Raw genomic sequence first — 258,446 nt, 5'->3', positions numbered from 1 at the left:
TAAATGATGGGTTAGAGTTAATGATCGCGGCGAGGCAGTTGCTCAGCAGGCGGCGATGCTCTCTAATGATGGTGAGGGAGTCCCTTTTATAGAATAAGGGCTCGCTCCTCAATACATAAGTGATGGGCTAAGAGTCGATGCTCGCGGCGAGGCAGTTGCTCAGCAAACGGCGATGCTCTCTAATGAAAGTGAGGGAGTCCCTTTTATAAAATAAGGGCTCGCTCCTCAGTACATGAATAATGGGTGCTCTCTAATGAAAGTGAGGGAATCCCTTTTATAAAATAAGGGTTCGCTCCTCAGTACATGAATAATGGATGCTCTCTAATGAAAGTGAGGGAGTCCCTTTTATAGAATAAAGGTTCGCTCCTCAGTACATAAATAATGGGCTAGAGTCCCCCAAGTATTTTTCATGAGGTCCAGTTGTGGAAGCCCAATATATGGTACATAGTGTAGTCCTTCAAGTCTTCACTCAATAAAGGTTGTTGGCTGGAGACTTCAAATTCAATCCATGTATGGGCCGAAGTGGCAATTGTTCGGAGGCGATATTTGTATACCCTGCACTGAAGCTTTGTAGGTGAAGCTTTGCAAGTGAAGCTTTTGAAGCTGGAGCTTTGTAAATGAAGTTTTTTGAAGCTGAAGCTCTGTAAATGAAGCTTTCGAAGCTGATTGACATGAGTGATGCTCATGAATGTTTATGTTGATTGACATGAGTGATGCTCATAGATGTTAACATGAGTGATGCTCATGACTGTTGACATGAATGATGGTCATGAATGTTTATGTATGATTGACATGAGTGATGTTCACGAATGTTTATGTATGATTGACATGAATGATGCTTATGTATAATTTTGGAGTACTGGACGTACTTTTGATCACCTGGTTGGTGATAATAGCGGCATGCTGCCAAATAATTTTGGAGTACTGGTCGTACTTTTGATCACCTGGTTGGTGATAATAGCGGCAGGCTGCCGAATAATTTTGGAGTACTAGGCGTACTTTTGATCACCTGGTTGGTGGTAATAGCGGCAGGCTGCCGATTAATTTTTTGTAGTACTGGACGTACTTTTGATCACCTGGTTGGTGATAATAGAGGGTCTGGCTCTTTTGGGCATATGGGTCTTCGCCCTCCACATAACATTCCAGCCCATTATTTTGGGCTTGCTGTACTAGGCTTGTGTACTGATGATGTTTGTGATACATATGTGTTTTGTTGATGCACAAAATCAAAGGGGTCTTGGAACAACGTAAATCTGACCGTGAATCTGCAAGAAAGTAAAGAACACAAGATGTATCGTGGTTCACCCCAATGTTTGGGCTACGTCCACACTAATATTGTATTTCTGTGTTTGTGAGAGAATGAGAGGGTGAGAGCTTCTGAGGGTGAGAGAGCTCTTTCCCATGGCCTAAGAATTGGCCTCCTTAATGAGGAGAGTGAGGAGAGTGAGGAGTCCTTTTATAGAATAAGGGCTCCTCACTTATTACATATTTGCCCCCTTCATTTATTACATAATTACATTTGAGTCCCCCGAGTATTCATACGAGGTCTAGATACGGAGGCCCTAAGTATGGTACAAACATGTTTAATTATCTTTTTAATAATGTGAATGATAATTATGATGAATGTTATGACAATTATGGGATCTAATTATTGTTTGATAATTATTTGGATATGATTGCCAACTGAATACCTATTTGAACTTGGCATTACTACCTAGTATATGATAGGGATGAAAGTCAGAAGATGAGTTAGGTACTTTATTAGATTTTTAGTAGAAATAGTAATTAGGGGAATTCCTTGTGATGTGCTCCATATGACTAGATGTTAGTTGATATGTGGAATCGATAGCGTGTATACGTATAATTGGGTATAATGTGTGATGATGAGACCGTACCATGTAGTAGTGGTACATGGATGATCCTGCTTGGTATATCCGCGATGGGGGACCATACGTATGCTAGGAGTGATCTTGCTTGGTATATCTGCAATGGGTGATCACTACCTAGAGTTATATGATACAGTCATGCTTGGTATATTCGCGATGAGGGACTATTAGGGGTGATCATGCTTGGTATATCCGCGATAGGTGATTGTTTGTACCATACTTGACCAATCCCGAAACTACTAAGCACCGGTCAACGTTATTCCGTCAAAGACCCAGAAGAGTTTCCCTCCAACCAGGAGGCCAATCACAGCACGACAAGTGTCGACATCAGAAGCCAATCATAGCGCGACACGTGTCAACATCAGAAGCCAATCACAACACGACATGTGTCAAAGTCAGAATGAAACTAGAAACTCTCTTCTATAAATAAAGATCATTCTCTCACAATATTTCCTAATGTCATTTGTACTAAATCATTCACTAGTACTTACTAAAGGAGAGCTTGAACCTATGTACTTGTGTAAACCTTTCACAATTAATGAGAACTCCTCTACTCCGTGGACATAGCCAATCTGGATAAACCACGTACATCTTGTGTTTGCTTCCCTGTCCCTATCCATTTACATACTTATTCACACTAGTGACCGGAGCAATCTAGTGAAGGTCACAAACTTAACATTTTCTGTTGTACCAAAATCCTCACTGATTTTGTGCATCAACATTTGGCGCCGTCTGTGGGAACGACACTTATTCCCACTCTCTTCAGATTTGTCAAGCTGGTTTCCACCATTCGTACACTCTCTTTTGACCAGGCATCCCTCTTCAACATGGGGAGCGAAGGAAGCCACAATACACATATGACACCCCTCTTGCACCTAGTGCGAAGCAACGAAAGAAGGAAGGAAAGATGGTTGCTCTTCAAGCTAAAGTCGATGAGCTAGAAGCTCAAAACAACAAGATATCAATGAAGAATGAGGTCCTCCAAGAGCAATATGAGAAGATCTTTGAGACACTCCACGAAACTATATGTACTCAAACAGGCGAGCTTGTTGCCCTTGTGGACATCAACCATCATCTGGGTGCCCCCCAACACAGAGGGTCACATTCCTTCGACTGGGTATCCCTGATTAGGAGCGAGCTAAACATCAAAACATTGATCAACATGAGACTTCTCTCAACCCAGCTACTTCGACCCGAAGCAGGAGAAGTGGAGGAAGACACCTCCTTGCAGAAGGGTTGGAAGGATCGAAAGCCATTTATCGTGATTGCCAAGACTTCTTAAAGCAATGTCGAGAGAATCCCCTCCACATATGCTCGAAGATCAATGATCCAAGGGTTTCTGAAAGACTCGGTCCCCTCCCACGACCCAGGCCAGCTGCCAATCTAGGGAATGAACGACATGTCCTAGAGGAACATGAAGGTACATGGGACTCTGAGGTATTCCGACAGACTCGCCCTAGAAGTCAATACGGCGAGTCCAAGGAAAAATCACATGCCCTTGCTCAAACTTTCCTACTTCCAAGAGGCGATGGAGACTTACGAAAGAAAATCCCAGTGGTACATGACTCCACTCAAAACCCCATTGTCCTACAGCTCCTTGAGGAAGTAGACAAGTTGAAGACCGAATGTCAAGCCAAGATACTTGACTGGAACCAACCCAGGCCTAGCCCTTTCACAAGGAGGATCCTCGACACCCCCTTTCAAGCAAAGACAAAACAAAAGCTTGGTTTACGGCTCTATACTGGAAGGGAGGACCCAATTGAACACTTTAACCTCTTTGAGTCCACCATGGCATATTTGATGCACACCGACGAATAGCGATGTCTTCTCTTCCCCTCTACCCTCTCTGGCGGAGCTCTAAACTGGTATTGCAGTCTTCCACCTAAGACGGTAGACTCATTTGAGGAACTGAGGAAACTGTTTGTCTCTCAACACATATTTCAGACCGATCGCTTGCATTCTGCATATGACTTGTACACTATTCACCAGAAGCCGGACGAGTCACTACGAGTGTATGCTGGTCGTTTCAGCCATGAGTATTCTCACTGCGCTGAGGCAGATGACAATACCACCCTCAAGGCCTTCACGGCAGGCCTACGTGATTGTTTCTTCAAGTACATGATCAATGCCAACACTTAGAAGACTTACTCTGAGGTGATGGCACAGGCTTACAACCATGCATTTGCCAAGGCAAGGACATATCAAGGGAAACCCCCCACAACCACCCTTTATCAACAAGTAGGGAGTGGAAGCCAGATCCAACCAAATGAGAAGACCTCGACCTTCCAAAATGCAGCGGTGCCTCCCCCTGCCTTACTTAATACTTTGCCAAGTCAACAAACATATCAATCTTAGGGCAAAAGGAAAGATTTCTATCCTTACCAGTCTCATTTTAGTAAAAGGAGTAAGGGACACTACCGCGATAACCAAGGGTATCGCCATGATAATCCCCAACCCCAGGCAATCAACACAGTGGGTCAAGCACGTGTCAGGACAGCCCCTACCCCGAGGTATGAGGCATACACACCTTTGAACGCCACATACGTGGCCATTTACCCCAGCATAGCATACTTGATACCGAAGCCAAAGCCGATGCACCCGGATTACAAGCCCACGAAGAACACGTGCACGTTTTGCTGCTACCACGAGCATAACAGCCATGACGGCGAGAAGTGTATCACCCTTCGTGATCATATTGAAGCTTTGGCACGTGAAGGAAAAATTGGTCAATTCCTCCTTCACCCTCCAAGGGGTAACCGTAACCAACGCCAGGTAAATGTGATATATTCCATAAGTGGTGGCACACCCATATCTAAATCTTCCAACAGGGCCATGAAAAATAGTGAACGAGCTTTAAGGTCTGGCCACTAAGTGTTTCACGTGGAAGACATCAGGGGAGGTAAGTATCAAAAGCCTAACTAGGATCCAATATGTTTCTACCCTGAGGAAGAAAGAGGTATCATTTACCCTCACAACAACCCACTGATCGTGGAAGCTCATATAGCCAACTTTGAAGTACGACGAATCCTGGTAGACACGGGGGTTTCGGTCAATATCATGTTTGCTGAAGCTTTCAGGGCACTTAATGTAGCTGAACACTTGCTCGACTGCTCGATTTCCCCTCTGATAAGCTTCTCCAGTGATATCGTGCAACCTTTGGAGAGCATACACTTACCTTTCACCATTGGTACAAGCCTTTACACAGCTACCATTACCACTAACTTCCTGGTGGTTGATTGCCCAATGGCATACAATGTCATCTTCGGACGCAAATGCATCAATGATCTCAAAGCCATGGTATCCACACATATGTTGTTGATGAAATTTCCAACCCCCTATGGCAATGGTTACATCAAAGGAGATCAAATTAGTGCACGATCATGTTACAACACTTCGGTCAAGCAACATCACCTACTTGTGCCCACGGAAACCCTTTCTATACATGACCAAGTCATAAAGACCAGCCCAGACGAAGCGAAATTGGATCTTCACGGTGGCAACAGTCAACCCGACGATCCTCGAGATGACTCTTTCACCCAGCAAACACAACCCGCTGAAGAGTTGGAGAAGGTCTCTATCTCAAAAGATTATCCTGATCACATGGTGATGATTAGTACCACCTTATCATCACCCATTCGGTTGGCATTGATCTCTTTTTTGCAAGAGAACACTGAGGTCTTCGCCTGGTCATACGAGGACATGCCAAACATCTATCCCGATATAATCTGTCATCGCTTAAGTATTGACCCCAAGCTAAGCCAGTGAGACAGAAGCAAAGATCTTATGACGCTGAACGGTACGAGGTAATGAAGGCAGAAGTTGAAAAACTCAAAGGCATAGGCTTCATCCGCGAAGTCAATTATCCAACGTGGGTAGCAAATGTTGTCCTTGTTAAGAAGAATCCAACCAAGGAAAGTCTCCTGCTTCAAAAGGTCTTGTGAAGAATGTGTGTCGATTACACCGACCTAAACAAAGGATGCCCGAAGGATAGCTTTCCTTTTCCTCTCATAGACAGACTTATAGACTCTACGGCAAGGTATGAACTCCTGAGCTTCATGGATGCTTACTCAAGATACAACCAAATCCTCATGAACCCTCCCGACCAAGAACACACAGCCTTCACTACTGACAGGGGATTATATTGCTATAAAGTCATGTCATTCGGCCTAAAGAATGCAGGAGTGACTTATCAGAAACTGGTCAATTCAATGTTCACCGAACAGATTGGGAAGAGCATGGAAGTTTACGGTGATAATATGCTAGTCAAGAGCAAACATGCTGACCAACACATCACCAGCCTATCTGAAACTTTCACCATTCTGAAGAGGTATCGAATGAGGTTGAACCCCAACAAATGTGCCTTCGGCGTAAACTCTGGCAAATTCTTAGGCTTCATGATAAGCCAACGAGGCATTGAGGCTAATCCCGAGAAAATCAAATCAATCCTCGACATGAAGGAACCGGTAACTTCAAAAGACATCCAGAGCCTTACTGGCAAGTTAGCCGCCTTAACTAGGTTCACCTCTGAGGTCATCGACAGATGTGCTCCTTTCTTCAAAGCACTTAAAGGAAGTAAGAAGTACATTACATGGACTGATGAATGTGCTGAGGCATTCAAGAACCTCAAAGACTACATGAGTAAAGCCCATTTGCTCTCTAAACCTGAGGTTGGTGACACTCATTATCTATCTGTCGGTATCGGCTTCAGCAGTAAGTTCCGTTCTCATTCTAAATGATGGTAATGTCGAACGACCTGTCTACTACACTAGCATGGCCTTAGAAGATGCGGAGACACGATACTCGAACATTGAGAAATTGGCTCTAGCATTGGTCATGTCTGCTCGAAAACATCGCCCTTACTTTCAAACACACTCCATCATCGTGCTTACCAATCATCCTCTTCGACAGATACTCCAAAGTCCTGACACTTTCGGGCGAATGATCAAATGGGCGATAGCATTGGGTCAGTTTGACATCTCCTACCAACCAAAGCCAGCTGAGAAGGGCCAAGCAGTGGGTCAGTTTGGATCTTGATCTCTAGCATATAAGGCTTTTCTCCAAGGATATTACTGGCCAACACTCTACCAAGATGCCATCAGAATATCCCGCTCATGTGATAAGTGTCAACGCTACGCAACTATTCCTCACTCCCCTCCTGAGCCACTCACTCCTATGATCAGCCCTTGGCTCTTCGCCCAATGGGGACTTGATTTGATCGGCCCAATGCATGCAGGGAAGGGCAAGGTTCGCTATGCAATCGTTGCAGTTGACTACTTCACAAAGTGGGCCGAAGTAGAACCCTTGGCAACCATTACTGAGGCAAAAATAAAAGACTTCGTATGGAAGAACATCCTTTGCAGATTCGGCATTCCCAATGCGATAGTCACTGACAACGGGCGACAGTTCGACAACAATAAGTTCAGGATGTTCTGCTCTAAGTTCAACATCAACTTATGTTTTGCCTCCCCAGCTCATCCCCAGTCTAATGGACAAGTTGAAGCCATCAACAAAATAATCAAGCGAACTTTGAAAACCAGCTTGGACAAGGCTAAAGGTTATTGGCCAGAATTTGTACCCCAAGTTCTTTGGTCACACCGCACTTCGTATCGTACATCAATAGGAGAAACTCCATTCTCAATTGCCTTTGGTACAGAGGCAGTTGTCCCAGTTGAGCTTGAGCAAGCAACGTTCAGAGTCCAGAACTACATACAAAGCAAAAATGACAAACAGCTTACCCTCAACTTAGATCTAGTCGAGGAACACAGAAACCAGGCTCACATTTAGGAATGTCGCCTACAAGCAGTGCATCTCCAACTACTATGAATTAAGGGTCAAACTTCATTCTTTCAAAGTGGGGGACTGGGTATTGAAGAAAAGATTACTCTGCGATAGAGTCCCGAGTGAATGAACACTTAGTCCAAACTGGGATGGACCGTTTGAAGTTGTTGACATCAGTCGCCCTAGCTCCTACAAGCTTAGAAGCTCCGATGGCAAGACCATTGGTCATCCATGGAACGTTGATCACTTGAAGTACTATTACAAGTAAACTCACATTGTACAAGTGTTAAGCTTCAGCGGTTCAGCATCCTATGTAACGAAGACTATTTGGCATGAATTCAATAAATAGGTGATTTAGACAACTCGATCCTAATCCTCTTACATTCCTAGCAATGAAACACTCGGGTTCAAAGCTTCAACATGAATGCTTCCAACATGAAACAAAGTCTAAGTATATGTCAACAAGACTATACAAATAAACAAATAGCTTCACAGTATATTCGTTCAATCATACATTCCAACACATTCATACATAAGCCAATTGTGCTTTTAAAAGGTTCAACATATTTTGTGTCATTCGACACTTGCTACAATGTGCCTAGACACCTTGCCCTTATTCTCACCAACCAGGTGATGAAATGTACAACCCAAACTTTCCTTCATGCCACCAACCAGGTGATGAAATGTACAACCCGTACTCTAATATCATTTGGCAACTTGCCATTCATGCCACCAACCAGGTGATGAAATGTACAACCCGTACTCTCCTTCATGCCACCAACCAGGTGATGAAATGTAGAACCTGTACTCTAATATCATTTGGCAACTTGCCACTCATGCCATCAACCAGGTGAAGAAGGAACTCATCTTCATGCCACAAACCAGGTGATGAAATGTATAACATGTACTCTCCTTCATGCAACCAACCAGATGATGAAATGTACAACCCGTACTCTAATATCATTTGGCAACTTGCCATTCATACCACCAACCAGGGGAAGAAGGAACTCACCTTCATACTACCAACCAAGTGATGAAAGCAACTCACCATCCATTCCATCTACCAGAAGACGAATGATACAACTTGTACATGTGAACTCCTAGCATTCACAAATAATAAAAAACCCTCAAGCTTGACAACTCAACTAGGGGAGCACTTATGCCCAACAAGAGTTATAGTCACCAACAAAGTCTTATTGCAAGCCAACATCAACTTCAGTGCATGGCATACGAAGATCAAGCTATTTAGCTCTCTTGCATCTACTTCAAACATTTCCCTTATGTAACAATGCAAACATTACAACTCATAGAAAGCTTCACACACCCTTGATCAAGACAGTGTGAAGCAAAACCAATTTATGGTGCCAACAAGAGCTTCATCAATGGAGAGCAACCACAATTCTCAAAAGCTTCACACACTCTTGATCAAGACAGTGTGAAGCAAAACCAATTTATGGTGCCAACAAGAGCTTCATCAATGGAGGGCAACCACAATTCTTAAAAGCTTCACACACTCTCGATCAAGACAGTGTGAAGCAAAACCAATTTATGGTGCCAACAAAAGCTTCATCAGAGGAGTTCAACCACAATTCTCAAAAGCTTCACATACTCTTGATCAAGACAGTGTGAAGTAAAACCAATTTATGGTGCCAACAAGAGCTTCATCAATGGAGGGTAACCACAATTTGAAGGAGTTTAACCACAATTCTCAAAAGCTTCACACATTCTTGATCAAGACAGTGTGAAGCAAAACCAATTTATGGTGCTAACAAGAGCTTCGTCAATGGAAGGCAATCACAATTCTCAAAAGCTTCACACACTCTTGATCAAGACAGTGTGAAGGAAAACCAATTTATGGTGCCAACAAGAGCTTCATCAAAGGAGTTCAACCACAATTCCCAAAAGCTTCACACACTCTTGATCAAGAAAGTGTGAAGTGATAGAAGCATATTTATGCAACTTGGTGAGCTTGTTTCTTGGCATTTACTTAGTTTAATTCTAGTTATTTTAGTACTTTAAGCTATTTTCGTGTGTTTGTAGGCTCAAATAACAAAGTTGGCAACAAAGTGCTATTTGGAGCACTTTGGAGCATTTTTTAGCCAAGATTGGATAGTGCAAGCATGGAGACATGAGGATGGACGTTTTTGAAGATTAGAAGGCTAGAAATCAGCATGTGTGTGTGCAAGTGTGTTGACCTACAACTACAAACACTCATCCACTACACCCATTACATCCACTCATTACCAAACATCCATCCACTACACCCATTACATCCACTCATTATCAAACATCCATCCACTACACCCATTACATCCACTCATTACCAAACACTCATCCACTACACCCATTACATCCACTCATTACCACAACATACACCACTACCACCTTAATTAGATGGCGATCCTCTCCCTAGCCTATAAATACATTCACCCTTCACCATAACAAAGGAAAAAAAGAAAAACTGGGGGAGAACACAATCCACCCATCCACCCTTCACCATAACTCACCTATATCCATCCTCCACCATAATTTACCACTCATCCATCAAACCATACCTTGTGCCGCAACAAAGAGAAGAAGGAGGACCCTTGGACGTGCTTGCCATTCAAGTTGGATTGTTTGAGCGTTTTTAGGTGTTTTCATTCTTTTGTTTTCAATGTCTAAATTTGTTTATCTTTGCTTTATGAGTATGAGGAACTAAACCCCCTTAGCTAGGGGGAATTCGAAACCATGTTCATGCTTGCAATATGATTTGATTACCTTTAGTTGTGATTTCATAAGTTGTGAATTCAATTTGTTTAATTGCTTGATTGATAACGTATTCGTGTATGTTTATTAAGAGTGCACACTTAGTTTGCATGCATGAATATGATGCTAGAGTATAAGGGAGTTTCACCTAATAGTTACAAACTTATATTCACAAGTAATGGAGGTCGCTTATAAACGATCGCGTTAAATAAATTCTTGGCAGGAGTTTCATGCTCATCATAGTAATGAATGCCTCGTCAATACTTATAGTTTTCATAATGCTTAACGATCTTTGATTGTATCTTTATTGTGCTATTCACGTAAAGAACTTTTGAAGAATGATTGAATTGTTGTACGCGTTTTCCCATCCAATTCAATAACTTAAGGAGAACTTGAAGGTTAATTTAAGCGGACTTAATTAACCTGGGGTGTTGAGTTTCATGATTGATCGAAAGAACAACTGAAAATTGGTTTATGTGCAAGTATGTCATGTGTGGAGAAGAACCTCCTAGCTAGCCTTCCATCCATTCAATTTACTCAAATTCGTGCAGATTTCATTAGTTCTTTAATTTACTTGTTTTGTTTTCAAATTCGTCAAAACCAAAACCCCTTTTACTTTAAAGTGTTTTATTAGTCAAAATCTGTTTTGATTTGTGTTTTTAGGTGTCCCAAAAGTGTGTTAGAGTCCAAATCTGCCCAGTTTGTGTTTTTAGGCAGATTTGAGCGTTTTTAGCTTGTCTTGAGTCATTTGAGTTTGTTTTAAGTTCTTTGAGTCTAGTTTAGTGTTTTTAACTTTGTTTATATGTTTTTAAGTCAGTTTAGAGGTTTTAACAAGCCCTCCTAATCCCCGGTTTAGAACGATCCTTACTTGCATTTACACTACAATTTGACAACAAGAGGGTTTAATTTGTGTGTTAAGTTAATTTTCGCATCAAATTTTTGACGCTGTTGCCGGGGATTAGCAACTTTGCTAATCCCCCGTTGTTTCTTTTTCATGTCTTTTGTTTTAGTTACTGACTCTGTTTCTATTTGTTTCTTTTATTTTTACTTATGATATTTGATTTAGTTTTGTTTCCTTGATTTCAGGTACTAGAGAAGTAAGACATGAATTTTGCTACCATTCAAGCTCAATTGGCGAAACTTACTTCTCAATTGTCACAATATGCCGAAAGGACCACAATGCAAAGTGTCCCTACATATGGTGTGTTCTATGGGTAAGGATATCCAACTCATCAATGTTATCAATTCGCTGCGAATGAAGATGCTTGGGGTTATTAAGGCCATAGCCAATCATGGGACAACATGTTTTCCAACGCTTACAATTCGGATTGGAGAGATTATTCAGATTACATGTGGGGAGAACCTCAACAATTCCAACAAGATGGGTATTGGCAGCAAGAAGATGAGTTCTATTCAAGACCTATGCAGCCACCACAACCTGCCCAATTCAATTCAGGTACGTCTTTGGATAATGATATGTTTAATAAGTTACTCACCTCTTTGAACCAGGAAGTAGAAAATGGAAACAAAGAGATGCAAAATCAAGCCAAGAAGACGGGTGAATTGGAGAAGCAAATTAGGCAGATTATGGAATTCATGGCACAAATTCAAGAGCAAAGTGAACTCTCCAACTCAACTATTGAAAATTTGAAGGAAGATTTTGAAATCCATGATGCTATTACTTTGGGAAGTGCTATAGAGGTTGGAGGTGAACCCAAGACATCCAAACCAAGCCAAAACATGGATGAACAACTCCTGCTCAAAGAATAGGAGAATAACAAGGCCATGGCAAGGGAAGAACCACATTTGCCGCAACCCCATATGCCATCTATGCCGTCCACTACAACCAAGGTAAGCCTAAATTCAATTTGTCCTGACCCCGTTTCACCAAATGTCTTTATTCCTTGCAGGATCATGCAATCCAAGGAAGAAGAAGGTGAGAAAGGCATCTTCGAAACCTTTCCAACGAATCAAGAGCAACAAGTGGATGGGGAATGTCTAGAATTCATCAAAGAATATACACTTGAGAATAAATTCCCAAAGAAGTTGGATTTTATGACACGGGACAAGTCATAACTCTCAAAACACCAAATCTGGCCAAGTCCCATATCCCTGCAACCTTCAAAGATGTGGTGTTCGTAACTGAGTTTGTGTTGGAGCAAGCAAGTAAGCCATCTTCTCGAACTTCGATTTTATTATATACTAACTTGCTGATTTTGATGATTTAGGCACCTACACTAGAATTTAAACCATTGCCGGATCACGTCAAGTATCACCTTCCATTCAATGATCAATTCCATGCTATGGGCCCTATCCAAGTTTAGAAGGAAGTTTCGTCTAGTTGGAAGATGTTAAAGCAAGCTCTTCTTGGGAGGCAACCCATGTATTCAAATAAGAAAGATTTTTGAATTGCTCCATGATTGGTTTTGCATTCCTAAAAACCTTCCCTTTTCTGTAGTTTTATTTTGCCATGATTGTCATTTTTATTTGTTGCTTGTTTAATTGTTTTTGGTGTGGGTTTATTTTTAAAACACTGACAGATATGCAGGGTATTTTTACATTCATTTTCATGAAAAAAAGGAACATTAAGCAGAAAAATACAAGAGGGAGCCTTCACAAAGGCTGCTTAGGAGAAGTCTCAGTAGTCGGCAGAGCCCCAGAAGGAGGAAGCATCAGAGGTTGATCATTTGGAGCTTCATTACGCGGTACAGCCCCAGAAGACGAAAGCAAATGCTGTTGGAACAAACCCACAAACCTCTGATGATCAAGTAAAATCTGACCATCAGATTTCTGCATTTGGTCAATTCTTCTTCATGTTTGTAGCATAGTTATGTGCGAGCCTGTGCAACTGTTTATTCTCATGCTTGAGCCCTCTAATCTCCTGTTTGAGACTCATCACTTCAACCGCCAATGATTCAACCTGACGGGTTCGAGCAAATAGGCGTTGGGCCATATTAGACATAGAACCTGCACACTGCACACTGAGAGCTAGAAAATCCTTAACAGCCAACTCATCAGACCGTTTGGCAAGTAGTCTATTATCTTTGGGAGTGACAAGGTTCCTGGCCACCACTGCAGCTGTCATATCATTCTTCATCATCGAATCCCCCACGGTAAAGGGACTAGTAGGGGATATGAAGGATAGGTGCCATATGTTGTCTGGAGAAGGCGGGACTGCCTCTTGACCAAGGTTCAAGTCAAAACGACGGTCGAATGAGCCAGACATTTTCAGAGGTGTTAAAGAAATAAGAGGTCGGACAAGTCAAGATCATAGAAGTGCAAGAAGGGAGTTTTTACAGGCAGAAATTCAAGTGTGCTTTGAACGTCCTACGTACCTCTATAAAAATCAGCACTCGACGGGATTTCAGAGATCGAAGAGGCGAGCTTAGAAATCGAAGAGACCAACTTAAAAATCGAAGATGCGCTAGCTTTCTCAAAAGTTGGGCTTGCTCAAAAACCACGGGCCAATCTTCTTTTCCAGATTTGTCCGCATTTGTCACATGCAACCTCTGCACTCGACGGGATTTCAGAGATCGAAGAGGCGAGCTCAGAACTCAAAGAGGCAAACTCAGAAATCGGAAAGGCATCTGCTTTTCCAGACGTGTCAGCATCTGTCACATGCAGAGTCAGCTTTGCGAAAATCATAGGCAGTTTGTCGAAGCGCCGATTCTAGATATCAAATAGGCACTTGCTTTTCCAGACGTGTCAGCGCCTGTCACATGCACACTCAGCCTTGCAGAAATTACGGGCAATCTATCGAAGATCTCTTATGAAGTAGAAAGCACGTGAAGTTTACTATTAAATCATCCAACGGTTGCTGACAAGAGTGAAAAAATAGTACCGGTTATTAATTCCTATAAATGTCACCCTTCACCCTCCATTGCAAGGCAGACATACATAACCATTCTTCTTCTCTGAGAATGCCTTTCCAACAAACCCTCTCGAGTCACTCAGTGTTCCTTATTCCTTGGGGTACATCTACAAACAACTCATCCAAAGCAAAATTATTTCATATCATGAAGGTTGAAAGCAAGAGTATCTCATATCATGATTTCTCCATGTCCTTCTCCTTGTCGTTATTTTGGGACAAGGAGAAAGAGAGCAATCAGCTAGCACTTGGTATCAATCTTCCGATCTGGAACCCCTTCTTGATTGCTTATCTAGCCTTACTCTCGAGTACTCATCTTCATCATTTTATGCTTCCTCTTCGTCTACCACATCTGCCTGGGGAACAGATAAGAGAAGTGAAAATGATACCTCGAAGCATATGGAGACAATTTTCCAATTCATCATCGGCTAGGGACAAGGAGAAAGAAAGCAAGAGGTGGGCACTTGGAAAGATTGAAGAAAGAAACAGACCAACACCTCTACCTCGTGCCTGCCTTTCGTGCAGAAGAAACAAGCAGAGAAGAATGCAGACTACATAATCAAATCAACCCAGCAGAATGAGTCTGATTTGAAGGAAGGAACTCTCATATTCCTCGCTCAGAATTCCAAACCAGTTCGAGATCAAAGCTGTGGAAAGACAACAAGATCATCTATCTCCAAAACCAGATTTGCGTTCTTAAACTCTACTCTGTCTGGTTTTTACTTTGCCATACTTGTCATGTTTATTCGTTGTTTGTTTGTTTGCTTGTTTTTTGTGTGAGTTTATGCTTGAAAGATTGAGGACAATGTTTGATTTAAGTGTGGGGGGTAACCATTGTTTTGCATGAAATTCGTAGGAGTTTATCACCCATTACTTCTAGTGTTGTTCCTTGCTGTTCTAAGTGTTTTTAAGCTGTTTTGGAGTGTTTCAGTGTGTTTTGACATAAAAATCCAAAAATCTCATAAAAATTTGAAAACCCCAAAAAGAGTTGTTTTTGTAAACATTTGTGTCTTAGGGTACCTTCCAACACAATGATGAGGATTTGGTTTTTAATTACATGACTGTTAAAGAGAGTTATAAACATGGATGAAAATTTGATTTACTCTTTGGTGTATGCTTGGTTATGGTTATAATTTTTGAATTCACATGCAATCATAAAGGAAAAATCAGTTTTGTAACATGCTTGAAAGAAGGAACTCAAATGTACACTACAACCTTGTGAGACTTGAGCCTAAACGTTTATTTGGAGAGTTAATAATCTGTGCATCATTGTTTTCTAAAGTCATTGCATGATCTCATTATTCTTTGCTTGGTTGCTACTTAGAAGGCGTTTCATCATTTAGTTCCAAATGCTAGAATTCATGCCTATTTCATTCAAAGCATGTTATTGATTTGCATAACACATATTCAAGATGAAGTTGTTTAGTGAGCCAAGAGCCAAAAAGCCTATCCCGTTCATTATGTGTTTAAGTTTAACCCCGTTGAGCCATGTGTTGCCTATGTTCTTTGTTACCCACACTATCCTCACCTAGTCTAGATTAGGACTATCCAAACCCTTGTTCTTGAAGCATAGTAAAGCATAATTTATAAGGAATTCCTTTTGTTGAACTCTTGCAGAAAAACAAGTGTGGGGGAAGTGATTCTTGTGTGTGTGTGTGCCAAAGTCCTTCATAAGGCACGGATAGAAAAGGAAAAGAAAAAGAAAAAATTCGTGGAAAATAGAATGAAATGAAGAAAAGTTGTAAAAAGAGTTAGAAAATATGTGAAAAAGAGCTTTAAAGTATTGTTTGTTGAAGAAAAGGTCCAAAAACATTAAATTCGGCCCTAAGTGTTGCATGAATCTTCCCTTTGTATGTAAAAGTTAATTCTGCATTCTAAAGTGAATTCCAAGTGTTGATTTCATTACTTTGCTTGCTATTGCTTGAAGAACGTTTGTTATCCTTATCCTTTCTTTGTTAGCCATTACCCCCAAGCCCAATTACAACCCTTAACTTCATCTTGAGTGTTATGTGCTTCAATATGTGGAGTTTGGAATTGGTATGAGCATATGGTGTCACTGATTCTCGCATCTAAGTAGTAGCGTTCCATTCATGAGATCATATCTAAACATGCTTAATAACTCCAGAAAATTGCTTCATTTGTTATGACATATGTGAGTCCCAGTCTCTAGTGTAGGGTGTGTAGTCATGTGTGAGAAAATAGAGAGTATCTTGTAAGGAATTGAGCAAATTCTCTACGGCATGTTACTACATTCAAAACATTATTTTAATTGGTTAATTGTGAACTAGTAAGTAGTGACTGCGATTAAGTTTGTGCTCAAGTGTGAAGATAATCAAAATCTGTGGGAATGATAATTTTTAACATGTCATGTGCATTGGAAATCCCAGAGGCAAATGTTGGAAGGTTAGGTTATGTTTTGTTTGTTTTGTTTCATTTTGTTTCTTTTGTTTTGCTCGAGGACTAGCAAAAGCTAAGTGTGGGGGAATTTGATAGGAGCATATTTATGCAAATTAATGAGCTTGTTTCTTAGCATTTACTTAGTTTAATTCTAGTTATTTTAGTACTTTAAGCTATTTTCATGTGTTTGTAGGCTCAAATAACAAAGTTGGCAACAAAGTGCTATTTGGAGCACTTTGGAGTATTTTTGGGCCAAGATTGGATAGTGCAAGCAGGGAGACATGAGGATGGACGTTTTTGAAGATTAGAAGGCTAGAAATCAGCATGTGTGTGTGCAAGTGTGTTGACCTACAACTACAAACACTCATCCACTACACCCATTACATCCACTCATTACCAAACATCCATCCACTAGACCCATTACATCCACTCATTACCAAACACTCATCCACTACACCCATTACTTCCACTCATTACCAATCATCCATCCACTACAACCATTACATCCATTCATTACCAAACATCCATCCACTACACCCATTACATCCACTCATTACCAAACACTCATCCACTACACCCATTACATCCACTCATTACCAAACACTCATCCACTACACCCATTACATCCACTCATTACCAAACACTCATCCACTACACCCATTACATCCACTCATTACCAAACACTCATCCACTACACCCATTACATCCACTTATATTCACAAGTAGTGGAGGTCGCTTATAAACGATCGCGTTAAATAAATTCTTGGCAGGAGTTTCATGCTCATCATAGTAACGAATGCCTCGTCAATACTTATAATTTTCATAATGCTTAACGATCTTTGATTGTATCTTTATTGTGTTGTTCACGTAAAGAACTTTTGAAGAATGCTTGAATTGTTGTATGCGCTTTCTCATCCAATTCAATAACTTAAAGAGAACTTGAAGGTTAATTTAAGCGGACTTAATTAACCTGGGGTGTTGAGTTTCATGATTGATCGAAAGAACAACTGAAAATTGGTTTATGTGCAAGTATGTCATGTGTGGAGAAGAACCTCCTAGCTAGCCTTCCATCCATTCAATTTACTCAAATTCATGCAGATTTCATTAGTTCTTTAATTTACTTGTTTTGTTTTCAAATTCGTCAAAACCAAAACCCCATTTACTTTAAAGTGTTTTATTAGTCAAAATCTGTTTTGATTTATGTTTTTAGGTGTCCTAAAAGTGTGTTAGAGTCCAAATTTGCCCATTTTGTGTTTTTAGGCAGATTTGAGCGTTTTTAGCTTGTTTTGAGTCATTGAGTTTGTTTTAAGTTCTTTGAGTTTAGTTTAGTGTTTTTAACTTTGTTTATATGTTTTTAAGTCAGTTTAGAGGTTTAGCAAGCCCTCTTAATCCCCGGTTTAGAACGATCCCTACTTGCATTTATACTACAATTTGACAACAAAAGGGTTTAATTTGTGTGTTAAGTTAATTTTCGCATCATGAAGCAAAACCAATTTATGGTGCCAACAAGAGCTTCATCAATGGAGGGCAACCACAATTCTCAAAAGCTTCACACACTCTCAATCAAGACAGTGTGAAGCAAAACCAATTTATGGTGCCAACAAAAGCTTCATTAATGAAGGGCAACTACAATTCTCAAACCTTCGAAGCAAATTCAAGACTGTTCGAAGCAAATTCAATTTATATGGTTCATCCAAACCTTCGACTACTACAAGGTGTGGCTTGCATCACAATCTCATGCTCAACAGTGTGGAAGCAAAATTTGTATATGTTGTCTCTCCCACATTTTCAAATTTCTAGTGTAGACATCGAAATTTCGGTAAAATAAATGTTGATCAATAATTAAAATTTCAATGTTTATGTGTCACATAAATTTTACACATAACATGTGACTAAACGAAAAATCAAAATAAATCGGAAAAGTCATCAAACGGGACACGTGTCAACACCTGGCAGAAATGATTTATTTCATCTAATTTTTTAAATCCAAAAAAATCAAGTTTTGGAATTCTATAAATAGGAGGCCAAGGCATTCATTTTGAAAAAAACCAATTCATAACCAATTCACATTACACCACAACCTTGAAGCTTTGAAACTCTAAAGCTCTCAAGCAAATTCCCGAAAGATCAAGAAAGCTCTCTTCGTTCTTCGTCAAATCCTCTTTCAAGATCAAGCCCCGACGACCCTTGAAGACCATTCACCTATTCAAGATCAAGCCCCGACGGCCCTTGAAGAAAGTGTTCATCGTTCATCATCCGTTCATCCTAAGATAAGCCCCAACGGCCCTTTGGATCAACAAACATCAACAAATCCACACATCCATTCTTCAAGATCAATCCCAAAGGCCCTTGAAGATCCGTTCGTCAAGTTCAAGCCCAACGATCCTTGAAGATCCGTTCATCCGTTCGTCAAGATCAAGCCCCGACGGCCCTTTGGACCAACAACATCAAATCCATTAATTGCAAAGATAGAATCAGAGGCTAAATTGGTAGAAGAGATTGTAACCCCTAAATCATCAATACAAATATTATTTTGTACACGTGTTTCTTGTCTCGTTCATCGCAGGAAATTTCCGTGTTCACAAATTTGGCACGCCCGGTGGGACCATCTCTACCTCTCATTTCTATCTTTGAATCCGCAAAAAGCACAGATGGCATCAAAGAAGGCTCAAGTTGTTCTCGCAGCCAATGCAAGGAACAAGAACGTTATCACCGTAGGCGGTGTCACTTCGGGCATCATAACTCGAAGCAAGGCAAGAGCTCTTTCTGCCGCATCTTCCACCCCTGCATCAACTCCGCCGAAGGAACAAGAGCACCTGAAGCATGAACCTGTGATCACCCTGGCTTCGCTAAAGGCGCCAAGGAAGGAAAGCCCAAGGAAGTACTCTAGTTTCATGCTTTCCGATGCTGACTCAAGCGGCAACTCAGCCATGCAAGTCATGACTACTGGAGCGACTTCAATCGATGAGCAACTGGCTCATATGAATGAAACAATCGCAAGGCTAACACAGATTGTGGAAGAAAAGGACCAGCAAATCGCCGCACTAGTCAATCAACTAGATGTAAAGCCCGACGTGAAAATCGAGCAAGGGGATGGTTCAGTAAAGAAGGAAAACAACGAGGATGAAGAGCCTCCGGTGGAGAAAATCGATGTGAAGCCGGAGCCAGGCCAAGCAGAGGCACTCATGGGATCTCTTTCTATCCAACAACTGCAAGAGATGATCGCCAGCACCATCAAGGCGCAGTACGAAGGGAGCTCACATACCTCATCATTCTACTCAAAGCCCTACTCCAAGAAGATTGATGCCCTAAAGATGCCAAGGGGTTATCAACCACCAAAGTTCATGCAGTTTGATGGAAAAGGAAACCCGAAGCAACATGTCGCACACTTTGTCGAAACCTGCAACAATGCAGGGACGGAAGGAGATTACCTGGCCAAGCAATTTGTGCGCTCGTTAAAAGGAAATGCCTTTGAGTGGTACACAGACCTGGAGCCCAAATCCATCAACAGCTGGGAACAGTTGGAAAGGGAATTCCTCAACCGCTTCTACAACATCCGCCGCACCGTGAGCATGCTAGAGCTGACAAGCACGAAGCAATAGAGGGATGAGCCAGTCGTGGACTACATCAACCGATGGCGTAATCTGAGCCTCGATTGCAAGGACAGGCTCTCGGAGATCTCTTCGATTGAGATGTGCGTCCAAGGCATGCAATGGGGGTTACACTATATCCTTCAAGGCATCAAACCACGGACATTTGAAGAGTTAGCCACCCGTGCCTATGACATGGAGCTAAGTATTGCCCATCACGGGAAGAAAGAGCCGATCACAGACTTCAAGAAGGATAAGGTGTTCTCCCCAAATGTCGACAAGACTGGGAAGAAACCCCTCAAGGAAGCGTTCACCGTCAGCACTGCGCCCGTCAAGACCGCCTCCGCGCCTATCAAGATCTCCTCCAAAACTAAAGCAAATGAGATAAAGAAAAGTGAGCCTCCCCGCACCTAAGAAAGGTACAAAAACACCTTGAGGGAATTGGAGCAGAAGGTATACCTTTTTCCTGACTCAGACATGGATGCAATGTTAGACGACTTGCTAGAAAAGAAGGTAATCGAGCTACCCAAATGCAAGCGGCCTGAAGAAATGAATCGCATAAATGATCCTAAATACTGCAAGTACCATCGAATCGTGAGCCATCCTGTGGGTAAATGCTTCGTTCTCAAAGAGCTCATCATGAAGCTAGCACAACAAGGGCGAATCGAGCTCGACCTCGAAGATACGGCCGCGACACATACTACTACAATTGCATTTGGAACTTTCGATCCTGTGCCTCTCCAAGTAGCACTTGACCATTCCTATCAATGCTCAAGTTACACGATACCTTCTGCACAACCATCACCGGGGGCAAACGAACAAGATGCACATGCCGATAATGAAGAATGATGGACATTGGTGACCTACAAAAAAACAAGGAAACCAAAACCACAAGCAATAAGACAAAAGGTGGAACAAGTGAGAAAGCACCGTCGCCGCAACAGTAGGAAGCCCAAAAGCAACGTAAAAGTTGATAAGCCAACATATGCTGGGGAACCTATGGAGCAAGAGCCACGCATCCCTGTCTCATTGCACGAGTACTTCCCGAATAACTTCTTCCAACAGTGCACTATCGCTGCATGCCACATGGTTGAAGTAGAAATAGAAGAACCTTCAAAAGGCAAAGATATCACCACTGAGAGAGAAAAAACTCTCACGCTCGAAGAAGGTCTGCCAACACATTTTAGCATTGAGGAAGCGCTGCGATTACCAAAGAAGATGCGAATAGCATTAGCAGCGGTCTTGGAAAGTCCCAATGACCACGAAGTGCAAGAAAGCAAGAACGAAGGCTTCAAGCTTCGGCCACATGAATATGCCACATGCTGTGCCATCGAGGACACAATCTATTTCACCGACGAAGACTTGCTGCTAGGATCCAAGCCTCACAACCGTCCTCTCTTCGTCTCTGGGTACGTAAGGGAGCACAAAGTCAATCGCATGCTTGTGGATGGTGGATCAGCCATAAACATCATGCCAAAGTCAACAATGACTACAATCGGCATCAAGGCGGATGAACTGTCCTTAAGTCGTCTACTAATCCAAGGTTTTAATCAAGGAGGACAAAAAGCAATGGGCATGATCCGAGTAGAGATGACTATTGGTGAACTCAAGTCAAGCACGATATTCCACGTGATTGATGCAAGAACTTCCTACGGCTTGCTCTTAGGAAGGCCTTGGATCCATGCAAATGGAGTAGTACCGTCCACCCTTCACCAATGCTTGAAATTCTACCGAGAATGAGTGAAGGTGATCTATGGCGACACCAAACCATTCACCGAAGCTGAATCACATTTCGCAGACGCCAAGTTCTACATGGATGAAGACATGGTGCTCGAAGCTCTTCCAAAAGAGATCAAATCCACGGGCAAAGCAACATCTAAAAAGCAGGAGTGGCAAGCCATGCCCAAGAAGCAAGAAGAAGAAGCCATGTCGTCTTTAAGCAAGAACAATGATGAGCTTGCTAAACCCGCAACAACCAAAGAGAGTAAGACGCCCTCAAATGTACTAAACACACCCGTTTTCCGATACATCCCGATGTCAAGAAGAAAGAATGGTCAATCCCCATTCGAAACTGAAGCAAGCAAAGTCGATGCACAACGGTACGTGGATAATGTAAAGTTGCTCAAGACGAATGCAGTTCTACCTCTGACACAGCTAAGCAACGCTAAGGTTGCAAGATTACCACAAGGCTTCGTAAAAGCTCTACCAAAGAGAGCGGAACCAAGTTTTCTCCCAACCAAGAGGACTGAAGAAGGTTTTGATCCGAACGCCTACAAACTCATGTCAAAAGCTGGGTACGACTTCGTTTCTTCTTCAAATCCTGGAAAAAAGGTTTCAAACACCGTCAACAATAAAGAACGTGACCTCACCGAGACTCAAAAGAAGTTGAAAAAGCATGGTTACGGAGTTAACAACAACAAAGCTGGACTTGGCTTCACACCAAGTGCACCCGTGAAGATTTCAAGCCAAACGAAAAATGCTAGCACTCAACATATCAGTGTGAGCATGGAACAAGATCAAGAGGAGCCTAAATCCACCTCTCGAACGCCAGTCTTCGATAGGATGAATCGTTCAAGACCCAGAACGTTAGCCCTTGATCACATTGGTGGTCAAAACCGAACCTCCGTCTTCAAGAGGCTTAACAGGCCAACCTCCCGAAGCTCTATTTTTGAAAGGTTGTCAAAACCTAATAAGCAAAGCAACACAGCTAGCTCTCCTCCTCGTCAGTCAGCTTTGGAAAGACTTGAAGACAACATGAAGTTTTCTGGAAATAGGGAAACAACGTCAAAGGAAGAAAAGCTCGACAGGCTAGCAGGAAAAGGTGATATTCGAAGCTCGATTCCTTCAAGGATGAAGCGTCAAGCAATCTTGGAGGTTGACGCAAATGGACCACTGATAGTAAGAAGGCGCACCATCATCCATACTGGACAATCTGCATACCAACAAACCCAAGAGGACGACATTAAAAAGGAAGTCCAAGATGTCTTCCACATCACGATCCAAGAAGGCAAAGAAGACGAGACCCTTGAAGAAGATGTCACTGCTGCACCACCACAACTTGAGGATGGGGGGCAAGCCACGGTTGACGATCTCAAGGAGCTCAACTTGGGCACAGAAGAGGAGCAAAAACCTATCTTTGTAAGTGCACTGCTAAGAGCAGACGAGATAGAGGAGTACTACCAACTGCTATCAGAGTACAAAGACGTCTTCGCCTGGACTTACAAAGAAATGCCCGGCCTTGACCCTGTCATCGCTGTGCATCATCTTGCAGTCAAGCCTGGAACACGACCAATAAAGCAAACTCAAAGGCGATATCGATCCGAGCTCATTCCACAAATCGAGGCAGAGATTGACAAGCTAATTGAAGCAGGATTCATTCGAGAGGTGCAATACCCCAAGTGGATCTCCAACATCGTCATCGTCCTTAAGAAATCTGGACAAATACGTGTTTGCGTAGACTTTCGGGACCTCAACGACGCTTATCCGAAAGATGACTTCCCCTTGCCAATCATTGAAATCATGGTGGACGCAACCACTGGCCACGAGGCACTGTCATTCATGGACGGCTCTTCTGAATACAATCAAATTCGTATGGCTCTCGAAGACGAGGAACTAACAGCATTCCGCACTCCAAAAGGTATCTACTGTTACAAGGTGATGCCCTTTGGTCTAAAGAACGCTGGAGCTACATATCAACGAGCAATGCAGAAAATCTTCAATGACATGCTACACAAGAACGTAGAATGTTATGTAGACGATGTGGTGGTCAAAACAAAGAAAAGATCAGATCACTTGAAGGATTTGCGAGTAGTGTTCGAAAGGCTGCGAAAATACAACCTCAAGATGAACCCATTAAAATGTGCGTTTGACGTCACCTCCGGAAAGTTCCTCGGCTTCATTGTCAAGCACCGTGGTATTGAAGTGGACCAATAAAAAATCAAGGCCATTCAAAGCATGCCTGAGCCAAGAAACCTGCACGAGCTGAAAAGTCTACAAGGACGGCTTGCATTTATCAGACGCTTCATCTCTAACCTTGCAGGGCGTTGTCAACCGTTCAGCCGACTCATGAAGAAGGATGTTCCGTTTGTATGGGACGAAGCATGCCACAATGCTTTTGAAAGCATAAAAAAGTATTTGTCAAGTCCGCCTGTCTTGGGGGCGCCTGTGCCCGGGAAACCACTCATATTGTACATGGCCGCTCAAGAAAGTTCAGTTGGAGCACTCTTGGCGCAAGAGAATGAATCCCAGAAAGAAAGAGCGCTTTACTACCTCAGCCGAACCCTCACCGGCGCCGAGTTAAACTACTCCCCAATAGAAAAGATGTGCCTTGCCTTGGTGTTCGCCATCCAGAAACTCAGGCATTACATGCATGCGTACACCATCCACTTGGTTGCAAAAGCTGACCCGGTCAAATACGTCATGTCCAAACCCGTCTTGACAGGGCGACTCGCTAAATGGGCGCTACTTCTTAACCAATATGAGATCATCTACGTCCCAGCTAAAGCCGTAAAGGGACAAGCACTGGCAGACTTTCTTGCCGATCACCCAATCCCAGCTGATTGGAAAATCTCAGACGACTTGCCTGACGAGGAAGTGTTCTACATCGACATCTTCCCGACATGGACGATGTTCTTCGACGGATCTGCACGAGCAGACGGAGCGGGGGCAGGAGTGGTATTCATGTCGCCACAAAGGCATATATTACCTTATTCCTTTCAACTAAGCGAATTATGCTCCAACAATGTCGCTGAGTACCAAGCACTGATCATCGGACTCCAAATGGCGATCAATATGGGGATCACAGCCCTTGAGATATTTGGCGACTCCAAGCTCATAATCAATCAACTCTTAACTGAATATGAGGTGAAGAAAGATGATCTCATCCCATACTTTCGGCTGGCAACTCAACTGCTACAAGAGTTTGAGACTGTGACACTAGAGCATGTGCCAAGAAAAGAAAATCAAATGGCAGACGCTCTTGCCAACCTAGCCTCAAGCATGACAATAGGAGAAGATGAAGCTGCAGACGTGCCAGTCTGCCAAAGATGGGTGATCCCCTTCGTAACTGAAATGCTACTGGATGATACAAATGTCATCTCAGTACTTCCAGTCGATGTTGAAGAGTGGAGACAACCGCTGATCGATTACTTAGAGCATGGAAAACTTCCAGATGATCCTAAACACCGCTCCGAAATACGTCGACGAGCACCTCGCTTCCTCTATTACAAAGAAACATTCTACCGACGCTCTTTCGAATGAGTACTTCTGAGATGCCTAGGTGAGGAAGAAGTTAATCAAGCCATGGAAGAAGCACACTCAGGCGTATGCGGGGCGCATCAATCTGGACCAAAGCTACATTTCCAGCTCAAAAGAATGGGCTACTACTGGCCAAGCATGGTGAAGGACTGCCTGGAATATGCCAAAAGGTGCTAAGCCTGCCAATTCCACGCAAACTTCATACACCAGCCACCTGAGCCATTACACCCTACAGTTGCTTCATGGCCATTCGATACATGGGGATTGGACGTCGTAAGACCAATTACTCCGAAATCATCTGTAGGAGAAGCTTACATCCTAGCTGCAACAGATTACTTCTCCAAGTGGGCTGAAGCCATACCACTAAGGGAAGTAAAGAAGGAAACTGTCGTCCGTTTCATCAAGGAGCACATCATCCACCGATATGGGGTGCCTCGTTACATCATCACTGACAACGGAAAGCAATTCTCCAACCGACTCGTGGATGAGCTATGTGAGAAATACAAGTTCAAGCAGCATAAGTCTTCCATGTATCATGCCCCGGCCAACGGTCTTGCAGAAGCATTCAACAAAACATTGTGCAATCTCTTAAAGAAGGTGATCGGCCGAACAAAGAGAGATTGGCATGAAAGAATAAGCGAAGCACTTTGGGCATATCGGATGACACATAGGACTCCTACCCAAGCTACGCCTTATTCTCTTGTATATGGCGTGGAAGCTGTTCTACCGCTCGAAAGTCAAATCCCCTCACTGAGAATGGCTATACAAGAAGGCTTGACTGAGAAGGAGAATGCAAAGTTGCTCCTTCAAGAGTTGGAAGCACTCGACGAAAGAAGCCTCGAAGCTCAACAACACTTGGAATGTTACCAAGCACGGCTATCCAAGGCATTCAACAAGAAGGTCCGCCCAAGGTCTTTCCAAACTGGAGATCTCGTCCTCGCATTGCGTAGGCCTATCATCACAACTCACAAGACGAAAAGCAAGTTCACATCAAAGTGGGATGGACCATACGTAATACAAGAGGTTTACACCAACGGCGCCTACTTAATCATGGCAGAAGACGGCTTGAAGATTGGCCCTATCAATGGAAGATTCTTGAAGCGCTACTACCCCTAAAAGGCCACAACCAAGGCTCCTCGCCTGCACGAGCCTAAACTGCATGGCACAACGCTCCTGGTCTGCACGAGCATAAAAGGCAACACCAACGCTCCTGGCCCGCAAGAGCATAAACTGTGTACGGCAAAATCATCATCAAAATCATCATCAAAATCAAAAAAAAAAAAAAATGCATTTGAACTACGTTTTGACTTGATCTTTTTCTTTGGAAGGGTACGTAGGCAGCTTGAATATTCAATTTCAAGTTCAGTCACATCAAAATATAAATAAATGTTTTATTAAAGAAAGTCAATTTTATTAAAAAAAAAATTGATGAATGCATATGTTTATGTATTTAAAAATAAAAAAATAAAATAAAAAAAATAAATTCCTTATATATATATATATATATATATGTCTTCTATCTAGCAGCAATAAGCCCATCAAAAGGAGGTTGGCCAAGCCCAAAGCCTATTGTCCAAATTCAGCTCCAAGAAGAAGAAACCCAAATCAAACCAGGCCCATCTCCTTCCTTGTCCACCAATTACAAAACCGGGCCCAGCTCTCAAAGCCCATCTTTCTAAATTCCAATAAACCCAGCTCTCAAAACCCACTTCGGGTTTTCTCCTCCAACCAAACCCTTCTCCATTCCAGTCACCGACTCCTCCGATTCCAACCCAGCGAACCCAACTCCGGGCACGCTCCGCCATGCCGTCATCCAAAAAGAACCCTTCTGGATCATCTTCTCGGCGGACATGACCATTGAGCTCAAATACGAGTTCATTGTCAACAGCTTCAAGACCATCAACGGCCGCGGCGTCAACGTCCACGTGCACCACTGCAAGCCCGCCGGCAACACCAACATCGCCTCCAAACCCTTCGTCTACGGCTACCACCACACTCAGTGTCTGAGGCAGAGTGTTTCATCGTCCTCGATGGACGTCAGCATCGTGCCAGATGACAACACGATGACAGACGATTCAAATCCTTACAACAAGTCAATGACCTCCGCCGTGGAGTCATCACATCCGGCGGTCCAGCTCTCCTCCGCAGATCGCGAGGCGAGGGTGCTGAGGTACAGAGAAAAGCGAAAATCCCCAAAGCCTTCCTTTTGTGGTTCTCTCCTCTCTGCGTTTTCCTGACTCAGTGAACTCGTATTCGTCTACAAGTAAAAAAAAAAAAAAAAAAAAAAACACCACCTGCGACCGGCAGAGCCTCTGAAATCATTTGCAGATAGAGAAGGGGTGCTCCGCGCGATCCGATTGTGATTTGAGAAATGGCGGCGACAAAGTACAAGTATCTGGTAGAAGTGGAAAAGGCCAAGGAGGCCAAGGACGGCAAGCAGTTCGCCGCTGAAGAAATTTCAGCTCAGGTGTTGAGGAAGCCTGTGGATGATGCTTCAAAGTTTTTGAATGGTAAAGTTGGTAAAGCAGTGATCACTGTTCCTGCTTACTTTAATGACTCTCAAAGAACTTCTACAAAAGATGCCGGCCGTATTGCTGGTTTGGAAGTTCTTAGGATTATAAATGAACCTGCTGCTGCTTCTTTAGCATACGGCTTTGACAGGAAGAACAATGAAACTATCTTGGTATTTGACCTTGGAGGTGGTATTTTCGATGTTTCAGTACTTGAGGTTGGTGATGGTGTGTTTGAAGTGCTATCTACTTCAGGAGATACGCATTTGGGGGGCAAAACCGTCAACGGCACTAGGAAGACTTCAGGAGTCATTGTTTGTGGAAGTGGGATGAATTTAGTGTTTCTGGGAGCTGAGGTTGGTCCATGGAGTAAAACTAGTGGACTTGGTGATGTTCTTGGAGGCCTCCCACCGGCTATGGCTGCAAATGGGCAGCAAATAGATGGTGAATTTTCAATGGCTGTTGTGCAGGCCAACAATTTGCTTGAGGATCAAAACCAGGTTGAGTCCGGTCCCTTGAGCTCGCTCGAGTCTGGCTCGTCTGGCACCTTTTTTTTCGAAATATATGACGGTCATGGCGGTCCTGAGACATCACGTTACATCAATGATCACCTATTCCAGCATCTAAAAATGGTCACTTCAGAGCAACAGTCCATGTCAGTAGACGTGATACGGAAAGCATATCAAAGCAACAGAACAGGGGTTCCTCTCTGTTGTTACCAAACAATGGTATATGAAATCCCAAATTACAGCTATTGGATCTTGTTGCCTTGCTGGTGTGATTTGTGGTAGCACCCTCAACTTTCCAATTCAAAAAAAAAAATTTCTTACAAGCACAGAGGAAAGTTAGCATGATTGCCTAGATCTCAGGTGCAGTACTTGTAGAACATGCATTTCTCAGTTGGTTGTTGATGATTAAGCTCGTTGGGGGAGTAGGGTGTCTTGAGAGATTCCCTCCAGCTCGTCAATATGATCACGATGATAAGCAAGGAACTTCAATAACCGCCGTCAAACGACTAGCCGGTAGTGAAGCTCAATGCCTTGCATTCTACCCCAAGCTCCAGCTGCTTCTGCACCTCCGCCATGGTTGCTGCTTTTGAATGTGATTGACAAAATCAAAGTTTGTCAACTCACACCCAAAGGCCTTTTCTCCGTCCGTGACAAACAACAACGACGAAGAACTTCAATAAACCGCCGTCAAACGACTAGCCGGTCATGAAGCCTCGACTGCAGCTCACCGTCCGTTGAGTTCCATCCCTACAAAGCACCATATATAAAGAAAAAAAAAAAAAAAAAAAAAAAAAAAAAGGGTTTTCAAATGGTGACCAGCCACCGAAAGCAAAGAAAAGAAATGATTGACAGGCACCATCCAAAAGGAAATGATAAAAAAAAGAAAAAAACAAGAAAGGCAGGTCATGTATGCAACTATTAGCAATTATGAAAAAGGAAATAATAAAAAGCAAGAAAAGACTAATTGAAATGAAGAAAGCAGGGGGAAGATGACGAAGCGCATTAGTCAGATCTATGTTTTAGCACAACATACTGAATAAAATAAAGCATGTCCATTGATATCTCTAAGAAATTACAAATGCGTAAAAAAATAAAATAAAATAAAATAAAATAAAAAAAACCTTCACGAATGTCACTAATGAGAAGCCTCAGTACTTGAAGCCTTAGTACTCAGCGACTTATGTGAAGCCTCAGTACTTGAAGCCTTAGTACTCGGCGACTTATGTGAAGCCTCAGTACTTGAAACCTTGGTACTCGGCGACTTATGTGAAGCCTCAATACTTGAAGCCTTAATACTCGGCGGAACCCTAGAAGAGGGAGGCGTCGAGGATGGATTATTTGGAGCCTCAACACCTGGTCGAACTTCAGATGACGAAGGCAAAAGGTCCCTCTGGAATACATCCACAAATCTCCGATTGTTACTTTGAATCTGACCTTCGGAGTCCAGCAACTGATCAAACTTCCTCTTCATGCTCGTCGAATAATTATTTGCAAGCACATGCAATTCTCTATTCTCATACTTCAGCTGTCTGATCACTTGATTAAGAACTACCACCTCGGCTGTCAATGATTCAACCTGGCGAGTTCGAACAAGTAAGCGTTGGCTCATGTTGGAAACAGAGTTCGCACACTGGACACTGAGAGCCTGGGACTCTCGAACAGCTAATTCATCGGACCGTTGTGAAAGTATCATATTATCTGTAGGAGTGATAAGGTTTCTAGCTACAACCGTAGCCGTTGCTGCATCCCTCATTACAAAGTCTTCAACTGTAAGAGGGCCATTAGAAGATGAGAAGGACGGGCGCCATATATTACCCTGACGCGATGCACTTGCGTCACTGCTAAGACTCAAATCTAAACAAATGTTAGATGGGTTAGCCATTTTCAAAAATATGGTAAAAGAAAAGGGTTGGAGTGAGTAAAAAATCTCAGAAATACAGCAAGGACGATTTTCAAAGGCGAGCGATCTTCAAAGCGTGCAGGTCGAAAATGATTGACACCTCTTTAAAAAGAAGAGGCAACACAACCACTTGTTCAAAAAAAAATTAAATTAAAGAAACGGCACTCCTCGAATTTCAAAACCCGGATTTTCCTGCGTAAAATCCGTCAACACTTTGCAGACACAGTTTCAGCTTTCGGCTATCACGTGCAACTTTGCCAGAGATCACTGACAAGGTTGAAAACGTGTGCAGTCCATCATACTCACCTACCCGACGGTTGGCCGACAAAGCATGGGGGACAAGGCACATCCACCCTGCCACTTGTTGTTGAGTCCATCATACTCACCTACCCGACGGTTGGCCAACAAAGCATGGGAGACAAGGTACATCCACCCTGCCACTTGTTGTTGGGAGCTCACCATATAATTCGACCTCCATCATCTCTAGCAAGACACACCTCCAGCTTGACTCTTCTTCTTTGCCGAAGGCATCTGCAACCAAAACTCAGTTTTTCTTCCTCCCCTGGAAACGCTTCTTCAGCCAAACCACATCAAAGCAAAGGTATCTCATATCACTAGGGTTGAAAGCAAGAGTATCTCATAGCATGCTTTCACCCTATCCTTTTCTTTGTCCTCCCTCTTCATTACGATGACAAGGATAAAGAAAACAATATGTCGGAACCTCCATTCAAGCTCCTGGTAAGGAACCGACTGCTTGGAATCTTTCCTGATTGGTCATCTAGCACTGCTCTCGAAGTACCCATTATCTCAACATCTTATGCTTCTAAAGAAGATACCGCATCTGCCAGTAGAACAGAAGAGGCGAATGAAAATGATGCATCGAAGCATGTGGAGACAAGCTCAACAAACACATGTGCTGATCATCCGCTACTTCTTCAAAAGCAAAAGTATCTCATATCATCGGGGTTGAAAGCAAAGGTATCTCATATCATGCTTTTTCCCTATCATTTCCTTTGCCCTTGTTCTTGCCTGCAGAACAAGGAGAAAGGAAGCAATCAGTCGGAACCTGAAATTAAACGTCCGATCAGGAACTGATTGCCAGGAACCTTTGCCTGGTTGCTTACCTAGCGTTGCTCCCGAGTACTCATCTTCAACTGTTGATGGATCTCGAATTTCTTCAGCAAATATTTCAAAACAGTTGATATGGTGTTGGCTCTTTACACTGAAGCTGCCAAACACGGATGAGTGGCTGAAAAGTGATGCTCTGAAGGACCATTTAAAGGCAAAAGGTTGCCACCACTGCTGCTAGGCGAAAGAACTTCCTACGGGTAATTTAAGAACTAATGGTCTGTGGAAAGTCAATAACCGCAACGGTCTGTGGAAAGTCAACAATTGGAGGAAACCAGAAAATCCTCTGAACCAGTTCAAGATCAAAGCTGTGGAAAGTCAATAAGCGCAACAAAATACGTGCCGATTCACCCACTACCAAAGCAAAAGATCATCTACCACATGAAGCTCCTTGTGGTCCAATTTCAACCTTCAAGATCAAGCCTCGACGGCCCTTGAAGAAATTTCAAACGAAAGTTCAAGAACAAGCCTCAACGGCCCTTGAAGGAATCTCAAGCCCAATTCAAGATCAAGCCTCAACGGCCCTTGAAGAAATCTTCAGCCCAATTCAAGATCAAGCCTCGAATGGCCCTTGGATCAACATCTACAATAAGGGACTTCAAAACGCATCTTCTACACGTGACAAGCACGTGTATACGACGCGCCTTGAAGTGGGGGCATTTGTAGACATCGAAATTTCGGTAAAATAAATGTTGATCAATAATTAAAATTTCAATGTTTATGTGTCACATAAATTTTACACATAACATGTGACTAAACGAAAAATCAAAATAAATCGGAAAAGTCATCAAACGGGACACGTGTCAACACCTGGCAGAAATGATTTATTTCATCTAATTATTTAAATCCAAAAAAATCAAGTTTTGGAATTCTATAAATAGGAGGCCAAGGCATTCATTTTGAAAAAAAACCAATTCATAACCAATTCACATTACACCACAACCTTGAAGCTTTGAAACTCTAAAGCTCTCAAGCAAATTCCCGAAAGATCAAGAAAGCTCTCTTCGTTCTTCGTCAAATCCTCCTTCAAGATCAAGCCCCGACGGCCCCTTGAAGAAAGTGTTCATCGTTCATCATCCGTTCATCCTAAGATAAGCCCCAACGGCCCTTTGGATCAACAAACATCAACAAATCCACACATCCATTCTTCAAGATCAAGCCCAAAGGCCCTTGAAGATCCGTTCGTCAAGTTCAAGCCCAACGATCCTTGAAGATCCGTTCATCCGTTCGTCAAGATCAAGCCCCGACGGCCCTTTGGACCAACAACATCAAATCCATCCATTGCAAAGATAGAATCAGAGGCTAAATTGGTAGAAGAGATTGTAACCCCTAAATCATCAATACAAATATTATTTTGTACACGTGTTTCTTGTCTCGTTCATCGCAGGAAATTTCCGTGTTCACATCTAGTTATCCAAAAAAAAATACAAAACAAAAAAAAAATGGGAAATTCAACAAAGCTTCATCAATGAATGACAACTACAAATTCTCAAAAGTTTCACACTATCTTGATCAAGATAGTTTGAAGCAAAATCAATTCATGGTGCCCAACAAAGCTTCAACCTCAAAGCTTCACCTACAAAGCTTCAACACCAAAGCTTCACCTAAAAAGCTTTAAAAATATATATATATATTTTTTTTTTCGAAAATTCGAAAATTTAAAAATTCGAAAAAAAAAATTGCCTAGGCCTCCTCTTCTTTGAGCCTAACAACTTTCATAACAAATATATATGAAGAAGGAGTTTTGGGCTACCACTTAGAAAGGAAATGCCTCATTCGTCAACTCCCTCGACCGGAGACTTGGGGGACTCCTACCATATGCTACTGCACCTTAATACTCGGAAGTCTCATGACCACTCAGTGACTTGGATTTTTCAAGTCTCTAAATGAGAAGTTTTCCTCACTCGGAAAATTAAGGGAGCACTACCTCGACCTACATGCTTCACTCACAAAGCTTCTACATACAAGTTTCAACAAAAGGAAAAATTCAAAGAACTTAGTGAAGAAGGCCTTGGTGTATTTAACACAATACGTTGAAATGAAGCAAAGCTTGTTTATTGATATCTCCGATAAGTTACAAATATGTACATATACATGAATCAAAATAAACAAACAAGAGAGAGCCTTCATAAAGGTTGCTCAGGAGAAGTCTTAGCAGTCGGTAGAGCCCCAGAAAGAGGAGGCACCAGAGGGTGATTATTCGGAGCCTCAGTACTAGGCAGAACCCCAAAAGGAAGAGGCACCGAAGGTTGATCATTTGGAGCTTCATTACGCGGTACCGCCCCAGAAGACGAAGGCAATAAATGCCTTTGGAACAAACCCACAAACCTCTGATGATCAAGTAAAATCTGACCATCAGATTCCTGCAGCTGGTCGAGCTTCCTCTTCATGTTTGTAGCATAGTCATGTGCGAGCCTGTGCAACTGTTTATTCTCATGCTTGAGCTCTCTGATCTCATGTTTGAGACTTATCACTTCAGCCGCCAATGATTCAACTTGGCGGGTTCAAGCAAATAGGCGTTAGGCCATATTAGACACAAAACCTGCACACTGAACACTGAGAGCCAGAGAATCCTTAACAGCCAACTCATCAGACCGTTTGGAAAGTAGTCTATTATCTTTAGGAGTAAGAAGGTTCCTGGCCACCACCGCAGCGGTCATATCATTCTTCATCACAGAGTCCTCAACGGTAAGAGGATCAGTAGGGGATAAGAATGATGGGCACCATATGTTGTCTTGAGAAGGCATGGCTGCCTCTTCACCAAAGTTCAAGTCAAAACGACGGTCGGATGGGCCAGACATTCTCAAAAATGATGAAGGAGAAATGAGGTGCAATAAATCTCTGAAGTAAGGGGAAAATCCCTACAAGCAATAACTCTCTTAATGTACTTCTTGCACGCAATTGGTGCCCTTATAAAAGAAAGGGCAACAGGGTCGTTGGTTCAAAAATCGAAGAGGCACCACTCTCCGGATTCCGAAGAGGCACCACTTTCCACACGCAACATCAGCTCCTCGGGTACCAAAGATAACTTTGCCAAAGATCTCTGACAAAGTTTAGACACATAAATTTTGAAGGTCCAGCTACCCTACTATTACCCACAAGGGTAAAGGAACAGCATCACTGCTTGATAACTAGAAAGTCCCAATGTGTGTCAACCTCCGTGCTCCATGGCAAGGCAGACTGGCAAAAATGCCCAACCTTTACTCACATTCGAGAAAACACTCCCAACAAGATTGCTTGCTCAAAAATCGAAGAGGCACTGCCCTCCGAATCTCGAGAGCCAGACTCCCAACAAGATTACTTTCTCAAAAATCGAAAAGACACTGCTTTCTGAATCTAAAGAGTCAGACTCCCAACATGATTGCTTTCTCAAAAATCTAAGAGGCACCGCTCTCCGAATCTCGAGAGCCAGACTCCCAACAGGATTACGTGCTCAAAAATCGAAGAGGCACCGCCATTCGAATCTCGAAAGCCAGACTCCTAACAGGATTACTTTCTCAAAAATTGAAGAGACACTACTCTCCGAATCTCAAGAGTCAGACCCCCAACAGGATTGCTTTCTTAAAAATCGAAGAGGCACCGTTCTCTGAATCTCGAGAGCCAGATTCCGATAGGATTGCTTGTTCGAAAACTGAAGAGGCACAGCTTTCCGAACTTCGAGAGCCTGATTTCCTTGGATAAAGCTTGCCTGCAATCTTCACACGCAACATGAGCTTTCCAGATACCACAGACCACTTTTTCAAAGTGTTCTGACAAAGTTAAAACACGTGAAGCTTGCAGCTCCCACTACATTGCTATGACCAAGAAGGATAAAGGAATAGCACTACTACTTGTTGTTAGGGAGATTCCTATATATGTCGACCTCCATCTTCTACAACCAGGCAGACCTGCAAATAAAAAAAATGCTTAACTTTTCTTCACATCCAAGATGGCACTCTCAGCAGAGTCTCTCGAAGTACTCAACTTCTTTTCATCCTGATAATACCTCTGCAAACAAGCTATACCAAAGCAAGAGTATCTCATATCATTAGGGTTAAAAGCAAGAGTATCCCATATCATGCTTTTTCCCTGTCTTTTCCTTTGGCCTTGTTCTTACCTGCAAGACAATGAGAAAGAGAGCAATCAGTCAGCACTTGGAATCAAGCTTCCAGTCAGGAACTGACTGCCTGGAACCCCTTGCCTGATTACTTACCTAGCATTGCTCTCGAGTACTCATCTTCAACATCTTATGCTTCTAGAGAAGATACCACATCTGCCTGAGGAACAGATAGGGCAAGTGAGAATGATACAAGGAAGCATGTGGAGACAAGCGTAACAGAACACGTGCCGATACATCCATTACTTTGTCAACAGCAAAAGTATCTCATATCATCAGGGTCGAACGTACTCTAGATTTGGTGGACTTGTTTTGACCTTCAAATTCTTGAGTCGGCCTTATACTCTGGAGGAAACCAAAAAACCCTCCAGCCCAGTTCAAGAATACGCCTGTGGAAAGTTACTTCTTCAAAAGAAAAAGTATCTCATATCATCTCTTCTTCATTTGCTTCTCCTTATCCTTGTTGTTGTTTACGACACAAGGATAAGGAGAACAATCAACTAGAAGCTGAAGTCGAACCTCCGATCCAGAATGCTTGCTTGGAAGTCTGATTGCTTACCTTGTCTGTTACCTCCTTCAGCAAATCTCCTAACTCAGCGACTTGGGGGACTCCTACTATAGGGCTTTGTATCGCACTTGACCAAGCCTGAAACTACAAGTAAGCTTCAAGTGAAATTGATACATTACCTTGTGCATCTTCATCGGTTAAAGATACCACTCCTGGATTGAGGAAAAGTACTTCCAGAGAAGATGCCACATCTACGTATGAGACAAATAAGGCAAGTGAAAATGATACCACACTTCGGTACTTAGAAGTTTCGTGATTACTCAATGGCTTGAATCTTGCAAGTCTCTAACCGAGGAGCTTCCCTTACTCGGGAACTTAGGGGAGCACTGTTTGTACCATACTTGACCAATCCCGAAACTACTGAGCACCGGTCAACGTTATTCCGTCAAGGACCCAGAAGAGTTTCCTTCCAACCATGAGGCCAATCACAGCACGACACGTGTCGACATCAGAAGCCAATCATAGCGCGACACGTGTCAACATCAGAAGCCAATCACACCATGACACATGTCAAAGTCAGAATGAAACTAGAAACCCTTTTCTATAAATAGAGATCATTCTCTCACAATATTTCCTAATGTTATTTGTACTAAATCATTCACTAGTACTTACTAAAGGAGAGCTTGAACCTATGTACTTGTATAAACCCTTCACAATTAATGAGAACTCCTCTACTCCGTGGACGTAGCCAATCTGGGTGAACCACGTACATCTTGTGTTTGCTTCCCTGTCCCTATCCATTTACATACTTATTCACACTAGTGACCGGAGCAATCTAGTGAAAGTCACAAACTTAACATTTTCTGTTGTACCAAAATCCTCACTGATTTTGTGCATCAACAGTGATCATTGTCTGCATGATGAGATTATACCTATGGTTCTGCTTGGTATATCCGCGATAAGAGGTCATACGCATTCTAAAGGTGATGATGATTAGTTGTACTTGGTACATTTGATAGGCGATCATATTTAGTTTGGTTCCGTTGAGTGGTCCGGAACCTGAGGTTGTTGGATTTCGTAGAGTGGCCTGAAATCCCATTATTTGGAGAAGTAGGCTTGGCCTAACTGTGTCACTCTAGCCTTAGTTTTATATATATTTGTGTCAATGGTTTTGAGAATCTTGTGAATTGAGTTAGAAAAGATGTTGGACGTCTGGGTGACTTCTTCGGGATTTTCTACGATTCAATTATGATTTCATAAGGGGGTGACTCCTTCGGGATTTCCTACGATTCGATTATGATTTCATAAGGTATGAATTTAGAAAATATGGGAATGATTGTTATTACTTTGATCAAATTAATTAATTAATGTGGCTAGAGAATGGTTTTGTGTTTCGTCGGTTCTTAAATATGATGTATGTTGTGAATTGTGATATCATGATGAGACATAATGATTTATATGTAGGATGAAGAGAAATCATGATTTCATGAGGGTTTGTTATGTAGCTTGAGCCCAAGAATTTCATGCTATCATGTTATATTAAATGATTGAGGAATGTTATGCTTTTCTACTTGAACTCAGTGGGATAAATGTCTAATTTTGTGAATGGTGAACTACGAATGGCTTGATCCCTATTGAGGGTACGTAGGCAGTCTAATGAGGAGGTTAGATATAGCCATAAAGTATACAAAAAAATTACTATGCGATTCGATTCTCGAGTTGTGATTTGCCATATCCCGGAAGAGGGGTATGTTGAGATACGGGTATTTGGTGACGTCACGTGTCGATCTTGAACGTATGTTGGGATCGGGGCGTGACAATAATGGTCATTAGCATGTATGTTTTATCGTGTAAATATTGGCATTAACATTGTAAAATTAGTCCATTAAGAAAGAATAGATGTCGTGCAAAGAGAAAGCGGAGGCAATTCTTTCTTGTTTAAAATTAAGAAAAGAAAGGATATTACTAGGAACCCAAAATCAAATTGGTTTGCACATTTTTGTGGTGCAAAGCATACCTGCCTAATGTTCCTCTAGAAATCTCAAAGGACACTGCCCCCTACTTTTGGGTTTGGTGGGTAGGCGGCACCCCTCCCGCTCTCTAGTGGTAGTGGGTGGAGAGATTTTATTATAGTCAGAATTTAGCACACAAATGTATAAATATTAGTTTTTATAAAACAATTCAAATAGAGCCAAGAATTCACTTAAGTAGACCTAACTACACTCAAAATTAAAAGCTAATTACACCTAAAATCAAAGGGAGTATTTTTGTTGACCACCATAACTATAGTGTACGCCCATATCTAACACGAGTCATTTTTACTAAATTTGAACAAAAATCTAATTAAACATCGTCATTCCCAAAGTATCATTGCTGCCATATTGGGATCCGGAACATCATCAGCCTCCCTTGTCCTCTGCAGGCTCACCATTGATGCCTGATAGTTTCAGCTAATTTATCAGCCGATTTATCTTTTGGACACCATTAAGGTGATCGGAGATGGATGTCTGTTTCTAGGATGACTAGTTTTTCCTAGTTTGTATCGACTCCACTGTACTTGTAGTTTTTTACTGGCCTGTTGGTTCACCCTTTGTGCTTGCTTTGCCTAATTTGGGTTTAATCTTTCAGGGTTTTGTTAGTTTTTTATTTACCTTTTGGTGCTAAAGTCTCACCCCTATTTTAACAGACCTTTAACATAAGTTCTATTTTTGAGTTAAATTTGTTGACGGTCTTCGTAACAGGAGTTTAATTTCTAATTTTTTTTGCCACATGGGTCATCATACAAATACCCTATGATCATGAAAATTATTAATTCAATTGATCTAATATAATATAGCTCTATGACTAATTAAGTAGTATAACTACAAGATGGTAAAAGCATAATCCACGACAACTTTGGTAAATCTGGTGTATAGAGCCCTTGGGTTGTTTCAGTCTTTTACCGGTTTAAATTGATTGTCCCTACATTGTGTACAATGGCCTACAAAAATTTGAACCAAACACCCTCACAAAATAGGATAATGTTAGGAAAGCCAAATTTTTAAATCAAATTTTGTAAACCAAATTATGTGAATGTTGATGATTGGATTATTACTTAGATATTGACTAACATGTTTTTTTTTATTGGCGATACATCGTTTAATTTACAAATGTAGTTTAAAATATGATTTCTCTAACACATCCCACAAAATTAATATAATCAGTGTTCCAAGAGAATATAGCTTAGTTGTTTACTGTTGTGCTAGGATAGCACCAAACCCGTTGGAACCAACTCAAGCTAATCCACAGGAAATATATCAAATGGAATGCAAGAACAAAATATAAAAGACACCAAGATTTTAACGAGGTTCCTCAACAGTCAGTGTAACTGGAGTACGTCCTCGGAGCAGTAGGAGCTCACCTAATAATCCACTATCAACCAAATGGAAGTTTACAAAGTGTTGGCAAGCTCACAACCCAAACCCCAATACAACCAATAACTCACACACACCAAAGATACAAATAGAAAGAAATATAATGAATAATTTCCTCTCTATACAAAGCTCAAAACTATTACAACAACAACTACTTTGGTGGGTGATTACTAACCAAAGAGAAGAGCACCTTCTTCTTCTTTTTCTGCTCTCATTTTTCTGTTTTCTGCAGCTGCCTTTGCTCTTTCAAAGATAGGCTACTAAAACAGAAAATGGTGCACCCATCCTCTCTCTCACATTCGGATGATAACTTCATCCATACAAAAGCACATAATAAAAAATCCAAAGTAAAGGAATAATCATTCCTTTACAACCATCATCATGACCATCTTTTTTTCTTTTTAACAAACATAATCATTTGTCTCCTCGTAATGATGTTCCCACATCATTATTCTTTCATTTTTTATTATATGTTTTTGACAACTTGGCCACTAATTCAACATTTACAAATAGTCACCCTTCCATCCAAAGTTCCATGTTTGGTACACATCTCCCGAAATCTCTCATACAAAGGAAGGAAATGATAAAAAATAGAAAAAAATTAATAAAAACGGGTTGAAAATTTTGAGTTTTAACAATAAGGACAAAATAAAAGGTAAAGTGAATAGTACTATAATTGACTTTTTAGTGTAAAAATATGATTTTTTGTTGAAGTAAACAGTACCGGAAACTTTTCGTTAAAGTTCCCAAAAAAATATGGAAAAGGATTCTCTTTGTAGAGATCCAGAAGATCAATTAATCATATTTGTTCATCATATATCGTATGATCACAAAAATATTTAAATTTATATTTAAATTGCATATAAATAATTTACAATAAACAGACATTATTGATTAATTATCCGTATCTCTACAAAAAAAAATCCGGAGGGAATCTTTTTCTAAAAATAAAACAGGACTCGGGAGATAAGAAAGCAATTAAAAACGACAAAACAATATGACCCCACGAAAATTAAAGATAAGAGAAAAAAGAGGAATCTAAGACTGTTTTAGGCAGAAAGAGGAATACTTGTTAGTCTTTCAAGTCAACGCCTAATTATCGTAGCAAATTGAAGAGCTCTAAAGTCGTCTAGATCTGTTGATTTTCACATATGATCTATGGAAACAAGTCCTTTCATCTTCATCTTCATCATCATCTGAAAACTTGAATGCAGTAAGTTCCTCTTGCAACTATATATGCCAAATCCATTATTTATAGATTAATTATTTCATTTTTCTTCAAGTTTGTATACTTAATTATTTCATCAATAACCAGCTATAAAATTTGTGCAATTTTCAGCCTGCCTTAATTATTCCATCATTCACCCTGAATTTGTTGATCGTAAGTGCAAACTGATCCATGCAAACAAGTGCCGTCATGACCTGACAGACTTCCTTGCTACAGATCATGTCCAATATTCGTGCAAGTTTCGAGTCTTGAAACGCAGGATTGCAAGGATCCCTACAGTTACGGGTAATCCCAAAACTGACCCATTTTTCCGTTCAACATGGTAAAATTTATGAAAATAATATATACTATTATATGATTTTTGCAATATTGAGTTTTTCTTTTTCCCGGTCTTTCAAATTTATATGGTGTTTTTTTTTGTACTTTGTTACTGAGTAATATCATATGACGTTTTTTTTTTTGACAAATGATAGTGTTGTCGGTAAAATTATTAGTTGTTAGGGGGAGGGGATCGGTGGAGATCGAATCCATAAGTATGATTGTTTTCCAACATTGCTGTAAAGCGCCATTATATGGTGTGTTTTATTGTGCTTTAGACATACAATATCAAGTTGTTAGATTATTTTGTATATAATAAGGAAAAGAATATTTTCATAAAACGTAACAGGGACTGTATACATAGTGGCGGGACGGTTATCAAACTTATGATGTAGGCAACCTTGATCTGAATCCGCCCTGTTGCCATCCCAAGTCTCAAATTGGCACCTCTAGATATGCTTACTAGGAGTCCATTGATTATTTCACATTTACTATAAATTTTATATGATTGCGCAGGCATCAACAATTAGTTCTTATCATTTTAATTTGTGCAGTTGTGAATATTTCTGAGTCTCAAGAGATCAAGCTTCCAAATTTGCAAGGAACTAGGCTTTGACTGTTACTCTTCCATTCGTTGAGTTCTGCACCTCAATATTGCTCAAGAACGGTTCGCTGTTTCTTTGATTGCTTGGAGGTCTGTTCACGCGTAATATGGCACTGGGAGAGATTTTTCTTGCGGCGTTTCTACAGTTGCTGCTCGACAGGTTGACCCCTCACGAGATTCTCAACTACTTTGGAAACTTCCGGGGCGTCAGAAGGAAGCTGGAGAAGTGGAGGACCACGTTATCTACAATCGGAGTGGTGGTGAGTGATGCCGAGGAAAGGCAACTGACTGAGGGTGCTGTAAAACTGTGGCTCGATGATCTCAGAGATTTGGCTTATGATATCGAAGACATGTTGGACAAATTTGCCACACAAATGTTGAAGCGCATGATAGAGAGACGTGAACAAGCCAACACAAGCAACAAGATACGGAGATCATTTTATAAAGTTAAATTGAGGTTTGATATGAACTCCGAAATGAAGAAGATTATGGAGCGGTTGCAAGACATATCTGAACGGAAAGAAAAGTTTGGCTTGAAAGATACTGGGACGTCTGCTAAGGAATCACGAAGTTTACAAAGTGCAGGCGTGTTAGATGAAAAGCTTGTTGTTGGAAGAGATGATGACAAAGGGGAGATTATCGAATTGTTGTCAAGAAAATACAAGCATGCAGGTACTGTCAATTTTGGTGTAGTTGCTATAGTTGGGATGCCCGGAGTCGGGAAGACGACACTTGCTCAACTTGTATTCAACCACAAAGATGATGCCATGAAGGAGTTTGAGCCAAAGGTGTGGGTATCTGTGTCTGATGACTTCGATGTTGTGCGAGTGACAAAGGCAATTCTTGAATCAATCACATCCCGACCCGTTCAAGTGGAGGAGTTTAGTAAAATGCAGCATGATTTGAGTGAGCAGTTAAGAGGAAAAAAGTTTTTAATCGTTTTAGATGATATTTGGAACAAAGGTGACTATGATCTATACGATCTCTGGACAAGACTTCAATCCCCTTTTGGCGTCGGAGCTGGAGGAAGTAAGATACTTGTGACAACCCGCGATGTGAATGTTGCAAAGTTTATGGGAGCCGCTGGAGTCCATAATTTGAAGTGCATGAGAGATGATGATTGTTTGGAAATATTTGAGCGACATGCATTTGGGGAACTTAATGATGGAAAACCAGTAAATTATGAGTTAATTCGAAGAAAAATTGTCGAAAAATGTCGTGGATTACCATTTGCTGCAAGGACTCTCGGTGGCCTTTTACGTTGCAAAGAAAAAGATGAGTGGGAAGAAATATTGAACAACAAATTGTGGAATATAGCAGATAAGAGTGACATTCTCCCCGTACTAAAGTTGAGCTATCACTATCTTCCATCAAATTTGAAGAGGTGTTTTGCCTATTGCTCAATACTTCCAAACGACTATGAATTTAGGGAGAAGCAACTCGTCCTTTTGTGGATGGCAGAGGGTTTGATTCAACAAAAACCTGAAGACAATAAACAAATGGAGGATTTGGGCCGTGACTACTTTCGAGAGCTATTATCAAGGTCGTTGTTTCAAGAATCAAGCAAAAACAATTCACAATTTGTAATGCATGACCTCGTTAATGATTTAGCACAATGGGCAGCAGGAGAAATATGTTCTAGGTTGGAAGATAAGCAAGGTGATAACTTGCAACGCACCTGCTTTCGAAGGGCTCGCCATTCGTCTTTCATTGCTGGTCAATTTGATGGAGTTACGAGATTTGAGGACTTTCCTAAAGTTGAACGTTTGCGAACATTCCTGCCACTATCGCTTTCAGATTCCAGGTGGTGGAGTAAATATTTGTCTCATAAGGTTATTTTTGAGTTACTACCACAGTTGCAATACTTACGAGTGCTCTCTTTGAATGGCTACAAAATAACTGAGCTGCCAAACTCAATTGGTGATTTGAGGTTGTTACAGTATCTTGACCTTTCCTACACAGATATAACCAGTTTGCCTGAATCAACAAGCACTCTTTACAGCTTGCAAACATTGATATTGGAAGGTTGTTCTAAATTGAAGTCATTGCCTGCGAAGATGAGTAATCTAATTAATTTGCGCCATCTAAACAACTTGGATGCATATTCGTTGGGAGGAATGCCTCCACAACTGGGTAGAATGGTGAATCTCCAATCATTGTCTAATTTTGTGGTCAGTGGTGGGAATGATGGATCAAGGATAAGGGAGATAGAGTTCCTATTGCATCTCCGCGGGACATTGTGCATCTCAAGGTTGGAGAATGTGATTGATGTCGAGGATGCTCGGAGGGCCAACTTAAAATGCAAGGAGAGGCTTGATTCATTGGTCCTAGAATGGTCTCATTCAAGCAACACAAGAGAAACGGAATCTGCTGTGCTTGACATGTTACAGCCTCATACAAAGCTCAAGGAGCTCACCATCAAGAGTTATGCCGGAAAGGAATTTTCATCATGGGTTGCAGTTTCTTTGTTCTCTAATATGGTGCTTGTGCGGTTAGAGGAGTGTAACAATTGTTTATCGTTGCCACCTCTCGGACAATTGCCTCATCTCAAAGAACTTTATATTAGAGGAATGAATGCAGTGGAAAGTGTTGGTGCTGAGTTTTATGGAGAGTGCATCTCGCCTTTTCCTCTATTAGAGACTCTTGAGTTTGTGGATATGCAACATTGGAAGGAATGGCTTCCTTTCCAATTGGATCGTGGAAATGGTGTTTTCCCTTGCCTGAAAACGCTCTTTGTAAAAAAATGTTCAAAACTGGGGGGTAAGTTGCCAGAGAACCTCAATTCTTTAGCAAAGCTTGGAATTGTTAAATGTGAAGAATTAGTGGTTTCAATTGCCAACTACAAGCAACTTTGTCATCTAAACATTGACTGTTGTAAAGTGTTGGTGCATACAGCTGCTAAGGTTGAGTTTGAGTTGTTAGAGTCCTTGTGCCTTTCAAACATTTCGGAGCTGATGTCTCTGCAAACAGGGGAATTGTTCCAGAAGGGATTAACCAAGGTTAGAGATTTGAAGATTAATGGATGTGAGGAGCTGATGTCTTCATTGAAGAACGAGGGTAGATTATTGCAACAGTTGACTTCTCTTGGCCGTTTGGAAATTGAAGACAACTCTCCTCTAGTTGAAGAATTGGGAAAAGAAGCAGAGGAGTTGCTGCAATTGCAAATATTGGAGTGCAAGCTTGAATGTCTGGAGTTAAAGAAGTGCGAAAATATTTTAAAGCTACCAAAAGGGTTAAATCAGTTGTTATCTCTTCAACAGCTTTGCATACACAAATGTCCACGTCTAGTTTCTTTTCCGGATGTTGGTCTGCCACCTTCTCTTGAAGACATCAAGATTACAGAGTGCCATTCGTTGATATATTTGGCAAAATTTCAGATTCCCCAAAATCTCAGAAGAATACAGATAAGTGACTGTAAAAGTTTGAAATCACTAGTAGATGAGGAGGTTGTTGGTTCTTCTATGTTGTCTTCTCACATTTGCCTTGAGTACTTGAAAATCCAGGAATGTCAATCTCTGACGTCGTTATCATTGAGCGGCCAGCTTCTTAGGACACTTAAACACCTTGAGATATACGATTGTTTACAGCTGAAGTTAATCGAAGAGGACGGGTTCTCCCACTACAACACTAATCAGTGTCTTGAATATATAAGGATCTGGAAGTGCCAAAATCTGAAATACTTACCAGATGGCTTATGCCACCTCATCAATCTTCAAACGTTGGATATTTATTACTGTGGAAGTCTTGTTTCTATCCCCAGACTAAGTGGGGGGAGAAAAGCCTCCAACCTGAGAGAGATCAAGATAACCGATTGCGACAAATTGGAGGTGTTACCCGAAGCCATGCGCAATCTCAACTCTCTTGAGGAATTGACCATCGACTACCGTGAAGGTTTGAGTTGCTTCTTTCCCGCCAACCTCACATCACTTACAATTTCGAAGGTCAAGAGCTGTAAGTCATTGTGGGAGTTGGAGTGGGGATTGCACAGACTCACCTCTCTTAGAAAATTATGGATCTACGGCAATGACCCGGATATGGTATCGTTTCCACCCGACGTGGTCCAGACGGAGACGCTCCTCCCCAAATCTCTCACTGGACTATTAATTTGTGGTTTCCCGAATCTGATGAAACTGAGTAGCAAGGGCTTTCAATCCCTAACGTCTCTTCAATCTCTGCATCTCTCCAGTTGTTTACAGCTAGCATCCATTCCAGAAGAGGGTCTTCCTCCTTCACTTACACAACTTCTCATCTCTAGGTGTCCTGTGCTAAAAGAGAGATGCGAACGAGGAAAAGGACGCTACTGGCACAAAATATCCCACATCCCTTACATAGCGTAGAGAGATTTTAAGATGATGTGAAGCTGATGGTCGATTCGATCCCAGTCTCCAGGTCCAGGTATCATCTTCTCAATAGTATTGTTAATCGTCTTTATTCTCGTAATTAAAGTAATCCACAATATTCGTCAAGTTGGTAAAATGTTTTAAGTTTTTTTTTTTTTTTTTTGTGTCCTCAAGATTTTGGGGTTTCAGGAGTGACTGTTTTGGGAGGCATTCATTTGGGATTTGGCTGACAAACTACAGTAGGGCTGGTTTTGTGTTTGCATTGAGAGCGATTCTTTGAAGACAACCATGCCTATTTCTAGGCCAAGGTTTCTTCTCCAGCGCTGCTCACGACTCTAGTGTATGAGCTTTCCGGATTTGTAATATAATTGTGGTACTTGTTTTTCTAAGTTTGAAGTTTTTCCCACTGGGTTTTCTCCGAGCAAGATTTTAATGAGGCCACTTAAACCTAAACTTTTGTAATTCCTCCCTATGATGGATGTTTATGGGATCACCGTTTTCCTATCCCAGTTTATTTTATTTTAGCAATTTGTGACTTGTGAGCGAGTAGTGCATTTAATTTAATGTGTTGAGAATTAGGCAATTAACAAGGAAATGGAAAGGCAAGGGACCTATTGCTCATGTGGGTAGAAGAGTGTTTTTACTCTTGCACCTCAGGTTTTATCGTCGAATACCCCTTCTGCGTTGTTGCTTGTATAAGAAATAACAATAGTAATAAATAGATCATTCTCTTGTTTCCACATCTTTCCCGGATTACCTCCCTGCTAATGACTCGCAGAATTGGGCGAGAATGGATCATAAAGTTGTCCTCCTCCCTGATCAGACGCAGACTTTGTAGAGGCAAATGCCAGATTGTTGCTGAACTGTTGATTTGGAGCCCGTGGGATCTCGTGTCGAGTTGAGTGAGCAGGAGAGTTTTGTTGAATTTGAATATGATTCCTTGGCCTTGGAAGCATAGGATTGGGAAAATTGGCAATTTGGTGAGATGGATTGAAGTATACCATGAAAAAAAAGAAGGTGAGATTCTACTATAAAACAAATTAGCAATAAATTAGCAATATGGGAGTAAACCAACTGACTTATAAGCTCATGCAATGCCTCTCCTCCAATTGATGTGAGATTTGTACTCAACATAGCGTCCGAGGTTAAGCAATACCTTGATGAAGTTTTACTGTTATCATCGCCAGCAAACAACAATAAAAAGCAGCTAGAAGGAGACATTCGAGATGATCCCACGTTCTCTTCCTTCGTCTAGAGAAATTACCCAGAAGCTCGTTGGCGAAAGTTGAATAAAAAATAGAAGAACATGTCTCCAAGAATTTGGCACGCTGCTGCTGCTCCATTCTTCAAAGAATAATGGAGTAAGGTCCTCCAGATAACTTGAATGCCATTTACGTGGTTATCATTTTGATCATATATTGGGTAAAGCTTAAACAAAAGCATGGAGAAAAATGACAGAAGCTACGAAACAAAAGTAAGGGAAAGAAAGTATTTAATACTGAAAAGAAGAAAATGAAGAAATATGGGCAACCCCATTGCCTCCATTGTCACAAAAGGAATTTAAAATTCAAAAGAAGACAAGCAAAACAAGTCTTCATTTTCTCAAAAGTAAACGAAGAAGAGAAGTGCTAGCGGGACTTCAAAGGTAAACAAGACTTCAGACTCGCTTTCAGAGACGTCGTGTCGCCCACTCCCGCTATAGCAGCAACTCTCTTAGAAGTAACTCCAGTGAAATTCAAAGAGGAAAGCGAAGACTATGGCGCGAAGGTCACTAGTGCGACCATAGTGCCCCCTGACAAAAACCGAAAAGGAAGAAAAGTTCAGCAGCAGAGACCAAGAGAAGCATGGGGTTTTCTTCCGAATATAAAGCCATGTCAATCAAAGAAGTAGAGCTATCCATATCATAGAAAAGCTACCATATTCAAACCCCGAATCCCCATTAACAAATCCAAGCCAAATTAGTTGGCCTTGTCGTCGAAACTCAAAATTAAGGTTAGCTAAATGCCAATTAGCTGATAAGTTGATAACTGGGGGGAAACTCATGCAAAGTCATATAAAATGGTGCATTACAATGCATGTGTCCGCTAGCAAATAGCTGACACAAAATACCTATCAAATTCCAAATTCCAAAATTCTCAGTGCAAATAGCTGATACAAAATGCCCATCAAATTCCAAAGTTCAAAATTCTCAAATGGTACAAAGCCACACAAATTAAATTTCAAATTCATTTTCGAACTATGTCAGTTTGATCCCGCTAAGAGTACGTAGGCAATCTAGAGACTCAATTTAGATGCAATTTCCCTACAAAGTCAAAATCGAATCCCTAGTTCATTCAACCAAGTTCACTCAAATAAATCCAGAGTATTCAAATAAACCAAATACCAAATCTTTCTTTTTCAATGGGTCATTCGCTCATTGAAAATCCCAAACCAATTCATCCATTAACTAAGCCAGTTAGATCTCGCCAATGGTACATAGGTAGTCTAGTACCATACTTTAGGTACAATCACAAAACCAAATCACCAAATCAGGTGTATATAAACCAAATTCACTCCAACACATCCAAATTGTTCAAATTGTTCAAATAAACCAAATACCAAATCTTTTTTTTTTCTTCAGTAGGTGTTCATGTTAAAGTTAAGGTTTTTCGTTACTGCTAGGGTTCCCGGTATAGCTAGGGTTCCTAGTTTTAAGGGTTGTTATTCAATAATCCATATTCTTGAGGGACAAGTATGCATTTTCTGTTTTGACGTAGTCTTTACCACAATTATAGGAACTGTAAAATCGTGGGTAGTTGTTATTTCCTTTCAGTTCAAGTGTAAGGCTATTTAATAACCGTGATGGTTGTTTCACAAAATAAGAATTCTCCCTGGTTTTATCTTGTAAGCTTTCGAACCTTGCATTACAGTAATCCTTTGCAAGTTTCTGGTTCTAACATCTGGTATCAAAGCCCCGTTACGTGGCCTGATCGAAAGCTTGCAACCCAGGTGATCAAGTGAAGAAACAAAACTATGGCGTCTGAGAATAGTTTTGTGCAACCAGCTATTCCAAGGCTTGATGGTCACTACGACCATTGGAGTATGCTAATGGAGAACTTCCTTCGTTCCAAATAGTATTGGAACTTGGTAGAGGTTGGAATCACTGCTGCAGTAGGAGGATCGGATTCCAGTGAAGCACAAAAGAAGACTTTAGATGAACTGAAGCTGAAGGATTTGAAGGCCAAGAACTATTTGTTCCAAGCCATAGATCGGTCAATATTAGAGACCATTCTAAAGAAGGACACGACAAAGGAAATATGGGACTCTTTGAAACAGAAATATCAAGGAACTGCATGTGTAAAGCGTGCTCAATTGTAGGCTCTTCGCAAGGAGTTCGAGGTGCTCCACATGAAGAATGGAGAAACAGTCAATGACTATTTCGGAAGAACACTTGCCATAGCTAACAAGATGAGAATTCATGGCGAGAAGATGGATGATGTGGTGATTATCGAGAAAATTTTGAGGTCCATGACTTCAAAATACGATTATGTTGTATGTTCGATTGAGAAATCTAATGACCTAGATGTCCTATCTATAGACGAACTCCAGAGTAGTCTTTTGGTGCACGAGCAAAGGATAAGCCGACATGTGGAGGATGAACAAGCATTCCAAGTTACTCATAGAGCCCAACAAGGAGGACGAGGTCGAGGAAGCTATAGAGGACGGGGAAGGCAAGGTTCGACAAGTCAACCCTAGACTGCTATAATTGTCATGAACTAGGACATTTTCAGTGGGAGTGCCCTAAGAAATCTAAGGAAGAGAAGGCGAATTATGCGGAGACAAAGGAAGAGATGCTACTGATGGCGTTGGTGGATATCAAGGATGCAACAATGGAGCACATATGGTTTCTGGACTCGGGATGCAGCAACCATATGTGTGGCAAGAAAGACATGTTTTGTGAGCTTGATAACAGCTTCAGAGAATCAGTCAGGCTGGGAAATGATTCTAGTTTAACTGTGCAAGGCAAAGGAAGTGTGCGAATGAAGGTAAACGACATCATACATGTGATCACAGGTGTTTTCTACGTGCCTGATTTGAAAAATAATTTGTTGAGCATCGGTCAGTTGCAAGAAAAGGGGGTTACAGTGCTAATTCAGGCTGGAAAATGCAAGATATTTCACTCTGAGAGAGGACTCATTATGGCGACCATGATGAGTCACAATAGAATGTTTACAATGGTGGCTCACTGTTCTCCAAAGGAACAAAAGTGTTTTGCCTCTCTCATTACAGATCAAGTAAATCTTTAGCGCCGTCGCTTTGGACATCTCAGTTGGAATAGGCTTAAAGTACTTCAACAGAAGAAAATGGTGAAAGGATTGCCTCAATTCACAGCCTCTCAAAGGGTGTATGAAGATTGTTTGGTAGGAAGACAACATCGAGATCCATTTCCCAAAGAAAGCTTATGGAGAGCCTCCGAGATTCTCCAGCTGGTGCATGCAAAGATTTGCGGACCAATTAATCCTACTTCGAACAGCAATAAGAGGTACCTATTACCTTTATTGATGATTTCAGCAGAAAAACATGGGTATATTTTTTAATAGAGAAGTCAGAAGCTTTTGGCGTATTCAAATCCTACAAGGCACGGGTTGAAAAAGAGACTGGGTATTTATAAGAAGTCTAAGAATAGATCGAGGAGGAGAGTTCCACTCGCATGAGTTTGCAAATTTTTTCCTTGAGAATGGAATTCACAGGCAACTAACTGCAGCCTATACCCCCCAACAGAACGGGGTTGCAGAAAGAAAGAATCGCACTATCATGAACATGGTGCGAAGCATGCTGTCAGCAAAACAAATCCCTAAAACTTTCTGGCTTGAAGCAGTGAATTGGACCGTGCATGTGTTGAATCGATGTCCTACTCTTGCTGTGAAGAACAAAACACCGAATGAGGCTTGGAATGGACACAAACCATCTATGGATCATTTCAGGATTTTTGGTTGCATTGCACATGTCCATGTACCTGACAACAAAAGGGTGAAGCTTGATGCCAAAAGCTGTAAGTGCATATTGCTTGGGGTAAGTGAAGAATCTAAAGCATATCGACTGTTTGAACCTGTTTTACAGAAAATAATTATTAGTCGAGATATTGTGTTTGAAGAGGATCAATAGTGGAGTTAGGGAGACAGTCACAAGGAAGTCATAGTGGCAGAACTCGAGTGGGACATTGATGAAGAGAATAACACACCAAGGGAGGAGATCGACCCCAAGCCTAATGAAGATGCAGTCGTGGAAGAGACTGAATCCGAGTCAGATCCAAGTGGCTCAGTAATTTCGAGAGACATTCAGAATGACAGGATGTCATCACACATGGGACAAACTCGGAGACCACCAGTGTGGATGAGAGATTATGAGACGGGTCAAGGCCTATCTGATGAAGAGGATGTAAGCATAGCTCACTTGGCATTGTGTATCAAATAGGATCCCACAACCTTTGAAGATGCAGTGAAGTCTGAAAAATAGAGGCGTGCTATGGATCAAGAAATACAGGCCATAGAGAAAAACAATACATGGGAATTGATGGAGCTACCACTAGGAGGGAAAACCATTAGGGTGAAGTGGGTGTTTAAGACAAAGTTGAATGAGAATGGCGAAGTGGACAAGTACAAAGCCCGTTTAGTTGCTAAGGGCTACTTTCAACAGTATGGAATCGACTATGCAAAGGTGTTTGCACCAGTAGCTCGCCTAGACAGCGTTCGAATTGTCATCGCGCTGAATGCACAAAGGAATTGGGTGATCTATCAGCTTGATGTTAAATCTGCATTTCTGCATGGGGAGATTGATGAAGAGGTGTATGTTGATCAGCCACCGGGATACGAACAGAAGGGCCAAGAGTCAAAGGTATACCGACTCAAGAAGGCTTTATATGGACTTAAACATGCCCCTTATGAGTATCGAGTCATATTTCATCAGGGAAGGATTCAACAAGTGCCCTTATGAGCATACCTTGTTCACAAAGTCAGCGAAATGAGGTAAGATCTTAATAGTATGTCTCTATGTTGATGATCTCATATTTACTGGCAATGATGATGCAATGTTTGAACAATTTAAAGAATCAATGATGGTTGAATTCGACATGACTGATCTTGGAAAAATGAGATACTTTCTTGGTATTGAAGTGTTACAAAGTTCTAGTGAGCTCTTTATCAGTCAACGAAAGTATGCTCAAGAGGTCTTAGAAAGATTCAACATGGATCAGTGTAACCCAGTGATAAATCCCATGGTCCCTGGTTTTAAACTCACGAAGGATGAATGAGGTGTTGAAGTGGATAGCACTGCCTACAAGCAAATGGTGGGGAGCCTCATGTATCTGACAGCCACACGACCTGATCTAATGTTTACTGTCAGTTTGATAAGTCGATACATGGAGCATCCAACTGAGTCTCACTTGCAGGCAGTAAAAAGAGCTCTGAGGTATGTGAAATGAACTGTTGATTTGGGGATATTCTACAAAAATAGAGGAATTGAGGGGCTCACTGGATATACGGACAGTGATTATGCTGGTGATCAAGATGATAGAAAGAGCACCTTAGGTTATGTGTTTATAATAAGCTCATGAGCTGTTTCTTGGTCCTCAAAGAAACAACCGGTTGTCACCTTATCCACCACTGAAGCAGAGTTCATAGCAACTTCGAGTGCTTGTCAAGCCGTATGGTTAAAAAGGATTTTGAAGAGTCTTGATCAGGAGCAATATGCTCCAACCCTGGTGTATTGTGATAATGTTTCGGCAATCAAACTTTCAAGGAATCCTGTGATGCATGGTCGTAGCAAGCATATTGATGTAAGGTTTCATTTTCTTCGAGACTTAATCAAAGATGGAGTTCTGGAGCTAGTGCAGTGTTCAACTCAAGAACAAATTGCAGATATTTTCACAAAACCTTTGAAGGGAGATGTTTTCTTGAAGTTGCGAGGCTTACTGGGCGTCTGCAAGTTTGCAGAAGTAAACTGAATGTTTGAGTATTCAGTTTAAGGGAGGATGTTAAAGTTAGGGTTTTTCGTTACTGCTAAGGTTCCCGGTATAGCTAGGGTTCCTAGTTTTAAGGGTTGTTATTCAATAATCCCTATTCTTGAGGGACACGTATGCATTTTCTGTTTTGACGTAGTCTTTACCACGATTATAGGAACTGTAAAATCGTGGGCAGTTGTTATTTCCTTTCAGTTCAAGTGTAAGGCTATTTAATAACTGTGATGGTTGTTTCACAAAATAAGAATTCTCCCTAGTTTTATCTTGTAAGCTTTCGAACCTTGCATTACAGTAATCCTTTGCAAGTTTCTGGTTCTAACAGTTCACTCAATAAAAATCTCAAATCAAAACATCCAAGGACTACGAGTGACTTATCTCTCCAAAAAGGGTACATGGGCAATCTAGGGCTCAATCTAAGGGTCCACAGCTGGAGTTAATAGCATAGGACGAGTTATTCCGCGACAATACTAATAACTGTCTTGAATATATTAGGATCTAGAAGTGCCAAAATCTAAAATCCTGACCGGAAGGCTTATGCCACCTCATCAATCTTCAAACCTTGGATATTTATCACTGTGGAAGTCTTGTTTCCATCCCAAGACTGAGTGTGGGGGGGGGGGGGGGAAGAGCCTCCAACTTGAGAGAGGTCGAGATCACCGATTATGACAAATTGAAGGCGTTGCCCAAAAACATGCACAATCTCAACTCTCTTGAGGAATTGATGATTGACTACGGTAAAGGTTTGAGTTGCTCCTTTTCCCCCCAAACTCACATCACTTACAATTTGGAAGGTCAAGAGTTGTAAGTCATTTTGGGAGTTGGAGTGGGGATTGCACAAACTCACCTCTCTTAGAAAGTTGTGGATCTACGAGTCTATGACAATGATCCGAATACGGTGTCGTTTCCACCCGACATGGTCTAGATAGAGATGCTCCTTCCCAAATCTCTCACTGATCTCCGAATACATGGCTTCCCGAATCTGAAGAAACTGAGTAACAAGGGCTTCAATTCCTCACTTCCTTTCAATATTTGGGCCTTTTCAAATGTCCAAAGTTGGCATCCATTCCAGAGGAGTGTCTACCTACTTCACTTAGGCAACTTTGGATCTATGGGTGTCCTGTGCTAAAGAGAGATGCCAAAATATCTCACATCCCTTACATAAACATAGTTGGGAAGAGGATTTGAAGCTGATGGTTTATTCGATCCAATTAGGTCCAGGTATCATCTTCTCAAGGAATGTTTTATTATTATTAACCATTTTATTCTCGTAATCAAAGTAATCCACAATATTTCTCAAGTTGTTAAAATGTTTTAAAGATTTTGGGTTTCAAGAGGCCTTCATTAATTTGGCTAACACAGTAAGGCTGGTTATGTCTTGCTTTGAGAACGATTCTTTGAAGACAATCTTTCTAGGCCAAGGTTTACTTCTCCCGCTTTTCTCGCAAATCCTGAGAGTAATCCAACATACTTTCAACTCATACAAGGTTCGTCCTCCCATCAATGTGGGAATTATTTTCAACATAGCGTCCGAGGTTAAGCATACCTTAATGAAGCTTTACTGTTATCGTTGTTCATTTAGGACTTCAAGATGACTCGTACTGTAGCTGCGAATTTGTGATCTTGACGGAAGTCTATGAAGATTTTCAATCCTTGAGGAATTTGTACCTTTCTCTTCACTAGGAGATGAAAGGACATCGCTTGTACTAGGGATTATGTCTTACACAGAAATTTTGATTGTTACAACATGTTTGATGTCGTAACTTAATCAGTTCTGGAAAAAACACTTTACCATAGCAGTGTGTGATCGGCTGCTCTTTGATTTTTTTGTGCAAATTGTTGAGTGCATCATATCCTCTGGTTTGGTAATTCTGAAAAAAACCGGTATAAAAAAAAGTTGGGAGCTTTTTTGTGTTTGGTAAACATTCAGCTTCAGTTTTTTTTTCATAGTTTTGGATGAAAAAAAAGCCAAAAACAAGAAGCTGCAAAACCCAACTTTGAAAAATCGGCTTTTTTTTCACATCTGTTTTACATAAACGTTTACCAAACACTATAATACTGCTTTTTTTTTAAAGCATTTTTACAAAAAAATTTACCAAACACTCTGCTGCTTTATTTCACAGCTGCTTATTCTCACAGCACAGCAAAAGTAGCTTTTTTTCAAAGCACAACAATATCAAACCAACTAAGTGTCCTGGCACCACCAACATTGCTTTCCTTGACTGAATCTTGATGTCTTTTCATGTGAAGCTTTACACTTCTATAGGTCGAGAAAAACATGCATATCCCGGTATCATGGCTATAATATCTGCCTCTCATCGTGTGACTCTTTTTTGTCTTTGTTTCATGTAAAGTTTTCCTCCGTTTAGAACTTTTAAGCTATAGGCCCTCAAAAGAGTGTATAGCAAACTATGGAAGCATAAAGCATCTCCAAACTTGTCATGTGCATATAACGGACTAATTAGACTGAATCTAAACCAAGCAACTTATTATTTTCCAATCTTCAAATTTTATTAGGTCGATTCCTAACCATACTCCCTCTTTCTCAAATCCTAATTTTTCTTCCTGTTCGTATACCTCTCTTACAATCCAAAACATTGGAAAGCATGGTACCGATCAAACTTAAGCGTGCTAATTACCTTCCATGGTGTGCTACTCTTCTACTAGATCGTTTGAGGTGTGGTACGAAAAATATCAGAATCTCTTGATATGGTTGAATTCTACTCTCCGTGAAGAAGTTATTCCTTTCACTGTTGGAGTTTCGGTGTATGATAGTGACCTAATTGCAGCCACTCTTAATGGATAACCTTATGGATTTGAATCCTTTATTGATTCAGTCATGCTTCGTCTCTCGTCTACTCGACAAATTGCATTTGCGTGGTCTTTTACTCACCAAGGAACTCTCTAAGGCTCGTCGAAAGCAAGCAGTCTCTTCATCTGCAACTGAGCATTCTCATACATTCTATGTGCAGTCTCAGGCACGATTGCTTCCTAAGCCATCTCCACTAGTCTTTGCCGCCCAGACTCAGCCTCTTCAGCACTCGTTTCGATATAATTCCAATCGTGGCAGAAATAATAATCGTTTCAACCGAAATAGGATCCTATCTGGATCAAAATGATCAAATCAATCGTATTCGTTTATCGTACATCGTGCAGTTAAAAATTATTTTAAATTTTGTATTTAAAATTAAATATAAACAGTACCTAACAAAAATTGATCCACAATATATAATGAACAGACACGATTAATTAATTCTCGGGATCCTACATGAAGATCCGGAGAGGATCCTTGTCCGTTTCAACCAGCACTAGAGAAGCTCTCGAGGCCTTACAATAAAGCCGGCCCATGGTAATTATGAAAGGCCCATTCGCATCATCTCATGTCCCCCTCTCTCTGCTAAACCATGAACTCCAAACTCTGCATACTGTTGCTCTCACTAAACCCCCAAAACCCTAAATTTAACAGTCACAGAGAACGAAGAGAGAGAGTGGAGGGAGAAGGGAGAGAGAGAGAGAGATTGAAAGTGGCCGGTGAAGGTGAAGGAAGAAACGATGTCGTCCAGTACCGAAGATACGACGTCGAGTTCAGAGTCCGAAGCAGCAGACTCTGCGAAGGCGAACTCCACGCTGGAGTTCATAGAGAAGCTCTCAGATGTGCCAATGGGGCGGCTGCCCCCTAACATCGAATTCCAGAGGACACGTGTCGAGTGCAAGGCTGATGCTCCCATTCATGTAACAGTTTTTCCATCCTTTTTTTTTAGCATTTTTCAATTTTTGTTTTCTGAAATGAGAAATCTGTACGTGCCCATGGTTTTGTTTCTGCCCCTTTTTTTTTTCGTTTTCGGAGTTTTTGCTTTTAGTTTTGAGAAATTTTGACCGTTTTGAGTAGAAATTTGGGTTCTTTTGGCTGTTGGTTTTTGTTGATGGTCATGTTTGGTTGCTAAGAAAATGTGGGAAAGTGAATTTCTTTTTTGTTTTCGGAGTTTTTCTCTAATTGGGTTACCAGAAAACATAAGCTAGACCCGTGTTTATGCATAGATGTAAATTTTTCGAAGAAGAAAATAATTCTTTTTTACCAAGATTGTTTCTTTGAAAAAATTGTGGAAGTGGGGAGACCGATCGAAGTGAGCAATCTGCCTAAGTGGCATAGACCTGCATATGCCGATATTAGTTATGAGTCTGTTTCATTTTTCTCAATGTGAGAGTGAGGAAATGCACTGATGAGTTTTTAGTGTTCTTCTTATTTCTTACATGTTTTGACTTTTGGTGTTTACAGACTGATACTTTTCAGTATAATGGTGCTTATGCATCAATGGGGGTTGATAATAACTTATTGGATAGCTTCTGTGACAACTTTAAAGTTGAAGTTATTAATCTTACGGAGGATGAGATGGAGTTTGATATGATCGGCATTGATCCTGCACTTGCCAATGCATTCCGGAGAATCCTCATAGCTGAGGTTTGATTAGATTCATGAGTACTTGAGTATGCGTGATTAAATTATGCTTTGTCAGTGGTTAATATTGTATGGAGTTCATATACTAGTTCTATATTAAGAATACCATTTTCATGGGCCCAAGTGTCATCTTCTTTGTATCGACATAGTGATTCCTGCTTGAGCATCATGCATGAGCTATCAAGAAAATGAATTTGTATCCGTATACTTCAGCGTTTTGTTTTCAACTTGTTACTTCTATAAGGTTGAATGGTTGCATGGTTAATTTCTCATGTTTACGTAACAAGTTTGTGTCATTGTTTCCAAGAACAAAACTTGTGTAAATGAGTTACTTTATAATGTACATCAACGGGAGGGAGAAGTTTTATACAATTCAATCCCCCCCCTCCTAAATATTTTTCCCGCTGTAAAATATACATAAGATGGAAGTTTGTATCTACTTCTCTTGTTTCCTTGGATTAAGGTTAGGTGCGTTTATGAGAGTTCCTATTCAGTTGGCAGTATGTATTACCAACGGTGATCTAAACTTGTTTTAATATACAAGTGCAGGTTCCCACAATGGCTATTGAAAAAGTTCTTATTGCTGACAATACAACAGTAATCCAAGATGAAGTACTTGCCCACAGGTTGGGTCTCATTCCGATCAAGGTTGACCCCAGATCATTTGAATTTACAGGTACTATGGTTTGGTATTTCCATTCTTTTATATAAACCAAATTCATATTTTGTTTATGTCCTATACATATTTGAGTCACTGAGTTCTTTCCTGTCATGTTTTACTTTGTAGGAAATAATACACCAGATGAGAAGAACACCATTGTTTTTAAGCTCCATGTACAATGTAAACGAGGGGGGCAGCGTATTTCAGGTATAGTACTGTGTCTTAGATTATCAGTAAGTTTTATAGATCTATGTTTCTTCAAGGCTATTGGTGGGAATTTTTATATTGGTTATGATGACTTTGCAACCTTTTATGCAGTAAAGTCAAAAGAATTGATTTGGTTGCCAAATGGGAGTGAGTTTCCATTGGAATCACAAGATACCAAGTCAGAGTCGTCATCAAAACAAAAAACATATACATCATTTACTTGCAGTCAGGATTCCTTGCCAGAATTTTCCGACAATCCAATAGCCCCCACGAGTGGAGATATTACAATTGCTAGACTAGGCCCTGGTCAGGTAAACGCGCTATTTGTTTTGTATAGTTATGGTCATTTCTCAGAAATCATAGATTGCACTTTTCACTTTGCAACTTAAGCACATGCCTAAAGTTTTATGTGGAGCAATGGACTCCAATTAGTGTTTTGTTATGCAGCATTATACCCAACTACTATCTTATCAGTTTCAGTATTTATTCTATCTAGTAGTCAATAATGTTTACTGTTCTTGTGAATTTACTTTTATGTGAAGTTAGTTTACCACTTTTTAGGTAATTGAACTGGAAGCACATGCTGTTAAGGGCATTGGTAAAACACATGCAAAATGGTCTCCAGTTGCCCCCGTTTGGTATCGGATGCTTCCTGAGGTAAGGGGATGTTTCAGTGATTCTGAAAACACTATGTCAAAGTAATCATAAAAAGATTTTGATTGCTTATTAGGTTATAATATCGCAAGATATTGAAGATGAGATGGCCGAGAAACTTGTGGCAACTTGCCCAGTTAAAGTATTCGATATTGAAGATATTGGCAACGGTTAGTGATTATCCTTTTATGGCGAAAAAATGAAACAATCATATGGGTTTGTCCCAATATTTGGATTTAAAAAAATGTTGTTATATCTGCACTTGCTTAGTTACAGTTTGCCTTGTTTTGTCAATTCTGGAGCGGCTTTGATTGATAATTTGACTGGTTAGCAGGCAAGAAAAGGGCAACTGTAGCCAGGCCACGAGCTTGCACACTGTGCAGGGAGTGCATCAGAGAAGGGAAGGGTTGGGAGAATTCTATCTCTCTGCAGCGTAAGAAGGATCATTTCATTTGTAAGTGATTTCTTCTGTGTTTAGAACTATAAATTTCTCTTGCTTTCTCGTTGCTGACGGTGTCCTAGAATTGTAGCTTTAGTCCTCATGACACAACTGTATAAATTTCAGTTTGAAATCACTTACTTGGGTTTCAGAACATCTGAATTCAGTTTGAAAATATCTGGTAAGCTCAGACTTCGATCATTGTTAGTTACGAGCTTACCAGATATTTTCAATGTAGATGCTTATGCTTAAGGTTTATATAGGAACAAGAAGTTTTAATTCAGTAACTAATTATTTCACCGAATGTTTTTAGAGTTCTAACGCTCTCTCGCTCTCTGATTTGCACAGTTAAAATTGAATCGACTGGGGTATTGCCTCCCGAAGTCTTATTTACTGAAGCTGTGAAGATTCTGGAAGACAAGTGTGATCGTGTTATTTCTGATCTTTCTTGAAACTCTGGTTTTTGTGTAGAAAGAAAATGAGGCTAGAAAGAACAGTGAAACATCTAGTTTTGATAGCGTGTATGTTTATTGAGATCACGAATCCACGTCCCAATGTGAATTAAGATATTTCTTCATTTATGTGTTTTGATTTGCCCATCAGAGTATTCTATGGCTGCGGGAAATGATTTCTACACACTGTTTCTTCCTTTATGCACTTTTGTTAATATATAGCCCTTGATTCTCCCTTGTTTTATTCGATCCGAAGGCTAGAATTCAGTTCTCTATGAACCTCTCATATGACGGTGCGACTTTCCTCATAGCGCAATAAATCGAAGTTTTTGACCTAACCTAATTGTAAACCATTCCCTTCCCCAAAACTCACCAATTAGATTAATTCTAAGGGGTTATTGGTGTACAATTATAGGATAACACTGTTTGGGTTTTTACAAGTAAGGATCTACTCCCTCGTAACCGCAAACTATTGTCCGACACAAACAAAAACATCTCGTTGCAAAAGATGTTACACACATAATGTCAAATTCTACGCATTCAGCATCGACAGGTCATATATATCATATCTGATCATATTTGACCATTAGATGGTAAGTATATCAAAGGCACGTTTGGAAGTGTTTTTAAAATAACTAAAAGTGTTCTGGTGAAAATGGTTTGAAACCAATTCTTGGTAAATATGCAAATAAATCCTGAAAAACACTTGAAGTGCTTCCATCTAACCTCTTGGAACCAAAAAATATTTTCTATAAAAATGCTTTCAGTCATTTAAAAAAGCATTTTTAAACAAACCCTAAATAAATCCATGTACCATAGCCTAAGTCCCAAATTCTGATTTGTCAATGATTCCATGCATACAAGCGATTATGAAAAACTTGATTTATCTTACATATGAAGTTTGTGGGAAGGGTGATTGCAGCAACAAGCGGACATGTTTGTGAAAAGGTGTGAAAAGAGGTGAAGCATCAAATCTTTTTTGGAAACATAAAACGTTAGATGTTGGCTGTTGGGTATGTTTCGTAAGACATTGCCAGACAGTTTGCTGTTGGAGAGCACGAGAAGCCACTCTTTGTTCCGTCTTCAACTGTTTGCATTAATTACTTGTTTCTTTTCTCCAATCGAGATTCTCACTAGATCTCGTAGTCTTGAGACGACAAACCAAGTAATCTAAATTACTTATTTCAAATTTTACGACCTCCATTAGTCAATAATCTAGATTACTTATTTCAAATTTTACAACCCCATCCGGATCACACGGTTAGTCAACTCCAAACTGCGATATCATTCTCTGTTCTCCTCACTTTTTGTTATATCAAGTACAATTATTGCTGTTTCTTTTGCATGAAGCTCGCCTTTTATTTTTTTTACAAGACGATATTCTAAGTTAATCTTTGTCTAGAGAATACGGACTTGAACTTGATAGCAAAGCAGCAGGTACAACTGATCTAACACAAACCTCCTTCACTTCCATTCCGAGCATCATCGATGCAAACGAGAGTTTGTACATGCGGAGGTTAACATTTTTGTGCAAAGCAAGTAAAGATACACGAAGAATTATAAGATTGGAGGATTGTATACAGTGCTACGCTCAGAATGTACAAAAGTTGGGACCGTATATCGTATAAATGAAGTGATTATCCGTAGATTAATGGTGTATGATCCAACTTATACACATATTCACTCTACTTCAGAAAGTAAAACGGAAAAATTGTTGATCAGAAGGGAGGGGGCTCAAGCTAATTCCTTTTACCCCTATGTTTTCTAGGTCCGACTACCTCCCATCCATCTTCTGCTTCGGCCGCCGTCTTGGGCTTTGGTTCATTGCCTGATACGCGTGTACGGGATTTAAGTTTGAATGAGCCTCTGGTATGTCTACTATCATGTTCGAGGAATCATCATTTCCCATGCTATGATCTCTATCATCATTATCTTCATCGTCATCGTCATCATTTGCAACCTGGCATGAGTGACAAAGAGAATTAAGAGATTTTAGCAACGCATATCATTCAAACGTATCATCCTCACTCCGCCACTTATGGCTTTAGAGGAAAACTTTCAAGACAACATCCACAAGTACTTTTCAATACACCAAAATTTGGAAAAAGCACGCTGTCACAGGACATAAGAGAAGTTTAAATTAGAAAATTTAAAGGCAGAGGGTTTTAAATGGAGCTTTACCTCTCTAACATGCGGAAGAGCAACTTTTCGTTGATTGGCTTCCCTTAGGCTTTCAATCGAATTGAAATTACAATCTAAACATTCTTCATACATAATCATTAGCTTTTCAGCTACCTGTGTAAATCCAAAGAAAAAGAAACCGCAAACACCATAAAGATAGAAGCCATTACTAAAAGTAAAGGTTGCATCCCTACTCCCTAGTACCATCTACTTTATAGAAACAATAATGAACCGTAAATTGTCCGTCTAATGAAACATGTGAGCATATCTCCAATGGCTGGAGATGCAGATTCTTAGCTGCCAACTTAAATGTAGTTGATGCTAAAAGGTTTCAGTTTTTAAAAGTCGAATAGTCAGCCAAGTGCGGGTGGTCTGGAACACACAATTACAAACCTTTGCAATGGCGGCCTATCCAAAGCCACGTTGACGCAATCCATAAAGCAAGCAAATTACTTTCGAGTTTCCCACCACCAGAAGCATAACATATTAAATCTTCTTCATTTCATACCTCATCAACATACTATTAAGTGTTCTCCGAAAAGACGAAGTTAAGTATAAAAGTAATACCTCCTCAATGCTGCCATCCTCTGTCATAGTGTTGAGAGAAAGCATGGCTTCATTCAGCGTATCTTCCAAATCATCTATGTGAAGAGGCTCTGTCTGGGGAGAATGAACATGTAGTTGTGAGATTTCGTTACAACAACGACCGGTACAAATATTCACACCATTCGTTAATCATTCTGCTTGGCTAGAACGATAGAAATCTTCATCAAAAGACAGAAAATATTAGTAGCTCCGTATACAATTTGGTATGTTGAAAAATTGCTAATTTGACTATAACTACCAATTAGGTTCCACTCAATTATAGTTTTACTTAACGCATTGTATCATATTCCTACAAATAATTTATAAGACAAAGCAAGCCTCACCAAAACTGAACTAAAAATGCAAAATTTGATACGAAAAAAGAAGATTTCAGCACAAAATTGAAGTTTTTAGTGATGAAGGTTCTTACTTTCACTTACAAATTCCCTATTGAATCCTAATCCCAACCTCAGAAGAACAATTGTTCACAAAATATTACGAAAACACAAAAACTATATAATAATTCCCTAGAAAAAAAGCAGCAAATCAAAATTCAAGCTCAATTCTTTACAAACAATAAATGGAAAATCTGAAAGAGTCGAGCTAGAGGAGATGAGGGAATCAAAGTACCTGTGGAGTCATTGAACCAGGAGAAGATATCGACGACGAGTTGCTCCGCTTTGCGGAGCGAGTCACGCCCGCCCTACTCCTTTTCAACTGCCAATTGGAGCGCCGACCACCGAGACAGAACCAATCCCACGCCTTCTTGGAGTACGGGCCCAGCCTCCTCCGATAGCTTTCTCTCAGGCTCCATTTTCGAAATCTCCGTCTGGTCAAAACCCTAACCCTAAACCTGAAAAGTGAAGAAGATGAGGTTTATAGGGGATTTGGATCATCTCCCGAGCAGGGTTCGAATCCTCCGACCACATAATAAGGACAGTTCGATTTTGATCCGACGATTATAATTATTATAATTTTAAAAAAAACCTTCTATTTATAACCGTTGAATCAAAATTCAACCCCTTGTTATCTGCTCAGAAGGATTCGGACCCCTGCCCAGAAGAGGATCCAAATCCGTTTATAGGAAGGGGCTTGTTTGGTTTGCTGGACTGTTGTACTCTTGACTCGGTTTTAGGAGTGGGTAAGCTTACAATAACTTTTGAGAAATGTTAAGGGAAGTACTTTAAGGTGGTACTTTTTATGTACTCTCTGATTTATCATAGTTTAACGTCAATTTCTATATTGATATTAGTCAAAATTATGAAGTATTAGAAAATTCATAAAAAATTATACTTTTAAAAGAATTTCTTTGGCGTTTCTCTTTAATTTTTTTCAAGAATGATAAGAATCGAACCTCATTCCTAAGATCACGAACCTAAGACCACCAAACCTCGATATTAGGTGGTTATCAATATTGTAATTAAATATTTTAAGGGGCAATTGGGAGAAAAGATAATAAGCTTTTGTCGGTTACACATAATTTATCAAGCAGTGGGAAGACAAGAAGAAAAATGAGTTTTGCTAGGCATTAATTTATCAATTATTAGGCTGTTAGAGAATCTATACTATTAAGAGAATCCTTCTCGTCAACTTTTTTTTTTCTTTTTTTTCTATTTTGTTCTCACTTTTAATACACACTATTGACAAAAAAAAAAAGAGGGCAAAACAGTAATTTTGTACCTTTTGACAAAGAGTGTTACTAAGCCCATCCCATTGTCTTATTTCTACACTCACGTTATAATCTCATCCACAATAAATAAATAAGAAAAATAACATACTATCTTCCTACCTACCATTATCCCCAAAGTACCCTTCCAATTTCCACCCTTGACACCGTTCACCAGCACAGCTTACCCCTTCCCATAGCCATATTACTGACTGACGAGAAGCACAGAAATTGACATCCATATTGCTTCTCTAACATGTTCTCCCATCTATTTTTTATTTATTTAAATAATATTTTAATATAAGGAAAATGATTATATTTATATGATTGAAATAGAGGGAAGTAAAACAGTGACAACCCTTTTGCACTTTCTACCACCATCCCGACTATCCCCATGACTGACCATGGAGGCGATGCAACAATAGAACAAAGAGTCAGTCGCTAAACCAATCATAGAATCAAAGCCGAAAGAATCAGAAGTGAAATCTGTAGAGAAAGAAACTCAGTTGACATCCATATATGACTTGATGGATTCAGTGTGTTTGGGATTTGTATTACGTACGGCGGGCTTGACGAATACAAAGATCAATTCGTGATTCAATAATTTAGGATCCAATAAACATAAATTAAAATTTAAAAGGAATAAAGTGACGACGAGACGTTTGGGAATTGAGATTATGAGTTGCTGGGAGTGTGGGTGGAAGTGAACAATCTGATCTTGTTTTCCCTTGGTTCTTATTTGATATTTTACGTGAGGATAAATTTGTAATTAAATTTTTTAATAAAGAGTGGGTGTAGAAATAAGACAGAGGGGTGGTAATAGTAGCACTCTTGACAAAATAACAATCATATTCCTATTTTTCCTATTTTACCTTTCTTTTTTGAGAAAATGACAATCATATACTTATTTTTCCTATTTTACCCTCACTTTTGATACACAATATTTACATAAGGAGGACAAAACAGTAATTATGTAATATTAAAAAAAAATATGCACATATTAAGATAAATTGTTCACACACACAAAGTGTGTGTTCTCTGCTAGTACTATAATTAAGAGAAGAGGCATTGTCAACCTTTTCTCAAAATGACAATCATATCTCCATTTTCCTATTTTACCCTTACTTTTGATACATAATATTTACATAATAATGACAAAACAGTAATTATGTTTCTTTTGAGAAAATGACAATCATATCCGGATTTTTCCTATTTTACCCCTCACTTTTGATACACAATATTTACATTAGGAGGACAAAACAGTAATTATGCAATATTAAGAAAAAAAATATGCCCTTATTAAGATTGTCACATACTCTTTTTTAAAATTTTTAAAAACTAATCACACTCCTTAATAAATAAAAACAAAAAATAAAATGAAATCGTTCAAATACACAGAATGTGTGCTCATCTGCTAGTAAAGAGAAGACAAGAAAAAGGGTTGAGGTGGATCATTCAAGAAAGAAAAAGGACTCGTGTTAAGTCGGGCTAGCAAGAATGGCAGATACTCGGTTAAGTCGGGCTATCGTTGGTTGCAATTGGGGTCTCTTGCTTCACGGGATCATCGGCTGCCCAGGACTCGTGTTATCCCGAAAAATCTGTGGAATCTGGTTTGGAGTCTCCCCGTTCCTGCTAAGATTCGTTTTTTCTTTTGGCTGTCTCTGCACCGTGGTCTGGCTACTAGAGATATTTTGTTTCGGAGAAGGGTTTCCCTTTCACCAATTTGCCCAATCTGTAATTGTCAAGATGAGACAATCGAACATATTTTTCTTCTATGTCCGTGGGTGACTGCCATCTGGTTTGGTGGTGCCTTTAATTATCGGATTGATGGCGAAAGCATTTCTTCTTGGGCGGATTGGTTGATGTAGGTCTTTGTTCGTTTCCCGGGTTGCGCGGAGGAAAGGAAATGGGTCTTCTCATATGTTGTGTTTACTGTTTGGATTATCTGGCGAACCAGATGCGAGTTTGTTTTTAATCAGGTTCCCATTCATCCTCTTAAGGTCTTGTTGGGGGTGTCATCTGCTATCGGGGCTTACTGGGACGACATGGGGTGGACGGGTGTTGGTGCTGCTCGGCCCTCTGCCAGTTGTGTTCCGATTCCTCTATGGATTCCTCCTCCTTCTTCTTTCGTTAAAATTAATGTTGATGCTAGTTGGTCTCTTTCGACTCATTCGGGTTTTGCTGGAGTGGTCATTCGTGATGCTTCTGGTCAATTTGTGGCTGCTGAGAGATTTGCCTTATCTACACCTTCTGTAGCTGCGGCTGAAGCGACGACTTTGCTGCGTGGCTGTGAGTTGGGGTCTTCGTTGGGCTTACAGTCGGTTATTGTGGAGTCAAATTCTCGGGAGTCCATTGATTGGCTCTCCGGAGATGTTGATGTTGGCAGTTGGGAAGCTTATCCTGTTCTGACAAGAGTTAAGATGGTGAGTGATGCTTTTCAGTTCTGTCGCTGGTCTTGGGTGCCAAGATCAGCCAATGGAGCCGCTGACTTCCTTGCGTCGCGGGGTTTTCCGGAGATGGGTTCTCGGGTTTGGGTTGACAGGCCCCCATCTTCTTTGGTCTTCGTTTTGAATAAGGATGGTCTTCCTTGCCCTCCTTAATTTTGTTTTGGTGATGGTGGGGGTGACGCTCTTTGCTGGAGCGTCTGTGTGTTGAATCCCCTCTCATTGCTTTCTGCGTTGTCTGCCCCCGTGGTGTTAGCCTCCTGGTAGGCTTTCCTGTTCTGTTGTTTGTTTTTCCTTTCAAAAAAAAAAGAAAAAAGAAAAAGGAACTGCTTGGTGTTTTGTTTTGGCATTAATTTTTCAATATGGGGCTGATCATTATGGAGCATTGAAAAAAGGGAAGAATGGAAAAGCAATCATACATTAAAGCACCAAAGAAGACAAGAAAAGAGCAAGAGCGGCAGAACAAGCAAAAGAGTGGTGCGGCAAAGCAACGAATTTTTAAGGGTTTTTCTAAACTTAGTTTTCTTTTCATTTTATGAATTCAATAATATTTCATGTTATGTTTCGGAATTAATTTCTTTTTGCTAGGGCTACGATGTAGCCTAACTGTGAAAAACCAAAAACAAAAAAAAATCTGCTAGATGGCAGTGGGAGAGAGGTGACCCAATCAGAATAGAAAGCAAGCAAGGAAATGAGGGAGGGGATAGCCAATCAGAAAGAGGGAAATGAGGGGAAACGAGAGAAGGAGACCCGGCCACATACACCTCGACTCGCCGACCCCACCCGGCCACAACTCATTCTTCCGACCACCATTGACGACGGGACCGGTGTCAAATTACTCCTCACTTCAAACCCAGTCGAGCCCTTACCTTAATTTCACCTGTGGGTTACCATGTTTGACGAATGGAGCGCGAGACCCTTGTAGCTCGTCGAGAACCCTATAACGATAACCTCCATTTCCGGCAACAATCATGGTGGCGTTCCACATGGGCCTGGTAGCCCTTCCTTTCAGCAGTAAAACCCGACAATAATCTCAATCATCGGACCTCCGAAGGGGAAACGACGAGGATCTTAAAATTCCAGCCACTCGGCATTTTCAAGGCATTTTCAGGCCACTTCCCAATTGAATTTGACTTTGGCCCAGTTATGAAAATTGCTCATCTCATTGAGATCTACAATTCTGTAAATTTTGGTAATTTTTGGAGTTAGGTGGATTTTTCCAACGAGTAGGGGCGGCCAGTCGCTGCGTGCGGTGGCACGTGGGTCGAGACCCCACCTGACATTCCTAGGGTAATTTTGATGCCCCGGTTCCATATGTGACGTTCGATTGACGAAATCTCATCATATGAATATAGTTTTGATTGAGGCCGCCACTTGGTCAATATATGAATCAACGATCCAACTGTTGGATCGTCACCAAACTTTAATATGTTATTATACATAATATTTGTGGATCTTAGGAATTTACGGATCGGGAATCCAACGCACGGATCTTCCCGAATTAGATTTCTAAGTTTGTAAATTCAAACGTCAACCGCCACTTAATTTTAGCAATTGGTGGAGATCTGATCGTTGGATCATTCCAAAATTTTAAGATATTGTTCTAGACGATCAAAGAGACTCTTGGAAAGTTACGGATCACAAATCTGTTAGGCGGAACTTCCGGATTAGATTACTAGGGTTGTGGACCTACACTTGACCTTGATTGACGGTTGACTTTTTAGTCAACTAGCCCGAATTATTCTAGCATGTCGTTTATCTTAGAGTGTTGTTGAGATTTCATGGTGCTTAATGGGCTCATCTTGATGACGTGTGTCTCGATTTATGTACTAGTGGCACCATATTGTGTTATACTTTTTTATTAAATGTGATCTCTATTGAATTGTTATTTTTATTTTTAGCCATCAATTTATGTATTAAATGTGATTCGCCCGTGGTTTAGAAACGTTTATGAAATATGGTTTGATTTGTATGATTGGAATGATGTGTATGATTGTTTTTATGACGATGTGAACCTAGAATCTTATTAGAAGTATTATGTAGAACTTTTATGCTTGTATGACAAGATAGTTAGTGGTCATGAGAAGTTGATAGTGCAAGTGCCTACGTTGTAAATCATAGGGATTAAGATAGGGGTAGATTGTGTGTTGAACTGATTGCACTAGGTAGCAATGGTATTTGGATGGTCCTGCTTGATATATCCGCGATAGGGGACCGTACGTATTTCAGGGGTGATCATGCTTGGTATATCTGAGATGGGTGATCACCGCTTGCACGATTAGACTATGCTTATGGTCATGCTTGGTTTATCCGCAATGGGGGACCATATGCATTCTAGGGGTGATCATCGCGATAGATGATCACTACCTAGAGTTAGGACGTGATCCTGCTTGGTATATCCACAATAGGGACCACACGCTAGACTGTGCTTATGGTCCTACTTGGTTTATCCGCAATAGGGGACCATATGCATTCTATGGGTGATCATGCTTGATATATATGCAATAGGTGATCACTACCTAGAGTTAGTATGTGGTCTTGCTTGGTATATCTGTGATAGAGGACCACACGTTAGACTATGCCTATGGTCCTGCTTGGTTTATCAGTAATGAGAGACCATACACATTCTAGTGGTGATCATGCTTGGTATATCCGCGATGAATGACTGTTAGAAATGATCATGCCTGGTATATTCGCAATGGGTGATCACTGCCTGCACGTTTAGATAATGCCTATGGTTCTGCTTGGTATATCCGTAATTGGGGACCATATGCATACTATGGGTGATGAGGATTATTTGTATTTGGTACATTTCGATAAGCGATCTTATTTTAGTTGGATTCCGTTGAATGGTTCGGAATCCCTACTCTTGCTCTTTTCAATAAGGTTAGTCCGACCCTAGATTCGAGTGAATAATAATTGCTCACAGTAGACGTTGTGTTTATAAATTAGATTTATCAGGTTATCAGTTGGAATCCAGGTAGGGAATCATGTAGAATTCTTTTATTATATTTTGTGAATTGGTATGTGATCTTATTGATTGGTTAACGTAGTGCAATGTTAATATCGTGCATCTTTGATTCATGAAATTGGTCAATTTAATTGATTGTGAAATTATGTTGGATATGATTGTTATTAATATGATTGTATTAGTTGATCACTGTGACTAAAGGATAATATTGTGCTTTATTGATTCTTTGATACATTCATGTTATGAATTACGGTTTTATGTTGAAACATAATGATTTACATGATGGATGGAGTGGAAATCTTGATTGTCATGTAGGTTCGTTATGTAGCTTGAATTGAACAATTCATGCTTGTCAAGTCTAAATAATTAATTGTGGAATGCCACGCTTTCCTATTAGAACGTACTAGGATAAGTGTCAGAGTTTAGTGAACGATGAACTAGTAAGGGCTTGATCCCTATTTAGGGTACGTAGGTAGTATAACGAGAAGGTTAGATACAACCATAAAGCATATGAAAAATTACTACGCATTTGAACCTTGAGTGGTGCTTTATTCATGGCCTGGAGGCGAGGTACGTTAGTTATAGGGGTACTTGGTGACATTACATGTCGATCCTGAATGTATGTCGGGATCAGAGCATGACTCTAACTATGAATTCTTAATTTTTCAATTAAATTATTTATAAATTTTCATTCAATTTGAGTATTATTTTGCTGTGCTTGAGCTTGATTTTAATCTTGATGATTGGCCATCACTTTAGATTAAATTGAGTGTATGTAATGCGAGTTAACACATATATCATGCTATTAATTTGATTTTAGCATTCTGCAAATGATACCATGAATCTTTTGATGTAAATATCATACACTAGGTTTCATGCGGTCCTCTCTCTGGAAGGAAAATAAACCGTTGAAGCTTTCTCTCTCTCTTAACGTTTTCCTTCCTGATAAAACTCTCTCTCTCTTTTTATCTTTCTATGTGACCCTTTTCATTCCCAATGAAATATTTAAAAAATAATTTTATGTCATCTATTTCATCTTATCATATATTATACTACTCCCATTACTTTTTGTGCACTGCCCGTGAGTTTTTTCTTTGACAGTTTTATCAAAAAGCTTACGGTACTGTTCATTTTAATGAAAAATCATATTTTTACACTAAAAAGTTAAACATGATACTATTTATTTTAGACTTTATTTTGTCTTTATCATTAAAACTCAAAGTTTTCAAGCCATTTTTATTAGTTTTTTTTTTTTTTTAGTTCTAACTGCTCAGTGTAAAACTTATATTGACGTAATTTAACCGTAATCAGTAAAGAGAGATCCCCTTCATCTCCCTCAACAGTTGTGAGTGCTCATTTCCCTCTTCCTTTCCTTTCCGCTATGTTAAGGCAAAGCCAAACCAAAAAATCCCTTCAAAGTTCTGATTTTTTGTGGAAGGGCTCTCTCTCTCTCTCAAGCCCAGGTATCTATCCTTTTTGGGTTTCCTTTTCTGTTCACCTTTAACCGGTCCTGTATTTTGTTTGGTGATTTTTGCTTCTCTATTGCACTCTATCTTGTTTTTTAGCATCTGGATCTTTCGGATCCGAAGTGTTGGGTCCCTGTTTGAGATCTGTATGAATCTCACTTTGATTCTTATCTTTTGCTATAGATTATGGGCTTTTTGTGTATTCATAGATAATTGATAGATACACAATTATATACATTCAGTTGAGTTTTTTTCTTTAGTCCCCGTGGCTCTTTGATCCATGGCATTTTTTCTGTTGAAAGTTTTGTGCTTTCATGGAAAAAGGATTGGCATTTTTGACGTAGATAACTGTGACTCTTGTACTCTTGATTTAGTTTTGACCCATCACTTGTTGGGGTCTTTGATTGGTTTATAGCTTGATGCTTTTGGGTTGCATGCAACTCTCTGCTTTTATGCCAATTTCTTGAGTTCTCTAAGAAGGTTTTTACAGTTTTTGCTTACTGTTTGTGAAATGTTACATTCTGGTCTGCTGGAACAAAAATTTGACTTCTTTGTATGTTGTTCGTTTGGAATAATTTAAGAGTGACTGTCTTTGTGGGTTTTGTAGTTTGAATCTAGGTTGTGTAACTTGTGTTGATGGAGTAATGATTTCGATTGTCTTTTATTTTCGGGCTGAAATGTTGTTGCTAAATTTAGCGTCTAAAATAATTTTAAAAAATTATTTAAATCAAATTTCACTTTAATTTTATAAATACCTATGTATTTGTATAATTTATAATTACGTATTGAAATTAAATATTTTTATATTAAAATATTCTCAAAAATAAATTAGGATAATTTACATAAATTTTATTTTTGAAAAAACTTACCGAAAAAAATTAGGCTTAAATTATTAGTTAATGATCTAGGGGATAAAATTTTAAGCTATAAGGATTGGAGAAAAAAAGAAATTTCACATCCTTTATGCCCTTGGAACTATCATTTTGTCCTCTTTGGGTTCGTGGTGGTGGTGGGGATGGCGGTTCAGTGGCGTGGGTGGTCTTGGCTTGGCAACCCCTTTTCCACCCATGTCGTTGCCGTTATTTCTTGTCATTGCAGCGACCAACTCCGGTCGGAGGAATCTATGGTGGCCCTTGGTACTATTACGTTGGTTTGGTTTGTGGTGGCATTCTGACGACTACGGTGGCTCTGGCTGGAACCCTTTCCTCCCCACCTTTCTCAGTTCGTCCTGGCTACAGCTAGCGTTGCACTTCTCCCAACATTTCTGCACATGCCTTGGTTGCTCCCCACCCCTCTGCCAACTTACAGCTGCACCACCAGTTTCTTTTGTTTTTTGGTTTAGTTTTATTACTGGTCCGTTGCTTCGGCCTTCGTGTCACTTATGCGAATTTGTTTGTAGCCTTGCTGTCTTGCATAGGTTTTTGTGTCGCTTAGACGGTTTTGTAGCCTCTCTGTCTCGCGTAGGTTTTGGTGAGGGTTTCGTTGCTTGGTATGTCACGTGTCTGTGGGACATATCAACCTCGGGATTTCTCATTTTCTCATTTTAGTGGTGTGTTTTGTGTGATGTCCGTATAGGGGTTTTATAATCGTTTGTATTTATGCTTATTACCTTCAGATCAAGAAATTGATCACTGAAGTATATGTACCCATCTGACATCCTTATAAGTGGTTGGTTATGTTAATGAAATTCTATTGTTTCTCTCAAGAAAAAAAAAAAAAACAAAAAGATGATGAAAAGACTATTTAGTCTTCTATCACACAAAAAAATGATGGGCAATAATGTAATTTCACATATCCAAATTTTATTATTTTTTATTGAAGCCTCACCTACCTACAGATGATATTAAAATACCTCTAATATTAAAAAAAAATTAAAAAAAAACCAAAAACAAAAACCTCTCATTTCCCCACATTCTCTCTCTCTCTCTCTCCCTTCCTCCTTCTCATTTTCTAAAAATATGTGTTCAAACACACAAAGTGTGTAAATAAATCCTGTTTAGATAAACAAACCATTTCTGGGGCTTGTCCATGAAGTGCTCCTTTGTCTGGGCTTGTCCTTTAGGGTCTTTGGAACTGCTCGCACGTAAGTGTATAAACGAACTCATTAAAGAAACTCTATTAAAACAATTGAATTTGGAAAAACAATATGCGGATTCGAAATCAGCGCGTCGATGAAGGTCAACGTTGACCGGATAATGTCTACGGTTTGATCCAGTGTAGGTACAAATTTGTTAGGCCTAAGGACGGCGGATTCCTACCACCGTGAAGATTATCCCTCATAGACACAAGACAGCAGGGAGGTGATTCAAATGGTAATGGGACCTTGTAAATTTGCAATTTAATTTGAATTAATTACTAACTTGATGAAAGCCTTAACTAATTGCAAAAAAATATGAAATAAATATGGGTCTTTCTAGTTTTCCGAATTTCTTTTGGATTCAATAGTGGTAGCTGAGTGGAAAATGACATTGTTTGGGTCAAACAATTATAAAAAATAAAAAAAATAAAAAAAACTAATAAAAAGGGCTTGGAAATTTTGAGTTTTAATGATAAGGACAAAATAAAGGGTAAAATGAATAGTACCAGGATTGACTTTTTAGTGTAAAAGTTGGTGGATGCAGAAAGCTCATCCTTCTTCCCTTGTAGCTTGTAGAAAGCAATGGATTCTTTTCCACTCCCAAACAGTTTTAATATTTTCTTAATACGCAGACAAAATGACACAATCAAAGTCACAGGTTCCCACCTGCTCCAGAGAGTATTACAATTGTTTTGGCCTGACAAACCTCCACTTAAACATGGACCTGGTGGGAACCTGTGACTTTTGAACAAACGGGACTTGACCTCTGTTCCAATATTGTTTTTGGTTTAATTTGGTTAACTTCTTCAGGGGAGAACGAATTTAATGATTAAGTTGCTGCTGAGCTTGTACTGCCAACCATTTGCTAGTTGCTGCTGACCCATAAACTTCCTGCTCTAACCCTCGCGTAAGTTTTCCTATATATTACAGTCTTTGTTTGATTTTTCATTTTACGATTCTATCCACTCTTTCTGCCCAAAACTCTATTTGTCTGTACTTTTATTCTTCCTTTTTTTCCCACCCTGATTTTTTTCTCGATTTGGTGTGGTTCTTCAGCTCCAAGATTCTGGGGGGCCATTTATGTTTTTCCAATTCCTTTGTCAAAGTTTCAATCAAGTTTTCGGGGGTTTAAGAAATTATTTATGTTGTGAAGGAGTGAAAACTTGAGATTTGGCGGGATATCCAGTTGGAGAAGCACTTGAGTAGGAGTTGGGAGAGGGAGAGGGAGGTGAAGCAAAGATGGAAGAGTGGGAGATTGATTTGGCTAAGTTGGATATAAGACATGTTATTGTTCATGGAACCAATGGCACTGTGTACCGCGGTGCATATGACGGCCAAGATGTTGCAGGTACTTTGATTTCTCTGAAGGCTTCAATTCGAGTTCAGTGCTTTTTCGTTGTTGCTCTTTTGAGACTTTAAAAATAGTTTAGCGGTCAATGATTTTTACCAGAATTCAAATGGAATTGAGAAACTTTACATTTGGTTGAGTTGGTAGACGGTAAGCCATCATCTACAATTGTTTAGTATAGTTTATGGCTCGTTTGGGATTGCTGTAGAAAACAATTCTGCTCATAAGCACTTATGCTGGAAGTGCTGTTGCGATCCCAAACAGGCCATAAGTATTAACAGGAGGTGCCACAGCAATCGTGTATTAGATTGTTAATGAATCTATTGGGAATGGTTTTAGCATGCTGGACTCAAATTTCAAACTTCCATTGTTATTAGACTCGCGGGTTTACTTCATTGCAGAAAATAATACATGTGATTGTTTGCCTAGGTATAGGTACAAATTTACAAATACATAAATTTTTTGATTGAATGCAAGAAAGCTGTGTTATTTGATTGAATAATGACCCGTAGGTTATCCTGTATTTTTTTTGTCAATATTCTTCTCATTGTCTCTGTATTCTTGATATTTTAGTGAAGATATTGGCTTGGGGTGAGGACGGTATTGCCACAGCAGCTGAAACTGCTGCTCTTCGGGCGTCATTTCAGCAAGAGGTTGCTGTTTGGCATAAGCTTGACCACCCAAATATCCCAAAGGTAAATTTCTTGTATATTCTTCATCTCAGTTTGCATCATATAAAGTCATGATAGCTTCAGATGAAATTTTCGATACTGTTTGCTTTCCTAACAATATTTTGGTTTCTAGAATATTGTCAAAATGTCAATTTCCAGGTCTACGTGATGTTCATGCGCTGTTATCTTCTCCTGTGGTTGAGGTTTATCTATTTAAACTATAACCATTTTGTGACAGTTGGTCGGAGCTTCAATGGGAACTTCCAACCTTAAAATCCCTGTTAAAAACACATCAAACGATAGCCATAATTCTCCTCCTTCAAGAGCTTGTTGTGTTGTTGAGTTTGTTCCTGGTGGTGCTGAGACGCTAAAGAATTTTTTGATCAGGAATAGAAGAGGCAAACTTGCCTTTAAGGTTGTGATTCAACTTGCTTTGGATCTCTCCAAAGGGTGAGTTGGGTTCATTTATTGTGCTTGATTTAATTATGTTTTTTTGTTGGGTTTTAAACTAAAGGATTTGGTTCTCGGTGCTTCATTGTCTCAGTTTGAGCTATCTTCACTCAAAGAAAATTTTACACCGTGACGTCAAAACAGAAAATATGTTGGTTGATGCTCATAGAACATTGAAATTTGTTGATTTTGGCGTTACTCGAATAGAAACTCGGAAATCAAGGGACATGACTTGGGAGACTAGTACCCCTGGATACATGGCCCCAGAGGTACTACTTATTTTTATTAATCATTGCCAAATCTAGTTCTAAACGAATTTGAAGTGAGTGACATTCTTTTATTTATAGATTCCGCCTTGCTGCAAATTGGATTAGAATTCTAACATCAAAGGTTTTTGTAGGTCCTTGATGGCAAGCCATACAACAGGAAATGCGATGTCTATAGTTTTGGTATTTGCTTATGGGAAATCTATTGCTGTGACATGCCTTATCCTAATCCAAGTTCTACTCATGTCTCATCTGCAGCAGTGCGACAGGTTTGTTTGTCGTTGCACATAATTATTTAATTTCACGTTGGTTTGAAGTAGTGAAACTGATGTAGCAAAACACTACTCCGGAAACCTGCCCCAGACATTGTCTTTGGCTTTTAAGTTATGTTGATCACCAAATATTAGTCCAAATACCTTATGCTTGGATGGCAGAATTTACAACCAGAAATCCCAAGATGTTGTCCGAGCACATTGGCTAGCGTCATGCACAAATGTTGGGATGCAAACCCGGATAAACGCCCTGAAATGAAAGAGGTAGTGAAGCTGTTGTATGCAATAGATACGAGCAAGGGAGGCAGCATGATACCTGAAGACCAGTCTACCGGCTGTTTCTGTTTCAGCACACCTCGTGGTCCATGACCACCTTTGTTTCGTGTAATAGAGTTTTATAGATTGTGCAGTGCATATTAAAACCAGTTACCAGTGCAGTGCTAGACTGCAGGCGGTGGGCAGTCTTTGGATAATCATATCACATCCCTGAATCATGCACAAACAGCGTTTTTGAAAAATATTGTTTGTGGTTCCTTCTTCATTCTTATTGTAAACTGGTTTGGAAATCAAGTTTTTACTGCGATTGTGCTTTAATGTTTTGTTGCAACCAAGGTATAAAATATCGATGATATTGGAAATATCGGTAGTCCAAAAACACGAAAATATCGGGATATTATCGATATCGATAAAAATAATATGGAAACCACGGAAATTGTAAGAAAAATTTGGAAACTTTTATTGAAACTTTGCAGGATGTTTATTTAGTCAATTATCTATTAGTTTATCACAAAAAATTGGAAGGAAATGCATTGCATGATGGATTTAACTGATTTAAGTTGATTATATAGCGAGCTGTCATATGCAAATTTGTTTCTTGCAAAAAGAATTTAAAACAAAACCATATATATAAATATTTTAGCATATTTTCACAAAAACATAAATGATATGGTGGTCAAGGTGTTGAAGGGTAGCAGTTCCGTTGGTTTAAAATCTCAATCCATTAACCGAGTCCAAGTGTGCTTAAAACCCTCAACAACAACAACGTGTTACATGTCACTCTCATTACGCATCCAGATAAAATGCCAGTCCTAGATTTATCAGATCAAACTTTTTCCAAACTCCCAAAATGCCCCTACTGCACCTCCCATTCTCCCACCCCACCACCAAACAATCTCCGTCATTTCAGTCACAACCCAGGTCCTCTTTCGTCCACCCAAAATTCCCCCACCCGAGAGAGAAAAGAGAAAGAAATGGAGTTCAATTTCAACACCAACAGGGCAGAAGCGGAGCGCCGTGAATGACACGCCCCGACCCTGATATTCCCCGAATACCAGGACCGACACGTGCTGGCCGACACCCGGGGGTGACGAAAGCCATTAATTGATACAAAAGCTAAGAATAAGAAATAAATACAGGTTATGAATTTAAAAACAATGAATTAACAATTTAGGAACGTGTTCAGAGCATACAACTAAACCTAGTCACTAACAAGAATTAAGATAAGATTGAATGAACAAAGGAGTGGGTCCTACCCCGAGAAGACTCGAAGATGCCGCTGTGGAAGTACCTGGATGCCGGGATTATGTGCCTTCATCCTAAGTCCTGAATGGGGGCGCAAAACAAGGGTGAGTGGACCAAATTTATATACATACATAGTACGAAAACAGTTACGAACATACTAACCCCCACAGTTTAATGATGAAAACTACTAGAATAATAAGTGATAAGCTTTTTAGAAACCCTTAGCATGCCATAAAACAATTCATATATCTTTCTGCAAATCAATCTCAGAAAATCATATCAAAATTTATCTCAGCAATCATATCAGGAAGCATAATACAAGTTGTGCTGCTAGTGAGTGCACTGAATAATAATACTCCCGGCCCAATGCCTGCACCTCAGTCTCTGTGCCCGTAGCTAGAGATATCTCCCTCCCGGCCCAATGCCTGTCTCCATGTCCCTCAGCCTTTCGCTAGGGATTATTTCTCCCGGCCTCAATGCCAACACCAGATCCTCGCCCCAGGCGGCATAGTGTTCACTAGGTACGCACAAAACATAATTCATCTCTAAAATACAACTTCGTAGCATAAATTCATCGATCCTCTATACTACGAAGAGGTGTTCGAAAGTCATTTGAAACACATTCTTAGCATCCTATCGTCATCGATCAGATAGTCTACCAGAACGAGGGTTCTATAGAAAATACAATATAATGAAAATAGTTCAAAATATATATAATCAATCATAATTAAATCATCATGCTTCCTGTAAAGTATTCCTCAAATCAAATAATTCTGCAAGGCATGCTATTAAATTATGCAATTCTATCAATAAAACATGCAATTTTAGAAGGTGGTCCACTCACAGATACTCCGTCAAAAGCTGCGCCACTAGCGAAGACAGAAACGTTGCGATAATTGCCTCTAAGTACAAGAACGTACAGTTAATCAAACTACCCAACAATATAATTCTAGGAAATGGAAATGGGCCTTGGATTTGGATAGGTAAGGATCAAGGGGTGGTTTGGGCTTGAGCCCAACCCATACTTATCAACACACACACACATGCAAAGCATGCACTGCTCACACACACTTGCGTATACATATATCGTGCACCATACACCATCACAATTACTCACACACACACACACTTGCACGGACACCAACATGCCAAACACACACACAGACAGCATGCACACACATATATACATATAAATACACACACACAGACAACATGCATACATATATAAACACACACACAGAGGCAACATGCATATATATATATATATAGATACATACATATAAACACACACACATGCACAGCATGCATATATATATATAAGCACACACACGCACAACATCATATATATATACATATATAAAAACACAGACACAGCAAGCATACACGGCATGCACAGCATTCTCACACACACACACACGGTTCACGCGCACACACACCACACACTCACAGTACCACCAACAAATAGCAAGGTAAAATAACTACCTGGGTTTAGGTTCGAAGGGATCCGCGTAATCCACAGCAACAAACTCGCCGGAGTTCGTTGTCGGAACCGGGTTCTTGGCATAGAAAAGAGATAAGGTCAAAACCCTCGATTTTGACCACAAAACCAACACAACAGTGTGTAAAATAGCATGATTAAACCCATAAATTTGAAGAAGGAACACACTTCTCACCTGGGTTCGAGTTTTAGAGCTTTGAAGCTCTCAGCTTCAATGGCAGAAAAGTCCACAGTGCTCTGATGGCGCATGCAAGGGTACCATTGAGTTCGTTAGGTCTCAAGGATTCCAAATATATGGTTTTTGGGGTTTGATTTGTGAAGGAAGTGAGGTGAAAGTTAGAGAGAAGCTCTCGAAGCTTAGAGAGAGTGTGAGTTCCTGAGAGTTAGAGAGAGAGAGTGTTGGTTTCGGATATTAGAGGGAAAGAGAGACTGGAACCAAGATAGGTGTATAAAAATAATAAGGTGGGTCCCACGACTCACTATTTAATATAAAAAAATAATTAAAAAAAACAAGTTTTTAAATAGAAATGGGTGGGGTGTTACAGTGAAGCTATTGTCGGCGCATGACTTGCAGGAGACCAAGACCTTCGCGATCCGAGCCCGAGAGATTGACCCCAGGCTCGAGGCCACCGAGCAGATAATCGCCGTCGCCGACACTCTTCTCGCCACTGAATCCCAGATCAACAACCAAAACCAGCAGCCGAACTAGTACGCTATTCTCCAACTCGCCCAGTACACTTAGAACCTCGAAATCGTCGCGACTCAATACCGCCGACTCGCTTTTCTGCTAAACCCCCACCGGAATCGCTTCCCTTACGCTGATTATGCCTTCTGGCTGGTCTTCGAGGCCTGGAACGTCTTCTCTAACCCCACCAAGAAGGCCATGTACGACCACGAGTTGAGCATGTTCAACTCGCCCCCATCCGGGTCGACTCAGAGGCAATATTATCGGTTCATCTCGCGATATTATCGGTAATATCGCGATAATATCAATAATATCACGATATTTGGACGAAAACTCATTGGATAAGTGTTAAAATATCCTTCTTTCCCAAAACCGATATTATCGGCAATATTTCGCCGATAATATCGGCATTTTAGACCATGGTTGCAACCCAAAAGAAAAATGTCTTGTTGTTTCATTCTGTTATTTTTACTGTCATAGTTTTATTCTGTTATTTTTACTGTCATAGTTTGGTAATATCTTGTGAAGCAGTTCTTTGCTAAACAGGACATTCTTTCTTTATTAAATAATAGATTGTGACCATTTAGTACTACGGTCTAGTGATATTCATCTTCACTTGTAAGTGAGAGATCTTAGGTTCAATTCTCATCAAATGCGAATTTGAACCACATTATTGCTAGTCTATTGTGAGGTTAAGCCTACTCTCACCCTCTTAGTATAAATAATATCGTTTCTTCAAAAAAAATAAAATAAAGCTTTTTATATTAGCATCCCACAAAATGTTGAATGCATCCCATATTAAAATTTAATATTAAATTATTTATTTATCCTACTATGCAATGGCAATTTTGACCTTATTAGGTTAAAAAAAAAGGGGTAAAAAATTGTTTACTACCCTCATGTTTCGTGGTTTTCAAACATTTAGTACATCAAGTTTTTTTCGTCTCAGAGTCATACCTAAAGTGTAAATTTTGGGACAGTCTCATACATCCGTTAGTCAAACTGTTAAATCTGCCGTTAATTGTGACGTGGCACCCATGTGGACAATGACTAGGCGCCACATGTCATCCACGTTTTTTTTTTTTCTTCTTCTTTCTTCTTCTTTCTTCTTCTTCCTCCTCCTTCTTCTTCTTCTTCTTCTTCTTCTTCTTCTTCTTCTTCTTCTTCTTCTTCTTCTTCTTCTTCTTCTTCTTCTTCTTCTTCTTCCTCCGACTGCAACTTTTTTTTTTCCTTCTTTCCTCCTTCTTCCTTCCCCTTCTTCTCCTTCTTCCTTCTCCTTCTTCTTCTTCTTCTTCTTCCTCCGAATCTGGGGAAGATGAAGGTTTTATTTTTTCTTTCTTCTTCCTCCTTCTTCCTTCTCCTTCCTCCTTCTTCCTTCTTCTTCTTCTTCTTCTTCCACCGAATTTGGGTTGCAGATTCGATTTTTTTTTTCTTCTTTCTTCCTCCTCCTTCTTCCTTCTTCTTCTTCTTCTTCTTCTTCTTCTTCTTCTTCTTCTTCTTCTTCTTCTTCTTCTTCTTCTTCTTCTTCTTCTTCTTCTTCTTCTTCTTCTTCTTCTTCTTCTTCTTCTTCTTCTTCTTCTTCTTCTTCTTCTTCTTCTTCTTCTTCTTCTTCTTCTTCTTCTTCTTCTTCTTCTTCTTCTTCTTCTTCTTCTTCTTCTTCTTCTTCTTCTTCTTCTTCTTCTTCTTCTTCTTCTTCTTCTTCTTCTTCTTCTTCTTCTTCTTCTTCTTCTTCTTCTTCTTCTTCCTCCTCCTCCTCCTCCTCCTCCTCCTCCTCCTCCTCCTCCTCCTCCTCCTCTCCTCCTCCTCCTCCTCATCCAACTGCAACTTTTTTTTTCTTCCTCTTTCTCCTTCTTTCTTCCTCCTTCTTCCATCCCCTTCTTCTCCTTCTTCCTTCTTCTTCATTCTCCTTCTTCTTCTTCTTCTTTTTCTTCTTCCTCCAAATTTGGGGAAGATGAAGGTTTTATTTTATTTTATTATTTTTTAAATATATATATATAATTATTTATTTATTTATTTTATAAATAATTTATTTTTAATTTCCACTTGGATGACACGTGGCGCCCAATCATTGTCCACATGGGCGCCATGTCATAATTAACGGGAGACTTAACAGTTTGACTAACGGATGTATGAGACTATCCCAAAATTTACACTGTACGTATGATTCTGAGACGAAAAAAACTTGATGTAATAAATGTTGAAAACCATGAAACATGAGGAATTTTTAACGTATGATGGTTTTCAGATTTAACGGATAGTTGAAAACCATGAAACATGAGGAATTTTTATAAAGACTTTTAAATATGTTCAAAATTTCACTTAAATAGACGCAAATACTCTTAAATACTCTCAAATTTAACAATTAAATAAATTAAAGGCTTTTTAGCTACTGTCGCCTCAAGCTCTGGTCCAACTTCACATTCGCTTTTACACTCCACCACCACAACCCTATCCCCTTCGACCCCTTCATCACCAACATTGAGCGCCACCGCGGTTACCGCAAGTGGGAGCAGCAGAATTTCAATCATGCCTTCTATGCCTTTTTTTTTTTTAACTAACATCATTTTTAGTTTTAAATATAAAAATAGTTTTTAAAGTTAATCCATATGTCATTATATGATTGTATTTGTGAGACTCACTTGGCACCACATCATCACACTAACAGAGCAAGTGACAGATTTTTCTTGAAAAAACTAAAATGATCACGATGGACAAATTCAAATAAAGACTAAAATGATTCACGATAGGCAAATTCAAGAACACTACTATTGATTATCATTAATTATTAAGGACCATATTAAGGAGTTATGCCAATGTCACAAATCATTTTGGGTAAAAAACCTTTAATTTATTTGATTGTTAAATTTGAGAGTATTTGTGTATATTTAAGTGGAATTTTTTATATATTTGAAAGATTTTATAAAAAGTGACATTTTTAAAATTAAAGGTTAATTTTTGGCTATATTTGATAAATACTCCCACTGTACTTGGTAGTTTTTTATTTAGGCCCTTGGACTCACCCTTGTACTTTCTTTGCCGAGACTTTTTAAAAGTGAGACTATGGTTTCTCTAACACCTCATGGTTTTGGCATAATGTTTTATAACGTTGACACGAGAATTGTTTCGCATTATAAGGTGGTGGAGAATCTATAAAGAGTCCTACTTTTGAAAGTCTCCTCAACATTTCTCTTGGGTTTAATCTTTCAGGGCTTCTTTAGTTTTTTGTTAATTTTTTGTGCCAATTGGAGTTGAAAATACAATCTCACCCCCTATTTTTAACTAACCTTTAACAGAAGTTCTATTTTTGAGCTAAATTTGTTGCCGGTCTTCATCATAAGAGTTTAATTCTTACTTTTTTTTATCATAAGAGTTAAGGAAAACTAATGAAAATGATTTGAAAACTTTGAGTTTTAACGATAAGGACAAAATAAAGGATAAAGTGAATAGTACTATGATTGACTTTTTAGTGTAAAAATATGATTTTTCGTTAAAGTAAACAGTACCGGGAGCTTTTCGTTAAAGTTCCGTAGGAATTATCATACAAATACCCTATGACTACGGGGTTGATTAATCTAATCTGGCCTAATTAAATAGTATATGTATAACTACAAGATGGTAAAGCATAATCTATGGTAAATTTGGTAAATCTGTCTCGGGAAGAAAAAGAGCCCTTGAGTTGTTTCAGACTCTACCGTTTAAAATTTGATTGTCTCTACATTTTTTTACATTGGACTACAAAAAATAACCAAACACCCTTGCAAAATAATATAATCAGTGTTGCAAGTAAAGTTGGGCAAAATATTCGCGGGTACGGATAATTGCGGTTATCCATTCATTTAAACTTGACGATTTTGATTATGGGTAACTGTTTATAGGTATAATCTTTTGCTCGTTAAATATAAATGGGTGATTATATGTATTACGCGCAGTTACAAACTGGTACACATTAAACCATTGCAATATTCATAAAATTAAAGTAAGTGGTCATCTACCACAGTGGTACATATATGAGTGTTCTCCTTACACTACGGCATGGGTTCGAACCCCATCAACTCCCTAATTTGACATCTAATTTAACAAATTTATCGTTTAACAAAAAAACAAAATACATAAAATTAAAAAAAAAAGAAATTAAAAACCCCAAAAACTATTTGACGAGACCTCTCCCATCGCCGCTCCTCTCTCTCATCCCCGCTGAAACATTTTTTCGGTTTGATGCACACTCCTAGTCGTCGATGATGTCGGTTCTTACCAAAATCATTAACGGCTCAGTAAGAATACCCACCTGAATAAGTCACATTTTGCTATAAACTATTCATTCTTTCTCGATCAAACAACTGGTTCCTCCTCAAACTTAATAGTTGGTCTAAACACTATGGAATAGGTATTAATCAAGGATATACCTAGCTAACTTATACAAAATATGACTAAAATACCCATGCACATATATCCTTGATTAATAATAGGGATTGAAAATATGTGGCATATTTACTAGGTAGCACAACAAACTTCTTCGTCTCTATATATAAAGCCAGCAATCCATTTTGGTATCACGGCTTCACAAAAAAACAATGAGACACAAATGCCCCCCAAACAAAAACATTCAAAACCAGCCCAAGGAATGCATAAAAAAATGCATGGGTAATTTTATCAAAAGCCTCACCTATATAAATATAAGTGGAAAAAGAGAAAAGAATAAATAAAAAAATGAAAGGATGAGTGAAAGTTGATGGAGTTCACATGAAGGAGAAAGGAAAATATAATAAAAAATAAGAAAAATCATGAAAGTTGGGTGATGGTGTCAGAAGGAAATGAAAAAAAAATGAAGTGGTTGAGCAGGAGTAGAAATCATGGGATAGTTATCGTAGTCGCAATTGTACAACTCTTTGAATTTACAAGAGCTATGACTTATTATGTAAAGTTGTAATTGTTATATCAAATCATCATACAATCAGTTGTTTATTAAATAATATTTTCTTCATTTTTAAACACGTTCAAAACATCTTAAGAGGCGCTATGATAAACAAGGCCTTTCGCAGTTGCATGATCTTTGAATTTATAAGAGCTATGACTTATTATTTAAAGTTGCAATTGTTGTATCGAATCATCATACAATCAGTTGTTTATTAAATATTTTTTTCTCTATTTTTAAACACGTTCGAAACAAGTTCAAAAGCCGCCCAAAATAATGCATCAAATAATGCAAGGGTAATTTCGTCATGAAAGTAGTGTTTTTTTGTCTTAATTTTTTTATTAAATTAGTATCTCACTATTAAGTGGAATATCCACGGGTTTCTTTTAGCATAGTCTAATATTATTCATTTAGTTCAAACCTTCTCACAATTCAACAAAATTGTTTCACACTTTGTGTAATAAAAATTGATCCCTTGGACTTTGGACATACATAAAAGATCTTTAGAGACATGTAGTGCCCGTAATAAAATGTGCAAATCGCGCATAGCGTGCCGGGGTTCAAAAAATACCTTTTGCACGTACGCGAGTGCATGAAGGCTAGTTAAAATAAGATGAACAGTTGTGAAAACTATTTATAAGCTTTATAATTTCCATCATTCAATTCTAGTTGACAAGTCATTGATCAAATAAATCACTTTGCTTTTATAACGGTTTTTAATTGTTAAAAAAAAACAAATTATGTCTAGTTTCTTTGTTAGTTTTTAACTTGCTAAAAAATGGTAACAAAAGAGTATGCGGTAATTACGGTTACAAGAGTACGTAGTTATATAAGTACGGTTAATTATTTATAAACGATTATGAGTATGTGAATACCTCTTATTGAATTACCCAATGGTAAACGGTTATGTTAGTAAAAATTTAAATGGTTATAGATAAATAACCACAGTTATTCGCCAACCTAATCGTTGCTCATCCCTAAATGCAAGAGAATTTAGCTCCTTTGTTTACATCCAGTCACCCTTCAACCTGGAGTTCCATGTTTGTTCCCAATTCAATCTCCCAAAATCGTGCATCTAAACTACATTGAATGAAACTCTTTTTGTCAATCAAAACAGGTGAAATATATATTTTTATCTTCTATCACAACAAAAAAGTTAAGGACAGTAATGTAATTTCACAAAACAAATTTTGCTTTAAAAACAAAAAACAACCTCACCTACATGTGATTGTATCATGTCTAATTTAAAGAAGGAAAAAAAAAAAACTTCTCTCTTTCCGTCTCCACTCTCACTTTTCTCTTACTGTCTTTCCTTCTCTTTCAATTTTAAAAACAAATGTAAAATATTTCACATATTTTATGTATGAACATGTATGAAATTAAAAAATATAACCGTTTAGGACAAAGGAGAGAAGAAAGCAATTAAAAACACAAAACAATATGACCCCAAATAATGATAAAGAAAAAAGAGGAATCTAAGACTCTGGTTTTAGGCAGAAAGAGGAAGATAGTCTTTCAAGTAAACTCCTAATGATCATAGCAAAGTGATGAAGAGCTCTAAAGTAGTTCAGATCTGTTGATTTTCATAATATGTGGAAACAAGTCCATTCATCTTCATCATCATCTGAAAACTTCAACGCAGTAAGTTCCTCTTGCAACCATATATCGAAATCCATTATTTATTAATTATTTCATTTTTCTTCAAGTTTGTATACTTAATTAGAGATTTCATAAATAATCAGCTATATTATTTGTGCAGTTTTCAGGCTTAATTATTCCATCATTCAGTCTGGATTTGTTTATCATAATTGCAACCTGATCCATGCAAACAAGTGCCTACCTGACAGACTTCCATGAAACTGCTTCTTGCTACAACCTACAGATCATGTCCAATATTTGTGCAAGTTTCCAGTAGGATTGCAAGAATCCCTACAGTTACGGGTAATCCCAAAACTGCACCATTTATCCCTTCAACATGTTAAATTTATGATTATTTTTTTTATGAAAAAAAAATTAATTAAGAGAGAAAATGCTTTAGTTTTTATTTTTCTGGTCTTTCAAATTTATATGGTGTGTTTTATTGTGCTTTATTATTGAGTAATATTATATGGGTTTTTTTTTTTTAAGCAAACGATAACGTTTGCCAGTTATATTGTTAGTCATTACGAAGAGGGGATCGGTGGAATCGAACCCACAACAGTTGCATAGACATTGTTATTTCCGCCATTCCAATAAAGCATCATGTGCTTATATGGTGTGTTCTATTGTACTTTATAAATACAATATCAAGTTATTAGATTATTTTGCATGTATTAGGGGAAATAATATTTCCATAAAACGTAACAGGGACGGTAAACCTGTCGGGACAGTTATGATGTAGGCAACCTTGATCAGAATCCGCCCAGCCATCCTTAGTCCCAAATTGTCACATCTAGATATGCTTACTAGGAGTCCATTAATAATTTGTATATGATTGCGCAGGCATCAATAATTTGTATATAATTACTTTTAATTTTTGCAGTTGTGACTATTTCTGAGTTTCGAGCTTCCAAATTTCCAAGGAACTACTCTTCCCTTCGTTGAGTCTGTATTTATTGATCACAAGCGGAGTCAGATTTGAACTTCCATGTAAGTTCTTATTATTCAACAGAATAATACATTAGTTGTTTTTTTTCATTTTATTTGAACTACTTTTTATTCATTTGTTTCTTCACTTAATTTGTGCAGTTCTGAACCTCAATATTGCTCAAGAACGGTTCGCTGTTCACTATTTTTTTTTTAATTGCTTGGAGTTCTCTTCACTCTTAATATGGCACTGGGAGAGGTTTTTCTTGCGGCGTTTCTGCAGCTGCTGCTCGACAGGTTGACCCCTCGCGAGATTCTCGACTACTTTGGAAACTTCCGGGGCGTCGGAAAGAAGCTAGAGAAGTGGAGGTCCACGTTGTCTACAATCGGAGCGGTGCTGAGCGACGCCGAGGAAAGGCAACTGACTGAAGGTGGTGTAAAATTGTGGCTTGATGATCTAAGAGACTTGGCCTATGCTGTCGAAGACATGTTGGACAAATTTGCCGCTCAAATGTTGAAGCGCATGATAGAGGGACGTGATCAAGCCAGCACAAGCAACAAGGTACGGAGATCATTTTATAAAGCTCAATTGAGTTTTGATATGAACTCCGAAATGAAGAAGATTACGGAGCGGTTGCAAGACATATCTGAACGGAAAGATAAGTTTGGCTTGAAAGATACTGGGGCGTCGGCTATGGAATCGCGAAGTCTACAAAGTTCAGGCGTGTTGGATGAAAAGCTTGTTGTTGGAAGAGATGGTGACAAAGGGGAGATTATTGAATTGTTGTCAAGAAAATACGAACAGGTAGGTGCTCTCAATTTTGGGGTAGTTGCTATTGTTGGCATGCCCGGAGTCGGGAAGACGACACTTGCTCAACTTGTATTCAACCACAAAGATGATGCCATGAAGGAGTTTGAGCCAAAGGTGTGGGTATCCGTGTCTGATGACTTCAATGTTGTGCGAGTGACAAAGGCAATTCTTGAGTCAATCACATCTGGACCCGTTAAAGTGGAGGAGTTTAGTAAAATGCAGCATGATTTGAGTGAGCAATTGAGAGGAAAAAAGTTTTTAATCGTGTTAGATGATATTTGGAACAAGGGTGACTATGATCTATACGATCTCTGGACAAGACTTCAATCCCCTTTTGGTGTCGGAGCAGGAGGAAGTAAGATAATTGTGACAACACGTGATGTGAATGTTGCAAAGATTATGGGAGCTGCTGGAGTTCATAATTTGGAGTGTATGGCAGATGATGATTGTTTTAAAATATTTGAGCGACATGCAATCGGGGAAATTAATGATGGAAAACCAGTAAATTCTGAGTTAATTCGAACAAAAATTGTTGAAAAATGTCGTGGGTTACCATTTGCTGCAAGGACTCTCGGTGGTCTTTTACGTTGCAAAGAAAAGGATGAGTGGGGAGAAATATTGAACAACAAATTATGGAATATAGCAGATAAGAGTGACATTCTCCCGGTACTAAAGTTGAGCTATCACTGTCTTCCATCAAATTTGAAGAGGTGTTTTGCCTATTGCTCAATACTTCCAAATGACTATGAATTTGGGGAGAAGCAGCTCGTCCTTTTGTGGATGGCAGAGGGTTTGATTCAACAAAAACCTGAACACAATAAACAAATGGAGGATTTGGGCCGCGACTACTTTCGAGAGCTATTATCGAGGTCGTTGTTTCAAAAATCCAGCAAAAACAATTCACGATATGTAATGCATGACCTCGTTAATGATTTAGCACAATGGGCAGCAGGAGAAATATGTTTTAGGTTGGACGATAAGCAAGGTGATAACTTGCAACGCACCTGCTTTCGAAGGGCTCGCCATTCGTCTTTCATTGCTGGTCAATTTGATGGAGTTATGAGATTTGAGGACTTTCCTAAAGTTGAACGTTTGCGAACATTCCTGCCACTTTCGCTTTCAGATTCCAGGGGTTGGAGTAAATATTTGTCTCATAAGGTTCTTTTTGAGTTATTACCACAGTTGCAGTACTTACGTGTGCTCTCTTTGAATGGCTATGCAATAACTGAGCTGCCAGAGTCAATCAGTGATTTGAGGTTGTTACAATATCTTGACCTTTCCTACACAGATATAATCAGTTTGCCTAAATCAACAAGCACTCTTTACAACCTGCAAACATTGATATTGGAAGGTTGTTCTAAATTGAAGTCATTGCCTGCGAACATGAGTAATCTAATTAATTTGCGCCATCTCAACAACTCAGTTGCATATTCATTGGAAGGAATGCCTCCACAACTAGGTAAATTGGTGAATCTCCAATCATTGTCTAATTTTGTGGTTAGTGATGATAGTGGTCAATCAAGGATAAGAGAGATAGAGTTCTTATTGCATCTTTGCGGGACATTGTGCATCTCAAGATTGGAGAATGTGATTGAAGTCGAGGATGCTCGGAGGACCAACCTAAAATGCAAGGAAGGGATTGATTCGTTGGTCCTAGAATGGTCTCATTCAAGCGACACAAGAGAAATGGAATCCGATGTGCTTGACATGTTACAGCCTCATACAAAGCTCAAGGAGCTCACCATCAAGAGCTATGACGGAAATGAATTTTCATCATGGGTTGGAGTTCCTTTGTTCTCTAATATGGTGCTTGTGCGCTTAGAGGAATGCAACAATTGTTTATCGTTGCCACCTCTTGGACAATTGCCTCATCTCAAAGAACTTTATATTAGGGGAATGAATGCAGTGGAAAGTGTTGGTGCTGAGTTTTATGGAGAGTGTATCTTGCCTTTTCCGCTATTAGAGACTCTTGAGTTTGTGGAAATGCAGCATTGGAAGGAATGGCTTCCTTTCCAACTGGATCACATAAGTGGTACTTTCCCTTGCCTGAAAACACTCTTCGTAAAAAAAAGTTCTAAACTGGGGGGTAAGCTGCCAGAGAACCTCAATTCTTTAGCAAAGCTTGAAATTGTTAAATGTGAAGAATTAGTGGTTTCGATTGCCAACTACAAACAACTTCGTCAGTTAAACATTGATGGTTGTAAAGTGTTTGTGCATACAGCTGCTAAGGTTGAGTTTGAGTTGTTAGAGTCCTTATGCCTTTCAAACATTTCGGAACTGCTGTCTCTGCAAACAGGGGAATTGTTCAAGAAGGGATTAACCAAGGTTAGAGATTTGAAGATTAATGGATGTGAGGAGCTGACGTCTTCAATGAAGAATGAGGGTAGATTATTGCAGCAGTTGACTTCTCTTGGCCGTTTGGAAATTGAAGACAACTCTCCTCTAGTTGAAGAATTGGGCAAAGAAGCAGAAGAGTTGTTGCAATTGCAAATATTGGAGTGCAAGCTTGAATGTTTGGAGCTAAATAAGTGCGAAAATCTTTTGAAGCTACCAGAAGGGTTAAATCAGTTGTCATCTCTTCAAGAGCTTTGCATACACAGATGTTCACTTCTAGTTTCTTTTCCAGACATTGGTCTGCCACCTTCTCTTAAAAACATCAAGATTACAGAGTGCCATTCATTGATATATTTTGCAAAATTCCAGATTCCCCAAAATCTCAGAAGAATAGAGATAAGAGATTGCAAAAGTTTGAAATCACTAGTAGATGAGGAGGTTATTGGTTCTTGGCCGTCGTCTTTTTCTCACAATTGTCTTGAGTACTTGAAAATCCAGGAATGTCAATCTCTGACGTCGTTGTCATTGAGTGGCCAGCTTCTCAGGACACTTAAACACCTTGAGATGTACGATTGTTCACAGCTGGAGTTAATAGCACAGGACGAGTTCTTCTGCGACAATACTAATCACTGTCTTGAATATGTTAGGATCTGGAAGTGCCAAAATCTGAAATCCTTACCGAATGGCTTACGCCACCTCATCAATCTTCAAACGTTGGATATTTATCACTGTGAAAGTCTTGTTTCCATCCCCAGACTGAGTAAGGGGAGAATAGCCTCCAAGCTGAGAGAGGTCGAGATCACAGATTGCGACAAATTGAAGGTGTTGCCAGAATACATGCAGAATCTCAACTCTCTTGAGGAATTGGTGATTGACTACCGTGAAGGTTTGAGTTGCTCCTTTCCCCCCAACCTCACATCTCTTACAATTTGGAAGGTCAAGAGCTGTAAGTCATTTTTGGAGTTGGAGTGGGGATTGCACAGACTCACCTCTCTTAGAAAGTTGTGGATCTACGGCAATGATCCGGATACGGTGTCGTTTCCACCCGACATGGCCCAGATGGAGACGCTCCTCCCCAAATCTCTCACTGATCTCCGAATACATGGCTTTCCAAATCTGAAGAAACTGAGCAGCAAGGGCTTTCAATTCCTCACCTCCCTTCAATCTCTGAGCCTTTTCAAATGTCCAAAGTTAGCATCCATTCCAGAGGAGTGTCTACCTCTTTCGCTTAGGCAACTTTGGATCTATGGGTGTCCTATGCTAGAAGAGAGATGCCAACGAGGAAAAGGACACTACTGGCACAAAATATCCCACATCCCTTACATAGACATAGTTGGGAAGAGGATTTGAAGCTGATGGTCAATTTGATCCAATTCTCCAGGTCCAGGTATCATCTTCTCAAGGAATGTTTTTTTATTATTAATCATCTTTATTCTCTTAAGTAAAGTAATCCGCAATATCACTCAAGTTGTTAAAAATGTTTTAAGTTTTGTTGATTATGTCCTCAAGATTTTGGGGTTTCAGGCGGCCTTCATTTGGCTGACACAGTAGGGCTGATTCTGTCTTGCTTTGAGAGCGATTCTTCGAAGACAATCTTTCCGGGCCATGGTTACTTCTCACGCGTTCCTCGCAAATCCTGAGAGTAATCCAACTTACAAGCTCATGCAAGGTTCCTCCTCCAATCAATGTGTGATTCATTTTCAACGTAGCATTCGAGGTGAAGCATACCTTGTTGAAGTTTTACTGTTATCTTCGTTCATTTAGGACTTAAAGACGACTTGTAATGTAGCTGTGATGTTGTGATCTTGCTAGAAGTCTATGAAGATTCTCAATCCTTGAGGAATCTGTGCCTTCCTTTTTGCTAGGAGAGGAAAGGACATTGCTTGTGCTATGGATTATGCCTTACACAGAAATTTTGATTGTCACCTTTGATATTTTTGTGCCAATTGTTGAGTGTATCATCTATTCTAAGTGCCCTGGCACCACCAACATTGCTTTCCTCGACTGAAATCTTGATGTCCTTTCATGTGAAGCTTTACACTTCTATAGGCCGAGAAAAACTTGCATATCCCGGTATCATAGCTATAATATTTGCCTCTCATTGTGTGACTCTTTTCTGTCTCTGTTTCATGTAAAGCTTTCTCAAAACTTTTAAGTTATAGACCCTCAAAAGAGATTATAGCAAACTATGGAAGCATAAAGCATTTCCAAACATGTCATGATTAAACTGAATCTAAACCAAACAACTTATTATTTTCCAATTTTCAAATTTGATTAGGTCGAGCTTTAGCTGTGGGAGCCACTTTTTTGAAGCTTCGGTGTCTTATAGTGACCTAATTGCAGCCACTCTTTATGGATGGCCTGATGAATTTGAATCCTTTATTGATTCAATCATGCTTCGTCTCTCGTCTACCTCTCTCGATAAATTGCATTTGCATGGTCTTTTACTCACCAAGGAACTCTCTATGGCTCGTCGAAATCAAGCAGTCTCTTCATCTGCAACTGAGCATTTTCATGCATTCTCTATGCAGTCTCAGGCACCATTGGTTCCTACGCCATCTCCACAAATATTTGCTGCTCAGACTCAGCCTCTTCAGCACTCGTTTCCCTAAAATTCCAATCGTGGCAGAAATAATAATAATAATCGTTTCAACATGCCCCCAAATATCGAATTCCAGAGGACGCATGTCGAGTGCAAGCCTGATGCTCCCATTCATGTAACAGTTTTTCCATAACCTATTTTTTGTGTTTTTCAATTTTTGTTCTCTGAAATGAGAAATCTGTACGTGCTCATGATTTTGTTTCATTTTTCTCAATGTGAAATTGAGGAAATGCATTGATGAGTTTTTATTGTTCTTATTTCTTACATGTTTTAACTTTTGGTGTTTACAGACTGATACTTTTCGGTATAATGGTGCTTATGCATCAATGGGAGTCGATAATAACTTATTGGATAGCTTCTGTGACAACTTTAAAGTTGAAGTTATTAATCTTACGGAGGATGAGATGGAGTTTGATATGATCAGCATTGATCCAGCACTTGCCAATGCATTCCGGAAAATCCTCATAGCTGAGGTTTGATTAAATTCATGAGTACTTGAGTATGGTTGATTAAATTATGCTTCATCAGTTGTCAGTATTGTATGAAGTTCATATACTAGTTCTATATTCATAATACCATTTTCATGGGCCCAAGTGTCATCTTCTTTGTATTGACATAGTGGTTACTGCTTAAGCATCAAGGAAAAGAATATGTATCCGTGTACTTGAGGGTTTTGTTTTCAACTTGTTACTTCTAAAAAAAGGTTTGAGTGGTTGCATGGTTAATTTCTTGGGTTACTAACAAGTTTGTGTCATTGTTTCCAAGAACAAAACTTGTGTAAATTAGTTACTTCTGCTGCCATGAGTTTGTTTTAGTATTGGCTTAATCTTCTGAATATAATAAATAATCATGTTTTTTTTATTTTTTTTTTCTTTCCTGGACTTTCATTTTATCCCCTCATCTTCATTTCTTGACTTAACGATTTAGTTGTGCAAAGGGGGGAAACTTTTATCTTTGATCAACGGGAGGGAGAAGTTTTATGCTATTCAATTCCCCGCTTTTATTTATGTTTTCCCCGCTTTGTAATGTACATCAGATGGAAGTTTGTAACTACTTCTCTTATTTCCTTGGGTTAAGGCTAGGTGTGTTTATGAGAGTTGCTATTCAGTTGGCAGTATGTATTCCCAACGCTGATCTAAACTTGTTTTAATATACAATTGCAGGTTCCCACAATGGCTATTGAAAAAGTTCTTATTGCAGACAATACATCAGTGATCCAAGATGAAGTACTTGCCCACAGGTTGGGTCTCATCCGATAAAGGTTGACCCCAGATTATTTGAATTTACAGGTACTATGGTTTGGTATTTCCATTCTTTTATATAAACCAAATTCATATTTTGTTTATTTCCTATACATATTTGAGTCGCTGAGTTCTTTCCTGTCATGTTTTACCTTTAGGAAATAATACACCAAATGAGAAGAACACCATTGTTTTTAAGCTCCATGTACAATGTAAACGAGGGGGGACAGCGTATTTCAGGTATGGTTCTGTGTCTTAGATTCTCAGTAAGTTTTATAGACCTATCTTTCTTCAAGACTGTTGGTTGGAATTTTCTTTTTGGTTATGATGACTTTGCAACATTTTATGCAGTATAGTCAAAAGAATTGATTTGGTTGCCAAATGGGAGTGAGTTTCCCTTGGAATCACAAGATACCAACCCAGAGTCATCCTCAAAACAAAAAACATATACATCGTTTACTTGCAGTCAGGATTCCTTGCCAGAATTTTCCGACAATCCAATTGACCCCACGAGTGGAGATATTATAATTGCTAGACTAGGCCCTGGTCAGGTAAACATGTTATTTGTTTTGTATAGTTATGGTCTTTTCTCAGAAATCATAGATAGCACTTTTCACTCTGCAACTTAAGCACATGCCTAAAGTTTTATGTGGAGCAATCGACTCCAATAAGTGTTTCGTTATGCAGCATTATTCTATCTAGTAGTCAATAATGTTTACTGTTCTTGTGAATTTACTTTTAAGTGACGTTAAGTTTACCCCTTTTTAGGTAATTGAACTGGAAGCACATGCGGTTAAGGGCATTGGTAAAACACATGCAAAATGGTATCCAGTTGCCCCTGTTTGGTATAGGATGCTTCCTGAGGTAAGGGGATGTTGTTTCAGTTATTTTGGAAACACCATGAATATGATGTTGAAGTAATCTTAAATGATTTTTTTATTTCTTATTAGGTTAAAGTATTCGATATTGAAGATATTGGCAACGGTTAGTGATTATCCTTTTATGGCATTCATTCTCGCTGTTCTAGATACTAGACTGGTAGAAAGGAATTATTGCGAAAAAATGATACAATCATGTGGGGTTGTCCCAATATTTGGATTTCAAAAAATGTTGTTATATCTGCACTTGCTTAGTTACAGTTTGCCTTGTTTTGTCAATTCTGGAGCGGCTTTGATTGATAATTTGACTGGTTAGCAGGCAAGAAAAGGGCAACTGTAGCCAGGCCACGAGCTTGCACACTGTGCAGGGAGTGCATCGGAGAAGGGAAGGGTTGGGAGAATTCTATATCTCTGCAGCGTAACAAGGATCATTTCATTTGTAAGTGATTGCTTCTGTGTTTGGAACTATAAATTTCTCTTGCTTTCTCGTTGCTGATGGTATCCTAGAATTGTAGCTTTAGTCCTCATGACACAACTGTATAAATTTCAGTTTGAAATCACTTACTCGGGTTTCAGAACATCTGAATTCAGTTTGAAAATATCTGGTAAGCGCGGACTTTGATCATTGTCAGTTACGAGCTTACCAGATATTTTCAATGTAGATGCTTACGCGTAAGGTTTATATAGGAACATTAAGTTTTAATATAGCAACAAATTCTTTCACCGAATTTTTTTAGAGTTCTAACGCTCTCTCGCTCTCTGATTTGCACAGTTAAAATTGAATCGACTGGGGTATTGCCTCCCGAAGTCTTATTTACTGAAGCTGTGAAGATTCTGGAAGACAAGTGTGATCGTGTTATTTCTGATCTTTCTTAAAGCTCGGGTTTTTGTGTAGAAAGAAAATGAGGCTAGAAAGAACAGTGAAACATCTAGTTTTGATAGCGTGTATGTTTATTGAGATCACGAATCCACGTCCCAATGTGAAGTGAAATTCTTAATTTGCAGTAAGATCGGCATTTTTCTTTGTTCATGTGTTTTGGTTTGCCCATCAGAGTATTCTACGACTGCGGGAAATGATTTCGACACACCGTTTTTTCCTTAAGCGCATTTTTGTTAATATATAGCCCTTGATTCTCCTCTTTTTTTATTTAATCCAAAGGCTAGAATTCAGTTCTCTATGGCCTCCCATATGACAGTGCGACTTTCCACATAGCACAATAAATCGAACTTTTTGACCTAACCTAATTGTAAACCATTTCCTTCCCCAAAACTCACCAATTAGACTAAGGGAGTTTTAACAAAACATTCCCGATACTGTTCACTTTTAACGAAAAACCATATTTATACATTTTATTGGCAATATTCAATATACCTTTAAAAAAGACTTTTCATTAAAAATGAAGTTTTTTTTTTACTTTTCGTTAGTTTTCTTTTAGATTTAATTCTAAGGGGTTATAGGTGTACAATTATAGAACACTGTTTGGGTTTTTACAAGTAGATCTACTTCCTGGTAACCGCAAACTATTGTCCGACACAAACAAAAACATCTCGTTGCAAAAGCTGTTTCCACGTAATGTCAAATTCTGCGCATTCAGCTTGTACGGGTCTCATATATATCATATCTGATCATATTTGACAGTTAGATGGTAAGTATATCAAACACACATTTGAAAGTGTTTTTAAAATGACGAAGTGTGTTCTGAAGAAAATGGCTTTGGAACCAATCATTAGTAAAAATGCAAGTGAATCCTGAAAAACACTTGACTTGCTTCTTGCAGGATGCACTTCAAGTCCTTTTGGAACCAAAACATATTTTTTATAAAAACGTTTTCAATCATTTTAAAAGCACTTTCAAACAAACCTTAAATAAATCCATGTACCATAGCCCCAAGTCCCAAATTCTGATTTGTCTGCACATAGTAATGATTCCATGCATACAAGAGATTATGAAAAACTTGATTTATCTTACATATGAAGTTTGTGGGAAGGATGATTGTAGCAATAAGTGGAAATGTTTGTGAAAAGATGTGAAAATCAAATCTTTTTTGAAAACATAAAACGTTAGATGTTGGCTGTTGGGTATATTTCCTAAGACATTGCCAGACAGTTTGCTGTTGGAGAGCACGAGAAGCCACTCTTTGTTCCGTCTTCAACTGTTTGCATTAATTACTTGTTTCTTTTCTCCAATCGAGATTCTCTCTAGATCTTGTAGTCTTGAGACGACAAATCAAATAATCTAGACTACTTATTTCAAATTTTACAACCCTTATTAATCAGTAATCTAGATTACTTATTTCAAATTTTACAGCTCCCATTAGTCCATTCTACTTACCTACCTCACAAAAATCAAGAGCCAGATCTCTATCTCTTTTAAACGGTCCGGATCACGCGGTTAGTCAGCTCCAGACTGCGATATCATTCTCTTTTCTCCTCACTTTTTGTTGTATCAAGTACAATTATTGCTGTTTCTTTTGCGTGAAGCTCGCCTTTTTTTATTTTTTTACAAGACAATATTCTAAGTTAATCCTTGTCTAGAGAATACGGACTTGAACTTGATAGCAAAGCAGCAGGTACAACTGATCTAACACAAACCTCCTTCACTTCCATTCCGAGCATCATCGATGCAAACGAGAGTTTGTACATGCGGAGGTTAACATTTTTGTGCAAAGCAAGCAAGATCCACGAAGAATTATAAGATTGGAGGATTGTACACAGTGATACGCTCAGAATGTACAAAAGTTGGGACCGTATATCGTATAAATGAAGTGATTATCCGTAGATTAATGGTATTTGATCCAACTTATACACATATTCACTCTACTTCAGAGAGTAAAACGAAAAAAATGTTGAGCAGAAGGGAGGGGGGGAGGGGGCTCAAGCTAATTCCTTTTACCCCTATGTTTTCTAGCTCCGACTACCTCCCATCCATCTTCTGCTTCGGCCGCCGGCTTGGGCGTTGGCTCATTGCCTGATACGTTGACAGGATTTAAGTTTGAATGAGCCTCTGGTATGTCTACCATCATGTTCGAGGAATCATCATTTCCCATGCTATGATCTCCATCATCATTATCTTCATCACTATCGTCATCGTCATCATTTGCAACCTGGCATGAGTGACAAAGAGAATTAAGAGATTTTAGCAAGGCATATCATTCAAACGTATCATCCTCACTCCGCCACTGATGGCTTTCGAAGAAAACTTTCAAGACAACATCCACAAGTTCTTTTCAATAAATTTGAAAAAAAAGCATGCTGTCACTGGACAAGAGAAGTTTATATTAAAACATTTAAAGGCAGAGGGTTTTAAATGAAGCTTTACCTCTCTAACATGTGGAACAGCAACTTTTCGTTGATTGGCTTCCTTTAGGCTTTCAATCGACTTGAAATTACAATCTAAACATTCTTCATACATAATCATTAGCTTTTCAGCTACCTGTGTAAATCCAAAGAAAACGAAACCGCAAACACCATAAAGATAGAAACCATTACTAAAAGTACAGGTTGCTTCCCTACTCCCTAGTACCATCCACTTTATAGAAACAATAATGAACCGTAAATTGTCCATCTATCTCCAATGGCTGGAGATGCAGCTGATTCTTAGCTGCCAACTTAAATGTAGTTGATGCTGAAAGGTTTCAGTTTTTAAATGTCGAAGAGTCAGCCAAGTGCGGGTGGTCTGGAACACACACATTACAAACCTTTGCAATGGTGGTCCATTCAAAGCCATGCCAAGTTGCCAACGCAATCCATAGAGGAAGCAAAGTACTTTTGAGTTTCCCACCAGAAGCATAACATATTAAATCTTCTCCATTTCATACTCCATCAAGATACTATCAAGTGTTCTCCGAAAAGACGAAGTTAAGTATAAAAGGAATACCTCCTCAATGCTGCCATCCTCTGTCATAGTGTTGAGAGAAAGAGTATCTTTAGTCAGCGTATCTTCCAAATCTTCTACGTAAAAAGGCTCCTGGGAGAATGAACACGTACTTGTGAGATTTCGTTACAACAACGACCGGTGAAAATATTCACATCATTCGTTAATCATTCTGCTTGGCTAGAACGATAGAAATCTTCATTCAAAAGACAGAGAAAAAATTATTAGTTTCGTATACAATTCGGTATGTTGAAAAATTGCTAATTTGACTATAATTACCAATTAGGTTCCACTCAATTACTAGTTTTACTTAACGCATTGTATCATATTCCTGCAAATAATTTAGAAGACAAAGCAAACCTCACTCAAACTGAACTAAAAACGCAAAATTTGATACGAAAAAAGAAGATTTCAACACAAAATTGAAGTTTTTAGTGATAAAGGTTCTTACTTTCACTTACAAATTCCCTGTTGAATCCTAACCCAACCTCATAAGAACAATGCTTCACAAAATATTACAAAAACACGATAATTATATAATAATTCCCTACAAAATAAGCAGCAAATCAAAATTCAAGCTCAATTCTTTACAACAAAAAAAAAATGGAAAATCTGATGAGTAGAGCTAGAGGAGATGAGGGAATCAAAGTACCTGTGGAGTGATTGAACCAGGAGAAGATATCGGCGACGAGTTGCTCCGCTTTGCGTCACGAGCCCCACTCGTTTTCGACGGCCAATTGGAGCGCCGACCACCGAGACAGAACCAATCCTATACCTTCTTGGAGTATGAGCCCCGACTCCGCCGAAAGCTTTCTCTCAGGCTCCATTTTCGGAGTCTCCGTCTGGTCAAAACCCTAACCCTAAACCTGAAAAGTAAAGAAGATGAGGTTTATAAGGAAGGGGCCTGTTTGGTTTGCTGGACTGTTGTACTCTTGACTCGGTTTTAGGAGGTTCTAGTTGGGAACAGATCCCCTCCAAGAGAGATTTTTCAATATGACTGGTACACGGGGTGGTACACCACGTGTCACTAAACAAATGGTGAGATATATGTGCTAAAAAGTTAATAACTTAAAAAATAAAATTTCTCACAATTCCTATTAAAATACGTGGTGTACCACTTGTGTTCCCGTCACAACTAAAAACTTCTCCCCTCCAGATCTCTCCCACCAAAACCCACCAATCAATTAATCCGGACCCTTGAAATTTGATCAACGGTTAAACTTATTATAACTTTTAAAGGGGCTTCCTGTTTGTAACCGTTTGATCAAATTTCAAATATCTGGATTAATTGATTGGTGGCCTTTGGTGGGAGAGATCTGGAGGGGATCTCTTCCCGTCTGGCTCTCTATTTTTGAGTGTGGTTGGAGATAGGAGTGGGAAAGCTTACAGAAACTTTTGAGAAATCTAAAGGGAGGTACCTTAAGGTGAAATTTTGTATGTAACCTTTGTTTTATCATAATTTAACGTCAATTTTTATGTCAACGTTAAAAATATTGTGTTAAACATATGAAGTGTCAGATAATTTATAGAAAATCATATTTTTTAGAGAGTTTTCTTAACTTTTTTCATAACTTTTTTCCAGGAATGATACGAGTTGAACCTCATTCCTAGGACCACGAACCTAAGACCACCAAACCTCAATATTAAGTGGTTATCAATATTGTATTTAAATATTTTAAAGGGAAATTGGGAGAAATGATAATTTTTTGACATTTGGTTGCAAAAATGATCAGTATGTCATTGTTGTATGGTCGTTATGTCATTGTTATGTCGTCGCTATTAACTTTTTTTTATTTTTTTGCACAAACAATATTATCTACATTAAAGGGGAGAGGGTGGACTTAGCCTCATAATGGGCTAATAATAATTTGGTTCAAATTTGCATTCGGCGAGAATCGAACCTAAGACCTCTCACTTACGAGTGAAGATAAATACTACTAGACTGTAATACTAAATGACTTAACTTATTAAAAATTATCATTTCTACAACCTCCAATATTAATTATCGTCGCTAATTGTCTATATGCATAAAGAAGCACTCATCATAAAATTTTATTTCAAATAACTCAATATATAAAGATGATAATTCAAATTTAAATACAAAGAGGGAACACACTATAAGAGGAGAGACCTAACTTTAATTTATTTGTTTTAATATAGTTTAGAGTCCAAATGTTGACCCTTGCTTCATGATCCAACTATTGTTGTTTATATGCATAAAGAAGCACTCATCATGAAATTTGGTCACTTTGATCCCACCTCTCCAAATTTCCAACATGTTAATAATCAATCCCACACCCGTATTTCATCCGGCACGTTATGAGTTCAATTTTAGCTTTGATGAATCACATGATGATGCCCTGAAGATGTTGAAATATCTCTGTAAATCTTGTCGACTTCTGAATAGTAGATTGTCAATTTGTCATGACAAAATCACCAACTAATCACTTTTTGGAAAAAAGAAAAATCAAATCCCCAGCAATTGGATCATGATATCGTCAACTAGCACTCTGGAGCAGGGCCGGTCTAGAGATTTTTGAGGCCCAGGGCGACGTAAAAAAAAGTGCCCCAACTTTATGTAAGAAAATTACTTATTTTCACACATAAGATATCGAAAAAAATTATACTTAGAAAAACACTTCAAACTCAATAATTTAGAAACACAGAAAGACTAATTTATTTTGTATTGAGAGAGGGAAACAAAAAAACTTCGGGCTTACAAGTAGATAGATGATGAGTTTTGTTTTCCATTTGAACTTTGAATGTGTTTTTGAATAAATCGTGAGGTGTTTTTTTCTTATTTACTAACCTTGTCAATATGGGACTAAAAAATAATGATGTTTTCGAGTCTTTAATTGATATGTATTATTAATGAATGGGCACTAAATTAAACATTTTGATGACACGTCATATAATTTGCAAATTTGGTCTACATATTATTCTTTGTTGAAGATTAGACTTGAATTAAAACGAATATTTAAAAATAACAACCCACATAGCTACTAGATAGTAACTAAAAATAAATTACCAACCAAACAAAAATTTGTAAAAATTGAAAAGAATAAACATGCACATAGCATTTTGAACTTAGGACCTCTTGTTAATTTTAAACAACAAAAATCATTGTTTCTAATTAAACTTCTTGATCCTTTAACCAAATTTTCTAAATTTATACTCTTATAAAAAGAAATTTGTAAAAAAAGGAAAGTAAATAAGCACACATGGTGTTTTGAACCCAAGACCTCCTTATTATTTTCAAATGACAAACCACCACTTCTAGTTAAATTTCTGTGTCTTTGAATCAAATTTTATAAATTTATACTCTTATAAAAATATATATAAATATACCGTCCTAATAATTTTGGTGCCTCTAATTTTTTTGGGCCCTGGACGGTCGCCCCTCTTGCACTGGGCCTGGGCCGGCCCTGCTCTGGAGGACCATTTGCCCGTAAAATATTAATCAACGCCCAAATTTACAAAAACATCATATTTAAAGTGGCATAAAGCAGGGGACATGCCTGGTCAATTGGTCATTTTCCAAGTCCTCAAAACCCTTAAATAATTCGAAAATCTCAAAACTCCCAAAGCATGAGGGACAGGGTGGAGCCTTGGTGGGGCCCATAAATTGATTCAGACACTTGTATTTGTGACAAAATACATCGTAATAATTGAATTCCAAAAAGAAGAAAACTTAATAATTAGCAAAAAAGAGAGAATTTATTTTGTTACAAAGATGTATGACTCGTTTATAAATAACGAAGTATGACTCGTTTATAAATATTTTAAAATGAATAAAAGTATCTTAGGTAAAATTAATTTTAGATTTTAAAAACACTTTAAGTAGTTTGTGGAAGAAGCAGCATGTATGTGCTTCTTGTAAGAACAAACTTAAAATATTTCCTTTATGAATAAAAATATCAAAAATTAGACTGTAATAATAAAAGACAAAGAAAAACAACTTAATAACAAACAATAAAATATACATTATTGTTAGCTTATTGTATAGCTAAGCCCACATCCTCTCAGGTAAATAATATCGTTTGTTAAAAAAAATAAAAAACAATAAAAAAAAATTTATAAAAAAAAGAAAAGAAAAAAGACCTAACTTTAGCAGTATGGCTTTGACCCCAATTATCTCTGTCAAAAGACTCAAAGCCTCAATACATGGATGGTCATCGTAGTAGAGCCCCCCAGACCCAACTCTCTGTCTTTCTAATCTGACTCACTACTGAACCTTCTCTCTCTCTCTCTCCCTCCCTCTCTCTCCACACATTTCAGGAAAAAGGAGCTCTCACACATTGCTCTCTCTCCCTTTATCTCCCTCAACAGTTGTGAGTGCTCTTTTCCCTCTTACTTTCCTTTCCACTCTGTTAAAGCAAAACCAAAGCAAGAAACCCTTTCAAAGTTCTGATTTTTGGTGGAAGGCTCTCTCTCGCCTCTCCATCTCTCTCTCTCTCTCTCTCTCTCTCTCTCAAGCCCAGGTATCTATCTTTTTTGGGTTTCCTTTTCTGTTCACTTTTAACTGGTCCTGATTTGTTTGGTGATTTTTGCTTCTCTATTGCACTCTTATCTTGGTTTTTTAGCATCTGGGTCTTTTGGATCCAAAGTGTTGGGTCCCTGATTGAGATCTGTATGAATCTCTTTACTTTGCTTCTTATCTTTTGCTATAGATTATGGGTTTTGTGTGTATTTATAGATAATTGATAGATACACAATTACATACATTCAGTTGAGTTTTTTCTTTAGCTCCCATGGCTCGTTGATCCATGGCATTTTTTATGTTGAAAGTTTTGATCTTTTGGAAAAAGGATTGGCATTTTTGAGGTAGATAACTGTGACTCTTGTACTCTTGATTCAGTTTTGACCCATCACTTGTTGGGGTTTTAGATTGTTTTGTAGCTTGGTGCTTCTGGGTTGCATGCAGCTCTGTGCTTTGATGCCCATTTCTTGAGTTCTCTATGAGGGTTTTTACAGTTTCTGCTTACTGTTAATGAAATGTTATATTCTGGTCTGCTGGAACAAAAAGCTAGTCTGAAACTCTTGAAGATAGGTCTTGTTTATAGAATTCCAGTTTCTTCGACTTCTTTGTGTGTTATTCATTTGGAATAATGTTAGTGATTGTCTTTGTGGGTTTTGTAGCTTGAGACTAGGTTGTGTTGATGTAGTAATGATTTCGATGTCTTTATTTTCGGGCTGAAATGTTATCGCTATAGTTTTATTATTTATAGATTGGATTAGATAGTGTTCCTTGTACTGTATTATATCTATTGTTTCTTAGTGGTGAACTCTTTGTTTGTGTGTAGAAATTAACTTGCAATTGATGGACTTGAAGATGAATTTGATCAAGAGCGTCAATGGAGGGAATCAGTTGGTGAGGTTGGGGGATGAGTAATGGATTTGTTCAATTTGATCTTTTATATCAAGTGTAATTTATGTCGATGGCCTCTAAATCCGGTGCCAGAAGTTCTTCCCCAGAGACTCACAGGAAGTTAATTGCTAGTCAAACAACAGAAAGAAATTTCCGCAGACCTTCACCTCTTCCAATTACAAAGACAAGCAAATCAGAGCCAGTCACTCCGAAAAAACTTCCTAGGCATGTGCAACAAGATGCGCCGAAGCATGTTTCTACAGAAACTACTGAAGAGAAGAACTACAAGATTCCTTATCAGAAGGAGTCTGCCAAAACTTTAGCAGATCAGTTAGGTTCAGCTTTATCACTGGGTGATGCAAAACAGGTGCCAGCTGATGTGGATCCTGTTGCGAGTGAGACTAGGAAGTTTCCAGGAGGCGGTGATCAAAAAAAGAAAACATCAGAAAATGGAATCGGCCCGACTTCAGCGAAAGTAAGTGATGATGGGACCAGCAGTATTGCTAAGACTAGTGGAAGCACCAAGATGAATGGTCGAGCTGATTTTGTTGAGAGTGGGAAGAGCAGTATCTGTAGAGGTAGCACTAGCAGTGACATCAGTGATGAAAGTACTTGTAGCAGCTTTAGTAGCGCCATCAACAAACCTCACAAAGCAAATGACATACATTGGGAAGCAATTCAGGCTGTCCGATCAAGGGATGGTGTATTTGGTTTAGGCCATTTCAGACTTCTGAAGAAGCTGGGCTGTGGGGATATTGGAAGTGTCTATCTTTCAGAGTTGACCGGAACAAAATGTTATTTTGCAATGAAAGTTATGGACAAAGCATCTTTGGCTAACCGTAAAAAACTTCTTCGTGCTCAGACTGAGAGAGAAATACTTCAATGTTTAGACCATCCTTTCCTTCCAACCCTATATACCCATTTTGAGACAGAGAAGTATTCATGTCTGGTAATGGAGTTCTGCCCTGGAGGCGACTTGCACACACTTAGGCAAAGGCAACCTGGAAAGCATTTTACTGAGCAAGCAGTGAAGTAAGTATTCTCCTGTACTCGATTAGTTCAGCTGCGGCAGTCTTGTTCTCTATTGTCAGTTTGAGCATGTGTGGTTTATGTAGTCATTTTTGTTTTGAATTTCTTTTGCCACCCTGCTTCTTGGTTTATTATTGTGTCATTGGTAGGTGCATACCAATACGATTCATACCATGACATAAAAGGTTTTATATCTCTTGCTATTGAATGATCTGATTTCATTAAAATGCTACATAAAGCTTACACGGTCATTGAACCCCTATCACGTCAGTTTTAGTTGTTGCTGGGATCTAACTACGTGCAGGCTGATCATCGGGTGCTTCCTATTGTTTTGATGTAGACGTTTGCAAACGTAAACCACCAGTTTTTCCTATTTACTGTTGTAGAATGACTACAAGCTGCCAAGCATGTTTCTTTCTCAGTTATATTAGCAAAGAAATACTATCACTCTATCATGTTGTAATTTGACTTTGACGATTCTTGGTATTATATTTGTCCTCCAATATGCAGGTTCTATGTAGCCGAGGTTCTCCTTGCACTGGAATATCTTCACATGCTTGGGATTGTTTATCGTGACCTTAAGCCGGAAAATGTCCTTGTGAGAGATGATGGGCACATAATGCTTTCCGACTTTGACCTTTCCCTGCGCTGTGCTGTGAGCCCAACCCTCGTCAAATCTTCAGCCCCTGACTCTGAACCTTTTCGAAGGAACTCAGCTTATTGTGTGCAACCTGCCTGCATCGAGCCCTCTTGTATTCAGCCATCTTGTGTGATGCCTACAACATGTTTCTCACCTCGTTTCTTTTCGAGTAAATCTAAGAAAGACCGGAAACCCAAGAATGAAATGGGGAACCAAGTACGCCCATTGCCAGAACTCATGGCTGAGCCAACCAATGCTCGTTCGATGTCATTTGTTGGGACCCATGAGTATTTGGCACCAGAAATTATCAAAGGTGAAGGGCATGGCAGTGCTGTTGACTGGTGGACCTTCGGGATCTTTCTGTATGAGCTGTTGTTTGGTAAAACACCTTTCAAGGGATCAGGAAATCGAGCCACCCTGTTCAACGTGGTAGGTCAGCCATTGAAATTCCCGGAAGCACCAGTGGTTAGCTTTTCAGCAAAGGATCTGATCAGGGGCCTACTTGTGAAAGAACCGCAGCATAGGTTGGCATATAAGCGAGGAGCAACCGAGATTAAACAGCATCCGTTCTTTGAAGATGTTAATTGGGCATTGATTCGATGCGCAAGTCCTCCTGATATTCCAAAACCAGTCGAGTTTGAGCGGATTTCAGCTCCCCCAGTGTCAACCAGTGATAAAGCTACCGCTGCTGCTACTCATCCAGATCAAAACAATTATCTGGAATTCGATTTCTTCTAATTATTTTCGGAACTGAAACGCCATTTTCCTTCTTTTTTTTTGTTGTGAAAGATGTAGAGTTTTCTGAAATGTTGATTATTATGTGGATTTTAGGGGTTTTTTTTTTTTTCAGTGTTGGTCATGACCATATGTTTGATGTTATGAAACACAGATTTGTATTCCAGCACAAATGTTGAATGCTGTTTCCAAAATGTGGATCCAGTTTCCTTAATATACGTATAGATTGTGAGATTATGTTTATCAAGAATAAAAGAAGCTTGAAAATGTTTTTGCACCGGGGCGCTGGCACCCGCTTGTGTTGCCTTGCCCCGTTGCAATGCTTCTAAAACATTCACACCTTGATTCGGGAGCAAGGAATTGTTAAGTTTTGCTAAAGGATTTGTATGAGGGGGATTCGAACTATACACTAAACTACTCTAATTTACGAGGAGGGAAATTCGAACTTGAGTGCAAGGATTTGACCACGTCGGTCGGTCAACTGGTGTAACCTGCGTCCGTGAAAAGAGCTCCCACCAACCCTACGATAGTACTTTGAAGCTGTATTTTGATGGATCTACAAAGGGAAGTCAAAATGCTTGTTGGGCAACCTTTGGTTGTGATATTTTGGGCTTTCATGAAGTTTCGCTTTCAGTTGTCCCCGCTATCTAAATATCAATAAGAAAATTCAAAATATTTATGGTGACTCCAAAGTAGCTATTTCATGAAGAGAATTTTGTAGCATATTCTGTTGCTCAATTAGAGCATATACTCATTCAAGTGAGGATTGAGGAAAATCAAATCTTATGTAATTTAAAATTCACATTTGTTGTCACTTAGTACTATGATCTAGTAGTCTTTCTCTTCATTTGTAAGTGAGAAGTTTTAGGTTCGATTCTCGGCAAAGGCGAATTTGAACCACATTATTGCTAGCCTATTATGAGGTTAAGCCCAAACGAGCCCGTAATGTCACAATTTACTTTTATATTTGCATTCCTTTGATTCAAATCAATTGATCACATGAAGAAGATTTATGTCCTATTTATGCATATAGTTGTTGTTATTATTATTATTATTATTATTTATTATTATCATCATCATCAAATTGCCATAAATTTATGAAAAATGGTGATATTTCAAAGTCATGGGACCAATTATGATATTAAAAGGAGAAAAATAATGAAAAAAATAAAATTCTTGGGACCCATGAGAATTTGTCCAATAAATCGACGAGTATAAAAATTGGGTGGAGGGACATTGGAACCACATCTCAAACATGTGAAAGCTTCACATGGGAACCCACAAGTTGAGAAAAGAAAAAAACTTAGCACAATTATTCAAAAACACTTAGGCAGATGGGAACATTCTTGCCACATTGAGGCTTGTTCCTTTAAATAATTTGAGGGATAAGAAATGTTAAGGAGATTCTTTCAAAGTGTGATTCTTTATGAATTCTCTGTCACCTTACAGTTTAATGTTAATTCTCGTGTCAATGTTATGAAATGGTATGTGAAAAACAGAAGGTGACAGAGAATTTATGAATAATCATATTTTAAAAGAGTTTCCTAAACATTTATCTTTAAGGAATAGGCTACAAAGTTCAGCATCTATTCCATGTTGAATCATGGCTCCCCTTCTTGTTTGGTTGAGATTTAACCATGTATTCAATAAAAAGTTATAATTTAAATGTCAGGCAAAACAAAAATAAAGAGGAAAAGATTTAGCGATATTCTAAAGTTATAGGTCTTGTTCCACCTTTCTCTCTTAATGTTCAATTTGTTTACGAGTCTCTACTCTTTCAATTTGTGCGAATGCTACTGCCATTAGTTTTATTAAATATCATCATATTGATGGTTATTTTTGTATATTTTGCACAATAAAAACCCTTAAATTTGATGTAGATGTCTTTTCTTTTAAATTTGGTGTTTTGGGTTCGATTCTTGGCGCCGGTGAATCACAAAATAGTGGTCAGGATGCTGAAATGCCTTTATGAGTCTTCTCAGTCCCCGAAAAGTCACTGACATGAAGCCACCAGCTGATCACTTTTTTGAAAAGAAAAAAAAAACTTTCAAGTATTTAATTTTCTTTTATGAGAAATGTTAAGGAGACACTCACAAAAAGTGAGTCTCTCAATAGACTCTCTGTCATTTCATGTTTTTTACATAATATTTTATAATGTTGGCATGAAAATCGACGTTAAGTTGTGAGGTGACAGAGAATCCATAGAGGATCCTACTTTGAAAGAGTCTCTTTAACATTTCTCTATTTTTAAATACAACATATGTGTTGATATATATGCCCTTAAAAGTTGGCCACGAGCATTGCACGTAACGAAATTAACGCAAAATTGTGACAACAATGATCATTAGAGCAAAAATTGTCACCAAAGTGAAACAAGGTTCAACATTTTGGAGGGCTAATGTTTAAAATGTAGAATCTTAGACCATCTCCAACCGAAGGGTTCAGAGGGCCAGAGGGTCGAAAATAGCCAGAAAACCGTCTCCAATTGAGGGCTAGGCCAAAGGGCTCGTGGGCCCCACTGGTCAAAAAAGGGCCAAAGGGCCAACCGGTTGGCCCAAATGAGCCAGCCAGCCAGCCCCGGGCTGGCCAGAATTTTCATTATTCCTGACGGATATAATCGACAGGAATGGTAGGCCTTTTTTTTTTACAAAATTTTTTATTTTTTTAAATTCTATTTTTTTTTCTTATAACTTCCTAAGCTATTATACAACATTAAATTAAATTAAGTAACATTAAACAACATGAAACAACATTAAACAATATGAAACAACATTAAATAACATTAAATAACATTAAATATAAATAATAAATTATGTTTGGCCCTATAACCCTTTGACCTTGGGTTGGAGACGGTTTTTTGTGACAAGGCTAAAATGAGCCATGTCACATTCCGGCCCGGGCCCCCACCACATTTCGGGTTTAACTCCACCGTAACATGATATTGTCCGTTTTGGGCCCTGACCATGCCTTCACGGTTTTGTTTCTGGGAACTCACACGAGAACTTCTCAGTGGGTCACCCATCATGGGATTGATCTCGCGTGAACATGCTTAACTTCGGAGTTCCGATGGAACCCGAAGCCAGTGAGCTCCCAAAAGGCCTCATGCTAGGTAGGGATGAGAATATACATATAAGGATCACTCCCCTTGGTGATGTGGGATCTTACAATCCACCCCCTATGGGGGCTCGGCGTCCTCGTCGGCACACCACAACCAGGGTTAGGCTCTGATACCAATCTGACACGCCCCGATCCCAATATTCCTCGAATACCAAGATAGGCATGTGCTGGCCGACACCCGAGGGTGACGAAAGCCATTTATTGAATACAAATGCTGAGAATAAGGAATAGATAAGACTTAGAAATATAACAGAATAATGAATATGCATTTAAGGAACGTGTTCAGAGCACACATCTAATCTATAACACTAAAAGAACTAATATAAAAATTGAATTAACAAAGGAGTGGGTCCTACACCGAAGAGGACTCAAAGATGCCGATGCAAAAGTGTCTGGACGTCGGGATTGTATGCCTCGATTCTAAGCTTTGAAGGGAGCGCAAAACAAACATGAATGGACCAAATTGATATAGATATAATAAAACAGTTATCAATATACTAACCCTCAGGTTTTATGAAAACACATATATATCATGATAAACATAGGTTTTCCGAAACCTAGCATGTCGTGCAATGTCTCAAATCATAACTTGTATATATAATAGTCACTAGTGAATTGTCCGATAACCCCTAGGCCCCATGCCAGCTCCCCGTCTCTGAGCAGACAGTCAAAGGAAAATACGCTTCAGGCCCCATGTCGGCTCCCCGTCCCTGTGTTAATAGCTAGAAGAAACACACTCCAGGCCCTATGCCAACACCAAACTGTCGCCCGGGACCGACCAGAATCTATTCCTACGTCCCGTAGCGGAAATGACCACTAGGTAAATCCAAAACCATTGAACATATATATATATATATATATATTGAAAAACAACTTCATAGTATAAAGTCATCCATCATCTATACTATAAAGAGGTGTTCGAAATATGTTCTAAATATCATATCGTCATCCATCGGATATTCTATAAGAACATGGGTTATAGGAAAAATAGTAATAATTCAAACTAGCCTCAATAAGCATGTTGTTGATGCACAAAATCGGGTCGATCTTGGACCAACGTAAATCCGACCGTGAATCACACAAATGCACGAGAACACAAAGATATATCATGGTTCACCTCAAGTTAGGCTACGTCCACACCGATGTCGATAAATATTGATAAAGGTTACAGTATGCATGGAGGCTATAGAGGCTTAGTATTTGCTCTCTATATTATTCTCTGCCTCTCTGTCTGTTTCATCTCTCGTTCAGTCCCCCCAAGTGAAGGTGATGAGGATCTCTTTTATAGAGTAAAGATTCCCTCCCCTCTTACATAAATCATGGGTTTAGTGATGAAGCCTAAATATAAGCCCAAATATCGAGGCCCAATATATGGTACAACACATGTTATCTCAAATTGTCTCATAGAACATAATTGTTATAATAGAGTTTTATTAATTGGACCATTTATGTGCTTAGGGGCAATATTTGTGACGTTTCCGTGATTGCTAGTTTGCGTGGCTCTTCGGCGGCTAAGTATCTGTGAGTGGACCCCTTCTAAAATGCATGTTTTACTAATAGAAATGCATACATGGAAATTGGAACCCGAAGTCAGTGAGCTCCCAAAAGGCCTCGTGCTAGGTAGGGATGAGAATATACATATAAGGATCACTCCCCTAGGTGATGTGTGATCTTACAATCCACCATCCTTAGGGGCCCGACATCCTCGTCGGCACACCATAGCCAGAGTTAGGCTCTGAAACCAAATTGTCACATCCTGGTCCAGGCTCCCACCACATCTCAAGCTCAACTCCATCGTAGCACGATATTGTCCGTTTTGGGCCCCGACCACGCCTTCATGGTTTTGTTTCTGGGAACTCACACATCATGGGATTGCTCTCGCGCAAACCCGCTTAACTTCGGAGTTCCGATGGAACCCGAAGCCAGTGAGCTCCCAAAAGGCCTCGTGCTAGGTAGGGATGTGAATATACATATAAGGATCACTCCCCTGGATGATGTGGGATCTTACAAGCCCTATGACCCTTTGGTCCTCGGTTGGAGATGAAGGCAAATATGGTCATGTATTGTTCATTAAAATATTAATATTTTAGAGGGCCAGAAGGGCTAAAATGAGCCTTCTGGCCAACCTTCGGTTGGAGATGGCTTTACAAATAAATGGATATAGAGGATTTTGGTCAAAAATAGCACCTTGATATCAAATTTTTTTTTAAGTTAATTTAATTTAAATTTAATAAATATAATATATTTACCAAGCAACCCAACTAGAGGTCCAAGAGGCAGCCAAACTTACCACAGAGGCCTCAGAGGCCTCTTTAATTTAATTTAAATTTAATAAATATAATATATTTACCAAGCAACCCAACAAGAGGTCCAAGAGGCAGCCAAACTTACCTCAGAGTCCTCTTTCATGTCCTCACATGGCTGCTTCGTCAAGGGGCAGTATCCTACCAGCACTCCATGTGTGCGCATGTTGGATTTCAATAATTAGAAAAATACTAATGATTGTGTTGAAACTAAATTCGTGCACATCCGCAGTAGAAGCGAAATTTAACTGAAAGAGTCCAAGTTCTTCAATGAGGGGAGAATTGGGTTGAGTGGGGATGTGGTTGAATACGAGAAGAACTGCAACATATTTCTGAGAGGATAATCAAATCACAGATGTAATTCAAAGAAAAACGCAATAACATTTAGTAATTTACCAAATGACCACTACTTCGGATTTTCATTTCTTAAAGAGGAAAGAGAGGACTAAAGGGTCAACGACTTATATCATTCATGTGTCTGAAGTTTTAAGGGGTTGTAGTCCAATTAGAATATGAAACAATTTTAAAATATCTTTTTGAAATCTTCATAAATGTTAACTTGACTATATCCCTTAAAAGATGATTTTACATTTTAAAACTGTTAATGTCAACTCGTGTGGAAAGTGTTTTTAAAATGACTGGAAGCGTTTTTAGTACAAATATTTTAAAAAGCCAATCCTTAGTAAAAATCTAAGTGAATCTTGAAAAAACACTTGAAGGCTAGTTTGGGGTTGTTGTATTGTGAAAAAAAGGTGATGTTTGCTATTTTGAACTCATGATTTTGACAAAAAAACACTTTTTTTTTTCATTTACCAAATACAGTTTTAGCCCTATCTTTTTTAAAGAGCTGCTTTTAAAATAATTTCAGCAATGTCAAACCAGTTCGAAGTGCTTCCTCCAAGAAGCAACTTCTTTCAAAAACACACTTAAAATCAAATTTCACCAAAAATGTTTTAGACATTTTAAAAGCACTTTCAAACGAGTCTATAAGTGTTAGACTTTGATTTCAATAAAAGATTATCTTTAAGCAAAATAATAATTTGAGCATGAAGAGATTTTCACAATCTAATTTAGAGAAATACATACAATTCTAAGATTTCTCAAGCGGTAATCTAAGACAACTCTAGTAGTTAAGGTATTCCTCTTGTATTAGAAAAAAATTGGTTTCACACAAAAAGTAATAATTTACTTAAATGATAATAAATTATAAATTGAAGGTTCAATTCAAATTGATTTTGTCAAATCTAAGTATTTATTATAATTTTTCGCTTCTTTTGCTTTCAATTTACCGCAACATGAATTCTTGTATAATTATATGCTATATGTAATATTACGTTTCTGGTTTTACCATTCAAGGGTGAAATTCGTCAACACAAGAAATATATTTACTGCAAGCATGCCAAACTTTAACAATTTGCTAAACGTGCACAAGTTTAATTATAATAAATGCATGTTGAGTCAATAAGGAAATAGGATTAATAAGTCAAATGATGGGGAACCCACACCACATCAAATTTCAACAATCCGAACTTAGATGACTGTATATTAAGAGTATGACTGTATGGAAGTTAAGAGGACTCATGTTGCAAGTTTCAATTTAAGGATTTTACAAAGAAAATATCAGATTCAACCTTAAGGTCTCGTTTGATAATTATTTTAGTTTTAGTTTATTTTTTGTGTTAAAGTGAAACGAAAGTATACGAGAGAAACGAGGGATGGAGATTCGGAGAAGGTGGAGGGAAGGGGAGGGAGATGGGAGGAAGGATAAAAAAAGGGCAAAAGACTGTTTACTACCTTCATGTTTCGTGGTTTTCAACATTTAGTACATCAATTTTTTTTTCATCCCAAAGTCATACCTAAAGTGTAAAATTTGGAACAGTCTCATACATCCGTTAGTCAAACTGTTAAGTTTCCAGTTAAGTGATGACATGGCGCCCATGTGGATAATGACTGGGCGCCACATGTCATCCACATGGAAATTAAAAATAAATTATTTATAAAATAAATTTAATTAATTTAAATAATTTATAAATAAAAAAAAATAAATAAAAAAACCCCTTCTTCCCCAAATCCCACCCGTGCCCACCCTCCCTTCATCCACCCCTTCGTCTTCCCCAAATCCCACCCTCCCAGTTCCCCTTCGTCTTCCCCACCCTCTACCCCCTACCCATCGACACCCTTCATTTCCCTGATACCCACACAGCAGAACCCATTTCATCCCCCAATTTTATCAAGACACCCACCACCCAATTTTATCAAGCTCCGCCATTTCCGACACCAATCTCACCACGCGCACCTGAACCCTCCGGTGTTTGAGTCCGACGGCGCCAACCTCTCCCTCCCTCCTCTTCCCCCGTCGTCCGCTCCCTCGACCTCTCAGCGCAACCCAGAAGAAGAACAAAAAAAAACCCAGAAGAAGAAGAAGAAAAAGGAGGAGGAAGAAGAAGAAAAAAAAATAAAAATGAGGAACCCAGTTCGTTCCCCCAAGGAAAAAAAAAAAAAAAAACCGAATCTGCAACCCAGATTCGGAGGAAGAAGAAGAAGTAAAACCCAATCCCCAAAACCCAGAAGAAGAAGAAGGAGGAGGAGGAGGAGGAGAAAGAAAAAAAAAATGAGGAACCAGTTCGGCCCCCCGAGGAAGAAGAAGGAAAAGAAAAAAAAAAGATTTTTTTTCAAAAGTTTTTGGCGGGAAAAAAAATTTTTAATACCACCAAAATCCCTTATCTAAAAAAAATAAAAACCCACGTGGCGACCCACTTGGCGCCAAGTCATTGTCCACATGGGCGCCACGTCACAGTTAACGGGAGACTTAACAGTTTGACTAACGAATGTATGAGACTGTCCCAAAATTTACACTTTAGGTATGACTCTGGGACGAAAAAAAATTGATGTACTAAATGTTGAAAACCACGAAACATGAGGATAGTAAACAGTCTTTTACCCATAAAAAAAATTACTAATGTATAAAATAAAACTTGAAAGCGAAACAACTTTAATTCGTTTGGTTTTCAATTTTAAGTTGATGTCATTCCATACACATTTCTTTAGCATCTCTCCCATTATATTTCTTCGATCATTCTTCATCTCTAGATTTTTGCATGCTTTTCCTTTTATCTCTGACCAAAATAATAATAATAAATAAATGAAAACTAAGAGCTAAACAAGATAGTTACAAAACGGGCATCTAGATTCTTTATTTTTAGTTTTGTTTTCATTCTCTAATTTCCGTTTCTAGATAATTAAATTGATCGACCGTTTAATTCATAAATTGATGGTTGAAAACTTGTTTTTGTAATTTTCGAGTTTATCGTACATATATATTCATAGGCTACAATTAATTTGCATTTTGATTTTATAGTTTAACATATATGAAAAAGAAAACTACTTCATCATTATATTTTTGGAAACTTTAACGAAAAGTTTCCGATACTGTTCACTTCAATGAAAAACCACATTTTTACACTAAAAAGTCAATCATGATACTATTCACTTTACCATTTATTTTGTCATTATCGTTAAAACTCAAAGTTTTCAAGCAATTTTCATTAGTTTTCCTTATATTTTTTTGTTAGTCCCTTCAATTGAAAGATAAATTCCTAATTCCATCGCTAAGTAATAATCTTGTAAATTCCTTATATGTTTTCATTCTCTAATTTCCGTTTCTAGATAATTAAATTGATTGACTGTTTAATTCATAAATTGATGGTTGTAAACTTGTTTTTTGTAATTTTCGAGTTTATCGTACATATATATTCATAGGCTACAATTAATTTGCGTTTCGATTTTATAGTTTAACATGTATGAAAAAGAAAACTACTTCATCATTATATTTTTTTTTGTTAGTCCCTTCAATTGAAAGATAAATTCCTAATTCTATCGCTGAGTAATAATCTTATAAATTCACACATTTAAAATTCAAATAAATCCTACACAATTAGTTGTGGTGCACAATATTCTTAGACCTTCAACTAGGAATTCAAATCCTCTAATGTTTACAATTGCATGACTTTGTGAAGGGAAAGAAGATGATCATGCCAAGATGTAAACATTGTGTGTACACTGTCAAATAGTTAAGTGATTAGTAGGGGGAGATTGATCAATATGTCGGAACACAGCTGATGCACCAATTGTAATAATACAACTGCTTGGAAACTTGAAAAACAAAAATTACAATTATTTGTATAATGACATTTAGTGTATCAGACCATATTTCTAGTATCTAAAAAAATTTCTCATTAGCATGATGCTGAAAGAAACAAAAAGTTTTGTCTGAAAGAAACAAAAAGTTTTGTCTAAAACCTCTTGGCCTACTAGACCTACTACCAGAACCAAGTAGTTGGCACCTTGTTATATATGCCTTCATTCATGAAATTTATGACTAAGAGATGAAGTTGTTGGGGATTTCATATTCAAACCCATTTTGACAAATTTAGAGACTAAACCTCATGAATTTATAATTCAAGGACGCAATTTCTAATTATATCAACGGTCATTGACAAATGTTCTAATTTTCTCTTTCATTTATAATTCGAATAATACATTACACCTAAGTCGAATCAACAAATCCCATCAAAATTAAAATAGTATTAAATTTTGCTATTTAATCCCTCTAAAAACTTATTGTAAGAATATGAGTTCCCAATCAACAATGAATTAGAACCGTTGGATCAAATGAACAAATTTCATATGGTATCAAAAGAAACAAAAAACTGTAGAAAAAAAACAAATGTGTTGAAAAATGAAGATACCAAACAAACAACTGTTGTTGGTTTTAGATGCGGCGTCCTTTTCACATTCTTTTCTATTTTTAACCAATCATTTTAATAAAGTTGTGTATATATAAAACATTTCATCAAGAGGCAGATTCCCTGCACTCTCACTTCCCGTGCTTTCTTTTTTTGTGTGATCACGATTAAGCCACGTTAATATTTTATATATATTTTTTTATAAAGATAATAAGACAAAAATAAATAATAATATAAAATATTGATGCAGTTTAACCGTGACCACACAAACAGAAGTACACGGAAAATAAAAAGGCAGAGAATCTGCCTCCTTTCATCAAATGCTTTAAAAATTTTAGTATGCCAGAAGCATGTTTAAATAGTAATATAATTGGTTGAAAATTTTATTTTTAAAATTTCTAATCAATTGCGTTACAATTAGCATGAAAGAACGTGATTTTGACACAAGGTGCTAAGAAAAGCACTAGATTTAGAAAAAGGACAGGCCACCTCTCTCTCCCTCTCTGTAAGTTTACCCCACCCTTAAGCTTCTCTCTTTCTTTCTCCCTAGATTTTGGTGAATCAGTAAGTTTTTGTAATCTAGAGCACTGAAAAAGTGAGGGGAGGGAGAGAGAGGGAGAGGGAGAGAGGGAGAGAGAATCAGACTGAAAGCCAACCCAGTTTTGTTTTTCACAATCTTGAACTAAATTTGCGGCCTTTTTTCGTTTAGATCACTGTAAAGAGAAAATGGGTGTTGCCAATCAAGAGGCTATCAAGCAGTTTCGATTGTTAATGGAAGAAGGTGAGCTTTTTAAACCCACTTGCAAATCTGCTTAGTTCTCTCATTTCGTCTATTATTTTGCTAATTTTCATATTTTTTTGCTTTGAATATACAGTTGACGAGCCACTGAAGAATACATTTGAGGTTGGATAATTTCTTCTTTTAATTTTGCTCGATCTGTTCTGTGTTTGGATTCTGGGAAAAAAGTTTGAACAAGAAAATGATTTGGAGTTCTTAAATTTTGTTGCTTTAATGATTTGCAGCATTAGAGATCAAAACCCTTTACTCAGTTTACTAAATTGTGGTAATTTTTTTTTTTACCACAATTTAGTTATGTAGCTTACTGTTTAGGTCATAAGTCAGTTTTTTTGGATGTGATCTGAGTCTCTGATGTCGTGCATTTTAGGATTTTTGGTGATCTTAATCACTGGTTACTAGGAGAATGTCGGTAGCTTATTGATTATTACTTAATCAATCTAATCTTGTTCGTCTTTTGGGGGGATGAAACTTCATATTTTTCTCTTAGCGAGAGGAAAGGGAGTCTTTCATGGGATCTTCATATTGGGTTTTATTATAGATGGAATCTTTGTGCAAATATAGTGTCAGCTTTATGCTTTGTATTGCTGAACAACAATTTCTGCGGTATTCTGCTGGTGTCGGTACCTTACTGCAAATAATTGGGCATGATGTATTTGTTGCATTTATATTGGCAATGCATCATGAAGCCCTTTGTTGTGGACAGTATTGGTTGAGGAGGAAGGAGGAGGAGGGGAATACAGTGTTTTTACTTTCTGAATTTTTTTCGACTACTTAGCTGAAGAATGTCTTTTGTTGCATCTGAGAGAGAGGCAGAGGGATCCAAACAAGAAAAAAAAAGAAAAAAAAAAGATGGAGAAAACGAAAGCAAAAGGAAAATCAGAGAGATGGCATTGGCCATGCTTAAACTATTTGGCAAAGTTTTGAGGAAATGTAGCATGATTTTCTTTGGCCTCAAATTCCTGAATTGAGTAGATAATATTGTCCTTTTCTTTTGTGGTTTATGATTTGCATAAATGAAATGTAACTGAAGATTGAATCGGTGCCTCTTGATCTACAGAATGTACACCAAGGGTATCCAAATGAGACATTAATGCGTTTTCTTAAAGCTCGGGACATGAATGTTGGAAAAGCCCATAAAATGGTTAGATTCATTCAGTTTACTAAATATAGTTATACTGTTTCAGGTTTTATGATCTCAAGCTGTTCATCTTTTGCTTATAATGCTTTCCTAATAATGCCTAAACTGTTCCAGTTGCTTGATTGTTTACAATGGAGGATGGACAGCGAAATCGACAATATATTGGCGGTGAGTTTTCTCAACGAGAAATTAATAAATAAACATGATATCTTGTTACCGATCACATGTAATTCTCGATGCTTGTCTGTTTAATATGTTGTGTTAGGCAAAGCAAAAATGTTTTGTGAAAGGATGCATATAGAAGTTTTTTATTCAAATATCTAAAACTAAGTGCCAAGAGGTCGCACTTGGTGCGATGGCAAGTGCCTTCGCCCATGAGCGGTAGGTCTCGGGTTCGAGACTTGGGAGCAGCCTCTCCATAAATGGGGGTAAGGCTAGCCGACATTCACCTCTCCCAGACCCTGCGTAAAGCGGGAGCCTTGTGCACTGGGTACGACCTTTTTTTATCTAAAACTAAGTGCCAATAAAGCCTTGATTAATTTTTTACTTCCTAAAAAGTTCGGAATTTAAACTTGGAAGGTTTTAATGGAAACAACTGAAAAGAGTGATTGCTGAAAACTGTTTGTGTTCCTTTTATAATAGTGGAGATGTCCACAGCTGACTGCCTTGAAGTACAAGGGAAGAAAATAGTACCATTATCATGGTGTTAGATTATTCTAAATTCTGTTCCAAATTCCAATATCATATATCTATTTTTTTTTTCTTTCTATTAACCTCGAAGCATATATCTACTGTAATCTTGGATCTCAACATTTCGTATAGGCAAGGTAATAGCTTTTGTGGCAAATCTGATTATATGCTAATTATTGACATACAAGTGGAAGCATGAAAGCGAGGTGTAATAACATTGAAGTATCTTTGAAATTTTTATGCTGTCCTGTCATCAACTCCAAAGAGCTCATATTCCTGACCAATCATTATTTCTCAGCAGATTAGCACTTCTAGATTAAGGCGTTCATTACAAAGAATTTATCATTTGCTAGTAGGGAAAGTGCATCCCAGTTAGATACAAAATTAATGGAGATTTGAAATAAATGTTGAAGTTGTTTTAGTTTCATTCTCCCTCTTGATATTCATGTGTTTCTGGTTTAATAAGTGGAGATGTTTGATACGTGAACCATGTTGGAAAAGTGGATATAATGAGGTGACAAAGCATTTATTTTCTGTATGCAGAAACCAATCATCCCAACTGATTTGTACAGAGCAGTGCGTGATTCTCAGCTTGTGGGGTTGTCAGGTTACTCAAAAGAGGTAGTCTTGAATCTTTCTTATTTTGACTGAAAAACATGATTAACTTTTGCTTCCTCATGCTCCTTTATTTTTAATTTCAAACTCATTATTAAATCTCATTGCCATATTGATTTCTTTTTCCAGGGTCTTCCTGTCATTGCTGTTGGTGTCGGGCAAAGCACATTTGACAAAGCTTCTGTAAGGATGATATTATTTGTTCTGTTTAATCTTCTTCGGCATAGATAGCTTTATTTTCTGGTTTTGATATGTAATGATGGAAACCATGAACAAGAAATCATATAAGTTATGTTCGGCTTTAAGCTGTGGGCCATATTTGTGCTTGCTTACAAATTGGAAATGCATAATACGTCTGAGTTGTCTGACATGAGAGAGGGCACTAGAATTTATGGGCATAATACTCTATATTTAGCTGGTACTGAGACTTCCAATGCTAAGAAAATGAGTCATTACGTATACCATGGAGTTTTGAGATGATATAACATTGGTTGTGCATTTAACATGCATATACAGAGATTCATAACTTTCTAAAATACTGGGGCTTTATGTACCGATGTGTATTTTCTTAAAACAAAGAGTGAGGTGCATGTGTGTACGACCTTATGTTATATTATTATTCTCGCGGTAATATTTAATGCTTTGATTCATTGTCATTGTAGGTAAATTACTATGTCCAGTCTCACATCCAAATGAATGAGTACAGAGATCGTGTTGTGTTGGTGAGTGCTTGAGAATGTTTAATTTCATTTTCTAACAGGTAACTCTATTAGGAGCCTGATTTTCCCGCCTTCTGTTGTAGCCTTCCGCAACAAAGAAGTATGGACAATATATTGGGACGTGTGTGAAGGTTTTGGATATGACTGGTTTAAGGCTCTCAGCACTTAACCAGATAAAGGTATCTCTTGCTATTAGCACGAGCCTCTGTTTGCCTTTTGTTTTTCGTTTTACATATTTTAAGAGTATCTGTATTTGCACATAATTGGCTCGACTTGTTTAATTCTTTGTCTGAGGACCCATGAGATTGATACTGGGTATGATCTGTTGATGCAGCTATTGACTGTTATCTCTACAATAGATGACTTAAACTATCCAGAGAAGACGGATACATACTATATTGTCAATGTCCCATACATATTTTCGGCATGTTGGAAGGTTTGTGTCATAACAACTCGCACTATGAAATTATGCGTCAGAAAACAGGGGAAAAGTATTTGGTGGGTATTCGATCTTGAGACAGAAGTCCTAATGTGAACTCTTGACAGGTGGTAAAGCCTCTTTTGCAAGAAAGAACAAGGAAGAAAATCCAGGTTCTTCAAGGTTGTGGCAGAGACGAATTACTGAAAGTAAGCATAAGAAACTTATTTTAGGTAAAAAATCTCGTTCTTTTCCGGCTGCATTTGTTCATCTGTGTTTTGCTCATCTGTGTTATGCAGATCATGGATTATGCATCCCTCCCACATTTTTGTAGAAAAGTGGGATCCGGGTCATCTCGGCATTCTGACAACGGACGCACTAACATTTGTTTCTCCTTGGACCATCCATTTCATCAAGAGCTCTACAATTTCGTCAAGCAACAAGCCGTCTTGAGGGAGTCCATTGCACCAATCAGGCAGGGATCCTTCCATGTTAATTTCCCGGAAGCTGCCCCAGAAGGCGCCGAGATTGCAAGGAAAATAGAATCTGAGTTCCACAAGTTCGGAAATCAAAATCAAAATGGTCTCACCAAGTCACTAAGTGGCCTAAGAGTTCATGGTGCCTGAAATTTTTATAGCAATTTCTTAGCATCTGATCCTTCTACATGCCAATGTACCCGACACTCTTCCATTGCCATGATGCAGGAATGAATGTTGTTCTAAAATTAATTTCTATGTATTAGTGTAATCCTTGCATCAGCTCGATGCAGGTTTTTTTTAATACAAGTTAATAGATTGTATGACGGTTTTTGTAGAACTTTGCAAAACCGATTAAAACCCGAGTTTTAGTAGTAGATCCTATGACGGGTTACGAAAATGTGTTACGGTATTTTGTTATTTCTATTACACAAGGTGATTTGTCACCTACCTGTCGGGAGCGGGGCATATCCTACTAAGTTGAGAGCTTATGACGTGCTTAATTTGACCTCAAAATGAGGTGACAATGAAATACTCACCTACTTGATTCATTCATCATATTGCCTAGTTACAAGTTCACACTACAAAACTCAGCGTTATAGTAATGACTAAACTGCGGCAAAAATAGGTTTTATGAATATGCGATTGTTGAATTTGCGCAAGATCTTAACGAGCAAATATTTTGCATTAACTAGGAGCAAATGTTTAATACAAGCTAATATATTGTATGACGGTTTTTGTAAAACTTTGCAAAACCGATTAAAACCCGAGTTTTAGTAATAGATCCTATGACGGGTTACGAAAATGTGTTATAGTATTTTGTTTTTTCTATTACACAAGATGATTTGTTACCTGCCAGTTGGAAGTGGGGCATACCCTATTAAGTTGAGAGCTTAAGGCGTGCTTAATTTGACCTCAAAATAAGATGACAATGAAATACTCACCCACTTGACTCATCCATCATATAACCAATTACTTTAACGTATTACTTAGTTACAAGTTCACGCTACAAGACTCGGCGTCATAGTAATGACTAAAATGCTGCAAAATAGGTTTTATGAATATGCGATTGTTGAATTTGCACAAGATCTTAATGAACAAATATTTTGCATTAACTAAAGGAGGCTTATGGTCCGACCAAAGTGCACGAAAATACGTTTTGTCATGGTTTTAACACAATTTTGGTAACAATTAAAAAACCGTGACAAATTGTCCGCATTTTTTGTGAAAAATGCCATTCTCGAGTTTTCCCAAGATAATTTACATGCGCAGCAAGGGAAATGTTAACGCATATTTTTTGTGAAACGAAGCCTTATAGACGCTTCGATTAGAAGATGTGATTACGAGACAAGTTTAGGGTCGAAAGGGTAGAGGAAAATCTAGGAAGACTTGAACAAAGACTAAGAAAAGACTTGGAGTACTCGGATCTAACGGAAGACGTGGCACAGAACCAAATGCAATGACGTTCTAAGATTCATACCGCCAACCCCACTTAGTGGAATAAGGCTTTGTTGTTGTTTGTTGTAACGTTTTTTTTGTTGAATTCTTAAACTAGAAATTAAAAAACTCAATAATAAGTAGTGAAAATGCTTTGCTTCCAATTAAGATTGATGAGCATCCAAAATATACCGAAAGCGTTGATATATACATGCACAAGTACAAATTATATCCAAACCAAAGATAATTCAAGTATCCTGCCTGCGCGTTCTTATACATATGCACAAACGTATCCAAACCCTTTCGCTTTCTGTAAGCACATCACAGATCATTCGGTAGGGGCCTCGCGGTAAGAACTGGAAGCGAAAACTAACGTTTCGAGGAAAAGAGGGGTTGACAATAACCTGTAACATGATCAAACAACACTGATTGGATCCGCGGTTTCAGCTCAATTGTTTGTAGCACTTGTAAGCAACGGCAACTGACACTGCGGCACAAACAACAGCTAAAGCTGCATACGTATCTTCACGCTCCCAGCTCTGAAACCATGTTGGCATTGCAGAAACCTTGCGCATGGATGCCCCTTTGCCACTATTCTTTCGTGAAAGTAGTTTCCTGCTGCTTTTTTTCTTTTCAGCTGTTGCCCTCGCTGCAATCTCATTCAAGTCGGGACTATCTATCATAGCATTCTGACAGCAAGACTTTCCATTTTCCTGGCAAAAGCCCCCGTTCTCAACCTGAGATCTACATACACTAGCATTCCCCCTATCCTTTGGTTGTGTCAACTCTGTAGTGGTTTTTCCCACATCTCTCTCGCCGTTAAGCTGGAGCTTTTGTTCTTGAGATTCCTTCTGCTGTTCTTCTGATAAACCCATCTGACCCCTGAAATCAAACCATAGATTCCATCAGTAATCACAGTTACACAATGCATGCACACACACTAAAAGGTCGTACCCAGTGCACAAGGCTCCCGCTTTACGCAGGGTCTGGGAGAGGTGAATGTCGGCTAGCCTTACCCCCATTTATGGAGAGGCTGCTCCCAAACAACTTCTAGAAAATAATCTACTTCTAATTTTGCATGGGTTGAACTTGAACCAACTATTTCGTCTATATTTTCAACTTCCTGCGCCAATCAGAATAAATTTGCATAGCCAAATACTCTGACTGCTGGCAAAAGAGGACCTTCCTCTAAGACCAATTTACAGCTAAACAGTGTTTCACTGATGGAGCAAGCATAGATATGTGAAAATTGCTTCAAGGCCAGCCTATGAATTAATTTAAACGGATTACCTCCATAGCCAGTCTACAATTTCTCCTTTCCTGACATGCTGTTCAAGCAATACAGTTACGTCTTCTGGAGCAACATATCCATACCTACAAGAAATACAATCAGATTGCCAATATCAGTAACCAAGTAAAAGAATCGGAAAAGAGTGAAAAGATATACCTTATAGCAATAATAACAGAAAAGAGTGCTAAAACTAATACAAATTAAGAGAATAACAAATCTCCTTACCAGTGGCCAGAGACTTCTCTGTTGCAATTTGATCCATATATGATAACATTTCCAGCATACTTATGCCCCCCAATGTGTGAACATGGACTAACGGACACTTTACCTTGAAGACCATGTAATTCTATCTCTTCTCTGAATCTAGTGACCAATGGAGGACCACAGACTCCACAACGGCGATCCCGGGACCCATGAGAACATACAAAAACATATGAACCCTTAAGCGTTTCAGGAGTTCCAGGTTGCCATTCACCATCCTTCACAAGAACTTCTTCAACGAATGTATCAACATCAAAATGTGTCAATCTCCTGCATTTCATCATTAGGTTTATGTTAGTATCAAATTTTAAGGGGAATCAAGAAAGTATCGAAAGGAAATCCGAATGGAACTTGTAGCTTACCTGTATCGGATCATGTCGGGGAAAATTAATACATCGCCATTTGATGTTTCAGTTCCATCATGCCCTTCACATATTGTTAAGCGGGTCTAGAAGAGGAAAGACACAAAAGAGTTATTACATCCACTTACCAAAAAAGCTAATACATCCAACTGCTAACAATGAACAGTACACAACCGCCCCCAAGGAATCACCAATATCACGTTTCCCTGCCTACGTAACTTATCTGCAAGTGGATACTCATTTCATCCCATTCATCGTAAAAAATGCGTAGAGAATGGTTGTGTAGCAGAAATAGCATGAAAAATAATTAATTTCCACCACCACACGATTCCCATAATTGTCATATGTAAATATGATTGTCCTGTTATATGTCAAATCATTCGATACCATAGAACTTTGTTACATACACAATCTCCAGCTTCTCGTACTGTGTTGTACAATGCCAAGGGCTTAATCAGTTTAGTTTATTTCTGAAATCATATTGTTCACATTATTCCACCTTCCCAAACTAAATCCTGCACCCACAAGTACACAGCAAATACCCCATCAATTAACCTCAAGTTTAGCCATATCCCAACCCCTTTAACACTACCCAATTTAGAATTCTCCAAATTCTACACCATGAGATTCCGAAATTACTCCAAAAGGATACCAAAAACAAAACCCACTGAACAACACTAAAAGCAAAAGTTACCCCCTTCATGTTCAAGCTAGACATTAAATCACATGCTTTCAAATCAAAACTTAGATTACAAGCAAACATAACATGCAGCCAAGATCCATTTCCACTCGCCACATTCAAAAGCAACCCGCATTAAACCCGAAAGCGGAAACCTACCAAATCATACAGAACTAAAACACAAGCAATCCACTTGGAGTGATCAGAATTCATATCCAACCCACTAAAAGCTCGTTTGGATGTGCTTTTAAAATGACTGAAAGTTCTTTTGGTGAAAATATTTTTGGAAACAATCCTTAGTAAAAATGTTGGTAAATCTTGAAAAAGCACTAAAAGTGCTTCCTGGAAAAAGCACATAACTGGTGCTTCTTGTAATAAGCACTTAAATGCTTTTGAAACCCAAAAACATTTTCTCTAAAAGCATTTTCAGTCGTTTGAAAAGCACATTCAAACAAGAACTAAGTCACACACCTTGAAATCACTACTTAAAGAACAAGCAATCCCCAAAGCAACCAAAACCCATTTCAACTAGCGAATTCGAATTCGATAAAAAAAACCGAAATACCACCAATTGTCAATCCAATTCATTCCTAAAAAGACTTAGATTTTTCACCAAATTAAGCACCAACCGCCATCAAATCACAAAGCGAAAAAACAAAAAGCATACCTCTTTCTTCATATCGCCCCTCCTAGCCATGACGGCGGCGTAGAGCAACCGAGGTAGCCGATCAAACTCGGCGGCCTCGATCCTCGGCGGCCAAACCTGCGGGTTCTTGTAGCACAAAAACACATGTCTTTGGTAAAACTCCACCGTCCCGGCGAGTTGGCTCGTCCGGAACTCGGGGCGGTTGAACCCGAACTCGGCGTCGCTGCTGCTCCCGCTGGTATCGGCAAGCAAGCCATCGTTCTGGAAGCTCCCGGAGGCGCTACCGATGTGGGAATTGGGGTCGGAGAGGAAGCTTTCAAGCGGGTCGGAGATAACGATTGGGGAGGAGGAGGTGGATGGGTTGGTGAATGCGAGTGAGTCGTCTCGGTCTCTGGCACTCCCCATGGGATTGGAGACTGAGTCGAGTCCGAGTGGAAACCGAGTTGGGTCCGATTTGGGTTGAGCTTTGGTTTTCCACTGCAATGGGAAGTGGAGAGTGGGGGAGTGAGACACTTCGGTCTACCGAATGGGCAATTACGACACGTGCATTTTGCTTGGAGTGTCTTCCCTTTGAGGTACGTTTGTGTGTGTGTATATATATAATTATATATAATATATATAAAAGAAACCTAAAGTTTTAGATTTGAATAAATAGAAAATGTTTACTTGTTTGGAACGAAGGAATCAGAGGAGTGGGGAATGAGAAAATGAGAATGAGATCAACTACTTTTTACTCTGCTTAATCAATTTAGTTACGTATTGCATAACGGATTCTGTTGTAAAATTTTGTACTTTTTTTATTTTTTATGGGTTAAACGTAGGAAAAGTCATAATTATGACTTTATAAGTAAGCATACCAAGATAAGACGTAATGTGCACGTAACTTTCAAGCAAAAGCAAGAGAAGTCAAGAATCGAAATAATTTTACTTTTCGGTACTAAGTAAACTTAGAGAAAGTCAAGAATCAGAGTAATTCTAATACATATTTAAGACAAGTAAACGTGTCATAAGTAGAAGTGTGATGTACATAATTGTGCCGTAAAAGCAAGAGAAGTTAAGAACCAGAGTGATTTCAGTATATGTGTTGTAAACCTGTGTAGTAGCGGTTTTAGGTGGTTGTACATAGTGGATCAAAAGCTGCAGCCAACAAGAATATGATGAAGGCGAAAGGCTATAAATACTAGACACTTCATTTCTACAGAAAATCTTCAACCGATTATCCGAGAATTGTTCGTCTCAATATACAAAATCACACCTTCCCTGGAGTTACATCCAAATCTCATTAATCTCACATCCCTCTTTTTTCTCTTTCTCCCCAAACATACTAGGATCATAGACGTTCACTAAATGCCGACCCAACCAAACTTGTTCACAATTCGACACAGGTGTGGCAAATGCAAACATCAAAGGGGTTTCTCACCAGGGAGATAAGAGGGGGAGCCGCCCTCGACCTGGTTCTTTTTTCTGTTGAACATGCCGCTAAGAGTAGGCAAGAGCGTCTTTTTCGTAATGGATGTATTATCTTTGTTCAACTTCCGGGCCTCAACAGTTTTCGTTTGAGGGTTCTGCTTTTGAATTCTGTAATGTCGTGGGGATGATTCCACTGACGTCTCTGTTTCTGCCAGTATCCGCAGTGCAGCATCAGCTGCTTTCTTCTGCTCCCTTTCTCGCCACCTTCGGAGCTCTCCTTCCACTGCCTTTTTCGCGGCTTCAGCCATTTCTGCCCTCTTTTTGGTCTCCTCAGTTGCAGCCTTCATTTCCTCCATTTCCTTCTGGGTTGCCTCTAACCTCTTCAAGGCCTCGTTTTCACTAGCCTTCACAGCTTCCACCTGAGCCATGGCAGCAGCCACTTTCATTTCTGCTAATGTATCATACTCCTCAACCTTTCGGCTCAAAGACTCGTACTCATCCTTTGATATAGTGATCTTGGCACCAGACTCGGAAATTGATGCCCTAGCAGCATTTGTTCTCTCAGATAGAACTCTAATCTGTTCAAGGGCCCTTTCTTCTGCGGCTTTAGCCTCTTCGGCTTCTACCAAGGCAAGTCTCAGCTTCTTTTCTGCTTCTTTTACAGCAAGTTTAGTGGTTTCTGCTTCCTTCTTCAACTCCTCTGCTTTTATCTTCATCTCTTCTGCTTCTCGTCTTGCATTCTCGGTTTCTGAAGATAGCTGGTTTAGTGCGGCTATCATTTCATTGGAAGCACCTCTTGCTTTAGATTCTTCTGCCAGGCATGCTTCAAGCTCAGACTTAGTTTTCCGCAGTTTGACATGTAAATTCCCAGCAAGCGATTCTGTTTCTGCTTCCTTCTCCTTCAGTTCAACATGCTCTTTCCTCACATTCTCAAGCTCCACCTTGAGGGCTTCAACTAAGTTTCTGAGGCTGCTTTCTTCTTCGGCTACTTTATTCAGTGATTCCTTAGCATCATCTATCTCCAAAGTGACACTTCTGAGAGAATCTAAATCCGAAGCCCTTGCATTCTCCATTTGCTTTTGCAATGCTCCAACTTCATTCAAAGTTTCAGAAAGTTGTGCTTCAAGATTTCTAGAAAGTTCTGGATCAAACTCTTTTTTAAGAGAAAGCAATTTCTTTTCTGACTCTTCCAGTGTACCTTTATAGGACTGCCTCAAAACATCCTTTTCAGCAAATATCTTTGCTTGCTCCTGCTGGGCTTCCATAGACGCGAGCTTCACTTCCCCAATTGATTCTTGTACAGCCGAAATTTCCATCGAGATCTCATTAACCCTCTCCACATTGGCCTTGGCTGCATCTTCAGCTTCTGCTACCTGTTTGATGGCAGCAGCTTTTGCTTCCAAGGATGCATCACAGTCTTGACGGATTTTCTGTAACTCTTGCTTTGCAGAATTAAGTTCAGTAATCACACTCATGTACTGTGCTCTTGCAGATTCCAAGTCTTGTTTCCAAGCACCATCAGTTCCCGCAAGGTTGCCACAGTTTGCTTCTTCAAGTTGCTTTGCCTGACTTTTTGCAGCTTCTGTCGCCTTTATTGCAAATTCCTTACTTTCACTGAGGGCTTTCACCTTGTTTGACAAATCCTCAAGAATTGCCTTGGATTTTTCAAGCTCCACAAGTGCTTGGGCTTTAGTAGTTTCAGCATTCTTCAGTTGTTCCTTCAACTTGTACAGTTCTTTTTGGGCCAGATGAAGCTGTGTCTCGTTGGCTAGCACCCTCTGCATCGAAACAACAAAAATTTGTAAACGACATCACCTCAAGATAAATTTGGATACTAGAAGAGCATGCATTAACCAAGCAGTTGCATTACAACGAGTACAACTTCTGTATAGTTAATCATCTCACAAGAACAAAGAATTTCAATTAATCTATAGACCGAATGGAGGAAAAGAATGCATGATTTACACATAAGCAAGACTAAACCATTCACATCCATAGCTACAAATATACAACTTACTTCAAAAGAAGCTTCGTTACTAAAATAAATTCTCATGATAGGTGGACATATTATGAGTTATCGACATCCGAAGAATAACTTCCTTCAAGAGTAACCTATGTGAAGTTTTTCAAAAATATACATACAACATATATGTGGTTCCTAAACGGAAAGGTAAAGGAATTAAAAATACCTCTGCTGAATTAGCTTTTGGCTTCTTAATGGCAGGTTTCTCCCCCGAGAATGCGCCTTCACCAAATAGTGAAACAGCATCTTTAACAGATTGGAAAGGTGCCCTGGTGTCGATCTCTCCCACCTCCACCTTAGGAATAGGAGAACTGGTAGCACTTTTTGCAACCATACTGGTCTACTATTTCTTAAACTTCGACTGCTTGCTGAAAATGATAAATAAAGTTTTTAACATATATACTAGAGGAAGGAGAAAGGAGGATAGCCGAATGCTGCCAACACCACATCTCGCAGTAACTGAACATCAAATTCAACCAAATGCTCATTAAATTTCATACAAACAGTACAGGAAAGACAAACGGCCTCACAGGACATGGTTACAAGGATAAAAAACAGTAGAGTAATAGAGAAACGACCTAAAATTCTGACAACATTCGCGCTCTAAAATTTCACCAACGCCAAGGTATAAAACAGTCCACACCATAGGTGAAACATGTCTTTAATTTCAGAAAAGGCCACAAATTTTCCATGGACACACCAACTTTATCGTTTCATCAACGGCATTGGATTCACACACGATTATTCGTAACTGAATGCGGCGATTTCAATTCACCTTCAACACGATGAATCAATTTTCATTAACTAGTTTCAATTTGACATTTTATACCAGAAAGTTCGATTTCATAAACAGTCTAAAGGCCTCCGCAATGATGCTTCGCCGAAACCAGTTCAAAGATTCACCACTAAATTTATAAACATTCACATAATCATAAGACATCATTACATTATTTTAATTCTTCAAGAAAATGGGACCATGTAATCATCAACACACATCTTTAACAACGAAACAGTCCTTACAAAATTCAAGTCTTAAAAAAAAAAAAAATCAAAACAAATTCAAAAGAAATCAAAACAATTAAAATTTCAATATTTCTTTACAATTATTCAGTAAAATATCAAACCATCATGCCATCAGACGAATTGGGTAAAAAATAAAAAAGGAACAAAATTTAAACTTGCAAATATGTGAGAGTTGCTTACCCAAAAACTTAATCAAATCCCCACAAATTTACGCACCATAAACCCTAGAAATCACCGGAGTCCGGAAACCAAAGCGCCACTTGGATCATCCACGCAACGACGAACTCCGACCATCTTCCCCGATCTTCATTTCCTTCCGAAGCCGAAACCCTTTTAAATTCTCGACCAAAGAACCAAAACCCACCAAGAAAAATCTCTAAGTTGGGCCAGAATTCCCGAGAAAAATTCAAACTTTCTCGGTAAAGCCGGTGTTTTTTCCTGGAAAATAAAAACAGAGAAAAAGGGGGAAAACAACCGAACCGATCTTTGGGTTTGAAATATAATCGGGTTTTTGTTTTCTTGGACGTTAGAAACGGATAGAGAGGGTCTACACTGTTTTAGAGAGAGACGGGTTTGAAAATTCGAAAGCTGGTTGAAGACAAATATTACATCAGAAGGTCAGTCCGCGAAAGAGGAGAGAGAGAGAGAGAGAGAGAGAGAGAGAAGTATCCCGTGGGATATCTCTCTTGTCCTTGCCTGTCTTTTAACTGCATAACGAATTGTACGCGTCGGACGATTTTACCCTTGTGATTTAAAAATTGTAATGGTCAGCTGGTTGATTTTTGAATGTTACCGTCACACGAGATGGTGTATCACGTGTTTCTATAAAATAGTGGATTATGTGTGTTAAAAAGTTAATAACTTAAAAATTAAAATTATTCCACCACTTACATAAAAATACGTGATGTACCATTCGTGTTCATGTCACAACTAAAAAATTTCTCCTAAAGCAATCAGTCAGCAAGTGTGTAGGGGGGCAAGTGAGTGTGATGACGTGGCACCGTCCAAGGGAGAAAGAGATGGGTTTGGTTAGATTGTGAATTGTGAAAGGAATAGTTTGCCTTTTGGTTGTTTGTTTGCTAAAAATGTCAAACCAATGAGGCAATGACCAATGCATATGATGATGTGATGTGGGGTTTGGATGGATAATGGTGTTTTACCTCTTTTCCATCCCATTTCATTCTGTCCATTCCTTCTCGTCCACGCCCGTTGACCTCTAAGATTCATTCTATCTTATTTCGTCACGTACTAAATGTTCTCCTAATAAATATTTTCCAAGCATAAATGGTTTGAATAATAAATGATTCATCATGATTTTTGAATTAGAATTTTACCCAAACAGTAAGATAGTCAAAATGATCTATGAGATTGACATAACTCTTTGTATTGATCCTTGAGACTTAAAATTGATAGAGTTGGTTCTTGAATTTGTCTACCATCAATCATTTTAGTTATTTCATGAAAAATCTCCGTTTGATAAGGTAAAATGACAAAAATATCTCAATTTTTGCAGTATCATTTTGGTTCATTGTTATTTAAACTAAGGTATTTTTGTGATCTTGATCTTTATTTAATAGAGATTTTACCCGGAATAACCAAAGAAATGATGACAGTCAAACTCAAAGACCACATCAATTCCAAATCTTATGGATTAAAGTAAGAAGTTATACCGATCTCAAAGATCATTTTGGATAAAAAGTTTTTTTTTTTTTTTTGTTTAATTCTTGGTGGGAAAACTAGATATATCGGTCAAATTCTAATTGCGTTAGTAGTAACCTTCTAATTCAAATGATTGAGAGCATAATTTTAAACTCAAATAATTGAGAGCATTTTTTTTCCGAACCCAAAGTCATATGTTCTATTCTCCAATCCGAAACCTAAACTTAGAGATGGGTCATCCTTTTCGCTTTCTTGAATGGAAGAGGATCCATTCATGAGCTCAGGATGGGGATCCTTCTGACCACGAAATCCGAACCGTTCAAATTTAATCCAACGACTTCAAACAGGGAGACCTTCTAAAAGTTATAATAATTGCAACCGTTGGATTAAATTTGAACGACCCAAATTTCGTGGTCAGGAGGATTCCTATCCTAAGCTCAGAAGAATATCCTCTTCCTTATTGAAGAGCAATCAACCTATTTTGTTGACCCAAATTTTAGTAGGAATGCACTGGCGATGGCCTGTATATCTAACTCATGGGACATAAAGCAACATCAAGCCCATTCTTAATCCATGCGCCACATTTAGTTTGGTACTCTTGAAACCTAATTAAAGTGACAACGCAGAACAAGGTTGAAGCTAGCTCCTGTTATTACGGTTGGTTCGGTATGGAATTACAAACTGAAAATGGGATTCCGAATCCCAAATCAAAAATATTTAGGACGGGAATTTGAAGACTAATCCTGAATTAAAATTTCGGTATTTCTAATTTTCAGGATTTTTCAAATATTTTCAGCATTTCGGGATGGATCAGGATTGGATTTTAGGTATTGGGCTTTTGGGTTGAAATTTGAGATTTTTGACTATATGCTAAAATTTGGGCTTTAGGCCTAAAATTTTGTTCCCTAATTTCATATCAATTGAAATTTAGGTTTTTTACCTTATACCAATTGAAATACCAATTCATTCATACCAAGTCAAATTGATGTTCCAAAGTTTCAAACTACTTAATTTTAAACTCCCATTTATAATATAGTCTACTATCAAACTACTTAAATTCAATATTTAATTTGTATGTAATGGAAATAAATAAATAAATATATATATATATATATATATATATTTTGGTTCAGTTCGGGATTCCCAACTATTGAATATGTTATCCCGATTCCTATACCGAAAGGTTCGGGATCGGTTTGATATGGATCCCAAAAATTTCGGTACTATTGGTTTGAGAAATTTTCGATATGAGATTGAGATTTTTTTTTGTTTGGTTTGGGATTTTCGGGAAAATTTTCCAACCCTACATGTCATCTCAAATCAAAGGCATGCTCTTGGAATACCATGTCACTTCTTTTTTTATTAGTTTTACTATTATTAAGGGGATTAAGAGATTTCAAAACTATTACATCAATATAATGGCGAGGAAAGTTTCGAACTCAGGACGCATGATTAGAAACTTAACCCCTTATCTACTAAGATATTGGACCACATGCACCATGTCTCACCACAATACCATAAGTTGCTCAAATTGAAAGATGGAATGATAAACTTCATAATGTAAATGTAGCCATAAAGAACATGGGTTATTACTTAACAACTGCCGTACATATTTTTATCCAAGTGATACGTTAATTGATCCAGTTTTATACCAACTTGGCTGCGAACACCAAGTATCATATTTCCTCAAATATCATAACACTAGTAAGCAAATGAAAGTGTTGTGGTGTTGTTTTGATGCTCGTCTTTTTCTTTCCTACCCCTTCCATTCCCAAAATCTTTAGAGTTAATGATATCTTTTTTTTCAAAAAAAAAAAAAATATTGAAGCTATTTCTAAATTTTCTTTCACTTTCTAGGCAACCAAACAGGGCATGGAACCTTTTGCTTGTATAGCAAGTTTTGATCTTTTTTTCTTCTGTTCTCTGACCCATCTCTTTAAAAAGTATAATTTTTTGTTTTCGAGAATTCATTGTTTTAAATCAGATTGTAAATAGTTTGTGGAAGAATTGTAATGGGGCATTATAATTCTTATTTTTATCTGTTTCGGATTCATAAGTAATCTTTCCTGCATTTACTGGCCGAATTGATAAGATAAATAGCTCATAGCATACATAGCTAAACCGAAACCCAGTGTTCATGTCTGTAATATGGATCATAGCGATCATACAATGCCGTCGAAATTTTCAGGTGAAGGGACCTTCCGGTGACCAGATTCATGATATTTTTTGTGACGAAGACTACTGACAAGTTTGAGTTTTTCGTTCGTCGCGAAGGAGTCCATCAGTTTTGCTTCACCAACAAGTCTCCCTATCATGAAACCAGAGATTTCGATACACATGTTAGCCATTTTACGTTCTACGATCAACATGCAAAAGATGGTGAGCAATTGATATGCGGAGCACTTTAACCCATTGTTAGAACAGGTACCAAAGCTCGGACCAAAACTGGATAATTCACATTCTATCAGCCGAGAAGGGCTAAGAGCGAGGAGTGGTCCGCTTGGGTGGATGGAACAACAAAGTTCCCCTGAATCCAAGGATGCAGTAGATTGTAGGACGTGTCGTAGGCTCTTTATGACGTTCAATTTGAGTGTCGTAGGCTCTTTATGACGTTCAATTTGAGTGTCGTAGGCTCTTTATAACGTTCAATTTGAGCAGCATTGGCTGAGGCTCAGACCGAACGACAGGCAATAGGTATTTGCTCAACTCCAAGTACTTTGATGATTCCATTGAGGATTATATCCAAATAAGGCATCTCTACTACTATTCTTTTCACATTTACGCTTTCTCATTGAACTAGTATTGATCCGTGCATATAACAACAATAAAACCTTATTCTACTAAGTAGCGCCGGTTGTATGAATTCTAGATGCCACTGCACTCGGCGCCAAGTCTTCCGTTAGCTCAAAGTACTCTTGTCTTTTCCTAAAGTCTCTTTATAAGTCTTCCTCTACCCTTTTGCCCTGAGCTTATGTCTTATAATTGCATTTTCTAACTGGAGAATCTGTAAATTTTTGTTTCACTTCCCAACCGTCTTAACCGATTTTCTCTCATCTTATATTCAATGACGACCACTCATACTTTACACCGGATATCCTCGTTCTTAATCCTCCATAGTGTGCATAAACAACTATAATTCTCTAGCACCGCGTAAGCATAGTTTCTTTCTCAATCTTTTCGTAATGTAAATTGTTTCTTGCAATCGTTGATGCAGCAAACGAAGCAACGGGTCAGAGGTCGATCCATAAGGCCTTTTTTCATATCGGCAGCGCTTGTCGGTGCCAGTGCTCCCCAAGTTTTCCCACTTCGCTGCCTTTTCGGTCGGAAGCTTGGGGTGACCAGAGTCTAACCTTGACACAGCCACAATATTTTACCACAGTAGAAGAATTTTACACTTCAATTCTTGCTCCATGCTTATGTTTTTGGGCATATGCGTTAAACTGCGATTTGCAAGTAAAGCGGAATGACTCCTTCAGTATTGCTCATACATTCAAATCTAGCAAGAAATCATTTCCCTTCGTCTTCTTTTTATTGAAATGTAGACTTTATTTACCGAAACTAGATACAAATGGAAAAGAAGAAAGTTTTTCGGAATTTGAAATCCGAAACAAAATAATTTCACACTAGAGTGGTTTGATAATACAATTAGGGAAGAAGGAAAGAATGTCATAAGCAAAGCTCTAAAGCTTGAAGCAAAGATAAGACGACGAAACAGATCGGTATATTCTAATACCGATCATCACATCGAACGGACAATATAGATACAATAAGTAGTCGTCGTTCTTTACTTCTTCCATCACCAAGTTTTTTGTTTTGGTTTTATACGCCACACGGTAAATTCCATCCATCATTGCTATACAGCTCCCTATCTTCTTTGGAAATGTACGGTGGAGCCAGTTACAGAACACCGTGCTCCTCCATCGGAGCACTTAGGAGAACAACATTGTCAAGACTCTGCCGGTGGTTGATGAATGCAGCAAAACCATTTTTTCTGTGCACCAGGAAATCAAACCAAATCAAATCATCCGCAAAGAGTGAGGAATTCAAGCATATTAGATTATGGCAGCAGAAATAATCACCCTCCAGTTATTCGTTCTATTATTCTACTAATTGGAAACACAGCAGATACAGAAAACGAATAGAGAAAACGAAAAGGCCACACAATGATCAATTGACAAGAGCAAATATTTCCAGGGCCATTAGTTCTTTCAATTATTCACAATAAAACAAACAAATGTTCGAATTAGGCTACATCTGTCTAAAAGGTGAGAACCCGAGTTCAGTTAACGCATGCCAATTCCACTCGAATGGAATAATGCAGATAAAACAGCCGAATCATCTTCTATTCTTTTATTTTTCAAATATCTTGGCCCTAACATTGGATCTGTCTTTTGCCACATTCCGTTAATAGAGTTCTATATAAGTCAGTTGCATTGATTTTCACATCAAATGGTATGCTGAGTTTGACCGATAAGGCAGTGTTACATATACTTGAATATTGTACTACCGAAGTCATTTGAAAAGCAATAACTTGCAACTAAGAAAACCGCAAATAATATATTGCCATTGGTTGACTCATGTATATATCAAATTATTGGAGAAAGAAACGAGACAACAGTTATGAGAAAAAATCTTACAGATGAAGGCCTGCCAGTGCCAGGATCCACTCCTCCTCCATGCCTGATATTAGGATCAACCTTTCCTGGTGACTCGGGTTTTCCACCTGTCTTCTTCTCATCCCTAGCCTTGTTAAAGATCACAGTAAACCCCTCAGCCGAAGCAGGATCATTGACGTCCCATTCACCAAATTTTGGGAGTGGCCTGCCTTTTTCCTGTTAGAATTCAGTAATATATTCTCATTGTTATTCAGCATGGCAATGCAAGGGGCACCCAAGTAATAAGTTTACAAATCTAATGATTGCGAAGCAATTACATATTCTCTTAACTACAAAAAAATAGTATAGACAAGCACTCTGTTACATCCCGAACCTATCTGTCTTCAAGCTTACAGGTACTGGCCCCATACACCTAAAAACGTATCCCAATATCATACCACTAGTTTTTACATGCCAAACACCAATCTAACAATTCTAACCTGGTCTCAACCTTGGGCTAGTGCTATATCATTTCAACTTTGAAAACAAATTTGGTAAGGATCTGAGTCGGAATATAAGTTCTTACAAACTTTCTATTGGTAGTAAGTTTTTGCGACATTGAGTTGAAGTCCTAACTCTTGTTCAGTGCTGCATCATTTGGATAATCCTAGACCTAGAGTAAAAAATAAAAATAAAAATAAAAGAGAGGGATTTCCTCCCTGATTGTTGTGATAGGAATCACTCAAAGACAATGGGAACCACTCCAATTCATAATAGCATTTCACTGAGTTCAACACTGTAATGGAAAACCGCGAGAATGTATAAACATAAAGCAACCAGCACACCATGGAGCTAATGTCCTATGAAAAGGATAGAAAATAGATATCAGACAGGAAGGAAGAAGATCAGAAAAGGCAACTGAAACACAACTATTTAGACAACATAAATCCATTTTCACGAAGCACTTAGCACAGATGTCGAAAGATACACCAATTGACTGAAATACAAAAAAAAGATAAAGAACTCTAACCTTCCCGGACGACATAAGAACCCAGTTAAAAGAAATCTACTTAGCCCTAAATGAAATCCTTGTTTTGGGCAAGGTAATAACAACAAAACCTCTTCATCCAGCTAGTTTATGCATTCAAAGTCGGGATGAAGATCACACACATACATACAGAACCATACAAAAACTTGACCATGAGAACTTAGGAAGTACGCAATGTCCTTAATGTACTAAGGATTAAAAGTAGATACAGAAACCAGTCATAAACACCATCAGGAAGCAATCCACTCAAACAATGAAAGATAATAAACAAACAACAATACCTTTTATTCTATTACAAATTGAGCATCCAACCGGAAACCAATTGGCAACGGGTGAAGACGCCAAAGATCATTCAAACTATTTATGTAACGCTTCAATTCCCGACATGGGATTCACACTCTCGAAGCAATATACTCTCAAAAATTTCAACTTACTAATTTTGTAATAAACACGAAGAAAACTTGTCATTTTCTCACTAACCCTTTTCTGTTCATTTCATTTTCACTAAATTCCTAATTAAGCAAAACTATAAATCAAACTGAAAAACTATAATCTGCTCCTCTGAAGAATCCAAATTTTGCATCAAGTATATGTATTTACTTTAATAATGATAAAAACATAAAAATTAAAACTAAAAACATGAATTTTGCTAAAAAAATTAATATAAAACCAATGCATCTGAGAGAATTACAATCAAGCCAATACAAATTAACAAATAAATCTAAATGAATTAGAGCTCAATCCAATCAGAAATCCAGCAAATAAGCATCGCAAAGATTAAATTTAAACCAAAAACGAATAAAGCCATACAAAGATTAAGATTTTATATTCGGATTGAAGAAAGAGATTACGTACCGACATGAATTCGATCAAAAAGGAAAGAACTTTTTTATTTTCCGGGAAAATGAAATGACTCGGAAAGCAGAGAGACAGAGAGAGACGTTGGGCCAGAAATGGGCCTATAATTGCATTGTGAGATCTGGGAAAGAATATGAGGCTTTAACGGTTTTTGTTTCGGGATGAACGGCGTTATTTTGCTGACGGGAACGGAAGGATAATTCGTATCGCCGTTAAGTCGGCGTCAGCCCTGACGTGGTTTGTGCGTTTGGAATAAAATTGAGAGTCAAACAAAAAATGGAAAATCCTGCATAAAATTCATGAATAAAATCGAACCAGTTTTTCACACATTCACATTTTAGTACTGATGCATTACTACCCTTAATTTTCCTTAAAACTCAGTTAAAACGCGTAATCGTCACAAATTTATCACATATCAATTAGATGAATAATGCATTTTTTGAATAAGTGACGAAGGCTTGATATAAGAATTTGATTGACCAAAATTCGTTGGCACATATTTTCTACTTTCAGGAAGACAAGTTATAGTAAAGTCATTTAGTGGTCATCATTCCACAAGCCAACAAGTGCATAACAAACGGCCAAGGGTAAAATCATTCTTGTACCCACTTGAGCAACGAGCTCTTTGCATTTTCATTTCTTTGTTGAATGCTTATTCTCGATGCATTAAATAAAATGCATTACTAGCTCATAAGTCAAAATTTGCTAAAATAAAATAAAAGATTAGGTTAAAGTGGCCTGGTTAAAATCGTGCTGGGAGAAAACTGAATGGGAAAAACTCCAAACTTAAGAGAAAGAGTAGCACATTTACAAAGGGGTTTTTATCACAAATGGTCCCTGACATTGATCAAACACATCACAAATGGTCATTCTGTTAAAAACGTTTTGGGCAATTTTCAAAGCTTCGTAACTCAATCGTTTCTTAACCAAATTCGACCCATGATATATCAAAATGAAGATAGGAAAGTGTAGAACAAGATTATACCTATTTGGAAACCCAATGGTTGCCGGAGATGGCCGGAAAACAGCCTCAAATGTGACTGGTCCGCGAAAAAACTGGAAAACTCGCCTGAAATGGGGTAAACTTTAAACATTCATAACTTCTTCAATAATTAACGAAATCGAGTGATTCAAAACCGAAAATCATACTTCTCGATGAGACTAAGAGAATGGTAGCTTTTTTTTATGGCTAAATCGTCGTAGTTTGGCCGGAAAACGACTCGAAATTGGCTAACTCGAAAATGGTTATCCAAGTTCGAGCCATTTTCCGGTCAAACCACGGTAAATTAGCAGTCAATAAAGGTACAATTCTCTTTGTCTCATTGAGAAGTATGATTTTCATTTTTGAATCACTCAATTTCGTTGAGTATTGAAGAAGTTATGAATGTTTAACGTTTACCCCATTTCATGCGAGTTTTCCAGTTTTTTCGCGGACCAGTCACATTTGAGGCTATTTTCCGGTCATCTCCGGCAACCATTGGGCTTCCAAATAGGTATAATCTTGTTCTACACTTTTCTATCTTCATTTTGATATATCATTGGTCGAATTTGGTTAAGAAACGATTGAGTTACAAAGCTTTGAAAATTGCCCAAAAAGTTTTTAACGGAAGGACCATTTGTGATGTGTTTGATCAATGTCAGGGACCATTTCTATTGATTTTCAATGTCAGGGACCAAAATGATGTGTTTGATCAATGTCAAGGACTATTTGTGATGAAAACCCTTTACAAAGTTATAATACAAATCAGTGAAAAGGGACCAAGCAAACATAGCAATCGTTTACCCAAAAAAAAAAATAATCGCAAATATAGGAATCTGGGTTGTCGCCTATTGAAGGCCTCCCATCAGCTTCATATCACCTTGCTATCTATGTTGATGGAATAGCACGTAGGATTGAGTGTTACAGAAAATGAATGACCGAGACTAAAAATATAAGATGTAGTAGTTGTGAAAATCAAACTACATTATTGTCCATCATTTTTTTTGTATGATAGAAGACTAAGTTGTTTTTTTACCATTTTTTTATTGACAAAGAGGATTGCATTAATTAGTAAAGATAAGTAAAAAGGAAGCAAGCAAACATAGGAATCCGAGAGAAGAAACGTTGGCCGAGAAATATCCAGGATGTCGCCAATTGAAGGCCTCCCAAAGCAGCCACTCCTCCTCAACCCCCAAAACCTTGACCCAAACCAAATGCCAAAATAGAGTTAATTTCTTGATATATTAGATGATTATTTCTCATTACAAGATGAACATATATATAGGGAAAGAAAGAAGACATAAGACCTAACTTTGCCTAACTTGCCTAATTTACATAAAGTTGACTAGTCTAACTTCACTAGTCATCCAATACTCATGGCTGCTTTTAGTTGACACTCCCTTTCAAGTTGGTGCGTAAATATCTCGAATGCCCAACTTGCTGAGTGAAAGATGGAAAATCCTACTTGACACTGCCTTTGTTAAAATATTTGCTAGCTGGTCATCACTCTTCACATAAGGCAAGTTAATGGTACCATCAACCATCTTTTCCTTAATAAAGTGCCTATCCACTTCAACATGTTTAGTACGATCATGTTGAACTGGATTATGAGCAATGCTAATGGCAGCTTTGTTATCACAATAAAGTTTTGATGGCTTTGTAGAATTAAAATCTAATTCTCTCAACAAAGTCCTGAGCCATAACAATTCTTGCACACCATGTGCCATACCTCTAAATTCAGCTTCGGCACTGGATCTAGCCACTACATGTTGCTTCTTACTGCGCCAAGTAACTAGATTTCCTCCAACAAATGTAAAGTATCCAGAAGTCGATCTGCGATCAGTTACTGACCTAGCCCAATCTGCATCAGTGTACCCTTCAACTTCTTGATGTCCATGATTGGAAAACATCAAGCCTTTTCCAGGGGCAAACTTCAAATACCTGAGAATGCGTTGTACAACATCCATGTGCGCTTCACTTGGCCTATGCATAAATTGACTCACTACACTTACAGCGTAGGCTATGTCAGGTCGTGTATGAGACAAATAAATCAACCTCCCAACTAATCTTTGGTACCTTTCCTTGTTAGCTGGAACTTGATCATGATAGTCTCCCAATCTATGGTTTTGCTCAATTGGTGTGTTTGCAGGTTTACAAGCTAACATCCCAGTCTCAGTTAATAAGTCTATAACATATTTCTTTTGAGAAAGAAAAATGCCATGCTTTGATCTTGCAATTCAATACCCAAGAAATATTTCAGAGTACCCAAGTCCTTCATTTCAAATTCCTTGGCTAGATACTTTTGAAGTTTTTGAATTTCCTCGACATCATTACCTGTAACCACCATATCATCCACATAAACAATTAAGGCTGTAAGTTTACCTCTATCATGCTTAAGAAATAAGGTATGGTCAACTTGAGTTTGTTTGAACCCATAACTTCTCATCGATTGAGCGAACCTGCCAAACCATGCCCTTGGTGATTGTTTCAATCCATACAAGGACTTTCTCAACTTGCATACTTTGCCAATATCGCAAGTGGTAGTGAATCCTGGAGGAAGATCCATGTATACCTCTTCATCCAAGTCTCCATGTAAAAATGCATTTTTTACATCAAACTGTCGTAGAGGCCACCCTAGATTTGCTGCCAATGACATAAGAACCCTAATAGTGTTGATCTTCGCTACCGGAGCAAATGTCTCCTGATAATCAATGCCATAGGTTTGAGTATAACCTTTGGCTACCAGTCTAGCCTTGTACCTTTCCACTGAACCATCAGTTTTATGCTTTACTGTGAACACCCATCTACACCCAACAGGTTTCTTGCCTTCAGGAAGTTTAACCAGTTCCCAAGTGGAGTTTTTTCGAAGCGCTTCCATCTCTTCAATCATAGCCTTTTTCCATTTTGGATCTTTAAGAGCATCCTGTAACTTATTAGGAACTGAGACTAATGACAATTGGTTTGCAAAAGATATATAAGAGTTTGACAAGTGATGAGATGAAACAAAATTAGATATAGGATATTGAATACCCTTTGTAGAAGAATGACCATAACGAACAGGGGGTATCCCTCGATTTTCTCGAATAGGATAACGAGCTTGAGACTCACGATGTGGTTCATTTGAATCATTTGGATCATCACTTAATGAAATCTCATGATTGGACTCATCAAATATAGTAGGCTGAAGAGAGGGAGAATAAGTGGTTACCTCAGGATAATTCGTACGAGTAGCAGCTGATTGGTCAGAGAGTTGGTCAATGTGGGGATCTATCTGTGGGTGGTCTATCTCATCATCCTTTTTCTTTATCTACCCTTTTTCTTGTCCTCTCATACACCTTCAATATTTTTTCACCTTATGCCTCATCATTAGGCAAATTTGAACCATCACCAACATCAGACAAGTGTTCATCTGAAAAATGCATACCACCAATGTCAAGCGGCAACTTCTCTTCCTCCTTACTCCACATCTCCCCCTGAAAAGAAGTGGCCAAATCTTCTTTTGAAAAAAATGCCTCGTGTTCCCGAAAGGTAACATCCATAGAGACAAAAAATTTCCCAGTTGGAGGCTAGTAACATCGATACCCTTTATGAGTAGCAGAATAGCCAATAAACACACATTTAATGGCTCTAGGATCCAACTTATCACGATTTTGCATGGGGACGTGAACGTAGCAGACACAACCAAACACTTTTGGAGGAATATGAAGGAGTGAAGGAAGAGAATGATATTGGGAAAGGGTCTGGATAGGTGTTTGAAATTGGAGAACACGTGATGGCATGCGATTGATAAGAAAAACAGCTGTGTGAATGGCATCACCCCAAAATCGTTTAGGAACGTCCATAGCAGAACATAAAGATCGAGCCACATCCAAGAGATGACGATTTTTACGTTCTGCTATACCATTCTGTTGAGGAGTATGTGGACAAGATGTTTGATGAATGATACCGTGTTGGTGAAAAAATGTTCCAAGTCCATAATTCAAATATTCTTTCCCATTGTCAGATCGAACAACTTGAATTTTAGCATGAAATTGGGTTTGAATCATTTGATGAAAGATTGGAAAAATACTCATAACCTCACTCTTATTTTTGAGTAAGTATACCCAAGAAACTCGAGTGCAGTCATCAATGAAAGAGACAAAGTATTTAGCACCAGTATAAGTAGGAATATGAAATGGTCCCCAAACATCAGAATGAATAAGAGAGAAATGAACATTACTTTTATGGGAACTTAAAGGAAATGAGACACGATTATTTTTAGAAAAAAATGCAAGTTTCACAATGGAAATCAGAAACCTTGACTTTAGAAAACAAAGAAGGGAATAGATATTGCAGGTACTGAAAGGAAGGGTGTCCCAATCATTTGTGCCATAACCAAATTTTTTCAGAAGCTTCAGATTGTTTAGCCTCCACTTAACAACTGTAACTTGTCTTCTCACAATCTGGTGGTAAGTCCAAGTAGTATAGACCTCCCCGCTCTCTACCATGACCAATCAATGCTTTCGTTCGAATATCCTGAAACCAACAATGGGTAGGAGAAAAGATGGCAAGACAGTTTAGTTGATTTGTAAGTTTACCAATGGAAAGAAAATTGTGAGAAAGATTAGGAACATGTAAAACAGATGAGAGAGATAGGCCTGGTGTTATGAGATGGAGCCTGCTCCAAGCACTAGAGTGGAAATACCGTTAGCAATGTTAACGGTATTTAAAGGTGGAGTAGTGTGAGAAACAAACCATGTGGAATTATTGGTCATGTGATCAGAAGCCCCTGAATCAATGATCCAAGGTTTATTGGGCGGAACAATTGTAATGTTCAAGGCAAAACCAAAGTTACCTGTATCGACTAAGGAAGTAGAAGCAGTAGTAGGTGGAACTGAGTGAGCAGATTGATCTACCCGAGGTATGGAAGGCGTTGGTGTCAGGTGTGCTGGTGATCCACCAATGCTTTTCTTTTGATTTTCCTTCTTTTGAACCCACCAATCAGGATATCCATGCAGCTTGACACAAGTGTCTTTAGTATGCTTATCCTTGTCACAATAAGTACATTTCCTTGTATCAGTAGTTTTTGATACACCTAATCGAGAATTGGAGACTCCACGGGGAAATTGAGACGGAGCAGCTACCATGGCTGATCCTTCCACTTATGGGCCAACCAACATAATGGTTTGCCTACTTGCTTCAGCATTCACAAGAGCATAAGCAGCACGAACAGAAGGCAGAGGTGTTTGAGTCAAAACTTGACTGCGAACACGATCTAAATGAGGATCAAGACCAGCCAGAAAATCATACAATCTTTCTTCCGAAATTTCTGTCTCTCGGGTAGCAATATCATCGGCGCACTTCAATTTTCTAGGACGCAAGAAATCAATTTCTTGCCATGTTTGCTGAAGTTTACCATAATATGCAGATAAAGGTTCTCCATTCTGGCGAGTTGCCAGTGCTTGACGACGAAGTTCGTATAATTTTGATGCATCTTTTTCAATTGAGTAAGTTTGGGTAACAGCATCCCAAACATCTTTTGCAGTAGAGAGTCTGAGAAAAATGGCTCGTACATCTTTGGTCATGGAGTTGAGTAACCATGATTGAACCATGGCATTATCTTCCTCTCATATAGCATACAGTGCATCAGCTTGTGCTGGTGCCATTTTTTTCCCACTGACATAAGACCATTTACCTTTGCCAATGATGTAGATGCGGACACTTTGGGACCATGAGGAATAGTTGGACCCATCCAACTTGTCTGGGGTGATATGTAGAGACATATCACTTTGAGTAACAGTAGCTGAAACAGTGGTCTTGGAGTCACCCATTATTACTGCCTCAGAGGTTATGGGTAAATTTGTTGGGTGATTCCAACAGGTATGGCTTATGGGGTATTGTTTTTTTTTTTTTTGAGGAAAGATTTCTGGGTTTTTTTTTTGCAGAGATACTGCAAATGGGAAGAATATGGGAAACGATGCAATGGAATATGTATGGTTAACAAGCTGAATATGGGTAATAATGTTGGCAGATATGGCCAACTGAAAAAGAGTAAGATTGGATTGGTATGAAGGTAGAAGACTTGCAAAATAGCAGGTCTTATTGGGTAAATGGCAGTAGTGCCAATAAGTGAATCAGAATAGAAACTCTTTTTTGATCAGAATTGCTCTGATACCATGCCAAAATAGAGTTAATTTCTTGATATATTAGATGATTATTTCTCATTACAAGATGAACATATATATAGGGAAAGAAAAAAGACATAAGACCTAACTTTGCCTAACTTGCCTAATTTACATAAAGAAAGTTGACTAGTCTAACTTCACTAGTCATCCAATACACATGGCTGCTTTTAGTTGACACCAAATATTGTGGATTACTTTACTTTACAAGAATAAACATGATTAAGTACCCCAAAAAAAGAAGAATAAAGATGATTAATAATAATAATACTATTAATATTAAAACATTCCTCGAGAGATGATACCTGGACCATCAGCTTCACATCTGCTTATAATCTATCCATATGAAAGGGATGTGGGATATTTTGTGCCAGTAGCGTCCTTTTCCTGGTTGGCATCTCTCTTTTAGCACTGGACACTCATATATGGTAAGTCGCTCTAGTGAAGGAGGCAGACCCTCCTCTGGAATGGATGCTAGCTTTGGACAATTGGAAAGATCCAGAGATTGAAGGGAGGTGAGGAATTGAAAGCCCTTGCTGCTCAGTTTCTTCAGATTCGGGAAGCCATCTATTGAGAGGTTAGTGAGAGATTTGGGGAAGAGCGTCTCCATCCGTACCATGTCGGGTGGAAACGACACCGTATCCGGGTCTGTACTACGGATTCCCAACTCCCTAAGAGAGGTGAGTCTGTGCAACCCCCACTCCAACTCCCACAATGACTTGCAGCTCTTGACCTTCCCAATTTCAAGTGATGTTAGGTTGGGAGGAAAAGTCAAACCTTCACGGTAGTCGATGCTCAATTCCTCAAGAGAGTTGAGATTGTGCATGTCTTCGGGCAACGCCTCCAATTTGTTGCATCCGATGATCCAGATCTTTCTCAGGTTGGAGGGTCTTCTCCCCCCACTCAGTCTCGGGATGGAAACAAGACTTCCACAGTTCCCAATACCTAGAGTTTGAAGATTGCTGAGGTGGCATAAGCCATCCGGTAAGGATTTCAGATTTTGACAATTCCAGATCCTAATATATTCAAGACAATCATTAGTGTTGTCGCGGAAGAACCCGTCCCCTGCGATTAGCTCCAGTCGGTCACAATTCTCTAAATCAAGGTGTTTAAGTGTCCTGGGAAGCTGGCCACTCAATGATAACGACATCAGAGATTCACAACCTCGGATACGTAAATACTCAAGACAACTATGAGAAAAAGACGACCAAGAAGAACCAACAGCCTCCTCATCTACTAGTGATTTCAAACTTTTGCAATCTTTTATCTCTGTTCTTCTGAGATTTTGGGGAATCTGGAATTTTGCAAAATATATCAACGAATCGCACGATGTAATCTGGATGTCTTTAAGAGAAGGTAGACCAACATCTGGGAAAGAAACTAGACTTGAACATTCGTGTATGCGAAGCTCTTGAAGAGACGACAGCTGATTTAATCCTTTTAGTAGCTTCGAAAGATTTTCGCACTTTTTTAACTCCAGAAATTCAAGCTTGCACTCCGATATTTGCAACTCCTCAGCTTCTTTTCCCAATTCTTCAACTAGACGAGAGTTGTCTTCAATTTCCAAACTGCCAAGAGAAGTCAACTGCTGCAATAATCTACCCTCCTCATTCTTCAGTGAAGACGTCACCTCCTCACATCCACTGATCTTCAAATCTCTAACCTTGGTTAATCCCTTCTTCAACAACTCCCCTGTTTGCAGAGACATCATCTCCGAAATGTTTGAAAGGCACAAGGACTCTAACAACTCAAACTCAACCTTAGCAGCTGTATGCACCAACACTTTACAACCGTCAATGTTTAATTGACGAAGTTGTTTGCAGTTGGCAATTGAAACCACTAATTCTTCACATTCAACAATTTTAAGCTTAGCTAAAGAATTGAGGTTCTCTGGCAGTTTACCCTCCAGTTTAGAACATTTTTTTACTAAGAGTGTTTTCAAGCAAGGGAAAGCACCACCTTCGTGATCGGCTTGGAAAGGAAGCCATTCCTTCCAATGCTGCATTTCCACAAACTCAAGAGTCTCTAATACCGGAAAAGGCAACATACGCTCTCCATAAAACTCAGCACCAACACTTTCCACTGCATTCATTCCACTAATATAAAGTTCCCTGAGATGAGGCAATTGTCCGAGAGGAGGCAACGATAAACAATTGTTACATTTCTGTAAGCACACAAGCACCATATTAGAGAACAAAGGACCTCCAACCCATGATGAAAATTCCTCTCCGGCATAACTCTTGATGGTGAGCTCCTTGAGCTTTGTATGAGGCTCTAACATGTCAAGCACAACGGATTCCGTTTCTCTCGTGTCGCTTGAATGAGACCATTTTAGGACCAACGAATCAAGCCTCTCCTTGCATTTCAAGTTGGCCCTCCTGGCATCCTCGACATCAGTCACATTCTCCAATCCTGAGATGCACAATGTCCCTCGGAGATGCGATAGGGGCCCTATCTCTCTTATTCCTGATTGATCACTTCCACCACTGACCACAAAATTAGGCAAAGATTGGAGATTCACCAAGCTACCTAGATTTGGAGGCATTCCTTCCAACGAAGATACATATGAGTTGTTGAGATGGCGCAAATTAATTAAATTACTCATGTCCGCAAGCAATGACTTCAAATAGTAACAGTGTTCCAATATCAATGTCTGCAAGTTGTAAAGAGTACTTATCGATTTAGGCAAACTAGTTATATATGTGTAGGAAAGGTCAAGATACTGTAACAACCTCAAATCACCGATTGACTCTGGCAGCGCAGTTATTTTGTAGTCATTGAACGAGAGCACTCGTAAGTATTGCAACTGTGGTAATAGCTTAAAAGTAACCTGACGAGACAAAAATTTTAACCATCCCGTGGAATATGAAAGCGAAAGTGGCAGGAATGTTCGCAAACGTTCAGCTTTTGGAAAGTCCTCAAATCTCTTAACTCCATCAAATTCACCAGCAATGAAAGACGAATGGCGAGCCCCTCGAAAGCAAGTGCTTTGCAAGTTATCACCTTGCTTATCTTCCAACCTAAAACATATTTCTCCTGCAGCCCATCGTGTTAACTCAGAAACGAGGTCATGCATTACATATCGTGAATTGTTTTTGCTTGATTCTTGAAACAGCGACCTTGCTAATAGCTCTCGAAAGTAGTCGCGGCCCAAATCCTCCATTTGTTTATTGTTGTCAGGTTTTTGTTGAATCAAACCCTCTGCCATCCACAAAAGGACGAGCTGCTTCTGCCCAAATTCGTAGTCATTTGGAAGTATTGAGCAATAGGCAAAACACCTCTTCAAATGTGATGGAAGATAGTGATAGCTCAACTCTAGTACGCGGGGAAGGTTACAGTTATCTGCGAGATTCCATAGTTTGTTGTCCAATATTTCTCCCCACTCATCTGTTTCTTTGCAACGTAAAAGACCACCGAGAGTCCTCGCAGCTAATGGTAAGCCACAACATTTTTCAACAATTTTTGTCCGAATTAACTCATAATTTACTGGTTTTCCACTATTAACTTCCCCGAATGCATGTCGCTCAAATATTTCCAAACAATCATCATTTGCCATACATTCCAAATTATGAAATCCAGTGGCTCCCATAATCTTTGCAACATTTAAATCACGGGTTGTCACAATAATCTTACTTCCTCCTGCTCCGACGCCAAAAGGGGATTTAAGTCTTAACCAGAGATCGTTTAGATCACGGTCACCTTTGTTCCAAACATCATCTAAAACGATTAAAAACTTTTTTCCTCTTAATTGCTCACTCAAATCATGCTGCATTTTACTAAACTCCTCCACTTGAACGGGTAGGGGTTTCATTGATTCAAGAATTGCCTTTGTCACTCGCACAACATCGAAGTCATCGGACACAGATACCCAGACCTTGAGCTCAAACTCCTTCATGGCATCATCTTTATTGTTGAATACAAGTTGAGCAAGTGTCGTCTTCCCAACTCCGGGCATGCCAACTATAGCAACCACACCAAAATTGGTAGACTTTTTCAACAATTCAATAATCTTCCCTTTGTCACCATCTCTTCCAACAACAAGCTTTTCATCTAACACGCATGAACTTGGTAGACTTCGCGATTCCTTAGCAGACGTCCCAGTATCTTTCAAGCCAAACTTAACTTTTCGGTCAGATATGTCTTGCAACCGCTCCGTAATCTTCTTCATTTCGGAGTTCATATCCCAATTCAATTTAATTTTGAAAAGTGAGTTCCGCACCTTGTTGCTCGTGCTGGCTTGATCACGTCCCTCTATCGTGCGCTTCAACATTTGAGTGGCAAATTTGTCCAACATGTCTTCGACATCATAAGCGAGGTCTCTGAGATTATTGAGCCACAGTTTTACAGCATCGTCAGTCCGTTGTCTTTCATCGGCGTCGCTCAGCACTGCTGCGATTGTAGATAACGTGGCCCTCCACTTCTCCAGCTTCTTTCCAACACCCCGGAAGTTTCCAAAGTAGTTGAGAATGTCGCGAGGGGTCAACCTGTCAAGCAGCAACTGTAGAAACGCCGCAAGAAAAACCTCTCCAAGTGGCATCTTAAGAGCGTTGAGAACTCCAAGCAACCAAAGAAATAGGGAAGCGTTCTTGAGCAATATTGAGGTGCAGAGCTGCACAAATTAAGTGAAGAAACAAATGAATAAAAAATAGTTCAAATAAAATGAGAAACAACTAATGTATTATTCAGTGAATAATAAGAACTTACATGGAAGTTCAAATCTGACTCCGCTTATGATCAACAAATACAGACTCAACGAAGGGAAGATCAACAATCAAAGACAAGTTCCTTGGAAATTTGGAAGCTTGACCTGTTGTCACAACTGCACAAATTCAAATGGTGAGAACTAATTATTGATGCCTCCGCAATCATACACAAATAGGTAATGCCAGGGAGACTAAATTTTAAACTAATTTTGCAAACTAAATGATGTGTCACCACTATAAAATAAGCATGTTAATAATCCACTCATCAACAATCGTGTCATTTAGTTTGCAAAATTTTGTTAAAAACTAGAAAATACGCCCGTGCGCTGCTGCGGGAACCACTGTTTCAGACGTAATTGGATGGATAAAACACATTTAAGTTGAATAAATTCAACACAATTACAAACAAACAGAGGGATACATGAGTGAATGAGGCCGGTAAGATAAGCAATTGTGCCGTTATACATATTTAAGTGAGTTGGCATATAAACACAATGCACAATGAGTGGGAAGAAACTGTACGTGTTTGATTAGAAAGAGATGGTTTCCAAACAATTTCTGTTTGCTTAAGAAACAGAAGAAACATTTAGTTCACACATAACATGTGTCCTGCAGTGTAGGCAGCTAGTTCAACGGGTAATTTAAAACAGAAAGTGTTGAGGACTTGTTCAAGTAGCTAATTTTGGAACCACAATAGTTCAAAGGAAAAAAAAAACAGAAGGCCTGTTTCCATATATGAAACTGTAGAAACAGAAGGAAGCTGCAGTTCACACATATTTTGCCCCTGCAGTTAAGACGGCCAAATATATGCTCTGCAACCTACATAACTCACTTAGCAGTTAGCAAAACACAGAAAAAGTGGTGTTTGAGCAGGTAACTCGTCAACCATAGATGTTCAAACAAAAAAATATGCAGCATGTAGAAGATTTGTGAAACTTACATAATGAATAAGGAAAACACAACCAAAAAGCATTTTGATAGTGTTTTAGTTCAAATTTTGAAGTGATAGCCGATAAAGAAAATACATCACTTAATTATTTATAAGTTAATGATACTTGAATGTAAAATATCCATGAATTTTTCCGAACATCTTAGCTGCATTCATGCATTGCTAAAAAGCCACTCATTTTCTTAAATATGGAAGTTGTGATATTTCTAAAAAAATGTCAAGTTCGTTTAGAGAGTGCAATTATCAACAAAACATGTTAAAACACTTCGGGGAGGATGAGATAGTTCACCATCAGAAAACCAAACGAAAACACCAACCAACCAATAACAAAATAAAAGAGATAAATGGCCAACAACATCCGATAAAGAATTAAGAGCACCGGGTTAAACCAGAATCACAGAGATAGCAACGGGCCTTCAAACTATAACGGAATTGTACAAACAAAATTAGAACAAAAAAAATAAAAAACAAACCATCAGACCTCTGGACAATGAGACAATCACAGAGACAACCAAGAATGAAAAACAAAGCATAAAGCAAGCGAATAACATAAGGTGATCAAACCAAACAATCAATAAAAAAATCATAAAGTTGCGCTGCCTCAAACGGAAAGAATGGGTAAAGAATGCATTTAAGTTCAGCTAGCATACCGAAGTCTTGATTCAAATGCAACGCCTCAGAACCGTTAGATTAATCGCAGCAGCAAGAGCAGATTACAATGCTGTGATGAGAGTCCAATCTAAACTGCAAAAAATGAGTGAGATTCAGAGTAAGAATTCAAAGCGCTAACAAACGGATCCAATAAAATAACTAAAAATGTAACTCTCCAATGGTATAGTTAAGACTTAAGACAGTTTTCACACTTATTAAACCATGACGGTCAACTATGATTTAAATACATACGAATATTGTGCTTGTATAAGGGATCCCTGAACCAAACATTCTATGGAAAAGTGTGTAACTTGACTAAAGGATGTTTATTCTAATTTTGGCACTTGATTCCTTCAGAACTACATATACAGAAATAAAACAAAAAGTCTGATATTCATAACTCACGGAAATAGCAGAGCAATTAAAAAGATTACAGTTCCTTACCCTGTTTGGTTGCAGACAAAACGAAATATGGAAAAGAAAAAAATAGAATATACTTCCATTAAATTACTCAGTTAAATCAAATAATAGGTCATTTCCATGAAACGAAAAACAAATCATTCAAAATTAAAACACTAAACCTCCACTGAACACAACAGACAACCCAAGGAGTCTACACAGAATCAAGTTTCCATATTAACAGATAACTATATTTCCATCACCTTCTCAACAACCAAACAGAAAATAAGTTTAGAAGTAAAGACGAAAAGCTTTCCATATTCATAAATTGAAAAGCTTTCCAACGAATTCGAGTTCAATCACAAATGAAACAAACATTTATGCTCGTGTGATAACCATTTAGGCCAAAACTGTGCACACCTAAACCATTTCTATTACTGCCAAATGTTCACTACAACTCATCGCATACACAAATCTACCTATCTTTTTTGCTATCTTAATAGCATGATCTACCTATAACGCAAGTTTAGTTAAAATTCCAAAAACAAATTGGGAAGTTTGTATTTAAATTTCATATCACAACCATACGAACTCTCATGTCTACACAGATTCAAGTTTCCATATTCACAAATAACTATATTTCCATGAAAATTAAGAGTTCTCTCAAACAAAAAACTGATTGAAAGACAAATTAAAATTTAAAAAAAAAATGAAAGCACAAAACTTGATTTATGAAAACAAAAAACTGCATTGTGACAAATGAAAGCACAAAACTTGATCTCCATGAATTTTACACATAGTATATAGCCTATATCCAATTTCCTTAAGAAAAATCCAGCAGTTAAGTATTGATACGTAACTGAAAAACTCAAACTAGGGGATCAAAATGAGTGTTTCCGCATAAAATAAATTCAATCGTTAGAAGGTCTTACAATCAGAGAAAAGAAAAACAAAACGACAACCCACCACCCTCCAATGCCAACACAAAACACATACCAACAGGACATGATGAACATGAAAATAAACTGAAATGAAAAAAAAAGTAGAGCCTAAGCTGAAATGGATTCAAAGGAAAATTTTTCCACCAGAAGAACAACATCGTTAACATTCAAATACGAACATATAAGACAATAACATATGTTTTAACTCTCCTTCCAGCCTTGAAATAGATTTGGCAAGGGGGGGTCAATCTGGAAACCATCTAATAGACTAACTTTACATCAGATGTGTGTGTGTGTGTCTGCGTGTGAACCTAACTCCTTATTTGGTATGGTCCTTTAGCGGAAATATGTACTTGTTATAGTGGAGTTCAAAAGTTTAGAACAGCAAACAGAAAAAAAAAAAAAAATATTAGAGAACACAGCATTATATCATATTTTTGAATGAATTCTAAACCTAGAAATCATTACGCCTATACCTTTTATTTACACCACGGGGGTTGCTCTACCCCTACATCTACCAATCCAAATTTATTCAAGAAACAATGCTGAAGAGAAAATTTCAGAAATAAGAATGTCCCCATGATTAGTCTTCTCGTTAATTTTTCACAAACCAATGACATATCTAAACTAAAATCCAAGTACAAAAGCTTTGCAAAGATAAATTAAAAGTTTATATAACTAATTAGACTTTGAACATGCAATCAGGGCACATAATCATATACCTAAAAATAGCAAGGAGCCGGCTTGTTCCTACCACAACCAGAGTTCCTGAAATTTCGAAAGAAAATAAATCCGTTGGCAATTTAGAGAAATTGGAGGACTAAACCGTATTAAATTTGAGTTAAATGAGCAAAGGTACACCAATTAAATGAGACACTAGACACGTTTCGAGTCTATGAAATAGAAGAACAATCATGTTAAGACCCCCAAGATGGTGTCCGGAGTACAAAATTATAGATTAATAAAGGTAAATCCCAATCCAAAGCTGAAACCTTTTAACCGAAAATGAAAACAAAAAGCATCGAACATATATTTGAGTTTTATTATTAGATTTTCTAAATCCTCAATTTGAATGTGTTGTAAAGAAAATATCACCAACTAAGGGTGGCAATCTGACAATCGTTGTGCATGTCATGCCGACTCTATGCAACTGAATATATAAAATTTAAGCAGCCCCAGAGTCTCCTAAGACAAATGTGGACAAACCATATAGAAATTACAATGAATGATCAGAAGTGAAGGATTAATATAAACTAATAAAGTCTAAATTACTTTTACAAACGCTCTATAGAATAAAGATGTCCAAGTCCAGTTTCTTAGCTATTTTGATCCCACGATATTGCAGCATCTTTCATATGACTAATGAAAAATAAGCAAGACTCAGAAAACATAAGGCTGGACAGGAACAGGTACTCCTTTTACCATTTTACATCATACAATGTGTCCGTATAAAATCACTTCTTGGCATAGAATCACCTTATTGTATTTAACCTCATGAAAACAACTACGTTCAATTACAGAAATTCCCTAATGACTGTGTCTTAAACTACTTCTTAATTAAGTCAGATATACCAATCTAATAAAAAAAAATCCATGTTTCAATCGATCCTATTAATTCCAACTCCAAGTATTTTACCATCCAGATTTGGGTCGTTTAGGATTTGCAATGAGGAAAAGACATTCAACATCCTGCACTACATGTGATAATTCTGCTTGTTTTTGTTTTTTTTAGCTTGTCATTGCTCTGCCCAGCCTAATGAGCACAGTTTCCCACAGTTTAAGAGAGTCTCCTAAGCAGAAAATGATAGCTGAATAAAGAAAAAACCCGATCCAAAGCTCCAACTTTTTAACCCAAAATGAATTTGAGAAATACTAAGCAGAATTAATGTTAGCTAATGCATACCCCCACATCAAATCCAAGCAGAACATCTATAAAACAATGTGTAATCCTTTGGGACTTATGTAAATTTGGGGCAAAAAAAAAACATTCAATATACCACGGCTTGTCATTTTTCAACTTATCCAATTCAAAGTAGCACATCTCTAATTCAACATACTCAATTCAAATCAGCACATATCCAAATTCCAGTTCAATAAACCACATATCCAAATCAATTCGAACTAAATACCTAATATTCAATCACATATCCAATTCAAACAACATGGCTAATATTCAAGAACATGTCCAATCTTTAAGCACATTTACAAAACAGATTTAGAACACCATAAAATCCTCTTAGTAGCAGAACATAAACATCAAAATCCAACAGAAAGACAAAGCAGCATACCAGTTCTCTATCTTGTTCTTGTATGCTGTTTTCAGGTGGATCTTCTTAACTCGTCTCAAAAAACCGTGCATATAGTTCACCTGCAAGCATCATCCCACAGCCAAAAATTAGACAGAACCAGGGAATACATAAGGAACCAAGAAATGGGAAAAAAATCAACCAACAGAGGAATGAGAAGCAAACACCAGAAAATTTTGAAGAAGCACAGAAGTGAGCACAGTGAAACCAAAAAATTCGAATGATGGTTTTAACAAAGCAAACGGAAAAAAAAAAACAATAAACAATTTATTTTCAAACAGTGCATAACCTATTGAATCAGAGGGAAAAACTGAAAACCCATACCTTGCCGTACACCCCTCTGTCACTCTCTACTCACTGACCCTGCGCATTAACCCATTAATTAACCCCCAAAAATGCACACAACAATGCTTTCTCCTCTCTCTGTCTATCTCTATCTCCCTATCCATCTCTCTCTGTAAAATCACAAATCCCCCAAAACCGGACACAGCATACTAAACAATTAGAAAATCTAAGGCACCGTTAAAGAATACAATTTAAAAAAGAAACTTATCTTTGGATTCGAGGCATGCAGCACAAGATCCGGCACACCCCACTCTCAGTAGGGATTGCTAATGACCCCTACCCCGTCTCCCCGAAATCCCGACGACCCATATGGTCTTCTCTGACCATACCGACCCTCCCTTCTGCAACAACAGTGTCGAGACCCCTACCCCTCCCCCTCGCTCTCCTTCCATCGCCATCTCTCTCTGTCTCTCTCTCTCTCAGAGACCCTCCCCGAAACCCTAATTGAACGACAGTAAATGATACCTCCCCAAAACCAACACAAAAAACCAATGGCATGGTTGTAATTAATCTGAAATTCGAATTGAAACACTGTTCATTTAAATAGTGCCAATTCAAACCGTACTTTAGATCAAAGATCAAAGTAATAATTTAATTTCCCTAGCATTTACCTTTACAAATTTATAGTAAAATTGAAATAATATTCAATTAATGGACACCTAGTAAGCATATCTAGTCTAGAGATAACAATTTGGGAATAGCAAGGGATGGCAACGGGTCGGATTCAGATCAAGGTTGCCTACATCATAACCATCCCGCCGCCAGGTATACAGTCCCTAACTTGATATTGTATGTTCCAATAAAAAGCAAAAAAAAAAAAAAAAAAAACTTGATATTGTATGTATAAAGCACAATAACACGCCATATAATATTACTTGGAAAATCCGAAAATGTTAGGGAATCACATATGTTTGTACCATATTTATGTACAATTTGATGTGATATGTCACATCAATTAATGAATTTATCTCATTTAATAATTGTGTACATCATTTAATTCACTTGCCATTTGAGATGACATAAAACACAATAAATAATGGAGATGGATTGTCTGAGCTCCCCTCCCCATACTCTCCTCATACCCTCCTCCTGTTTTGTGTAGTCACGGTTAAACCACGTCAACATTTATTTTTTGCTTTATTATTTTTATAACAAAAATTAATATAAAATATTGATACGGCTTACCGTACAAAACAAGAGGGCATGAGGAGGATATGAGAAGGGGGAGGGCAGACAATCCATCTCTATAAATAATAAAACACACCATATCAATTTAAAAGACGAGCAAAAAGAAAAACACAAGCTTGCAAAAATCATATACCAGTAAACATTATTTTTCTTAAATTTGAACCTGTTGGACAAAAAATGGGGCAGTTTTGGGATTACCCGTAACTGCAGGGGTATTCTTGCAATCCTACGCTTCAAGACTCGAAACTTGCACCGTTGCACGAATATTGGGCATGATCTGAAGCAAGCAGCAGTTACATGGAAGCCTGTCAAGTCATAAGGGCACTTGTTTGCACTTATGGTCAACAAATCCAGACCGAATGACGGAATAATCAAGGCTGAAAACTGCACAAATTATATAGCTGGTTATTGATGAAATCTCTAATTAAATATACAAACTTGAAGAAAAATGAAATAATTAATCAAGAGTAAACTGTCGGTTTACCCCTGAACTTTCACCTCACTTTCGATTTCCCCCTGAATTTTTCCATTGGAAAATTAAGGACTCAAACTAATTTTTTTAGCCAATTTGCCCCATACCGTTAGTTTTTCATATATTTCATCCATATTTCCGTTAAGTGAGATCATGTGCACAACATATGAGGGTAGTTAAGTTATTTCACCCTTAAAAATGATTAAAAAACTGAAAATAATAAAAAAAGCAAAACTTTCCCTCTATTTTTTCCCGCTAATTCCTATCCTCGATTTTATTTTCCCCTCTCATTCCTATGCATGAGAAATGACATATGGTGTTATTGTCTACCATTTTTATTTTCTCTAACAAATTAATAATTTGACAAATGCTAATGGTGCTATTGTCTCCAAAGCAGTGCATTAATATAAGAAACCCTAGTCTTTTTTATGGACATGTTTCTTATATTAATGCACTGCTTTGGAGACAACAACACCATGAGCATTTGTCAAATTATTAATTTGTTAGAGAAAATAAAAATGGTAGTACATGCTTCAAAAAAAAGATTAACTTAGCTACTTATGAAGACAATAACACCATATGTTATTTCTCATGCATAGGAATGAGAGGGAAAATTAAAATTGAGGATAGGAATTAGCAGGAAAAAATAGAGGGAAAATTATTATTATTATTTATTTTCAGTTTTTAATCATTTTTAAATTGAAATGACTTAACTATCCTCACATGTTATGCACATGGTCTCATTTAACGGAAATATGGATGGAATATATGAAAAACTAACTGTAGGGGCAAATTGGCTAAAAAATTTAGTTTGAGTCCTTAATTTTCCAATAGAAAAGTTCAGGAGAAATCGAAAGTGAGGTGAAAGTTCAGAGGTAAACCGACAATTTACCCAATTAATTAATAAATAATGAATTTCGCATATATAGTTGCAAGAGGAACTTACTGCGTACAAGTTTTCAGATGAAGATGAAGATGAAGATGAAGATGAGGGGACTTGTTTCCATAGATTATGAAAATCAACAGATCCAGACGACTCTCGAACTCTGCAATTTGCTTTTGATAATTTGGTGTTGAAAGACTTATAACAAGTATGCACCTTTCTGCCCACAAAGAAGGACTCCTCTTTTTTCCCTCTTTACTTTTCGTGGGGTCATATTGTTGTCTTTTTATTTGCTTTCTTATCTCCACAGTCCTACACGTACGTTATACTTTTTCTTTTTCTTTATAGGAGCGATTTGGGAGATGGGAAATCAAAATATAGAACTTTGGATGGAAACAGAATAAACTTGAGATTTCAAAGTCTTTTTTTTTTTTTTATTAATACGAGATTCATTCTTAATATGTTCCATTATGTATGACGAATTTTAAGTTTAACATGTGAATAATACAACTCGAAAGATATGGATCACATAAAGCCATTATGTGTCATACATGAGACAACTTGTTTTGATAGCATGAAAAAGGTTGACGTTCTACCATAAAAACAATTGACAATAGAGAGAGTACCCCAACTACTTACTATAAGCACATACAAAGTTTCTCATTTCATTAATATGAGATTTATTCTCAACAAAAAAATGACTGGTTGCACCACTTAGTACTACAATCTAATGATATTCCTCTTCACTTAGAAGTAGAGGCATTAGGTTCGAATCTCGTGAATAACGAATTTGATATCAAATTAGACTATTTATTGTGTAGCTTAACCAAACTTCTTCACTTTCTTAACATAAAAAATATCGGTACTAAAAAAATAAAAAATATCTGCTTGTAAACAACTAAGCTACAATCCCTTGCAACACCGATCGTATTATTTTGGGAGGGTGATTGTTTCAATTGTTTGTAGGCCATAGTAGATAATGTAGAGACAATCAATTTAAAATTGTAAAAGACTGAAAAAAACCTGAGCCACACAACACAAAGAAGAAAAAAATGATCCTGCCGACACGGGATTTAGGAGAAAATGATCTTGCCCACCCCGGATTTACCAAAGTTGTCTTGGAGACTTGTAGTTATGCTAGTTAATTGGTAACAGAGCTATATTGGATTATGATCCAATTGAAGATGAAGAGCAAGTTTTATTAGCATATAATTAATGAGCATCTAAACGTTTAAGAAAGGAAACAAGTCAAACAACATTGAGCAAGGTTTTCATGAACTGAAATTTCTAGCTTATTGTGTTAATTTTGAAGATTAAGATAGATGACTTCACTGTGATGACTGAATTAGTGACAAGTAATTTTATACTTATGTCTTCGTTATGTGAATCTGCTTTTTCACTAATAAGTCACTATTCAAAAACTGAAAATGCACGGAAGGGAACATACTAGGAAAGTAAAAAATATTAAGTTAACGTGATGTATGTGGAGAGAAACTTAAACGTGAAATTGTATTCTTAGCCCATGATGTTATGATTGAACCGTTGTCCCTTGGGAATGATTGGAAATCCTAGTCTGCAATATTCATAAAAAATCATGGTTGTTTATCAGAATGCAAATAGTAATGCACCTACCTTGGCTCATGCATGCGAACACAATCGAGTACAAGGAGGTTAGTGGAGACCTGGTTATTAAGATTGATTGTGCGGGTAAGGTCGTTGGGAATACAGTTGACCGGTAAAAAAAATGGCAATCGAATAATTATTTTGAATTCTATATAGTAATATCTGTAGATTTATTTTGGTTAACTTTTTCATTAGTATTTAAAGAGCTTTAATGAAACATTTTTGGTACTGCTCATTTTAACGAAAAACCACATTTTTATTTTAAAAAGTCAATTCCGGTACTATTCATTTACAACATATTTTTGTATTTTTCGTTAAAACTCAAAATTTTCAAATTATTTTCATTAGTTTTTCTTAATATTTGTAAACTAAAAATCATGTTACTTACCCTGAAAGTTTTATTGGAATTGGTATTTAAAAGACCTCAAAAACTTCGGTTTTTTAGTACTCTTTAATAAATGGCGAAAGAATAGTTTATTGTCTTATCGTTCACAAAAAGTAAAAAAAAAAACAATAGTTTAATATAGATTATTCTATCATTCGTAAAAAAAAATTAGTTTACCATTATTTTAAGAATAATGCTAGGGAGATCAAATTATTCAAGTATTAATTGACGTACTTATTTTTTATTGGTAACATATCATTTTATTTACAAAATTTGGTTTAAAAATTTGTTCTCCTCACTCTTATAAATAAAGTGGGTTGAAACTCAAGGGTTGCAGAGGAAAATGACCAAAAGAATTCTTTGAGAAAAAATAAAATAAAATGTATTGTTCTCACTGCTTTCAAATGCACAAAAATTTATGATAATAGATAGTCTCTGTTGAAATATTATTATTTTGATAGACCATGGGAGGAAAACTTATTGTAAAAGTTTTGTAATGAGAGAGATATAAATCTTATTAGAGCTATGAAACCGAGATATGTAATTTGCTTCTCGCCCTATAGAGGTGTGAGAATATTGAGAAGAAAGCACAATAAGAGATGAAAGGTTTGCAATTAAGCAAAGCAACGTTGATAGTTGGAGGGCAACTAGAAATTAAGGCTAGAACAAATAGATGATGCACTCAACATTTGGCACGAAAATATCGACAACATTTTCATAGAAACTCATTAACTGTATATATCCATGAACATTGGCAACATGTTGTGATAAGCAACTTTTTCTAGGACGGTAAATTAGCAGACAAACTTAAGGAAAAATGTTTATTTCTAGCAGCAATATCAGAATATCACAAGGCATCCCGGAGAAAATTCCGAGTACATGCGACGTCTTTTTCTTCTAGTTGAGGCTCTTCAAATTGCAATGATGATTAGGTGTTGAAAGACTATAACAAGTCTTCCTCTTTCTGCCCAAAAAGACAGAGTCCTCGTTTACTTTCTCTTTAGTTTTTCGTGGGGTCATGTTGTTTTATCTTTTTAATTGCTTTCTTATCTCCTATGTCCTACACGGTTATACTTTTTCTTTTCATTTATACGAACGATTTTGGGAGATGAGGAACCAAACACGCAATTCAGGGTGAAAGGGTGATTGCTGGTAAACAACTGAGTTGCATTTCTTGCAATACCGATTATATTATTTTGAAAGGGTGATTGGTTCAAATTTTTAGGCCATTGTAGATAATGTTGAGACAATAAATTTAAGGGAAGTTTAACGGAGAAAAGCTCCCGGTACTGTTTATTTTAACAAAAAATCATATTTTTACTCTAAAAATTCAATCTTGATACTATTCATTTACAACACATTTTTGTCATTTTCGTTAAAACTCAAAGTTTTCAAGTCATTTTCATTGGTTTTCCTTAAATTAATTTAAAGTAGTAAAAGACTCAAACAGCCTAAGCCACACAACACAAAGAAGAAGAAAATGATCCTGCAAAAGGTTACCATGGATTATTGTTTTCCATCTTGTAGTTATACTACTTAATTAGTCACAGGGCTATATTAAATCAATTGAAGATGAAGAGCAAGTTTTATTAGCATATAATTAACGAACGTCTAGCTGTTAAAGAAAGGAAACAAGTCAAACAACTTTGAGCAAGATTTTCATGAAGTGAAATTACTAGTTTATTATGTTAAGTTTGAAGATTAAGAGAGACAAACTAAACTCGGTGGAACTGAATTAGTGACAAGTAATTTTTGACTTATGTATTGCCGTGTGAATCTACTTGTTCACTAATTAGTCTACCAGCAACTTGACTTTTCCACTACCCAAAAGCTGAAAATGCACTAACCCGAACATGTTAGGAAAGTAGAAAAACTAAGTTAACGCGAGGTATGTGAAGAGAAATTTAAACACAAATTGTATTGTTAACCCATGATGTCACGATAACGTCCCAACATGTGTCTAGTCATTCCCTAATATATGGTCATTGCCTGCTGAGAGCTCTACCGGATGGTTTACAGAAGATACCATATTCGCCCTTGATATATTTGAAGAAGTTATACAATTTAGGATTTAGTAAAAGGATGTGATATCTACACACCTCTTTTTACTTCTCACATATCATTTTAATTTTCGGTTGTCGGATCGGATGAATTGAAGTAGATCAAATGACAAAAGTTAACAAAGGGGGTATGAGAAGTAAAAAAGAGTGTGTGATAAGTAAAAATAGATGTATGGATAACACATTCCTTTAATAAAACAGGTAGTTTAAATGGAATTTGAGTTTTTGTAGACTACTTTACAGATCAATTTGCTATGATAATTAGGTGTTGACTTGAAAGACTTTAACAAGTCTTCCTCTTTCGACGATAACTACTTCAATTTGCCATGACGATACGTGTTAAAAGACTAACAAGTCTTCGGGCTGGTTTGGTATTGCTGTACTTTGAAAAAAAACTGTTTTTGTTGTGCTGTAAGAATAAGCAGCTATGAAATAAAGCAACAGAGTGTTTGGTAATTTTTTTTTTGTAAAAGTGCTTTTGAAAAAAAAAGCAGTATTGTAGTGTTTGGTAAACTTTTATGTAAAACAAATGTGAAAAAAAGCTGGTTTTTCGTTTTGCCGCTTTTTGTTTTTGGTTTTTTTTTTCACCCAAAACTGTGAAAAAAAGTTGAAGCTGAATGTTTATCAGACACAAAAACAGATCCTAACTTTTTTTGATACCAACTTTTTTCAGAACAGTACTAAATGAGACCCTCGTCTGCCCATAAAGAAAGAAAGATTCCTCGATTTTTCTCTCTCTCTCTCTCTTTATTTTTCGTGTGGTCATATTGTTTTCTTTTTTATTGCTTTCTTATCGGAAATATCCTACACACGGTTATACTTTTTCGTTTCCGCTATAAGAAGGGGATCCAAAGTGAAACTTCGGGTGGAATAGTAATTAATTTTAAACAGTAAAAGACTCTGAAACAACGTGAGCCACACAACAAGAAGAGAAGAACATGATCTTGCCGACATCGGATTTACCAAAATTATCATGGATAATGCTTTTACCATTTTGGAGTTATACTACTTAATTAATCACAGAGCTATATTAACTTATGATCCATTCGAAGATGAAGAGCAAGTATTATTAGCATTTAATTAACGAACATCTCGATCGATGTTTAAGAAGGGAAACAAGTCAAACAACATTGAGCAAGATTTTCATGAAGTGAAATTACTAGCTTATTATGACAATTTTGTAGGTTAAGAGAGACCAATTAAGCTTGGTAAACTGAATTACTGACAAGTAATTTTAATCTACTACCAACTTGACCTTTCCACTATACAAAAACTGAAAATGCACGAACCGGAACATGCTAGGAAAGTAGAAAAACAAAGTTAACACGATGTATATGAAGAGAAACTTAAACGCGAAATCGTATTGTTCACCTATGATGTCATGATGACGCCCCAACATGCGTCTAGTCATTCCTCAAAAAGGTCACTGCCTGCCGAGAGCTCTAATGGATGGTTTACAGAAGATAACAAAAAAGGAATTTGAGTTCTTGTAGTCTATAGGTCGTATTGAACCATTCTCCCTTGGGAATGATTGGAAATTCTAGTCTACAGTCCTCATCAAAATCATGGTTGTTTATCATAATGCAAATACTAATGCTCCTCCCTTGGCTCGTGTATGCGAATACAATGCAGTACAAGGAGGTTAGTCGAACCCTGGTTATTAAGATTGATTGTAAGGGTGAGGTGGTTGCGAATACAGTTGGCTGGTCGGAAAACGCGGCAATCATATAATTATTTTGAATTATAATAGTATTTATAGAATTATTTTAGTTGATTTTTTCATTGGTACCTAAACTAAACTTTATGTTACTTAAACTAACAGTTGTATTGAAATTGGTATTTAAAAAATCCCTAACACTTAAACTTTTTTTTAAAATGTATTCTTTAATAAAAGACTAAAAAATAATTTAGTATAAATTATCCTATCTTCGTACAAAACCGAAAGACTAGTTTGCCATTATTTTAATTACGCGAAAAAGGTATACATTTTTCTCGCTGCTTGCAGTTGAACACACAATTAATAATAGACTACTAGTCTCTGCTGTAATATTATTATTTTGGTAGACCATAGGAGCAAAAGTTATTGTAAAAGTCTCGTGACGAGAGATAAATCTTATTAGAGCTAAAAAAACGTCACAAGCAATTTCAAAGAAATTAATATAACTGTATATATCCATGAGGATTGGCAACATGTTGTGATAAGCAACTTCTTCTAGGTCTGTAAATTAACAGACAAACAGAAGGAAAAATGTTCATCTCTAGCCAGCATCCAGCAATGTCAGAATATCACAAGGCATCCCGGAGAAAATCCCGAGTACATGCGACGTTTTTTTCTAGTCGAGGCTCGAAGTACAAGTGATAAAGTCAGGATAAACGATGACTGAGCAGCAGATTGAGCACATTTATTACAACGGCATCGTCAAGGACTTGAAAGCAATCTGCCTCATCACGAAGGGCGAATGAATGACGTTAGCGATTAGGCTTCAGCAAGCTATGCGTAATTAAATCAAGTAACAAATTAACACACATATAACTTTGTTCTGGGGTTAAAGCTCATATCATGTCACACAGTTGGAACCTTGCAGGTATTTTTAAGTTTGCTCACAAGGTCTAAAGAAACTAATTCATGCATACAGCCTTAATCATCAGTCGATACCAACACTACTTCACCACTGTTCCTAAAACATAAGGGCTTGTAGGGCACCCTTCTTTCCGGATCCGGTGGACTTAAGAGTTATCAGTTTGGCCCATGAATCCTCGATGCCATACTCTTTCATCACCCATATGTCAAGAAAATCCTCAGGACAATTACGACCACGCGTCGTCGTGAACATAGCAATGGAGTTTCCATCACCTGAAACAGACAAGTGATCACCTGAAACAGACAAGTGATAATCTAATGGTTTATCCTGTCTAAAACTCTTTGGCACCCTTATCTTGTGAAATAACTCACTGTCCACATCAATTGCTAAAATGAAATTTTGATAACGGCCATCGTTCAAGCTGCACCAGATGGGATCAAAAGAACGAGGACTACTCCACAAGCCTCTAGCAAGTGAATAAACCTGATAAAAAGTATTCGGATCCTCGCATTCCCACCACACGAGGAAATCTATTGCGCTTGGAAACACTTGGATATTCTAGCTTGCAGTACTCATCAAAAGCATGGTTATCCAAATGCAAATAGTAATTCTGCTCCACTGGATTGTCTCGCAGAAGGAGGTGGTGGGTGCCAAACTGGTTAAAATCAATGGTATGGCGGAGGTGGGTGTGAACAACGCTGGGATTTTTTATCATGGAGTTCCAAGGCTTGGACACCGAGGTGCATCTGATCAAAGCTTTAGGAGGTAGTCTCAAAAGGATATCACATACAATTTCCTTAGGCAAACTGCTAACCATTGCTTCAAACTTCACTTCCCCGGCTGCCAATTTCATAGATATAGACTGAGCAAGGAAATATAGTGGAGCCAGTTACAGAACACCGTGCTCCTCAATCGGAGCACTTAGGATAACAACATTGTCAAAACTCTGCCGGTGGTTGATGAATGCAGCAAATCCATTTTTTCTGTGCACCAGGAAATCAAACCAAATCAAATCATCCGCAAAGAGTGAGGAATTTAAGCATATTAGATTTTGGCAGCAGAAATAACCACCCTCCAGTTATTCGTTCTATTAGTCTACCATTGGAAAACGAAAAGGTCACACAATGATCAATTGACAAGAGCAAATATTTCCAGGGTCATTAGTTCTTTCAATTATTCACAATAAAATAAATAAATGTTCCTATTAGGCTACATCTGTCTAAAAGGAGACGGAACCCGAGTTAACGTCTGCCAATTCCACTCACATGGAATAATGCAGATAAAACAGCCGAATCATCTTGTGTTCTTTTATTTTTCAAATATCTTGGCCCTAACATTTGATCTGTGTTTTGCCACATTTCCTTACTAGAGTTCTATATAAGTCAGTTGCATTGATTTTCACATCAAATGGCATGCTGAGTTTGACCGATAAGGCAGTGTTACATATAGTATATTGTACCACTGACCTCACTTGAAAAGCAATACCTTGCAACTAAGAAAACCGCAAATAATGTATTGCTATTGGCTGACTCATGTATATGTCAAATCATTAGAGAAAGAAACGAGACAACAGTTATGAGAAAAAATCTTACAGACGAAGGCCTACCAGTGCCAGTGCTAACCTGGTCTCAACCTTGGGCCTAGTGCTATATCGTTTCAACTTTCAGAAAAACTTTGGTAAGGATCTGAGTCGGAATATAATTGCTCACAAACTTTTTCTTGATAGTAAGTTTTTGCGACACTGAGTTGAAGTCCTAACTCTTGTTCAGTGCTGCATCATTTGGATAATCTTAGAGTAAAAAAAGAGAGGGATTTCCTCCCTGATTTTTGTGATAGGAATTACTCAAGGACAATGGGAACCACTCCAATTCATAATAGCATTTCACTGAGTTCAACACTGTAATGGAAAAACGCGAGAATATACAAACATAAAGCAACCAGCACACCATGGAGCTAATGTCCTATGAAAAGGATAGAAAAAGATATCAGACAGGACGGAAGAAGCTCAGGAAAGGCAACTTAAACACAACTATTTAGACAACATAAATCCATTTTCACGAAGCACTCAGCACAGATGTCGAAAAATACACCAATTGACTGAAATACCAAAAAGGATAAAGAACTCTAACCTTCCCCGACGACATAAACACCCAGTTAAAAGAAATCTACTTAGCCCTCAATGAAATCCTTGTTTTGGGCAAGGCAATAACAACAAAACCTATTCATCCAGCTAGTTTATGCATTCAAAGTCGGGATGAAGATCACACACATACATAAAGAACCATACAAACACATGACCATGAAAACTTAGGAAGTACGCGATGCCATTAATATACTAAGCATTAAAAGTAAATACAGAAACCAGTCATAAACACCATCAGGAAGCAATTTGTATAAAGATTATATTCCCCACTCAAACAATGAAAGATAATAAAAAACCAACTATACCTTTTATTCTATTACAATTCGAGCATCCAACCCGAAACCAATTGGCAACGGGTGGAGACGCCCGAGATCATTCAAACTATTTACGTAACACTTCAACTCCCGACATGAGATTCACACTCTCAAAACAATACCCGCTCCAAGAAGCAATATACTCTCAAAAATTTCAACTTACTAATTTTGCAATAAACACAAAGAAAACTTGTTATTTTCTCACGAACCCTTTTCTGTTCATTCTCATCTTCACTATATTCCTAATTAAACAAAACCATAAATCAACCTGAAAAACTATAATCTGCTTCTTTGAAGAATCCAAATTTTGCATCAAGTATATGTATTTACTTTAATAATGATAAAAACATAAAAATTAAAACTAAAAACATGAATTTTGCGAAGAAATTAATATAAACCAATGCATCTGAGAGAATTACAATCAAGTCAATACAAATTAACGAATAAATCTAAATGAGATAGAGCTCAATCCAATCAGAAATCCAGCAAATAAGCATCGCAAAGATTAAATTTAAATAAAAAACAAATAAAGCCATACAAAGATTAAGAATTTATATTCGGATTGAAGAAAGAGACTACGTACCGACATGAATTTGATCAAAAAGGAAAGAACTTTTTTATTTTCCGGGAAAATGAAATGACTCGGAAAGCAGAGAGACAGAGAGAGAGAGAGAGAGAGAGAGAGAGAGAGAGAGAGACGTTGGGCCAGAAATGGGCCTATAATTGCATTGTGAAATCTGGGGAAGGCTTTAACGGTTTTTGTTTCGGGATGAACGGTGTTATTTTGCTGACGGAAACAGAAAGATGATTCGTATCGCCGTTAAGTCGACTTACCTGACGTGGTTTGTGCATTTGGAATAAAATTGAGAGTCAAATAAAAAATGGAAAATTGCAAAATCGCTATCCTACATAAAATCCATGAATAAAATCGAACCAGCATTTCACAAATTCACGTTTTAGTACTGATGTATTACTAACCTCAATTTTCCTTAGAACTCAGGTAAAACGCATAATCATCACTAATTTATCACAGGTCAATTAGATGAATAGTACACTTTTTGAATAAGTGACAAAAGCTTGGTATAAGGATTTGATTGACCAAAATTCGTTGGCACATATTTTCTACTTTCACGAAGACAAGTTGTAGTAAAAGAAGTCATTTAGTGGTCATCATTCCACATCGGGAAACTAATTCACACATCAAAAAGTGGTCAAGTCAATATACCGAAACTAACGCAACTTTTCAAGAATCCAATCATCATTTAGAGACTAGAGAGACAACACAACTTGAGAGAGACAACACAACTTGAGCAACGAGCCCCTTGCATTTCCATTTCTTTGTTGATTGCTTATTCTCGATGCATTAAATAAAATGCAATACTAGCTCATATGTCAAAAATTGCTAAAATAAAATAAAAGATTAGGTTTAAGTGGCCTGGTTAAAATCTTGCTGGGAAAAAACTGAATGGGAAAAACTCCAAACTTAGGAGAAAGGGTAGCACATTTATAAAGTTATAATACAAATCAGTGAAAGGGGACAAAGCAAACATAGCAATCGTTAACCCAAAAAAAGAAAAGAAAAAAAAAACAAATATAGGAATATGGGAGAAGAAATGTTGGCCGAGAAATATCCAAGTTGTCGCCAATTGAAGGCCTCCCAAAGCAGCCACTGCTCAACCCCCAAAACCTTGACCCAAGCCAAATATTGTGGACTACTTTACAAGAATAAAGATGATTAATAATAATAATAATAATATTAAAACATTCCTCGAGAGATGATACCTGGACCATCTGCTTCAAATCACCTTATCATCTATCCGTATGTAAGGAATGTGGGATATTTTGTGCCAGTAGCGTCCTTTTCCTGGTTGACATCTCTCTTTTAGCACTGGACACCCATAGATCCAAAGTTCCTCTAGTGAAGGAGGCAGACCCTCCTCTGGAATGGATGCTAGCTTTGGACAATTCCAAAGTCCCAGATATTGAAGGGAGGTGAGGAATTGAAAGCCCTCGCTGCTCAGTTTCTTCAGATTAGGAAAGTCATTAATTACTAGTCGAGTGAGAGATTTGGGGAGGAGCGTCTCCATCCGGACCATGTTAGGTGGAAACGACACCGTATCCGGGTCTTTACCATTGATTGTGAGAGAGGTGAGTCTGTGCAACCCTCACTCCAACTCCCACAATGACTTACAGCTCTTGACCTTCCAAATTACAAGTGATGTTAGGTTGGGAGGAAAAATCAAACCTTCACGGTAGTCGATGCTCAAAGTCTCAAGAGAGTTAAGATTGTGCATGTCTTCGGGCAACGCCTCAAATTTCTCGCAATTTTCGATATGGATCTGTATCAGGTTGGAGGGTCTTCTCCCCCCACTCAGTCTCAGGATGGAAACAAGACTTCCACATTCTCGAATATCTAGCTCTTGAAGATTGCTGAGGTGGCATAAGCCATCCGGTAAGGATTTCAGATTTTGGCAACCGAACATGTCAATACATTCAAGGCAGTGATTGGTGTTGTCGCTGAAGAACCCGTTCGGTGCTATTAAACCCAGTCGTTCACATTCCTCCTCATCTACTAGTGATTTCAAACTTTTGCAATCTCCAATATCTATTATTTTGAGATTTTGGGGAATCTGGAATTTTGCAAAATATATCAACGAATCGCACTTTCTAATCTTGATATTTTTAAGAGAAGGTGGCAGACCAACATCTGGAAAAGAAACTAGACTTGAACATTCGTGTATGCAAAGCTCTTGAAGAGACGACAGCTGATTTAATCCTTTTGGTAGCTTCACAAGATTTTCGCACTTGTTTAACTCCAGAAATTTAAGCTTGCACTCCAATATTTGCAATTGCAGCAACTCCTCTGCTTCTTCTCCCAATTCTTCAACTAGACGAGAGTTGCCTTCAATTTCCAAACGGCCAAGAGAAGTCAACTGCTGCAATAATCTTGCCTCATTCTTGAATGAAGACATCAGCTTCTCACATCCACTGATCTTCAAATATGTAACCTTGCTTAATCCCTTCCTGAACAATTCCCCTGTTTCCAGAGACATCACCTCCGAAATGTTTGAAAGGCACAAGTACTCTAATAACTCAAACTCAACCTTAGCATCTGTATGTTTCAACACTTTACAACTGTCAATGTTTAATTGACGAAGTTATTTGTAGTTGGCAATTGAAACCACCAATTCCTCACATTTTACAATTTCAAGTTCGGCTAACAAATCGAGCTTCTCTGGCAGCTTACCTTCCAACTTAGAACATTCTTTGATTGAAAGCCTTTTCAGGCAAGGGAAACAACCACTTCCGTGATCCAGTTGGAAAGGAAGCCACACCTTCCAATGTTGCTTATCCAGAAACTCGAGAATCTCTAACAGCGGAAAAGGCAAGATACACTCGCCAGGTCTCTGAGAATCTCTAACAGCGGAAAACTCAATTTAACTTTATAAAATGATCTCCGTACCTTCCTGCTTGTGCTGCCTTGATCACGTCCCTCTATCATGCGCTTCAACATTTGAATGGCAAATTTGTCCAACATGTCTTTGATATCATAAGCCAGGTCTCTGAGATCATGCAGCCACAGTTTCACACCACCTTCAGTCAGTTGCCTTTCCTCAGCGTCGCTCAGCACCGCTCCGATTGTAGACAACGTGGTCCTCCACTTCTCCAGCTTCTGTCCTACTCCCCGGAAGTTTCCAAAGTACTCAAGAATCTCGCGAGGGGTCAACCTGTCGAGCAGCAACTGTAGAAACGCCCCAAGAAAAACCTCGCCCAGTGCCATATTAAGAGCGAGGATTACTCCAAGCAATCAAAGAAAGACCGAACCGCTCTTGAGCAATATTGAGGTGCACAACTGTACAAATTAAGTGAAGAAACAAATGAATAAAAAGTGGTTCAAATAAAATGAAAAACAACTAATGTATTATTCAGTTTGAATAATAAGAACTTACATAGAAGTTCAAATCTAACTCTGCTTGTGATCAACAAATACAGACTCAACGAAGGGAAGATCAACAGTCAAAGACTAGTTAAAATGATGAGAAGTAATTATTGATGCCTGCGCAATCATATACAAATTTATGGTAAAAGTGAAATAATCAATTAATGGACTCCTAGTAAGCATTTCTAGAGGTGACAATTTGGGACTAGAGATGGCAACGGGACGGATTCAGATCATAACCGTCTCGCCAGATATACGGTCCCTAAGATAGTACTATCAAATAATCTAATAAGTTGATATTGTATGTTCCAATAAAAAATAAAAAATAAACTTGATATTGTATGTATAAAGCACAATAAAGCACACCACATAACATTCCTTAATAAGAAAATGTTAGGAATACCACATATTTATATTTTTACTTCACATTTATGTACCATCTAATGTGGTAAGTAAGGTATACATGTCACGTCAATTTATGAATCTATCACACTGAATGCTAATTGTGTCCTTCACTTACTATATAAGATGATACATTAATATAATATAAATATGTTATTTTTCTAGCATTACTCTTTAAATAATAAAGCACAATAAAACATACTATATATGATTGCAAAAATCATATATTAGTATACATTATTTTTCTTAAATTTTAACATGTTGTACAAATAAATAAGGGTTTAGAGAGTTGAGGAGATTGGGCTTAGGGCCCGGCCCAAGTATTGGGCCAACGGCCCGTGTGACTTGGCCCGAAGGCCTGTGTAGTTACAAGGGTTGGGTTTAGGTTATAGCGGGCCAAAGGCCCGAAGTTGGGTCACTGCCCGAAGGGCCTGGGTTTGTTTATCGCCGGGAAAAGGAGGCCGGAGCTTCCTAGCTCCGGTCGACTGCACCCTAGTCTACGATTTAAATGCCAAAACGAAGGTAGAAGTGAGAGGAAGAGATTGGTACCTGTTTCACGACGAGTGGTAGCGGGGAAGTGGCCGGATTTTCGCTCGAGAGTCAAGGGGGTTCGCCGGAGATCTCCTGCGTTTCTGGGCTTCACCGAGCTTCACTGAGACGGGGAAGAGGGAGGGGAGATCCTCAAGAGGATGAGCGTGAGGGTGGTGGTGGTGTTGCCGGGGTGCCACTTTGGGTGTGCGTGGGTGCAGTGGCGGATGCAGGAAATAATGCTTGTGGGGTCATAGCGCGCGCAGCGCGAAAATTTTTTTTAGCCTCGTTTGGTACTTCGGACTGTACTGACTATTTCAGTCGGATAAGATAAATAGTCGTCGGATAGTACTAACTCCATTAGTCGGGCGTTTGGTGCAGTGTTGAATTAATCTGTGCATGGAACAATAATAAATTTTTTTAATAATTTTTAACAAAATAATTGGTGTTAAAATGAAAAAACTCACAATATAAACAAATCATCAATATAATCAAAATAAATATGAATTGAATTTCAATTAAATTAAATATATTCTACATATACAAAATATTCAAAATAAATACTCACAATATAAACAAACCATCAACATAATCAAAATAAATATGAATTGGATTTCAATTAAATTAAATATATCATACATAGGGTTTAGAACTTACTTGGATTGTGAAATTTCACAATAACAATGAGCAAATACAAAGAGCAAAGCTGGGAGGAGATGGAGTTGAGGGTTTGGAGGGGGGGGATTGAGTTTGGAACTTAGGGTTGGAGGAGGAGAAAACAAAAGAAATTTGGGGGTTTTGGATTCGGGTTAGGCTCTGTCTCTGTGCAAAATAAGGCTGAAAGGACACGCTTGGTATTTATTTTTTTGTTCAGACCTGCCCAGGACACGCTGGGCATTTTTTTTTTGTTTAAACCTGGCCCAAAACGACGTCGTTTTGGCCAGGTCATTTAAAAAAAATTCCTGGGCCAAAACGACGTCGTTTTGCCCAGGTTTTTTTTAAAATCAAACTGGCGCCACAGCGCCTTCGTCTTCTTCGTCCTCTTCGTCCAACCTGCCCAGAAAACCAACGGGGTCGCACCAGGGGTCGTCCCACCATCTCCAAGGGGTCTCTAAGGTTGCTTCCATGGCTTCCAAGGGGTCGTGCGACCCCAATGACCCCACTGTGGATCCGCCACTGCGTGGGTGTGTGTGGGTTCGATCCGGGTGAAAGTCCGAGAGAGAGAGAGAGAAAGAGAGAGAGAGAGTATTGACCAAAAAAAAAGAGAGAGAGAGAGAGAGAGAGAGAGAGAGTTGACCTGAGAGAAGAGAGTGAGTGCTGAGGGAGAGAGTGTACGGGAAAGAATAGAGATAGGGGGAGTGAGTTGAGAAGACTTACACGTGGCAGGCAGTGATAGGTGAGGATTTTTGAAAAGTGTTCCGGTAGGGTAAATGGATGGGGACTAAAATGCAAACTTCACAAACTTTTTAGAGAAAAAAAAAATTACAATAATTTGGGGGTGGGGTTTTACAAAAAGTGCACAAATTATATAGCTGGTTGTTGCTGCGATAATTAGGTGTTGAAAGACTATCACGAAGTCTTCTTCTTTCTGCCCAAAAGGAAAGTTAGATTCCTCTTTTTCCTCTCTTTAACCAAAAGAAAATAATGATCTCTTAATTAAAAATTCATGATCATTATTTTTTTAACTTTTTAAAATATGCAGCTATAGTCTTTTTCATCAACACCACTAAAATTTCCGTCAAAATGAATCACGCGCCACGCACATGAGGCCGAATCAAGAATCGAATATGGAAAACTAAATGAGAAAATTATAGAAATGGTTTCTCAATTTTAACCCAATTAGAGCAACGGTCTCTTAACTTTAACACAATTTTAACAATGTTTCTTTCAACATGACTTGTTTTGACATAAGTTATGATGATGTTGACGAAAATGATTATAACTGCACGTTTTAAAGAGTTAAGAGACCAATAATTATGAATTTTTAGTTGATAGATCATTGTTACAATTTCTTTGTTCCTTTATACGATCAATTTTGGAGATGGCGAACCAAACATGAAACTTTGGGTGGAAAGGTGACTCGTAAACAATTGCAACGCTGATTATATTATTTTGTGAGGGTGATTGGTTCAATTCTTTATAGGCCATTGTAGGTAATGTAGAGACAATCAATTTAAAACGGTAAAAGACACTGAAACAACTTGAGCCACACAACACAAAAGGAGAAAAAAATGCTCCTACCGTCACCAGATTTACCGAAGTTACCATGTATTATGCTTTACCATCTTGTAGTTATACTACTTAATTACTCACAGAGCCATAATTGATTATGATCAATTTGAAGATGAAGAACAAGTTTTATTAGCATATAATTAAGGGAGTTTTAACGAAACACTCCCGGTACTGTTAACTTAAAAACCACATTTGTACATTTCCATGATATTATTTTTTTTTTTTTTTTTTTTTTTTTTTTTTTTGGAGAACCTCGGCGGTACGAGGGAAATTTATTGATAAGAAAAAAGAAGATACACCTAGACAGGGGGGGACATAAACCTAACCCCTCATAGAACAAGAGAAAAGAAATACAAAAAAGGGGGGGACATGCACCTTACCCCTTTTGAGAAAGGAAATACAAAAGAGGGGGGGACATAGACCGTACCCCTCTTGGAAAAGAAAGTACAAGGAAAAGACTGGGCGGACATAAGCCCAAACCCCTCTATAAAATACAAAAGAGGGGGGGACATAGACCGTACCCCTCTTGGAAAAGAAAATACAAGGAAAAGACTGGGCGGACATAAGCCCAAACCCCTCTATAAACCTAAAAGGTAAAACCTGCAAGACAAGCTGCAAAACAAAAGGGAATCCGAAAAGGTTAGGAAAAGAAAGGAGAACACACATCAAGAAGAGGAGACAAACCTGTAGGTTGGCATGCCCAAGAAATCTGAGTGCAAGGGAGGAAGGATCTCTATAGGGGGAGTGGAATGCCAAACAAGAGAAGATGATAGAAGCCCTAAATTGGCTAATTTGTCAGCAACAACATTCCCTTCTCGAAAAATATGAGAGCAACGAAAGACCATGTTCTGCAAATGGAGAGTGCAATTATTCCAGCGTGTCTGGAGAGACCAAGGGGGAGAGAAAGATCCAGAAGCAAAACATGATATTACACTAGAAGAGTCGCTTTCAAGCCATAAATTTTTCCAGCCTCGCGCGTGGGCCAATTCGATAGCAAGGATGACAGCATGGAGCTCCGCATAGAAAGAAGTACGATGGCCCAAGCTTAGGGAGAAACCACCAAGAAAATAACCTGTAGAGTCACGAAAAACCCCGCCACAGGCCGCAGGACCCGGATTACCTTTAGCAAGGCCATCAGTATTCACTTTAACCCAAGAAAAAGGAGGGGGGAGCCAAAGAACAGGGACAATAGAAGGAGCTTTACAGGAGTTAGGCGATATTCCAAGGGAAACTAAAAGTTGCCTATCCAAAATGCCTCGTACATGGCCAGGGGTGAGAGCTCCAACCTGCCTAATCCAGGCATTTTTCATTACAACTAAAGTTTTTTTTTTTAACTTTTCGTTGGTTTTCTTTATAATTAATGGACATCTAAATGTTGAAGGAAACGAGAGCAAGATTCTCATAAAGTGAAAGTACTAGCTTATTATGTTAATTTTTAAGATTAAGTGAGACGAATTAAGCTTGGTGGAACTAAATCAGTGACAAGTAATTTTAGACTTATGACAAGTAACTTGTGTCTTTACACTAATCATTCTCCCAGCAATAAAATCAGTAGTTTTAAAGTGAACAAATAAAATTAGTAGTGCTAAAGTGAACCAATTCCGCAAAATACATAAAAGCCAATTCCATATAAACCAAAAAGAAACCGACATAAAGGAACCAACTTCTTAATTTCCTTTTGGCTTTTTATTCAAAATGGTTCATGAGATTTTCATCATCCATAAGTTTGGTCTCTGAGATTTAAAATCAATAGAAGTAGTCCCTAAGATTGTTCACCATCCATGATTTTGGTCATTTCGCTGAAGCTTTTGCCCGGAAGTTTGGGCAATTTTCAAAGCTTCGTAACTCAATCGTTTCTTAACCAAATTCGACCTATAATATATCAAAATGAATATAGGAAAGTGTAGAATAAGATTATATCTATTTGGAAGCCCAATGATTGCTGGAGATGGTCAGAAAATAGCCTCAAAGTTGACTGGTCTGAGGGAAAACTGAAAAACTTGCTGGAAAATCGCCGAAAACTGGGTAAACTTTAAACGTTCATAACTTCTTCAATACTTAACGAAATCAAGTGATTCAAAAATGAAAATCATACTTCTTAACGAGAAGAAGAGAATGGTACATTTTCAACGGCTAACTCGCCGTAGTTTGGCCGGAAAACGGCTCGAAAGTGGCTGTTGAAAAACGAGTCAGCAATTTTCGAGTGGTTTTCCGGACAAACCACGGAGATTTAGCTATTGAAAAAGGTACCATTCTTTTCTTCTTGTTGAGAAGTATGATTTTTGTTTTTGAATCACTTAATTCCGTTGAGTATTGAAGAAGTTATGAACGTTTAAAATTTACTCAGTTTCCGGCGAGTTTTCCAGTTTTCCCTCGGACCAGTCACTTTTGAGGCTATTTTCTGACCATCTCCGGCAACCATTAGGCTTCCAAATGATATAATCTTATTCTACAGTTTTCTATCTTCATTTTGATATATTACGGGTCGAATTTGGTTAAGAAACGATTGAGTTACCAAGCTTTGAAAATTGTCCAAACTTCCGGCCAAAAGCTTCAGCTGAAGGACCAAAATCATGAATGATGGACAATCTCATGGACTATTTCTATTGATTTTAAATCTCAATGACCAAACTTACGGATGATGCAAATCTCAAGAACCATTTTGAATAAAAAGCCTTTGCTTTTTGTTGCATATGAATATTCACTCAACAATCTTCCCACAACCTCTCTCTGCTTCAATTAAGGTTCGATATGTTTCTTAATACTGGTTTGGTGATATCGACTTTCCTCTTTTCTGTCCTATACTGAAATGAAAGCCTAATCAGATGATTATCAAACACTACAGAGGCCATTGTTCAAGCGGCGCCATGCCTGCCAATGAACAGCTCCGTTCACAAAAGCCTGAAATTTGCGAGAATCAAAACCTTTACAAACGGGATCAGAAGAACGAGGACTACTCCACAATCCTCTAGCAAGTGAATAAACCTCATAAAAAGTATTCGGATCCTTGCATTCCAAACACACGAAGAAATCTATTGCGCTTGGGAACACTTGGATATTCTAGCTTGCAGTACTCATCAAAAGCATGGTTATCATAATGCAAATAGTAATTCTGCTCCACTGGATTGTCTCCACGAACACATTGCAGAAGGAGGTGGTGGGTGCCAAACTGGTTAAAATAGATGGTACAGCTGAGGTGGGTGCGAATAAAGCTGGGATTTTTTATCATGGAGTTCCAAGGCTTGGACACCGAGGTGCATCAGATCAAAGCTTTAGGAGGTAGTCTCAAAAGGATATCACGTACGATTTCCTTAGGCAAACTGCTAACCATTGCTTCAAACTTCACTTCCCCGGTTGCCAATTTCATAGACATACAGTGAGTGAGGAAATATAGTGGAGCCAGTTACAGAACACCGTGCTCCTCCACCGGAGCACTTAGGAGAACAATTCTGACCTGGTCTCAACCTTGCGTGAGTTCGCAAATGGTTCTAAGAAATTAATATAAAACCAATGCATCTGAGAGAATTACAATCAAGTCAATAAAAATTAACGAATAATTCAAAATGAATTAGAGCTCAATCCAATCAGAAATCCAGCAAATAAGCATCCCAAAGAGTAAATTTAAACAAAAAACAAATAAAGCCATACAAAGATTAAGAATTTATATTCGGATTGAAGAAAGAGATTACGTACCGACATGAATTCGATCAAAAAGGAAAGAACTTTTTTATTTTCCGGGAAAATCAAATGACTCGGAAAGCAGAGAAACAGGGAGAGACGTTGGGCCAGAAATAGGCCTATAATTGCATTGTGAAATCTGGGAAAGAATATGAGGCTTTGACGGTTTTTGTTTCGGGATGAACGGCGTTATTTTGCTGACGGGAACGGAAGGATAATTCGTATTGCCGTTAAGTCGGCGTCAGCCCTGACGTGGTTTGTGCGTTTGGAATAAAATTGAGAGTCAAATAAAAAATGGAAAATTGCACAATCACTATACTGCATAAAATTCATGAATAAAATCGAACCAGTTTTTCACACATTCACATTTTAGTATTGACTAGCATTTGAGCCCGCGCGATGGGTTGCAAAACCATGTTATACGTATAACATAAAAGCTACCTCTCAACCATGCCAAAATGTTCCCTATCAAGATCAATCACAATTGTCACAGAGCAATGCTCTGATCAAGGCTTCTAAAAAGGAACATATTCCATCACATATCCAGTAAACTAAAACTCATATAAATATAACTATCAAACTCATATAAATATAAACACATATTCCATTACATTTCCAGTAAACTAAAACTCAAAAACTCTTTTTGACATTGCATTGTAAATCCCCTTCTAGACCAGAAAAGATAACCATATTTCCAAAAAAATATTTTATACACACAAATAGATAATCAGGTAAACATATTATCCATTGGTTTACCATATGTTTTCCAAAAAAATATTCAAAATTTTCATGCAATAAATTGGCAAGCGGTGCTGAATACTAAATTACGAATACAATTATATGTACTGGGCAAATGTGCCTTGAAGCTCAGAAATACAAACTACACATAGCCAAAAACTCAGTAAAAGCAAGGAATCGTTAACCCATTAAGGAAAAACAACAAAGAAAGCCTTTGGGTTACCATCGTCGAATGGTCTCATTTGCCTTGAAATGGGGGTACCGCCCGAACTGGAATTTTCATGCCCTGAAAAATTCAGAAAAAAGGACGTGTTTCGATCCCCAGATAGTCGCATGCTACATAAGAAAAATACATGAAAATATAATGAAGTTCAGAAATCCAACCATGTTGGTTAAATTCCTCGTGCCAGGTCGCTCAAGGATGACCTCCTAGTACTTACACTTCTAAGTGAGAGTTGACTTGGTTTCACAATTCCAACTCGTGTGCATTTTTGTACACCATTTTGCAGCCCTAAGATCCTGTATTACAATTTGAATTTCGCTTACACATGCATACACTACAAAAGTAGTACAGTGATTTAAAACAAAGACTCTGACTTATCACTTGCAGCCATGTGCTGCATCTCTTTGTTTTATTAATTTTTCTTTATAATCAAACATAAATCACATAGATAGTTCAAAGACCAAAAAAAGAAAAAGAGAAAATAGAAAATCATATTGAAAACCCTACCAAAGCACATTAATAATCTAACTAATGAACGCGATTTGAAAAACAAACCCCTGTTTGAGTGCTACCGAGCAGATCCTGCCCTTGCATTGCTGTTTCCACAGAGCACTCTCTACACAAAATCCCAAAAAAAAAAATTAATACATGGTAACCAACAAATAAAAAAAAAATCTTATTTTTCAATCATTTTCTCATATGGGGAACAACCTGCTAATACCCTTCATATCGCCGTTAAGTCGGCGTCAGCCCCGACGTGGTTTGTGAGTTTTGAATAAAATTGAGAGTCAAATAAAAAATGGAAAATTGCACAATCACTATTCCACATAAAATCAATGAATAAAATCTAACCAGTTTTTCACAAATTCACGTTTTAGTACTGATGTATTACTATCTTCAATTTTCCTTAGAACTCGGTTAAAATGCATAATTGTCGCCAATTTATCACATATCAATTAGATGAATAATGCATTTTTTGAATAAGTGATGAAGGCTTGGTATAAGGATTTGATTCACCAAAATTCGTTGGCACGTATTTTCTACTTTCAGGAAGACAAGTTATAGTAAAGGAAGTCATTTAGTGGTCATCGTTCCACAAGCCTCTAGCAAGTGCATAACAAACGGCCAAGGGTAAAATCACTCTTGTACCCACCCACTTGAGCAACGAGCTCTTTACATTTCCATTTCTCTGTTGATTGCTTATTCTCGATGCATTGAATAAAATGCATTACTAGCTCATAAGTCAAAATTTATTAAAATAAAATAAAAGATTAGGTTAAAGTGGCCTGGTTAAAATCTTGCTGAGAGAAAACTGAATGGGAAAAACTCCAAACTTAGGAGAAAGAGTAGCGTATTTATAAAGTTATAATAAAAATCAGTGAAAAGGGACCAAGCAAACATAGCAATCGTTCACCAAAAGAAAAAAAAAAGAAAAAAAAAAGCAAATATAGGAATCCAGGAGAAGAAACGTTGGCTGAGAAATATCTAGGCTGTTGACAATTGAAGACCTCCCAAAGCAGCCACTCTTCAACCCCCAAAACCTTGACCCAAACCAAAACATGTGGATTACTTTACTTTACAAGAATAAAGATGATTAATTACCCAAAAAAAGAAGAAAAAGAATAAAGATGATTAATAATAATAATAATAATATTATTATTATTATTAAAACATTCCTCGAGAGATGATACCTGGACCATCAGCTTCAAAACATTTGTATGGAAGGGATGTGGGATATTTTGTGCCAGTAGCATCCTTTTCCTGGTTGACATCTCTTTTTTAGCACAGGACACCTTATGATGAGAAGTTTCGTAAGTGGAGGCAGACCCTCCTCTGGAATGGATGCTAGCTTTTGACAATGCAGAAGTCCCAGAGTTTGAAGGGAGGTGAGGAATTGAAAGCCCTTGCTGCTCATTTTCTTCAGATTCGGGAATCCTTCTATGACGAGTCCAGTGAGAGATTTGGGGAAGAGCGTCTCCATCCGTACCATTTCGGGCGGAAACGACACCGTATCCGGGTCTTTTCCATTGATCCATAAGAATCTAAGAGAGGTGAGTCTGTGCAACCCCCACTCCAACTCCCACAATGACTTACATCTCTTGACCTTCTTAATTTCAAGAAACGTGAGATTGGGAGGAAAAGTCAAACCTTCACGGTAGTCGATCCTCAATTCCTCAAGAGAGTTGAGATTGTGTATGTCTTCGGGCAACGCTTCCAATTTCTCGCAATCTTTGATATAGATCTCTCTCAGGTTAGAGGCACTTCTCCCCCCACTCAATCTCGGGATAAAAACAAGACTTCCACATTCTCGAATGGTTAGCATTTGAAGATTGCTGAGGTGGCATAAGCCATCAGGTAAGGATTTCAGATTTTGGCAGTTCTTGATCTTAATATCTTCAAGACAATCATTAGTGTTGTCGCGGAAGAACCCGTCCCCTGCGATTAGCTCCAGTCGATCACAATTCTCTATCTCAAGGTGTTTAAGTGTCCTGGGAAGCTGGCCACTCAATGATAACGACGTCAGAGATTCACATCCTTTGATACTCAAGTACTCAAGACAACTATGAGAAGAAGACGACCAAGAAGAACCAACAGCCTCCTCATCTACTAGTGATTTCAAACTTTTGCACTTTCTTATCTCTATTCTTCTGAGATTTTGGGGAATCTGGAATTTTGCAAAATATATCAATGAATGGCACTCTCTAATCTCAATGTCTTTAAGAGAAGGTGGCAGACCAACATCTGGAAAAGAAACTAGACTTGAACATTCGTGTATGCGAAGCTCTTGAAGAGACGACAGCTTATTTAATCCTTTTGGTAGCTTCAAAAGATTTTCGCAATTGTTTAACTCCAGAAATTCAAGCTTGCACTCCAATATTTGCAATTGCAGCAACTCCTCTGCTTCTTCTCCCAATTCTTCAACTAGACAAGAGTTATCTTCAATTTCCAAACGGTCAAGACAAGTCAACCGCTGCAATAATCTTGCCTCATTCTTCAATGAAGACATCAACTTCTCACATCCACTGATCTTTAAATCTCTAACCTTGCTTAATCCCTTCCTGAACAATTCCCCTGTTTCTAGAGACATCACCTCCGAAATGTTTGAAAGGCACAAAGACTCTAATAACTCAAACTCAACCTTAGCATTTGTATGTACAAACACTTTACAACCGGCAACATTTATTTGACGAAGTTGTTTGTAGTTGGCAATCGAAACCACCAATTCCTTACATTTAACAATTTCAAGTTCGGCTAACAAATTGAGGTTCTCCGGCAGCTTACCTTCCAACTTAGAACATTCTTTGATTGAAAGCCTTTTCAGGCAAGGGAAAACACCACTTTCGTGATCCATTTGGAAAGGAAGCCACACCTTCCAATGCTGCATATCCATAAACTCAAGAATCTCTAACAGCGGAAAAGGCAAGATACACTCGCCATAAAACTCAGCACCAACACTTTCCACTGCATTCATTCCTCTAATATAAAGTTCTTTGAGATGAGGCAATTGTCCAAGAGGTGGCAACGATAAACAATTGTTACATTCCTCTAAGCGCACAAGCACCATATTAGAGAACAAAGGACCTCCAACCCATGATGAAAATTCCTTGCCGGCATAACTCTTGATGGTGAGCTCCTTGATCTTTCTATGAGGCTCTAACATGTCAAGCACAGCAGATTCCATTTCTCTTGTGTCGCTTGAATGAGACCATTCTAGAACCAATGAATCAAGCCTCTCCTTGCATTTTAAGTTGGCCCTCCAAGCATCCTCGACATCAGTCACATTCTCCAATCTTGAGATGCACAATGTCCCTCGGAGATGTGACAGGGGCCCTATCTCTCTTATCCCTGATTGATCACTTCCACCACTCACCACAAAATTGGGCAAAGATTGGAGATTCTCTAATCTACCTAGTTTTGGAGGCATTCCTTCCAGCGAAGATACACGTGAGTTGTTGAGATGGCGCAAATTAATTAGATTACTCATGTTTGCGGGCAATGACTTCAATTTAGAACCTTCCAATATCAATGTTTGCAAGTTGTAAAGAGTACTTGTTGATTTAGGCAAACTGGTTATCAATGTGTAGGAAAGGTCAAGATACTGTAACAACCTCAAATCACTGATTGACTTTGGCAGCTCAGTTATTTTGTAGCCATTAAAAGAGAGCACTCGTAAGTATTGCGACTGTGGTAATAACTCAAAAGTAACCTTACGAGACAAAAATTGGAACCATCCTTTGGAATCTGAAAGCGAAAGTGGCAGGAATGTTCGCAAACGCTCAACTTTTGGAAGGGCATCAAATCTCATAACTCCATCACATTCACCAGCAATGAAAGACAAATGGCGAGCCCTTTGAAAGCAATTGCTTTGCAAGTTATCACCTTGCTTATCTTCCAACCTAAAACATATTTCTCCTGCTGCCCATTGTGCTAAATCATTAACGAGGTCATGCATTACATATCGTGAATTGTTTTTGCTTGATTTTTGAAACAGCGACCTTGCTAATAGCTCTCGAAAGTAGTCGCGGCCCAAATCCTCCATTTGTTTATTGTCGCCAGGTTTTTGTTGAATCAAACCCTCTGCCATCCACAAAAGGGTGAGTTGCTTCTCCCCAAATTCGTAGTCATTTGGAAGTATTGAGCAATAGGCAAAACACCTCTTCAAATGTGATGGAAGATGGTGATAGCTCAACTGTAGTACAGGGAGAAGGCTACTGTTATCTGCGAGATTCCATAGTTTGTTGTCCAATATTTCTCGCCACTCATCTGTTTCTTTGCAACGTAAAAGACCACCGAGAGTCCTCGCAGCTAATGGTAATCCATAACATTTTTCAACAATTTTTGTCCGAATTAACTCATAATTTACTGGTTTTCCACTATTAACTTCCCGGAATGCATGTCGCTCAAATATTTCCAAACAATCATTAACTGCCATACACTCCAAATTATAAACTCCAGCGGCTCCCATAATCTTTGCAACGTTCACATCACGGGTTGTCACAGTTATCTTGCTTCCTCCTGCTCCGACACCAAAAGGGGATCGAAGTCTTGTCCAGAGATCGTGTAGATCATAGTCGCCTTTGTTCCAGATATCATCTAACACGATTAAAAACTTTTTTCCTCTTAATTGCTCACTCAAATAATGCTGAATTGTACTAAACTCTTCCATTTGAACGGGTCGGGATGTGATGGATTCAAGAATTGCCTTTGTCACTCGCACCACATTGAAGTCATCAGACACAGATACCCACACCTTAGGCTCAAACTCCTTCATGGCATCATCTTTGTGGTTGAATACAAGTTGAGCAAGTGTCGTCTTCCCAACTCCGGGCATGCCAACTATGGCAACTACACCAAAATTGACAGCACCTTCATGCTCGTATTTTCTTGACAACAATTCAATAATCTCCCCTTTGTCACCATCCCTTCCAACAACAAGCTTTTCATCTAACACGTCTGAACTTGGTAGACTTCGCGATTCCTTAGCAGACGTCCCAGACGTCCCAGTATCTTTCAAGCCAAACTTCTCTTTCCGTTCAGATATGTCTTGCAACCGTTCCGTAATCTTCTTCATTTCGGAGTTCATATCCCAATTGAATTTAATTTTGAAAAGTGAGGTCCGCACCTTGTTGCTTGTGCGGGCTTGATCACGTCCCTCTATCATGCGCTTCAACATTTGGGTGGAAAATTTGTCCAACATGTCTTCGACATCATAAGCCAGGTCTCTGAGATCATCGAGCCACAGTTTCACAGCATCCTCAGTGAGTTGTTTTTCCTCGGCGTCGCTGAGCACCCCTCCTATTGCAGTTAACACGGCCCTCCACTTGTCCAGCTTCTTTCTAACGCCCCGGAAGTTTCCAAGGTAGTTGAGAATCTCGCGGGAGGTCAACCTGTTGAGCAGCACCTTTAGAAACGCCGCAAGAAAAACCTCTCCCAGTGCCATGTTAAGAGTGAAGGGCACTCCAAGAAATCAAAGAAATAGGGAAACGTTCTTGAGCAATATTGAGGTGCAGAACTCAACGAAGGGAAGAGTAACAACCAAAGACTAGTTCCTTGGAAATTTGGAAGCTTGATCTGTTGAGGCTCAGAAATAGTCACAACTGCACAAATTAAAATGATGAGAAGTAATTATTGATGCCTGCGCAATCACATACAAATTTATAGTAAAAGTGAAGTAATCAATTAATGGACTCCTAGCAAAGCATATCTAGAGGTGACAATTTAGGAATGGCTAGGGATGGCAATGGGGTGGATTCAAATCAAGTTGCCTACACCATAACTGTCCCGTCAGGTATGCAGTCCTGTTACGTTTTATGGAAATGTTCTTTTTCCTAATATATACAAAATAGGTTAGGATCAAGGAACAAATATTTTTACATTTGTTTTTAACAAATATTCTTAAATAAGAGATAAAATGATTCATCCTTAATTAACGTGGCTGGAAATAAAAAAAATAAATTTCAACCAATCATAATAATTTGAGAAAAATATATCAAAGTTGTTTCGGAAGCTTCACATGAGGTAATACCATCTACTAAGAGACTTGGGTGGTCTTGGGACCATCCGGAAGCCCGAACAAGTGGCTGCAAGGACCTCCGTGGACCACCAAGTGTGGTGGAGGAGAAGAAGAGTGGGGCCGCACCGTGTTCTGACTTCTGGTGGGTCTTCTGGTATTCTGCAACCGAGACGGAGAGAAGAAGTTTTTTTTTTTCTTTTTTTTCTTTTTTTTCTTTTTAAAGGAGTCAAGTCATTTAAGTAAAACGGTGTGTTTTGATGCGTAGCTTGAAAACCCCACCCCACTCAACCGAAGGGACAAGGATTGTCTACCCTCCCACTTCCAATGCCCTCTCGTGCCCTCTTATTTGTATGGTCACGGTTAAGTCACGTCAACATTTTATATTACTATTCATTTTTGTCTTATTATCTCTATAAAAAAACAATATAAAATGTTAACTTGGCTTAACTGTGACCACACAAAACAGGAGGACACGGAAGGACACCGGAAGTGGAAGGGCAGACAATCCTTGTCCCAACCGAAGACCATCAGCACAATACCAGTCTCCTCTCCAGTCTCCACAGACCACGATCAGATTGATCACACGGTCCACACCACCGACATAACCTACCATTCTGCTGTCCTTTCTTCACCACCACTTAATCCCCTCGTTTCTAAATTTAACTGAGATTTTTATTTTTAGTCTAAATTAATCATGTAGAATGTTAAATTCATAATAATTATAGGTATTGTTTTAACTATTATGATTTTTTGATCATGTAGAATGTTAAATTCATAATAATTATAGGTATTTTTTTTCTTTTAGCTTCATCAATTAATATGTTTTTTTTTTGTTTTGAGTAATTGATATGTGTAGAAATTAGAAGTATGGAACGATATTACGCATACCTCATCGTTGACAAATAAGTCTTTGTACTTTGTAGCTTGTAATGTTGTTTGTACAAAAATTATGAATGAAAAATTGTAGTCTAGCATTTAATTTTCAATATTATTTTTCGCTTAATATTTTTTAGGGCCTTTATATTAGGACCACCGATATTAAAATCTTCGATCTGCCACTGGGTAAGACTTCATATTTTTCATTGTTTTAATGCTTTCAACGATATCGGCATGCTTATAGCTGGGTTATGAATGATATTCCTTATAAAAAGTATAGTTGATGATGAGGATCACACACCTAATAATTGGCCATATGAAGTAGACTTTGGAGTAATAGATCATTTTCATATCCGCTTGGACCCTCCCTTTCGCTCACGAGTATCGAGGGACAAGCATGGAATTAAGTTATAGAATAAAGATGGGTGTGTGAATCATTTTTTGGGTAACCTGGTTGGTGTTCCAGTACGGGACTAACAATTTAACCGACTAACGTTATCGTTTGTCAAAAGAAAAACACGTACACCATAATATTACTCAATGATAAGGCACAATAAAACACACCATAAAAACTCAAGATTGAAAAAATCATGCTAGTAAGCAATGCATCATTTTTCTTAAATTTTAACATGTTGAACAAATAAAATGGGGCAGTTTTGGGATTACCTTGCAATCCTACGTTTCAAGACTCGAAATCTGCACGGATATTGGACAAGATCTGTAGCAAGAAGCAGTTTCATGGAAGTCTGTCAGGTCATGAGGGCGCTTGTTTGCACTGATGATCAATAAATCCAAACTGAATGATGGAATAATTAAGGCTGAAAACTGAACAAATTATATAGCTGGTTATCGATGAAATAATTAATTAAGCATACAATCTTGAAGAAAAATGAAATAATTAATTTATAAATAATGGATTCCGCATATATAGTTGCAAGAGGAACTTACTGCGTTCAAGTTTTCAGATGATGATGAAGATAAAGGGACTTGTTTTCCATAGATTATGAAAATCAACAGATCCAGACCACTTTAGAGCTCTTCAATTTGCAATGAGGATTAGGTGTTGAAAGACCACAGCAAGTCTTCCTCTTTTTACTTTCTCTTTATTTTTTTGTGGGGTCATGATCATGCTGTTTTATCTTTTTAATTGCTTTCTTATCTCCTATGTCCCACACGGTTATACTTTTCTTTTCCTTTATACGAACGATTTTGGGAGATGAGGAACCAAACACGCAACTCAGGGTGGAAGAGTGATTGCTCGTAAACAACCGAGTTGCATTTCCTTGCAATACCGATTATTTTATTTTGAGATGGTGATTGGTTCAATTTTATAGGCCATGGTAGATAATGTTGAGACTCTCAAACAGCCTGAGCCACACAACACAAAGAAGTAGAAAATAATCCTGCAAAAAGTTACCATGGATTATTGTTTACCATCTTGTAGTTATACTACTTAATTAGTCACAGAGCTATATTAGATCAATTGAAGATGAAGAGCAAGTTTTATTAGCATATAATTAATGGACATCTAGCTGTTAAAGAAAGGAAACAAGTCAAACAACATTGAGCAAGATTTTCATGAAGTGAAATTTACTAGCTTATTATGTTAATTTTGAAGATTAAGAGAGAAGAATTAAACTCGGTGGAATTGAATTAGTGACAAGTAATTTTAGATTTATGTCTTGCCGTGTGAATTTGGTTTTTACTCATAAGTCTCCCAACAACTTGACCTTTCCACTACCCAAAAGGTGAAAATGCACGAACCCGAACATGCTAAGAAAGTAGAAAAACTAAGTTAACGTAATGTATGTGAAGAGAGACTTAAACACAAATTGTATTGTTAACCCATGATGTCATGATAATGCCCCAACATGTGTCTAGTCATTCCCTAAATATGGTCATTGCATGCTAAGAGCTCTACTGGATGGTTTGTAGAAGAAACCATATTCGTCCTTGATATATTTGAAGGAGTTGTACAATTTAGGATTTAGTAAAGGGTGTGATATTTATACACTTATTTTTACCTCTCACACACCTTTTTAATTTTTGACCTTTGGATCGGATAAATTGAAGTAGATCAAATGACAGAAGTTAACAAGAGGTATGTGAGAAGTAAAAAAAAAGAGTGTGAGAGAAAGGGATCATTTCAACACCGATTTTGGGGGGAACCAAACGTTACGAGTGACTGCTGGTAAACAACTGAGCTACATTCCTTTCAACACCGATTATATTATTTTGTGATCGAAAGGGATCATTTCCTGATATCCTTCTACCTAATCTTCTTTATTAAGGTTCTTGAAATCTGATTCAACGATTAAAGTTATTAAAGTAGGCCCATGTTTTTAGTTGTTGAATCAAATTTTAAGGACACGGATTATTTGATGAGGATAATTAGGTCGAAGGGATCTGAAGAGGACCCCTTCCCTTTTGTGGGGGTGTTTGGTTCAGTTTTTTGTAGGCCATTGTAGATAATATAGAGAATCAATTTAAAATAGTAAAAGACTCTTAAACAACCTGAGCCACATAACACGAATAAGATGAACATGATCCTGCCGACACCAGATTTACCAAAATTATCATGGATTATGCTTTACCATTTTGGAGTTATACTACTTAATTAGTCACATAGCTATATTAATTTATGATCCATTTGAAGATGAACTTATTAGCATATAATTAACGAACATCTCGATGTTTAGGAAGGGAAACAAGTCAAACAACATTGAGCAAGATTTTCATGAAGTGAAATTACTAGTTTATTATGACAATTTTGTAGGTTAAGAGAGACCAATTAAGCTTGGTAAATTGAATTAGTGACAATGAATTTTAGACTTACGTCTTCGCCGTGTCAATTTGCTACCAACTTGACCTTTCCACTATCCAAAAACTGAAAATGCACGAACTGGAACATGCTAGGAAACTAGAAAAACAAAGTTAACACGATGTATGTGAAGAGAAACTTAAACGCGAAATTGTATTGTTCACCCATGAAGTCATGATGGCGCCCCAACATGCGTCTAGTCATTCCTCAAATATGGTCACTGCCTGTCGAGAGCGCTAATGAATGGTTTACAGAAGATAACAAAAAAGGAATTTGAGTTCTTGTAGTCTATAGGTCATATTGAACCATTCTCCCTTCGGAATGATTGGAAATTATAGTCTACATTACCCATCAAAATCATGGTTATTTATCATAATGCAAAAATAGTAATGCTCCTCCCTTGGCTCATGTATGCGTTTACAATGCAGTACAAGGAGGTTAGTCGAAACCTGGTTATTAAGATTGATTGTAAGGGTGAGGTGGTTGCGAATACAGTTGGCTGGTCGGAAAACACGGCAATCATATAATTATTTTGAATTATAATATTTATAGAATTATTTTAGTTGATTTTTTCATTGGTACCTAAACTAAAAATTATGTTACTTGAACTAATAGCTGTATTGAAATTGGTATTTAAAAGATCCCAAACACTTAAAAACTTTTTTTTTTAAATGATTCTTTAATAAAAGACAAAAAAATAATTTAGTATAAATTATCCTATCTTCGTGCAAAACCGAAAGACTAGTTTGCCATTATTTTAATTGCGCGGAAACTCTTACTTTACTGCCAAACCTGCATGCAAGGGTCAGAGGAAGGGAGGAAGAAGATAAAAAATTCTTTGAAAAAAAAGAAAAGAAAAAGGTACACATTTTTCTCGCTGCTTTAAGTTGAACACACAATTAATAATAGACTACTAGTCTCTACTGTAATATTATTATTTTGGTAGACCATAGGAGCACAAGTTATTGTAAAAGTCTTGTGACGAGAGATAAATCTTATTAGAGCTAAAAAAATGTCACAAGAAATTTCAAGGAAATTAATATAACTGTATATATCCATGAACATTGGCAACATGTGATAAGCAACTTCTTCTAGGTCTGTAAATTAACAGACAAACAGAAGGAAAAATGTTCATCTCTAACAAGAATCCAGCAATGTCAGAATATCACAAGGCATCCCGGAGAAAATCCCAGTACATGCGACGTTTTTTTCTAGAACAAGTGATAAAGTCAGGACACCACTTCACCACTGTTCCTAAAACATAAGGGCTTGTAGGGCACCCTTGTTTCCGGATACGGTGGAGAGTTATCAGTTTGGCCCATGAATCCTCGATGCCATACTCTTTCATCACCCATATGTCAAGAAAATCCTCAGGACAATTACGACCACGCGTCGTCGTGAACATAGCAATGGAGTTTCCATCACCTGAAACAGACAAGTGATAATCTAATGGTTCATCCTGTCTGAAACTCTTTAGCACCCTTATCTCGCAAAATAACTCACCGTCCACATCAATTGCTAAAATGAAATTTTGATAACGACCATCGTTCAAGCAGCGCCATGCCAGCCAATGAACTGCCCCGTTCACAAAAGCCTGAAATTTGCAAGAATAAAAAACTTTACAAACGGGATCAAAAGAACGAGGACTACTCCACAAGCCTCTAGCAAGTGAATAAGCCTCATAAAAAGCATTCGGATCCTCGCATTCCGACCACACGAAGAAATCTATTGCGCTTGGGAACACTTGGATACTCTAGCTTGCAGTACTCATCAAAAGCATGGTTATCATAATGCAAATAGTAATTCTGCTCCACTGGATTGTCTCCACGAACACAATGCAGAAGGAGTTGGTGGGTGCCAAACTGGTTAAAATCGATGGTAAGGCTGAGGTGGGTGCGAATAAAGCTTGGACTTTTTATCATGGAGTTCCAAGGCTTGGACACCGAGGTGCATCTGATCAAAGCTTTAGGAGGTAGTCTCAAAAGGATATCATGTACGATTTCCTTAGGCAAACTGCTAACCATTGCTTCAAACTTCACTTCCCTAGCTGCCAATTTCATAGACATAGATTAAGTGAGGAAATATAGTGGAGCCAGTTACAGAACATCGTGCTCCTCCATCGAAGCACTTAGGAGAACAACATTGTCAAAACTCTGCCGGTGGTTGATGAATGCAGCAAAACCATTTTTTCTGTGCATCAGGAAATCAAACCAAATCAAATCATCCGCAAAGAGTGAGGAATTTAAGCATATTAGATTTTGGCAGCAGAAATAATCACCTCCAGTTATTCATTCTATTAGTCTACTATTGGAAACGCAGCAGGTACAGAAAACGCATAGAAAAAACGAAAAGGTCACACAATGATCAATTGACAAAAGCAAATATTTCCAGGGCCATTGGTTCTTTCAATTATTCACAATAAAACAAACAAATATTCCTATTAGGCTACATCTGTCTAAAAGGAGACAGAACCCGAGTTAATGTATGCCAATTCCACTTGCATGGAATAATCCAGATAAAACAGCCGAATCATCTTGTGCTCTTTTATTTTTCAAATATCTTGGCCCTAACATTAGATATGTCTTTTGCCACATTTCCTTACTAGAGTTCTATATAAGTCAGTTGCATTGATTTTCACATCAAATGGTATGCTGAGTTTGATCGATAAGTCAGTGTTACATATAGTTGTATTTTGTACTACCAACGTCACTTGAAAAGCAATAACTTGCAACTAAGAAAACCGCAAAGAATGTATTTCTATTGGCTGACCCATGTATATATCAAATCATTAGAGAAAGAAACGACAACAGTTATGAGAAAAAATCTTACAGACGAAGGCCTGCTAGTGCCAGGATCCACTCCTCCTCCATGCCTGATATTAGGATCAACCTTTCCTGGTGACTCGGGTTTTCCACCTGTCTTCTTCTCATCCCTAGCCTTGTTAAAGATCACAGTAAACCCCTCAGCCGAAGCAGGATCATTGACGTCCTATTCACCAAATTTTGGGAGTCCCCTGCCTTTTTCCTGTTAGAATTCCGTAATATATTCTCATTGTTATGCAGCATAGCAAGGCAGAGGGCACCGAAGTAATAAGTATACAAATTTAATGATTGCTAAGCAATTACGTTCTCTTAACTACAAAAACAGAAGTATAGGCAAGCACTCTGTTACATCCCGGGCATATTTAGGTTGTCTTCAAGCTTACAGGTACTGGCCCCATATACCTAAAAACGTACCCCAATATCATACCACTAGTCTTTACATGCCAAACACCAATCTAACAATTCTAACCTGCTCTCAACCTTGGGCCTAGTGCTATATCATTTCAACTTTCAAAAAAACTTTGGTAAGGATCTGAGTCGGAAAATAAGTGCTTACAAACTTTCTCTTGGTAATAGGTTTTTGCGACACTGAGTTAAAGTCCTAACTCTTCTTCAGTGCTGCATCTTTTGGATAGTCCTAGAGTGAAAAAAAGAGAGGGATTTCCTCCCTGATTGTTGTGATAGGAATCACTCAAAGACAATGGGAACCACTCCAATTCATACTAGCATTTCACTGAGTTCAACACTGTAATGAAAAAACACGAGAATATACAAACATAAAGCAACCAGCACACCATGGAGCTAATATCCTATGACGAAGGATAGAAAATAGATATCAGACAGGAAGGAAGAAGCTCAGAAAAGGCAACTGAAACACAACCATTTAGACAACATATATCAATTTTCACGAAGCACTTAGCACAGATGTCGAAAGATACACCAATTGACTGAAATACCAAAAAGGATAAAGAACTCTAACCTTCGTCGAAGACATAAGAACCCAGTTAAAAGAAATCTATTTAGCCCTTAAAGAAATCCTTGTGTTGGGCAAGGCAATAACAACAAAACCTCTTCATCCATCTAGTTTACGCATTCAAAGTCGGGATGAAGATCACAAACATACATACAGAACCATACAAACACTTGACCATGAGAACTTAGGAAGTACCCGATGCCCTTAATGTACTAAGCATTAAAAGTAGTAGATACAGAAACCAGTCATAAAAACCATGAGGAAGCAATTTGTATAAAGATTATATCCCCCACTCAAACAATGAAAGATAATAAAAAAAAACAACAATACCTGTTATTCTAATTACAAATTGAGCATCCAACCCGAAACCAATTGGCAATGGGTGGAGACGCCCAAGATTATTCCAAAAAGCACTTAAAAAGTGTTTTTGGAATCTGAAATCAATTTCAGTCACTTTAAAATCACTTTCAAATAAGTCATTGACCATCAATAGTTTGGCATGATCCGGTTAGGTTTGATAATTTTTTACACGACCCGTTAATTCGATATAAAACAACATAAAAATAGCAGGTTTCGAGTTAATATGTTAACAAGTCGATTCGTTATCAAGCTGCTCATTAAGAACCTTTTAACGAGTTGGATACTTGTAGAATCAAGAACTTGATAAAATATTGTTTGTCAAATTTAAACATCAAGCAATGTCTTGCAAGACCCACTAACCCAACACAAAACAACACAACTTATTAATAACTCAGATCGTAATTAAATGACCTTGGTTTAACAAACATTGCTCAAGATTCAAATTCGGTCAGTCCCAAATAAAGCTCGTAAATATGTGCTCAAGTTTGACTCAAATGATTTCATAAAAGCTCAAGCTTGATACAAAATGAGGTCAGGTTTTTGGTAGAATTATCTTAATGAAAGATAAAACAAGTTCGAATTATTGGACTGTTGACCCAAAAAAATGTTTAAATTTGAAAATTGAAAAAAGCTCGACCTAATAAAATTTGAAAGGGTAGTGCTATCAGCAAACATAGGAATCCGGGAGAAGAAACGTTGGCCGAGAAGTATCCAGGTTGTCGCCAATTGAAGGCCTCCTAAAGCAGCCACTCCTCAACCCCCAAAACCTTGACCCAAACCAAATATTGTGGATTACTTTACAAGAATAAACATGATTAATAATAATAATAATAATAATATTAATATTAAAACATTCCTCGAGAGATGATACCTGGACCATTAGCTTCATGTATCTCTATTTTAGGGATGTTGGATATTTTGTGCCAGTAGAGTCCTTTTCCTGGTTGGCATCTCACTTTTAGCACAGGACACTTATAGATGATAAGCTGACCAAGTGAAGGAGGCAGACCCTCCTTTGGAATGAATGCTAGCTTTGGACATCTAGAGAGTTGCAGAGATTGAAGGGAGTTGAGGAATTGAAAGCCCTTGCTGCTCAGTCTCTTCAGATTCGGGAAGCCTTCTATTCTGAGTTCAGTGAGAGATTTGGGGAGGAGCGGCTCCATCCGGACTATGTCAGGTGGAAACGACACCGTACGTGTGTTTTTTCCACTGATCCCCAACTTTCTAAGAGAGGTGAGTCTGTGCAACCCCCACTCCAACTCCCACAATGACTTACAGCTCTTGACCTTCCAAATTTCAAGTGATGTTAGGTTGGGAGGAAAAGTCAAACCTTTACGGTAGTCGATCTTCAATCCCTCAAGAGAGTTGAGATTGTGCATGTCTTCGGGAAACGCCTCCAATTTCTCGCATTCGTTGATCATGATATCTCTCAGGTTGGAGGGTCTTCTCTCCGCACTCAGTCTCGGGATGGAAACAAGACTTCCACAGTTCCCAATAATTAGAGTTTGAAGATTGCTAAGGTGGCATAAGCCATCCGGTAAGGATTCCAGATTTTGGCAATTCCAGATCCTAATATATTCAAGGCAGTGATTGGTGTTGTCGCTGAATAACCCGTTCGGTTCTACTAGTGATTTCAAACTTCTGCAATTACTTATCTCTATTCTTCTGAGAAATTGGGGAATCTGGAATTTTGCAAAATATATCAACGAATGGCACTCTCTAATCTCGATGTTTTTAAGAGAAGGTGGCAGACCAACTTCTGGAAAAGAAACTAGACGTGAACATTTGTGTATGCGAAGCTCTTGAAGAGACGACAGCTCATTTAATCCTTTTGGTAGCTTCAAAAGATTTTCGCACTTTTTTAACTCCAATATTTGCAATTGCAGCAACTCCTCTGCTTCTTCTCCCAATTCTTCAACTAGAGGAGAGTTGTCTTCAATTTCCAAACGGCCAAGACAAGTCAACTGCTGCAATAATCTACCCTCATTCTTCAATGACGACGTCAGCTTCTCACATCCATTAATCTTCAAATCTCTAGCCTTGCTTAATCCCTTCCTGAACAATTCCCCTGTTTGCAGAGACATCACCTCCGAAATGTTTGAAAGGCACAAGGACTCTAACAACTCAAACTCAACCTTAGCATCTGTATGTACCAACACTTTACAACTGTCAATGTTTATTTGACGAAGTTGTTTGCAATTGGCAATCGAAACCACCAATTCCTCACATTTAACAATTTCAAGTTCGGCTAACAAATCGAGCTTCTCTGGCAGCTTGCCTTCCAACTTAGAACATCCTTTGATTGAAAGCCTTTTCAGGCAAGGGAAAACACTACTTCCTTGATCCAGTTGGAAAGGAAGCCACACCTTCCAATGCCGCATATCCACAAACTCCAGAATCTCTAACAGCGGAAAGGGCAAGACACACTCACCATAAAACTCAGCACCAACACTTTCGACTGCATTCATTTCTCTAATATAAAGCTCTTTGAGACGAGGCAATTGTCCGAGAGGTGGCAACGATAAACAATTGTTACATTCCTCTAAGCGCACAAGCACCATATTAGAGAAGAAAGAACCTCCAACCCATGATGAAAATTCCTTTCCGGCATAACTCTTGAGAGTGAACTCCTTGAGCTTTGTATGAGGCTGTAACATGTCAAGCACAACGGTTTCTGTTTTTCTCGTGTCGCTTGAATGAGACCATTTTAGGACCAACGAATCAAGCCTCTCCTTGCATATCAAGTTGGCCCTCCTGGCATCCTCGACATCAGTCACATTCTCCAATCTTGAGAGGCACAGTGTCCCTCGGAGATGCAATAGGGGCCCTATCTCTCTTACCCCTGGTTGATCACTACCTTTGCTCACCACAAAAAGAGGCAATGATTGTAGATTCGTCAATCGACCTAGTTGCCAAGGCATTCCTTCCAACGAATATGCACCTGAGTTGTTGAGATGGCGCAAATTAATTAGATTACTCATGTTTGTGGGCAATGACTTCAATTTAGAACAACCCTCCAATATCAATGTTTGCAAGTTGTAAAGAGTGCTTGTTGATTTAGGCAAACAGGTTATATCTGTGTAGGAAAGGTCAAGATACTGTAACAACCTCAAATCACCGATTGACTTTGGCAGCTCAGTTATTTTATAGCCATTGAAAGAGAGCACTCGTAAGTATTTCATCTGTGGTAATAACTCGAAAATAACCTTACGAGACAAATATTTCCACCACCACCTGGAATCTGAAAGCGAAAGTGGCAGGAATGTTCGCAAGCGTTCAAGTTTTGGAAAGGCCTCAAATCTCATAACTCCATCAAAATCACCAGCAATGAAAGACGAATAGCGAGCCCTTTGAAAGCAAGTGCTTTGCAAGTTATCACCTTGCTTATCTTCCAACCTAAAACATATTTCTCCTGCTGCCCATTGTGCTAAATCATTAACGAGGTCATGCATTACATATCGTGAATTGTTTTTGCTTGATCCTTGAAGCAGCGACCTTGCTAATAGCTCTCGAAAGTAGTCGCGGCCCAAATCCTCCATTTGTTTATTGTCGTCAGGTTTTTGTTGAATCAAACCCTCTGCCATCCACAAAAGGACGAGCTGTTTCTCCCCAAATTCATAGTCATTTGGAAGAATGGAGCAATAGGCAAAACACCTCTTCAAATGTGATGGAAGATAGTGATAGCTCAACTTTAGTACGGGGAGAATGCCACTCTTATCTGCTGGATTCCATAACTTGTTGTTCAATATTTCTCCCCACTCATCTTTTTCTTTGCAACGTAGAAGACCACCGAGAGTCCTCGCAGCTAATGGTAATCCATGACATGTTTCAACAATTTTTGTCCCAATTAAATCATAATTTACCGGCTTTCCATTATTAATTTCCCCGAATGCATGTCGCTCAAATATTTCCAAACAATCACCATCTGCCATACACTCCAAATTATGAACTCCAGCGGCTCCCGTAGTCTTTGCAACATTCCTGTCACGGGTTGTCACAATTATCTTACTTCCTCCTGCTCCGACGCCAAAAGGGGATTGAAGTCTTGTCCAGAGATCGTATAGATCATAGTCGCCTTTGTTCCAAATATCATCTAAAACGATTAAAAACTTTTTTCCTCTTAATTGCTCACTCAAATTATGCTGCATTTTACTAAACTCCTGCACTTTAACGGGTCGGGATGTGATTGATTCAAGAATTGCCTTTGTCACTCGCACCACATCGAAGTCATCGGACACAGATACCCAGACCTTGAGCTCAAACTCCTTCATGGCATCATCTTTGTTGTTGAATACAAGTTGAGCAAGTGTCGTCTTCCCAACTCCGGCCATGCCAACTATAGCAACTACATCAAAATTGACAGCACCTGCATGCTCGTATTTTCTTGACAACAATTCAATAATCTTCCCTTTGTCACCATCTCTTCCAACAACAAGCTTTTCATCTAACACGTCTGAACTAGGTAGACGTCGCGATTCCTTAGCAGACGTCCCAGTATCTTTCAAGCCAAACTTATCTTTCCGTTCAGATATGTCTTGCAACCGCTCCGTAATCTTCTTCATTTCGGAGCTCATATCCCAATTGAATTTAATTTTGAAAAATGAGTTCCGCACCTTGTTGCTCGTGCTAGCTTGATCACGTCCCTCTATTGTGCGCTTCAACATTTGAGTGGAAAATTTGTCCAACATGTCTTCGACATCATAAGCGAGGTCTCTGAGATCATCAAGCCACAGTTTTACAGGATGGTCAGTCACTTGTCTTTCCTCAGCGTCGCTCAACACCGCTGCGATTGTAGATAACGTGGCCCTCCACTTCTCCAGCTTCTTTCTAAGGCCCCGGAAGTTTCCAAAGTAGTTGAGAACCTCGCGAGGGGTCAACCTGTCTAGCAGCACCTGTAGAAACGCCCCAAGAAAAACCTCTCCCAGTACCATATTAAGAGCGAGGATTACTCCAAGCAATCAAAGAAAGACTGAACCGCTCTTGAGCAATATTGAGGTGCAGAGCTGCACAAATTAAGTGAAGAAACAAATGAATAAAAAGTAGTTCAAATAAAATGAGAAACAACTAATGTATTATTCAGTTGAATAATAAGAACTTACATGGAAGTTCAAATCTGACTCCGCTTGTGATCAACAAATACAGACTCAATGAAGGGAAGATCAACAGTCAAAGACTAGTTCCTTGGAAATTTGGAAGCTTGATCTGTTGTCACAACTGCACAAATTCAAATGGTGAGAACTAATTATTGATTCCGCAATCATATACAAATGGGTAATGCCAAGGAGAATAAAATTTTAAACTAAATGATGTGTCACCACTAGAAAATAGGGAACGTTAATGAAAAGCTCCTGGTACTGTTCACTTTAACGAAAAACCATATTTTTACACTAAAAAGTCAATCATGATACTATTCACTTTACCCTTTATTTTGTCCTTATCGTTAAAACGCAAAGTTTTCAAGCCCTTTTCATTAGTTTTCCTTAGAAAATAAGCATGTTTATCAACACTAAAATAATAATCCACTCATCAACAATCATGTCATTTAGTTTGCAAAATTTAGTTAAAAACTAGAAAATACGCCCGCGCGTTGCTGCGGGAACCACTGTTTCAGACATAATCAGATGGATAAAACACATTTAAGTTGAATAAATTCAACACAATTACAAACAGAGGGATACATGAGTGAATGAGGCCGGTAAGATAAGCAATTTTGCTTTTATACATATTTAAGTGAGTTGGCATATAAACACAATGCACAATGAGTGGGAAGAAATTGTACGTGTTTGATTAGAAAGAGATGGTTTCCAAAAAATTTCTGTTTACTTAAGAAACAGAAGAAACATTTAGTTCACAATTAACATGTGTCCTGCAGTGTAGGCAGCTAGTTCAACAGGTAATGTAAAACAGAAAGTGTTGAGGACTTGTTCAAGTAGCTAATTTTGGAACCACAATTGTTCAAAGGCCAAAAAAACAGAAGGCCTGTTTCCATATGAAACTGAAGAAACAGAAGGAAGCTGCAGTTTACACATAGTTAAGACGGCCAAATATATGCTCTGCAACCTACATACCTCACTTAGCAGTTAGCAAAACACAGAAAAAGTGGTGTTTGAGCAGGTAACTCGTCAACCATAGATGTTCAAACAAAAAAATATGCAGCATGTAGAAGATTTGCCAAACTTACATAATGAATAAAGAAAACACAATCAAAAAGCATTTTGACAGTGTTTTAATTCAAATTTTGAAGTGATGGCCGATAAAGAAAATACATAACTTAATTATTTATAAGTTAATGATACTTGTGGTTTGAATGTAAAATATCTGTGAATTTTTCTGAACATCTAGCTGCATTCATGCATTTGCTAAAAAGCCACTCATTTTCTTAAATATGGAAGTCGTGATTTTTCTAAAAAAATGTCTAGGTCGTTTAGAGAGCGCAGTTATCAACAAAACATGTTAAAACACTTTGGGGAGGATGAGATAGTTCACTATCAGAAAACCAAACGAAAACACCAACCAACCAATAACAGAATAAAAGAGATAAAATGGCCAACAACATCCGATAAAGAATTAAGAGCACTGGGTTAAACCAGAATCACAGAGATAGCACGGACCTTCAAACAAAATTAGAATAAAAAAATAAAATAAAAAACCATCCAACATCTGGACAATGAGACGATCACAGAGACAACCAAGAATGAAAAACAAAGCACAAAGCAAATGGATAACATAAGACGATCAACCCAAACAATCAATAAAAAAATCATAAAGTTGCGCTGCCTCAAACAGAAAGAATGGGAAAAGAATGCATTGAAGTTCAGCTAACATACCAAAGTCTTGATTCAAATGCAACGCCTCAGAACTGTCAGATTAATCGCAGCAGCAAGATCATATTACAATGCTATGATGAGAGTCCAATCTAAACTGCAAAAAATGAGTGAGATTCAGAGTAAGAAATCAAAAGAATTCAAAGTGCTAACAAACGGATCCAATAAAATAACTAAAACTGTAACGCTCCAATGGTATAGTTAAGACAGTTTTCACACTTATTAAACCATGACAGTCAACTATGATTTAAATACATAAGAATATTGTGCTTGTATAACGGATCCCTGAACCAAACATTCTATGGAAAAGTGTGTAACGTGACTAAAGGATATTTATTCTAATTTTGGCACTTGATTCCTTCGGAACTACATATATAGAAATAAAACAAAAAGTCTGATATTCATAACTCACGGAGATAGCAGAGTAATTAAAAAGATTACAGTTCCTTAACTCGTTTGGTTGCTGACAAAATGAAATATGGAAAAGAAAAAAAGAGAATATACTTCCATTAAATTACTCAGTTAAATCAAATAATAGGTCATTTCCATGAAAAGAAAAACAAATCATTCAAAATTAAAACACTAAACCTCCACTGAACCCAACAGACAACCCAAGGAGTCTACACAGATTCAAGTTTCCATATTAACAGATAACTATATTTCCATCACCTTCTCAACAACCAAACAGAAAATAAGTTTAAAAGTAAAGACGAAAAGCTTTCCATATTCATAAATTGAAAAGCTTTCCAACGAATTCAAGTTCAATCACAAATGAAACAAACATTTACGCTCGTGTGATAACCATTTAGGCCAAAACTGAGCACACCTAAACCATTTCTATTACTGCCAAATGTTCACTACAACTCATCGCATACACAAATCTACCTATCTTTTTTGTTATCTTAATACATGATCTACCTATAACGCGAGTTTAGTTAAAATTCCAAAAACAAATTGGGAAGCTTGTATTTAAATTTCATATCACAAACATACGAACTCTGATGTCTACACAGTATCAAGTTTCCATATTCACAAATAACTATATTTCCATGAAAATTAAGAGTTCTTTCAAACGAAAAACTGACTGAAAGACAAAATAAAATAAAATAAAATGAAAGCACAAAACTTCATTTATGAAAACAAAAAACTGCGTTGTGACAAATGAAAGCACAAAACTGTTGTACTTTTATGCACAAACGGAAGCGAATTCTAACAAAGTACCAATATCAACGTCGTAGGTGAAAGCTAAAACAAACAATCTCAAACTAACACAAGAGATTTACGTGGTTCGGTGTAAAGCCTACGTCCACGAGCAAAGCACGGCGAGGAATTTCACTAAACAAATGGAGCTTACAAAAGAGTGTTTAAACTCTCACAACCCAAATCCCACAAATTACAAACCCTAAACCAAACGAGTAGAGAACCCAAAACTAACGGAGAAGATTCTCCCAAATTGCTCTCTAACTCACAAACTCACAAATTGACTCTCACCAAATTGCCACACGAATGAGCCACACTAAATACACTAACCCTAAGGTCCTATTTATAGTGCATAGGACTTAGGTTACAATATGAATCCTAATAGGAAATAAATCCAAATCCTAATCAAATAGGTAATTAACAAAATCTCTCCACCAAGGAAACTAACTAAGAAGTCAAAACCAAACCCAAATAGGACACCAAAACCAAATAGGTAACACAAACCTAATTTATTGCATCATCCTAATTTTGAGCCAAAAACCCAACAAAAACTTGATCTCCATGAATTTTGCACAAAGTATATAGCCTATATCCAATTTCCTTAAGAAAAATCCAGCAGTTAAGTATTGATACGTAACTGAAAAACTCAAACTAGGGGATCAAAATGAGTCGCATAAAATAAATTCAATCGTTAGAAGGTCTTACAATCAAAGAAAAGAAAAACAAAACGACAACCTACCACCCTCCAATGCCAACACAAAACACATACCAACAGGGCATGATGAACATGAAAATGACATTGAAATGAAATAAAAAAGTAGAGCCTAAGCTGAAATGGATTCAAAGGAAAATTTTTCCACCAGAAGAACAACATCGTTACCATTCAAATACAAACATATAAGACAATAACATATGTTTTAACTCTCCTTCCAGCCTTGAAATAGATTTAGCAAGGGGGGGTCAATCTGGAAACCATCTAATAGAATAACTTTACATCAGATGTGTGTGTGCGTGTCTGCGTGTGAACCTGACTCCTTATTTGGTATGGTCCTTTAGCAGAAATATGTACTTGTTATAGTATAATGTTCAACTAACTTAATCATGTCCAAGGTGTATGCCCATCAATTGTTCTTCAATTGCTGAGTCCTCTTCGAGCTCATTTGGTATAGTACCCTATATGAGCGCTGTTTAAGGATCTCAATTCAATGTTTTCTCACCCTAATTGATGGCCAATGGAAAATAAGCCAGCTTTTAATTCAGTTTACTGTCTTTCAGGCCAAACGTATTCATTCTAATCTCAAAATAAAAGGCCAAATATTACGCATTAACTAATGAGAATTAAAATATAAACTCAAGAATTCAAAGTTTCAAATGTGCCATGTCTTGGGAAAAAGTACAACCAAGATTAGGCAACCTTGACCTATCAGATACCCCCAAAAACAAAAATAACAAAGATCAATCCAAAAAGGAGTTCAAAAGTTTAGAACAGCAAACAGCAAAAAAAAAAAATTAGAGAACGCAGCATTATATCATATTTTTGAATGAATTCTAAACCTAGAAATCATTACGCCTATACCTTTTATTTACACCACGGGTGTTGCTCTACCCCTACATCTACCAATCCAAATTTATTCAAGAAACAATGCTGAAGAGAAAATTTCAGAAATAAGAATGTCCCCATGATTAGCCTTCTCATTAATTTTTCAAAAACCAATCACATATCTAAAATCCAAGTACAAAAGCTTTGCAAAGATAAATTAAAAGTTTATATAACTAATTAGACTTTGAACATGCAATCAAGGCACATAATCATATACCTAAAAATAGCAAGGAGCCGGCTTGTTCCTACCACAACCAGAGTTCCTGAAATTTCCAAAGAAAATAAATCCGTTAGCAATTTAGAGAAATTGGAGGACCAAATCGTATTAAATTTGAGTTAAATGAGCAAAGGTACACCAATTAAATGAGACACTAAACACGTTTTGAGTCTATGAAATAGAAGAACAATCATATTAAGACCCCCAAGATGGTGTCCTGAGCACAAAATTATAGATTAATAAAGGTAAATACCAATCCAAAGCTGAAACCTTTTAACCGAAAATGAAAACAAAAAGCATCGAACATATATTTCAATTTTATTATTAGATTTTCTAAATCCTCAATTTGAATGTGTTGTAAAGATAATATCACCAACTAAGGGTGGCAATCTGACAATCTCTGTGCATGTCATGCCGACTCTATGCAATTGAATATATAAAATTTAAGCAGCCCCACAGAGTCTCCTAAGACAAATGCGGACAAACCATATAGAAATTACAATGAATGAACAGAAGTGAAGGATTAATATAAACTTAATAAAGTCTAAATTACTTTTACAAACGCTCTATAGAATAAAGATGTCCAAGTCCAGTTTCTTAGCTATTATGATCCCACGGTATTGCAGCATCTTTCATATGACTAATGAAAAATAAGCAAGACTCGGAAAACATAAGACTGGACAGGAATGGGTACTCCTTTTACCATTTTACATCATACAATGTGTCCGTATAAAATCACTTATTGGTATAGAAGCACCTTATTGTATTTATCAACCTCATGAAAACAACTACGTTCAATTACAGAAATTCCCTAATGACTGTCTTAAACTACTTCTTAATTAAGTCAGATATACCAATCTAATAAAAAAAATCCATGTTTCAATCGATCCTATTAATTCCAACTCGAAGTATTTTACCATCCAGATTTGGGTCGTTTAGGATTTGCAATGAGGAAAAGACATTCAACATCCTGCACTACATGTGATAATTCTGCTTGTTTTTGTTTTGTTTTTAGCTTGTCAGTGCTCTGCCCAGCCTAATGAGCACAGTTTCAGACAGTTTAAGAGAGTCTCCTAAGCAGAAAATGATAGCTGAATAAAGAAAAAACCCAATCCAAAGCTCCAACTTTTTAACCCAAAATGAATTTGAGAAATACTACACAGAATTAATGTTAGCTAATGCATACCCCCGCATCAAATCAAGGCAGAACATCTATTTTATATCGTAAAACAATGTGTAATCCTTAAAACTAAAGTAGATAAATCAGAATCTAGCAATAGCATTTTCCGTAACAAATTTGCGATGATATTCTGCTGATAAAGCTTAGTTAATGATATATACATTGAAAATGCAAACTTTAAAAACATGTCAAGGACTATAAATACATTATCATCTGAGTGTAACTAAGAAGGAATCTGCAGAATCGACTTCTATGATGATTTATCTAGAAACCTTTAGCATTTGATGATTTGAAACTTGAAAGGAGCAATATCCAGCCCATGCATCACTGCATGGTTTAGGTATTGAAAAAGTAAGATGATAGTGGCACATCCTTTACACGTTTTGATATGTAAGCTTTTTAGTTTGGGAAAAGATTCTTGCTTGAACAGGTATTATAGATCGTGCAGACAGTGTTTCTTCCTTAGGGTACTGTGATTTGCAGACATGGGATTAGCACCCAATACTCAACTCATTTTAACTAATATGCGTTAAAAACAACCATCCACTAAATCCCTATTCCAATGAAAAAAACCAAAAATTACTCATGACAAAGATGAATAAGTTGCAGGGTTTATTAGATTAGCACATAATATTGCAGTATAAGACTCCACCTATGGTCAGTGGCTCAAAGACGCATCAGAAAACACAATCCTCTCTAATATTTTTCCACTCAGTTCCCAACTCAATTCAATCTACATACTGTTGGATTTTACTGTGAGCTCATATCAGCATGCTTACAACTAAAGCTCAAATCTTTACCAAAATCCCAACATCGTCCTCTCTCTCTCTCTCCCTCCCTCCCTCCCTCTCTCTCTCAAACTGTTCCACTCGGTTTCCAACTCACTCAAATGCAAAGGAAAGCTGAATCTACATGCAGTAGCTAGACGTTCATCCATATTCATTTTTTACATCCATCAATTCGACCAACACATGGATGTGACCTTTCCCTAGCTAGAAATATTTATCACCCTCCAATCCCATTTAAACAATTATTCAAATTCCTAAATTAAAACAGCATTTAGAAGCACTATAAACTGAAATCACAAAAAACATCAACAACATAGTGAGAATGCAGCTTCATTTTATAGAAAATGATAAATCCAATATGCTAAAAATGTCCATCACCAGTATATAATAAAAAACAGAATGCTAACTTCATCACATACCACCAAATTTAAACGCATTTCTTTCCGAAATTAAATTAAGAATTCACATGCCACTCATTAAGAAACTGATGCCAACTGAAGCTGTATATTGTAATATGCAACTGCTGATCGCATTTGCAGAAATCATCATATATTTTGATGAGAGTTTGATCTCTAGAACGATCTCCTTCTCTCATAACAACTAACAATTTAACCTACTAACACTATCATTTGTCGAAAAATAGAATTACTATTTCCACCTGATTATTTAAATGTTGTACAAAAGGGTTAAAAAGTAAAAATAAAACATTGGCGGCGGACATGGCAGAGCATACAGAGGATGGTAGGATTGTGACCATCTTAATCACAATTAAGGGAACATTGAGCATCTTAATTAAATTAATTTACAAAATTAATAGCAAAAGTCACATGTCAACAGCAATTAATAGCAGAAATCAGAGTTTAGTGGCAGGGACCAAAAGAATCTCAGTAAAAATGGAATAATTCCAAACAAACAGAAAGAACTCAAGAAAATTCACCCAAAAGAAAAAGAAAAAAAACTGCAGAAACAATTTCAAAGATATCTTTAAAAAGCAACCGCACCCCTCGCTCACTCTCTCTCTCTCCCCAATTCCCGCTTCTCCCTACATATATCTCTTTCTATCAGCTTGCAATCATGTAAACTTGTACCATGGAAAATGTGAGACAATGAATCAAAGTAAAACATTTGGAAAGCATTAACTGTTCAATAATTCAAGGAACTTTGCCAAAATTCTGTGATACAATCATTAATATGCCGATGCACCAAGAATGTTGAATAGTTATAATTCTCTAATGTGATGTCTGGAGGAGAGACTTTAAAGTACAGAGGGATTTTAGATTCGGTTGTTAAAAACTGTACAACAAAAACATTAGACTAAAACTATGAAGCTGCAATTAGAACACCACTACAAAAACACTAAACAAATTTGTCTTGTACTGATAGTTCTTTCAAATGTACTCGATCTAGTCCTTTCAAGCCTCTATCTAATTTTTCTAGTGTATTCCAAACATATTTTACCATCGCTTGTCATTTTTCAACCTATCCAATTCAAAGTAGCACATCTCTAATTCAACATATCCAATTCAAATCAGCACATATCCAAATTCTAATTCAATAAACCACATATCCAAATCAATTCAAAATAAATACCTAATATTCAATCACATATCCAATTCAAACAACATGGCTAATATTCAAGAACATGTCCAATATTTAAGCACATTTACAAAACAGATTTAGAACACTATAAAATCCTCTTAGTAGCAGAACATAAACATCAAAATCCAACAGAAAGACAAAGCAGCATACTAGTTCTCTATCTTGTATGTTGTTTTCAGGTGGATCTTCTTAACTCGTCTCAAAAAACCGTGCATATAGTTCACCTGCAAGCATCATCCCACAGCAAAAAATTAGACAGAACCAAGGAATACATAAAGAACCAAGAAATGGGAAAAAAAAATCAACCAACAGGGGAATGAGAAGCAAACACCAGAAAATTTTGAAGAAGCCCAGAAATGAGCACAGTGAAACCAAACAATTCAAATGATGGTTTTAACAAAGCCAACGGAAAACAAAACAATAAACAATTATTTTCAAACGGTGCATAACTTATTGAATCAGAGGGAAAAACTGAAAACCCATACCCTGCCATACACCCCTCTGTCACTCTCTCCTCACTGACCCTGCGCATTAACCCATTAATTAACCCCAAAAAATGCACACAGCCATGCTTTCTCCTCTCTCTGTCTATCTCTATCTCCCTATCCATCTCTCTCTGTAAGATCACAAATCCCCCAAAACATATCTTTGGATTCGAGGCATGCAGCACAAGATCCGGCACACCCCACTCTCAGTAGGGTTTGCTGATGACCCCTACCCCGTCTCCCCAAAATCCCGACGACCCATATGGTCTTCTCTGACCATACCGACCCTCCCATCTGCAACAACAGTGCCGAGACCCCTACCCCTCCCCCTCGCTCTCCTTCCATCGCCATCTCTCTCTGTCTGTCTCTGTCTCTATCTCTGTCGCTGTCTCTCTCTCACAGACCGTCCGCGAAACCCTAATTGAACGACAGCAAATGATACCAACCGGTGACCCCCTATCTCGCCCAAAAAGGAGAGGACAAAATTGCCCTTCGTAATACACCATCCGCACCATCGGATTGTAATCTTTGGTGGGCAAAAATGTAATTAAATAATTTGGGCCTCACTGAGGGCCGGTCTTCCCTGCTAAAACCAACACATTTGGGCCTGGCTGAGGGCCGGGTTGCTGACCCAAAACCAACACAAAAAACCAATGGCATGATTGTAATTAATCTGAAATTCGAATTGAAACACTGTTCATTTGAATAGTGCCAATTTCAAACCGTACTTTAGATTAAAGTAATAATTTAATGTCCCTAGCATTTACCTATACAAATTTATAGTAAAATTGAAATAATATTCAATTAATGGACTCCTAGTAAGCATATCTAAAGATAACAATTTGGGAATAGCAAGGGATGGCAACGGGCCGGATTCAGATCAAGGTTGCCTACATCATAACCGTCCCACCGCCAGGTATACAGTCCCTAATATAGTACCATAAAATAATCTAATAACTTGATATTGTATGTTCCAATAAAAAAGAAAAAGAAAAACTTGATATTGTATGTATAAAGCACAATAACACGCCATATAATATTACTAGGAAAATCCGAAAATGTTAGGAAATCACATATGTTTGTACCATATTTATGTACAATTTGATGTGATATGTCACATCAATTAATAAATTTATCTCATTGAATAATTGTGTACATCACTTGATTCACTTGCCATTTAAGATGACATAAAACACAATAATTAATAAAACACACCATATCAATTTAAAAGACGAGCAAAAAGAAAAACACAAGCTTGCAAAAATCATATACCAGTAAACATTATTTTTCTTAAATTTGAACCTGTTGGACAAAAAATGGGGCAGTTTTGGGATTACCCGTAACTGCAGGGGGATTCTTGCAATCCTACGCTTCAAGACTCGAAACTTGCACCGTTGCACGAATATTGGACATGATCTGAAGCAAGCAGCAGTTACGCGGTGGAAGTCTGTCAGGTCATGAGGGCACTTGTTTGCACTTATAGTCAACAAATCCAGACCGAATGACGGAATAATCAAGGCTGAAAACCGCACAAATTATATAGCTGGTTATTGATGAAATCTCTAATTAAATATACAAACTTCAAGAAAAATGAAATAATTAATTAATAAATAAGGATAAACTGTCGGTTTACCCCTGAACTTTCACCTCACTTTCGATTTTCCCCTGAACTTTTCTATTGAAAAATTAAGGACTCAAACTAATTTTTTTAGCCAATTTGCCCCCTACCGTTAGTTTTTCATATATTCAATCCATATTTCTGTTAAGTGAGACCATATGCACAACATGTGAGGATAGTTAAGTCATTTCACTCTTAAAAATGATTAAAAACTGAAAATAAATAATAATAAAAATTTTCCCTCTATTTTTTCCCGCTAATTCCTAACCTCAATTTTATTTTTCCCTCTCATTTCTATGCATGAGAAATGACATATGGTGTTATTGTCTTCATAAGTAGCTAAGTTAATCTTTTTCTTGAAGCATGTACTACCATTTTTATTTTCTCTAACAAATTAATAATTTGACAAATGCTCATAGTGTTATTGTCTCCAAAGCAGTACATTAATATAAGAAACATGTCCATAAAAAAGACTAGAGTTTCTTATATTAATGAACTGCTTTGGAGACAATAGCACCATTAGCATTTGTCAAATTATTAATTTGTTAGAGAAAATAAAAATGGTAGACAATAACACCATATGTCATTTCTCATGCATAAGAATGAGAGGGAAAAATAAAATCGAGGATAGGAATTAGCGGAAAAAAATAGAGGGAAAATTTTGTTTTTTTTTTATTTTCAAATTTTTAATCATTTTTAAGAGTGAAATGACTTAACTACCCTCACATGTTGTGCATATGGTCTCACTTAACAGAAATATAGATAGAATATATGAAAAACTAACAGTAGGGGGCAAATTGGCTAAAAAAATTAGTTTGAGTCCTTAATTTTCCAATTGAAAAGTTCAAGAGGGAATCGAAAGTGAGGTGAAAGTTCAGGGGGTAAACCGACAGTTTACTTTAATAAATAATGAGTTTCGCATATATAGTTGCAAGAGGAACTTACTACGTAGAAGTTTTCAGATGAAGATGAAGATGAAGGGACTTGTTTTCATGGATTATGAAAATCAACAGATCCAGAGTCTGTTTCAGGCAAAAGAACACATATTTTAATCAAAACCCAATTCTAATCAAAACTCAATTCGTCGAAGGGCTTGGCCGCCGCTTGCTTCTCCTCCTCAATCACCATCAAACCCATAATAGAAGAATAACGTATGTATGTGTGTGTGTATGAATCAAGTGTGTGATGGGATGGAGAAGTGGGAAGATCTCTCTCTATCTAACTTGAGAAGGAAGAGAACAAAAGTACAATCACACACAGAAAACACCATTTGCACAACAAAAGCACAATCGCAATTGAAATCATCAAACACAAATCAACTAATTCCAAATTAATTTGAAGCTCATCTGAAGAATACCACCTCAAACCAAGCTCAAGCGAAAACTGAGAATTAGACAAAAAATATAATTTGCAAAAACGAAAAGTAATCGCCATGGAAGAAGAGGTGAAAGGGAATCGGAACTTACCAGAGAGAGGATGACAAACTTAGTGAACGGCAGCCAAATTTGAGGAAGAAGATGAGGGAGAGAAGTTCTCAGAGAACAGCAGCCACTCAGTCGGGTTCGAATGTGAGAGAACAGAGAGAGCTAGGTTTTCTATTCCAACTATGAAATTACACATAAGTCCTTCTTAACGGGTGTTAACGGGTGCTAATGGGTTTCGCGGGTTGACTCAAAATAACTCGTTACTTAACGGGTGACTAACGGGTTGACCCGTTAATAACCTAACCCGTTAAGCATTCACCCAAATACTAGTTTTAACGGATCAGATCGGATCGGATTAACGAATCGGGTTCAAAATGCCAACCCTAATCCAGACTACTCTCGAACGCTGCAATTTGCTTTTGATAATTAGGTGTTGAAAGACTTGTAACCTTTCGGACCACAAAGGACTCCTCGTTTCTCTCTGTACTTTTCGTGGGGTCATATCGTGGGGTCATATTGTTGTCTTTTTATTTGATTTCTTATCTCCAAAGTCCTACACGTTCGTTATACTTTTTCTTTTTCTTTATAAGAGCGATTTTGGAGATGGGAAATCAAAATATAGAACTTTGGATGGAAATACAATAAAATTGAGATTTCAAAGTCTCTTTTTTTTTTCTTTTTTTAATATGAGATTCATTCCATTACGTATGACAAATTTCAAGTTTAACATGTGGATAATACAATTCGAAAGATGTGGATCACGTGAGGCCGTTATGCTTCATACATGAGACAACTTGTTTTGATAGCAAGAAAAAGAGATTGAAGTTCCACCATAAAAACAATTGACTATAGGAAGAGTACCTCAACTACTTATTATAAGCACATACAAAGTCTCTCATTTCATTAATATAAGATTTATTCTCAACAAATAAATGACTGATTGCGCTACTTAGTACTACGATCTAGTGATATTCCTCTTCACTTAGAAGTAGAGGTCTTATGTTCGAATCTCGTGAATGAAAAATTTAATATCAAATTAGACTATCTATTGTGTGGCTCATCCAAACTTCTTCTCTTCCTTAATATAAAAAATATCGATATACTAAAAAAAACATCTGCTTGTACACAACTAAGCTACAATCCCTTGCAACACCGATCATATTATTTTGGGAGGGTGATTGTTTCAATTGTTTGTAGGCCATAGTAGATGATGTAGAGACAATCAATTTAAAACTGTAAAAGACTCTAAAAAAACCTGAGTCACACAACACTTGAAACAAGAAGAAAATGATCCATCCGTCACCGAATTTAGAAGAAAATGATCCTGCCGACACCTGATCTACCAAAGTTACAATGGATTATGCTTTTGCCATCTTGCAGACTTGTAGTTATGCTACTTAGGTTGGGTTTGGGAGTGAGGTGCTTAAAAAAAAAGGCACCTATAAAAAAAAGTTATGAGGCTTTTAGGTGTTTGGTAAACTGAAAAAAAAAAGGCTTATTTTGGAAGCTGTTGTGAGAATAAGCTGAAATCAAAGGAAAAAACTGAAGCTGCTATTTGCAGCTTTGGAAAACTGACTTTTTTTCAAAGCACACAGAGCTACAGTGCTCCTTTAATGAAAAGACCCACTATCAGACTGTTTTTTTTTCCAAAAGCACTTTTACAAAAAAGTTTACCAAACACTCTGCTGATTTATTTCACAGCCGCTTATTCTCACAGCACAGCCACTTATTCTCACAACAGCTTTTTTTCAAAGCGCAGCAATACCAAACCAGCCTTTAGTAACAGAGCTATATTGGATTATGATCCGCTTGAAGATGAAGAGCAAGGTTTTTTAGTATATAATTAATGAGCATCTAAAAGTTTAAGAAAGGAAACAAGTCAAACAACATTGAGCAATATTTTGATGAAGTGAAATTACTAGCTTATTGTGTTAATTTTGAAGATTAAAGATAGACGACTTAAGCTTGGTGACTGAATTAGTGACAAGTAATTTTAGACTTATATCTCTATATGAATCTGTTTTTTCACTATTAAGTCACTATTTAAAATGCACGAAAGAGAACATGCTAGGAAAGTAGAAAAAAAACTAAATTAATGTGATGTATGTGGAGAGAAATTTAAACTCAAAATTGTATTCTTAGCTCATGATGTCATGATTGAACCATTCTCCATTGGGAATGATTGGAAATTCTAGTCTGCAATATTCATAAAAAAAATCATGGTCATTTATCAGAATGCAAATAGTAATGCTCTTCCCTTGGCTCATGTATGCGAACACAATGGAGTACAAGGAGGTTAGTGGAAACCTGGTTATTGAGATTGATTGTGCGGGTAACGTCGTTGGGAATACAGTTGACAGGTCGAAAAAAATGGCAATCGTATAATTATTTGAATTCTATATAGTAATATTTGTAGAATAATCAAGTTTGAAAGTCGACTTCTTTTTTTTTCCTTTCTTTATCAAGTTTGGAATATCACTGACTGTGACCCTGTGCAACTAGTTGTTGATTCGTTTTGAATAATTAACATTATTTCTTACAATGTCTTGGACGTATGGATAACAGAAAGAAAACGGTCATGATACAAGCTGAATAAGAGTAGTACTAATTAGCAAATAACTTGTGAATGATGTTTGCTTATAACCAAGTGGCATGAAGGGACAAATGTGTATGTTTCATGCATGACTTGGAGTAGTATTAGTAAAGTCACACAGGCCAATCAACTTGTTGGCAAGTGGCCATTTACCACAATGGTGAAAAAGTGTTGTGCTCTTACATGATGGCGTGAGTTCGAATTCTATCGGTGACTAATCTAACATCTAACTTATTAATGTTGTCGCTCGACTAAAAAAAAAATATTCTAAATGTATGTAGTGGATAAACCCAATCTCAAAATTTAATTAAACTCACATAATAACGATAAATAAAGGCATTATCACAACTTAGGGGTGGAGAGCAATCCCATTAAAATAGATATTAATATATACATATTAAAAACAAAAACAAAAACAAATTGATGCAAAATCTCCCGACGACTAATACTATTCCAAGTCATGCATGAAACATACACATTTGTCCCCTCATGCCACTTGGTTATAAGCAAACATCATGCATTTACTAATATTATTCCAAGTCATGCATGAAACCTACACATTTGTCCTTTCATGCCACTTGGTTAACAAAAACAAAAACAAATTGATGCAAAATCTCCCGACGACTAATACTATTCCAAGTCATGCATGAAACATACACATTTGTCCCCTCATGCCACTTGGTTATAAGCAAACATCATGCATTTACTAATATTATTTCAAGTCATGCATGAAACCTACACATTTGTCCCTTCATGCCACTTGGTTATAAGCAAACATCATGCATTTACTAATACGATTTCAAGTCATGCATGAAACCTACACATTTGTCCCTTCATGCCACTTGGTTATAAGTAAACATCATGCACAAATTGTTTACTAATTAGTATTACTACTATTCAACTTGTATCATGACCATTTTCTTTCTATCATTCATACGCCCAAGACATTGTCAAAAATAATGTTGATTATTCAAAACGAATCAACAACTAGTTGCACAAGTTCAAAATCAGTGATACTCCTAACTTGATAAAGAAAGAAAAAAAAAGGGAAGTCGACCAAAAAATAAAATGTATATAAATATAGAAAATTGTTATTAGCACTCCAAAAATCTCATTTGGCATTCCAAACTTTTTGTAATTAGAAAGAAAAATACACTTGTGTGGAGTGTAGAATGAGATTTTTGGAGTGCTAATAACAGTTCCCTAAATATATCTTAACAAATATTGTACGTGGCATTGACTTCGACTTTCGCAAATAGACTTATAATTTCTAGTATCTAATAAATATCCAAATTGAAAATATTAATCGATCTACAAAATTTTCTCATGGAGGTACCCATTTTTTTTGTCACAGATACCAATATAGAGGTTAAAGGACAATACGATATTAAATTTATATGTGGTTGAGATATTTATGAATTTAATCATTAAAATGCATAAGCTCAATTATACATTCAAGTGAGATCAATTCCCGAAGTTTTGGTCAACAATAAAACTGCTTACCTATGAGTTCACCTATAAACGTGCAAAGGCAATATACTTTTTAACCACAGTTCTATGTATTGTGAATTTTTGTCCACAACTTTTGTGGCATATAGAGGCTAAAAGATACTACGATATTAAATCCATTTACAGTCGAAATATTTATCATTTTAATCGTTAAAATGCATAAACTCAATTACACATCCATGTTAGATCAATTCCCAAAGTTTTGCTTTACAATAAAAACTGTTTAGCTATGAGTTCACCTATAAAACATGCTAAGACGATATACTTTTTAGCCACAGTTCAATGTAATGTGAATTGTTGTCAGCAACTTTTGTATCTAATAAATATCCACGTTTTAAAATATTCATTGATCTACCAAAAGTTATTATGGACGTACCCATTTTTCTACCACATATAGGAATATAGAGGCTAGAAGATTGTCATTTAATTGAAACGTATCAAACTCATTAAACACTCTAACCAGAAGCTCATACTGATTATTAAGCTAATTAGTGCTCTAGAAATTTAGAGATGTCAAATGATGAAGAAAAGGAAGAGGAAGAGGTTTAGGTGATGTTGACCCTAAAAACTACTAAGCCTATGTGGCACGCAAGCCGAGTAATTAATAAGCTAACTACGTCATTCAGTTGTGTGCGAGGCGTGCCAACTCGTCGGCCGAGCTCGGCTGAGGAGTAAAATATGTTGATGTTACGTTGGGTGCGCTGCTGACTTTTGAATCTCGGGACTGCGGCCGAGGAAGGAACACTCTTAGCCTTCGGGTTCTAGAGCCTGAAGACAAGGCTGCTAGTTCTGCAAAGTTCAATATCAAATTCGGCTTTCAATGTGCTGAATGTAATAACTTGTAACACATCACTTGGCCGAAAAGGCTAATGAGATGACATCTGCCAATAAGGATTCCAAAATCCTTCTCGACTGAGACTTGGATAGATAACCAGTCGGCCTTGACGCAGTGCTGTTTATCCAAACTGAAGGTGCTCTGTGGTCGGCTAATTCTACGGTAACAATGTTGTTTATCCAAACTGAAGATATTCATCGGTTGCCTTCATAGTGCTATTTATCCAAACTAAAGATGTGTTGGCGAAAAAGAAAATAAAAAATCTCAAGATGTTTGAAAGGTTTCGCGTAGAGCAAGGGTTTACGCATGGCAGTTTGTGTGTTGAGTTGGAGGTCCTCTATGCGTTGCAATTACCTCTGTATTTATATGAACATATTTTCTGTTTGGCACGGCCTGGATAATAAGAAGAAACCGACTGAAACTCAAACTGATCCGTGACATAGGCTTAAAGCCTATCTTCAAATGGTTGACTTTTCAAAGCTAATAAAAACCTAACCCATCACCCATCCAAAAGCCTATCCGTCTGACAACATTCATCAAACAACCTAACCTACTTAGGTTTTCTATTCACCATTATCCAAAACTTGCAGATCCATGTTATGCCACGTGAAGAGTCCAAGCCAAGCTGCTCTAATTTCACATAGTACACTGCTAACAAATCCAAATTAACTCGGACTGTTCTGCTTGCCTCTACGTTGAGGTTATGATTTGCATTCCATTTATTTTGTACAAGAAAATTGAGATAATTTATTAAAAGATAATTATTATGATTAAAAACCATAATATTATCTCTTAACAATATCAAATTATCTTAATTGACGGTTAAGAACCATGCTCACTCAACAGCCTCGATCGCTTGGGCCGATGGTATAAAATCGGGTCCAAATAGTGACTACGGAGAAGTAGATGGGGGTGCAGAATGACAACCATGGGAGATGGAAGGATTTTTAAAGAGGGAGAAGGGGATTTGCTCCATGAAGATGATAGACTGGTTAGAGTTTTAATTTTTTTTATTTTTAAGTAGATTGAGTTGGGTGTAAAAAGAAGTTTGATTGAGTTGGGTTTTGATAAGTAAGGGCGATTTCGAAAATAATGTTGGGTGTAAATAAATAATGATAGATAAATCAAATACAATGTGAATATAAAAAGTAAGTTGAGTGTTGAGATACAAAGTATGAGTTCAAATAAAATTTCTCAATTGTTTATTGTCTTATCGTTCACAAAAAGAAAAGATAAAAAGACGAAACAATAGTTTAATATAGATTATTCTATCATTCGTAAAAAAAACACAAAAGAATTAGTTTGCCATTATTTTAAAGATAATGCTAGAGAGACTAAATTATTCAAGTATTAATTAACGTACTTATTTTCTATTGGTAATGTATCATTTTATTTACAAAATTTGGTTTAAAAATTTGTTCTCCTTACTCTTATAAATAAAGTGGGTGTGGGTTGATTGAAACTCAAGGGTTGCAGAGGAAAATGACCAAAAAAATTCTTTGAGAAAAAATAAAATAAAATAAAATAATAGGTATTGTTCTCGCTGCTTTCAATTGCACAAAATTTATGGTAATAGATGTCTCTACTGAAATATTATTATTTGATACACCATGGGAGGAAAACTTAATGTAAAAGTTTTGTAACGAGAGAGATATAAATCTTATTAGAGCTATAAAACTGAGATATATAATTTTCTTCTCGTCCTACGAAGGTGTGAGAATATTGAGAAGAAAGCACAATAAGAGATGAAAGGTTGGCAATTAAGCAAAAGCAACGTTGATGGTTGGAGGGCAACTAGAAATCAAGGCTAGAACAAATAGATAATGCACTCACCATTTGGCACGAAAATATCAAGAACATTTTCATAGAAACTCATTAAGTTAACTGTATATATCCATGAACATTGGCAACATGTTGTGATAAGCAACTTTTTTCTAGGACGGTAAATTAGAAGACAAACTGAAGGAAAAATGTTTATTGTTAAAACAAATCAAATGTCAAGTGTACCGTTTTTAGAACGGTTGGAACTGTTCGTCATCAGTTTTATCCTTTCCAAGGCCCATCTTTGATATTTCAGTTTTATCCTTTCCAAGGCCCATCTTTGATATTTAATATATGGGTAAAAGACTGTTTATTACCCTAATGTTTCGTGGTTTTCAACATTTAGTACATCAAGTTTTTTTTCGTCTCAGAGTCATACCTAAAGTGTAAATTTTGGGACAGTCTCATACATCCGTTAGTCAAACTGTTAAGTTTTTCGTTAACTGTGACGTGGCGCACTGAGTGGGCGCCACGTGTCATCCACGTTTTTTTTTTTTTCTTTTTTCTTTCTTTTCTTTTCTTCTTCTTCCTTCTTCTTCTTCTTCATCCGACTGCAACTTTTTGCTTTTTTTTTTTTTTTTTTTTTTTTTTTTGCTTCTTCCTTCCTTCCTCATTCCTTTCCCTTTCTTCCCCTTCTTCCTTCTTCTTCCTTCTTCTTCCTTCTTCTTCCTTCGAAATTTGGGGAATGTTTTTTTTTTTTTTTTTTCTTTCTTTCTTCTTCTTCTTCATCTTCTTCCTCAAAAAAAAAAAAAACACTTTCATCTTCCCCCAAATTCGGAGGAAGAAGAAGAAGAAGAAGAACGAAGAAGGGGAACGAAGAAGGAAGAAGGAGAAGAAGGAGAAGGAGGAAGAAAAAAAAAAAATTGAATCTGGGCAGATTCGGAGGAAGAAGAAGAAGAAAAGATAAAAGTGTTTTTTTTTTTTTTTGAGGAAGAAGAAGAAGAAGAAGAAGGAGGAAGAAGAAGAAAGAAAGAAAAAAAAAAACAAACTTCCCCAGATTTCGGAGGAAGAAGAAGAAGAAGAAGAAGAAGAAGAAGAAGAAGGATAAGGAAGAAGAAGGAAGAAGGGGAAGGAAGAAGGAGGAAGAAGAAGAAAGAAAAAAAAAAAAAAAAAAAACATTCCCCAGATTTCGGAGGAAGAATAAGGAAGAAGAAGGAAGAAGGGGAAGAAAGGGAAAGGAAGGAGGAAGGAAGGAAGAAGGAAAAGGAAGAAGCAAAAAAAAAAAAAAAAAAAAAACAGAAAGTTGCAGTCGGAGCAAGAAGAAGGAAGAAGAAGAAAAAAAAAAACGTGGATGACACGTGGCGCCCACTCAGTGCGCCACGTCACAGTTAACGAAAAACTTAACAGTTTGACTAACGGATGTATGAGACTGTCCCAAAATTTACACTTTAGGTATGACTCTGAGACGAAAAAAACATGATGTACTAAATGTTGAAAACCACGAAACATTAGGGTAGTAAACAGTCTTTTACCTTTAATATATACACTCAAACCTCCATTTGTAAGGCCAATGTCCATATCTTTGGACCAATTCTTTTCAAACCATAAAGGAAGGAAAAGACTTATAAAGTGGACTTCCACCATGTGTTTGGGCGATGTGGGACTAAGTCCCACTCACAAGTTCCAACATTTATTTCCAGCAGCAATATCAGAATATCACAAGGCATCCCGGAGAAAATCCCGAGTACATGCGACGTCTTCTTATCTAGTCGAGGCTCTTCAAATTGCGATGATGATTAGGTGTTGAAAGACTATAACAAGTCTTCCTCTTTCTGCCCAAAAAGACAGATTCCTCTTTTTACTTTCTCTTTACTAGCCTTTATGCAGAGGACATTTTTTGAATCACGACGTGCTACGCGCGACTTACACGTTTTAAATGTATTTATATGCATAAATTGATAAAAGGAAAGTTAAATATTGGAAATAAATAAATATTCTTATATTATACTAGAAGAAACCTCTAATAAACTAATTAAAGTAATTAACATAATAAAATCGGTCATTATAAAATTTACATTAAGAATAGAGAAAATAATATTTAATAAGCAATTGATTGATTATCCCTTCGGAATGATTGGAAATTCTAGCCAACGGTACTCATAAAAAACATGGTTATTTATCATATGCAAATAGTAATGCTCCTCCCTTGGCTCATGTATGCAAACACAATGCCGTACAAGGAGGTTAGTCGAAACCTGGTTATTAAGATTGACAGTAAGGGTGAGGTGGTTGCGAATACAGTTGGCTGGTCGGAAAACGTAGCAATTATATAATTATTTTGAATTATAATAGTATTTATAGAATTATTTTAGTTGATTTTTTTCATTGGTACCTAAACTAAAAATTATGTTACTTAAACCAATAGCTATATTGAAATTGGAATTTAAATGATCCCAAACACTTCAAGTTTTTTTTTTTTCAATTAATGTATCCTTTAACAAAAGACGAAAAAATAATTTAGTGTAGATTATCCTATTGTTCATAAAAAAACGAAAGACTAGTTCGCCATTATTTTAAGGCTTTTTAGCCAAAATGATCCCTGAGATTTGTATAACTCCTCACTTTGGTCCCTGAGATTGGCCACCATCCATTATTTTGGTCATTTCGTTAAAAATTCCGTTAAATGTCCCAGAGCTCTTGGCCGAAAGTTTGGGCAATTTTCAAAGCTTCGTAATTCAATCTTTCTTAACCAAATTCGACCATAATATATCAAAATGAAGATAGGAAAGTGTAGAATAAGATTATACCTATTTGGAAGCTCAATGGTTGCCGGAGATGATTAGAAAATAGCCTCAAAGTTGACTGGTCCGAGGAAAAACTGGAAAACTGACCGGAAACTGGGTAGATTTTAAACGTTCATAACTTTTTCAATACTCACCGAAATCAAGTGATTCAAAAATGAAAATCATACTTCTCGATGAGAAAAAGAGAATGGTATCTTTTGAAATGGCTAACTCGCCGTGGTTTGGCCGGAAAACGGCTCGAAAGTGGCTGCCTTAGGCTCGAGTTAGCCAATTTTGAGCCGTTTTTCGGCCAAACCACTGCGAGTTAGCCATTGAAAAAGGTTCCATTCTCTTTGTCTCATTGAGAAGTATGATTTTCGTTTTTGAATCACTTGATTTCGTTGAGTATTGAAGAAGTTATGAACTTTTAGAGTTTACCCAGTTTCCGGCCAGTTTTCCAGTTTTCCCTCGGACCAGTCAACTTTGAGGCTATTTTCCGGCCATCTCCGGCAACCATTGGGCTTCTAAATAGTTATAATCTTATTCTACACTTTCCTATCTTCATTTTGATATATTATGGGTCAAATTTGGTTAAGAAACGATTGAGTTACGAAGCTTTGAAAATTGCCAAAACTTCCGGCCAACAGCTCCGGGACACTTAAAGGAGTTTTTAACGGAATGACCAAAATGATGGATAGTAGACAATCTCATGGATCACTTCTATTGATTTGAAATTTCAGGGACCATTTTGGCTAAAAAAACCTTATTTTAATTGCGCTGAAACTCTTCTTTTACTGCCAAACCTACATGCAAGGGTTGTAGATAGGGGTGGGCGCGGTGCGGTTTCGAGTGAAACCACAACCGAAACCGAAACATTTTGCGGTGCGGTGCGGTGCGGTTTTGAAGCCAAAACCGAAATAAAACCAAACCGTTCGGTTCGGTGCGGTGCGGTTTCAAACGGTTTCGGTTTGGTTTTTGAGAAAAAAAATGTACAATTTAAAATATACACCTATTTATGCATAAAACGGTCTTATTTTCCTCGTATATTAATTAATGAATATGCAGTAAAATTGCAGCAAAAAAGAGTCAAAACTGAAGAAAAAAAACTGCAGCAAAACACCACCAAAAACTGCACCCAAACACCACCAAAAACTGCACCAAAACTGCACAAAACTGCACCAAAAAAATGCAGCAAAACTGCATAAAAAACAGCAGCAAAACAGCACCAAAACTGCACAAAATTGCACTAAAAAATAATGCAACAAAAATGCAATTGCAAAGGCAGAAGTAGAGATGCAAGCAGAAGCAGTTAAGTCAAAGTGCAAACCCACGGCAAAACCAAACCTATAAGTTATAACCTAGTTGAAAAGTTTAAATTATAAGTTATATAACATTGGTTTTATTATTTATTATACGGTGCGGTTTTGGTTTCGGTGCGGTTTTGAAAACCCAAAACCGAAACCAAACCGTTTTGTGTGCCACGGTTTGGTTTTGAAACCGAAATCGTTTCAAAACCGCAAAACCAAACCGTTTGGTGCGGTTTGATTCGATTCGTGTTTCGGTTTCGGTTTTCGGTTCCAATTGCCCACCCCTAGTTGTAGAGGAAGAAGTTAAAAAATTCATTGGGAAAAAAGAAAAGAAAAAGGTACACATTGTTCTCCCTGCTTTCAGTTGAACACAAAATTTACGGTAATAAACTACTAAGTATCTCCTGAAATATTATTATTTTGATAGACCATAGGAGCAAAAATTATAGTATAAGTTTCGCAATGAGAGAGACATAAATCTTTATGAGAGCTAAAAAACTGAGATATGCAATTTTCTTCTCGTCCTATTTGGCACGAAAATATCACAAACAATTTCAAAGAAACTCATTAATATAACGGTATATATCCATGAACATTGGCAACATGTTATGATAAGTAACTTCTTCTAGGACTGTAAATTAGCAGACAAACTGAAGGAAAAATGTTCTCCTCTAGCCAGCATCCGGCATATATCACAAGGCATCCGGAGAAAATCCGGAGTACATGCGACGTCTTTTTACTAGTCGACGTCAAAATACAAGTGATATAGTCAAGATAAACGATGACTGAGCAGCAGATTGAGCACATTCATTACAACGGCATCGTCAAGGACTTGAAATCTATCTGCCTCATCTTTTTCTACCTGCACGAAGGGCGAATGAATGATGTCAACGATTACACTTCAGCAAGCTATGCGTAATTAAATCAAGTAACAAATTAACACACATATAACTTTGTTCTGGGGTTAAAGCTCATATCATGTCACACACAGTTGGAACCTTGGACGTAAATATATAACAAGAAGAAAATCCAAACAAAAAGGAAGACCAATGCTAGATATAACATTACCTGATCTGCTCCTCTGTAAGAAACTGCATCGACATTGTCAAGTAAGGCGAGGCTCTCCTCATAAGGTTCAGCATGGTAATATCCATATGCGCGAATCCCAAGATTTTTAAATTGTTTGCTCACAAGGTCTAAAGAAACTAATTCATGCATACTGCCATAATCATCAGTCGATACCAACACTACTTCACCCCTCTTCCTAAAACATAAGGGCTTGTAGGGCACCCTGCTTTCTGGATCCGGTGGATTTAGAGTTATCAGTTTGGCCCATGAATCCTCGATGCCATACTCTGTCATCACCCATATGTCAAGAAAATCCTCAGTACAATTACGACCACTCGGCATCGTGAACATAGCAATGGAGTTTCCATCACCTGAAACAGACAGGTGATAATCAAATGGTTTATCCTGTCTAAAGCTCTTTGGCACCTTTATCTCGTGAAATAACTCACTGTCCACATCAAATGCTAAAATGAAATTTTGATAACGGCCATCGTCCAAGCAGCGCCAAGCCTGCCAATGAACAGCCCCGTTCACAAAAGTCTGAAATTTGAGAGAATCAGAAACTTTACAAACGGGGTCAAAAGAACGAGGACTACTCCACAAGCCTCTAGCAAGTGAATAAACTCATAAAAAGTATTTGGATCCTCGCATTGATCGGTCAGGAGTCTCACAACCTTGTAGTCATTGATCACAGCATCAAAACCAAACCCAACAAGAGCGGAATACGGGCCAATTGTGTCCAAAGTAAAGTGAGGCTCAGGAAGGGTCACTGACTTTCTTATCGACGGGTTGAATATTATGAAGGTGTAACCTAAATGGAGTCTATCATCTGCAAGGAAGACCAATATAGGCTAAAATTAATTCCTCACAAAAAACGAGACGATAAACAACATTTTTCATAAACATGCTTAACATAAAATCAGTTCATAAACTCGTAAGGCATGCTATTCATTTATGCAATTAAACTATGAAATCATGTAATTTTAGAAGGGGTCCACTCACAGATACTCCGTAGCAGCAGAGTTGTGCGGAGAATTATTAAGGAAATCCCCACTAGCAACTTCACCTAAGCACAAAAATGTACAATTTATCAACTACCCAACTATAGAATTCCAAGAAATGGAAATGGGTCTTAGGTTTGGATCCGGAATAGGGTTTAGATTTAGGTTAAATAAGGTTATGACCTATTGGGTTTTGAGTTTGAATAGGTTTAGGAACAAAGGGGGTGGTTTGGGCTTGAGCCCAAACCCACACAACACACACACACGCCAGCACACACACATGTATGCACAGCACATATGCACACATGCACTCACATCCGCACACACCCACACACAGACACGCACACAGACACGCACGGCACAACACACACATACACACGTGCACCACACACACTCACACGCACTCACCATACACGTACACACCCACACGGACACACACACACACTGCACACGCACACACCCAGCACAACACACACCCACGAACTCGCCGGAGTTCGTCGTCGGAACCGGACATGCATGCATCAAAAACAGAGGTTTCCACTTGAATTTCCATCATCAAAACCTCACAAATATACAGAAGAACTCACCCAGATGCACTGCAGCAGGTTTTGGGAAGAGATGGACCTCGAACTTGCCGGAGTTCGTCCTCCTTCTCTTGCCGGATTCTGGAAACAATAAATAGGGAACATGCATGTTAGTTCTTATTAATTTCTAGCCAAAAACCACATGCAAGAAGGAGATTAGTCACCAGGGATGTTTTTCAGAGGACTCCGTGCACTCCCAGTCACAAACTCGCCAGAGTTTGCTCGGAGAAGACTACCGAAATCTGAGCTCCACCTTGGGAAGCTCGGGGCTCTCGGAGCTCACAAGTTCGAACCTTTCCCCATCGCTGATGACACATACAAAGGTACAAATAGACTCCCTAGGCCATGGTGATGCAGGAAATAAGGTTTTGGGGTGGGGTTGAGTGACGGAGAAAGGCAAAGGTGGTGGTGGTGTCTCTCGGTGCTAGAAAGAGAACAAAGAGATAGAGAGAGAGTTAATAGAGAGAGTTTCAGAAAAGAGGAAGGGAGGTCACGGGGTGGGGGAAAAGGGAAGAAAAGAATGGGGAGTTAGAGTGCTGCCAAGTGGCAGCTAGGGAGTGGAGGAGAAAATAAAGAATAAAAATATTTGATTTTAATAAAACTTTGGGAATTTATAAAATTACATATAAATTCGGGGGTGAGGTTTAACAAAAGAAAAGAAAAGAATAAAAGTACATTGTTCTCGCTGCTATCAGTTGAACACAAAATTTATGGTAATAGACTATTCTCTACTGAAATATTATTATTTTGATAGACCATAGGAGCAAAAGTTACTGTAAAAATCTCGAGACGATAGAGATAAATCTTCTTAGAGCTAAAAAAAATGAGAAATGCAATTTTCTTCTCTTCCTATTTGGCACGAAAATATCACAAACAATTTCAAAGAAACTAATTAATATAACTATATATATCCATGAACATTGGCAGCATGTTGTGATAAGCAACTTCTTCTAGGTCTGTAAATTAACAGACAAACAGAAGGAAAATTGTTCATCTCTAGCCAGCATCCAGCAATGTCAGAACATCACAAGGCATCTCGGAGAAAATCCCGAGTACATGCGACGTTTTTTTCTAGTCGAGGCTCGAAGGTACAAGTGATAAAGTCAGGATAAACGATGACTGAGCAGCAGATTGAGCACATTCATTACAACGGCATCGTCAAGGACTTGAAGCTATCTGCCTCATCATTTTCTACCTGCACGAAGGGCGAATGAATGGCGTTAACGATTACGCTTCAGCAAGCTATGCGTAATTAAATCAAGTAACAAGTTAACACACATATAACTTTGTTCTGGGGTTAAAGCTCATATCATGTCACACACAGTTGGAACCTTGGAGGTGTATATATATATCAAAAAAATCCAAACGAAAAGGAAGACCAATGCTAGTTATAACATTACCTGAACTTTTCCTCTGTAGGAAACTGCATCAGAATTGTCGAGTAAGACGAGGCTCTCCTCATAAGGTTCAGCATAGTAATATCCATATCCGCGAATCCCAAGATTTTTAAATTGTTTGCTCACAATGTCTAAAGAAACTAATTCATCCATACTGCCATAATCATCAGTCAATATCAACACTACTTCACCCCTCTTCCTAAAACATAAGGGCCTGTAGGGCACCCATCTTTCTGGATTCGGTGGACTTAGAGTTATCAATATTTGGCCCAAGAATCCTCGATGCCCTACTCTTTCATCACCCATATGTCAAGAAAATCCTCTGTACAATTAGGACCACGAGGGGTCGTGAACATAGCAATGGAGTTTCCATCACCTGAAACAGACAACTGATAATCTAATGGTTTATCCTGTCTAAAACTCTTTGGCACATTTATCTCGCGAAATAACTCACTGTCCACATCAAATGCCAAAATGAAATTTTGATAACGGCCATCGTTCAAACGGCGCCATGCCTGCCAAAGAACAGCCCCGTTCACAAAAGCCTGAAATTTGCGAGAATCAAAAACTTTACAAACGGGATCAAAAGAACGAGGACTACTCTACAAGCCTCTAGCAAGTGAATAAACTTCATAAAAAGAATTCGGATCCTCGCATTGATCGGTGAGGACTCTCAGAATCTTGTAGTCATTGGTCACAGCATCAAAACCAAACCCAACAAGAGCGGAATACGGGCCAATTGTGTCGAAGGTAAGGTGATGCTCAGGAAGGGTCACTGACTTTCTTATCGACGGGTTGAATGTTATGAAGGTGTAACCTAAATGGAGTCTATCATCTGCAAGGAAGACCAGGCCATTACAAATGCCGACCACGCGAAGGAATCTATTGCGCTTGGGAACAATTGGAAATTCTAGCTTGCAGTACTCATCAAAACATCATAATGCAAATAGTAATTCTGCTCCACTGGATTGTCTCCACGAACACAGTGCAGAAGGAGGAGGTGGGTGCCAAACTGGTTATTAAGATTGATGGTACGACTGAGGTGGGTTCGAATAAAGCTGGGATTTTTTATCATGGAGTTCCAAGGCTTGAACACCGAGGTGCACCTGATCAAAGCTTCAAACTTCACTTCCCCGGCTGCCAATTTCGTAGACATAGAGTGAGTGAGGAAATACAACAAAAACGAAACAGCCAATAACGGAGGATAAGAACTCACAATAAGCGATGAGCAGAAAATTGGAACTGAGGAAATCGAGTCTCGTTTTTGTGCTGTGTTAGAGAGGAAGAGTGAAACCAGCAAATCAAGGGGGCTCCAAGCCAGGGTTTTGTTCGTGTGGGATATGAGCTTCCTGCTCCATCTGTTTACAGGTTCTCTTTGGTCCTGTTTTGTCATGGTGTTTGGCTTTCCTTTCTTGTTCCTCAAGTAAAAGTATCAGAGTCAAATAATATTTGACCTCTCTTTCCCCTTCAATCTTCCTTACCCCAAATAGGATGCCGTTTCTTTCTTCCACATGCTGGGTTGCTGGGCCTTTGATTCTTCGGGGCATCATTGGACAGCCATAGCCGAAGCGTTTTGATGGGCTTGTCTCGGTCATGGAGCGTCTTTTCTCAGTCATAGAGAGCGGAACCGGATCCTCTGGACCCAAAGGAATTGAGCCCAAAGATCAAATGATCCGGACCATTGGAATTTGATCCAATAGCTACAAACATGGGTCCCTCTAAAAGTTATAATAATTGTAGTTGTTTAATCAAATTCCAATGGCTCGGATCATTTGATCTTTGGGCTCAGTTCCTTTGGATCTGGAAGAGATCCGGTTCCATAGAGAGCCAGGAACATCTCTTTTTTTTAATACTATAGGACGGTTATTTATGACTTTTTTCAATGGGTTTAGAGTCGATTTTAATTAGTGATTACGGAAATATATGGGAATGCTTCTTGATTCTAAAAGCATTTTCGTTTTAGCTTTGCCACAAACATACCCAAAGCATAGAACAATGGATCAAAGATTGGGTTAACAAAATTCGATGAAACGGATTTCTTGAAGAACTAATTAAATTTGTGTCATGACAATCTGCAACATCGCAAAAGCTTGGGTTAACTAATTCATACCTATCTTTATCATCATAAGAATCAGTCGGTGACAACACCGTACCACCACTCTTCCTAAAACATAATGGCCCGTAGCAAACTCTTCCATTCCATGCTCTTTCATCACCCATATATCAAGACAAGGCTCCCCAATACTGATGAAATAAGGCTGGAACAGAGCAATGGATTTCCCGTCACCTGAAACAGACAATTGCGCGGTCCATGAGTTACCGAAACTCTTTGGCACCATGATCCTGTGAAATGAATCGCTGCCCACGTCAAATGCCAAAATGGTATATTCATAACTGTTTGTTAAGCGGCGCCATGCCCCCCAATGAATCGCCCCATTTACAAAAGCTTGGGATTTGAGAGGATCCATAACTTGGCACACATGATCCAAAGAACGAGGATTACCCTGATAACGCTGATAACAAACTATGAAGAAGAACTTATGAAGAACTCAAGAAAGCTTTCGACGAGAGAGAATGTAGAGAGAGAAACTGTATTATCATTATATCCAACTATTACATCATACATCCTTATAAATACAATGACACATAACTGACTTCTAGAGTTCCCAATACAATTGTGACACCTGGCAATGTAAAACAATACTAATCTTTTATCCTAACATTCCCCCTCAATTTTATGCCGGGCATTGGCGAGCATAAGATTGCTACAATGAGAACTAAACAAAGGAAAACAGAGACCCTTTGTAAGAATATCAGCAAACTGTTCAGATGAGTTAACAAACTGCAACATAATGGTGCCTTGCTGCACTCTTTCCCGCACAAAATGACAGTCTATTTCTATGTGTTTAGCTTTAGAATGGAGAATGGGATTGGTTGCTAAAGCCATGGCTGATATATTGTCACAATGGAGTAAAGGAGTTGTGGAAGGAGATAAAGATAGATCCTGAAGTAACTGCTGAATCCACACAACTTCAGCAGTGGTAGTTGCCATTGCGCGATATTCTGCCTCAGTTGAAGAACGACTGACTGTATGCTGTTTCTTGGAACTCCAGGAAATTGGATTATCACCTAAAAACACAACAAAACCAGTGGTTGACCGTCGATCATTGGGATCCCCAGCCCAATCAGCATCTGTGTAAGCTCTTATATCCAAATTACCAGGTTGAAAACACAAACCAAGATGCAGAGAACCTTTGAGATACCGCAGGATGCGTTTGACAGCAACAAAGTGACTGTCAAGAGGAGAATGCATAAACTGACATACCTGATTAACAGAATATGCTATATCAGGACGAGTGAAAGTCAAATACTGTAATGCCCCGACGATACTTCTATAAAGACCGGGATCATGGAATGGAGGACTACCATGATTTAAGAGCTTTTGATGTGGATGACAGGGAGTGGTACATGGCTTACTGTCAAACATATGGACCTTATGCAGCAAGTCCCTGATATATTTGGACTGATGAACTAACAATCCCTAAGGTTGATACTCAATTTGCAGCCCAAGAAAGTAGTGGAGGACCCCTAAATCCTTCATATCGAACTCCCTGGTTAATTGACTGATCACAGACTGAACATGTACATCATCATCACCACTGAGTATAATATCGTCAACATATAACAGCAACACAACAAGGGAAGGACCATCACGTTTTACATATAAGGAAGGATCGGCATAAGAGGATGTGAAGCCCAAACTGAGGAGGAAGCTCGAGAACCTTGCATTCCAAGCACGAGGGGCTTGTTTGAGGCCATACAAAGACCTTTCTAATTTGCAAACAAAATCTGGATGATCCTTGTCAATAAACCCTTGTGGTTGAGACATATACACTTCTTCATCTAGAAAACCATGCAGAAACGCATTTTTAACATCTAACTGCTTAAGTTTCCAGCCCTTTGTTGCAGCCAATGAGAGCATTAACCTAACAGTAGTAGGCTTAACCACGGGGCTGAACGTTTCATAGTAATCAAGGCCGGCTTCTTGAGAGAACCCCTTGGCCACTAAACGAGCCTTATACCGAGCCACAGATCCATCAGGATTTCTTTTGACTTTATATATCCATTTACAACCCACCAAGTTCTTATGAGATGGGAGAGGAACAAGAGTCCATGTATGCTGTTTAATAAGAGCATCCATCTCTTCTGTCATTGCTTGTCTCCACTGAGATGATCGAGCATCAATACTAAAAGACTGAGGTTCCTTGACATCTTCGTGAACAACAGCAGAAAAAACCTTCTTTTTGAAAATCCCTGACTTGGACCTTGTTTGCATAGGATGAGTATTAGAACTGACTACAGAAACATGTTGCAAATCTGGAACTTGAGAACTTGTTACATCAGGATGAGACTCGGACAGCAACAATGAAGATGCAGAACGTGAAGCAGAATTGCCTCCAGTAGGACCAAGATCACCAAGTTGCTGAAAATCGGACTGAGTAACTGATGGGTGAGAGGATATGTGTGGAAATGGTATTGGAATAAATGGAGGATGAGAAAATGTAGTAGGAGGAGCTAGTGAAACTGGAATTGATGCAGAAGAGACAGTAGAACTGAAGGATGAAGAAGACAGACCATATGTACTAGGGAAGACAGATTCATCAAACAAAACATGCCTAGAGACAATTAGTTTATTATCACTTATAGCATAACAAATATACCCCTTATATTGAGCAGCATACCCCAAAAATATACACATAGTGGTCTTAGGATCAAGTTTATTGGTTCGATAAGGTTTTAAGGAAGGGTAACAAGCACAACCAAAAACCCTCAAGTGATCAAGTGTAGGTGGGGATTTATACAACACTTCAAATGGAGAGTGCATCTTCAACACGGAAGTAGGTAGTCTATTAACAAGATATGTACTTGTGGCACATGCATGAAACCAAAACTTAGATGAAAGAGAGGCTTTTTGAAGTAATGTAACAGCAGTTTCAACAAGATGCCTATTTTTCCTTTCGGCTAAACCATTTTGCTCAGGAGTGTATGGACAAGATTTTTGATGGACAATGCCTTTGGTGGTGAGAAAGTTTTGAAATCGAGTACTAACATATTCCCCTCCCCCATCACTTTGCAAAACTTTGACAGTTGCAGAAAAATAATTTTGAATATAGGCATGAAACTGAACAAAAATCTCAAAGACAGCAGCTTTATTATTCATGGGAAAAATCCATGTATATCTGGTACATTCGTCAATAAACGACACATAATAGCTATACCCTTCTATAGACTTGGTAGGAGATGGACCCCATACATCCGTGTGAATGACCTCAAGTGGAACAAAAGATTTGGAAGCCATTACAGGAAAAGGTAACTTGGTGAACTTGCCTTGGAGACAAGCAGTACAAGTTTGAGATGGGGAATTACAAGAGGAAGTAATAGCTGACTTACTAAGAGCTACTTGTAGAACAGAATTGGTGGGATGACCCAATCGACAATGCCAAAGAGAATCATTTATTTTCTGTCCAAGAAAAGCTGCAGGATTAGTCTTTGGTGGTTTGAGAAGTGGAAGAGGATAGACAGCTTGGTTACTCAGTCCTTGATAGAGAACCTTGTTGGTGACCTTGTCCTGTATACACACAGAAAACTCATCAACAATACACCTACAATTGTTGTCTTTGCATAATTGATACATAGACAGTAAGTGCTGTGACAATTGTGGAACATGTAACACAGAATTTAACTCGAGTGTATGAGAAGGAGTGTATAAGCAAGCTTGACCAATATGAGAAATTTGTAAACCTTCACCATTAGCACCAGTCACAGTTTCTGATGAAGCATATGGAGTAGCAGCTTGCAGATTTGACAAATCAGATGTCATATGATTAGTTGCTCCCAAATCCAGCAACCAATACTCATGTGTGGGGGTGGATGGTGAGACATTAGTGCGTGCAGTAAAAGCAGCCTGCGAATTATTGAGAGGAGACATCATTCCATTAGGATACTGTGATGAAGACATCATAGTAGGATGCTGCACGGGAGATGAAAATGAAGGTGAAGAGTGAGGATGGGGCTGCAACTGTGAAGAATTCTGAGAATATGAATGCTGCGGAAACATCATAGGAGATGAGGAGAAAGTAGACATAGGCAAAGATCCAGTATTGTTCCTGTCAAAGCAAGTGGCAGCTGTGTGCCCTTTTCTGTGGCAGATTTGGCAGCCATTCTGAAAGCAGTTCAAAGCTACATGGCCCTTTTTATCACATATTTGACAAATCAGCAGTGGTTGAAAAGATTGTCCCGAAGCCATTTGAGATCCAGAATTCTGAAACTAAGACTGTGACGGAAGAGAGGGTTGAGCAAAGTGTTGATGTCCAGAAGGTTGTTGAAAACCAGTGTTAAACCTTTTCCCTTTACCCTTGTTTCGATAGTTAGTCCCCCTGAAATTGTTGTAAGTTCCAGAACCAGTCTGAGAAACAAAAGCAACATGACCATTGGGAAATGGCAATTGTTGAAACTGAGCCATTGGTGAAAATGAAGAACCACCAGTATATGGACCAGTATGAGAACCCAGATCAAAGTTTCCAGTATACGGACGAGAATTGGAAGATCCACCAGTTTCATAAGTTGTGTTGGAAGCATTAGCAAACATAGCTGCCATTAAATGTGGTTGTTTAAGACCTTCTTCCAAAGTAGACTCCTCTGCCTTCAATTGAGACCGAAGTTCCTTCAAGGAGACCAAACTTTCTCTGCCCCGAATCACAGACTTAATGGTATTGTAGTCTGTAGGTAATCCTCTTAAAGCCACAATCACAATATCTTCATCAGAAATCACAACACCAGCAATAGCTAACTGATCTCTACATTCTTTAATCCTCTGCAAGTAAGCATCAATCGATTCTGACCCCTTCTTAATGTTCTGCAGATCAATCTTCAGTTGAACAATACTAGTGCGAGACATATGAGCAAATCTTTCTTTCAAATGATTCCACATCTCACTGGAGCTTCGACATCCAATAACACAAGATAAAGCAGCAGTAGATAGTGTGGCAGTTATCAAGGTCATAAGAGCTTTATCATGAATTTGCCAAACTTGATAGGCATCAGTCAGTGGAGAATTATGTACAATCGACTCATCATCAGACTCCAACTCAGTATATTTCTGAGGACAAGGAATGGTGCCATCAAGAAATCCCATAATTCCATTCCCTTCTAGTAACAAAGAAATCTGGAAATTCCAAGTAACAAAATTGGAATCATCCAATTTCACAGTCACCGTGTTTCCAACACTAGGTATAAGCGACGAAATTGGAGATTGAGTGAGGGCTAATTGTGCAGCCGTAACCATAATGCAAGAACAAGAATCAATAGATCAAGAAATCAACAGAGAAACACCTCAAGAAGCACTCAGCAAGAAATACCACAAAGCAATAATTGTGATAGACAAAATCTTGCAAATATCAATACGGAGAAATCGAAAGAAAACACCTCAAGATGATCACGACGGCAGCTGCAAAGATCAACGAACAAATCAACCGTTGACGACTACAGAACACACAACCAACAAGAAGAAACTCCACCGACGTAGAGCACCAGACTACACGAATCACGGCACGGCAGTAGCTGCACAGAACGACGAACAGATCAACAGTCTCTAATGGCAGAACGAACAACCGACAAGAAGAAATGCCACCGACTTAGGGTTTGAGAAATCAACACTTCTCTGAAATTGCGAACAACCAGCAAGGATCCGATGTCGGTCACCGGAACAACCACGACGACGACGACTACGACTACGACGACGACGACGACGACGACGAGCGGAAGCACAGGAATCGTTAATCACAGGTGTTAACCATGGCATGCGAAGATACCATGATAACGCTGATAACAAACTATGAAGAAGAACTTATGAAGAACTCAAGAAAGCTTTCGACGAGAGAGAATGTAGAGAGAGAAACTGTATTATCATTATATCCAACTATTACATCATACATCCTTATAAATACAATGACACATAACTGACTTCTAGAGTTCCCAATACAATTGTGACACCTGGCAATGTAAAACAATACTAATCTTTTATCCTAACATACCCCATGAGCCTCCAGCAAGTGACTAATCCTCATGAAAAGTATTCGGACGATCAGCGACAAATCTCACAACCTTGTAGTCATTAGTCACAGCGTCAAACCCAAAACCAATACAAGTACGGTACCGACCAATTGTCGGCTTAGGGAAGGGTCACTGACTTTTTCATAGATGGGTTGAATATTATGAAGGTGTTAGCCAAAGTGAGTGTATCATCTGCAACTGCAAGGAACACCAGCCCATTACAAATGCCAACCACGCGAATTGATTCGTTCATCTTGGGAACAATTGGAAATTCTAGCTTGCAGTACAAATCAAAAGCATGGTTATCATAATGCAGATAGTAATGCTCATCCCTTGGCTCGTCTTTGCGAACATTGGGGACGTTTCTGGAAAGAATAGCTCTAGGAACAGAGTGGAGTAGGAGGGGGTGAGTGCCAAACTGGTTATTAGGATCAGTTGTACGGCTGAGGTGGGGTGGACGTGGAAGTGTAGAGGTGAAAACGAGAATGCAACTACACTTCCATTTTCTTCATGAAGAATCCAATTTCTTGTGGAAGAGCATTTAGAAGTACTTATCGAAGAACCTTGTCCCAAAAGTACTGAAAAAATGTTTTTATAATCCTAACCACATTGTACATTGCCTAAAGCATCCAAAAGCAATGTCGAACGAGCCCTTCCTTTCTTATCCCTTCTTTTCTCTGTATTTCAAAGCAAATGTCAATGGAAAATCAAGCATTTTTGCTCCATTCGTGAAAACTAATAAATTTTCAAATGTGAGGATTTTAGAGAAGAAAGGAGTACGAGTAGCATATATCCAAGCTATAAAGGATATGTATGAAGGAGCAAAGACTGCCGTAAGAACTCATGAAGGACAAACCGAAAGCTTTCCCATAACTGTAGGATTACATCAAGGCTCATCCTTAAGTCCTTACCTTTTTGCGTTGGTAATGGATGAGTTAACACGACATATTCAAGATGATATTCCTTGGTGTATGCTTTTCGCAGACGATATAGTGTTGATAGATGAAACTCAGGAAGGGGTAAATGCAAAGCTTAACCTTTGGAGAGAAGTGTTGGAATCTAAAGGTCTTCGCCTAAGCCGATCAAAGACAGAATATATGGAGTGCAAGTTCAGTGCAAATGGAGGCCAAAACGAGTTAGGGGTGAGGATCGGAGATCAAGAAATACCAAAGAGCGACCGTTTTCGTTACCTAGGATCTATCTTGCAAAAGAACGGAGAATTAGATGGAGATCTCAACCATAGAATACAAGCTGGATGGATGAAGTGGAAGAGTGCATCCGGCGTGTTGTGTGACCGTCGTATGCCACTGAAGCTCAAGGGAAAATTTTATAGGACGGCAATAAGGCCGGCGATGCTGTATGGCACAAAATGTTGGGCGGTGAAACATCAACACGTACACAAAATGGGTGTAGCGGAGATGAGGATGCTTCGTTGGATGTGTGGGCACACGAGAAAGGATAAGATTAGGAATGAGGATATCCGGGGTAAAGTAGGAGTAGCCGAAATTGAAGGAAAGATGAGAGAAAATCGGTTACGGTGGTTTGGACATGTGCAAAGAAGGCCTACTGACGTTCCGATTAGAAGATGCGACTATGGGACAGAGGTTCAGGGCCGAAGGGGTAGAGGAAGACCTAGGAAAACTTTGGAAGAGACTCTAAGAAAAGACTTAGAGTACTTGGATCTAACGAAGGACATGACACAGGATCGAGCACAATGGCGTTCTAAGATTCATATAGCCGATCCCACTCAGTGACTTGGATTTTCCAAGTCTCCAACCGAGAAGTTTTCCTCACTCGGGAAATTAAGGGAACACTACCCCAACCTACATGCTCCACTCAGAAAGCTTCAACATACAAGCTTTAACAAAAGAAAATTCAAAGAACTTAGCGAAGAAGGCTTTGGTGTATTTAACACAATACGTTGAAATGAAGGAAAGCTTATTTATTGATATCCCCGATAAGCTACAAATATGTACATATACATGAGTCAAAATAAGCACACAAGAGGGAGCCTTCACAAAGGTTGCTTAGGAGAAGTCTCAGCAGTCGGTAGAGCCCCAGAAAGAGAAGGCACCGGAGGGGGATCATTTGGAGCCTCAGTACTGGACAGAACCCTAGAAGGAGGAGGCATCAGAGGTTGATCATTTGGAGCTTCATTACGCGGTACAGCCCCAGAAGACGAAGGCAATAAATGCCTTTGGAACAAACCCACAAATCTCTGATGATCAAGTAAAACCTGACCATCAGTTTCCTTCATCTGGTCAAGCTTCCTCTTCATGTTTGTAGCATAGTCATGTGCGAGCCGGTGCAACTGTTTATTCTCATGCTTGAGCCCTCTAATCTCCTGTTTGAGACTCATCACTTCAGCCGCCAATGATTCAACTTGGCGGGTTCGAGCAAATAGGCGTTGGGCCATATTAGACACAGAACCTGCACACTGAACACTGAGAGCCAGCGAATCCTTAACAGCTAACTCATCAGACCGTTTGGAAAGTAGTCTGTTATCTTTGGGAGTGAGAAGGTTCCTGGCCACCACCGCAGCGGTCATATCATTCTTCATCACGGAATCCCCAACGGTAAGAGGACCAGTAGGGGAGACGAAGGATGGGCGCCATATGTTGTCTGGAGAAGGCGGGGCTGCCTCTTCAACAAGGTTCAAGTCAAAACGACGGTCGGAGGGGCCAGACATTTTCAAAGGTGTTGAAGAGAGAAGAGGTCGGACAAATCAAGATCTTAGAAGTGCAAGAATGAAGCTTCTACTGGTGGAGATTCAAGTGTGCTTTGGAACTTAATGCCAACCCCTATAAAAATCTGCACTCGACGAAGCTTCAGAAATCGAAGAGGCGCCTGCTCAGAAATCGAAGAGGCGTTTGCTTTCTCAAAAGCTGGGCTGCTTAGAGATCACGAGGGTTGATCTCAGAAATCGAAGAGGCGTTTGCTTTCTCAAAAGTTGGGCTGCTCAAATACCACGAAGGCCGATCTAAAAAATCGAAGAGGCGCTCGCTTTCTCAAAAGCTGGGCTGCTCAGAGACCACGAGGGCCGATCTTAGAAATCGAAGAGGCACCTACTTTTCCAGCCTTTTCCAGCCTTGTCAGCACCTGTCACACGCACACTCAGTTTTGCGGAAATTATGGGCATTCTGTCAAAGACTTCTGGGGAAGTAGAAAACACATGAATCTTACTGTTCAATCACCCACTTCCCATACGCAACAATAGCTCATGGGTACCACAAATAACTTTGCCAAAGTTCTCTGCCAAAGTTGAGCACGTGAAGCTTGCAGCTCCCACTACATCGCTCTGACCAAGAAGGGTAAAAGAATAGCAAAGAAACAGCACTAACAAAGTTTAGACCCATAAATTTTGACGGTCTAGCTACCATATTATTACCCACAAGGGTAAAGGAACAGTACCACTGCTGGATAATTGGAAAGTCCCTGTGTGTCAACCTCTGTGCTTCGTGGCAAGGTAGACTAGCAAACATGCCCAACCTTTACTCACATTCGAGAAAACACTCCCAATAAGATTGTTTGCTCCAAAATCGAAGAGGCACCGTCCTCCGAATCTCGAGAGCCAGACTCCCAACATGACTACTTTCTTAAAAATCGAAGAGAGGGTAAAGGAACAGTACCATTGCTGGATAATTGGAAAGTCCCTGTGTGTCAACCTCTGTGCTTCGTGGCAAGGTAGACTAGCAAACATGCCCAACCTTTACTCACATTCGAGAAAACACTCCCAACAAGATTGCTTGCTCCAAAATCGAAGAGGCACCGCCCTCCGAATCTCGAGAGCCAGACTCCCAACATGATTACTTTCTCAAAAATCGAAGAGACACTGCTCCCCGAATCTCGAGAGCCAGACCCCCAGCATGATTGCTTTCTCAAAAATCGATGAGGCATCGTTCTCCGAATCAATCGAAGAGGCGCTCGCTTTCTCAAAAGCTGGGCTGCTCAGAGACCACGAGGGCCGATCTCAGAAATCGAAGAGGCACCTACTTTTCTAGCCTTGTCAGCACCTGTCACACGCACACTCAGCTTTGCAGAAATTATGGGCATTCTGTCGAAGACTTCTGGTGAAGTAGAAAGCACATGAATCTTACTGTTCAATCACCCACTTCCCACACGCAACAATAGCTCATGGGTACCACAAATAACTTTGCCAAAGTTCTCTGCCAAAGTTGAGCACGTGAAGCTTGCAGCTCCCACTACATCGCTCTGACCAAGAAAGGTAAAAGAATAGCAAAGAAACAGCACTAACAAAAGTTTAGACACATAAATTTTGAAGGTCTAGCTACCATATTATTACCCCCAACTGTAAAGGAACAGTACCACTGCTGGATAATTGGAAAGTCCCTGTGTGTCAACCTCTGTGCTTCGTGGCAAGGTAGACTAGCAAACATGCCCAACCTTTACTCACATTCGAGAAAACACTCCCAATAAGATTGCTTGCTCCAAAATCGAAGAGGCACCGTCCTCCAAATCTCGAGAGCCAGACTCCCAACATGACTACTTTCTCAAAATCGAAGAGAGGGTAAAGGAACAGTACCATTGCTGGATAATTGGAAAGTCCCTGTGTGTCAACCTTTGTGCTTCGTGGCAAGGTAGACTAGCAAACATGCCCAACCTTTACTCACATTCGAGACAACACTCCCAACAAGATTGCTTGCTCCAAAATCGAAGAGGCACCGTCCTCCGAATCTCGAGAGCCAGACTCCCAACATGATTACTTCCTCAAAAATCGAAGAGACACTGCTCTCCGAATCTCGAGAGTCATACCCCCATCATGATTGCTTTCTCAAAAATCGAAGAGGCATCGTTCTCCGAATCTCGAGAGCCAGATACCACAGACCACTTTTTCAAAGTGCTCTGACAGAGTTAAAACATGTGAAACTGGCAACTCCCACTACCGTGCTATGACCAAGCAGGGTAAAGGAATAGCATTACTACTTGTTGTTAGGGAGACTCCTATATATGTCGACCTCCATCCCCAACGGACAGGCAGACCTGCAAAAATGCTCAACCCTTCATCATATCTGAGAGGGCACTCCCAACGAAGCCTTTCGAAATATTCAGCTTTCTTTCCCCCCGATAATACCTCTGCAAACAAGCTATACTAGAGCAAGAATATCTCATATCATCAGGGTTAAAAGCAAGAGTATCCCATATCATGCTTTTTCCCTGTCTTTTCTTTTGGCCTTGTTTTTACCTGCAAGACAAGGAGAAAGAGAGCAATCAGTCAGCACTTGGAATCAAGCTTCCAGCCAGGAACTGACTGCCTGGAACCCCTTACCTGATTACTTACCTGGCATTGCTCTCGAGTACTCATCTTCAACATCTTATGTTTCCAGGGAAGATTCCGCATCTGCTTGAGGAACAGATAGGGCAAGTGCGAAGGATACAAGGAAGCATGTGGAGACAAGCGTAATAGCACACGTGCCGATACATTCATTACTCTGTCAAAAGCAAAAGTATCCCATATCAGCAGGGTGGAACGTACTCTAGATTTGATGGACTTGTTTTGACCCTCAAATTCTTCAGTCGGCCTTATACTCTGGAGGAAACCAGAAAACCCTCCAGCTCAGTTCAAGAATAAGCCTGTGGAAAGTTACTTCTTCAAAAGCAAAAGTATCTCATATCATCTCTTCTCATTTTTCTTCTCTTTATCCTTCATGCTGCTGCAAGATGGGGAGAAGGTGAACAATCAGTCGGAGCTCTGATTGCTTACCTTGTCTGTCACCTCTTTCAGCAGACCCCCTAGCTCGGCGACTTGGGGGACTCCTACTACATGGTTTGTATCGCGCTTGACCAAGCCTGAAACTACAAGTAAGCTTCAAGTGAAATTGATACATTACCTTGTGCATCTCCACCAGTTAAAGATACCACCCCTGGATGGAGGAAGAGTACTTCCAGAGAAGATGCCACATCTACCTATGAGACAGATAAGGCAAGTCAAGACGACACCACACTCCGATACTTAGAAGTTTCGTGATTACGAGATCATTCTCCCACAATATTTCCTAATGTCATTTGTACTAAATCATTCACTTGTACTCACTAAATGAGAGCTTGAACCTATGTACTTGTGTAAACCCTTCACAATTAATGAGAACTCTTCTATTCCGTGGACGTAGCCAATCTGGGTGAACCACGTACATCTTGTGTTTGCTTTCCTATCTCTATCCATTTATATACTTATCCACACTAATGACCGGAGCAATCTAGCGAAGATCACAAAAAGCGATCGTTTTCGCTACCTAGGATCTATCTTGCAAGAGAACGGAGAATTAGATGGAGATCTCAACCATAGAATACGAGCTGGATGGAAAGAGTGCATCCGGCGTGTTGTGTGACCGTCGTAGGCCACTGAAGCTCAAGGGAAAATTTTATAGGACGGCAATAAGGCTAGCGATGTTGTATGGCACAGAATGTTGGGTGGTGAAGCATCAACACGTACACAAAATGGGTGTAGCGGAGATGAGGATGCTTCGTGGGATGTGTGGGCACACGAGAAAGGATAAGATTGGGAATGAGGATATCCGAGGTAAAGTAGGAGTAGCCGAAATTGTAGGAAATATGAGAGAAAATCGGCTCCGGTGATTTTGAACATGTGCAAAGAAGGCCGACTGACGCTCCGGTTCGAAGATGTGACTACGGGACAGAGGTTCAGGGCCGAAGGGGTAGAGGAAGACCTAGGACAACTTTGGAAGAGACTCTAAGAAAAGACTTAGAGTACTTGGATCTAACGGAGGACATGACACAAAACCGAGCGCAATGGCGTTCTAGGATTCATATAGCCGACCCCACTTAGTGGGAAAAGGCTTTGTTGTTGTTGTTGTTGTTGTTGTTGTTGGAGCTTTTTTTAAGTATAATTTTCTAGAACATTCAAAGAAAAATTACAGAAAATCATGGCAAAAAGGCTTACGGATGGTGTCGTGCATACGCGAGTCAGGCAAATTGAACAGAATATTCCCCTTTGCATACTGCATTGTCGAAAAATGGTTACGAATCCGGCAAATCACGAGGACTTTCAGGAAAGAGGACGTAATTGTTACAGTATCCTAAGCTAATCACGCATTGCCATTAGCAAATGTCAAAACACGGTTTGGCTTAGGATACCGCCAAAGCCAGACGAGTTTCTCTCGCAAGAACCACGAACAAGAGGGCATGTCAGCATGTCCGAGTCGTCGTACCCAGTGCACAAGGCTCCCGCTTTACGCAGGGTCTGGGAGAGGTGAATGTCGGCTAGCCTTACCCCCATTTATGTCAGCATGTCCGAGTGCACAAATAAAATTGAAGGAGCAAAATTGGAATCACCTTCTCGCCTTTAAATAAATTGAAACCCAAAAGAAACCATCTGGAATTACATATACATATATATGTTCCTAGGCTTATTACCAAACATTCAGGTCGGAGAAAGTGAAAACTGACTAATCTAAAACAGATATCTACTATGAACACCAAAACAGATTTTCTATCCACGTCCATCTGTACCGAATCCCCAATTTTCCGACATGTAAAGAATTCGCTAAAGAATTTCTAAGATTCCAATCCATTGTCACCTGAGAAGCTTGCCGGCCTCCCGTCAATAGATAATGCTTTCGGAATTCTTTACAAAATCCATCATCGGTTTCCTCAGAAGTTGCTGTAATACTGGAAGACAAAATTCAGGAACCGGGTTCTTTCATCTGCGCAAAGAATGGTGGAGAATAAGAAAGAAACAAACGAATTACAATTAAGTTGATTTCAGAAAAGATTAACCAAGGTTTTCGAAATAAGGAAAGAAAAAAGATGTCGAACTGACATGTACATGCTAACTATACGACCGATGACTGGAATGCTGGGGAAATATCTGCTGAGATTCTTTCTGTCAACCAAAGCCAAATCCTTCACTAGCTTCATGAATAGCAAGTATCAATCGTTCATGAAGCTGTTCTTTGGTGGTGTACTCAGGAAGGTCTAGCTGGTTAAAGCTGGAAAAGACATAGGACTACATTAGAAACATCGAGCTTGACGAGAATGTGAAGGGGACAAAGAAACTGACTTTTTCAAAGAAACTAACTTTTTCAAATTATGTTTACACTAACCATGTATGAGCAGAAGGTAGCCTGTCAGGAGCTCCATAAGCCTTGTGGATCTGAAATTTCTGAGGACCAGAGATACCTTGCAAAGCCCTGAAACCTTCCAATGGAACCTGAAAGTCACAAATATGTTAGTTTTACCGAGTACAAAAATTTGCCCCCACATATGCATCATGTTGCAAGCATACATTTAAATCATTAGCTACGCATGCCATCTCCAATCATTATACAATGGCAAAGTTCAATGAGACAACATGCGCATTGTGAAAAACCATGTTCACAGGAAATGAAATTGACAAATGATATCAAGGTAAAATCAACGCAAGTCACACTTCCAACGGACCCTGTGAAAAAAAGGAAATGAAATTGACAAATGATATCAAGGTAAAATCAACGCAAGTCACACTTCAACGGACCCTTTAAAAAAGTTATGAACATTATAAAGGGAGGGGTTGGGTTGTTGGGAAAAAGGGATGGGACAAGGGAAAAGAGGGGTCGCATACACTCAGAAAGCACAAAAGCACATACAAAATCCCTTTTAGTCGTGAACCAGCGGATATGGAGAAGTATATATACTATTTTCATATTTCTTTTGTAGTACAAACAGTTACCTTTGATGTTCCAGTCACAAATTGCAGCAGTCTTGCCATGTCCTCCTTGTCGAAACTTTCAACCACGTCCCAGAACCATTTAACAACATCAGATGATGATGTGTAGCCAGTGTACTCGGTGTTGGCCTTCAAATCAGCCACTGTAAGGACAATGCCACCATTCAGATATCACAAGAGAAACAAAAGACCATATCAATTATGTAATAAGCTCATTTTAAATGCAACTCACAATCTATCTCTGGAAGACCACTGATAAGTAGCTCAAGCTCCTTGTCATTGAAAATTGAGATAAGCTCTCGCGGGACCAATTCCTTAAACCCCTCCATGAAGGAAGTAATTTGAGGTCGGATAGCATTTGTCAAGATATGTTCAGCTACAAGGTCAACATACTCGTGCTTCGTCTCTTCTGTAACCCGAATATTTCTTCCTCCAGGTTTCAGCTCATAATCAGTAACCTTTTCAAGAAGGTATAAAGAAAGGAAAACACAACAAACAAGTACAACATTAGTCAAACCCGCAAGCTCAATTTAATGTTATAACATTGAATGAAAATCAGATTGGCATTTAAGTAAAGACTTAACAATAACACTACGTGAAAACCCAAAAGCTTTCAAAAATAAAGAACAGAACTTAAAAGTAACATATAAATTCAAATACCTGGTTTTTCTCATAAAGGATATGCTTTTCTTCATCCGCATCCATGCTAAACGTCAGGTCAGGAATATCACTCACGTCATTCTGGACACGAGAAAAAAAATCAAATTAAAGAAACTTACGCAATAGAGGAACTGAGTCTTAATCCTGCAGAGAATTTCAGAATAAGGAATATGACACATTTTAGATCAGTTAAAAAGATATAAAAACCTACAACGAAACCCATTCCAATCCAACCTTGAACTCTTAAAAATCAGAGTGTGATCAAAAGCACGCTAACCTCTAACATCCACTTTAAATTCTTGTAGTAATCAGGATCCACAGCCTCTATATCATGGTAAGTCACCTTTACACCAAGTATATGCTTATAGAAGGATCGAGTGAAATAAACATCCAAAAGTTGCCCATCAAAAAGTGCCTTTGCAACCTGAATAAATTATCACAGCAGCAAAAGTTAAAGAAAAATCTAACACAGACGGAAGAAGCTTATAAAGTCAGTTTCAAAAAGTCAATAATAGTCCAGAAGAATTACCACACGGCCCACAAATTTAAAATAAGACAGATGTTCTGTCTGGTAGACAGAATTAGGGTTTGGCTGGAAAGTTGCATTGTTTCCTACGGTGGTGAAAAGCAATGCCCCCTTGTCAAATATGACCCTTGACAGTAATTGATACCACTCTCGTGTCAGACCTCCAGCATCAATACCCTCTTCCCCTTGGAATTGGACATTTAATCGTCCCTTCATGTCCAGAGTAGGCCGCATGCGCAACTGATTATAAGAATCCTCCAAAACGTATGCCCGCCGAACACTTATTCTCAGAGGACCAGAGAGATGTTGCTCATGCTGCTGCCTAATTCTTGACCGGAAATATGCTCTTTTGTTATCAAAATCAATTAGCCTTGGTGCCTTCAGCATCATAGTAAGGGATTTCTCCAACAAACCTGGATTCTGCCTGATAAAAGCATTTAAAAGCCGGCGATGCTTCTCAGCGAACTTTGTAAATGTAATAGCACCATCAAGCTTTCTCTGAGAATCCCCACAACTGTGGCACTTGGTAGTTGAAGGATCTGAGTTTCCAGAGGACTCTTTGACTTCTCTTGCAGTCACATTCGCCTGGTCTTGCAGCATAGTAGAGAGGTTCTCTTGTAGCTTTTCACACAGAACAAAAAAAGCCTCCATAAAAGGCAGGAGTCTCTGGGTTCCAGGAGGGAGAGGAGACGAAGAAGAACCCTGTGCATGGTCCCCAGTATTTACTATAGACATGGTTCGACAAAAAGTACTCTGACCCAGTGCTGTTTCAGTCGCACTTATACAGTTGCTTAATTCTAGCCACAGTGGCTCAAGTGCAACATTTAGTTTCCACATGATGGCATGCTCCTCCTGATCCGCATCATTCTCCAATCCTGAATTCTCACTAGCCCTAGGTGAAGTGAGAGAGCAAAGTGCTTGTAATACACGTAGGATTGCTAACCCAGCCATTGATCCGGCACTCAAACCCAGCATATGTGTGTTCCGGAGAGTAACAAGCTCACCAACAGCTGAGGCACTCAAACGATGAGCCAGTTCTGACAGCGCTGAGACAAATAGTTTTCGATGGGGTGCTGCAACTGAGGCCAACTTCTTCAAGACCTCACCAGCAAGCATATAAAGTTTATCTGAAAGCCTAATCAAGTAAATGGACTCAGATTAGACACTCATAAAAACACAGTTCATATAGTAGCACAAAGAAGAGAGTAGTTAATCTGACAAATACTGCATCTACGTTCAAAGAATGAACATATAAGAATTAGTGAGCTAATAATACCCCTCGCGACCAAGAAGGCTGCAAAGATTGTGTAGATCAGATTCTGGCAGCTTCAAGAAAACATTATATGTATCCGTACTCCTCTTTCCATCTGAAGTTGATGATTCACCACTAACAGGCTTCTCTCCCTGATTAGATTCTGATTCCAAAGGAGGAACCTTTTGACCATCTCCTGAAGCTTCACCAACAGGCTTATCTGCCCTCTCAGATTGAGACTGGCCCTCTAATTTTGAAGCTGAAGTATACACAACAACCTGAAGCAGGCCCATCACCTGTAGCACACAAAAAAAAAAAATTAAAAACATGAGATGGTGCTGAATTATAATTTTTTTTGAAAGGATCATGCTGTAGGACATGCTTCAGCAATAAAATAATCAAGATTATGACTCCACATGTACAACTAGAGATACGGCAAGCAATACACACGTTCTCTACCATATACTTAGTTTTTTTCTTAATTTTTAAGGAGAGAAATAAAGTTATGGAGCAGGTACTAGCCTTTGTCCAGAATAGTTAATGAGTCAGACATTACAAACAATTGAATTACTCCAATCTTAAATTCATATAAGCTCTCAAGTTGAAGTACTAAATATGTGGATACCTAACAACTACCAAGGGATTTTACACACTACACTTTTAAATGAATAGACAAACAGCAGCTAATCTCTCCACGAGGTCATTTTAAACTGGTTAACCATAGAGTAGGTAGTACCTGCTCAAGATGAGCAGTGCCATAATGAGGTCGGTTCAGGAGCTTCAGGAACAATATCAGGGGAATGTCCACATCCTGGGTGTTTCCAGATGGTTTTGATGAAGATCCTCCTTCTCCAATTTTCTCCTTGCCTTTGTCCTTCTTGGTTTCCATATGGATAGGGCTTAATGACTCAGGAACACCAGAGAAATCAAAGAAGAATAACATATTTGCCACAGCAGAATGATTTGTGGCCAAATAAGTCAAGATCTCAAGAATTCGACGTAGCACCAAGGGAGGAAGACCTATTGAAAATGAATATAAAGCAAACAAATTGTTAGTCCATAAATAGAAGAAACAAATGTATTGCAGATAACTGTTGGAGCGTCAGATGACTTACCATCTAACAACTGTGATCGACCATAAACAACATTTGAATTGCAACCGTAAAGCCTTTGAGCATTAATAGCTGCTAATCCACCGACTGAGCCCTCAGCCTCAGGTTTGATCATATCAAGCAAATGACGAACTAAGATTGCTCGTGTAACGCTATGGGTACATAAGTTCAACAAGAGCCTCTGCAAGAGTCCTTTGCCCAGGGGCTAACCACACACAAAAAAATAAATGGATCATGTTAGCAGAAGATAGTCATTTAATGAATGATTTTATGTGACAGTATGTAGAAAAAAAAAAAAAAAAAGTAGTACATGTATGTGTACATGCGATTTTCAAATAATGTGTTATTTTGAGGTCTTTTAAAGCACAAATTGAGAAAATATAACCCACTTGGTTTTCTACTCTTCAGCCAACCGAAAATTCTTCATATGACGTTTTTTACACATTATTATTCCCATCAACAGGAGCTTTAACACTTATATAGTACACATAAATTTGTTCAAACCTCCAAACTTTCTAACCATATATGGATTTTTTAAAAAGAAAACCTAATATTCATATTTCAACGAAACATAAAACTTTCATAACCAGTTATAAACACTCCAATTACCATTAATTGGAATATGAATTTACCTGCGCTAATCGTAATAGCCTAATTAAGGCTTTCAATTCATCGGCATCCAGAAGTGGCTCTCCTTCGATTTCCTTAACCTTTAAGCTGTCTGCAAGAGCAGAAACTGCCCTCCGGCCAATTGTGACTCCAACACCTCTGTCCATCACCGTCTGCCGATCAAAACCCAATCCATTTCTCCGGTTGTTTAGCCTCTGGCTGGTTCCAAAAAGGCTGCGAGCCTGATAATGACTCATTGCTCGGTCTCTTAGCATTTGGGCTTCAGCGAGCAATGGAGAAGGCAATCCAGACAGAACTGCTTCTGAAGAAGTTAAAAGTACCTGGACCAAGAGAAAAATTACATATATAAGACAAATAATCATTACAATCAAGGTCATGAAAGATGCAGTTCCAGATGAAAACCTCTTCACGTAAATCAGCAGGAAAAGTAGCAATTATTGAAGCGTTGTCCATGTCAACTGGTCCCTCAGCCTGATGTGCAACCCTTTGTGCTCTTTGTTGAGCCAAAACTTCTTCTTGGATATCTGGAGGAAGGGCTGCTAAAAACTCAGGATCAATGTCGTCTGCAGAAGGTGGTGCATAAGATGGAGGTTGAACCGGCTGAGCTTGTTGTGAAGCAAGAACTTCGGCCCTCAAATATTCAGGTAAAGCATCCAAGAAGGTCGGATCAATTGTATTAGCACCAGCAGCCTCATTATTCAAATCTTGTTCAGCCTGATTAGCTTCTGGAGCAACAGTTGTGTTTTCCCTTGATGGTTCAACTGTACGATTTTCAAAAGTAGGCATGGGATGGCCAATTTCATTTATTTCACCAATGTAATTCATATCAACGTCAATATTTGTTGGCACCAAAGAAGTATGAGAATCACCTGGATTAGGCACATTGAAACCCAAACTTGCCGACACATTACCAACCTGACCCTCTGCTCTTGAGGATCTATCACAACCCACAGCCTCCACAGTAACATCATGGGGATTAGAAGGCACAGAACCCCCTTCACATTGTAAACCAGCACTTATTTCTGCAGACGAGTTGACAGAACCTGGCACTGACCCTACTTGCTCACCAGCAGCACCATTTCCATCACCAATGTCCATGCTATCGCTTGGTGTACTGTTCGTTGAAGGTGGCATAATTGACATTGGTTCAGGTGCTTGTAAGAACTCCCCTGCACCTTCGACTATAGATTCTGGATTGACTTGTTCTTGACAGGGAGCAGTGTCAGAACTTGAGTTAACTTGATGTGTTGTTTCATCAACCCCATCTTGACGCTGATCTTCATTTCTTTCATGGCTGTCATTGTGCTCCCCTGCTACTTGACTATCACTTAAAGGAGGGAGATCTGGCTGTTTCTCCTGCACTCCTGAGTTCTGGGACTGTCGTTCAGCAGGGATATCAGCTGGAGCAAGACTGCGTAATCGCGATATAAAGTGTTCCTCCACTGCTTGTGCAATAGCAGCAGCTTGAGGACCTGCTTGAGGCTGGCCATCATCAGTCCATCGACCATCACCTGGCCCTCTTCTCCCCGATAACTGCAATGAGTCCATACCTACTGAATAATCAGTCAATGGTGGGGGTGCAGCACCACTCAACCGGTCACCAAAAAGATTGCTTGGTACGTGATCATAAGGTAGAACAGGAGAATCAAACATGTAGAAATGAGCAACATCAAAGCTCCCTGATGACAGAGCTTCTAAATCCCTGGATGAATTTCCACCTGCTGACCACATTGAGACCAAATCCCCAGACTGGGATGGTCTTAAAAGGAGAGGATGTTGAAATCCATTTGCTTCTGCAACAGATCGCTCAAAGGAAGACCTACTTGTCTGACGGCGGCGATCAAAACCTATCGGCCTTCTCAGACCAAACAAGTCATCCACATTAACACCTTCAAAAGGTTCAGCAGCAACATCAATGAGACCACTTCCAGCTCCAGGTTGTTCAAGTACCTGCAAATGATCAAGCCCATCAAGGGCTTCTCTCCATCTCACTTCTATGACACGATTCTCATGAAAATCATCATCATCTTCATCAATCATCCCATCATTGTAATCATCTCCCAAGCCGGTATCATCATGGTCTTCCACATCAGTATCAGCAAGTGACATCATGCCACCACCGCCCTCTGCTATATCCTCATCCTCATCCTCTCCCTCATCATCATCCTCATCATCCTCACCATCATCACCCATGTCATTTTCTAAATCAGCCATGTCCTCTCCCTCGTCGTCATCCTCACCATCATCACCCATGTCGTTTTCTAAATCAGCCATGTCATCATCTGTCCTATTCTCAACACGAAAAGACATCTCAATTTGATCAGTGTTGTGTAGTACATTACCTTCATCCATCTCCTCACGCATGAAATCCATCCCAAGCTCCATGGGTGGATTAGAAGCTATTGGTCCTTCAACTTCTATCCTCATATCTTGTTCCACCAACTGGATCAGATTTGCATCAGGATTACCTTCACTTTCAGAAATTCCTTGATCCCCTTGAACAACCTGTACGACGTCTCTCACACCCTGTTCACTGCTTGCATTCTGATTATCCACCACAGTAGTATCAGCTGATGGGGCAGTTACCTGATCGTCAGAACTTCCATTCAACCCTGTGGATTTTTTCTTGCTCGTCTCATCAGATTTAAAGTATTGCTCACTAGCATTAGCAGCCCTTGTTAGGCTTTCTAACGTCTTGAGTATCAAATTCACAGTTTTGGGAGCATCAGGATGGTCTAAGTCAATCACCCGGAGGATACCAGTCAGACACTGAATCATTCCCCCATCTATCATGCTTTTTGCTATGTCTGGTGAAAACCCAGAACCAGGTAAGTTGCTGGATGATGAATTTTTTGACAAAATTGAATACACCAAATCAACAAAAGCATAAACGCTTTTATCCGGTAATAAGATGCTCTTGGTGGAAGTACATCCCAAATTCGAAAACGAGGATAAAGCCTTTACAAGTTCACTAATTACTCGTCTGCGCCCTTCACTGGAACGACCACACAGAACTACCAGGAACCAAGAAGCTTTTTCAGACAGTTTGTCTCTCCATTCATCAGGTCCAGCAGATTTATCAATGGTGCGTGGAAGCAATCGATGAATTACATGGTGAAGTATACCACCATGTCCAAGACCATCTGTTTGATTAGATCCCCGCAACTGAGTCATTTCTAAATCCCGTTTAAGTATAACCCCAACTGCATGTACATACATAAGAAGGATATCACTCAGTAATTTGAGAACAAAGGTAACTTTAGCCAACCCTGCAGATCTTTCAGATTCTGACTCCACTTTCCTTGTCTCGTCAACCTTTGATTTACCCTTCACCTTCATAGAGGGTTCATCTACTTCCATAGCAGATGGGTTATTCGAATAGTCTTCCTGGCTATTTGGGAAATGGTATTTGAAGACTATTTCAAGAAGCTGATCTATCACTTGAGTGAGATTGGCAGGGATCTTCTTGTGACTTTTTGCGCATTTACCAGATCCATCATGTATCTTATTTTCAGAAATCCGTACACACTCATTGGAAGATAATCCAGCCTCATCACCTACTGCTTTAGATTTTTCCTTTTCCTTCTCTTTTTCCTTCAATAACAGAACAAAGGTTCTACCTCCTGATGTCTCCAACTGACAAACTGCAGAAGCAGCTTTCATAAAAACTACTGGATCTCTAGAGATTACAGGTGCCATTGATGTCAAGAACGTTCGTGCAGAAGTGCGCCCACCATGCCTGTTTCCACTCAGGGCTTGGCGAATCTCCAATTCCATTGCTGTTTGCAGTGTTTGTGGATCTTCAAGGAGATGGCGAACAATAGCAGATGCAACAGTATCATATCCCGGGAAAAAACAACTTCTTGGAAGGCCAAATAGAGCTGCCAAGCCTCCATTTTCAAGGAATTGTAAAGCTAGAGCATGAGTTTTTGTCAAGCGAGCACATAATTGTAAAACAGCCTGCATGATCATTGCTGGGACATGCTGCTTTATCAAGTCACAAGCAACTGCTAGCACTTTATGACTCTCTTCCATAGTCAAATAACCAGTAGATTTCCCCAATATTTTCTCAAATGCTGTGGCAGAATCCTTTTCATAGGCATCCATAAGCTGTTTTTTCTCTGTATCTGATGCAGGGATTGACATACGCTCTCCAGATAATTCAGGTAAAGGCCCTGTCTGAGTATCTTCAACCTTTTCAGAAATTCTGGACCTTGATTGCAACATGTTATCCAAAATAAGCAGTAGAGCACTGATACATTTTGGGACAAGAAGCTCATTGCCTGACTCATCTTTGCCCTTAAAGTTCATCAAGATATCTGTTGCAGTAGTCACAATACCATACTGTGCAGCGACTTCCCTTGTGCTTCCATCCTCAGAAAGAAGTAATGCAATAACATGTGACACCATACTCAACGCACTGGTATCATTAGAAAAATCCAATGGACAATTCTTTAGCTGCTGAGTAAGATAAGATACAACTCTTGGACGGTCTTCCCCTTTGTTCTGGTTGCTAAGTGTCACAAGCAAATCTGTCAAAGGGAATGCCATGGTATCATTACTTTGAAGTAATTTAACCGACGCTGCAAGGACATCATCAACAGGAGGAGCTTTCACACAACCCTCTTCTGCCGGCACATCAACAGACTTTTCAACACTCTCAGCTTTAGATGCATCTGATGAATTTCCCAGTGAAAGAGCAAGTGCTCGAGCCAGTTCATCATCATCCTGCACAGGATCCTCAGGATGACTAAAGAGCCACTCCATGGCCATTTCAACGCTATTTGTTCCCACCCGCCTAAGAGCTTCCTCTGCCCTAGCCCTTGGAAAACCCATCTCAACAATGGTGGTAATAGTATTTTCATCAAGTGGTGGGGGCATGAATCGCTGGTTTGTACTTCCAGCAATGCCACTGCGATTCTGCTTCACATCTCCAACACCAGAATATACATGCATGACAAGCGAGACAATAGAAGCAATGAAACCTGGACTACAATTTGGAAACAAAGGGTGGTTCCAGACAGGAAGTATCACATCAAGAACTTGAGATTGCAGCATACGAATAAAAACTTCTGGGTCCCTTGGCACAGGGAAAAGCCCAATTGACAAACCAACTGCAACTGGCTGCTGAACAAGCAACTGTGCTTGAGAAGCAGAGGTTGTGGATAAGAGTAAAGAAGAATTAACAAAATACTCGAGCACACGGCAATAGCTCTGTAAAGTATCAAGCAGCCACGAACTGTGGGACAGTTTACTTCCTTCACCTGTCCTTTCGGGATCAATACCTGACGTTGACACGGAGTATGGTAGTGTCCACAACAACTGACTAGTAGCTTCAAATGTTGTAAGCAGCTCCTTAAAAGTACCATGGACATAGAAATTATTTACTGTTGCAGTATAACAAGTACGTCGCCTGCTGTCAAATGTAAGTGATACCATATCATCGACAACTTTGCCAAGATATCGACACTTGACTGACAGTGATGTATCGAGCCCAGTTGATGTAGAATGCCTAGAGAAGCTAAGAGACTCGAGAAATATTTTAGCTAGGGCAGTTCCAAGAGTCTTGGAAACCAAACTCAACGACCCAGAGTCGACTCTACGCCGATTTGGTGATGTGAATCCCTTGACAAGAGCTGTGAAGAAGGAACGCAGTGTGGAAGCCAGCTTGTTGAGGATTTCTATCACAAGAACATCAGGACTTTTCTTTTTCAAATCTTGGGAAGTAGATGTCTCTGATACCGTTGAGGAAGATTCAGAATCAACATTTAAAGCCTCCAAATGCCGGCCTGTCCTTCCACCCCTTATGCGTGTAAAACCATGACGACTACGACGGTGCAAACCTTCACCAGAGCGAACAACTGATAGAAACTCACGTTCTCCACCCCACAAGGGCTGATTCCTGATAGAAACTGGGTTCATATATCTCACCATTGGAATATTTGCATCATCATCACTCTCCCTTCCAGAAGCATTAGTCGGAGCTGCCTCAGCACTCTCTGGTTCTTGTTCAGCATTGATCTTCTCATCTGACTTGACATCATTGCACAGAGAGATTTGCCAAATTATTTCCCGGTAGGTGCTCCCGAGATCTTTCAATACATCAGCATCTGCTGCACCAAGTTCAGACACCACAGTAGTCGTCCCTTTCAACAGAACATTAGACAGAGACAGAATAGCTTCAAGACTGGAAAGATGTCTCAAAACTTGAGTTTGCTTCGCAGATTCCACCAAAGCAAGTTGAGTCCCTCCAACTGAAACTAAAAGTTCATTTGTTGATTTCAGATGCTCTCTCAAGAATGAACATACTGCCCGAGCCAAAGAAGCAGAATGTTGTGGTGAGAAGTTCTTAAATGCGACAGAAATACTCTGGCCAACTGAAACAGAAAGAGGCATCAAAGGCAAGGTAAATAACTGCAGGACAGCTTCAACCCCCTTCTTTTCCACAAATATACGACATGTGTCACCATTCTGAAGTATTGTTTCAAGAAGACGTGCAACATTGCTCACACAATCAGGAAGAAATAATTCAACATTCCCCACTGAAGAATCAGAAGGTGGTTCCACAGTCTGCTCTGAACTCTCCGTTTTGGATGATTCCCCATTATCAGACATGACCAAATTCCTCTCTTCTCCATCTGTTTCCATGGGAACAGGAGTAGAAGAGCCCAAAGGATCAATTGACATGTACGAAGCATCAACCCCATGTCCAATTTTTGAAATGGCATTTAAGATCTCAATCAGCATATCCACTCCAGGCCCACGCAATGAGGAAGCGTGGCGCATTAACTCATCCAATCCACTAGATAACGAACCTGGTGTGTCACTGGTCAGGGCCTTCAGATAAGTTCTTGAAGTAAATATCTTCACAAAGCACCTCAAAGCATTGCGATCTTTCACAGCCTGAAGACCATTAGTAGTATTTAAACATAGGGCATCCAGACACTGTGGTATGCATGTAATGGCTTCTGCAGAGCAAAGAACACCATCCATTATAGCATCCAAGAAGGCAGAAGGAAGGCCTGCTGCATCTAAAACTGGAAAACAGGTAGGATCTTTGTGTATTAGATCACTCATGACAGTTGCCGCAAGTGAGAATACCCCACCACCAAAATCCTTTGCCCTTTTAAATATTATGCATAAGCATTGTGGCAATAGACTCTCCTCTGAGCCATAAACACGAGCAGTATTTCCAGGGGCATAAGTCCCCAGGGATATAGCACGCAATAGAGCTTTCATAAGCAATCGTCTGTGATATGAAACCAGTGGTTCTGAATACAAAGGCTGCATGCTGTCTAGCTCTGTGGAAGTTCCTACAGCTACTTGTGCACTACTCCCAATGATGTCAGAATCATCATCTTCATGCTTTGAGCCATTTTCTACATGAGACACTTCCACCTGTAGGCGAGAGATTGTATCGTCTAAACCACCCAAATCCCGAAACAATGCAGCAGCAGGATTACTGTAATCCATAAAAGCTTCTAAAATGTGCACAGATGTGCTGACCAAATGAAGGTGTTGCGGGTCTGTATCTTTAAGCAAAGGCAGAAGGGTGGGAATAAAACCAGCTTCACGCATGGCTGAACAACCTGATGATGATGACACCAAAACTGTGACAAGAGACAATAGAGCCTCAGCAAAAACAACAGACCACTTTGATGTATCTTTGGTGACAAAATCAATGGCCTTCTGCATGAGACTGGACAGGATTCCACGATGCCCACCAGATGTGACAGCAGTTAAAACAGTAGGCTGCCGGGATCGATCTTGACAAAGAGCAACCAGTGAAAGAAGACAGAGAATTCGAATTTTCTCAGGAACCACATCCTCAAAGCTCAACAATGACACTAATTCATTGATAAACTCAGGTTCAGCATTGAAGAAAGAAACAAGGTCGTCAGCATCACTATTTGCTTGAACAAGAACTATGAAGGCATACAAGCGGATGCATGCATACTGCTGCCGAGTAGCTACAGAGCCAAAAGCCCTTGCAAACCGCAATCTTGTCAATAAAGAAAATCTTAAGCTAGAGGGTACTTTGTACTCGGCAATTAACTTGCACAAAAGCTCAAGATCCGTCTCTGGATGAGTATTGATGTTGGGTAAGTGAATGATTTGTAAACCTTGGTTGGCAGGGATGTCACCTGTTGAATCATTTGATGCATAGAACTCAAAATGAAGGGTGCAGCCTAACTCGTAAGCAACAGGGTCACAACCATTCTGTATTGCACTAGCAATTAATCCAAGACCCTCTTCTTTTCCCCCCCAACCTTGTGCAAGAGCGAATAACTTTGAATTTAGTGCAGCATCCCTAATGGAATACTTTCCAACTGTTTTCTTTAAAAATGCAGCCAATGTCTGCAGGCAACCCTCAACCACATCCGCATGAGTGCAAGCAAGAAGAGATGAAAGATGCTGCTGCAATAACATATGAAACAAAGACATAAAACTAATGAATGGGAAAAGGAGGAATTGAAAATAAATGAAATTGACTGATGTAAAGAATAAAAATTAACACAATCAAATGCACAATAATCAGAGTTGTTAATTATCACAACCCAGCTAAAAATAAGCCTTCATCCCATATACAATACCCAAAAAGCAATAATGGTATAATTGTATATCTAGAAGGAATAAAAACTAACTAATAATAAACAACTGAAAATTACACACCAACGACGGAGAGGTGAATGATGGAAATTTTACCTCATAAGAACTGTAGAAGTGCTTATTTGTGCAATTCTCCAAAATTATCCTTATTACACGGAGAACTTGAAGAACAGCTTCTCTCGGAAAAGGAGGATCAGTGTCTAGAAAATTATCATCAACCTGCAAATCCTTCCTGGATTTTATGTGCTTCTCAAAAAATGAATCAAAATGGTTGAAAAGATCAACCCAATGATGGAAATCTCCCTGCACCAGAAATAAAAGCATATAAATCATATTGCATGTAAATAACTGTATTAATGTAACAGTTAAAGGTAATAAAATCACCTTATCGAACTCCCAGATGAAACCTTTCAGAGGTTCCTCTATATTCTCAAAGGGAACGGCAGTGACACTATTGATGAAGGATCTAATTTTTGGGGGCTGAAACAAAACAAGACCAAACAAATAGTTGTTAGTACTTTGCAGACTCGCCAAATTGCTTTTATATAAAATTAGTACCCAGTACCACAGAGACAACAAATAAACAATAAATAGATGACTTATTTGTAAACATAAGTTCTTCAAGTGCAATAAGGGATGTTCAAGGTGTGCAAACAATGAGAAGGGTACACACAACATAGTGCAAACAAGACCATATCCTAGAGATAATTTGTTTTAACACACATTACCCCCTATCACTTTGTTAGAAGTCTCCATACTACTAACAGGAAATAAACAACATTGAAACTAATGTCAAAAAGTTTCAAGAAGCACACAAGTTAAAATGTTGTTAATAGATGTTGTTAATAGTGCCACACTTGTCTGGTACCTTTAAAGAAAGGATTGAGGTGGCTTGGATTGACCTTAATGAACCTTAACATAATATGGTTAAGTTCACTTAATAAAATTTAATTACTGAAAATCTTAAGAGTGACATATTCAAAGAGATGCATATAAGGAACTAAGATCATTCACGCACTCACCATTTCATCTCACACTTTTAGCTAAGCGCAGTATCCGTTTGAGCAAAATTTTATTCTGTGTGATGTGAATGTACTAAATTTATAACTTGAAAACAATTCATACATCTAAGTCCCACATATTTTAATGCATAGAAAAGTCTTAAAGAAAACAACGAACTCCTAACTTCACACATATTTAATGCATAGCGAAAGTCTTAAAGAAAACGACGAACTCCTAACTTCACCTTGCTGTAACAATTATCCAGTTTCCACACATTTTCTACAAAACATTAAAGCATAAATGTCAAAACCAATTAATCTTGTTCCATCTAGATATTGCCTCCTTATAAAAAGATTAAAACTTCTTTTTCGACAAAATAATCTGTCATGCATGACATTTGCTCCATGAACGTTAACACTGATAAACAGACTGACGAACCGACCAAACCTCCACCCCCTCCTCTTCTTCTCTCTCTCTCTCTCTCTCTCTCTCTCTCTCTCTCAATGCTAGCAATTTCAACAAAAACATATAAAGTCATATAGACATTCGATGGAGAAAATAACTCTTTGAACTAAGAAACAATAACGAAACTAATACAGTCAACTGGGTTGGTCATGAATAATCATGTATAATCATGTCTCTAGGATCTTCCTAGTACTGGTTGTAATCCTCATGCAAGAATGAAAACCTCACTTCATAAGCTGAATATGTTTGCATTTTCGTACTCCGAATTATATAAACAATTCAATAATAAGGTAAAAAAAATTAAACTTTCTTATCTTGTATCAGTCCCTAGTTAAACAACCAAAGAAAACATCAAATTGATAGATGCCCAAAACGAATTATATAAGCAATTGCATACAAAAGTGCCACTCACTGGGAAATGAGAAAAAAAAAAAAGAGAAAAAGAACATAACCCAGAACCATCAACTTCTCGAAATCAAAACATAGGGAAAACCCAGTACTTTAATCATGTACAAACACATACATATATATATTATGCGCAGTATGCATACAAGAATCTAATCGATTCCACAGGTGAAATATACTGACCACTTCAACCGCCCTCCTTCTCTTTAACTTCATATTGGAACTGAAAGCATTGCACGATTGAGAACCGCCTTGAATTGGTACCCGATCAATCGCTAAAAAACCAAGAATTGATCGAAGAGCAGAGACTGAATTGGGGAAATTAAAATTATGCGGCAACTAAAATTGAAGTGAGGAACGTTTTGTAGCGGCTGTTTGACGACGATCGGATCGTCAAGCTTCGATTTTTCGAGAGTGATAAGAGGAAATTTGAGCTTCTTCGCGATCAAGATTAGGGTTTTGATGAGGATCGCACAGAGACAGAAAGGGAAGCAGAGAATTGGAGAAGAAATGAATAACTGAGAAAGAAGCTAGAGTGTGGTATATATAGAGGGGGCAGGAAATTATAGTAAAATTCGGAAAAACAAAAAAAAAATAGACATAGATAAAGGGAGGAGATAAAAATAAAATAATTGTTTTTCATAAAAAATAAAATATAATAATTAAATATACATTGTGCTCTC

General features: G+C 38.5%; 15 protein-coding genes, 2 long non-coding RNA genes and 7 pseudogenes across 47 annotated transcripts; 10 read left to right on the top strand and 14 right to left on the bottom strand.

Moving 5' to 3' along the window:
- The first annotated feature begins 40,632 nt into the window (after window positions 1–40,632).
- On the top strand, window positions 40,633–54,426 carry LOC126588846 (putative disease resistance RPP13-like protein 1). 5 transcript variants are annotated; one of them, XM_050253992.1, is made up of 4 exons: window positions 40,633–40,800; window positions 40,927–41,100; window positions 41,688–46,132; window positions 54,293–54,426. In XM_050253992.1, exon 3 carries the CDS (start codon window positions 41,845–41,847, stop codon window positions 46,072–46,074), a length of 4,230 nt encoding a protein of 1,409 aa, XP_050109949.1. In that variant the 5' UTR covers window positions 40,633–40,800; window positions 40,927–41,100; window positions 41,688–41,844; the 3' UTR covers window positions 46,075–46,132; window positions 54,293–54,426. The 5 variants fall into 5 exon arrangements, with proteins under 5 accessions (XP_050109949.1, XP_050109948.1, XP_050109950.1 ...); XM_050253991.1 differs by lacking the exon at window positions 54,293–54,426 and adding an exon at window positions 46,252–46,581 and having other exon boundaries at window positions 41,032–41,100; XM_050253993.1 differs by lacking the exon at window positions 54,293–54,426 and adding an exon at window positions 46,252–46,581 and having other exon boundaries at window positions 41,032–41,137.
- Window positions 54,427–55,527: 1,101 nt separating this feature from the next.
- On the top strand, window positions 55,528–60,090 carry LOC126588854 (uncharacterized). 2 transcript variants are annotated; one of them, XM_050254005.1, is made up of 9 exons: window positions 55,528–56,803; window positions 57,348–57,530; window positions 58,077–58,203; window positions 58,315–58,395; window positions 58,507–58,706; window positions 58,957–59,052; window positions 59,126–59,219; window positions 59,384–59,503; window positions 59,837–60,090. In XM_050254005.1, the coding sequence occupies exons 1-9, from the start codon at window positions 56,624–56,626 to the stop codon at window positions 59,938–59,940; spliced, it is 1,185 nt and encodes a 394-aa protein (XP_050109962.1). In that variant the 5' UTR covers window positions 55,528–56,623; the 3' UTR covers window positions 59,941–60,090. The 2 variants fall into 2 exon arrangements, with proteins under 2 accessions (XP_050109962.1, XP_050109961.1); XM_050254004.1 differs by having other exon boundaries at window positions 59,381–59,503.
- A 1,407-nt stretch (window positions 60,091–61,497) lies between these two features.
- Window positions 61,498–63,754, bottom strand: LOC126588859 (pre-rRNA-processing protein TSR2-like; annotated as a pseudogene).
- Window positions 63,755–66,417: 2,663 nt separating this feature from the next.
- On the top strand, window positions 66,418–66,972 carry LOC126589235 (uncharacterized). Its single transcript, XM_050254460.1, has one exon. The coding sequence runs from the start codon at window positions 66,418–66,420 to the stop codon at window positions 66,970–66,972; it is 555 nt and encodes a 184-aa protein (XP_050110417.1).
- A 4,209-nt stretch (window positions 66,973–71,181) lies between these two features.
- LOC126588856 (serine/threonine-protein kinase STY13-like) lies at window positions 71,182–76,931 on the top strand. 3 transcript variants are annotated; one of them, XM_050254009.1, is made up of 8 exons: window positions 71,182–71,250; window positions 74,141–74,237; window positions 74,387–74,678; window positions 75,252–75,373; window positions 75,588–75,799; window positions 75,894–76,068; window positions 76,200–76,334; window positions 76,500–76,931. In XM_050254009.1, exons 3-8 carry the CDS (start codon window positions 74,570–74,572, stop codon window positions 76,704–76,706), a joined length of 960 nt encoding a protein of 319 aa, XP_050109966.1. In that variant the 5' UTR covers window positions 71,182–71,250; window positions 74,141–74,237; window positions 74,387–74,569; the 3' UTR covers window positions 76,707–76,931. The 3 variants fall into 3 exon arrangements, with proteins under 3 accessions (XP_050109966.1, XP_050109965.1, XP_050109964.1); XM_050254008.1 differs by lacking the exon at window positions 71,182–71,250 and adding an exon at window positions 73,469–73,565; XM_050254007.1 differs by lacking the exon at window positions 71,182–71,250 and having other exon boundaries at window positions 73,920–74,237; window positions 74,484–74,678.
- On the top strand, window positions 71,229–107,297 carry LOC126588852 (serine/threonine-protein kinase D6PK-like). Of its 4 annotated transcripts, none has more exons than XM_050254002.1 (3): window positions 71,229–71,250; window positions 104,562–105,658; window positions 106,166–107,297. In XM_050254002.1, the coding sequence occupies exons 2-3, from the start codon at window positions 104,691–104,693 to the stop codon at window positions 107,031–107,033; spliced, it is 1,836 nt and encodes a 611-aa protein (XP_050109959.1). In that variant the 5' UTR covers window positions 71,229–71,250; window positions 104,562–104,690; the 3' UTR covers window positions 107,034–107,297. The 4 variants fall into 4 exon arrangements, with proteins under 4 accessions (XP_050109959.1, XP_050109958.1, XP_050109955.1 ...); XM_050254001.1 differs by lacking the exon at window positions 71,229–71,250 and adding an exon at window positions 103,432–103,589; XM_050253998.1 differs by lacking the exon at window positions 71,229–71,250 and adding an exon at window positions 103,433–103,739.
- On the bottom strand, window positions 77,754–79,784 carry LOC126588869 (uncharacterized). Its single transcript, XR_007611649.1, has 3 exons — window positions 79,532–79,784; window positions 79,341–79,414; window positions 77,754–78,760 (listed from the first exon to the last, which is right to left on the bottom strand). It is a non-coding gene; the product is annotated as an uncharacterized LOC126588869 (long non-coding RNA).
- Window positions 86,358–92,576, top strand: LOC126588845 (putative disease resistance RPP13-like protein 1). Of its 3 annotated transcripts, XR_007611639.1 has the most exons (6): window positions 86,359–86,594; window positions 86,713–86,894; window positions 87,475–87,581; window positions 87,681–92,050; window positions 92,188–92,332; window positions 92,428–92,576. XR_007611639.1 is itself a non-coding variant. In XM_050253988.1 (5 exons), exon 4 carries the CDS (start codon window positions 87,763–87,765, stop codon window positions 92,011–92,013), a length of 4,251 nt encoding a protein of 1,416 aa, XP_050109945.1. In that variant the 5' UTR covers window positions 86,358–86,594; window positions 86,713–86,894; window positions 87,475–87,581; window positions 87,681–87,762; the 3' UTR covers window positions 92,014–92,050; window positions 92,173–92,576. The 3 variants fall into 3 exon arrangements, 2 of the variants coding, with proteins under 2 accessions (XP_050109945.1, XP_050109944.1); XM_050253988.1 differs by having other exon boundaries at window positions 86,358–86,594; window positions 92,173–92,576; XM_050253987.1 differs by having other exon boundaries at window positions 92,188–92,576.
- Window positions 93,233–96,408, top strand: LOC126588864 (uncharacterized; annotated as a pseudogene).
- On the bottom strand, window positions 98,116–100,141 carry LOC126588865 (pre-rRNA-processing protein TSR2-like; annotated as a pseudogene).
- Window positions 107,298–117,629: 10,332 nt separating the features above from the next.
- Window positions 117,630–122,450, top strand: LOC126588855 (phosphatidylinositol/phosphatidylcholine transfer protein SFH1-like). The gene is made up of 11 exons (XM_050254006.1): window positions 117,630–117,976; window positions 118,071–118,099; window positions 119,052–119,135; window positions 119,247–119,300; window positions 120,366–120,443; window positions 120,567–120,620; window positions 121,100–121,159; window positions 121,240–121,335; window positions 121,491–121,592; window positions 121,703–121,783; window positions 121,874–122,450. The coding sequence occupies exons 1-11, from the start codon at window positions 117,922–117,924 to the stop codon at window positions 122,198–122,200; spliced, it is 1,020 nt and encodes a 339-aa protein (XP_050109963.1). The 5' UTR covers window positions 117,630–117,921; the 3' UTR covers window positions 122,201–122,450.
- A 1,178-nt stretch (window positions 122,451–123,628) lies between these two features.
- LOC126588853 (uncharacterized) lies at window positions 123,629–127,300 on the bottom strand. Its single transcript, XM_050254003.1, has 5 exons — window positions 126,748–127,300; window positions 125,402–125,487; window positions 125,004–125,309; window positions 124,778–124,861; window positions 123,629–124,369 (listed from the first exon to the last, which is right to left on the bottom strand). The coding sequence occupies exons 1-5, from the start codon at window positions 127,129–127,131 to the stop codon at window positions 123,931–123,933; spliced, it is 1,299 nt and encodes a 432-aa protein (XP_050109960.1). The 5' UTR covers window positions 127,132–127,300; the 3' UTR covers window positions 123,629–123,930.
- A 480-nt stretch (window positions 127,301–127,780) lies between these two features.
- On the bottom strand, window positions 127,781–131,841 carry LOC126588850 (WEB family protein At5g55860-like). The gene is made up of 3 exons (XM_050253996.1): window positions 131,363–131,841; window positions 130,326–130,527; window positions 127,781–129,914 (listed from the first exon to the last, which is right to left on the bottom strand). The coding sequence occupies exons 2-3, from the start codon at window positions 130,491–130,493 to the stop codon at window positions 128,130–128,132; spliced, it is 1,953 nt and encodes a 650-aa protein (XP_050109953.1). The 5' UTR covers window positions 130,494–130,527; window positions 131,363–131,841; the 3' UTR covers window positions 127,781–128,129.
- A 3,137-nt stretch (window positions 131,842–134,978) lies between these two features.
- LOC126589234 (transmembrane emp24 domain-containing protein p24beta2-like) lies at window positions 134,979–136,190 on the top strand (annotated as a pseudogene).
- A 245-nt stretch (window positions 136,191–136,435) lies between these two features.
- LOC126591073 (protein NOI4-like) lies at window positions 136,436–179,317 on the bottom strand. 4 transcript variants are annotated; one of them, XM_050256633.1, is made up of 3 exons: window positions 179,222–179,317; window positions 137,479–137,673; window positions 136,436–136,832 (listed from the first exon to the last, which is right to left on the bottom strand). In XM_050256633.1, exons 1-3 carry the CDS (start codon window positions 179,225–179,227, stop codon window positions 136,788–136,790), a joined length of 246 nt encoding a protein of 81 aa, XP_050112590.1. In that variant the 5' UTR covers window positions 179,228–179,317; the 3' UTR covers window positions 136,436–136,787. The 4 variants fall into 4 exon arrangements, with proteins under 4 accessions (XP_050112590.1, XP_050112586.1, XP_050112591.1 ...); XM_050256629.1 differs by lacking the exon at window positions 179,222–179,317 and adding an exon at window positions 170,209–170,357; XM_050256634.1 differs by lacking the exon at window positions 179,222–179,317 and adding an exon at window positions 169,010–169,112.
- Window positions 139,339–211,861, bottom strand: LOC126591067 (putative disease resistance protein RGA3). 13 transcript variants are annotated; one of them, XR_007612245.1, is made up of 11 exons: window positions 211,511–211,859; window positions 210,990–211,066; window positions 209,764–209,945; window positions 208,092–208,165; window positions 204,375–204,420; window positions 201,361–201,454; window positions 199,633–199,747; window positions 195,360–199,536; window positions 181,709–181,766; window positions 169,910–170,113; window positions 139,339–140,095 (listed from the first exon to the last, which is right to left on the bottom strand). XR_007612245.1 is itself a non-coding variant. In XM_050256620.1 (11 exons), the coding sequence occupies exons 8-10, from the start codon at window positions 199,462–199,464 to the stop codon at window positions 146,802–146,804; spliced, it is 4,398 nt and encodes a 1,465-aa protein (XP_050112577.1). In that variant the 5' UTR covers window positions 199,465–199,536; window positions 199,633–199,747; window positions 201,361–201,454; window positions 204,375–204,420; window positions 208,092–208,165; window positions 209,764–209,945; window positions 210,990–211,066; window positions 211,511–211,858; the 3' UTR covers window positions 141,236–141,520; window positions 146,788–146,801. The 13 variants fall into 13 exon arrangements, 6 of the variants coding, with proteins under 6 accessions (XP_050112577.1, XP_050112583.1, XP_050112581.1 ...); XM_050256620.1 differs by lacking the exons at window positions 139,339–140,095; window positions 169,910–170,113; window positions 181,709–181,766 and adding exons at window positions 141,236–141,520; window positions 146,788–148,145; window positions 171,435–171,538 and having other exon boundaries at window positions 196,515–199,536; window positions 211,511–211,858; XR_007612249.1 differs by lacking the exons at window positions 139,339–140,095; window positions 169,910–170,113; window positions 181,709–181,766 and adding exons at window positions 179,898–180,280; window positions 180,385–180,783; window positions 181,859–182,218 and having other exon boundaries at window positions 195,767–199,536; window positions 211,511–211,861.
- Window positions 144,467–145,447, bottom strand: LOC126591072 (uncharacterized). Its single transcript, XM_050256628.1, has 2 exons — window positions 145,156–145,447; window positions 144,467–144,836 (listed from the first exon to the last, which is right to left on the bottom strand). The coding sequence occupies exons 1-2, from the start codon at window positions 145,445–145,447 to the stop codon at window positions 144,802–144,804; spliced, it is 327 nt and encodes a 108-aa protein (XP_050112585.1). The 3' UTR covers window positions 144,467–144,801.
- Window positions 146,980–195,973, top strand: LOC126591075 (uncharacterized). Of its 2 annotated transcripts, none has more exons than XR_007612252.1 (3): window positions 146,980–147,106; window positions 170,528–170,651; window positions 195,844–195,973. It is a non-coding gene; the product is annotated as an uncharacterized LOC126591075 (long non-coding RNA). The 2 variants fall into 2 exon arrangements; XR_007612251.1 differs by having other exon boundaries at window positions 170,528–170,574; window positions 195,767–195,915.
- LOC126591068 (putative disease resistance RPP13-like protein 1) lies at window positions 149,053–159,559 on the bottom strand. The gene is made up of 8 exons (XM_050256627.1): window positions 159,383–159,559; window positions 158,163–158,341; window positions 156,414–156,493; window positions 154,848–154,893; window positions 152,785–152,878; window positions 151,187–151,289; window positions 149,215–151,091; window positions 149,053–149,135 (listed from the first exon to the last, which is right to left on the bottom strand). The coding sequence occupies exons 7-8, from the start codon at window positions 151,017–151,019 to the stop codon at window positions 149,129–149,131; spliced, it is 1,812 nt and encodes a 603-aa protein (XP_050112584.1). The 5' UTR covers window positions 151,020–151,091; window positions 151,187–151,289; window positions 152,785–152,878; window positions 154,848–154,893; window positions 156,414–156,493; window positions 158,163–158,341; window positions 159,383–159,559; the 3' UTR covers window positions 149,053–149,128.
- Window positions 165,521–167,587, bottom strand: LOC126591071 (uncharacterized; annotated as a pseudogene).
- On the bottom strand, window positions 191,392–192,526 carry LOC126591069 (uncharacterized; annotated as a pseudogene).
- A 10,937-nt stretch (window positions 211,862–222,798) lies between the features above and the next one.
- LOC126591074 (F-box protein CPR1-like) lies at window positions 222,799–223,943 on the bottom strand. Its single transcript, XM_050256635.1, has 2 exons — window positions 223,325–223,943; window positions 222,799–223,118 (listed from the first exon to the last, which is right to left on the bottom strand). The coding sequence occupies exons 1-2, from the start codon at window positions 223,673–223,675 to the stop codon at window positions 223,026–223,028; spliced, it is 444 nt and encodes a 147-aa protein (XP_050112592.1). The 5' UTR covers window positions 223,676–223,943; the 3' UTR covers window positions 222,799–223,025.
- Window positions 223,944–226,053: 2,110 nt separating this feature from the next.
- LOC126589233 (F-box protein CPR1-like) lies at window positions 226,054–227,699 on the bottom strand (annotated as a pseudogene).
- Window positions 227,700–241,719: 14,020 nt separating this feature from the next.
- Window positions 241,720–258,284, bottom strand: LOC126591051 (E3 ubiquitin-protein ligase UPL1-like). Of its 3 annotated transcripts, XM_050256586.1 has the most exons (17): window positions 257,947–258,283; window positions 256,276–256,371; window positions 255,988–256,194; window positions 248,151–255,699; window positions 247,684–248,042; window positions 247,284–247,601; window positions 246,655–246,856; window positions 246,276–246,559; window positions 245,564–245,835; window positions 244,291–245,422; window positions 244,039–244,185; window positions 243,762–243,842; window positions 243,334–243,559; window positions 243,105–243,244; window positions 242,500–242,606; window positions 242,217–242,385; window positions 241,720–242,100 (listed from the first exon to the last, which is right to left on the bottom strand). In XM_050256586.1, the coding sequence occupies exons 1-16, from the start codon at window positions 257,977–257,979 to the stop codon at window positions 242,283–242,285; spliced, it is 11,256 nt and encodes a 3,751-aa protein (XP_050112543.1). In that variant the 5' UTR covers window positions 257,980–258,283; the 3' UTR covers window positions 241,720–242,100; window positions 242,217–242,282. The 3 variants fall into 3 exon arrangements, with proteins under 3 accessions (XP_050112543.1, XP_050112540.1, XP_050112542.1); XM_050256583.1 differs by having other exon boundaries at window positions 247,684–255,699; window positions 257,947–258,284; XM_050256585.1 differs by having other exon boundaries at window positions 247,684–255,696; window positions 257,947–258,284.
- Between the last annotated feature and the right edge of the window lie 162 nt (window positions 258,285–258,446).

Source organism: Malus sylvestris, chromosome 11 (genome assembly GCF_916048215.2).
Source record: "Malus sylvestris chromosome 11, drMalSylv7.2, whole genome shotgun sequence".
In the NCBI taxonomy this organism is placed as follows: domain Eukaryota; kingdom Viridiplantae; phylum Streptophyta; class Magnoliopsida; order Rosales; family Rosaceae; genus Malus; species Malus sylvestris.
Note: the sequence above shows the minus strand (reverse complement) of the source record. Positions and strands in the feature narration are given on the sequence as shown.

What these genes read in the sequence shown, in the direction of transcription:
- LOC126588846 (XM_050253992.1), top strand. Translation starts at nt 41,845, where the DNA reads ATGGCACTGGGAGAGATTTTTCTTGCGGCGTTTCTACAGTTGCTGCTC.
- LOC126588854 (XM_050254004.1), top strand. Translation starts at nt 56,624, where the DNA reads ATGTCGTCCAGTACCGAAGATACGACGTCGAGTTCAGAGTCCGAAGCA. An exon ending in AGGCTGATGCTCCCATTCAT is followed by an intron (nt 56,804 to 57,347) that starts GTAACAGTTTTT and finishes TGGTGTTTACAG; the next exon opens with ACTGATACTTTTCAGTATAA. An exon ending in GGTATCGGATGCTTCCTGAG is followed by an intron (nt 59,053 to 59,125) that starts GTAAGGGGATGT and finishes ATTGCTTATTAG; the next exon opens with GTTATAATATCGCAAGATAT.
- LOC126589235 (XM_050254460.1), top strand. Translation starts at nt 66,418, where the DNA reads ATGGGGTGGACGGGTGTTGGTGCTGCTCGGCCCTCTGCCAGTTGTGTT.
- LOC126588856 (XM_050254009.1), top strand. Translation starts at nt 74,570, where the DNA reads ATGGAAGAGTGGGAGATTGATTTGGCTAAGTTGGATATAAGACATGTT. An exon ending in GCTTTGGATCTCTCCAAAGG is followed by an intron (nt 75,800 to 75,893) that starts GTGAGTTGGGTT and finishes TCATTGTCTCAG; the next exon opens with TTTGAGCTATCTTCACTCAA. An exon ending in CATCTGCAGCAGTGCGACAG is followed by an intron (nt 76,335 to 76,499) that starts GTTTGTTTGTCG and finishes CTTGGATGGCAG; the next exon opens with AATTTACAACCAGAAATCCC.
- LOC126588845 (XM_050253988.1), top strand. Translation starts at nt 87,763, where the DNA reads ATGGCACTGGGAGAGGTTTTTCTTGCGGCGTTTCTGCAGCTGCTGCTC.
- LOC126588852 (XM_050254002.1), top strand. Translation starts at nt 104,691, where the DNA reads ATGTCGATGGCCTCTAAATCCGGTGCCAGAAGTTCTTCCCCAGAGACT. An exon ending in TTTACTGAGCAAGCAGTGAA is followed by an intron (nt 105,659 to 106,165) that starts GTAAGTATTCTC and finishes TCCAATATGCAG; the next exon opens with GTTCTATGTAGCCGAGGTTC.
- LOC126588855 (XM_050254006.1), top strand. Translation starts at nt 117,922, where the DNA reads ATGGGTGTTGCCAATCAAGAGGCTATCAAGCAGTTTCGATTGTTAATG. An exon ending in TTGGAAAAGCCCATAAAATG is followed by an intron (nt 119,136 to 119,246) that starts GTTAGATTCATT and finishes AAACTGTTCCAG; the next exon opens with TTGCTTGATTGTTTACAATG. An exon ending in TATTTTCGGCATGTTGGAAG is followed by an intron (nt 121,593 to 121,702) that starts GTTTGTGTCATA and finishes AACTCTTGACAG; the next exon opens with GTGGTAAAGCCTCTTTTGCA.
- LOC126588853 (XM_050254003.1), bottom strand. Translation starts at nt 127,131, where the DNA reads ATGGGGAGTGCCAGAGACCGAGACGACTCACTCGCATTCACCAACCCA. An exon ending in GGGGCGATATGAAGAAAGAG is followed by an intron (nt 125,488 to 126,747) that starts GTATGCTTTTTG and finishes TTCCTCTTCTAG; the next exon opens with ACCCGCTTAACAATATGTGA. An exon ending in CCCGACATGATCCGATACAG is followed by an intron (nt 125,310 to 125,401) that starts GTAAGCTACAAG and finishes GATGAAATGCAG; the next exon opens with GAGATTGACACATTTTGATG.
- LOC126588850 (XM_050253996.1), bottom strand. Translation starts at nt 130,493, where the DNA reads ATGGTTGCAAAAAGTGCTACCAGTTCTCCTATTCCTAAGGTGGAGGTG. An exon ending in CAAAAGCTAATTCAGCAGAG is followed by an intron (nt 129,915 to 130,325) that starts GTATTTTTAATT and finishes GTTTCGATGCAG; the next exon opens with AGGGTGCTAGCCAACGAGAC.
- LOC126591072 (XM_050256628.1), bottom strand. Translation starts at nt 145,447, where the DNA reads ATGGTAGCTGCTCCGTCTCAATTTCCCCGTGGAGTCTCCAATTCTCGA. An exon ending in TACTTCCTTAGTCGATACAG is followed by an intron (nt 144,837 to 145,155) that starts GTAACTTTGGTT and finishes TGTTGGTTTCAG; the next exon opens with GATATTCGAACGAAAGCATT.
- LOC126591068 (XM_050256627.1), bottom strand. Translation starts at nt 151,019, where the DNA reads ATGCCACTTGGAGAGGTTTTTCTTGCGGCGTTTCTACAGTTGCTGCTT.
- LOC126591073 (XM_050256629.1), bottom strand. An exon ending in GCACTGGCAGGCCTTCATCT is followed by an intron (nt 136,833 to 137,478) that starts GTAAGATTTTTT and finishes CCTGGTGCACAG; the next exon opens with AAAAAATGGTTTTGCTGCAT.
- LOC126591067 (XM_050256620.1), bottom strand. Translation starts at nt 199,464, where the DNA reads ATGGTACTGGGAGAGGTTTTTCTTGGGGCGTTTCTACAGGTGCTGCTA. An exon ending in GTCGTCATTGAAGAATGAGG is followed by an intron (nt 171,539 to 196,514) that starts GTAGATTATTGC and finishes TGAAACATACAG; the next exon opens with ATGCTAAGGTTGAGTTTGAG. An exon ending in TCAGGAAGGGATTAAGCAAG is followed by an intron (nt 148,146 to 171,434) that starts GTTACATATTTG and finishes GGATTAACCAAG; the next exon opens with GTTAGAGATTTGAAGATCAG.
- LOC126591074 (XM_050256635.1), bottom strand. Translation starts at nt 223,675, where the DNA reads ATGTTCACGATGCCGAGTGGTCGTAATTGTACTGAGGATTTTCTTGAC. An exon ending in CTTACAGAGGAGCAGATCAG is followed by an intron (nt 223,119 to 223,324) that starts GTAATGTTATAT and finishes CCCTTCGTGCAG; the next exon opens with GTAGAAAAAGATGAGGCAGA.
- LOC126591051 (XM_050256583.1), bottom strand. Translation starts at nt 257,979, where the DNA reads ATGAAGTTAAAGAGAAGGAGGGCGGTTGAAGTG. An exon ending in CTGCTGATTTACGTGAAGAG is followed by an intron (nt 247,602 to 247,683) that starts GTTTTCATCTGG and finishes CTCTTGGTCCAG; the next exon opens with GTACTTTTAACTTCTTCAGA. An exon ending in ATTTAAAGTGGATGTTAGAG is followed by an intron (nt 243,843 to 244,038) that starts GTTAGCGTGCTT and finishes TCTCGTGTCCAG; the next exon opens with AATGACGTGAGTGATATTCC.